This window comes from Falco rusticolus, chromosome 1 (assembly GCF_015220075.1).
Source record: "Falco rusticolus isolate bFalRus1 chromosome 1, bFalRus1.pri, whole genome shotgun sequence".
Lineage (NCBI taxonomy): Eukaryota > Metazoa > Chordata > Aves > Falconiformes > Falconidae > Falco > Falco rusticolus.
This window is the reverse complement of record NC_051187.1, coordinates 122,489,260-122,742,600: the sequence shown is the minus strand read 5'-3', so window position 1 is coordinate 122,742,600 and position 253,341 is coordinate 122,489,260. Positions and strand designations below refer to the sequence as shown.

Sequence of the window (253,341 nt, the reverse complement as noted above, 5' to 3'; positions counted from 1 at the left end):
GGGGGCTGTTGCTTTGCAGTGGCATGGGGGAAAAGGCAGGGTGGACTCTTGCACCTTTGCACAAAGTCCCTTTTATAAGAAACATGTATTTACACAAGCCAAAAGAAGCCACGTTTTAAAGGGGTGAAAACTCCCATCCGAAGTCCCTGCCCTTGTCCCAGATATGCTGGAAGGAGGTTAACATCTCAAGGGGACCATTAGCAGCAGCATTCCCACTCCCCACACAGTCCCAGCGGACCCTGCCAGGGAAGACAGACAACTGTGCGGGTTTCATTGCTATTAAAAGAGAAAGCACCTGTGACCACCACCTCGAAGAAGCTACGAGCTGCGGCCTCTCCTGAGCTCAGACAACAGGGCAGAGCAGGCACTTTCAGTTTTATGGTGAAGTGAAACAGCTGACAGGGAAACAGGGCTGACCAGGGTACCTTTTGCCGTTAGTTAAAAGCTCTGTTAGTGTGTTTTCTCCTTGCAGTGTTGTCCCAGAGTTTTTAGCTCGCAGACACCAGTTACCAAGGTTTGTGTTGACCAAAAGCCCTGCGAAGACAACAGAAATCACCCAGGGGAAAATAGCATTTCCTCTTATTTTCACTCTGACTGGGGACAGAGGCAATTTCCCCTTCCCTTGTTTAGAAAACAGCCTTCCTTCCCCATTTCCCCCTCTTTCTCCCAAATTCCCACTGTGGCAGGCCAGCCTGGAAAGGGCTCCAAGCTGCAGAGGAGTGATGCCCTTGCGGAACACAGGGACTAAAGATTAAAGGTTGGCACCGAATGCTGCCTCCTACACCTCTGTTCCTGCATTGCCCTCTTCTGAGCTTTAAAAAATAAATGTATTCGTTTCTGTGTCCAGTCCCTGGCTTTCCTTGCGCCCTGCTGTGCAGCGAGATGCAGGCAGAGATCGCCCAGCCAAAACCCAGTGGAGCTGCAGCTCTGGGAGCAGCGTATTTTCAGTGTTCTTGCCTGGGACACCCCTGGGCCAGCAAGGGCTCACCGTGGCAGGGATGTGGTTCCTGGGTCTGAGCTGGCCGGCACAGAAAGGGCTCAGGCATCCCTGCATCCAGCCCTCCTGCTTCCCTAGCGAGTTTGCCCCTCGTGGAAACAAACCTAGAGTCACCTTCAAGGTCTGGCACTTTGAAAAAGACCTCTGTCTTTCAGTGAAGAGATTTTCAGCAAAACATACTCAAACATGTTTATATTCTATTTATATGAATATAAAAAATGTTTATATTCTGTTCTGTAAACTCAAACAGTTCTGGGTCAAAATAACAAGTATTGAAGCTGCTCCAGGCTGGTCTGCAATACGTAGCCTGTTCTGTCAGCTTAGCTGCTTAGCGAGATGTGTTTCATTGTCCGAGCCACTTCCTTAAAGAACAGCTAGATGAGCAGTGGGGACAGTCTGTTCTTGTTTACCACGGTAGTGAAAGAAGAACAGCAGCACAGACAGGCACAAGCGCTGCTCCCAGCAGTGACTCTTCAGCTGCAGTGATGGTCAGCCGTGAGGAGGCTGGATGCGGGGGGCCAGCACTGAAAAGTCCGTGTGATGCTAGACAGGAGGGGTTCTTGGATTTTAACGGCTTGACATCATGCCTTTCCCTGGTTCAATTTTTTTCTGTTCTCTTTTCTTTCCTTTATGAAGCTCTGCCTCTGGCCCAGATCCTGGCAACACTTCATTCCACAGTGACAGTTGCCATGGCCACTAAAGGAGAGGCAGCAAACAGCACTGCTGCAGCACTGGCAGGAGCTGCCGCGGCTTTCCGGGTGCAGGGATGCATGATTGCATGGGTACATGGGTGCATGGGGTGTGCAGGTGCATGGGTGCACTGGTGCATGCGTGTGGGAGTGCACAGGTGTGTGGGCTGGCATCCCACTGGGGTCCCAGTATCTCTCTGCTCACTTGCAGGCATGAGCATCCCACAAACAGCCACCAGCCATTAGCAAGCCATGCATCACAGAAAAGCTCCCATGTGAACATGGTAAAATATTTTCCGCGGGCTCAGTGTTGGCATCTGCAACTTTATGTCTGCTTTGGAAATGGGGATGGCTGTTAGAAAAGGAGGGAGTGGGGCTGCCAGGATGCTGGGCATGCTGCCAGCTCTCTGTGCACGTGCAAGTCGGGAAGGTAATGAGCAAAAGCCAGCACCCAGCAATTCAAGGGGGAGTGGGCTTCCCCGCAGAGGCAGCCCACCTTTCCTGCTCGTCACTCCTCCTGCTGTGCACAGGGCTTGTGAAGGAGTGGGAGAGATCAGCTGAAGTCGTTTGGGGTCACACAGTCTGTTGGCACACTGCAGGTAACGCAGCCAAGAGGGAAGCGATGCCCAGCAGCTGCTGGCGAGGCAGCCGTAAGAAGCAACTGAAGTCACACACAGTACGTACTGGAGCTGGCTGTACTGAAAGGAAGGGTTCTGGTGTGAGACATCCACCTGAGCGAGGTGTTTGTTGCTCTTACCTCGCCTCTATGGATTTATTGAGGCCCCTGGCAGGGAAACTGCTGGCTGTGGAATTTGCCACCTACTGTTTTCTCTTCGTCCCTCTGCTGCTGAAGATACTGGGGCAGGAGCAATGGTAGCAGACCTGCACCAACCACCTGAGCTCACGGTTTGGGGTGCACTTTTAGTCTGGAAAGAAGCGAGGATTTAAATGCACCATGCAGTGGGCTGCCAGTGGAGGGGAGGCTGCACTGCCAGCCTTGCTGCTGCCCTGGCTGTGGCAGAGGTGCAAGCAAAAGGACTGGTAACTTAAATCAGTGCAGTGAGATCAGCTAATATTAATTTTCCAGAGCCCCGGGTTACTCGTGGTACGTTCATTTTGTTTATATTCTGTTCTGTAAAACTAAATAGTTCCCCTCTCTTGGTGGCTTTATACTCTCTAAATAGCTCTAGCACATTTCCCGTCCTTAGTTTTACATTTTCTTGCTTGTTTCTCAAGCCAGTTTTTCCAGTGTCTCTTAAATCACGTCTGCTGTTGTTTGAATCCCCTCCAGTTTCTTGCCATCTGTTCAATGCCAAAGTGAACAAAATGTTCATGGTTCATAGCAATATCCACTATGACACAAAAACAGGAGCCTTGTGTATCTGAAGTTTCAGGCCTCCCCAGTCAAATAACATCAAGATTAATCCATTGATCTTTGCGCCTTTAGTGATTGCATCTTTCTTCCTATGCTTTTAACTTACAACAAATACATAGGATTTCCACAGGTGAACTTCTAGACCCCCTGCCCTCCCCCCCCTCCCCTTCCCTTCTTGACTTCTCCTCTTCTCAAAAGCCAGGGCTTGCACTTGTTCAGAGTTAACAGCCCACTCTGCCAAAGTGCAGGCAAAACTTTAGCTCTTAGCTCATTGCCTTTATGTCATTTTGGATCTCTGCAGCACATGCATATATGGTATTATATTAATATTATCTGCAGATAGTGGTATTTTGCTCTGTGGTCTCTTAATTGTAACACTTTTTCCTGGCATCAGCCAAAAAGTGCCCTGAAATCGATCCCTGATCTCTGTGGTTCAAAAAATCCAGGTGGACTTTTCAGTTGTTCCAGACTCAGCTGGGGTCCTGGTTTGTTGCGTCTGATCTCTATTTTGTTTACAGAATCTTAAAAGGAGCCGTGCCCCTTACAAAAACCTGAGGAAGCTGCTCTCTTGATGGGTCTTCAATTACATTTTTCTCTTCCTAGCTGTAAGTAATATCATGTTCACAAAAATCAAGCCAGCTGATCTTACCATTCACTACTGATTCCTGGAAACGGAGACAATCAGGTTTTCCTTTAATCCAAGAGACAGACTTCTTTCTCCCCAGGCTCTCTGCCTAGTCACATCTCCCATCGGGCAGCAAGGGACCTTCTTCACACCCAGAGCAGCACAGCCTTGTCAGCAGGCTCCTGAGCCCTGCACCACCTTGCCTGGGAGGGCGAAACACAAGCCCTCAGATGTCACTGCCCTCAGCTGGGTGTTCTTCTCAGCTGTAGGTGAGCTCCTCCACCACCCCGACTTCCCCAATGCAGAGTCAGCATTTGTCACACCTTGGGGCAGGGCAAGGCTGACCCATCAGAGACAGCAGTCTGCAGCAGTCCCTGCAGCACCCATCAAGCCCAAGCTCCAGATTTTGCTTTTCTGGTCGTCTGGGGTTTCACGGCTATTGCACGGCTAGGCAGAAGTCTCTGTAAATGCTATTTACTGTTAATGTCTAATTTATTTGACAGCAAACGAAAGCCCACATGATAGTTACCCCTCCCCTCAGAAGGTAATGTCAACTTCTAAGCCTTTCCGTCACTCAGCCAAGACTTTTCGCCCTTTGCCGCTTGATATATGGCATTTTTCTCTGAGGTAGGTCACTTTACAGCTCTGTTGGCTGACCTTGGTGAAAACCTTTTCCCAGAAAAGTTTCATCATGATTCACTGGCATTATCCAGAGCACAAATTCTCCTGTTGCAGCAGCTCACGCAATGCTGTCAGCAGCGTGTCTGAACACCAAAAACTGACGAGTGATGACAAGCCCAAGAAGGGCTGGTGGGATGCATGGGCAGGGCAAAGGTTTCTCCTGTCGTGTTGAGGTTACGGATACTTTAGTGTATCTGTTCTGAATGCACAGCTGTAGACGGTCTCATGAAGCACCTTTTCTCCCCAGTAAGATCATACTAAAAAGGAGTTTCCATCAAAATAATAGTGACAAGGTTAAAGCTATACTGCAGTGTGAGGCATTGGAAGAAGCCTTGAGTGAACACCTGCGCTTGTGTTCAGGTCCTGCCGTCTTCTGCTTTTGTTTCCTCCTGTCTTCAGCTCTGCAGGTGGAAGTGAGGTTATGAGGTTCAGTGCAAACATTAGATGCTTTGTTCCAGATATAGCTTTGCATGTAGGTGGGGAAGGGTCCAGGGCTGAACTTCTGCTCTTCTAGTCTCTATAAACAACCTGAACACCTTGCAGCTGTCAGGGTGTGGACTGTAACATCTCATAAACCATCTGCAAATCCTTATGTGAGGGTCTGGAATGGCATGAGAGATGGAAAGCACAGAGAACAGGCTGTGTCTGTGAGTTGTGCTCATCCAACCATCTGATTCAAGCCAACGTCTGATGCAAACTGCAATTTTCTCAATTTGGGGTATGTTAGCGGGTCATGGAGTAGTCTCACACTCGTGTTTGGTGAAAACAAGTACTCGACGATTAGTTTCCCTTGAGGACACGCATTGTAAGAGTGATCTTAACTTTCCCTGGCTGCCTGTTAAAAGCACAGCCTGCTAGGTAACAGTAAGAAATCCCCGGATTATGGGCAAGTAACTCAGTTTCTGCAAAAGCCAAGCATCACAGTCTCGAATCTTAGAAAGGTTAAAACATTTTGCTGTGTGAAGGTGATTGAAATGCCCCCACCCCAGGATGGCAGTACCTGCTTCTTCCTTACACCTCATCTGAGGGCTGTTGGAGGAGGGCTGTCACTGCCGGGGCCGTACTTGCTCATCACTGTCACATGGCCCATTTCTGTATCCTCTGGTACAGACCATGGCGCATCTCCCTTGCACCCAAATCCACTTTGCCAAGGAGCTTGCAGCAGTGCAGGTCCCAGCGTTTCTTCTTCTCCATACCCTTTTGTAAAATAAACACAGGTAAATTTCAATTCCAGAATACGGGTGAAACCAGCCCTCAGGGGTACCCTCCAAAATATCTGCTGCAACTAGAAGCAGTTGCTCTGCTCACCGCTGCTGGATGATGCTCCTGCTTGCATGCCCATGGCAGCCAGGCTCAGGCAGGCTGCCTTGCGCAGCCCCCTGCACGTGGCAGGGGGACGGGGAGCTTGGGCTCGCACCAAGAAACCTATTTTTAAACTCCTGCTGCTGCATCACATAATATGCAATTAAATTGCATGGTGGGTGCTTACCGATGGCTTACAGCGAAGCCACGGGAGGCCGGAGGGGTGGGATCGGGGTGCCCTGCCACCCCACACCCACCCGCTGCCCACCTGGGGCAGCTCTGCTGGGCTTTCACGGCACGGTGCTAACACCCAGGCTTTCAGAGCCTGCCCGGGAGCAGGTTTTTTGCTTTCTAAGGCATGCAGTGACTTTCCAGCAAGCTTTTTGGCATGGTTCGTATACTTTCTAAGAAGTCAGCTGAAGTGGAGCCTGACAGCCAGCCAGTGACGCCGCTTACCTGCCCCAGGGACAGCGGGCACCGCGTGTACACAAGGGGAAAATCCCTGCAGGACAGAAGGAGATGCAAAAAACCCACCAAACCACTCGAGAGAGGGAGTGAGCAGTTGTGTCTTACAAGGACAATTTGGAGGTCTGTTTTAAACTTCATCTGCAAGGAAAGGGGGGGGGTGGGTTTTTTTTGTTGCTACTAGAAGCATTTTTCAGTCTGACCTAAAAATGATATGAAACTCCAGTCTCAAAGTAGGTTTATTTACAGTTCTGGGTCTAAAGAAATCCCTGCATGGAGGGGAGAGCTTATTTCTCAGTCAGCAAGCAACGCTGGAGCCAGGGGGGTGGATGGTCCTGGCTCCTTAGGTATGAAGTAGGTGGGATTGCTGTTAGTAACTGCAGCCAAGACTAGATTTTTGGGTGAGGGAGCCATTTATGTCAAAGCACAAGGCGTGTTGGATAACCCACCATAAGCTGGGTCTGGACATCAGAAAATACCAAATAGAAGAGGTCTGGGGTCCATCTTCCCATGAATGCCAGAGGGATATAACTGCTTTTTCATATACAGAGGTGATATAACCGCTATATGATATAACCGCTATATAACTGCTAATGGTTTTTTTTGTTTATGTTTAGGATTTGCCTAGGGGTTTTCTTGGTTTTAGTTTCTCTTTAAGCAGATGGGGTCAAAGAAGGTAGGACTGTGTGGGAAAGGAAGCTGTTCCTTACCGGAAAGGGATGAAAGAAAGATTGTGAGTTACTTTTGTCCAGCCCCAGCCGGTCACTTCTATAGCTGGATGAAGCATTTTAATTTCTGCCATGTGCTTTGCTGTGCCGTGGCACCACGGTGACTCTTGGTGAGACATGGCTATCTGCGGCTGTCTGATCCATCTAGCCATGCTCAGAAAGCTCCGCTCCGCAGGGGCGATCAGCCTCACCCTCTGCAAACTGAAACATGGCTCTGAATTCCAGACATCACAAATTATTTCCATGGGAAGAAGAAACCTATGATGGAGGCTGGAGTGCTCTCCAGTACAGCTTTGGGTTTTTTTGGTTTTTTGTTTTTTTTTTTAAATACTCTTTGTAAAACCCATCACCCAAAGGCGAGCAGTTGTAATCCTCCATAACAGCAGCCTCCAAAGTTCGATTTCCCCCTTCTGCAAGATGTTTCCCCACCACCACTGCTTTCGTTACAGAAAGGGTTTGACAGCTCAGCGCCCGGTGCTGCCATGCTCTGAAATACAGCAGCATGTGGGGTCCCCATCCTTGTCAAATTTAAAGAAATAACGGTGATAGTGATCAGAGAATTCGTTTAAAAGGCAATCGTGCCCTGCAAGATTGCATCTCGCTCTGCAAGACAGTTACATATAGTGTTATATATGGTACGGGGAGGTAAAGCCTCCGCGCGCAGCAGTGCCTGGACCACCAGGAACCTCGGTGCAGTTGCCCTCCGAGGTGGCTGTGGCCGGGGCTGCAGCGTACTGTGACAGCCCTGTACCAGTACTACTGGCCATGCGAACCGAGTTTGTGTTACAAACGGACCCACTTGGACAGAAACCCCTGAATATGAGCAAGTGCATTTCCAGTTAGAGTCCTGGAAATTACCTTACCTTCAACAAGGTCAATTAGTCCTCCGAATTATGAAATTTCCAGAGCTGATGATGCAGCAAATCCTGTATTTCCCCCCTGCCCCGCCCCCCCCCCGCCCCCCCCCCCCAATTTACCATACTCAGTATAATGCAAATATAGCTAACGAGTTGGTTTACTACGACTTGGATGTATTCCTGTCCTTATTTCAGTACAGGGTTGGTAACTCAGGGCTCTTAGAACAAGTCATACAGGAACCTTTTCCAGTGTATAGTAAAATACAATACCTGGTAGGGAATGAAATTTATAACCACCTCCAGGAAACAGCGTGTGATGTCCTTGTCTGAACCAGCAGCCTCCGAGTCCTGCGGTGATCGCCCATTAACACCAGTGCCACCAGCACCGGCCCACTTGCCATAGTGGTGCTTGTTCTGATAAGCCAGTATCCCACCAAGCGCAAAAGCATGTATTTAGTGCTCAACACAGAAGAATTTCCATCCGTCTGAGGATTTGTTGAAGTGATTTGGTGGACTGGAACAAAGTTTGGTGGAAGGCATACGAAACACTTTATTTTAATAGCTACGCTTTTTTAATAGGCAGCTTGGCAATTATGTATTAATTAAAAATGCTTGATACTTCTTTGAGTAGCAGGTAGCCAATTTTAAAGCTTTTCTCTGCTTTTCAGTTTCTTTTTTCACATTGGACCATATAAATGAAAAGAAGAGTTAAGTGGTTCGAGTCCCTGTATCAAGAGACTGTAGTTGACCCTGCTTAATATAGAACTAATTGTAAATCAGAGGATTTACATCAATTACAATGGGGGTTTTTTTGTAAAAAATAAAACAAACGAACAAAACTTACAATATAGACATGCTCTAGTGTCTATACCAAGTAAGATGGAAGAGCTCCAGGATAACATCTAGCGCTGATGAAAATGAATCAGCACCATATTTCACATATATCTTCATTTAAACAGGGGCGAAACTGCAGAAGAACACCAGCCCAGGGCCATCACCTGACCACAGAGCAGACGGAGCGGGGGATCCCCCGAGGCGCCACCCCAGAACAGTGGGGCTGGACTGCCACCATGCTCCCAGAGCCACCGTCATCTCTGCCACACTCGGCTGTCCTTGTCTCCCTGTGTTCACGTGTTTACATTTCCATTTAAATTTACCTGCAAGTCTGATTTTTCCAGAGTTTTAGCATGCTTGGTTTTGATAGGTAATTGCTACAGCCCTATAATATGTTTTACTGAGAGTTTATTAATCTGCTCCCAGCTCTAATTCCATCTTAGCCTAGTTTTGCCTAAGGAATATGAAATATTCTCTTATTCCCAGAGCAACAGATGCACATGGCATCCTGAGGATGGGAAGCTCATCAAATAAAAAAAAAGTATAATACTCTTCACTGATATTTCAAGCAACGCTCTGTCTTGCGTTTCTTTGAGAGGAGACACTGTTTCCTGACCTCTGGGTCACTCTGAAGTTTTACCTTGCGGAAGCTGTGGGGGAACACGTCATAGTTTTCATTTGTTTTCCTGAAGAAATTGTAACTCAGTGCATCCTTTTATGGATTAGCCATATACACTACAGAACAACGCTTGGGTTTATCCCATTTTTTTCCCCTTTTGCAATCTGCAGACAAGGTTTCCTCTTTTGATCAAAATTGGGTTTGACCACAGGCGTGATGAAACCAGAGGAAATCTCAGGGATGTTTTCCCACTGGAGCAGAGCTGGCGAGTGCCCAGCGATACCCGCAAGGCCATGGGTGCCTGCTAGCCAGTTCTCTTCCTAGAGCTTAGTAAGGGCTTCAGGCCAGATTTGTGCTACATTTCGTACCAAAAATCTCCTGACTTGCCACTGGGTCTTACCACCCACCCACTTCTGAAAGTCCTGCTGGGTGTGAGTTCCCACTGTGCTGCTGTCAGCCTTCATAAACAAAAACCGTATGAACTATTCATCTGAAACTCGGATGAATCACGTTTCTATTGTGTCAGATGTTTTTGAGGGAAATTTCAGTTGCAAAGCGTGATTTCACAACCATAAGTTTGGCATTCGTTCTTTTTCTTCTTTCTTTCTCTTTTGGTATTGTTTGTTTTTCTGACCTCTAATGCAGGCACAGAAAAATAATTGAGGTGCTATTTCTTTTTAGGCTGAGATATATATGTGATATGTCATACTAACCTCAGTGGATGTACAAAGCTGCACCTTTTTTTGTGTAATACTTTACCAAGAGCTCAGAAACCGAGGCTAAATTTCACTCCAGAGATAGCCTGAGATTTCCCTGTGCATTGGAGGATACCGAGGCAATGTTTTGTATAACGCTGGCTGATATTTAATAATTTATTAATAAATTAATAAAATTTAATAAAAGATTAGTGACTGGAAACAAGGAGTTGAAACTTGTGCTGAATCCGGCCATTCCTCCATAGACCGCAGCATGGGAACTGCTCACTGCAGGGTTAGTCAACTCACCACTTTTTACTGAACACAGACCTTTTTATTTAAATTTCGCTTCTTCTCTCAGTTTTGGGATGATACACGATTCCAAAACGAAGTTCCCGTTTCTTTGCTCTCTCTCCCCGACGCATAGCAGGGCCCATGCAAAGCACGGCTGAGGGGGAGGGCTGAGCACACGGTGCCCACGCTGTGCTCATGGCCAGGCAGCCCCTGTGGTGAGCAACACCAGGCATCCTGGGGAGGCGGGGGGGATGGAAGCAGCTGCTGCAAACAGCTAACACTATGTAAGGAGAGAAGTCTTCACAGGTTAGACACCAACGTATTGCAGGTCGATTGCTCTCTGCTGAATGCACAGGTGATACGCAGGTTTGGCAGGCCCAAAGGGATGCTGATGGCTGTGTGCTAGAGCATCTCCTGCCCATGAACAGGGCAAGCGGTACCAGCAGGAACAAGCCAGATGCTCAGGAACTTGCAGGACTGTTCATTGCACGGGGCTTAAGGGAAGTGATGCACCCTCCTGGGGTGCAGTTACCCGCTCCTGAAGCAGCAAGAAAACACACGCTTCTCCCTCAGACAGGTAAGCCAGGCTTAAAACAGGTGATCGCACACTTAATGCAGATCAGAGATGGCTGTGTGCCAAACTCCTGTCTTAGCACTGTCCCGGTAAAGTGGGGAATGACATCTGATGTATGCAACACATATCATGCTCCGTTGCATTCGGAAATTGCCTCACTGCTGCTATTAAAAAAAAAAAAAAAAATCATATCTCAGCATACGCTCATGAAATCTGGAGTCATGGCACAGCAAAGCAGAAATAAGGGACTAGCTCAGGGTATGGAGACCCCAACCCCAGCGTGAAACAGAGCTCTGTTCTCCCCTGGCTCACCTTTATGCAGGGGACAGATGCTCTCCCATGGGGTGTCAAGAGGGAGGTGACCCCTGTTCCATGACTCTGTGCTGGCCTTGCCCTAAGAGTCACTTGTCAGCGGACAGCCTGGAAATGAGTCTATCTCCAGTGTGCTCCCTCTTGCTGCTGGTCCCCAAGGCCACCTCTGGGCATGGACACTGCAGCCACACGCAGGAATCCGGCTCTGCATGCCTGCAAACCGCTTTCAGAGAAGGAAAGTGAGGGTGGCTAGTGGGAACTCTCCCTGGGTTTGCATGTCTTGCATAATGAAACAGCATTTCATCCACAGCTGCTACGAAATGGCCAAAGTACTGATGAAGCAATGAGATACAAGAAATCTCTGGTTAAAAGTGATTACCTGTGTTTATTTCTTAAAAAAACCTGTGAATTAGAAGGAAAAAAAAAATTAGTTTCAGCTTGGTGTCTGGAGATCCAGCCATGCCAGCTGCTTCTCCAGCTAGTAAATCCTGCTCAAAAACTTCTCAGCCTGGTGGCCACTTTCACCCAACTTGCAAAGAAAGGGTAGAAGAACTCTGCAGGCAGAGAGGAGGACAGAGAAACAGTCATATTGCCTTCTTCCCCCTTCCCTTCCAAGTCTAGGCTTTCTAGGTAAGTTTTGCGAGACTCCCAGAGGTACAGAGTACTGCCTATGGCCCCCGACCAACAGCTACGCTTGTTTTCTGCTCTGCTTTGTCACCTTAGAAACTCGTTTTCTGTCTCTGCTTTTTATCAGATAGCAAAAGCACAGGCAGCTTGCTGCCCTTCCCACTGTGGGGACAGCCTGTGCGTGTGTGCAGGCACACGTTGTGCACCCCAGGTCACCCCGGGAAGGCGAGGCTGGCTGCAGCCCACCACCCCGCAGGCTGGGCTGCGGAGGGATGCTCAGCTCAGCGCAAGCGGGTCTGCTGCGCGCGGGGCTTTCTGGACCGGGCAGAGTGGTGCTGAGCTAAGGCCATGCGTCCTGCAGTTCCCTCCTGCTGCAAAAACAAATCCTTTCTAAGCACCTGCTTCCTCTTTGAAAGAAAGTAACACTCTTCAAGTGAAAACCAGACAATGGTGAAGGAAGAGCTTTTAAAAAAAACCCTTAGAAATAGGTTCGTTCATTGCACACAATGGGCTTTTTTCTTTGCACGGTTGGCAGTACAGATGTGCCAGGCATCTGCATGTGCTGCCTCTTCAGGGGATGCTGTACCCCCCAGCCCACGCCTCCAGGTCAGGCAGGCAGCGTGATGGCAGGCAGCCCCAGAGCACTCTGTGGCAGCGGGCACCGGTGATGCACTTGCACATGCCCAGCTGCTGATCCTTGAGAGCTCCGCTCATGCTGGCAGGCATCCCAGCGTCGGCAGTGCTTCTTCCAACCCACCTTTGGTACAACCCCCACGCACTTCGCACAGCACCAGTTAGCCAGCTGGTATTTGTAGTCCCTCGGTACGGTTATGCTGCTCCAGTCCCCATGCCACTGGACCCTCAAGCAAAGGTCAGCCCCAGTCCAGTTTGGTGCCCAGGCAAGTCATGGTTGATGCCGCCGCAGCGCTGCGGGGCCCCTGCACACCCACCCTGCTGCCTTTGGCCCGGGAGCACCCACTGATGAATGGCAGCTCTTGTGCAACCGTTTGTCTCTGTTTGTTGCCCCAGTGCCCCGGGAAACCTAGTTTTTGTAGGGCTGGGCTGGTGTCCTGCAGAGGTGGCACCAGTGACATGTGCCCAGGGACGGTCACCAAAGACTCTCACTTGCTAATGCATTTGTCCAGGTAACCGAGATGTAACACGTGCCCAAACCATGCACGCGCTTCTGAGAAATCTGACCACATATGGCATGTCTTCGCTTTCCTAGCCTGTATATCTGAGGAAATCAGAATGCTTGTTTTATAGTTAAATTATCAGGCAATTGCTCTGAAGCAGCTGAAGAGCAGTATTTTTCCATACAATATGTAGCTGGATGGAGAAATCCATTGCCAGGGGATATTAGAGTGTCTAAAGGCATGAACAGGGTCAAAAAGTAATCAGACACATTTGTGCAAGGCCTGTCCATTGGGACTATTAAATACAGTCATTCAGATGCAACCTCCAGCCCATAAACTCTCCAAAATGCTGATTAGTAAATGCTGGGAGGATTTACCAAGGAAAAATTCACTTTAAACCTGCCCTGGCTCCAATAATCTTGTCCAAAACACTTGTCCAAAATCCTGGAGACAGGATACTTGTCCAGTCGGGCCAGTGATCTGACGCACATCCCTCCTCCTGTTGTAAAAACTGCTGTGTGGCCATAATAATTAATCAGCTGGAAAGAGCCCAAACTCAAAGAACAATGCCATGGCACCAAGCACATATTTACTTAGGGGAAGCAATGAGAAAAGTAGTTTTGCTCCAAGCAGAGTAGAAACACCTACTACAGTTCTACAGAAGTGCAATGCCTATGGTAGATGTGCTCAGACTTCCCCAAAACTGCTGCCCAGTCATGAAAAACACGGAGCTGAGCCCAATGCTCTTGGCTAGTGCTGCCCATCTGGTAGGAAACGCACCCATATCTGCAGGAGATGCTCAGTTTAGCAGGAATTTAAACAGAAATGGGGCCGGAGAGGAATGATCTTGATTTTTTTTCAAAAAGTTTATCAAATATTTATACTATTTCATTTGTAAGTGTGAAGAAGGCTGCTTAGAAATAAGGTGGTCAGGCTTTGCCCTGGATCCTGGGAAGCAGTGATGATGTACAGTGTGGGGTTCCTGGTGGAGAAAGTATCAAGTGGGAGTTTCCAAGGCAGCACTGCAGCAAAACCAGCTACCGGTATTTTCTGATGGGTAAGGAGGTGTGCAGGCTGCCAGGTGAAGGACAGGGCTGGCTGGCTAAATGACTCTGGGCTCTGTGAAAGGTGCTGCTGCTACAATAAGGGGCATGACAAAGATGTGCAAACCAAGCTGAAGGCCAGAAGACGCTCCTAAGATTAGAGGTCTTCACCAGCGCGGTCTCTGCCAAAAATCCAGAAGGACTGGCCTCAGCCCAAGCAGGTAAATTTTGTCATGCAGATAAAATTCTGGGCATAAATTTGGCACAATTTTACCCTTTTTTTTTTTTTTTTTTTTTTAACCCAAGAGCATTATTTACCTTTCCAAGAAAGAGGGTCCCCGCTCTTTCCAAGCCAAGACACAGCGTTCAGAAAGGGGACGCAGGCTCTGGCCAAACACAGCTGCTTGGCCACAGGGAGAGGTGCCTGGGCAAAATGCAACTGGCTCGTGAGCTGCAGCGGTTCCCACCAGCCTGAGCCCCCAGGACCACCAGCCGTGCCCCGCCACGCAGGCCCTGCACACCTGCTGCGGAGGCACCTGGGGCAGCAGGCGAGCTGGTGTGGGTAGCGGTCCTGGTGGGTATCGTTGCTAACTAGCTCCATCCTAACGAGGAGGCTGGGCCTTAAGGATATACCATGAGAGCTGTTGTAGCTCTCAGGGACAAGGCACCTTCTCCTCCAGGTCAACGAAAGCCGTCGGAAAAAGCAGCGGAGGTGCTGGGTGGAACGTCCTTCTCTAGACCCCATGGCAGCACTCCTCTAGAATCCCTCAACCCCCCTTCCCTCTGCCCTTGGTCTCCAGCAGCATCCAGGTCCACTTCTTGGCTTCATTGCCCAACCCTGTCCCTGATGACCTTCCCCGCCTTCCACTGGAGGCAACTGGCTTGCGGTGGGCAGCTTGCTTTTCCTCACGCCGCTCCTTAAAACCGAAGCCTATCTTCGTAACAACTTCAAGCCAGCACACGGAGAAACATCCCAAGGATGACAAAAATAAACCAGGCAGCTGCAGCTCCGCCGAGCCTGGGCTTTCCTTTGTAAGGCAATCAAGCAGCCCGATTGTCGCACGTCATTTAGCGTGGGGGGTGGGGGAGGGAAAAAAAAAAAAGCCTCTCATTGAGAGGGTGCCAGCCGCCAGCGATGATGGACACCACGCATCTGGCATCAGGTACCGGCTCCTGGCGCGGCACGGGGGCTGTTTGTGCTGCTGCCGAGGGAAGGGAAGTCACTGCACATCCTGTTGGCTTTACCTGAAGTGACCCAGCCAGGACGTTGTTTTAGCTTGGCAGGTCTGTGGTGTTTATGTGTGCGGAGAGCGAGAGGGGTAATGATCCTCCCAAAGCCGTCATGGATACGGCTGTCCTGCACGTGAACGCTCTCCATCCCCCGGAGCAGCGAAAAGCTGCTTACACAAAGAGATGGCGTTTGGTTAATGAAAGCAGCTAAATAAAAATATCATCACCCTGACCTGCTGAGACGGATGTTCCTTTAGCTAATTCCCCTTTTTTCCCTTTCATCACAGCTACATTACCTCAAATTAGCATTTACAGCAGACAGTCAGAGTGGATCAGTGGGATGTGGTAACTTGTTCCCATAGCTAAGCCTGCAGTGAACTTGATTTAGCATCATCTGCCTGCTTTTGAAGACCTTATTCAGATGGAAACTTAAGAGATTTAAGTAAAATTATTTAGATCCCAGTTATCCAGATTTCCATGAATAAATGTGGACTTGCCATAAATGTAATTCCTTGCTATCTATCATGCTGCTCTGGTTTCGCTTCTCCTCCATCCCATCTGGAACCCAAACCCGTGTAAAACCATACAATGAACAGGCTGCGGTGGGGGTAACTTCAGCAGAGGTGGCCTCACAGCTGTACGAAGGAAGGCTCGCTATTAGTGTCACGAACTCCCCACTCACATTTACCAGTCGCTGTGCTGGCGGCGAGCACCGAGCTGCTGGTCTCCAGCTGCAGCAGAAGCCAGTTGGGATGCTCAGCTGCACCCAGCCCCCAAGGCAGGATGCGCTCAGCCTGGCGGGGGGCATGGCTGGGCAGCCTCCCCAGGAGAGCAGGGGGGACAGGCATGGTGGCGTGGGTCATTCATCTCTAGGTAACTGATCCTAAACTGATCTTGGTTTTTTTTGCAGAAAGTCTGCACTGACATTTGATTCATTCTAGAAGAGCCCTTCGAAATGCTCATGAAGAGGTCTTGTATCAGCTTTGCTCATGCTCATCATTTACATTTTCCCTGTAAATTTTCCTCCACCAACCAAATGAAAAATGCTCAAGTCTCTCTGTAGTACCAAGAAACTTGTGTCTCCAAACAGCAGTTGCTGCAGACGTAGCAATATTGTCCCAAAATGCGCTGTGCCATGGCACCGTAAAGCCTTCCAGCAAAACTGGAACCATCTCATTTTCTCCAGCAAAGTACAGCAAAGGCAAAAGGAAGCTGCAAAAAGTGCCAATGCAAGGATGAGTCACACCACATGTGCCAGGGCAGTGGAAACCTTCGGGGAAACAGCTTTTAGGGAAAGGTGTCATGAACAGCATCGTCTGCAGGGTCCCCTGCCCTCGTGCCAGCAGCAATGTGGCTGTGTGGAGCGGGGCACTGCAGCACCCCAAGGTGCAATGTCCCACGAAGGCAGCGGGTGCATGGCTGTATGCCTACTCCCACCGGCACAGGGTGGCCCCCCGCATCGTGTCGGGAGGAGCAGGGCCGTGTTTTGGGGCAGGGGAAAGCCCCACGCTGCTGACTGAGGGCTGCTCCGTGCCATGTTTCGATATAACGCGCGTGGATTTTTTTTATCCTCAGGTGGCTGTCCGCTGGAGGCAAAAGGTTTGGGCAGCGCGCTGGGCAATGCTGGTCTCTGCCCCAGGAACAGTGTGTTCTCTACAGATGCCCAGAACGCTGCTGGAGGCTACTTAGAAGAAGGTGAAAGCACCTAGCCATGCAACTCTTCTTTCATTTACTAACTGGAGAAAATGGGGAGCTGGGGCGGCGAGGGGTGTTGGGGACCTGCAAACTGACGGGGGAGCATGCAGGGGAAGGCAACCAGGGAGGAAGGGTAATGGAAGACCAGACCAAAAGGAGTAGCGAGAGGCTCCAGCTGCTGGTGTCACACCGCGCACGTGTGAAACGGTTAAAACCCAGCCAAAGAAAGCAAGCGGTGAGGGGAAACGAAATGGAAAACAAAAACGAAGGCAGGAGGAGCATTTGGCATTGCAGCAGCCCCAAGGGTGCCTGGGCAGCCAAACGTGACCACCAACCGCCTCCTGTCAGCTCAGCACAGCCTGCCCCGCTTTAAACGGTTTTGAAGGCTTTAAACGGGGGCATTAAACTGGTTTTGAAAGCTATTAGCTCTCAGGGGCTTGCTCCAGAAACAGACCCGTACCCCTACTGATGAGTCCGTGCTTTATTGATCGCCCTTAAGAGAACAGCGTTGAGAAAGGCATCCCAGCTGCTTCCCCTGACAGACCCGCGCCTTGCCCCGTGCAACAGGAATAAAAAAACGGCTTTTGCAATGTTACAGTGAGTTGGTTGGCATTATTCTTTTTTTTCAGTTCTTTGAAAAAAAAAAAAAAAGGAAAAAAAAAAAAACCCAACAAATTTGCCTGACAGTAAAAATACTACCGAAACCTGAAACTTGACAGCATTGACTGTGAGAGATAACATCTTTAAACGGGCACATGCAAAAGCAAGTGCTACAGCAAACGTCCTCAGCATCCACCCAGTTTCCTGCTGCTCCCCCACATTTCAGGGCAGAAGCTGCGAGGGGTTAACGCAGTACCCCGTCAAAGCCCCAGCCTGCTGCCTGGGGTTGGATGCCTGCAAAGTTCACCTGCTCCCAAGAAACAGTCTGGAAAAAGATCTGCAAAGGTACGAACTTTAAAGGGCAGGATGAGGCATATAAATCAGCTGAGAAACCATACATCAAATGGGTGGAGGGGATGAAGGCAGCACCATCAAGCAGCCTCCGGAGAGGAGCTACAGCACTAGGGTCTGAAAGAGGTAGTCCTTACAAAATTCAAAATAAACCCAGTAACTCTGATTCGTCTCCACCATCTCTACACCGACGGTAGCCTGCCTAAAACAAGGAGGCATTTCCACTGATGTTTCACCTCCCGAGGCCAGTCCAAAAGTAGCTCTGAACAGAACCCATCGAGGAGGCCAGGCAGTGCTCGGAGCTGCAGCCGCGGGAAGCTCGCCAGCACGCCTTTTAGCTGCCGCTGAATTATTGAGTCCACAGGCGTGTAATCGAGAACAGAACCGGCCCAAAGGAGCTACCTGCCATCAGCTACTCATCAAAAAACAACACACTGAACGCAGATAGGGCTTCCTCTGCCTTTGCTGGTTTATTTAAAGCTGCCACCCAGAGAAAAGCTCATTCGAGGAGCTGTAACATCCAGCAGTTGAATTTCGTGCACCCCAAATCTTACTGCAACTGCTTTTACCTCCTCGGAAAGCCCAGCGCCCCGGACCAAGCACTGCCTGTGGCAGCAGTTGCTGTTGGTCCCCACTGTTCCTCCCCACCGCTATTTTCATGATTGTTGACAGAAAAGTCCTGCACCTGCTGCTCTCACCGCAGAGGAGGAAACCCTCCTTCCAGCACCCTCTGAAAAGGTCACTGGGCTGTTCCTCTGCTGCGGCGGCAGCAGGGACGCAGCGCGGCCTCTCCGGCAGGAGAAACGCCTGCACGCGTGCTGCCAAGTCCCCACCACCGGTTCATCCTCGTGCAACCCAATCAGCAAAAGCAATTAACAGACAGACAGCAAAAACAACTGCCGTGAGGTGGCCGGGATGGAGCTAACCCAGCCTGCCGCTGGGTCACCGGGCGGGATGCTGCTGTACTGGGGCGCAGCGGGAGGGATCGCTTCCCGCACGCATCTGACGATGTGAGCCGGGGGTCCTGGCACCTGGCCCCCATGCACAGCCTTGCAGGGCCACCATCGCACCGCCCTGGCCACCTCCCGGCTCCTCTGCCAGGCGGCTGACCCCAGCCGGCGACCAGGAGGGACAGGCTGGACAAAGGGACCTGGCAGCACCCGACCTCCCTCTTTGGGGGAAGCCCCAGCTGCAAGTAGAGAAAGGAGACTCATCTCGAGCAAGAGGGAAATGACTGGAAGGCGAAGCTGGTTCCTGCTGGCCCAGGCAGAAGCCCTGCAGCAAATCTGGTGACTCCAAGGAGCCCGGAGGTGACTCCAAGGAGCCCTGCCTGGACAGGCAGGGGCAGTTTTCATACTTCCTATGGGTGCATCTTTCTCCCATTTATCCAAGTGCACAGTCAATGTATTTTGCAGTCCTGTGGCGAAGCAGCTTACAGGTTACGTACAACTACTGCCTCCCAGGTACTTCCAACAAAGGTGCGAGTGCATCAGGATGTGCACGGAGCTTCGCCACCCGCCCCGAGCCCCATGCATGCAGGGAGGGAAGGAGGGGGGCGGCCACGTGGTTACACGCAGACAGGACCCAAGGCCAGTGCTACCTGCTGGGGAGAAAAAACCAGTAAGGGCCTGGTCCTGGGGAATTTTAGGCTGATGCACCTATCGTCATTTTGAATGGGATTTGAGTATCTTCGTGGGTGAGGATCTTGTCAGGAGCGGCAGCCCCAGACACCAGCGGGAACCTGGGTTGTAACATTATGTGGCTTACATGCAAGCACACCTGGATAAATTCATGCTTGGGGCCATTATTTCTTTTTTTTTTTTTTTCACATTCTGCCTCATTTTTTCCATTATTTCAGCTGAGTTACAGAAAGGATGATGATCCTGCCTTTGCAGGAGTCCTCCAGAAGCTCTCTTGGTCCCTTCCAAACCCAAGAAAAAATTGTTTACTTTCATTCATTAACTCTCCTGCAAAAAATGTACGTGCCTGGGCTCAGCTTTCCTGGGCAATGGAACAGACCCCCTCCAAACCCAGCTCCCCTTAACTGCTTTGTCTGTAAATTCATCTCGTGGACATAGGTATACACATTCCCCCTATGGAAATACCATCTGCCTTGAGGCACCATCACTCAGTAAACTCATGTCTGGGACGAGAGCAGAAGAGCGTGTAAAATTACCCTCACGGCATGTGTCGGACTTGCTCCTTTCAAACCCCGAAGACCCTGTACTTGACCTCTTCGTTTTCTCAGGTGCTCCAGAAATGTTTATAGTTCGGTGCCTCCTCTGAGCGAGGGTGGGCTGACTCCAGTCAACGTGACAAATGCAAGAAGCACAAGCCCAGGCGATGGACGTCAGCAACAGCCGAGAGTGAAGCCACCCAGAGTAAAAGAGGGGTGATTTCCCTTGTGGTAAATCTGCAAATACAGGAGGAGCCTGTGCTCTGTTATCTCCTTTTCACGAAATACTGCCGCTCCTGGCTTTTTCTCAGACTTCCAAGCAGCTGTCTCTGTGGCTGCCGTCTCTCTCGCAGCCAGGTCCCCGGCTGACACCACGGGGAGCCTTCAGCTCCATGGCCTAAACCCCTGATCTGCCAAGGATCCGAGATGTACATCGTCATGCTGAGCCCCACCAGCCGATGCCCCCCAACACCCTTCACACTTCAAAACCACGGAGCAGGGGCCCAGAGAGGCAGCAGCCTCCACCTGTGGGGACACTCAAAACCTGACCAAGGCTCTGAGCAACCTGACCTGCCTCTGCAGGTTTGGAGCAGGCGTTGGGCCAGATGACCTCCTGAGGTCCCACCTGACCCAAATCGTTCTACAGCTCCTGCTGTAGATCAGGGTGTCCCACTGATGAAAAGTTCCTGCAAGTCTAAAAAAAAAAAACTGGTGCCAGATAGAAAAGCCAGCTTTTGCTAGGTCCTTGCTGAGGAAGAGGCTGCTGCATGGGTTAACCTTTCACTAGAAAGTTCATAAGGAGGCCGGGTGGTGGGAGAGAGGCAGGCTGCGTGAATGCCCTAACCAACCCGGGAGCTTCAGCAATACCTTGCACCCCAGGAAACGTTCCTGAACACAGCCCAGATCCCAAAGCAAACCTGTCTTCTCCAGTTCTGCTGCTCCCCAGATGACTCTCCCCCTACCCGAGCCACATGGGCAGCCCTTTCGCGGGGACAGACTTTGCCAGAGACCTTGGTACGCCAGCTCCTGGCTAGCTGAGCTCCCCCAGAGGGGGCTTGCTGGAGCTGTCAGAGCATGGGCAGCACCCTGGCCACAGGCTGTGTGGGTGCTGCAGGGGGAGAGCCCGGCCCTTACCTCCCCCCCAGCCTCCACTCGGGGAGATTTCTGCAGGCTCGCCTGCTGACCACATCACAAAATTGCACCGTGAGGTCAACTCGGCATCACTCGTGGTGCCAACGGGCAGGCAGCTGTTTTCCAGCGCTTCAGAACCGAATTGCTGGTTGCGCTGTTAAAGGCTGGATGGCTTTTTATGACTTGGTGCAGTTTTGCAAGCAGGGATAACAAACGTCATCAAACACTGTGTTTCACAGAATAAACGTCTGATGCCCCAGCCTCGAGAAATCCTCCTCTGCATTTACACCACCCCGCGGCTGGCCAACTGCTTGTGGCCTGAGCGAGCTGCTGAGGCGTCACCGCCTTTGGGTGGTGGATATTCTCTTTGATGGAACAGTGTTATGGATACGTACTGTAACTCCTGTGCTTGGATACCTCTTGGAAGAGCTTCAAACATATAAGCCCTGGGAAGAGGGGAATTTACCAAGTATGCACGCCACCCCAGAGGTATGTGTGCGTCTCTCCTATTGCACAGCTACCAGAGCAGGGTGGCGGTTAGTGGTTTTGCAGCTCGGCTGTCCTCCCTGCAGGACCAAGGGGAAAGCATGCCAAATTACCTGGCCACCAGCATGCTGGCACAGACCTTCACGTGGAACAAATGACCGGAGGCAGGACGTGACCCCGTAACTTGCTTTAGCTACGTAAAAGTTAGTGCAGGGGTCGGACTGCAGGTGCCTGCCTTTCCCCACCGCCTGCTCCTGTTTCAGATGGCTGATGCTAAGAGCAGCAATCCTCCTGGCGGTTTACTTCGTAGACAAGCATTTATACACCTAGAAACATTAGGTTTATTTTTTTATAAAATTGCTAGGGGGGAAGCCCCTGGGCAACCGTCTCCTTACCCTAGTGACCAGCAGGGCTGGCTGAAGGCAGGCTCTCACCCAAAGTCACGCAGGATGCACAGAAAAGGCAGCGTGGTCCTCACTCCTCTCCTGCAGCCCCGTCAGATGCCAGGCTCATTGCAGGCACCTGCGTGAGCCCTGGGGGCTGAGCAAGTTGAAATGTTTCACCACCAAGGGCAAATGCGTTCCCTCTCTCAGATGGACACCCAGGACGGAGCTCAGGGAGCACTTGTGCAAGAAGGTCAGGCGTAAAAGAGGGGCTTTGCAGGAAGGTACAAGGCCTCCGAGATGCCTCCTCAGTGCTGTGGGTGAGGGGCAGGGAGCTCCAGCTGCTGCTGCGAATAAGGAAAGCCCACTGCCTCTCGCAGTATGTAATGCACAGGACACGGCTGCCGGCCTGGAGGCCTGCAGAGACGTGGCAACATCTAATATTGGCAACCTGAACGGGGAGGCTAGAGCTGGCCATCGCAGAGGTGAACAGCAGCCCTGCTTTAAGAAAAGCAAAAGCTTTCAGTCAGCTCTGTTTGCTTCAGAAGATGCTTTCCAGCCCCCCTCCCCCCCCAGCTCTACCTCTGGGCTTTCTCTCAGCCTTAACAATTAATGCTAAACCCAGGCTGCGCCGGAGGCAAGAGCCTCCCTCTGTCCACAGACTAAACAGTCATCAGAGGAGAAGATGAGTGCCAGCACTTGGTTTCCATCGCATGACGCTCAGCCCCACGCGACTGAGCCTTCCCCTTCCCTCAGCCCTGACCCCTGCAGCCCCTCCTTCCCAGCAGCCAGCCTTCCCAAGAGAAGGGCTCCAGCATCAGCCCTCGGTTGGGTTTGGTGGCCCTTTCCCAGCCCCAGCACAACTGCAGCTCTGGGCTTTCTCTTCACCTCACCCAGCTCTTCCTTCCCCACAAGAAAAGCTCATCAGGACTCTTCTTGCAGCCCCAGGGGTCCCTGGACAGCCCTTTTCCCAGGGCAGGCAACTTGCCACCCAAAGAACAGCTGGAAGAAAGGGATTCACGAAGCCTAGAAAAGAATTTCCTTGCTAGAAATATTCAAGACTTGGTTTGACAGGGTCCTGCATAACCTGCTCTGAGATCCTGCTTTCAGCAGAAGGTCGGACACCACGTGCCCCAGGGGTCCCTTTCCAGTCCCAGCTTGTCTGTGACTCTGTGAGGACCCTCCCTAACGAACAAGAACACATCATCTTAAAAGGGGCTAGGAGATGTTACAGAGCAACTTCCAAATTTTAGCTGGGTAGTCTGGAAAATCTTCCAAAATTCAAAGCAGACCGTGCTAAAAAAATATAAAAACAATCCCAAGTGAGCCCCAAAACCAAGAAACCTGCCGTGAGCCTCATAACCCTGCTGGCAAAGGACTGTAGCACTCGCCCCCCTACACGCACAGAGACACAATCTCCTCGGCGAAGACCAAACCTTGTGGCCTCTGGACCCAGAGGGCCACTGGAAGAGTAAACGCACGGCCAAATGAAACGGGCAGACCAGAAAGTTTACGTACCGTGATTTTAACCATTAAAGCCTCACTTCAAGTACTGCTTGGGGCTTCCACTTCTTCCCAACCCTAACCAAAGCCCTAACCATGTTTTCCCAGACCACTGGGCAGTGGGTTGGCAAGACAAAAGTGCAGGTTTCACATGGACTTGTGATGAAATTTGGAATGCGGCATCAGTTAGGGACACAGCAAAACCCTAAATCCTATTGTTTGCTTTCCCTTTCCAACAGCCAGTCAGCACATCTCCCTGATCCAGCTATTTTGGTGCGTGTTACTGCTCCTCAGCCCACCCGGCTCCGCTGCCTGTTGGGCTGGTACCAGAAAGGTAAGCACACCTGAAGGACACTCTTGTGTCCACACATTTCACACACCTGAATCAATCTGTGCAACTCCCCACGGCTTCAAAATCCGCCAGAGGGCAAGTGCTCTCAGTTTCTGCCCATGGCAGTGACAGCCCAAAGCACAGAGCACTTCGCCTAGGGCACAACCTGTCCGCCACCATCACGCAACCCTGCGAGCCACTGCACACCCTTAATCAGATACTCAACAGCTTCCCTCAAAGACCCAGAGGAATCGGGACTTGCCATCACATGGTAGACGTTGAAAGCCTTGGGGAATGTTTATTTGACTTCTGATTTGTTCCACTAATAAGCAGTTATCGCTTGAAACTCCACCAAAAAAAAAGAGATTTTTCCAGACAAGGAAACTATGAGCAAGCCAAACAAGAGATCCAGGAGGAATGGGGCAAGCACAGCTGAGCCTGCACTGGGCAGGGGGGTGGACTTTCACAAGATCCCTTCCATGAGGTGATCGGCTCAAAGCCCGACCACGGAGTAACAGCAGAAGAGGTGCCCCAACTCCCAGCCCCTGCACGAGAGGCCACACTTGAGTACGCCACCTTCAAACCGTGGCTCCTCTTTCTGCCTGGAGCTACCCCAAGCACAGTGCCTCCATCCTGCTAGATGGAAGTTTCCTCCAGAAGTTTCCTCCAGAAACTGATAAGGCGGCTCACGCTAATTGCTCGCTCCGAGAGGTCACATTCACCTATCCAACCCATGCCACCTGGGGCTTCTGAAAGATTAAAAAAAAAGAGAGACAAGCAAGGGGATTATTAAAAATTTAACTATATACCATATTTATTATCAATCCACAGGATAATCTGATTGCTACATGAGCTCATAAAAGCTATTTCACCTTTACAAAATTAAAAAAAAAAAATGTGCCACAAGGATGTAATAACTGCTGATAACCAAGGACTGAATCTTAAAATTATAAATTTGCTGTAGAAAAGATTAAAAAAAATTATATTCACTTTAGAATTTTACTTTGAATAAAATATTCCCCTGTATAAAAAATAAAAAAGCTTGCTCTGGTTAGAATTAGAGTATTTTTCTTCTTCTTTTTTTAAATCTGGGAATTTGCATAATATCTCTGTAATAGGTTTCTTTTTTTTTTTTCCTATTGTACCACGCGGCATTCAAGCATAGCAGATTAGGAACAAACATGAGAAAAGCAGTCTTAAAATGTATGAAATCCACATGGGAAGTTTTAACTTCCTTTCCTTTCCTCTATTCTTTAAAGACACTTTAGCAAGAATAGCCTTGGAAAAGAATACAAGTGGGGAGGGACCTTCAATGTGCCATTAAGTAGAGCAAGGTAATAAAAGGCCTTTTGTAAGTGCTTTCTTAATAAGGTGCAGAAGCAGACTGCAACGTTGCTAGTACTGCACTATGTACAATATTCACAATAGATTTTTCTTTATTTAAAAATATTCCAGCTAGTTCACATTTTCTCTTCCATTCTGAGGCTTTCAGTTCCATCACAGCCTTGACAGCAAGCGCAGCAGCACCACTTCCCTTGTGGTCAGTTGGTCCTCTTCTGAAACACTGGAACCTGCGAGTGGGCCAAAGTTCTTGGGTTGTTTTCCTATGTAGCAACCTTGGAAATCCGCCTGGGTTCGGGTGTACATACTGACAGCTGGAGTCCTGAGTTAAAAACACTCCGGCGCTGGAGTCGGACACAGCAATGTTTTTTTTTTTTTTTATTGCCAAGGCTTTACCTTAGATTTGTCTCGTGTGCGTCAAGGGATGAACCTCTCCTAGAGAAACGTAAAATACAAACCCAAACAAAACAAAGCTAAAAAAAAACACACTGTCAAAGGCTTAGCAGCTCTTGACTCTTGACTGGGTGATGTCTGACGTTTTCTTGATGACGCTGGCCCGTGTCTCGCGGTCTGGCCGGCTGCTGCTTGTGGAGGCTGTGGACACTACTTGCGGCAGAGGGATGTCTGGGAAAGGGGGCCAGGAGCTATTGTAAGGCAGTGGGCAGCTTTCTTCTTTGATGGTGACTTGGAGGTCAGGCTTGTTGGCTACAAAAGTCGCCATGCTGGGAAGCATATGAGAAGTGTTCCTCATTCCCAGATTGCTGAGATACTGTTTGCCTTCAATGTTTTTCTTTTGCCAATGAAGTCGTCCCTAGAAAAGGTGGGGGGAAAAGGAGGGAAGTCTATATGAGCGAATGCGACTTTGCGAAGCACTCTGAGTAACGAGAGGAAGACAGAAGCACCCACAAATTCCACAGGAATTACCCTGCCTCCAAAAGCCTGAGCCTCTAGCTGCCGGCTTCGAATGTCTGCTCTCAGCCACTTCTCCCTTTCTAAAGTTACGTGCCTAAACCTTGGCGACTCTCCAGCACTCAAGAGGCTCTGCCCATTCTTCTGGTGCCAAATGAAGGCCTTATTCCCAGTACACTGGAGACAAATATGGACACAGACGACCAAGCACTCAAAGCTCCAAATGGAAGCGCCTCCTCCATTACCGGAGAGAGCATCCTCCCACCAACAGGCAGGCGCAGAGACCCAAGGCCTCCCGAACAGCACCATCCAAACTAACAACACACGTCAGGCTGCCAGGAGAACCACTGTCACTTGATGGCGGGGCCACCATCACAGGGAGAAGGTTCACCAAGGATAGATGAGCACCCAGTCCTTTCCCCACCATGCACGCCCCAATGGCATGTTCTGTCCAGGGAGGTTTGGGGGGTCATTATTGGCAACCTACATGCGGGCTCCACCCTAACCAAGGCACGAGACACAAAACCAAGAGGGTCTGCCATGCTGTTACACCACTGCACAACCTGCAGTTCTCCAAGGAGGAGGATTCAGAGGCCTTTCGGGGTGGGGGGGCACAGCAGACTTGAGATTTGCAAGAGGCCTTCTGGAAAAATGCAGCTGGAACACACAGCATCTGCCCTCAGTGAGCCTTCCCTGGCCTCTAAGTACTCACGGAGATCGGCAGGTCTGGTCATTTGATGGCAGCCCCAAAAGGCATGGCAAGTGCTGGTCTGGCATAGGTGCAGCTCACGAAATGTTCACGGGGTGGGTATTTTCTCCATGGACTCCTTTCACCCAGCAATACCCAACTGACTGCTTGGGAAAGTTTTTTGCCTCACATACCTCAAAGATTCAAGTTGTATTTCTATCACACATGTAAGCGTTTCCTCCAATTGTACGAATTCAGGTGCCATTTAAGGAAAACAAAGCAAGCGTGCTTTCAACCAAGATGAAATACTCACTACCCAGCAATGTCAATGCACAGTATTAACAAACTAGCTGGCACTGTTGATCCAGAACATCTTACAATGCAAATTAATCTCCTTGCAGTTTGGACAGGTGAGGAGGAAAGAACTTGTAGGGATATTCGGATATTCACTCTGCAACAATCATCCAAATGTCTCTCCCTTGAACCCTCCTGGTTTGTTTTTCTCCCCCAGCTATTATTAAAATGAATACTCCACTGGTAGACAGAGTTGCAAATGGAGAAGGGGGAAGAGTATCTCAGCACGTTGCTCTTCAGACCTTGCTCCAAAGCGTAAAAACCCAGCAAACACTTACCTCTGCATTTTCTTCATCACTTGGAACACTGTCGGTTGTTTCACTTTCTGTCAAACAAAACAAACAAAAGTGAAACTCGCGCTACTCAATCTACAGTAGCAAAATCCAGCTCAAAAGGCCTGATACACTACCAATAAGTGTTAAGTAAACAGAGTCAAGCCAAACCACCAGAAAACAATGAAGAAGCACGGACCCCCCACTGCAGCAACAGCAATCCGAGGGCTAGACAGCACAGCTGCACTGAACAACTGGGGTAAATTCACACGGTTATCACCGTTAACGTGGCTATGCCCTGGCAAAGACAGCAATGGAAAGGGAAGAGGCAGATCTGAGCTTCCTGGGCAGAGGGAACAGCCTCTTGCAAGCGGGGGATGCCCCCACTCCTTTGCCCTCTCTTGGCAGGTCCAGGCCTGGCAAAGGACAAAGTTCTGTCCAAATTCTTATTTTTTATTCTCCCTGCAAAACCAGCAACAACTCCACCGAAGAGGAGGTAAGTGTGTTTCTGTTTCAAGAACTGTTATCTCAGCCTGCTGCCTCAGGGGCTTGTTCTCACTTCTGGCACTTCATTACTGTTGTGATACTTTGCTCTCGTTTTGCTTTTGCCACTCATGCCCAGCCTCCACCCTAGCCTATTTCTCAACCCTTCACCCACCACTTGAGCAAGTAGAAACGCTACTACCTTCAGCCCCACCACCTCCCCCTGCCACATACAGCCTCCCTCACCCTCGTCACTTCAACCGGAGTGCAAACACAGGGCCACAGCTCCAACAGGATGGCCATCCTCCTGCAGCTGCATCACTCCCCTGCAGAAATCCAGAAGTTTTGCCTGTATTTTCAAGCCCACGTGGGTCTGGACACAGGTCTCCCGGTGTTCGAGGGTCAGGTTCCTGGCCCATGGGCTGGTTGAGAGTGCTGTGCCCCAGATACATCTGAGACAGGGCACAAACCCCTCTTTTCAGAACCAGTCTGCAGCGATGGCTGCTGCCTCTGGCACAGCCGCCCAGTGCACAGACCCTCATCCAGAAAAGCGGAGGCCTGGATTGCAGGTTCCCCTTCAGCTCATGGGGTTTTGAACCACTGTGTCCTGCTTCCTGGGAGGAAAACCCTAAGAGCATTTGGAAGAGGTCTTTCTCCAACCCCTCACCACCGGGGCTGTGCACATAGGACTCATCCATGCCCTAAGCCAAGGGGAACAAAGAAATTACAAGGTTGAAAGAATGATGTGATGAGTTACTGTAGCAGGCAAGGGAGCTCTCAAGTCCCATTCTCCACTCTCTGCTCTGTTACCCATTTTTTAGCCCATGCAGACTGCCTCGCACACACCCTGCACCCCTGTGACCATAAACCGTGATCCTGCCTTCACAGGGAGCAACCTCGTGCTGTGCACTGGACATAAGATGAGTGCTAAGGGTGCGTGGACTGTGCCTCATGGATCATGCTCCTGCACGTGTTCAGAGAGACTGGCAGCTCCTTGCCTTTCTTTCAAGGCTCAGCTAAGCATCAGGTCTAGGCAGAGCGCTGTAAACCAATGGTTTGAATTGCTCTCTCACACCCCAGGATCTAAACTGCACCCAAAGTTCTTCTGAAGCAAGGAAGCAGGTAGATGAGCTGCTCCAGACCACTACTTCCAAAGCCAGCAGCTCCCCTGCACCAGTCTGCCTCCGTGTGCAGTACGCAGAGGAGCAGTCTGAAACGTTAAATCTAACTGCAAAGCCCTGTGAAGTTAACACTCTGCAGGGCTTCCCATTCACCGGCCCAGGTAAAGAGAGATGCACCAACGTAATCAAGCTGGCTAATTAAGCCATACTTGCAAAGAGGAGAGGCAGAAATTAGTCTGTGCAAAGGAGAAATGGCCCTGGAGATAGAATCAATAGGAGGAATCCAGATAGAGACAAGAAACAGATATTCCTTGACATGAAGAAACATGTGGCAACAAAAAAAGAATGATGCAGCTGAAAAGGAATCCATCCTTGGTGTTTATACATAACAAAATGCTGAGCAAGAGATAGCACTATAGTTAGCAAAGCCAGGAAAGCTAGCCACTCAGGCATGGAAAGTTAGAGAGGTTATTTCAATCAAGAAGGTTATTTGAATCACTGTCAAACACAAGAGGAGGCTGACAACAGCCTTGGTACCGAAAAAAAAAAAAAAAAAAGGATTTCATAGATGTCAGTGGAAATATGAGAAAACTCACAAAGGCCACTCACATCATTTGCCTGAGTAACCTCAGAAAGGAACTAGAGGTGTTTTTGAAATAAAACAGATTTATGTAGGACAGCTGATACCTTCAGGCTACATTTTGTTTTTGTTACAGAAAAACTAAACTAACTGTTCCTGCACAGCTGCTACGGTCGTATTCTTTCCTGCCATTCAGTGAGTGGTAGCACCTGACAGAGCTGACAGCTCTACCCAGCAAACCCATGAGCACCGAGCCAGGGCTCCTGTGGTTCTCCCTGTACAGGCCTGCGTGGAGCAAGGCAAAGGCACGATTAGTCACAAGAATGTCCTACAAGTTTCAGGGTTCTAACAAAACACAGACCCCTGTCCTCACTCCTGCCTCAAGGGCAAATCCATGCTTTAAAAAAAAAAAAACCCACACAAAAAAACCCCAAAAAAAGAGGTTCATAGAACAATTTGGGCTAGAAGGAACCTCAGGAGGTCTACAGCCCAACCTCGTGCTCAAAGCCAGGCCAGCTACAGGACTTCATCAGGTTACTCAGGGTCTGAGTCAGGTCTTGAAAACATTTGAGGATGGAGACAGTGAAAGGTTTCTGGGCACCCTGCTCCACTGCCTGACTGTCCTTGTGGTGCAAAAGGTGACATGTTTTTCTTATATCCAGCTGGACCAAGTTCTCTTGTTTCAATTTGTGCCCACGGTTACCCATCCTCCTGCCACACACCACTGTGAAGAGCCTGGCTCTGCCTTCCCAGTAACATCCCTGCATGTAGGGGCAGGCTGCTGTAAGGTCCTCCAAACCATCTCTTCTCCAGGCTGAACAAGCCCCAGTCCCTCAGTATCTCCTCACAGAGTGAGACCTCCAGCCCTTGATCATCCTGGTAGCCCTTCCCTGCGCTTGGCTCCCATCTGTTTGCATCTTTCTTGGACTGAGGGAACTCAGAAGACTGGACCCAACACTCCAGAAGTAGTATAACTAGTGCTGAGAAGAGGGGGATAATCACCTCCCTAGACCTACTGGCCATGCTCCTGAAAGCCTTCTCTGCGCCCAGGGTGCTCTGCTGTCTCATGTTCAGCTGACTGCCCACCCACCTTTCTGCAGAGCTGCTCCCCGTCCCACCAGCCCCAGCTTCCAACGCTGCAAGGGGCTCCTCTTTCCCAGGCACAGGGCTTGGCATCTGTATTCGCCGAATTTTTTTTAAGGTTCCTGCTGGCCCATTCCTGCAGCCTCTCCAGGCGTCTCTGGACGGTGCCCTGCCCTCAAGCAGATCAGCTGGTGTCCCCCACCTCGTGTCACCTGTATACTTTGCGACCGCGGATTCCAAAACTTCTGCTCATTGGCACATTAAATAGGACTTGTCCCAGGACAGGCCCTTGCAGTACTCCACTTCTTGCTGACCTCTAGCTAAAGTAACCACGATCATCAAGAGCTTCCTTGGGATGCATTCAAAGGCCTGTCAGTGGCATGAAATCATCTCTGCGTCATCTGAGTTATGGACTAGCAGGTCCCGGTTTAAGTTAAGACAGGTGAAGGCCACCAGGATACTAAGACAACATAAGGGGGTAGCAGAAGTACTTCAGTCATGCCTTATTTCCTTATGCAGGCTTGTTGCACTGACTTTAAGGGAGGTAGCTCATGAATTGCTCGTGTCAGAGCGGTTCTCCCGTCACCAGACCACCCCTTTGTACTGTCCTAGCCCAAGCAACCACCATGACTTCCAGACCAAGACAGTGACTTTTGCTTGCATTCCAACAACTTAGATCCTGTAGCTGAGGCTGTAAAGAAAGCATCATTGTCATGTTCACATAGATGGGAAAAGTTTTGCAAGAAGCATTTGGAAAGAGGACCAATGTTTCAAAGGTCCCATCTCCCAGCTGCTAATAAGTTAAAGCACCCTCGTCCCCCTGCCTTATGCTTTGCAAAACCCTTCTAAATGCTTTGGCCGTTACAGACCAAACACGGTGGAAAGCATCATCGTTTATCAACATCTGTGAGACTAACGCTGGAGGCTATTCAAATGAACATCATGCTATTCACCCAGACCCAAAGATAAAATTTACTAAATACGTATTTTATAAAAACGTGTGTGTCTGGAAGTAATTTCAGTCTAATGAGTCAAAGACAAAACCATGTTTAAAATAATAAATTGCTTGGGGATCAACTAATACCTCAGTTTGCCTAAAAAGATGACATTTGTGTTTCTACCCAGTCTCCTGAGGCTTGCAAGTCAGCAACATGTTAAAAAAGGAAGGACAGGTTGGATCTGAAACTTTTTCTACTTTCAAATGTGGCTTTGCCCTGCTTCCTACAGAAATAAGGCTTACCTAGTTGCAGCGAGCATACAGTGTGCCCACATCTGCATTTGCGTCTTTTCTCCTTAACGACTTCTGACCATATTGTCAGACTTGAATATTCAAGGGATAAATGAGTGCAAAGACTCTTAACTTCCTACCAGTTTTACAAAAATAAGCGGCCAGAGAAAAAAGCGAAACCATTAGCACCCTGACTTGGGGAAAAGCTTGTTATCTCGCCCGTTCTGGATATCAGAGAATCCAGACGGAAGGCACACATTGGCAGCCAGATGTCTGCAGCTCTGCTGCTTGCAGGACCACTTGTTACCGGTTACTACATGGCTGTTCTCGTCTGCAGGCTATTTGTTAACTCCCCCAGGGCTCTCAGCTTCACGTCTGCATTCTATACCGTTAGTGCAGCCCCTGGCACTCCGTGCCCACTGTGCTAGGCACTGAGGAAACATAGCAGAGACCTTTTATCTTTACTAAGTCAGAGGGCAAGGACAACACACCGTGTTTCAGAGGTGTATTGTACCACTGAAAAAGCCCCTCCAACAAAAGATGAAAAGACTTCTCCGCGTTACATCTAAAGAGGTTCTTTTTCCACTAGTCACAGGCTAAAATCTGCGGCTTACATTTCCAGCCTCGGATCTGCCAAGTTGTTTCCCAAGGTGAAATGAATGGAGGACTGCAAGTTTTTGAGTTTCATTAAAAACGCAGAAGGCAGCCAAACAGTCATTTCTGGATCGTTGCCAGCTACCCTGTAAGAGTCCCCTTTCCCCCACTGCCTTCCAAACTTTCCCCAAAAAAATGAGTGTGAAGAAATGCCAGGATACTTACCTGCATAGGACGAGACAGGGGAGATCTGTAGGGGGTACAGCTGGCTCATGTTGAGGGGCTGCTCATCACTTTCTGTTGTCACCTCCACTACCTGGCAAACATCAGGCGGGTTGGCAACTATCACCTGCTCCTCGCTGCTGCCGTCAAGGTGCGGCTGTCCTACAACTTGGGGTTAGAAATAAAGAATGGATTACTCGTAACACCTCAAGCCCACTGGGTCTCTGAAAGCCTGTCCTTGGAGGCTGCTCCAGTACTATCTTGGCACTTTCTTCCATGCCCACCACCTGCTTTCAATGGGACTTCGAAAGGAAACCTGTGCAATTTATTTAGTTTCCATCACCTTCAGAGATGTTTTTTCCCCCACTTGTGATGACTGAAAATGCCCACCTCTCCCCTGGCTCTCACACGTAACATCCTTGAGCCCTCCTTGACACACCACCTGTCCAAAGGCTTTCCCAGGCAAGACTACGGCTACACTCCTCCTCCACCCAGAAACATGGTCTCACCAGGACATATGTACCACAGTGATCTCTCCTAACCTGGGAAAGCGTCCTCACCGAGCAAGCTACCAACATTCCCCAGCCTCTGGATGCTCTCATGTAAATTATGCACCAGAAGACCAGAACTGGCATGCAAAAATACGGCCACGTCATAAATATGGTCATGTAAAACATGGTGGGACTCTTGATGTATACATGACATGAATTTGTGAAAATTACTTCTCCAGTTAGACGTTTATTCTCACTGATCCTTGCAATGCCAGTGATGGTATGCTGAAAAACAAGAGTTGCACCTGTAGTCCGGAACTCCCGTGGTCTGTGACAGAAAGCTACAGTCTGGCTCGTTATTACCAGAGGGTTTTCCTATTCCCCCAGGTACGTGATATTTAATGCCAAAGGAACATTATTTATTTCTACAAAACGAAGGCACCATGGATGCTCTGCCAGTGTCCTGAAATGCTTTGCAGACATCTGTGCTACACAACACCCTTCTGAAACAGGGCAATAAAACGAGGTACCACGAAGCTACTGAGCAAAACAAAAGTATGGTGAAAGCCAGAATCTCACTTCTCGGAGCTGCTTTAGACAAATCCCTCTGTCCTGTACAACTCCCCGGTCGATCTCGGCAGTATGAACACATGACAACTGCATTAATCCAGCGTGAAGCTGAAAGCCACTAGCTAGATCAGAAGAGCACATGGGGTTAGAGCCATCTCAGAAGCATGGCTAACCTGAATCCACAGATGTCCAAGAGAAAGGGAAGGACTATAGATATTCTTTCACTGGAACATAAAGCTTCAAAAGGAACGATCTTCATACAGACAAATTCTGTACAAACGTGGGGCTGTGTTCTTAGAAATTCAGACAGCACATTTTCTAGACCCATCATGGGAAAAACATGTAGGCAATGAAACACAGTAGATCTTGAAATTCTTCTGTTAAGAGACTTAAGTACTCTGATTATTAATTTTTAAAAAAGCAAAAGATAGTATCTATTCCTGAACGAACGAAGATAAATATATATGAATGCACATGTATATACACACAATCCATTCCTGCCTTCTGTGTTCAGACAAGGCTAGAACAGGACTTTTTGAAAAAGAAAAGCGATGGGTTTTTCTCCCAGTTCCCTGCGTATCATTTTGCTTTGTGAAGTGCCAGGTAATCACTGGAAAATCCCCCAAACCTAGATGTGTATTTTATGAGACAATTCCCAGCATAAAGAAAATTACATACATACTGGATAGTTTGGGGTTTTTTTCTGAGTTGAATCACTACAATTACTACGATTTTGTTCCAGATATTTAACCTCCATTGTGTTTCACCTTTCCTGGTTGTGAAACAACCAACTTTTTACTGAGTGGAGTACGGGAGGCAAGAGCACACGCACACAGAGTTAATTTTTATCTGGGAGAAACCAACATTGTGCAACCTTGTCAGTGTATGAGCAGGCCATCTGCACTGTTTTATCTTTCTCCTCAATACCTGATGAATTCTTACCCACCCCTGAGAGAGAACTTGCACAGCAAAAATTACTGCTCTCTTGGGCAAGATGCCACAAGTTCCCGTGAGCTGCATGTATGTCAGAAACACTGCAGGTGCTGTCTGTCTTTCAACCGCTCCAGCTGACTTCCCTCCTTTCTGCAGAGCAGATCTATTTCGCCCTTTTCCCCCTGTTTACATTAAAATCCTGCTTGCAGTCCTAAATAAGGATTTCTCTTTCCAGTCTGGATAAGCAGCACGCTTCACGAGCCATTAATTAAACACCACTGGATGAAGTTACCCACCCAAGCCTTGCTGTCCTACCTCTGAAAATGGGTTCTGAGTCCACAGAAAAATGAAAGCCCTTAAGGTGCAAATTCAGTTCTGTCCCTCTGAACTTCTTGCTCGATTTCCACAGCGGACCTTTGACCATTCTTAGATGTTGCCACTATGGGTCCTGTCCTGTGAATTACTGAGGTCTAAGGTGCAACACGCCTTCATCATAAAATCAAACAGGCGTTCAGGATAACACTGTACTGTAGAGAACTGAGACGTCTGCAGCAAAATAACTCTCTCTGATGTTAGTGGATTTTGGGGAACACCAAGTACATTCCAAAGACTGCTGTTAATAGATCTCTATTTGACTTTAAGACTGCAAAATAAAGCAAAGGTGTATAAAGCTTCTTCCCTGGAACTGCATATTGGCCTTGGGGTGTTTCAGATTTGGTTATGAGTCAGTCAGTAAATAGGAAGCACTGACAGCACTGCAGTGCTATGCCTTCAAGTTATAAAACTCTCTGTAACCATAGGAGCATCAATCACGTTCTGACACTCTTACAAAGCAAAACTTGATTAAATGAACGGCCATAGAGAAGAAAACTACTCACAAGGTCCTCAGCCACAGAAGTACTTGAGGGGGAAAGACTATGCAAAGCCCTGCAGCCTAAGAAATGGGGATGGAAAACACTCACTGCACACAATTTCTGCCGTCTCTCCAAGCAGAAGACCAACACACCTTTCAAAGACTTGTCACATACAAAAGTATAATTCCAGACAAAATGGTATATGGGTCGCATTTCTAGGAGCCCTCGCTGCAATGACAACCTCAGCCAAAAAAGAGCTGTCAAAACCCAGCCCAATTATTCCACTGAGAACCAATTATTCATGTGCTGAGATGACAGCTAATTCTTAATATACCAGTTTCTAAATGCAGTCTTTGCAGGTCCTTGTTAGCTCAGTGATGTTAAGAACTAACTTTGCTACTGAGACACCAGTAAAAAGAATCAAGTTCCTCCATTTCATCTGCAGGTTTGAAGTCCCAAGTAAAACAGTATGCTACATCAGCCTCTGCTTTGAGCAATGGGAAACTGTCATCCGGCTGCAGTTTAACTCCCACATCACACTGGCTACAGTCTCTTCATAGCTGAGGACTACCCTGTGGAGTAAGTTCATGTCAGGAAAAGCCACCTGGGCACGTCTGCAAGTGCTTTACTCTCAGGGGAACCACCACACCGCCACAGTGCTGCTCACTGTCTCTGCAAGGTGGTGGGGCTGACCTGCAACCAGGACCTCATGTGGCTTCGGCTAGTGAAAAATGGGTTGACCTGCCTGCAACCGTGGTGTTGTCCAAAGCACAGAATGATGATGGAAAGCTGAGTTTGACACAGTCAAAAGGTTTTCGAAGTCACCTGTACGCTTAGCATATAAGAAAAGCATAGGAGTACTTACCTACAAAGTTCACTGTACTGTCAACTTCATTTTTTATACTGGAGGACAGGAAATAGTCAGAAGTGACATCATTTAGCCCATTAATTCCAAAAGATGATTCAACTGGCTCTTGCTAGAATGAAAACAGTACAGTTGGGTCAGGTTTGATTTATTTCAGGAGGCTGGACTCAGTTCATCTTTTTGTTCTGAGATGGTAACAAATTGTATCACTTCTGCCTGCCGTATACTCCCTGCTCTCTGCTAGACACGGTCTTGGAACTGAATACTTTGAACAAGTATTTTGGTTCTCTGAGAAGAAGCCAGTCTACTCCATTTCCAAACCTGCTTTGAAATGAAAGCTATTTTTTTATTTTCCATTTAGAGTGAGACTTCAGAGAGCGAGAAATTAGTGTGCTATTTACTACAGGAGATTAACATTTGGAACAAACAAGGAAGAAACCTTGCTTTAGAACGGTAGTCTACTTAATATTCACCCTCATTGCCTTCCAAACACGCTGTATCTCTTAGCATGCTCTGAAAGGAAGCCTTAGCTTCTGTACAGCAATTACTAAAATCTAGCTTTAATTTTTCTCTGCAGCAAGCCCCAAACCAAACCGAAGTGTTTACACTACATACAGATTTTTAGATCACATCATAAACATTACCACAGGGCAAGAGCTTTGGGAAAACACCACCCGTTCTACGTAGACTGGCCTTCCACAAGATACACCTCTGTAGGTCTGGCACACTCAAGTGGGAATCTAAAAACCTCCCTTCAGAATAGACACCAAAAAGTTTAATTCCGTAAGCTCAGGATTTCTTTAAAAAAAGCTATAAACACATTTAAAGGATTATCGACAGGTCCAGCCTCCTCCCTGGTACTGGCTCCCTTACAGGGTTATTATCAGTTACAAAGTCTAAAGTCCTCTGCTCTTACTCCGGGCTGGCCGTGCCAGCCCTGCAAGGCAAGTTCTACCTCACCGCTAACCAGAGACATCTGCAGCAAAGAGGTGCAAAAGCTCATTTTCACTGCTCTAAAGCATTTTGGCAAGGGCAGGGTAAAGGTAAGCCTCAAGACTTGTGGGGCCAGCCCTTCACGGTACAAACTGAACGAACTGTTATCACGGAGACAAAAAACTGGGGACAGTGCAACAGGTCCTTTCCAGGATCCCACACGCTGTATCGTGACCCTCTTAAAAAGAGCTGTCACTTTGACACAAGCCTGCACCTTCCCAGCCATTAAGCAAAACAGACACGCACCCTGCTCCCAAGGCCCCTCTGCCCATCAGAAGGGTGCAAAGTTAATGTTAACGGCAATTAGGTCTTTGATGAGCTGCACGGGTTGTTTCAACCCGGAGGTCGAAGACCTGGAGAGCCAAAAAAGATAAAATTAGCTGCTGCTGATCCACTGAGGATCATGACTGCAGAGACAGGTTAGGGCTGTACACCGAAGCCCTGAGCCCCTGGTGCTGCTCAATGCCCCAGCAAACACTGCAGTCCTCGTGGGACCGCTGCACACGCAGCACCTCGCTCAGCTTTACTGAGGCTTTGGTACAGAGAAGCTCCTTCTCAAGCTGCAGAAACAAACACGCATCTGGGAACTTGGGTGATGGTGCCAGACCCGCAAAGGGACTCAGACACTGGCGCAGCTGGTGTTAAATCACCTAAATCTTCAGTCCAGACATCTAGCCAACGCTAAATGCAAGGTGTCACTTAGATTTTTAAAAAGTCTCAACAGGGAGCTGCATGCACAGTCAAAAGGATACATTTAGCATAATGTAGAAATGAAGCCTCAGGCAGGCAGTTCAATCCTTTGCTTCAAAGGAAAAAGCCCATTTTTATTTGGGCTACTCAGACACTTACGGCTTATTCCCATTGCTGAGAACTCTTTTTTGTAGTGGAAAGACCCTGTTTGCCCAAAAGTCCAGTAGTAGGAGACCTACCTGCAAGATGGAAGGCCTGCTCACAGCCTCCCCTTGCCTAACATGGAGCAGGGATTTGCTGAAGTCTCCCAAATCCACCGGGACAAGCAGTGAGCGCCCTGAGTAACCTGCTCAAGCTCAGCAAGGTCTGGCAGGGCTCTTCACCCCCACCCACGGTGGGCGCCCACAGGGTCCAGCAGTGGCAACGGCGGGCAGCTCAATGTGAGACTCCTGCTGTGCTGAAATCCCCTCGCAGACCTGCACTTGGGTCCACAGCTTCTCCCTCTGCTGCTGTCACCCCAATGCAGCTACCAGGCAGATCACGGAGCAGCCTCCCACTCACCTCCACTAAAGAGAAATTTTCAGGCTAACTGCGAGGCACTGAATGCAAACCATGCAACTCAGATCCCAGGAATTCTCATCGCCGAGCAAAGCAATTATAAGCAGCTTTCAGTGCCAAGAAATGTGCATTTGCATTAATTCATCCACCACCCTTCTCTGCTATTATAGCCTTCAACATTCAATAGTCAGTCTAACAGCAGCAGAGCATGGAAGGAGCATCTGTTTTAAAATCTAGGAATACCTGGAGGACAGCCCATCTACACATTTGTCAGAATAAGGGGGGACAGACAGGAATATTGCCTGGCTCCAGCTCAAAGCCTACAAGAGCTAAGTGGCCATACCATAGCTGGTGGCTGGTGAGCACAGAATGCTCGTAGCAGGGACGCTGGTAGGTGTATGTGCTGGAGGCACAGACAGCTCAGCCCACTGCTCCTGCCTCACCTGGCCTAACGCTTCTGTGCAGCTCAGGGCCACCGAGCTGGAGGAAAGTTTGTCCCAAAAGCTGCAAGCATCACCCCACCAGCACCTACTCCCAATGTACTCATCTGCCAGGCATCACCGGGACTCCCTCAGCAACAACTATTTGTGAGATTAATCTTAATGGAGAGGCCAAGATTGTTCAAGCGCCTCTCCAGCCTTCCAGGCATTCAATATATTGACTAAAAGAAAGATTATGAAGTAGGGGAATGGCCAAGCGCTGCCACCAGCTTGGCAGGCATAAGATGCTGCTCTGCTCTGACCAAAGGAGGTCACTGGTTCCCTCTGAACACTGGCTACCGTCAGAGTCACGTTATAACAAGCACACTGGCTGCACGATCCAGATAGGATGATTAAAAAGTGGTTCCTTTAAGACAATTCGAAAATCACAGTGCTCTGATACGCAACTCCACACGTCACAACCGCCAGGACAGCGTCTGCCCACCAAACCCCATTTCAGTGGAGCTCTCCCAGGCCTCTGGGCTCACGTGGCCCAGAGCATCTCCTGGCCAGCGGGTGCAGCACCTGCGCCCAGGCGTGGGTGGCTCAGCCCTTCACCAGTGAGCAGCAGGGGACCGAGCTGCCCTTCTGCTGCAGGCATGGCTGATACCTGCAACCCAAGAACATCAACTTTACTGAAGGCTGCAAGTCAGAAACCTTGGCAATTTGTGAAAAAAATCAAAGGCAGACCAAATCCTGCCAGTGTGAGCTGACCACCTTGCAGAGGCTCTTGGCAAAAGCTAGGTAAAACCATGCCTTGCACGGAAAGCTAACGTCAGCCTGGGTCTGTGCTCTGAACAAGCAGAAATCTCAGGCAGCGATGGAGGAGTTTCACAACTCAGGTCTTGTAACTGACAAAAGGTGCAGCTCTGACAGAACTTGTCCCCCTTGCCTAAACGAAAATGAATTTCCAACGTCTTACTCACAGAACTGCTCCAAAAAGTAGCTCTATTGTTCAGAAGCATTCCTTCCATAATTACTGCATTTCTACTTACACAGACAAACAAATGGCAAATGTATTGCCGAGGCTGCCAGTTTTCCAACCTCCAGGCATTGTAACACAAGGGCTGTGTCAACTGGTGACGTCAGTCACAGCTCTAACAGCCTTCACGTTTTCAAAAAAGAAACCAAACATCCCATGTAACTGTAGCTACTTAACCAAACCACAAGCATGAGAGATCTGCAAACAGCCACCACAATATACTATTGGGGCTATTACAAAAATTTGCAACAGATTGTTTTCACAAGCTCTTGCACTATTAAACACCCACTTCTTACCTTAATTTGTTTCAATTTGTCATCCTTCTCGGATTTCGGTTTTTTTTCCTGCAACAATAAGAAGGAAGATTTCTTAAAGTCCTGCGTGCCACAAGTTATCCTTTTACACTTTCTATAATCAATCACCAACAAACAGCCCCAGGACATGCCTCAAAATGGCAGCACCTCCTAGGAAAGGAAGAACGCATTTTGCTTAATTTTAAACTCCCCTTATGGCCTGGGCAGTCAAAAATTCACCTTGTGTTTCATTTTTTAAAGGGCTACAAAAAAGAACCACAATGGGACTGAGTAAAGCAACTGTAGTCAAAAAATTAAGGTGAAAAACATGGAAGAGTGACAAACTAAGGAACAAGGCCTGTTAAAAAAAGAAGCAAGGGGGAGGAAAATACTCTTAAAGGAGAAAAAAAACCAAATTTATCACTTTTATGACACTCTCACTGTAGCTATAGGAACAGGGAGATTGTCGATTTAATGTGAAAAGAGGTCACAATAAACTTGAACAAATGTTTTTGTAAATAACTGCAACCTGGGGATGACGACGACATATATTATAATTCACGCAAAAGTGGTTTATGCAATCATGCTGGACTTGAGAATCCAGCAAACCACACAGCATCTGACCCTCCCAAAATGCGGTGTGCCTTGGCAGACCCCAGTGTTCAGCCCCTGCTCTGACCTGACGAGCCCCTGCTGTGGAAGCTCGCACCGGCTGGTGTGTCCCAGGAATTTCTCCTACCCCTACTACAAGGCAGCACTGAGAATCAGAATGTCTGCAGGCAAATTCACCTGTGCTCACTCGTACATAAATCTCACCACGTGCCACACAGAAAGGGCACGTGAGAACAAACAGCATCCAAAATATGTCAGTTTTATTTTGTCACATAGGACTTGCTGCTGAATCCTCTCCTGCTACAGCCTCCATCCCCGGAATCTCAACTTTCATGACAAACTTTTCGAGTTCTTTCAGCTACGAGAGGAACCTACCGCAGTGGGACAGGTTATGGTTCAGGGAAATAGGAACATACAAAACACACCATTGACAAGAGACTGGAAACAGTTCCAAAGCAACTGCGCTACATTTTGTAGAAGGATCTCCCTTTGGTAGTCTGATTCTGCCCCCAGAATGCCAGAGCTCGTCATTTCCAGCCACACTGACCTTAAACCGAAGACGTGCCTTTCACTTCTCAATTTAAGAAAATAGCAAGCTGAGCTACAGGTGAACTGAACTGGATTTTAGAGGACCACCGTGTGCTTGGTTTGCATGTTAACTTTTTGTCCAAATATCCTAGACGTCAGAGGATACCAGAGGACTAAAGAAGCCATCGTTCTACTCCAAAAACCAAGAACAAAGCCATAAGGAACCCAACAGGCCATGAAGAAGTGAATGTTTCTATTCCATAAGAAACCAAATACTCATGAGATTGACCTGGTGGTTAGGTGCTCTCCTGGCAGGTGGGAGACCTATCTCTAAACCTGGGGATGCAAACATAGTTTCCCATTTCACCATTATCATGTTGTGGGGGCTTTCTTTTCATGGCCTAGTGTAGCTACGTAACTAACAAAGTGGTTTCACGGTTTCATGTTCTGTGCAGAAAGTGTACTGCTCCCACTCAGCAAAACAAACCGTCTGTTTATTTCTACCCTTGCTTGAAAAAAGATACCAAAACATTTGCCACTGGATTCTGAATGAGCTCTACTGAGTTAAGCACACTGATCCCTAGTATCCCCCTAATCATCTTCCTTGACTGATGGAGGCCTGGGACTAGCATCCGAACACAACTCCACTGGCTTCAACACAACTCTTACACACATCATCAGCTTGGGGGTATCACATCTCAACGATCCTCTCTCCAAGTGGTTTGTTCCCTGAACTGAACGTAGCCCATTTTTCATCCAGCTGTTCGTAAGTTCTGGGGAACATCTGGATAAAAAAATCCAGCTTCACAGCAGCAGCAGAATTGGCATATTTTGCAGACTCCCAAAATAATAACGATGCCCCCAACACCATTTTCATGCTGACAAGCTCTCCCCTCTACCTTTTTTGGAAGGTCTTTCAGATAACGGCAGCATCCGGTACACCCTGAAGGCATTGTTTCCTTTTTTTATACTTTTGTCCTTCACTTCTTCTATGTCAGGCAGGGAGTTCATAGCACAACGGAAGTTTGCCTTCCATGTCTTTGGATCGGGTTTATCTACTCCTGACTGGTATTTTCCTAAGCAAGAAAAGAAAGTTAGGCACACATGACATGCAACTGAAAACCTAAGGCGAATTAATAACAGCGCAGGTTAACTTCAAGGTATCAGCCTTCGGTTCTCAAGAAAAGCATTCAAACAATAGCTGAGGCTGCAAGACTGCTGTGATCTCATTCCCATCCACATTTCTAGAACACGATGAACAGTTTCTGCTCAAGAAAGACCCAGGGCACTGCAGATCAGATGTGACTCCACAACCATGTGGAAAAGCTTGCACAGCGTTTACCTCTATTGTGTCTGGCTCAAATCCACAGAAAGGCATAGAAAGCCTAAGGCCCAAGTCTAAAAAATGCTGTGTGCTCTACTCTTGACAATTCTGAACCCAATCTTGTTAATGTTTAAATCAATCAGGTTTTACCGTGCTCCTCAATGCAAATCAGTTACGGCACTTCAATAAAGCTGGAGAGTATCGCTGGCCTTGAGAAAAGCACTTAGCCTCCCACAAGGCTACAAGCTTAAATTCACCCTCTCTGTTAGTAAAAGCAAAGACAGGAAAGAAGGAAAATGTTAACTTTAAAAGGGAAAACGATGTGAAAATCTGTCCTGCAGAAAGAGAGTTCCAATACCTGTGTGAATTGCCCAGTTTCTAAATAAGGGAGCATCTTTTTCAACATCCCACCCGTGTCTTGCGGCATGCATCCAGGGAATCTGAAAAATCTTCTTCTCCTGGAAGGGAAAACAAACAGGAAATGCCAACACTGATTGACTTGAGGGATCTTCTGATGGCTTTAAGTCACTCATTTCAAAGCACAGTTCCAGCATCTGCAAGTGTTTTGCTTCCTTCTAACCCAGTGCCACTGTCACTGAACTCAATAGGAAAATATCTACTGGTGGCCCCGAAAGCAGAATACAGCCCTAAGTGTATGAAATACTCAGAAGCCCCTCTCCATGGATGATAAGCCTGGCAGCTTTTCAAGCTGACACATGGATAAAACATGCACAGCTACCCATTTCTAAACATTCAAATGAAGGCTAATTTTGGCAGCACAGACACTTTTTATGATTAGAAAAATTAGATATGAAACTAAACAGCCATAGGAACAGAGCAAATTCAAGGGATTTAGAATTCAGCCAGTAAAATACTAGCATGGTGAAGGAAAGGTCTCTCTCATTTATATGCCAAGCAAACAGACATATGAATCTATCAACTGTAGACAACTCTCCAGCAGGGATAAAAAAATACAAGACACCCATGTGAAGGGGTGGCACTGAAAATAACTGAACCTATTTTAGTTCAGAAACTTTAGGCCAAAGGGAAGTGCATTTAAAGCAATCCAGACAAAGGCGCTTTTATAATTATTTTTTTTTTTGGCACACAACATGTAGTTAAACCAGGGCATGCCTTATGTGGTGGAAGTATAAACTGATTTCCAAAGGAATCAGAAAAACTCATGGAAGGTGGTATACTGGTAACTCTTAAAGATGATAGCTTTGGGATACAGCTCCAGCTCTGGGAGCCCAATGGCTTTCAGAGCTTGAACAGCATGTTTCCTACACTCCTTCCACAAGCACTCAGCACGCAGGATACTGGGCCAGATGGATGCTGGGTCAGATGTGCTTTTATAATTATTTTTTTTTACGGGAACGAATTCCTGTGTGCTGACCTATAGGGTTGCTTCAGGACCCTTTCTGCAAAGCCATACAGAAGGAGTTTGCTTCACATCACTTGTTTTTTTTCTCCCCTGTTGGGGAGAATACATCTTATCTGGCTTCATATGCAGACATCTTGCGCTATAAAACCTGCCACTACAGGTTTAAATCCGCTTCTCAGTCTGTGAAGAGAAAAGCACTTCCAGGGCAAAATGCACCCTCTCTCTGAGGTGGCCACTTGAGCTACACCAACTGAACTGCACCCTAAAAGAGCCTGTTTCTCTCCACTGACTACAAACAACTCCAGACAGGCAGCTCTCATTTAAACAACTACATTGTAGATGTCTGTGGTCGGGTGAGATGAATCCTTTGCCCTTTCCCCTTTCTCCAACAACCACTTTTCTTCCTTGTGTGTCTGGTTAATATTTCACTAATGTCAAGGTTAGGTTTATTTCCCTTCCTTTCCATGTGATCTTTTCTTTTTTTGAGCCTGTGTTTTGTATTGTCCTTCAGCTCGTTTGTTGTCTTTTCTCATGTACAGTCACATGTTCAGAACTGCATTCTTCCCTTCTTGCTTGCCTTCATCTTTTCTTCAGTTTGGTGAAAGCACAGACTCAACACATTCCTCATTCCCCTTCAAGCCCTCACACTCTCACTTCTTCCTCTAAATCTATTCCCATCACTTCCCTCACGTGCCTTTTGCCTCCTTACTCTTCCCCGTCTATACAGCTCTTCTCTTTCCCCAAGCAGAATTGGTCTAAAGAAAGCCTCAGCCCCACCATCCTGTGGTCCACAGCACTACTGCATTCATCAGAGCTAGAGTAAGCTTCCTTGCCTTTACTCTCCCCTCGACTGTAATGAGCACAGAAAAAACACTTCCATAGAAAACCACTTCCATCGACAAGAACTTTAAGAATTGACCAGATGAAAAAGTCTTCTCATGCTTTGTGATGGGGAGAGGTTTGTACAATGCTACACAATGCTATGGAGATTATACCATGGATTTCATATTCTGTATGAAAATTCAAGAAGTTCCTTAGGAACTAGCAGACCGAACAAGACTCACAGCATAGCATCCTGTCATCATCAACTGTATTCACTGCTTCAAAAGAAGGTGCCAGGACACTCTCAACAGCAGTTCAAGTGTTCATTACAGTGTTTCTGTTCATTTCAGAAAGTTCTTCCCAATCCCAGATGTCTTAAAGTACATGGACTTAGAGCAAATCATAATATAAATATCAAAATCATAGAATTCATGTGTATTATAATTTCATACACCTATATGGAAACTACAGACTTTCTCACCAACTATCACGTTGGTGTAATTTCTATATAGGTATACAAAATTATCTCCTCTTCTCTGAAATCCCGCAAGACTGCTGACTGCAGAAATACCATCTGGTTGTGTGTTCTGCTCTAGTTTACCTGCTTTCTATTTAAACACTAATTTTTTTTCACACGCTATCAAACATTTACCGATATCCTTCTTCAGTTGATGCTTCCTAATAATGACCTTAATTGGCAAAGGCTCATGTGTTTCTATTAAGAAAATAGTCTCACCTGAAGTGAAAAGCACAACCCACAAAAACTCTTGCAGCGTAACAGGAATTCCTGCAAACTCCAGTGGGTACATCAAAAGGGAGAAAGTGTCACATTCTTAGAAATAGGCAGGAAGAGGAAAATAGTATCAAACGCTGCAGCCCTTGCATATCAAAATGCTCCAAGCAGGTGAATGAGCATGAGATCACATACTAGCCTGAAAGTCATAGGACAAATTTTAAATAGTGGCAACCATCTGGAGGGTAATACTCCAAGCATCCATCAAAGCAGCAAACTGCCTCTCAACTCCTGTTACAGCTACTCTGAATGTTTCCACTCTAATTTCCTTTTCCAGATCCATGAGGGACACTGACCTCTCATTATCCCCCTCCTCACACCACCTCTGTCCTCTACTGAACTAATTTTCTCCACACCTCCCAGTTTTGTCTCTCTGGGAAGGTAAAGAAATTCCCTTCCTCCTTCATGCCACTCAGCAGGATAACATTTTCACCAGGGAGGTACACAAGTATTTATTGTTTAGGTCCTATAGAGAGGGGTCTGTTCTGGAGGGGAACACAAAACAGGAGATACAAAGTGATCAACTGACAGTAGGGAAAGCGATTAAGTAAATCAGCTGTACCTGATTTGTCATTTTTAACCAAGAGAGGCTTAATTCCTTCCTCAGTCTGGAAAAATTTCCCAAGAAGAGACAGCCAATGACAAACCCAGAATGGTAATTGTTTCTTTAGTATTTGAATTTTATTTCCTTAAAAGCTGTGCACACACACAAGTGCTGTTCTCTTGCTAATCTTCCCCACCTTCTTTTCTGTACTGTAAACTGTCCTTTGCCAAACTCTGGCTAAAACATATAAATCCCAAAATCCTACAGCCTCTAGAGTTGATTCTGTGGGTACAGAACAGGCTGTGATACACATGACACTGTACCATTGATTCCATGCATGGCTTTGTTTATGGTCAGGATTTACAGTAAAAATAGAAATATTTTTGGTTTAATGATTCATTGTTGGGATGAATGTTTAAAAATGTTTAAACAGAAATGCTCAGAAGTGCAATTAACTTGTTGAGCACAATAAAGGCAACTCAGAACAATGCCAAATCGGAGGGTAGAACTGGGGAATCGGTTTAATAAACCTCCAGGCAGGCCACTTAGCCCAGTATCCTCTTTCTGATAGGAGCCACGGCTTTGGTTTTTTTTTTTTTTAAAAAAATACATTTCAACATACTGTATTTGTGAGACAGGTCTTGGTCAATATAGAATATGCTAAGGACAAAATCTCCCACTGACACTTGCATGCAAACAGTTTATGCCAGAAGCACAAAGCAGAAACTGCTGCAACAACACAATCAGGGCTGCAAACATGAAACACCACGACATGCCTTGCAAACCGCCTTTACAGGCTGGTCAGCTCAACTTTAGCACCATGGCAGCATTTTCACACTGCAGAGCAAAGGAGGCAAGTACATTCCTGGGGTGTACTGAAAAAGGTTATATGAACATCACCTAGAGATGACATTATATTTAAGAGTGATCTGCTCAAATCTGAAATACTGTGCGCCCTACGAAGGGCAGAGGTATTATTTCGGGATTGGGCAGGAATGCCCAGCAACCGACAGCAGAGATGGACTGTTCAGCAGGAGAGACCCCACACCGAAGTAGAGATACTCAAGAAGAAGAATCCATAGGGACCTGAACAGGGAGACTCAAATTCCAAAGACAACAGTAAAAACTGGTCTCTTCCTCCTCGTCATCTGTGACCCCATTATGCAAGAACAAGGACCTACTCAAATTCACAGGGCAGCTAACTAGGGAATGGATAAAGCAATATTTATTTACCCAGCCACAGCATGTGAGAGTCACTGATGCAGGAAGTTCCTGAGAAACAAAATTTGTAGCTGAAATTTAAAGGGCTCCTGATCATTTTATAGTCACGTGTATTTCTAGCTTTGAAAGCCGAAATAAAAATTCGTAATCTCAACTGCCACTCTTCAGCTCTGAAAATGAACACCTGAGCACCACAACTACTACTACAGAGAGGACAGTAGACTAACCAGGTTAGTGTCTTAACCAGAGTGGCAGATCTTATGTTTCTACTCCAGATTTTGTGCATTTCTACCCATTTTGATAATGAAGCAGCCTCTGCAGCCAAAACTGCTTCATGCTTCTCAGTGTGGTGAGTTACTCTCCTGCATAACACAGAATGCACACAATACTTCCAGGGTTTATTACTGTTCAAATTCTCCAATATGCTCTGTGGTTTTATTGAGCCATTGAATAAAAATACACATTGGGCACCAATATTTTGGAGCCTACGCTTGTGATCTCAAAATGTCTAAATGCTCTCAGTAAGAGCTCAGCACCAGGAGTATTAGGTTTGCATCTGGCAGGGGAAAGGTTACCCAGTTTTCTCCCAGGTTGAGAAGTATCAGAGAAGTCACACAAGTCTGAAACAGAAGATTGTTGCTTCAACTCAGAGCCTAATATAGAATATAGCCTTCCACCTCAGGAGAGCATTTTGCTCACATCCCTCCAAGGCTACCTGGTGAGCAATCTGTTCCCAGATTAAAAACAAAAACCTAGCTGAGTCTCCATAAATGCTCGCTCCAACAACAAAGACTTGGAAAACGCTTTCAAAGGAGCCACAAATCCAGCAGGCCAAAGCAGGGTGCCTCAGATCTGGCAGGGGAGGCTGGAGGAACAGGTTCAGCAGGAAGCATACAGCTTTGCCCTTCCTCCCCATGTCACCCCTTTGAAAACCAGGAATGAGCCGATTTACCTATCCAAACCTCAGGCACTGCTATACAGTCCCTGTTCAGCACACAAACACATGCACTCACATGCACCCCCCTTACCTTATTCAGCCATTTCAGCCCCGGTATCCTGTTGGAGTTGATCTGATCTTCCAGCCAGGGGCGCATCCGCATCCTTTCGACAGGCATTGTCACCCACCCGGGAAGGAGCTGCAGGGAACAAGGGACAAAGTTACTTGTTTTCCAGGCAGAACTCCCAGGCAGCAACCCTGTCTCTGCGCAGTACAGACTTATTACACACTTACTGAACAATTATAAATATTATAGTGACTTTGGATCTGTGCAGGAGCCTCCCTGAAGAGCACCTGAGACAATAAAGCCTTCTCTGTGGCAGAAAACACTCTTCTGGGACACCTGGATTAGGAAAACCTTCCCCTGAAGAAGACACATCATATTGGCATAAGTTTGTCTGCTGATACAGGCGGGATACCAGAGGCCGCAAAGAAAAACAATTACACTCTTTTTGGCCCACGTACCTGCATTTGCAGAAGACCTTTTTTTGCCAAGAAAAAAAAATGTAACCAAAAAAATTCACATGCAGGAGGCATCAATCACTGTACTAGCTAAAATGACGCACCTGCTAACGAGAGTGCTTTCAAATGGCTGTTTCTGTCCCATACACTTGACTAAAATTATGAAAAATACGTTTCACATCACAGCAATTTATCAGACCACTTTGGTTTGACCCCCTCCCTCCAGCTTTCTCTGCCCAACGCAGTCACTGGTTTTTTAGCTGCTATTTCACATTTCGATACTACTTAGCTAGAAAGTGAGTGCCTTCCCCTCAGCTGCACCACACCACATTATATTATTCAGTTAAGACTCAAACTGACTTCTTTTCTTCTCTCTCTCTCACCCCCACACACGTGACCCTGATGCCACTTCCCTGTTTTGAGCTGTAAATTATTGACATGAGTCCAAAGTCTTGAACCTGAGGCAGAAAATTTTAAAAACATTAATTGATCTTAGGCACCGCTCTGAAAATGCCAACCGGCACTAGATGCAGATTAAAGCACCACATCAAACTCCTGCTAAGCAGCCTGCAACCCATCATCTCCATGTTCAAGTACTTGCATTTAGGCTGCTTCTTCTCCTCCGCTCCCCCTCTGCACCGGGCTCAGCTCCTTCCTCTCCCCTTTGTTCTTCACATCTGTGTTCTCTGCATCATTCTTAAATTCTCTGCTCCGCTATTCTTGCCACCTTTGATCTTCAAAAAAAAAAAAAGAAAAAAGAAAAAAATGAGTAGGCCACATATTTGAAAGCACAAAGCAATGCCACAAATGTAAATGGGTTTGTTCTTGCTTCCTATGGGAGTACAGGCATCGGACAGACTAACAATTAGGCAGTACCAAGCCCACACCCAGCACAAGAGGAAGAAAAACGTTCAAAGTTTCCTCTCATTGCTCTGAGGACATGCATTTCCTGAAACTAATAAGGAATTAAAACCTGAGTGCAACAATAAGGCTCTTTGATGTGTCCAGGGAATGTACCAGCAGCCGTGCTCACACTAATCTCTTTGCAAACATATTGGCATTTGATTTACTACTGTGTGGAGCTGGTCACTTGTGCTTCAGCCGCAGCGTTTTCCAGTAACTACAAATTTCTAAAATAGCTCAGAAAATGGTTGCAACTGCTCAGCTCCCTTTCAGGTTCAGGTCAGACACGAAAAAACAGCCAACCTCAGAACCCGACAGCGGCCAAGCCCTTGTGCAAATCCGCCCTCTGTGCAAGAGGGAAGCTGTTTTCTGGGCAAGAGCGATGCGGGTGCAGCTTTTTTGGCCCCCAGGATGGTGGCAAGCAGCCAGCCATGCCGCTGCAGCCCCCACCACTTAGCACCAATGATCCTCCTCCAGGCTGCAGAGTGTGTACAGGAGAGCTATACTGTCTTCTGCTGCTAAACATTGGGTCAAAGCTGAAAAATGCAAATGGCAAAGTACTAAAACCATGAGCAAAATTTTTAGGTGTCTGTCAAGGAAGAAACAAGCAGATGCAATGATCATCTGAGACGCATTTCTTTGTAAGATATCTTTAAGTATGCATGCACTTTGAGACAATTCCTGGAAACACTGTGCATCATCTTCAGCATTCAATGAGCGCTCCCATTTAGCAGTGGGACTTGTCTTCTGAGTAATGAGCCCCTAAGACAAATTCCAAGCCCATCTGAATGAACAAATTAGAACGCAGAAAAGTCATCTTGAAGGCAGCGGCAACAAATCCCACTTGGGACAGGCAACACGGAAGAAACAGAAGCTGCCTTTGTGCAGAAGCAAAGCATTTCAGGAGACGAGAAAGCTGCCAACATTGCTACTGCAAGGAAGCTGGTCTTGCCCAAAATGGCACAGTCGAACCAGTCGTCTCTTCCTCCCACGTCCCCAGGGGCTTCCCCAGCTGCTCCCCTGCAGATGCTGTGATGCTCATCTCCTTTTCTGCACCCTGGGACTCCTCTAGGATTAGCACCTGCAGCTGTCAGCACACACCGTCACATCTGTCACCCACTCCAAGGCAAATTAATCCAAGGTAATCAGAAAAGAGGTTTGGCTTGCGAGAAGGGAGGAACGGCTCCCCAGATCTGTTTATCTGAAAGTAAAACCAAACCCAGCTAAAAAAGAATGTGTAATGATGTCCAGCTGGAGGGAACGGTGAACATCTTCTGGAGGAATGTCTTTCACAGGGGGACAGAAGCACAGCGTGCTTCTGCTCATCAAAACACACCCCGTGCTCCTCTTAGAGCACATGCCGCCAAACATGAAGCCCAATGTCTTCAGAAGACAACCCCAGACCCGTCTGCCTCAGGACAGCACTGACCATAGCAGTGCTAAAATGTGGTGGCCTTTTTGGCAGCTGCACGTCAGCAGCATCCTTGCGATGAAAATACCAAGTCACCTCTACTGAGTAATTGCCTATGGGAAATGACGGTGCCACATCTCCCCTCCAGAGCTCTCAAATGCGTGATCTATTTGTACAGAAAGAAACAACTTCAGCAGTGCCTTAAAAGTAGCCTCCGTCTGTCCCTAAGCAGGGTTAAGGGGTGCACTCTCTTACCGGGCGAATGTGAAGTACATCTATCAACGAGCAGAGGAACAACCACCTTCTGCCATTAAGAGTCATTCAAGTTTGGAAAGACCTTTGAAATTATCCGAAAGAGGCAACAAAGGCATGTAGAGCTTCCGGGGCCATCACCCAGCATCAAGCCAGCTTCACCCTCCATCAGAATACATTAATGATAAAACAAACCTGCAAAGCCAGAAACTAAGGTGAGCCATACAAAACAGCCGGCATGCCAAGTTCCTTCACTCCAGCCTCTCTCCAGTGTTTACCCAGCAGAAAGGAAAAAGCAGAAACAGTCGATCCTTTTGAGGAGAACAGAACATCAACATTTATAATCTGAAGCAGGCTGTAAAACCGGGAGCACCTATGCACCTATCTCTTATTCCCGGTCAATGCTAACATTGCGCCTCCCCTGCACATTTACACACGTAGAAGAAGCTATGTGCTGTTATCTGTATTTTTTGTATCAGGACAAGTGGATTTCTACCAGTATTTTCAGAACCCGCCAGCTTCACCACCACTGTGAGCTCCTGAGCCGTGGGTACCCACCCACCAGCCTAAGCAAACCTCTCCAAAGCCCCTTACCTTTGCCAGCCTGAACCTTCACGCTTGGGTTAACCAGGAGAAAAATGGCTTAACGCCTGCCATCGGTCACTTGGCACCATCTTCCCCCACCTTGGAGAGACCCTGGAGAAGGCCAAGGGAGAGGAGCGGGGGTAGCTGGGGCTGCAGGGGGAGGGAGCAGCTCCAACTCCACCAGTGGCAAAGGAGCACCTCACACTCCAACACTCCATCACCCTTCGATCCCATCCCAATTTTGTTGCACGGTAACACGCCTCTTTGTATGGGCAGATTTGTGAACAAGACCAGGAACTTTGCAGGTTTACAAGCAACATCTCTTTCTGTAAGGCCTTTTTTGTCTGTTTGAACCCAGACCATGGCTCTCATCCTGCTCAAAGACTCATGTGACAGTGCAACCAAGACAGGATTGGCACTCCAGCATGGAAGTGGGAAAGGAGCATCTGGGGAGGACAGGGGGGAACCTCTTAATCCAAAACTGCTAATGAAGCCCTCATGCTTTTAGACCACAGCTTCAAACTTGGGACAGTACTGACCCCCAGCATCTCTTTGGGGGAAGCATGGGAAAAAGCTTAAAACTCCCAGAGCCCCACACTGGAGTCAAATTTTCTGGCATTATGTTGAAAATAATTCCTGTTTGTTTTTTCTACTGGTTTATCACTGTCCCATGGTGGGGGAAGGGAAGACAAATCGCCAAGAAACACAGTCGACTGCTAATGCAGATGGGACCTAAGAAAGCATTTTTCTGCCCAACAAGAAAAGAGGAGCCCATTTAGACATGGAAGTAGGGCTACCTGCCAGGAATTTATTTTATGAGCACTTGCCATTCTTAACAAGACAGCCAATCTCCAATTAAAAAAAAAAAAGAAAAAATTTTAACCACACCTCCTACAAATGTCTTAAGGGTGGCAGCCCCATGAATATCGTTTCCCTTTTTTTGCTCCATTTTTATCACCTGCCTCCCTCTTAAAGGGCACTGTAGTCAGAGGTAGTTGCCTTTTCAGTGGTGGGAGCTTAAATGTTATCAACAGACATTAAAACATCAATAGAATTATTCCCAAAGCAGCGCTGAGCCTGAGAGACACTAACCCCAACTCAGCAGGACCTTCCTGGAGGGGGAGGCTACGGGGGGCTGCGAGGAGCCGAGCCCCGTGCAAGGAGCATGGCCCGCATATGGAGGGATTATTTTGACCTTCTTCCAAGCTTTATTCGCTGTACTATTCCTGCTGGTCCTGCAGTCAGTTCAGCCTCTTTTTTTGGCAACCAGATACCCCAAAACCACGGTGGAAGCTACCCCCCAACCAGCTAGGCACGGAGGAAGAGTGAGGCAGAGGGCAGACGGCTGGGGGGTCTGCTGGAGCCGGGACCTGGCCAGGAACAGGGAGACCGCGAGGAGGCTACAGTAACACCGCTCCTGCTACCACACGTGCAATTCAAAGTGAGCTTTCCACAAGGAAACCATACCAGCAGCCTGGAGGGAAGCATGCGAGCCGGCTTCCCAAGACAGATGCGGCTGAAAGACGAGTCATGACGGCGTAAGACAAGGAAGCACAGGCATAGCAACGTCCTTAAGAGTCACACAAAGCGCACTGAGCAGGTAGCCGCCACCGCAGCGTACTTAAGACGTAATAAACCATACTGAATTTCAACTCTACACTTCTTCACAGATGTATTTTTCTATGATTCTTTACGCAAGACCCTTCAGAAGGAAACTCACAGCACTCATTTCTAAAGAGGTATTAGAAAAGCAGTAGTTACTTTCAAGAGCTGTCCGTCTTTAAAGAGACATTAGAAAAGACGTGATGGCTGTAATCCATATATACATACAAATATTTCCACTGCATGAAGTTCAGTAAAGAGCTTGCATTCCTCCCTATTCTCCACTAAAACATTCTAGTAAGCCTGACTTACGGTTTCTCCCTGACAGAGGTAACACTCCTGCCATACAGAAAGTTTTACCTTTGAGAATGAAGAGCCCTTCACTAGAATTACGGCAGCTGTAGACAGAAAGTGAAAGCAATGGCACGGCAGGCATTAAATCTGAGCGGTACAAGATGTTCTCTTCCCTTCAGTTTCACTCCCTCTGACAGGGTCTGGATAACTGAAAAGGCACAAAGGTTATCCCAAAAACACGCGGTACTCTATGCCCATTGATATTTTTTAAAAAAATATATGGAAGTAAAAAAAAAATCTGAAAAAGCAAATCTTTTCCCATCAAAAAGTAGCCAGTTAAAAGATTTGCCAGCCTATGGAAATACCAGTAATCGTTGGGAGAAGGTAAGGTGGGATAAGATACTTGGAGGTGCATTTGCGAAGTAAGCCACAGCCTTTCCCCAGAGCTGTGAAAAAACATGTTTCCCCAAGGACACGTGCAGAACATTGCATGGTCTCTATTTCTCTTTTCTCCGCAAATACAGAACTGACAAATTTTTTTTAAAAAAAAGTCATCTTGTACTTGTGCTTTGCTGATAGAACTTTAAGTATTCCCTTTGTTTGCTAATGCTGCTGCAGTTCAGAAATGCATCAGTCACCCTGTGTGACCAAACACATATGCTGAAATGAGACCATACGCTAATTTTAGGATTCAGAGAACTGGGTTCTGTATTTGTCCCTGATCCGAGACTGCTCCAGGATACAAGGAAACATGATCTTTTTTTTTAAGGAACAGTATTTGGAGCAAAATTCTGTCCCTTGGTCACAGCTCGCACTCTGCCTTCATATAGGATTTTGCATATAGGACCACCTTTTTCAACTATTCCACTGTGGATGCCCCTTTCAAAGGTTGAACTGTACATACTCCGAGCAAAGCCCTGCTCGGAAGTCAAACTCGTCAAGAGGGATAGAGACTTTCCCTGGGTAAGGAAACCTGTTGGCCTCGCCTGCTCAGAAATACTTCAGAAATGCGAGATTGACCGCTAAACGCTGACAAACTGAACTGCACTTTACTCAGCTGCTCTGATTTTGGACACCTGAAAACCCCGCAGCCCGCAGGGAGACAGACCTCTGCCTGGTGTGCTTCCCATCCACGAGAAGGAGAATCTCACCACTGATGCTGCAGAAGCACAATTCACATGCCTTCTTCCTGATAATCCCAAATCATGCAAATAACCTGTATCTTTTTTGGAACCAACGGCAAAACATGTAATTAAAGTAGAATTAGTAAACGAGGAAAAGCGGGCATTGCCGTTTTCAGAGGTGCAAGTGTTAAGAGTTCAAAATAAAACCCTGAGGCTCTTGTCTCTGAAAACAGATAGGAAGCAAGGCAACACATAAAATCCTGCAAGAGACTTTCTGGATTTACATACAGTTAGACAGCAAAACCCACCCTCTCTGGTCTTTTAATTGCATGTAATGGTGCCTCTTTTGTTCCCTAAGAATACTCTGTCAGTGATGCTCTGTTGAACAGGGAGGGATGGGGGAAACGTTGCAACTCTGCTGGCGCATTTGCTTATCACTAAGCATCTCTTGCCTTGCACTCCCTTCAAGCATACCCCACGGCTGGCTGCTGCGCAGATCCAGCTCCTGTGCTGGCTATAACACTTGCTCCACGCTGCAGCAATGGTAGTATTTTTCCTGCTCATTCCTAACACTTTGGTGGCAGCAACAAAGGCACCATGAGCACGCTATATCCTTCCTGTCCATCACCAAGAAAAATAATTCACCGCGGGCTGGAAAGGTGATATCTTATTTGCTCAGGTGCCTGCAGGAAGGAGCAAACTCCATCAAAACAGGATGGAAAGCCAAGAATTGGAGAGCAGGCAAGGCAGGAGGGCACAGGTCCTGGGCGAACTAGTGTAAGGAATGGCCTGGTCATTAGGAAGAACCTGTACAGGCAATCAAGAAGCAATACTTCAGCTGCTTCCCCAGGTTCCTAAACCAAACACAGCACAATGGCTCGTAAGGGGAAAGCTTGGTGGGGTGGTGAAACACCTGGGAACCGAGGCTGCTGTGTGACAGATTCAAGCTAGCGACAGCTACCCAACTTCCCAAGCTCTGGAGGGGCCAGGCCGTGCCCACTTTGGGCTGCAGGGAGCTGAAGGCAGATGGAGGAGGAGGGAAGCACTCAGCATGCCCTCCTCTCATCCTGCTGTACCTGAGAAAGATACACGAAGGCAGAAGGCAGCAAAGCCCTTGCACTCTACGGGGACAGGGGGTGAAGAACACCAACCAACTCGACAGTCCCTCCAAGAAAAATAAAACCCCAAACAAAACAAAGGCAGCGAATACCTCAAACATATTGAAATAGCATTACAGACTGCATGACAAACATGCCCAGGAAAACGTACAATGGGAACTCATACTGTATATAGCATGTTTCATCACCCCTATAGCATTTCTGTTCCACCCAAAGGGTGTTAACATGCCCTGGCTGGGATTCAGACATTACACATCAAAACAGACTCTTTCCTTTGGTTTCCATGCAAAGCTTATTCTCCCTCAGCAGCAAAGACATGAGTTGTTACTTTGCAGTGATCTCAGGCATCATTAAAAGTAGCCTTGGATTCACAGACTAGAACTGCACTGAAGAAAAGCCATCTGATTTTAATACACCAGAACCAGAAGGCTGTTTTTTTGCTTCTGGACTTGGCTGTAGTGAAACAACACTTCAACCTCTCAATACCTACAATAAAATTTCCCTTGCACTGGCGCCTGCATTGAATATTATCATGACACTTGAACAACACAATGTCTGTGGCTGAGCCCATTCACTTCTCTGGCATCGCAGTGACTTACATCAGCTGGGAACTTGGCCCAGGCTTCTAACAAATAGACTGTTAAAGATCATCTCCGCAGAATCCTTGCCACGATGATCATCTGTACGCACATCAATGTCTGCAAGTCTGGTGACAATACAAAATGATTGTTTTACTTTCAGCTTTAAAGGAATACTTTGTTCCTGGGCGTTTCTTTTCATTTGTTTCCCAGGTCTTGCCTGGAGTGAAGATGAAGATGCCAGATTCTGGTGGCATCACCAAAACAACGGATCTATGCAGGTGATAGTTAAAAGCATGTGATTACAGAAAACTCTCCCCCTACCACTTCCTCCAGGAGTCTCAAAAGCAGCCATACATTTTACCTGATTTATTTGCTTCTTAAGCTTTTTGTTACATCTGATAATTGATCAAGATTTCTCTTCAGTATCTATTTTTCCCCCCCAGAAGCTGCTCAGAAGAGAGGTGGTGACTGCTCAGTAGTGGAGCTGTACTTCACTCAGACAAGTTTGGGAAGGGCTTGTTTACAACAAGAAAATTGCTGGCATGGTTGTCACGGCATAATTAATTCCTTGCATTGGGGAGCAGTTATCCCCCAATAAATCAATTTTATTCTGGAATTAAGTGCTCACATACAAATCCAGTCCTGCATACCCACATGTAATAGCTGCTGCCGCTTAGCTGTGTCAGTCAGCATCCATGGAAGTCAAACCCTGCGCGTTCTTGAAAGCTGGCAGGAAAACTCAGCATTCGACACCTGATTCATAAAGAATTTTCCAGCCTGGTGAAAATTAGAAGGCTATTAAGGCTCAAACAATTATCAAGACTCACTTGTTTTATCACACTGTTGCAACTCACCAGGATTTTTATGTTTCCCCGTGGCCGTTAGACTAACACACTCTTACAAGCTCTGCGACTAAATGTACAGGAGACATCCCTAAAACTTTTAACAAGCACAACATGTTTCCTACACATGTCCCTCTGAAAGCAATGGAAAATCACACATGCAAGTATCTGCAAGATCAGAATCTTAAGCTGTAAAAATACTTTTTAAAGCCTGGGCAGACTTCATCTCCATGTCCTGTCTAGCATTCTTCTGCCTAAACACAGGGTCAGTGCTTTATAGGGTGCTATATATAAGAAAAGCAGCCATCATAAACCAAAAGTCCTTAATCTCAATGTTCCCACACTGGTGGCTTGCAAGGCTCAGGCAGGATTGCAGATAAGACAGTGACATTTTAGAGGCACTCAAGAGAGGCAGAAAAATTATTCCAGACAGCTAACACTGAGAAACGTGTTCGAGGAAGAGTTTACACATTCACCGGCCGTGACCTGCACCTGATGTAATCCACCTTGCTCGGACTGGGCTTGTTTCTCACAGCTGCCTTTGTTTGTATAACATACTGTTCTGCAACACACAGCAAAAAGTATTTGCACACTACACTAAAGTGTGATTTAATATTTGCTTAAACCTTTCATTTTATTGTCTGGGCAAGGGAAGTTTCTACCACTGAAGTTAATAGCTAACCCACACCTACACTTCTGCTACCCAAACTTCTAATCGCTAGTGCAAGCACCCAGAACCAAGGGCGAAAGACAAGAACTACCTCTGCTTAACCTCACCGCGAGCACCAGAACCAGCCCTTTCAAGAAAGGAGTTTCTCCTTCCCTTGCAAGAGAAGGCATTAAAGAAAGAAAAGTATATGCTATTTCAGATCTGTAAAAAACGCTCTCCTGCTTACTTAAGGTGCTTTCTTTACAGACAGACCACAGCAGGCACAGACTTGGGGGCTGGGATCCTCTGAATCATCCACACTGTGAACTGGAAACATGTCTGTCACATGCACTTATTTACGGTTACAAAAATAGCACCATGAAAGAAGCAGATGTGTTGAGCACAAAAAATAAATTGAATTAGTTATTACAGAGATACTGCTTGATACTGGAGAACTTAAGAGAGAAATGTCTTTCCTTTGTACATATACTTGAAAGGCTTGCACTTAAAAGAGTGCGAAAAATTAAAAGCTTAATACTGACACATGTTGAAACGGTATGATGTAATTCTCCTTTTGATAAAAATGCTACTCCTTCCACTGCCACAGGACACACAGGAACTTCTTAATGCATTTTCATGTTGAGATATGAATAGTTAATAGGATCGGTTACAAAATGTGCTCTTAATTTAAAGTTTTTGTGTTGACCACAGACCAACAGCAACGAGACAGCCTGAATTTCTGATCTGCAGCAGCTATTTCTATCTTGGAACTTTCCTAAAATACTACTGAGCTACAGTGAGACCACTGAACTCATCTTCATTTCTCATCTAAGCTGGCTAAATATTATTAAACTGAACAAAGCTAGTCTTCATCAGCTTCCCTCATCAATCTCAAAGCTCCAGTACGGTTTCGGCATCCAAAGAATTTAGGTTTTATACGCTCGAATGCAATGTGTGCCAATGTGTGAGAATTGGACCTCTGGAATTAAAGTCTTTCATTTCAGAGTAGTACAGCTTCAGCGGAGCAGCAATTGTCCAAGCTTCTCCCCAGCACCCAACCTTTTTGCTGATACAGCCCAGGAGCATGCATCTCTACGTATGAGAAGGATACTCATTTGAGATTCCACGGCCACCTTTTTTTGTTTGGCCATCTTTTGACTAATTCACCAGCTAATTCTCAAGGTCAAAAAGGACCTTCTAGCTGTTGACTGATCTGTGGAAATGGAGTGAAACCATTTGCAGTCATTTCACGCCATCAGCAAAGCTGGTATCAGGTAACATCTTTGGGTTACTGTTGATCTGACCCAGATCTAAGCAGACAGTCCCAAAGGGAGGGAACAAGAACCAAGCCCACCACATATTTTATACCTGATCCTATTAACGTAAATCTCAACGTGAATAGAATCCAGCGCACCTACCAGCTGAATGGCTCCCTTTCATCATACTGGATGTCATCACCTCCATTGTACTTTCTGTATGCTCTTGCCACAGCATTTCAAAACGTCAACTTCCTGCACAGCGGGGCCGTCACCCGGACCGCTGGTGGGAGACGTGGTGCCCGGACAAACCAGAGAGAACAACTCCTACTCCCTACCATGCAATCTACCAAAGGAGTGCTGCCATGCAGAAGAGAAATTTACCGACAGATGAAATAAATAAAATTGAACTAATTTTTCAAGTTGAGCTCTCATGCTTCTTTGCTCTGTGTTTATTCTTTCTTTTGCCAACTGGGAAATGAAAAGCAATGGAGTCGGTTTCACTTTTGTTTATATTTGGTTTCAATTCTATCCTCAAGTTTTGCTTTCATCTTTTTTCATGTAACACTGTTGGGACTTCAGATCCTGCAGGAAAGCTTTCAGTAATTTCAAAACATTAGTCTCCTACCCCACCTTTTTTCCTACTGTGGAATTATTTTTGTTTTAGATAAAACTTTTTAAGATGCTGTCACAATTTTGGAATGTGTTTGCGGGTGAGGGTGTTTGATTTTGATCTTACAGATTTATATGCCACATCCAATTAAATTCAGTAGTTCAGTATTTTCCACTGGCTTCATCTCTCAGCTGCATATAAAGCACATTTACACAATTCACCAAAACACCTTAATTCAGCCAATACACAAAATGCACAAAAGTCCGTATCATGCACCACATCCACGTTGCATATATGCATGAAAAGCACATAAAGACCTAAACTTACTGCTATCTTAATTTATTAAAGAATTAAGGCACTATCTTGCTTAGATAAAGGTGTAAGAGGTTTGCCTGTAATGCTGTCAAGCAATGTCCAGTATCCATAGGAATATTACAGATATTCCTATAATATACGACGGTCTGTGCACTCATCAAGCCCTTCAAGTCACATATATCCCTCCATACACATCAAAAAAGCAGAACTTAAGCACACTTCAGAGTTTTTAAAACAAAACCTGTAAGCAAGCCTTCCTTCTTTTGTGCTGTATCAATATTAATCATGTAAGTCTTTAAAAAGTACTTAGAATCATTTTATAGCAAAAAGGAAATGGTTTGACAACGTCCACTGTCACATGCAATTCAAACTAAAGGACAAATTTAAATACTTTTGGCTTATACCACACCTTACCACAATTCCTAACACCAGATATGCTGGGAGCTACAAACCAAGCCTGTAAAGGTCAGCTGAAAAGCTATTAAGACTGTAACCTGCACTACGCTTTAAGGGCCAAGAACATGGAAATTATTACCTACAAGCTCATCGTGAGAGCTAGCAACCTATAGAGCAAAAACTGAATGTTAAAATATTTTAAAGTTAGAATTTAGCTCTGTACCTTGGGTGAAACAACATGCCACATGCAGGTGGATTTGTTCCTGGATGCCTGTCCAAGCTGTAACAGGATAAAATGTTTGCCTTGTACAGTGGTCACACTGCTCTACGTTTGTTGCCATCTTCCCCCAAGAAAAGGGGTCAGAAGATTTCCAATGTACACAAAGCCAGGCTTGCAAGTATACTACACATTAAGAAAGCTTTACTGCTTACCACTTCTTTCTTTTCTCTGTAGCTTATTCAAAACCCCTAATTTTTCATCAACTTCCAAGAAATTGAAAACATGTCCAGCGCTAGATGGAAGAGCAAGTTTTACAAACGTTTTACAGTCTATCAATAAGAAACGTGTGCTGTACAATGTTATTTAAGCTACATACAAACCATCTGATTTTACACTTTTTATATATGTAGGTATGTATGTGTGCATAAATGTATGTGTGTAGATATACATGCAGACATTAAACTCTTAACTATTAGCATGTATTCCCTTCCGCTAACTGTTAATTGCTGATTCCAGTTTTCCTTACTATTTTAATCTTAACACAAGAGTTCACACATCGTCAATACAAGGAAGAACCTTCATACAGTTCCAACAAAACTTCTGAGAAAAAAAACAAGGGGAAATTATTTGATTACACTGAACGATTTTTTCCATAATGTTATTCATACATGAGGAATATGCAACTTAATAAATCTGTTTCTCTCATTCACTGTACCCAGAATTTTTTTGGCTTGCTTATTTGTTGTGCTTTTGTGCTTGTGGTCTCCAAGGACAAACGAGAAAATGTTTTATGCTAATCAAAGCTTATAGCACCATAAACTGTAATAAAACTTCAGTAAACACTACCTTATGGTTTATGCCCTCATTATCACAATCATCACAGGCCTTTGAAGAATCGAGTTTCAAAAGGGCAATCTTTACAAAAGAGTCACAGAGATAAGTAAGAGTAACACGTGATTAGTTTTGCTTCTTTACCTTACAAATGGACCATAACTTTCAATATAAGATCCACAAAATATAAACAGATTCTAATCCTGCAAACATCAGAGACATTTTGCTGGGGTACCACTCCTATGCAATCTTAAAGGCATACAGGCTCCAGTTAACCTGACTGTAACTTGTGTCAGGTTAACAAGCACAGATTCAACAGGCACATCACAGAAACATTTTTTTTTTTGCTGAAGTTTCATAAGATCTTATACCACAAGATTCACACAACAAAGGGCAATGCACGGGTCTCGCTTCTCTATGTTATCTGCAAATGGACCATAGCTTACACTTCTCAGTGGAGGTGTCTATTTGCAGTTTTCTGCAATAATACTTGATCGACATCTGCAGTAGCTCTTTGTTGGCAGTCAGTGCCCAAAATTTGATACTGAACTGTTCTGACTGCTAAGTTGTACAGCAAGTTTCTCTCCCACAGACCGCCTAATCACTCGTGAACCCACGTAAACTCCTGACATACATGCAGTTGCCCTGAGCACAACTGGTGTACTGCAGGACATGAATTTTGTTGTTTTAAAGCTTCCTCCCAATTGTTTCATTTGGGTGGTGTTTATCTTATCTGTACTATTATCTATTCACTTTCTTCACTACACTAATGATTTGAAGAACATCCCCACATTCTCTGCAGTCACTTCTTTTCCAAGCTACTTAACTCTTTCACAAAAGCCCTTTTGTATCCTTGATCCATCTTTGATGCCCTTCTCTGTAGCTCACTTTCACTACATCCTTTTTGATATGGGGGACAAAAATTGTTAACACTGTTCAAGAGAGGGGAGCAACGTGGGTTTACAGTACCGTGACAGTGGGTTTTATTTTTTTACTTCTTCCCAAGAATTCCTAACCTGCCCTCTTCTTCCTTAGCCACTTCTGGGCACAAAGCTTATCTTTTCACAGGATTATCTGTGTTATACCATCTTTTCCTGAGTAAAAAGTCAATTTAAACTTCATCCTTGTGTACAGAAATTAAGATTGTGTTCCCTTCCATGTGCATTACACTTACACCGGTCTGTACTGAATTTCATTTGCAAACTTACACTTGTACATTCAATATAAGATACTTCTGCAGTCTTTGTGGTTCAGCCTTTGGGATTTTCATGCTTCAAATGAGTTAATACAACCAGCAAACTCGTCACATCACCACTAATCCTTCCTCCATCCGTTGAACACCATAGACACAGACACCGGCCAGACTGCAGGGGAACAACTGACAATCTCTGTCCATTGAGCAAACTGACCACAACCATACAACATGGAGCAACCCGATCCCACTTTGAAACTGGCCATGCTTTGTTGAGGACTTTATCAACCAGACATCCAACAACAGCTCAGCAATGCCTTTAGACAACTCCAGAAGACTCATGAAACTCCTCAACAAAGTTCAGGTCTAGTCTGTCAATGTATCCCATTTATACTCGTGTTCACTGGTCCCATTCACCAGTCTCTGGCAAACAAAAATGACCACCTTGGAGTTACCAGTCTCCTCAGAAACCTTGAAAAATTGACAGCTCATTTGTCACCTTCTATTCCTGGAGCACCAAGGCAGGCCTACGCAACAAGTTACATGCAACCAGCAATGTATCAGCAATTTCATATTTTAAGTTCCTTCAAAACACTTCAACAAGTACCACCTCCTGCCATCTATCATCCTTCTCAGTGGTTCATTCTGATACCCTCTCCTACAGACACTTCAGCTTGGGTGAAACCCTCGAATACGCTCACTCCTTAAAAAAAAAAAAAAAAAAAAAAAAAAAAAAAAAAGCCTCCTGCAAGAGAATCTCTTCCTCAGTGAAGCAAGGCTGAAAGAACTTGTTTCGCTCTTCTGCTGTGACTTTATCTTCCTTGGGCACTCCTCCTTCAAGGCATGCATGGATCACTTATCAGCAGGCTTCCTGCTTTTCATGCATTTCAAAGACGATTTACTAATTGTTTTCTTGCCTTTAGCAACTTGTTCCATGACTCTTTTTGGCCTACCTTATTGTGTTCAATACTATTTTATGTTCTTTGCCACCTTCCCCATTTGTTGACAAAGTTTTACCTTTTGCAAGACGTCTTTTTACTTCTACTGAGCTCCTTTACTTTCCTCGTCAGCCTGCTCGGCTTTTTTGGTATTTCTGACAGATGCCATGCAATCGCTCTGAGCCTTTACTACAGTGTCTTTGAAGAATTACATGCCACCTGCAAGTATTCTACACTTTTGGCTGCCTCTCACCATTCTATTCATTCCCCCACCCCACCCCCCCAATGAAGATTTTCTTTAGAAAATTAAACACTGCTGCAACAACCCTTGGCTTTACTGCTCCTGAAGCAACATTGAGTCAAAGACATTATGGTCACTGTCACATCATAGCTGGCTGGCATTTTTAATGTAAAATTCTGAACTTAATTCTTCCTGGCCAGGATCTTATCCAGAGTTGCTACCCACAGAGTACCCACCCTTACAAGCTACACCCAGGAAGTAGGGGGTTTTGGCACCTAAAATGTTAGTACCCTGGCGAATTTCACATTGGAGCATGACAAAATACACATGGGAGCAACTGAAGCCTCCAATTATCATAGTATTTCCTACTTCTGTACCTTCGCTACTCTCCCGTAATGTATGAGAGTTGTTTCCAACATCTTGGTTGGACAGACAGATGGTCATGTAGCCCTAATCTCTGCTCTTCCTACACAGACCTAGAGCATCAATTCATGACAGCCCATGCTACTTCCTAAAACAGTTATTACCTCTAACAAAAAGCATCCCGCTTCATGCATGCGCTAGCCACTCTGTCCTCTCTCTTGTCATCTGTAGTCTGTCTTCATAATACCTGAGCTTGCATAAAGTATTACATCATGGAAATGTTTTAAAACCATGGGGATGATGCTCCTCTTCCAAGAAAGGATGTGTCCTGTGAAACTTTTCTTCACCTGTCAACTTTTCCCCACCATTTGTTTTTTAAACTTATACTAATATATACGTATTATATATAAATAAATACATGTTTTAATTTAAGGCACACATAGCCTGGCTGCAAATACATTTACACAAAGCCCATTCTTCTAATGTAGACTCTTTCTATTAAAAAATATTTCCATTTCCTCTTGACTCTTGGCGCCTTTTTTCTGCATCATTTTCTCAACTGTGCATTAAGACTCTTCCTCTCTCTAACACCACCGGGCCCCACATATCAAAGCCCACCACACAATGGAGACTGGGGTCTTTACCCCCCCTTCCCAACAGTCCGTACGTTACTTCCCATACCTCTCTAAGCTACCCCTTTCCATGCAGCATGGCCTGCGATGAACAGCTCTTCTCAAAAGACTGGCATCTTTTGAAATCTGTCACTTTTCTAGCCAGCACGTAACTGGGAGGCACTGCAGAGGTATGTGTCAAATAAAGGCTAGGACTGTAAGCCTCAGCGGGCTAACCCCAACATCAGCAGACTTGACACCTCGCCATGCCTGTACCTAGCTGAAGAAAGAGCTGCAGCGTAGCACGTGACCGTGATAAAGCCACACCGTGTCAAAGGACTCGGCACTCTCAGACCTTCCACCACCTTTTACCAGTGAAGAGGAACGCGGCCACCCAAGGGGCACGTGAAATAACTCCCCCATGGGACTTTACCAGCAGGGGCCAGAGAAAAAGGACACTGATGTCTCCGAAGGGGCTGGTGGCATGGAAAGACTGCAATTCAGATGGAAGCCATCTGCCTCGCAGATCAGTTCTGCTACTTTTATGTCACCGTTTCCATATCAGGATGAATCTAAACGTTGCGGCTCCACTCTACTCTCTTTTTATGGTACTAACGCTGCCATTCTGCAAAGGCTGTTATATGCAAACCCATTAAGACTTAAAATAAAACAAACGCAAAATTAAACACGCCGTATTTCACCTCCAGAAACTGAGGCTGTAGTTTACAACCACTCCTACGTTCAAGAGACTGCTGTCCGCAAGACCTTAGCACAGCGAGCCGAGCTGTAAATTATGCCCGAACACTAACCAGGAGCAAAGTTCCGTGCTCCGAGATTCCTTTATCTGAGCTCGGTGTCTAAATAAATAAGCCTCCAACACGGCCGTCTGGGAGCTGACAGTAATCGTAATGGGAATTAAAAGCCCGAAATGCTGCTGGGAACCTGGGCTAAGGGATGCAATTCCTCCAGCACTTGCAACTTTGACCCCAGACGTTGCCAGCCGCTTGGAGTTTACCCTCGGCACCACGCACAGCCAGAACCCCCGTTCATAAATCCCGCCGGGGGCAGGCACGCCGGGCCCGGCCCTCGCTGGCTGGCGGGGGCTGCACAGCGCTGCGCCAGGCGCTGAAGGCCACGACGTGGCAGCGCTGCCCGTACCCACCGGAGAGAGAGGCCCTTCCTGCGGCTGGCGGAGGCCAAAGCGTGCAAATGGCGCACTCGCTAGCGCTGGGTTCACCGAGACCGTACGGGGGAGGGACGGGGCGGGGGGACCAGGGCAGGAACGCTTGCTCGCTCGAGGTGTGTTTGCTGTAAGCCCTGGAGGCGGGAAGGCCCGCAGCCCCCCGGCGGCCTGCCCCGGGCGGCCCCGCGCAGCGCTTCCTCCTTCCGCCGGGCCCACGGGACCCACCCGCGGCGGCCCCGCCAGGCCCCGCTCCGCTCGCGGCGCCAGCCCCCGCTCCCTCCGCCCCGCCGCCGCCGGCCCCTCGCAGGGGCACGGCCGCCCCGCCGCCAGCCGAGGCCCCGAGCCCGCCGAAGCCGGGGACAGGGGCAGGCCGCGGCGAGCGAGGCGCGCCAGCACCGCCCCGCCGCTTGTGTAACGGACCGTCCGCCGGGCGGGGGGCGGCGCCTCAGCCAGGCCCCGCCCGCCCCCCCCCGCCCCGCGGGGCCCGTGCTCCCCCCCCCCCCACCGCGACCCCCGCCCGCCGCCCCTCTGCCCGCGCCACCGCCGCGCCCCCCCGCCTTTCCTTACCGGAGCTACCGGCTGCCGCCAGGCCCGCAACAAGTGCGGGTGCTCCCCCACCCCCCGCCCCCGCCGCCCCGCTCCCCGGCCCGGGCCGTGCCGCGCCCTGGCCCTCCAAACCCAACGCCCCCACCTTTGTCCGAGCGCCGGAGCCCCCCGCCCGGGGGGCAGTGGGTACCCCCCCCCGCATCTCCACCGCAACCCTCCGCCCCCCTCCCCCCCCCCCCTCCCCAACCACAACGGCGGGATCGGGGCTCGGCCCCGGCCGCTGCAGCCCGACCTTTTGTTTTTAAAGCGATGCGCATCTCCCCGGGAGCCCCGCCGCCCCGCACGGCCGAACAGCGGCAACGCGCGCGCGTGTGTGTGTGTGTGTGCAAAATTATAAATAAATAAATAAATAAATCGAAAGCGATTTAAAAATTACCTCGCCGGCCCGTTTTCGCGGCCCTTATATAATTCCTCAAGGTTACCGCCGTTGCCAGGGGACGCGAAATGGAAATGAAAACAGGCGCTGAATAATCGCGGGAGCAAAACTAAAAGTTCACTGCCTCCGCCCGGGCGGAGAAAGGCCAGATCGAAAGCAAAACAAGGAGAGGAAGCGGCGAGGCCGCCGGCGCTTGGAAATCCCCCCGCCTCTCCGCCGGGCCGGGCCGGCCGCGCAGGCGGCGGGGGCAGGGCTGCGGCGGCGGGCGCGGAAGCGCGCTGCGCCCGTCATCGGCACGGCACGGCACGGCACGGCACGGCACGGCACGGCTCGGCACGGCACGGCGCATCACACCGCGCTGCCCCCCGGCCCCGCCATCCCCGTCACCCCCTTCCTCCCCGACCCCCCGCGCTGCCGGCGGGGAGCCGCTGCCTCCTTTCGCTGGGGGGTGGGGGGTTGGGTGCCAAAGGCACCGGGCTGCTGCAGGACCTTTACACTTAATTTGTAATTCAAGGGCTGACTGGCCGCGTGGAAATCTTTACGTTTTATTTATTCATCGCTTGATTTGTGGCTGAAATAGCTCCCACGCCCGGCCCCTAAATAAGATGAGGGGGCAGGGGGCTGGGCCGAGAGCTGGAGCCTGCAGCCCCGGGGCTGCCGTGGGCGGCCAGGGGTCGGGGCACCGGCCTGGGAGGCACAAGCCCACGGCCCAACGCAGGGCTTCCCGGAGACCTGGGGCATCCCTGCGCCTCAGCCCCACCAGACCCACTGCATGGCTCCCTGCAGCTCTCCCCCCTCCGCTGCGGTGGGAGCGGGGGGCTTGAGCTGGTACACATACACGTGCTGGGGCTGTCAGCAATGTCACCCTACTGCAAGAGGGACAATTTCAGACCGGGTCCTTTGAACCCAGCGAGTCTCACGCCACTGGGTTACTTCACGAGAGAGCTCTTGGACTTCAACAGGCTCTGCAAAATCCCGTTGGTCGTGAAGTCTGTGTAGAGACCAAGGGTATTGTGCAGAATTTAGATAATCCTGATGCAAAATACGATTCCCTGAGGAGAGGTTCTGGTACGTCATTCCCAGTCCTACCCACAGATAATGAAGGAAAGGCCACAAGCACCGGGGGAGATAGGAAACGTAGTCATTACGAAAGCTTATATCTGGAAAGAGAGAGAGGTGTACACCTCTCCCACGTGCACAGATATCCATATGTATGCTGTATGGAGGTGCACACACACTCAGGTAAGCGAGCGGTGCAGCTGCGTGATGCACAGCCATCAGCAGAGGCAGGAATGCTGGGACACCAGGGGTTGGGGGGGGGCGGGGGGGCACAGGGGGTGCTTAAGGATCAGCCTGCTGTCCAGTGGGAGGGCAAACAGAGAGGGAGACATTCCCCAGGTGCCAGGTGCTGCAGGGACCCCTCACAGTGGCAGCCCTGGACATGCAGAAGACACCGAGCAAGAGGTGGGGTGGGGAGTCAGGCCTTGTGGGTGACAAATCCTCCTGGTTTGGAAAGTGCTGTCCTTGCACTGAGGGGAACCTAATCACAGCACAATTTAGGTTGGAAGGGACCCATGCATGCTGGGAATCCACCACCTCCCAAAAAATACTGGGGCCTAGCAGGTGGCTGTGGTCCATGTGCACCAAAGAAGTAGGAAAGGGCAAGGGAGAGCTTTTGGAAGCAAGATGTAGGGTACCAGACAGGACAGTAAAATCAAGCATCTCCTCCAAAGCTTCTCCAGAAACACTGACAGTAAGATGAGAGGTCCACATCCATGGGGAGGGACACAGGTTCCTCTGGAGCAGCTGTGAAGGGTCGTGTTCACATGACAGGTACTTCCAGAAGAAAAGAGAAGAGAGCAGAGCGACTGGTTTCCGTGAAGCCGCAGTGGAACAAGGGTGAGGACCTGAGACACCTGGCTTTAACGGGCATGTTGAGTGAACAGACAGGGCGGGGATGGAGGAGATAATCAGCAGGACACAGGACACGTTAGTGATGGGACACAGCTTGTACAGGAGGGTCAGAACGGGCTGTGGCTGGAGGGAAAGGGGCTATACACTCCACGCCAAAAGAAGGGGCCAAATCAGCGAACTCCAGCAACTAAAGTCAAATCTGCACAGGCTTTAGGTCTAACTAGGAAAACAGTAGTATTAAGATGGTGTTAATGACTCTCTGACTGGGATGGAGGTGGTTGCTATGCTGGGTGCGATTAGAGAGCAGTGAAGTGATTGAAAGTGAGAAGTTTCTAACCAACTTGTTCCCTCTCCGAAATAAGGTCTTGTGGTGGTAATAACTCCATGGAAGGGTTGGTTTGGTGCTCAGAAACTGTTGAAAGCTGGTGGGACATGGCAGGATAGAGCGCAATGGAGAGCACGGGGAGGGCTGAAGTGTGCCTGCCTCCAGCAGCTTCGGCTCACCTGTAACAGAAATGGCAAAGATCCAAAGAGCAATAAAGATCAATAAAAATGTGGAGCGACCTCAATGTTAGAGTGATTCAAGGATTCGGGTGACCAGGATTATTTAGGATGGAGAAGTGATAACCAACAGAAAATGGTCAGATAAGAGAGGATACAGAATCATGAGTAAAGAAGAGTGGGGATGGACTATTTGCTTTCTTTTCTAATATAAGAACTGATTTGAAGAATCAGTTACCAATATTTGAGTGAACGGAGGTTATCTTTATTCGGCAACGCTGGGTGCATGGGGGATCACTCCACCAAAGTCATGCACCCCGAGGGAACCTTTCAGCCCCCTCTTTATACAAGTCGCTCTTGTCTATTCATTAACTTTCTGGGAACTCATTAACATATCTCAAACCTGGACAATTAGCACATTTCATTCAAGGACCTAGTATATCTTCAAGTTAACAACTTAAACACATCTTGTGCCTGGACAGTGTCCTTGAGGAGTTGTCTCTATGCAGACTCTATTCCTTAGCGGTCATGTTTAAAGCCTCCATCTTCGCCACGTTGCATGTACAACAGGAATCTAAGACAAAATGTCCCTTTTAAAGACAACCAAACCAAGGATTTAGCAATCTGTGCATCCATCATGTTGCAATAAGGGTCCTTGGACATCTCCCGACTTTAACTAAACATAGGTGTGTCCTCCTTTAGATAAGTGGTACAGCATTCACTATTCAGAACTAGAAAGCATCAAGTGAAACTAGCAGGTGGTAGATTCAAAGCAAACGGTGAAACAGAACAAGGCAGAACAAGGTCTTAAAAAAAAAAAAGATTAGTCAGGATGAGTTTGGTACAATGCTCTGGGTGATGCTCTGTGTTGAGAAAGGAATGTACTCTGAATAATTAGAAAAGGTTCCACTGAATGTGCTCTGCATAATTAGAAAAGTTAAGGTGGGCACCTGAAGGAGATAGGGAGACCATCAAGTCAGGAAATCATTGAACAAAGCAAATTGAAAGGTCTGCTCCACCTAGATCCCACCTATTGTGAATGGAATGATTCGGTGTCAAAATCAAATGAGTATGTATGTAAAGACGTTGTGTAACCTCTCACAAAAAAAACTGTATAAAATACCTAACTTTTCACTGAAAACTTTGGAGCTAGTGTGTCCGGTGTGAATCGGCTAGCTCCTCAACATTGCACAAAATAAATACCTTTGCTGCTTGAAGACAAAATTGGTCTCTGAGCAGTTACTCTGTGCTGTTTTGGCATCAACGGGAGGAGGTAGATCTTCACGCAGCAGGTAATTAAACAGCAGGGCATCCTGCTTTGAGGTGCCAAAAGTTCACAGAGGATCCACAAAAGCACCCATAGGTATTCACAGAAGAAAAAAACTTCATGAAGTGTTATCAAATGTAAAGACACCGACTCTGCCCCAAGCAGCCCCCTAAGCCACAAATTCCTAAGGGCTAGAAGCAGTTCAGAGGATGCCCTTGTCCTAAGCCTTGGAAAAGGCCTGGCTGGGAATGCCTGCAAATGGCTGAGGACTGGGGGATGCCCATCACCGCTCCAACACCTCCCTCCGAGCAAAGGGAAGAGCAGCTGGGGCTGGCTTCTGCAGTGCTTGGTGGCTGTTGCCATTTCTAGTACGAGCTGTTAATTTGTTTACGGAATGAGGCAGCTGTGACAAAGAGGACTGTAGCTTATGTATCAGGAGATACTGTGGGGAAAAAATGCTTACCATCATATTAATAATTTAATTTCACGCTCAGAGGACTGCTTATTCACAAAGTGGCAATGCCATGAATGACATTAATTGGTTTTGGTCAAATAAAACACAGTTGGCTTCCTTGGCAAACACTAGCCAAACCATGGAGCAGAATGTGCGGCTCGCTCTTGCTGTTTCTCCCCACCGCCTTCAGCCGATCCCAGTGGGGCGCGTTCAAGGACCTCCATGGGGTGCATCCAATGTGTAAACAAAAAGCATTTCCCTCCATGTCTTCTAGCACCACGGGTTCGCAGGATGCACCAGAATTTAGTTTTCTGTTGGGATTCTTTTTTTGATGTTGAAAGGTAATGGGAATGGCCAGCTTTTGTTTTCTGAACTTTAACTTTCAGCAGTGACTCATTCCCTCCAGAACCTCTCATGACTTTGCTGTTTCAGTAGGACCTGGAAGCTTTAGAATCAGGAAATGTAACCCAGAAGCATCAAATATCCAGAGCTTTTTCTCTGCAGAATTGCCAGGGTTTGCAACTTATTCTTTTAATCACCTTCCTTAGGGACACAGCTACTGGCATCGGTTGTTTCCCTCAGCATCCTTCCTTCACAAAAAAGTCACTGTGCTGGCCTGGCATTCATTTCTGTGAGAAAAAACTTGAAACTGGGAATCCTTGAAGTTCCAGAAGAAAAACAAGCCATTCAGCTTATTTTTGAAATTGAATTATATTTTTGAAAAGTTTAATAATATTTATGACATTTTGTCTTTTTTGTTGTTGTTGTTGTTGTTGTGGGGCTTCACCCTGTCTTTACATGGAGCCAACTATACCGTCATTCTGGTTCTTAAAACCACTGTCATGGAGGTCGGGACTTTTTATCTGTAGAATTCAAGTAGTTGAATTTTCTTCTGAAACTGGGTCCCAAGATTGCATACTCACCCACAGCTGACCTGTTTATTTTTCTGTTACGTTAAAAGTAGGAAAGCTCTCCAGCAGAAGCCATGGTGGTAATTTGCATTACAGGCCAGTGCGTATCAAGAAAATAAATCAATCGCAAGAGTCCTATAATTCTTATTTAATACTATTACCCATGTCTTCCTGAGTGCCTACACATGTTTTTGATCATGATGTACAGTGAAATTTATTGTCAATTTTAATTTGTCCTGTGAAAAAAATTCTGATGCTGATGTAATCTGTAGCACTGATATTTTTAGATACTACATAGTAATGGCACTTTTCTTATTAAAAAAAAAAAAAAACACAAACCAAACAACCCAAACAAAACAAGACATTTCTGATTATAGTTAAGAATTTAAAGTATTTGCATATTACTATAACATAGATAATCACCCCAAGTATAATGGAAAAAATGCGAGCTAACACTTCAAAAAGTTGTAATTAATTCCTCCTCTGAAATCAGTTTTATTCATTGTAGGAGTTTGTTTGTTGCATTTACTTTGTGTTTATACTGTTGTAAATAAAAAGACTGTATGGTCTTTGGTGTTTCTGCAGCATTCTAGAAGTATTTATGCCAATTTTAAAATTCATAGAAACCAAAGCTTGTTACTCCTTTGTTGTGTTTGCTGTGACCCCAGCCTGGACACGGGGAGGGGGCCGGGCAGAGCGTGGCCATCAGGAAGCATCTGCAAACCGTCGCAGATGTTTGACCTGGAGATACAGCTGGGTCTCTTCTTCCTTAGCCCACATCTGGGGGAGAGGAAGACTGACTCGCTTAAGTCCCAATTGAGCGCCCTTAAATGCAAGGACATGAGCAATTCCTCTCATGTTCAGAGTTCAGAGAGTCTTCACGCACCTGCAGTTACGTGCGCACGCGGGAGGGCGGATGGGAAGACTCCCAGCTCACCCTCTTTGCCTTCGGTTCCTCAGCTCCATCCTTTTGTGGTCTTTCCTCCTTTTCTTTCCCACTCTAACGGCTGCAGGGTGGCATGTAGCTTGCTCAGGCTGCTTCCATGGGATGTGGACCCCTGCCCCCTTCCTGGTGGGGCTCAGCCGTGTCACCTCGGTGGACAGAAGCCACAGCTTCTCCTGGCCGGCCACAGCAGGGACTCACTCACCACAGCAGCAATCCTGCCTGCCAGCAGCACCACCCCAGTGCTATTCACAGCACAAAGATGGAATTTCCTTAATGCATTTCAGAGCAGATCCATCCACGGGATAATTTCTTTGTCTTCGGTTGGGTTACACCGGCGGGGACACCTGCCCTTGAGAGGCTTAACAGGGTGTCTAATTTAGCAAGCACTTCTCAGCTCTCATATTCCAGCTGTGCTGATCTTCTGACTGCAAAAAATTTATATGGTGGGCGTGCTGTTTTGTTTTTATTGGTAATAGTTAAAGTCATAATTACAGAAAACTGTTCCAGGATGGAAAAATCTATTCGCTCAGACCAGATCTCTGAACACTAATTTCTCTAGCTTGCAAAATAAAACTTTTCCATCGCAACTCAAAGACTCTTACCATTTCAGTAAAGGCATGTGTCCTCATTAAGGTGCGGCTCTATCCATCCTTTAGCAAATTCAATCAGAAAGAGCCAAGAGATAAAATAATAACCTACAACTGACATCTTTTCTACTAAAGAATTTTTATACCTTCCGGATCATATTGGCCTGGCTGCACCCAGGTGCTCCAGGAGGACAGGTAGGTGGGGAGACCCTCTCTTCTGAACCAGCAACATGTATATATGACAAAGAAGAACACCACTGAGGGCTGAAGTGCCTGTTCATTTTACTTGTCACTGCTTTTCCTTGGCTGCAGTACTTCAGCCCATCACTCTGCCAGCTCAGCTGCTGTACGCAGTTCATTAACAGGAGAGAAGAGAAGGAATGAGGAATTTGCTTAACACCAGCACTGTGAGACAGTTTTAGTTCCTCACGTCTCTTGGCCCTTGCAGCAAATTTTAGGGAGGAAAGCAGTCCTTTAAAAACATGTACAGCATCTTGACATTTCAGGGCTGGAGTGGAGCTTGGCAAAGAAAACCTGGATGAGAGCCAGGCTGCTTCAGCAGATCCTACCTGAAAGTGATCCCGCTTAGTCCTGCTTTAATAGAGCGTTTCGCTGAAGTGGAAGCTTTTATGGCAATTTTCCCAGTGAAACTGAGGTAGAATAAAAAGATAAGTGATATATCGCCTATTGGCTTGACAAAGCAGAACAAATACTTTTTCTTCTGGATAATAACGAGATATTAAGAGCTTTGCTTCATATCAGGTGTAAACACAGGCTTTGATTTATTAATCCAGAACTTTTTTATTATTGAAATCAGATCACTTTGTTGAGGGGGAAGGGACTTTTTTCTCTTTTCACTTTCTCTTTGTAGTGGATTTTCACATATAAAGAAGCCTTTCCAGGGACACTCATCACAGAAATGCTCACCAGGTGTGTTCCCCCACCAACTGCCATCTAAAGCAGACAACACTCTTCTGCAAAAATCCTCCCAAGGTCCCATAGCGTTGGTGAGGAGAAAGGTCCCACCCCATGCTAGGAGTGTTTTCCTCCCCTCCAGAGCTGGAGGATGGGAGGACAGAGGGAGCTGACCCACCCATGGGCCCTTCCCCAGGCTGCCCTGGGCATCAGCTAGCAGATGCGTCCACATGGGTGAACCAGCATCCCACCTCCCATCCCTGCCTCCTGCGGTCCAAGCCAGCGCATCCCTGTGCTGGGCAGTAGGGACCACTGCGCAGCTCAGGGGGAGAGGCAGGAGGTGCTGGGGCATGGCCGCCTCACCCAGCCCCTCAAGGGTGGTGGAGACAGACAGGTGCCAGTATGGGCAGGTCCTGCTCAGGAGGGTTCCTGCTGGCAAAGCAGGCAGCGCTCTGTGTGCCTCCCAGCTGCTCTGTGTGCCCCCAGCTGCTCTGTGTGGCCCCCAGCTCGTCTGACCCTGCAGCTGCCTCTGACGCTACATGTCTGGGGGGCTACTTAAATATAGCTGGAACCTTTCCTCTTTGGTGCACTCCCCAGCTCATACTGCAGCACAGCCTGGGTGACAACCTGATGTGACTCCAGAACAACAACAACAACAAGAGGAGCCATTTATAAACATTTAATGTACGGCTCTTCTCCCTTAAGTTAAAGTGGAAACAGCAAGTTACAAATCCATTTCCAAGTCAGCACCCTTTTTAAAGCTTTGGATCTTTTGCCTTTCCTAATCGGTGTTTAATTATTAACAGCGGAGTAATTTCTGGATAACAAGTCCCACCTGCTGCCTGCCTGCGTGTATTTGGGCTGACAAGGCCAGTCTCCCATAGCTTCTGCACACCCAGCTGACCATCCTCTCAAAAGAAGAGCAGGTACAGCTTCTTCGGAGTGCACTGACCTGGCTGAAGCTGAGCTCCTCTGCTGCACCTTCAGTGCTAGCCCGTCCAGTCCAGCAAGTTCATCTTCTGAAAGGCAGCAGCTGGCCCTGCTGAGCTGTTTCTGGAGTGCAGCTCACCCATGACTCATCTTTCCTGCAGCCCATCTCACTGCACTTCTCTCTTGACAAGTCATTTCTGTTGCTCTGACCGTTGCCCTGCTCTCAGGTTTGCTAAGCCCGCATAACAGAGGAGAGGCTCTTTCAGAGGAAAGTGGATAATGAGTGTCAGGGGCTTAACAAGAAGCCTTGGCACAGTAAAAGCTGACATCAAGTTTAAGTCATCTAGTCCCAGAATTTGCGATCGCTACTGGGGTCTTGATGGGGCATATTTATGAGGAAACTGCCGTAGGGAGCACAGCTGTAACGCAGCTTGAAAGATGCTGAGTCGGTATTTGAGTGCAAGGAATCTCAAAACCCTGGACAGGGCAGCTTTATCCCTTTAAAAGAAAGAGGTGGTGGGAGGGGAGGGAGGAGGAAAGCTGTTGGCTATTAATAGAGAATATGAGTAGGAGCTTTATTTTGAATGGCTTCTTTAATTAGCGGCATGCAATGCAGAAGCAAGGCTCACGATGCACTCTGCCTGCTGACTTCCCAAGTGCAGATCAGGGAGAGGCAGACAGATAAAAAAACCCATGTTTTGGTTTTTAAAATGTACAAATTAAAAAATAACCAGGAGAACAATCAACCTTGATCTTCAGAGAGGTGGTCTCTGAAAGTAGGCTACTGGAGTCAGTGCCAGTTCAGACTCAGGAGATTTAAGTTACCTTCCCTGCCTGCTGAGAGGTTTCCCCATTACTCTTACTTCTCTCAGACTTTGTCTTTTATGCCTGTGTGGATGATAAGCTCATGGAGATAACAGCTGTCTCGTCTTACTCAGTTTTACAGTGCCTGGTACAAATGTGTCTCACTTTCACAGGAATCCTGCTCTTGTACGGTACTGCAAGAAATAGTATTGCTCTGTACCATGGTTCTTCAGTAGCACAATTTATTTGTGCTTGTGTTTTCAATATCTCCAGGAGGTAAACAACAATAACATCCAGAAGCAGCCATTTAGGTGGTTTAAACCTGGGAGAAGGCTTGCTTCGTTAGCTCTGATGACACCTGGACCCCTGAACCTAACTGGACTGCAGTAGTACGTTCAATTAGTGGGACCGTTTTGAAAAACACAACTCAGATGCTTGTGGTTACTATTTCCCTATTTGCACCTTGCTTTAAATAATTACACGTGGGGTGGCAAATCCTCCTGCTAATGAAAGGAGTACTCCACAGGTATGCATGTTATGGTGCTGATAAGCAGCAACCAGCCCTGCAGGAAAGTTCTGGTATGCAGATACCAAAAGCAGAGGTGAGGGCAGAGAGCTGCCAGGCCAAGGCAGAGCTCCTCCTTTCCCAGTAAAGTAGTTCCATGGGAATGCTGACTCACCTGCTCCCCGTATAATAGAGGTGGAGAAAAAGCAATTATGTGTAATTTCACTGCATTTCTTTTCCTCTCGCACCACCGTTTCTCTTGCGGAATGGATCTGGCTGAAGAGTCAAGAGTTCTCTGTGTGGGAAAGCCTTATAAAATTATACCTTGGGCTAGATATGTAAAAGCCTGATAAGCAGGTGTTAATAGTTCCCAGTCAGCTTCAAAGAAAGGGTAATGTTTCATTGCTTGGCAAGCCAACACTTAATGCACATAAACCAGTCGTAAATAGGTTTGTGGAACAGTTGCAGAGAACCTTTCCACAAAAGCTGTTAGCAGATTGAGTGGTGGCCTTTGCACAGGCTACCCTCGTTATTTCTGACTGTGTATTTCAAGTTTTCATCACATTATCTCCTCTCTCTTCCCAACCCAGGGAATCTTGTCGCTTAAGAAGAACATTTCAGCTCATCCACAAGCACGTGCTCATCCGTAAGTGCAGGTCCGTGGCCAGTTGTCCAAAGCAGTGTTAGCACCTGGCCCTCTCAGCAGCAGCATCTCTCACTTCTTCAAGCCAGAAGTCGCAGCCTCTCTGGCTGAATGGCTTCTCCCCCTTGGCCAAAGCCAAATGCCACTGCATTAAACAGATTCACGTGCAAAAGGGAACAGACACGGAAGGTAGCTCTGAGAAGAGCTTCATGACTTGGCCTACCATCCCATCTGATCGCTCGTGGCAAGTACTTTAACTTCACCGTTGCTCTTCTGTTCTTTGGCCTGACAGCACAGGTGAGCTACAATAGCAACCAAAAGAGAAGACCAAGATGCACTGTTGGTTTTTCTCCTTAAGTCACAGTGTCCAGGTTGTGGTAGTCCCGATCAGCTGGGGAGATGAGGAAGGCAAAGGAGCACAGGTTGCTCATAATGTCCCTTTCTCCCACTCTATTAGTGGTTCTGGTACAAGACACGACTTCTCTCCACAAGCCTGGCGCTGTGCGGGTGCTCCTCATTGCCTCGTCTCCCACGTCCCACCAGAACTCAGATGCTGTTGCTTGCACACAAAGCTGCCACTCATTTTGCTAACCTGAAGAAAATGCCCAAAGGACAAAAGCCATGGGGCTTGGGGGGCTCGTTGAGTGTCCGTCATCACAGGGCTCCTTCTGGCCACAGGCCATCTCTGTCACTCCAATGTTCATGGTAAAATGGGAACGGCAGAGGTGCAGCCCTCAGCCCACCTGAGCTGGCATGGCTCTCTTGCTTTTGGCAAGCCAAAGCCAGCTAATCCCGGCTGGAAATTAAAGCTCTGGCATATAGCAATCCCCAGTGCACTGCCAGGTACCCCAGCAGTAAGCGGGGGCACGCAGGTAAGACCACTCCTCTCTGCCCAGCACAATGGCAGTAAGGCTGACAGGGCTGCCTGCACCTTAAAACAATGTTGAAAGTCCCGGGTGGGCTAAATTCTCCTTGATTCCCCACCCCCACACACACCCCTTAGGATCTCACTTTAATCTCACTAGATCTGAGTTTTGCTTTTTCCATTTCTCAACCAAAATCCCTGTGGGACCTCAGCAAGTTGAGCTGCATGAGTCTTGCTGTGGCCACACTACTGTCTCATACATGCCTCCAAGACGCAGAATAAAAGCAGCCTGGAAATGGGAGGCCCCTGCAGCGCTGGAGACTTAGGGCTGCTATCAGTGTTCTGAATGTTTTGCAACATTTTGCGGGATGGCAAAACAAACGATCCTCTGTTTTGGAAAGGGGGTAAACGCCGACGTACACTGCAGATACCTTATCTCCTGCAGTTACGGAGAGGTCAGGGCACAGTCAGAACAAGAAGGCTGAGGCAGAGAAAGCTTGCCTCTGTATTTTTACACTTTTTCAACTTGGATCTTTTGGTTCCAAAGGTCTGTGGCATTTTGCTGCGATCTTTGGCAGGGGCCTTGCACAGAAATGCCTCATCGCTCCGTGCCAGCATATGCATGTACATCCATGATGGAACCTTGTTGCCCAGCTTCAGCTTCTACCATGGTTTTATTCCCCTACTATCACGATTCAGCTGTAGGTCTGATTACAAGCGATGTGGCTTTCAGCTTAAACCCAGAGTAAAGCCAGTGAGTGAATTGGCTCCCCACGAAGCTCCCCAATACTTCGTACTTGTAACCTAAAATGCTAGATAGCAAAAGAAAGGTGCTTGGTTTGGTGGGGTTATTATTAATCCTATGAAATGTAGGTTTGGTTTTCTTTTTAAATCATGCCTGGCATTAAAACGAACGAAACCTAGAAGGTCATGCTCTCTTTGAACTGCTTTCTGTCTGCTCCGCTGCACACAGGTTTCAACACGGCGTTAATCTCTGGGGTGCTGGAGAACCCCGTGATAGTGCAAGAACAGATCACCCACGGCAGCTGTGACCATCACCCTCTCACCAGTGAAGAAACCTTCTCCTCATTGCCTCGTCTCCCACTTCCCACCAGAAGACCAGAAACGCAGGAGCCATTTGTTCTGATAAAGGTTTGCCTTTTGCTTTTACTCTACTTTTCAGCCAGCTTTCCTAGAGAAGAGAGGCCACGTTTGTGGCTACATTTTCTCAATGCCCCTTTTCCCTGGCCCTCAGCATCCCACCCGGCTCCGCCATGGACTCCTGCCTGGTGCAGGGCACCGAGGAGCAGTGCGCAGCGGCCGTGGTGCTGGGGAGAAGGTGCTGGCCAAGGCAGGCATGGCTGTGCAGAGCACCCAGAGAGCCCTGAGGAGAGCTCACCCTGTTGTACACGTGGCATGAAAGGAACATAAACAGGAAGCACAAAGCCACAGGAAATTTGACGACTGAAGTTTCACCCTTCATAGAAGCATGATTTTTACTAGGTCTATGCGTTATGTCAGTAAAGAGACTTCATTTCCAACTCTGCTCACACCTCGGGTAGGAAAAATATAGCCCCTTATAGGTTATGGACGGCTTTACATTCTGCCTCCTGCGATGTTACTACCAGGTAACACTGAGCCCTAAAAATCACACCAGGGAATGCAGAAGGCCAGGTGTAGGGACACAGCTCCAGCCAGAACTTGGGAAGAGTGTCTCGATGGGAATATTGTATTGTAGTGATGGGTTTATAGAGCTTGGCGTCTGTGAAAGTTGCTGGCCTCACAAAGTGCAAGCACTCAGCAATAAGACATCCTTCAGTTGCTCTATGTGTTTCAGTCACCAGGACAAGGCTGGTAACTACTATTTTGTTTTGAAGCAAGGGGGAGAAAATAATGTGCTTTGAGCATCTCTCAGAGCACTCCTTTTAGTCCTTCATAACGGTTTTGGGTTTTTTTTTTTGCTGCTTCTCTCAGCAAAACTCTCCCATCTATGAATTACACAGATGAACAGTTTTTCTCCCAAATCTGCCAGCTTTCAGCAGTGACCAAGGGGTGCTCCATGCTTATCTCCTTCTCTTGCCCTGACACACCCCTCCTCAGGGAGCTCTTCATCCATCAGACACAAACCCCACTCCATCCCCTGTGCTGCTGGCTGATGAATCCACTCTGCTCCAGCACCGTTCTCCTGTCAAACTAAAAAACCAGGCGGTCCTCAGAGGCAGGACAGAGAGAAGCCTGAAGTTTCCAGGTCCATCTGTCCTGAATAATATCTGTCGATCTGCCTGCGCTGTGAGCTGGCAGGGAACTAGCATGGGGGGACCTCAGCACCTCTCCGGGTGGGAGCAGCCTGTGAGGGACACCGGCAGAGCTCACCTTACCTACCCACTCACCTGAGAAGGATCCCGTGACCTGTGACCTGGCCTTTCCAGGGATCCGTACAGCTACGACTCTTACTCAAGAGCTCCACATCTTGGCCACCACCAATACTTTGCTGGGGCCTTGCAGAGGTGATACTCCCCACGGACAGCTTCCTGGAGGTGTGGTACTGGTGGCTTTCCCAGCCCAGTTGGTCATGGCCCTGCTCCTCTTGCATGTCTCTGCTGCTTCACTGTTCTCTTCCAAGTACAGTTTTCCGCTGTAGCTTGTTCGCTTTTGCTTTCAAGGCCTTTCCTGGTCCCCATTGCCCACCAAAGCCTCCTCTGCTTTCTTCCCAGCTGCCACCCCCATCTGGATGATGCTCTTGAGCAGCACCCTGCACAGCTCCTGGCACCTCTCCAATTTCTCCTTAAAACTCTTCACAGTGATTGCAGAAAACCTCACAGCAGATTGATACCGCTGTCTGTTACACTGCCCAGCACCACCTCCTTAACTCCTTTTCCTGCCCTACTGGACCTGCCGGCCGTTTCCTTCCCTGTCCTTCCCTTGTGAAGTCTCTGAGGTTGCAAAGTCTGCGGCTTTCCAGGAGGCGGTGGCTGCCCTCCGCTCGCTGGGGCAGCACAGGTCTGGCAGCAGCTCCTGCCCACACCGGTGGCTGGTGCTTGTGGCTGTTCCCAGGGACATTTGATGCCCATCTCACGGTGCTGCCGCAGCTCCCAGCCACAGCTGGGTCACCCACCTCTTGCACTCCTCCTTTCCCACCTCATTTTTCCTCCCTTTCTCCCGAGGTCCATCACATGCTGCTCTAAACACAAATCGGCACCGATGGTTTACCCGGAGGTTTTCACTTCTGCTACTTGTGGCATTCCCTTGGGTTTAGGGGTTTGCTGGTTTAGCCTTTTCCTTCCAGGACATTTTTCTGGTTTAGCTCTAAGGTAAGTCCACCCCATGCCTGGACTATGATCCCTCACAGTGGCTGTCCTCCCTCCTTAATTTTCTCTGCTCCCTGGCCCGTTCCCCCTTGTCCCTCACCCCCAATTTCATAAGCCGGGCTGCTTCCTCCTCCCCCCTCTCCCTGGGACCATTTTTTGAGCATTTTTTTTTTTTAGCTACTTCCCTTTTCAGGCTTGCTGCGCAGCCGTAGATGACTGAGGGTACAGCATCCCAGGCACACTCCGGAGTAACCCTCTGCTTCCAACTGCCTGCCGCAGCACATTTTAATCTCATCAACAACTGCACAAACTATTTATAATCAGCTCTCTGGTTACATTCCTAAGGTCAACATCCAAGTTAAAAGACTCAGAGTAGCTGATACATGGATGCAAAGCCTCCTCTCCCCCAGAGGTTTCCAGAGCTGCTGGGTGGTATGTAAAGGCTGCAGGACGAGATGCCACCTCCCTCTCCAGCCTCCCCCCTCGCTGCTGTCCCTCTCATTTCCCCTGCTCTCCCCTTTGCCTCCGACAGAGGTACCTTTGGGTGAAGCTGATGGCAAAGGGCCTGCGCTGACATGCCCCAGCAGGTCAAGCCTGCATACCGCATACCCCAGCAGGGGTGCCCCAGCTCAGCCAGCCTGCATCTGGCCCCAAAGGGATACAGCCCTGGCAGCACCCAGCTGGGGACCAGAGGGGCAGGTGGTGATGCTTGTTGGGCTCCTGCCCCTCCCTGCTGCTGGGGGTTTCAGCAGTAGGTGGCTGTTGTCCTGCTGTCATCACAGACCCAGGTCGGTCTGGGCAGTTAAGCCACCGGTCTTTTTTTAACTGGTTAGAGCACAATCCAACCCTCCTTTTTTTTCATGACTTACAAAAGTGCCAGTGCTACCCTTCGGGCTTGCCTACAGAAACCTGGAGTCCTGCAGGCTACTGAGCCCTGCGCAGTGCTGGCCCTTAGAGCTGGCCTACAGCAGGACCAGGAATCCTTGCTGGGGTGGGTGCTGGCCAGGAGGCTTGTACGTTCCATCTGGCCCCCAGAAGGATTGCAGGCAGAAAATATGGGGACTAGTGAGAGGAGGGGAAGAGTCTGGTTTTCATTTTGCCTCTAAATGCTTTCACTCGGTAGCATTTCAGCGAGCAGCAGCTACTAAGCATAAGGCAGAGGTGGTACCAGCTCCTGCTGTGCTGCTGGAGACTCGGTAAAGCTGGTTCCTTCTTTCGATGCTTCTCCCATCTTCCATAGACATCAGGAGACATTTTTATCGTAACGGTGTCTTGTAATCTTATCTAGGCCCTATCCTGGGCGAGAAAAGCTTAACCAAAAATTATAGACCCTTGGGTGAACCTATGTGTGCTTTAAATGTCAAGCCTGAAGGGCAGAGAGACCACAGCTCGCTTGGGGTTATTTATTGCCTTCCTGAGGTCTTAATACCAGTACCAGGCAGGCTGAATGGAGAAGGCCACACTCAGGGGGTCACCACTCTTACCAGCAAGCAGTCTGGCCAATGGGACCAGATGTCAGGTAAGGAAGTCATGGTACCCCAAGTGCATGTCCAGGCTCAGGACCTCCTGCAGCAGCAGCAGCAGCAGCAGCCCCACCATCTGAAGGTCAGCCCTCACCCAGAAAGCTCATAGCCTCAGCCGAGGCAAGCTGGGAGAGCTGAGCACGGAGAACCAGCTGAGGACAAGGAGGGAAAGAAGGATGAAGGGGTTCCGCAGGAGAACTGCTCTGTCCAGAGGAGGTTACATCTGCCTTTAGCTGGCCTTTTTACATTGCATCGTGCAGGAGACCTGTGCATTTGAGGAAGCTGCTTTTAGCTGAATGGGATAAAAGGGCAGCAAAATGTTCTGGGTTTAGTACCAGAAGTAGATGGGGAGAGAAAGAGGAAATGCTTGTGTCTGGAAAGAAGGATCCTAAAAATTTAAATCCCATATAAGTTTTTCTTTATCATTAATCATGTTTTTGTACAGAAGACTATAAATTGCACCGTGCTGGTTGCTACCACTGCTCTCTTTAAAGGTCTTGTGGTTAAATAAATTGAACCAGTATTTTCTTAATGGCCATGGAGTACTATGATATCACTCTTCATCCATAGGTACATCTTTACATCAGATATTCTCAAACTGCTCAGGTAATATTAGTATAGCTTTATGCATATGCAGGAAAACCTGTTATCGGGTCCATTAGAGGTAGTGAGACAGCTATGCATGGTCCCTTTCTGTATACCATTTGAAGCCAGGAGGACCTATTCGATCATTTAGGCTGGTCTTCTACACCCCCCAGACTATTGAATTTCACTAGGTAAGTCCCTGTGAAGCCCACCACACTCAACTTGGCAGAAACATTGTGGTCTTGTGCGCAGCAGGCAGAGGCAGAGCACTATCCCTGGTCCTCTGGCACTGGGAGCAGCACTGGTGAGCCACTGAACCTGATGCCAAATCTTGCCTGCAAACACTAAACACTTTTGGAAAGTGACTGCTGTGCGCCTTGTTTTCTTTGGAGGCACTTTAATTATGCAACTGTCTTAATGACAGAACATCTTGGTCTCTAGCAAAAAAACCCACCGTTATGTTTCCTTTGCTTGGAAGAGTCACGTCTTAATTTTTTGGTTTGTGATTATCCAGAAAAATTCCAACCTCAGAATTCGATTTTTAAGACATAAAAATAAAATCTAAGAGCTTACAAGGCCAGTTCTCCCTTCTTTCATCACACAGGTGAAGCTAGCTATTGCACCATCCTTCTGTTTAAAGGCCATCCCCACACGTGTGGCAGAAGCTTCTCTGGGGGTATTGTGTTTTTTTTTTTATTAAACCTTACAGGACTATCAGTTGTATGGCAGGGAGCTGCAGGGGAAGATGCTCCACAGCTGGAGGTGTTCTCTGGGTAGGCCTAGGACAGCAGAGACAACCCTTTTTGCCTCAAAATGAGCCGATTGTGGTTTACTCTGATACGCAGCAAGAAAGATGGGGAGGGTTTCTTGGGAAGCGGTGTGAGATGTTCTCAGGTACTCTGGGATACAAGTCCCAGGCTGTAATCAACAGGCAAGCTGGCAGGCAGCAACCTGGCACCGAGAGATGCGAAAGGGCTGCTTCCTTCAGCAGGCTTTTGGGTTTGCTTTTAAACGATAGGTGGAGTTTTTGAGATTATTATGCTATCTGCAGTGACACCCTGTGGTGCTGAAGCAGTGGTTTGTCTCTGACCCTGTTCTCCCTCTCACAAAAAACCCCAAACCCAGAGTTCTGCTGTGACTGTCCTGCTGCCTGCAGTCGTTAGCAGGAGGCAATATACAGCTGAAAGGCAGCTCCTCCTGGTAATAGGATATGAGGAGACAAGCCTTTTGCTGCTACTTTTATAATTTAGCCATTATTATTCATACTGTTAATATCTCTAAAAATTATTTCATCTGCATACTGCCTGGCTTTAGCAGCAAATAAATGAATGTGAGATTATAGGTAAAAATATAAATTGCATATGAATGTATAGTATAAGACCTTGAATGTTCCCAGGGATGGGGCATCTGCCACCTCTCTGGGCAACCTCTGCCAATGTTTCACCACCCTCATTGTAAAAAATTTCTTCCTTGTCCCTAGTCTGAATCTACCTGCTTTTAGTTCAAAACCATTACCCCTTGTCCTATCGCAACAGGCTCTGCTAAAAGCCTGTCCCCATCTTTCTTATAAGACTCCTTTTAAGTGTTGAAAGGCCACAATAAGGTCTCCCTGGAGCCTTCTCTTCTCCAGGAGGAACAATCCCAAATTTATATTCCGAGTAAGCTGCACAAGTTTTCTTGTTTTACGGAGCAGAGTACCAGACCTGTGGGTTCTGTTCTCAGGGACAGACTGTTTCCATGGGACTCACGAGCATCAGTGTTTGACTTGCCATTTTTTTCCTTTTAACAAAACCAAATCTGAGATGTGCACTCTCAGAGGTTGTTGTGGGAAGAGGGCAGACTGGCTGCATTTAATGTTTTTTTATTGTTTAATTTAAAATATTTTTAATATAAATATATTTTTATTTTATATATTCTATATTATTAGATGTTTATTATATATTAATATATCTACACTTTCACTTTTAAAAATAAATATTAAATACATATTGATTAAATACAATTTAATTTGCTTAACCAGAAGGGAATGCTTGATCTGGTATAAACCAGGCAGCACAAATTGCCTTTTGGACATGATTTAACTGCCAGTCCAGCTAGCCACACCAATATATGTATCTTCAGGTGAAAATACAGGCACGTGCTTTCCAGCTCAGCTTGGAAACTACAGCCATGCTTGGCATGAACGCTTTCCCCGGGAATCGATGAACTGTTCCCATCAGTTAGTATATTCAAAATGGTGTAACCCTTTCATGCAAGTGTTTTCACCCAGCCTTTCACCACTGGTCTCTGTGAAGGTCTCCATATTCAACATACTTACTTTTTTCCTCTTCTAGAAAAAAACCAGTCGTCTCCCTCACATTTAAGAAGTTTGTTGGGCAGTATGTCTTCTGAATTTGTTTTTTCAGACGATACACGTTAGGAGAAAAACGTGTCAGGCCATATCCAACAGCTCAAGGGAGATAAGGTTGCTGCAAGCTGCATGTCCCCAGGTCCAACCAGTAGCAAAGCTGATGTGCTCCCAGTGGGCACATGCACAGAATGCATGTATACACCACATATATACACATACACATGAGCATGGGTGTAATCATACACACTGCTAACACAGACAGCATGCTCACGCGCAGACAGCACCGATGGCCTCATCCTGCTCCTCCTTGACTGAGCAGGATGGAAGTCCACGGGTGGGAACATACACATATAGACACTGGCTCTGAAGATGCTTCACCTGCTGCCTGGCTCCATCCTCACTGGTGCTTACACATCCACTTGTACATCCGCACCTGCTCCAGCTACTGCACCATGAGCACAACGCTCCGGCCCTTGGTCCCACCGGTGGGGCTGGCACTTGGTGTCTCCCTGACCACTGGCACACACGGCGCTTTCAGCCCACGGTCCCAACCCAGCTGCTGACACCCACATCTGCACTCGCTCCAAGCGCACATGTGCCGCTGTGACCTAAGGTGCTGCTTCTGCTGCTGGCCTGTAAATCGGGTCGTTCCAGTCACCACGCCACAGAGACACAGTCACAGTGTCTGTCTCCAGTCACTGGCACTCAGTCCTCACGTACATACCCGGGAAGAGGTAAACCGCAACACAGTTAAGAAGTCAGGATGAACTGTGCTGGTCAGACTCAGGGCACAGCCAAACTTACTGACCAGCAAATTAATTACATGTAATCAGTTCTTTTTATCCCCTTACACCTCTATTTTCCCCACAGTTGTTCCTTCCCAAATCACCTAAATCCATCCCTTTCCCTACCTTCGGTTCCTTCCCTAAACATCCCCTAACAAATCCTGTGCAACCCCCAAATGCTTTTCTCCTGCATCCCATGACGTGTCCCACCATTCCATGAAAGGGTGCTCCTGCACTGACTCACCTTGATGGGTCTCACACCTGGACCCTGGGGCTGAGGCTCTCCTGGGACAGCCCTGGGAGGAGCCAGGCAGGGTATCTCTGCCTCCAAGTCCTTAATTTGTGTTCCTGCCTGCACTTACGCTCCTGTGCGCACCTGGGCTTGCAGACATGAGCCACTGATGGCTCCTGTGACGAGCCCGGGTGTAGCCCCGCAGGGCAGGATATTATTTAGGCTTCCCCTCCTGCCCTTGGCTTTCTGTGCTGCTTTGTGGGTGTGCAGACAAGTTTTTATCACATAACCCAACAATACCAAGTTAGTGCAACTGCCCTTTCACCAGTGGAGCCTGTTGTAAAACTGACATATGCTTTCTGCCAGGTTTTTAGCATAAATCACCTGTTCCTTTCTCTTTCAGCTTCACACAGACTAAGGCAGCTTCCTCTTTCTCATTAAAATTACATTGCACAATCCCTCCTTTCACTGTGCCGCCACTCCTCCACCTTAATCTTCCAAGTTCCTGTGATTTATGCAGCCAAAACCTACTGCAACGATTGATTGGCAATTGTGCCTCTATACTACAGTCTTCATCTAATTTCTACGTGGTCTTCACACACTAAGCATCACCCTACAACCGTTTAAGTCGTCCCGTTCTCCTCATCCTTCCTAACACACTATTGCAATCTTCCATCCGACTGCCTCTTCCCCCAGTTCAACCTAGTGACTAGCTCACATTTTCCCCAATTGCCATGAGTGTAGCTCACCAGCTTGTCAGAGCTCCTTGCCGAACTGAGTTGAGCGTTCAAGGACATTCTCACCTCACCCTCTTCCTTCTCCAGCACATTCTGTCTCTGCCCACAAGTCCCACTGAGCAGACCACCAGCTCTCAGGTGGAGATACCCAGAAGTCTTCCTGGCACTGTCAAGGAACTTACTTGACTTGCGAGTAAAATGCAGCTCTTGTCCTAGAAGGAAAGGACTGATGGGAATATTCCCTCTTTCCCTAAGCCTCACCTCCATCTTCCTAGATGACTGGCTACTCATTGCAACTTAGATTCGATTGTGTTTTGCTCTATTTTGAAGACTATTGGAAAAGCTGTGAGAATCATTTTTCCTTTAGAGGACCCAGAAAGATCAAGACCAGAACCTATTAAGTCTAAGGGAGGAGAAAATCCGTGACAGGACTCTGCCACAGCAAAGTAACTGGGAGTTCAGGGAACATTCCTATTCCCCCATCACTGTGAAGCAAAGTAACAGAAGTCCAGTCGTTTACAACATATAACCATGTAGCCGCTTGCGGTAATCCACAACCCACATGAAGAAACCTGCATACAGGTTTTCGTGAACGTCATTTTTAGGTATGTTTAACAGAGGCCTATTTAGTTTTTCAACAGAAGCACGGGTAATAAATCTGCCCGGAACTGAAGTTCCAATCGACTAACCCTCTCCCACAAAACATCTCTACAAGAGCGACACATGGTTCCTCCTACTCAGCAGGCAGTCATCAGAGAACTCATTTACAATGTTTACAACTGCCACCTTTACATCACTTTTGAACCTGCATTTTCCCATGTCTCAACCACTGCTCTTATTCCCTGGCTATACAAGTACACAATGCTTTGAAGCAGCTGCTTTTCCACTTCATGGGGTAAGGCAGATGGGGAAGAAAAAGCGAAGGAGTATTTTCAGAAAAAGGAACATCATTAAAGTTAAAATAGATCTGCAGAAGCTATCAGATCCTAAACAAATCATACACAGAAAAAAGCATGATATAATTTAGAAAACGGTATTTTATTTAAGTTAAAAAAACCAAAACCACAAATGCCTCTGGAAGTGAACAGCAATTTGCCAACACTGTTTATGCTACATTTAAGAGTTTTAAGTCTTGTTCTGCAAGCACTCTTACAGTCAATTTACCATTCTTTCTCTAATCTTAAAGAGACTGCCACAAGCTGAAACATCAACAAAAACGTTTTAAAATTTTGTAAAAGCCTCTTCCACAAAATTCAGTCAAAGAGATATAAATTTACTATTTGTTAGCATATTTTAGCTCAAGTCTTGTAATTAACCCTAATCAATATTAGAATTAAGAAGCGAAATTTCTCCAGTACCACAAATCTAGGTTTCCACACTGATTAAATGTGGTACACGCATAGCACAAAGCAAACCCACTCTTGTTTATGGCCAGAAAGAGGAAAGCAAACTGTTCAGAGCAGACTTCCTTTTGCACTCATTCTTATAGCCCAAAATATGCCCCAACATCTCCTTCCTTAAGAGAGCTGCAGAAATTTGGGAAGACTGGTCCCTTAGTCACTCAGCTTCAAGGTCAGAATACAAAATTAATTTGAAACAGCTACCATGTTGATACAATTATTTTACCTAGAACTCCATACAAAAAGTTATAAAATGATCAGGAAAAAATTGACTGTGTTCTAAATATGCTTCCTAATTGTAAGTAAAAGACGAAATGGCTGTTTTCCACAGTTCATGCCCTAAGTTATAAGAACTGTTTAGGTTAGTTTATAACCTAAACTTCAAGAACTTGAGTTAGGAAGAAATGTAGGACAACACTACTATTATATTACCATCATTAGTAAACATACCACATTCTGAATCTTCTTCCTATTGGCAAAGATACGAAACCAAACTATTTACAAGAACCGTTTTTCCCTGCCCCTTCAGCGAAGTGAAATGTAGCACCAAATAGATCTTGTAAGTGATCTGATCTTTCTTCAGTCTTCTTTTCCTAATTTTTAGATACTCAGAGCATTACTTCCAAATTTGCCTGTGCTTCAGCTATTCAAGTTTGCATTTCTAACACAGCCATGCTATGTTTTGCTTCTAATAATGGACATCCCTAACTATGACACAGTTCATTATGCCACACTCAGTGAACAGTAATTCAGGTTTGAAAGTGGTATTCCATGCTAACATTGCATATATACTAGAGATAACAGGAACTGAAAAATTACAAAGTGAAATTCTCTTAACAAGGGAAGTAAAATTCTTTGGTGAGTGTAGAGACAATGCATGGAATCTGTTTCTTTGCATTAAAATCTTGCCGAGTTGAGCAGGACACATACTCTGCCACTCGGCGATTTACACGAGTTAGAATCTGCATGAGTTCAAGTTTCCTTCCATGTTCCTTCAGCACTTCACACACTGACTGAATAAACCAGGAGCCTTCAGCTGAATTCCTCCAGGAGTAATAGCCTGCAGAAGAGAGAGATGTCACATTGATCAGGTGTAGCAGCCTCCGATACAGGGCAGGATAACAATTACGGGAACAATGCCTTGTTTCCAACAGCAATCAATGTTTTAAAATAAAACCTCAAAACCACTAACCAACAAAACTTAGATTTGATAATCTCCCCAAACTGTCACTCGAAAGATTTTTCTAATCCTCTCATCTTTTCTCATCTAAGAAAACTTTCAACAGGTAGAAAATCAAAAGGCAGGAAACTATCTTCTGCTGCAACAGTCTCAGCCATTAACCGCTAACAACTGCCTCACAGAGTACACATCACTAAAAAGATGTGACGGTACAGATGGAGCCAAGGTGCAAAATGGATTTCAGTGTCGCTGTCTTCAGTACTACGTGCATGAATTAAAGACTGGAACCTAACTGATAATGCAAAGGGCATACTAAGGGCTCCGCCACCACTAATTTTGCTTAAGGATGCAATGAAAATAGAGTCGATAGGCACATAACATGTTGGTGTTTATCACCCACTTCTGCATATACATCTACAGATATCCCCTTGTTTTGTTCTCTTAGAATTAATAGTGCCTTTGATGTCCTGCTGTACACTATTCGAACAACTCACGTTAACTGAATTTATAGCAGATGAACATTTGAGAGTTTGCTAGTGAGAAAGATACATATTCAGGGTTTGGTGGTTGGGATTTTTGCTAAGAACTGAGAATAGCAAATACCTCAAAATCAGATCAGGGGAGAAAAAACTATCAAGGGAAGAAAAATCATATTTTCATGAAAAAGAACAGATGAAGTAGCCACCTACTGACTGGATACAACTGCCAGTTGTCATCTACAGTATCAAAACAAACTGATATATAGATACAACTTCAGGAACAAAAATTTCTTTGCACGTCTCTCACCTGGAGCTGTAGAATATGCATACACGAAATCTGCTTCTACAGGTATTTTTTGACACACTGTTTCTTCTGATCCACTGTCTGCGAAAATACCAGAATCCAATTCTGTCCCTCTACAAGCCTATTAGGTGGAAAGAAGAATGGAACATAAAATAAAAAAAACCAAAGAAATCAAGGCAGTGATCACGATCATAACAGTAATCTTCTTTTCCTGTTTTAAAGACTATAATATCCCAATTAAAAAAAAAAACCTGCAAAAATAACAAGAATTTGTATGGCACATTTCCATTAGACTCAGGAGAAAAGTAACTGGTATTTATTTCAGTCAGCTACACAATTTGGTTAAGATAGATATTAATTCAAAAGTGCACTCAGAGACTCACTAAAATATTGCCTACTGTTCAGACAGATTTTACGTAATTCATAGATTTAAGGTAAAGCAACCTCAGCTATTACAAATACTGCCTACCTAACAGGGCAGACTGTGCCACTTTTAGACCTGAAGATAATCTTATTCTAAAAGTAATTCCATTTAAATCAATTCTAGAAGCGATGAACTTTTTCATACTAGTAATTAATGGAAAACAATGTATTTTTTTAAAGTATCCAGCTGATTTGATGATCATTATTCAGCTGTACGTCACCTGAATGAAAAAGAGCTTGGGTTTTCCGGCTAAACTTCTGCACCTGTCACCTCTGAAAAGTCTTGTTAGCGCTCTCAGTTCAAGAAGACCATCTGTACCATAGATGAATCCTTCCTCACCATGGCTTAGCAACACACAAACAAAACTGCTTCGCTTGCTGTGATCTTCTTCAGAAACTTGGAAAGAAAAAAAGAGAATTATCTTAACTTCCTGCATTCCCTAAAAGCTTTGAACATTTGACGCCTCCTATGTGACGGAAATCTTTAAGAACTAATTCCCATGTTTAGAAACTTCCAACCAGTTTTCACTTCGAACAAAAGAAGCCAGCCTACTTTACTTCAGGAGGCTGGACACAGAAAACTCTGAACTAAAGGCCGACACTACCCATTGTAAGACACGGCCACAGAATTAGGCCAGGAACACTGTCAGGAAGCAAAGAGGGTGCCCCCACAGTGTCTCAGAGTGTGAATGGTACATCTCACTCATGCAGTAATGGTCAGGCTCGTGATCTGGGACTGGACTGATGGGAAGTTCTGAGAAAGGATGGGGAAATCTTACCTCTCTTTCCAGTCAGAGATGCTTCGACTACTTGGATTACATGGGAACTGAATGGAATATGAAAGTTGCTGCTGCAGGGACCTAGGTACTAGCATCACACACACCCCTCCTCCCTGTAGCAAGGCCTAAAAAGACTTTTCAGGCCTCTAAATTTTGTACTTAAAGACATTTAAGCTTGATATGAGGTGTTTGTAGGTACTTTTTTCCATCTTATGGTATGCAAAGAGCACAGAACAGATATTCTCTGATTGTCTTTCATTGCCTGACATTGTGGGGATTGTACTTGAGGACCAAGATGATTCCTTTAAATGTATGAAAAGATACAAACATGGTTTAAAAGAAAGGATCCCAAAGGAATTCCAAGTGGGGAAACGTAAGAAGATGCAAGAGTTTGTAGATGAAAAGTGTAACAGTCCCAAAAGCTGAAGTCATCTGTTCAGAGCTTGCCAAAAAACTGAATTTCCATTCTGGAAAAAGTCAGATTTTTTTTTCCTCAAGCAATGCGCACCCAGGCATTTCTACAATCTATGGACAAGCACCTAGAAGAGTCAGGAAAGGCTGTTTTTTGGGAATCTCTAGTTAGGCTGCAGTCTGTGATTTACACTGCCTGTTAGGAGGCCTGGTACCACAGGTAAGGCAGAGGGCTTTCCACCTTCAGCTACCGTCAACGGACAGGCTGCACCTATACTAATTAACCATGCCTGGGAGCATTCTCTGGCACAAACAGTAACTGGCACTAAAGAACCTACATCTATGTTAGCAAACACATTAAAAACAAAACCAAACTGAACACCAACCAAACAACCCCCCCACCCACCCGAACAGGATGGCAGCCGGCTAACTGGCTGTTGGGAATAATCCCTGAAACGCTTTTTACTGGTGAACTTGTGACCTGCAACAGGCACAGTCTGGGAGAGTGCTCGTAGGCATGAGCCACAGTCACACCACAGAACCCTCTAACAGTTAACTAGAATCGACTGTGTCCCAGGGCTACAGGTACCTCCAGGCACCGTTTAATTCGCTGGTCTGGATGTAGCCAAGTCCAAACAAAGCAAGACTAACAGCAACAGCAGTATAAAGCTCTCACTTGACACAGGGGTGTTTTGTTTCACAAGTCAAACAAAACATGAGCTGTTTCACTAGAAGAGTAACTGAGTTTGCACGCTTGCTGTTCTGGTCCCTCAATCAGAACCCCACCCCTGGATCAGGACACCTCTCAGGCCACACCACCAGGCATATAGCACAGAACCCAATTAAGCAGGTTTCTTTCCAACTCACAGAGCTTCAGTGGTCCCAGGGTCAGAATATAAATCAGTCTGCATTTAAGTTTCAGCCTTTTTTCCAGCCTTCTTTAGAAGATGAGAAAGGATACGGAGAGAACAGTCAAGGCACAAAAGATGGAGACACAGCAAAGGTGAATAAACATAGAAACTATGACGTACATGCCATCCTTAGCAATAAACCACTGGTAGGTGTGAAATATCATCTAAAAGAACCATGGAAGAAGACATGTGAGGGCTAGAGATATATTTGGAAACAGTGGTTGATTTAATACACACACTGAATGTATTATGACTTACCGTTTTTCAGTAGTTTAGAAATGTCATTGCATGAAAGATCATTGTTGACCTTTACTTTATATCCCAACTTCATAAAAACTTCTCTGACACTTGCAGCATCCGCATCTGTACCCAAACGGGGCAACAGCCCTATACGTAAGAGAAATGTATTATTTTTCATATGATATAGATGGCATAGTCTGATTGAGCCAAATTCTTCTCTCGCTTATACCTGTATCAGTCTGGATTATTATTCCATTATTTCAGATCCAGTCTAACAGAAAAAGCATTGCACTGTCACACATATACCATCTCCCACTCTTTGTACCTATATTGTAGATTTATCTACTCCTTATTTTTATATTTACCTATCTATACAAAGACATAAAAAATAATTTGTAAAACAGTAAAGGTAAGACGGGTTTGAACTGTCGATCAATTTTTCTCTCTGTTACTACTATACCCTAATGTGTTCCCCCTATACACGCTTGGAAGAATGCACTGAAATGAATCACACCCATTCACACCACTTCATTTTAGACTGCAATCAAAACTGGTCTGCATATTTTGAAGACTAATGCCACTAACTTATCTAAATTAAGGAAAACATAAAGAATTGAAAGTGGTACCAGTGTCTCTGTGGAAGTTCTTATTGTTTATTATCACACATTCTCCCATCTCTGGATAATCCATTCTGTAACTGTAGTCTGGCAGAATTCCAGAGTCCATCAACTTGCTAGCAGGCAGGTTCTTTCTGTATAGGAATCAGACAAACTTCAGGTGTTAATTTCTTAACTTTCTTTTCTAGTTTCAAAATAATAATAATAAATTAAGGTCATTTTATCAAAACCAACGAAACTTGTAAGGGTTTGCTACTTGATCCCTAGAAGTTCCCTCAATGAGTTCGCCAAGGACACCAAGCTGAGTGGTGTGGTTGATACCCTAGAGGGAAGGGATGTCATCCAGAGGGAACTTGACGGGCTAGAGAGGTGGACCTGTATGTACATCATCAAGTTCAACAAGGCCAAGTATAAGGTCCTCCACCTGGGTTGGGGCAATCCCAAACATGGATACAGGCTGGGCGGTAAGTGGAATGCCAACAGCCCTATGCAGGACGACTTGAGGTATTGGTGGATGAAAAACTGGATATGAGCTGGCAATCTGCACTAGGAGCCCAGAAAGCCAGTTGCGTCCTGGGCTGCATCAAAAGAAGTGTGGCTAGCAGGTCCAGGGAAGCGATCCTCCCCCACTACCCCATTCTCATGAGACCCCACTGGGAGTAGTGTGTTCAACTTTGGGGCCCCAGCATAAGAAAGACACGGACCTGCTCAAGCAGGTCCAGAGGAGGGCCGCAAAGACGATCAGGGACCTGGAGCACCTCTCCTATGAGCACAGACTGGGAGAGTTGAGGTTGTTCAGCCTAGAGAAAAGGCAGCTCTGGGGGGACCTTGTAGCGATCTTCCAGTACTTAAAGGGGACCTACTGGAAAGATGGGGAGGGACTCTTTACTAGGGAGTGTAGTGATAGGACAAAGGGTAACGGCTTTAAACTGAAAGAGGGCAAATTTAGACTAGATATAAGGAAGAAATCCTTTACTGTGAGGGTGGTGAGGCACTGGCCCAGGCTGCCCAGAGCAGCTGTGGGTGCCCCATCCCTGGCAGTGCCCAAGGCCAGGCTGGATGGGGCTGGGAGCAACCTGGTCTGGTGGAAGGTGTTCCTGCCCATGGCAGGGGGTTGGAACTAGATGGTCTTGAAGGTCCCTTCCAGCCCAAACCATTCCATGATTCTAAGTTATGTCTGTGAAATAAATGGGTAGATCTAGGACTAGTGAAAACTGTACTTGTCCAGAGGTTAAAATAAATAAAACTGCTTTCTACAGTTATGGTCCCAAATAACATTTGTTTCAAGTGCAGTAAAATGTGCGCATATATGTGTCTAAAATGGTAATGGCTCTGCACAGGAGATTATGAAGAATTAGTTTAAGGAACCCAATTCTTGTATCAACAAGAAATCAGATAGGTTTTTCTAACATTATCTTTTGAAAGCTACATACCTACCTGGAGGCAAGATCAGCTCTGAGATTGTAAATCTATTCTGAATTTTAACCAAAAGTCATATTACCATTGGATTTTCACAAGTAAACATTCAAAACCTAGAAAGACCAAGACACTATACGCAGCTTAATTCTGCCTTAATGAGCACGCTGACTACACCACCACTGATGACTCTGCAACGGCTTTAAATTTTGCTCAGTTCATATATACTGAAGTCGGTATGGATTTTCTCATATAATCACACAGGCAAGTGGTTACACGATTGGGGCCCACTGTCATATTTTATTTTACAAATAAAAAGCCTGTAACGCTCTTAAATCCAATTTTCATGGAAATACTAAAAAGAACGATGTCAGAAACAAATTAAGTTCCCAAAGAGAGCATGATCTGATAGACGGTGCTACCCCAGCCTAACAACTAGCTGGTACCAGGAGGAACAGACCTGTGTTTCCCCTCTCCCACTCCTGTAAGTTCCCCTTGCATTTCTGCTTCCACACATACAACCCTACAGCAGGTCAGCTCGAGCAGCTGAACTGCCTGCCACAGGTTCCAGCTGAGCGCTAGAAGCAGTTCAAGGAACAGGCTGAACATTTAGCCGAGGCTGAGACAGGGAAGTGCCTTTTCAACAACAGCTAACTGCTTGGTAATACTGTTAAGCCAAGTCTAACTGCACCTCAAGTTTTTTTGCTTTTTAGCTCCTTTCACATACACGTGGCCTGTATTTTCAAAGCCAGTACAACAACTCTAATAGTTGTTTATGACAACTGTAATTTACCATAATTGAAAATTTTCCCTTTAGCGCTACTTCTTCTATGGCTTTCCCCTTCTGTTACGGCACAGGATTCCTCAAGACTTAAATTGAAGGCTTCAACCAAAAGTACCTCACTTACCCTTTGGAACCAGGAATAGATTTTGCATCTGTCAGATCTTTCCCCAAATGTGGTCCATCTCCTGTGTCTGCCATTATGACTCTCAAGTATCAGCTTGAAAACATAAGAAAGTAGAAATATATGACAGCTAATTTTCATATGAAATACCTTCAGATTGCTTAATTTTTGTTCAGTTTCCTTAAAGCCTTACACTATTAGAGAGCAATTTTTTAGAAGTATAGAGAAAACAGGAATGTTAAAGGGAGATATTCATACAGAATAACTTTAGCCTAGGACTGTTAGTATTGGTAGGCAAAAAATAGCATTTCTAAGTAATCCTGACATATCTTTCATTTGAAAGAAGAACATGAACTGTTTTTCTAAATTACTGCATTCTAAACCAAGGGAAAAATAGTCTGCAGATCCCTGTGACCAAATAATTGAAAATGCCTACAAAACGTAGGATAAGAGACCAACAAACTGAAAACAATCTTTGAAGTATTGAAATGTCCCTACACGATTAGTAGCATTTCAGTATCATGAATAATGTCATATATGAATCCTTCCGCCTCAGTAAGACGGAAATTGAGATCCAAAACCAAGCAATACAAGTTATCAGGTGTGTGCAAAGACTAACATAGAAGATTAGGTTTTGGGTCATAGTATTCTGAGAAATAAATAATTTCTATGCATTCCATTTCAAACGAAACATCACTGCATCCAATGCTAATCGGTGTATGTGAAGACAACTGCAATATAAAGAACATAAAACCACAACAATATAACTGTAAACAGCTGATGAAATGCACTCCATGATACAGGCTGCTGTTTACTTTTGATCAGAACACAGGACAAGAAATGATGATCGATACCAATCCAGAAATCAATTTAAACACACCAAATCGCCCTTCTAGTTACTCCGTGTGTGCTCATGGAACACATTACCACAAGTTACCTTTAATTCAGGATTCAGAAAAAGATGAATCATCATAAAGTTAAATCGTCAGATAGGACAAAGTCAGAAATGTTTAGGAGTGAAATAAGTGCTTAGACATCAAGAAACAAACAAGGCACTACAAGGCAAGTATTCTAAAGAAATTTAGTTAGCAGATATATTTATGGTGAATAGGGATGTATAAATAACCAGACCAAGCAGTAAGATTTGCTGGTCAGATAAAATGAAGATTCTTATTTAAGGATTAGGTTCTTTGGTGGCAAACTATATTTGCCATCTTACACCATCATATTATTATTGTTACTATATTAAGGCTCTTAACTTTGTATTTATACTCCAGCTAGTACACCATGAACATCCATTTTGTGGCAACAATTACTGATTCATCAGAAGCACTAACCTGGGTATGTATAACCCTCTTTTTTCCTTATTTCTTAAAATACATTTACTTACATTTTTAGTTACTTCAGAAGATCTTCAAGGTTACTCTGAATACTATTTCTTTGTATCCTGAAGCACTGATATAATTAAGAAATCTTCTTGCTCACAAAATTATTCCAGACTTCAGAATATGAATTAGCAGCACACAGGAAATTTCCTGAAAACCGAATTACAAAAGCATCAGATAAGCTTGATTATTTTAGGCATACAATCTCCGAAATGCGTTATTGCTTTATATTTTAGAAATTCACTTTAAAACAGTATCACGGGGCAGGAACTACATCTACGATGCTGAACTTGCCTGCCTGGCACCACGATCTGGATTCATTCATCCTAACTTCAAAGTTTAATTCCTTAAAAGCTCCCTATGTGAAAACAGACAAGCACTTTCCAAGGGTAATTTAAATATCCAAGACCCGCAGCACGATGACAGTGATCCAACTCTTATGTCTTATCATTGGGCAGGGAGCATTAGCATTGACAAGAAAGTCTAGTCTAGACTGACAACTGGTGTGTCGACCCAGCTGTAACTGGAAAGCAGAGCTTCTGATCCCTGGGAATGGAAAGAATGGCTTTCATTCACGAGAACACTAGAAGTTCCCCTGCTCCAGCAGAGCCCAGCTTCCAGGATTTTCTATGCCTCTTTCAACCCTGTCCCTACTTGCAATCATCGTGGCTTTGGCTCCCAGCTTTCCTGAGTTCTCAGTCTGACACTTCCGAACAAAACTTATTTCGTAGGAAAACATCCAACCAGACTGACCCACAACTCCGATGCAACTCATGCTGTTCCTTCAGGAGATGCACAGTGTGAAGAAGCACAACCCAAACCTTTCACTGTGTCTGGGATTAACAGGAGAGACAGGGAAAAGGTGGTTCTTCACTGTGAGGGTGATGAGGCACTGGCAATCGCACAGATTTTGAGAAAAGACACAGAGCAGCTGTGGATGCCCCATCCCTGGCAGTGCTCAAGGCCAGGCTGGATGGGGCGTGGAGCAGCCTGGTCTAGCGGAAGGTGCCCATGGCAGGTGGGTTGGAACTAGATGATCTTTAAAGTCCCTTCCGATCCAAACCGTTCTATGATAAGGTTAACGTCCTTCTTGTTTGTTCTTTGTCTGCCAACAGCAATGAAAAGCCACACCATTATCGAAAGCAGCCCGTGTGTGCGCTGACAGCAGCGCAGCCGTGTCAGCATGGAATTGAACTTCTGCCAAAGGCCCAGGTGTTTACCCCAGCTGTCTGGCACCATGAAGACCTGCAGTGCCAGCGCTGAAAGTACACCAACCAGCTAGCCCGAACTAGTCAATATGCGCCTAGAGAAACTGCAGACACCTCCTGTCTACCACATGAGCCAGCCTGGGCTACCAATAACTACTGAGAGAAAGACTCAGCTAAGGTATAGGGAAAGCTAACAAACTCTCTGGCAAGCAGGTGAGACATTGGAATCATTAGGGAGGGTAAACTGATCATTAGGCTGCCTCAGGTTCACATCAGGTGTGCTCTAACCAATGCTGCGTTCCATTTAGGACTGGTTTTAGTAAGCTGGTGGGAATAACACTGGTGAAAAGCAGCAGATGTCAGTAGGCTAATCAGAGACCTAACAGACTGGGACCCCTGAATGCATCTATAACACAAATGTTAAATTATGCTGCAAACAGTAAGAAAGATCTTCAACCTTTAAGTGACCTTAAATTATTACTTATCTCCTTGACCCTTTTGCAACCTTGAAAGTCTGAAACTGCTCTCCTTGATTCAATGTCAAAGAAACGAGCAAATTTGAAGAAGTAGCTAGCAAAACCTACAGTTACAAGGAACTACAGTACTTCGTTTCTGAAAAATGTAAACCACATTTTGTAATACCATATAATAAAAATATTTCTTAGTAAAGACTTTGCAAGCCTAGCTCACAGCCTACAGCTACAACTGTTTAATGAAGTGTTAGAACTTACTGCATTCTACTGCACCGTGACTGCAGCTTGTCTAAGAATCTTTACATACACTAGAGATAGTAAAGAGAAACCATGTATAATATGTTAGGTACTTAAAATACACGTGCTTTATCTTCCAAATAGAATCTGTAACTCACCTTTAATATCCATCAATTTCTCAGCACTTTAACCCATCGAGTCATCTGCACTTCTTTAAAGAACAAAAGACACCCACAAAGACATGCCTGTTTTGTTGCTAGGCTCCGAAACGCACGTTTTAACCAGTAGTATGTTTTCTGCTCTAAAGCACTGGTCAGGGTAACAGCAACACTCTGGAGGACAGTGCTGATTCTAAGGCTACTAAGAATTGCCTCATCCTGGTTTAGGTAATGCAATGATGTCATGTTCTGTCAAGCAGAATAGACATTCCCCTATAGAGGGTGATCTCACACCATTAGGAATAGGGGGAGGGGGGGAAAAGCAGGACAAGGCATAAAGAATATAATAAAAAAAAATTGTTATTCTGCTCCTTGATATTCTTTTGTCTGAAAGCTTAGGTAAGACGAGCTTTCAACTGTAAGGAAACTTAAAAAACAAGTAGGTGAAAGGAGCAACAGTATTTTTCTAATCTAGCAGAACATGTTCTGTATTTTTTAGGAAGCTTATTTTACAATATTTTATCTGAAAAAATATGAAGTTTTTTTTTAAATCCTGTGAGACAGAGATAGTGAATATAAAGATGACGCTACAGTGATCTTTACAGGTACTCAGTAGTAAAAAAAATAAAAGTGGTTCAAAAGCATCCAAAACTATGCTTGACAAGCTACCAAAAATGATGAAAGTCTCTCTGTACAGCAACAAAAGCAAAAAATATATTTTTGCCTTATACAAATGCAGTTGTTCCGATGCTTTTCTTTTGGTAAGAAAATTATAAACAAAACAATGTCCTTACTCCATTCCAGCCTGGATTTACTTATTCTGCTTGGACCTAATGAAAATAAATTCACATTATCATATATCACTACTGCCATAAGAACCATTAGGTTTCTTTTTAAAGCAGCATTTATTTGAATTGTGAACCAACGAGAGAAACTAATGACAGTGATAAAAATAATACCAAAGCTGCTCAGACAGGGAAGGAAACAAATAACTGAATTGTCTCTAGTTACCAACTGTATCTTGAAATATGCAAACCACAGACAAGATGTGTTCAGTATATGTCAGCTGCTACAGAGCAACCATTGTAGCAGTATGAAAATACACGTCCAAAACAGAAACCAGTATCATAAAACATGTCCTTAAAGATTAGAAGAGGGCAGTTTTCCGACTCACATGACTGCAAGAAAAAATGTCAACCATTCAAAGAAGCTATTTTATGTACATAAATATATACACGCCACATTGCAATACTAATGCAGACATGCAGATTAAGAATTTTTGTTTCTACGATGTATGATAACCAATACTTATCTACCTAATCATGAAAATACTTGAAATATTCCATTACGTTTTCTCCGTAACATTATCCCCCAATTAAGCACTATTAACAGTGATGGAAGCATGCCAATACCCTAACAGCCCTTCACATTGCTTCTGGTCTGGATGTGGCTGTCGGAAAACATTGCCATCGGGCCAGCACTCTGGTCTTTCAAAAGCGAACAGATTTTTAGTTAGTCAGCATTGGCCTGCAACATCAGCAAGACCTGAAATTACTCTGAGATTAGATGGGACCCTTGCTTATTAATTCACCTATAACTATTAACCACACCACCACTGCAACAGATACTAGCCTCGCCAGGCTCCTTGATGCTAAGGAGAGAGCGTGTTATCTTCAAACCCACCAGAAGCAAGACAGTTAAAAAGGCGAGAACTAAGGGGGTTGGAGGGTAAACAGATGGGATTACCGGCGCTGTCCTCCAACCCAGCTGGCGACAGGACACAACACACCTCGGACAGGGTTTCCTACGTGCTATAAAAAGTCACTCACTGTGTGTGTGAGTGCCTCAAGCACGGGGGCTGGGGGGCGAGCCCCCCCGGGCCGCTGCCCCTCAGCTATCGCACCCCCCGTTAGCGGCCGGGCCGCTGCAGGACGCTCACTAGGCCGAGGGTAACCCGCTGCCTCCGACGCTTTATCTCGGTAGATCCAAAGGCAGCTTCTCACCCCGCGTTTCCAGTTTACCCACCACCAGAAGAAGGCCACCGCCAGAGAGCAGTTTAAAATTAAAGCTCACCCCCCACACACCCCGCCCCTCCTTTTGTTTAGGCAGCTTCTCCACAAACACGCGCTTAAGGGAGGTAACGATCTGCCTTACGCTGCTGGGCAACTGCTAACCGAGCCCCCGCGCCCTCCCTCCGGGCGAGCACCGGGACGGGACGGCGGCCGCGCCCCCGAGGGGGCAAACATCCGCCCGCGGCGGCGCGCTGAGCCCAGCCCGCCCCGGGAGAGCGCGGCCGCGCTCCCGGCCCGGCAGCGGGGACGCCCCCGCTCCCCTCAGCCGACTCCCGAGGCGCCGCGGACCCGCAGCCTGGGCCCGGGCGGCCGCCAGCCGGCCTGCCCTACCGCCACCGCTTTGTTCGGCCGGCCCGCCCGCTCCGCCGGCGCCGCGCTCCCACCTGCGTCCCGCTCGGCTCAGCTCGGCTCGGCTCGGCGCGCCACCGCCGCGCGCCCGCTCTGGCTCCGCCCCGCGCCGGGCGGGGCAGCCCGCCCCGGGGCACGCGGGCCGTGGCGGGGAGTCGCTTTGGCGCCTTCGCCTGCTCCGCGGCGGCCCTGAGGGGAGGCGGCGGGCGGCCGGACCCAGCGCTGCGCCTGAGGGGGCCTGCGGGGCGGCCGCCTCCCCTCCGCCGCCCGTGGCCTTCCCCGTGTCGCTACGGCCGCCGGGCCTGCTCTGCCCAGCGCGGGGCTTAGCCCGGGCCGGCCCCCGGCCGTGCTTTGTCCCACGGGGGAAACGTGTCACCGGGCTGGAGCCGAGCCCGCAGCGGCCCGTCCCACTGTGCTTAGTGCTGCTGTGCTTGGCTTGGCCCAAACCCTCTTGGTGTGGGCCTTTTTCTTCCTCCGCAGGCTGGAAGCACAACCGCTTTTTTGAGGGAACGGTGCTTCGTGAAGATAATTGCTATTTTCTGTGATTTCTGAGGGTCGTTGTCAAATGACAGGCTGTCTTTCCCTTTCCAGCCAGCTTGGATAAGCGCGGATGTGCCTGACTGTATCGGAGCAGAACCTTCCACTTACGGTGGGATTTATCTCCTGCCGCTGTGAGGTGAAAGCCTGGGAATGGTACAGCTGGTGGGCAAGTGCAGTCTGAACCTGAACGTACCAGCCTGCTGCCGCCCCGCCATCCTGCCGCCCCGCCATCCCGCCTTGCACAACCCCTCGCTGCAGCTGGGCCTGTTTTTGGCTCCATCATTAACTTTCAGGTCAGTTAGTTTCACATTTGTCTATCGACCTTTGGTAGCGAGAGGCAGAGCGAAGATTAACATTAGAAACTGCGTTTTCCAGCTTCTCACAACGGGCCTGCTTTTTGAGGTCTTATCACCAGGTCTAATATCCTGCCCGTTGCATGAAATTCCTCAGAACTTAAGCGTAGAAGCTACTTCTGTTAGGAGCACAAGATGAAAATTTGGTGCTCATTGTTATTGTTGAGGGAAGGTGAGTAGTGCTTGTTGGTATGCCACGGTTCAGCTCAAAATAAGGATAACCACGCTAACTTTTACTAATGTTAAGAAATTTAGCATCGTTATTTAATACGTTCTTCTAAGGCTGAGTCGATAGCTGGGAGAAAATGTCATGAATTTAGTAGTGTTGAGGAGCATGAATTTTGCCATGGAGCTATGCTACATGATACGCACCAGCCAGGAAACCAGTGTAGCAGTGTTATTTGGAGTAGCGATTGATTTGCATGTCTAAGCTTCATTTTTCAGTAGGTGCAGGTAGTGTGTTTTGTTGTCATTGTTCTAGATTTTTGAGCATGTGGTCTTTTTGTTTATTTGCTTGCTAAAATATAAGGACATACGTAATACAAATACCAAACAATAATGCAAACAAATACCAACAAACAAAACAAACAAAAAACCTCCAACCTAGGCATCAAAGGTACAAAATTACAAGATTTTCACTGTCCTCATCACTAAAAAGGTAGTCTTCCATCAAAAGGGGAAATGAAATAGCAAGTTCTTTAAGTCATCTCCCAGGAAGTGTATTTCCCCCCGGGGCCTTCACATGCTCATACTGCTGAGTCAAAAACACCAAAGTGCAAACATGTTGGTAACAAAATCACTTTCTGGCAAGTAAAATAAAAACAAGTACTCCTCTTACTTCTGGTGGGACGGAAAGGAGGAAAATGAAGTGGGAATTTCCCAGTAAACTCAGAAAGCTAGTCTGTAGTTACACCTAGTATGTAAGTGTAAATTGTACCTGCTCTAAATAGATGTGTTGTGTTGGTATATTTGATACAGGAACCGAAGTTACCTTGAAAAGACCTGATGTGTTGGGCTGCTGAGAATCCAAGAGTGTGTGGGCTGCAAGAACAGTGATAGATTTCAGTTTAAAGTAAGGGTCATCAGCCTTCTCCCAGGCTCAGATATCCTCCCAGCTGTGTTTCTGCAAAAGTATGTCCTGGTCTAAGCAGGAAGTTTAAAATTAGTAGATACCTGTGGGAATTTTCCTTTACTTCCCTTCTTTTTAATGGCCAGCTTGTAAAAAAGTGCTCATGTAGGGAATGTCTTTTGCACCCAATTAATTTACATCAGAGCCAAATGAATTTATTTTACAATTTTTACGGTATCAATTAATTTACAACAGCATCAAAATGAAACTGAGGGTTCTGCTAGCACTTCTGAGAAATGCTGATTGCTGTCTGTATTTTCATTTTTCATTCCTAAATAAGAAACTTAATTGCATGAAAAGAAAGGGAGTGGAGGAAATTCACAGGTCTGGAGACTGCCAAGGTCTATAGAGTTAATATGTTTGAACCCTGTAAGAGAAAAAAACATTGTTATTTAGAATTGACAAAGGAGTTAAACTGTCAAAACAAAGGCAGGCTCAGATGTACCGTGGGCAGAAACGCAAGTGTCCAGGAGCCTTTACTGTGGAAAACTTGGAGGGGGATTCAGAGGATCCAAAATTCGGGCTTTGGGGCCCACAAGAATATTTAAATACACTCAAACTCACCTTATAGATCCAGCTTGTTAAAGATTTGAATACTGTTGAGTATAGTTAGTTCAACTTTCATCTTTCATTGCAATTGGGAGGTGGTTAGGAGTACAAAGTGGTTATACCGGGCAGAACAAAAATAATGCACTTTGATCTTTGTTACTTCTTGCCCCTCTTCCTCTCTTTCACAGTTTCTTAGCAGTGCTCTTTACTATTTTGCCAGTGTTCAGGGGGGCAATGCATTTTCCCAGAAAAAAGGTTAATTATACTTAGAAATAATTATACATGTGTTAATGTGTGTTCATGCTTTTCTACATGGCGTTGTAGTATTCAGATTACTTTATGTAACTAGTTTACAGGTTGCAAGATAGCAAGCATTACTACATCACGTGCTGTTTCTTGAACAGAGATAAGACTGTTGTCTTAAGTTTGCAAGAAAGTACAGGAGATTTTAAAGCAGGTGAAAGTATTACTGATCAATAGCAAAGGTCAACGGTGGAGTTCTTTTACTTTCAGATACAGAGCTTAGAACTAGAGTCACTGAAATCTCAATTTTTCTCGGGAAGTCAAGCACCCATACAAATTAATTATCTCGTTTGTCTCTCCAACCATAAAGCAGAAATAACAGGGGTATTTTTTCACACTCCTTGCAGATATTGTTTGGCCGGTTAACACAGTTTGTATGCTTTTTGAGAAGGAATGTAATATCATTCTGTAAACAAAAATGAAACTTTCTAGGCCTTCCCTTATTGTGTCTATTCTGTTGTGTTTATATTTGGTAGTACTAAGTTTGATAGTATTACTATTGTGGTGGGTTGACCTTGGCTGGTCAGTAGGTGTCCACCAAGCGGCTCTATCACTCCCCTTCTCAGCAGAACAGGGGGGAGAAAATAAGATGGGTGAAAAAAAAAAATGTGGGTCAGGATACAGGCAGTTTAATGAAGCAATAGCAAAAGCTGTACACAGGGAAGCGAAAGAAACCAAAAGATGTTATTTTCTACTTCCCATCAGCAGGTGATGTTTCGCCACTTCCCGGGAAGCAGGGCTTCAGTACCCGTAGCGGTTGCTCTGGAAGACCAACGTGGTAAATAACAAATGCCCCCACCGCCCCCTTCCTTCTCCTTTCTCTCAGGTTCTCTATCTGAGCAGATGCCATACGGTATGGAACATCCCATCGGTCAGTCTGGGTCAGCTGCCCTGGCTGTGTCCCCTGCCAAGACCTTGCCCACCCCCAGCCTACAGGTGAGGCGGGGGCAGGTTGGAGAGGGCCGTGATGCTGTGCCAGCGCTGCTCAGCGGCATCGCAACGCTGCTGTGTTGTCACCGCCTTTCTAGCCACCAGCACAGCACTGAGGGTGCTGTGGGGCTCGGCCAGACCCGAAATGACTATGAAGATATTTACTTCCAAAACTGTGTAGAAAGATTTAATGTTAAAATCAGTATCATAGCAAGGTTGGGTGTTGATTTGGAATATTGGCTACACTCGGTTAATTAATAAAGTACGCTCAACAAAACAAGACCAGTGATGAGTACAGGATATATTACAATTCAGTCGCAAACAGAAATTGATACTGATTTGACAACTTGTAATTGCTTTAGGACAAATTAAGAGAAAATGGGAAGAAAGGCTGAAGAAAGTGGAAGAACTAGCATCTCACTATGAAAGGAACCCTCTTCCTCCAGTTTATAGACCAAAACTGTCCAAACCCTCTGAGCCATCCTCTGTTTGGAAAATATTTTGTCGGCAGGCTGAAGCTTTCCAGTATGCAAAAACCTGCGAAGAGGTAAATTATTTGTTAGGTGAATGTTTCTGCTCGTTAGGTACTTTCAAGGTTGAACTTCATTTAAAAGCTTGGTTGACAGTAAAATCTTTATCAGATTGCAAGGTTTTTTTTCTTCTTCTTTTTTTTTTTAAACTCTTTCTACCCAATCCTGAAACAGCAAGTTGTTTTGATTTTTTTTTTTTTTCGTCTTTGTAGGAGATCATGCTATACTGGAGGTAGCTTTAAGAAGTACTAGTTCTAACATAGGAATTGATACGTGATATTAACCTCCAACAGTATAAGTGCTTTATGGTAACACTGTAGTGATAGATTTATTTATTCTGCAGGTGGGCAAGCTGTCAGGGTTGGCAGGAGAATGGGAAGGTAGTGAGAGCTGAGTAGGAAGAAAGAGAAGATTGAGGAACATAAAGATGATAAACAGGAGGCAGAGACAAAATATAACAATATAACTCTCCAGTGGCAGCAGAGCAGCAAGTTCAGATGATAAGAAGTGATGAACCAAATGTTATGCAAAATGTATCCTCTGGTTTCAGTTTAATACTTTCCAGATTGATTGTTGTTTTTAAAGAAAGTACTGTGTTTTTCTCCATGCTGTTTTAGGTGTTTAAGTAATCCTGACAGTCTGTTTTCCAAAGTGCACTCATGCTGGCTTAGCAGTAGATATTTCTGTGTTTTCTTTTCAGATTTCCATTTCTGGATAAACAATATAAAGTCGAAATATTTGCTATAAAGCCATATGCTGCCACCATGCCCATGAGGCTATTCCGTTCAGGACATTGTTCCTCTTCTGGTTAGATGCACTTGCCACTGATCAGAAGAATGAAGCCTTTACAGAGAAAACAGAGTTTACTTTAATGCGCAGCAAAGAAAAGCTTCAAATTTTTACTCGTGTAACTGAAATCAGAACACTGCTCTTAATTAAAAACAGATGCTACTTAGCTTGAAAAGAGATAAGTGATCTACTAGTAGTTTTCTAGTATTTACTAACCTTTGACCAAAGAAATTAATGTCAAATAGGAACTTCTGAAGACTTTAACTGGTTCTTTGAATTAAAAAACTTCAATGTTTTTATTTTAAAAAGGATGTTCATGTATTTGCCTTGGAAAAGGACATACAAAGTGCACAGAGGTTTTACCTTGTGACATCATATAAGGAACTTTGGTTTTATTACACGTGAGTATTTGAAAAGGTACCCTATATTTTACCATAAGATAGCAGTGTGCTATATCTAGTAGTAGCTCTTACCGGAGAGCTATTCTCAGCAGCCATGTGCTGCTCTGACTAGCACAGAGCTGTAATGGGTTGCCTGAGGTTTCATCTTGGCAATGGGGAAAATCTTCCTAAGGACAAACCAATCTATTCTGTCGTGGGTTTCTGCTTTCTTTGGAGCTGCAGACTGCCATTACTCCCTGTGGATTAAGAAACCTGTTTACTTAAATCTAATAGCAGTAGGTTCACTTTTGCTGTCAGCTTTCCTCAGCAGATCATACCAACAAGTGACACAAACATATTTCTATTAGTCATATATCAATTTAAATGGGCATTAATATAAATGTCTGGTTTTGTATTTGCATAATGTAGCTTCAAGTATTGACAATTTGATCATGTGCTGAACCCTTTTCCCCAATGTTTTCTTTTATAATAAAACATTTGGTTATGAAGTATAAGAAAACTTAAGGTCCGATTTTTATATGAAAAGTAAGCTTGATTTTTTTTTTTCCTAATTTTAAAATGAGATTAATTTTTGGTTTAGTTGGAAAAAAGTCTACGTAATCTCATTTTCAGTGCTTAAGACATATAAACAATAACTTACTAAGTTTTTTACTGTAGTTTCCATTGCTCCTTAAATTCTCAATAGCATTTCTGTTGACAGTATGTATTGTAAGACTTGTGGGGGCGTGAGGAGAATACTTTAGTTTTGATGCTGAAACTAGTTACAGAGTTTTCAAAGCATTATAGGGCTGCTACTTTTTTTAATATGGGTGATTGAAAAATATTTAGGACTTGTGGGATCCTTGTTTGCAGCTGATATGTATGAGTAACGTTTATCATGAGATGTGACTTGGTTTTGTTTTTCTTTAGTAAAGGTTATAAAACAAGTCTTATGCATTGCTATGAAGTAATTCCTGAAAAAGATGCTTGCAAACTGTATTTTGATTTGGAGTTCTACAAACCAGCAAATCCTGATGCAGATGGCAAGAGTATGGTTGCAAAGTTAATTGAGGTAAACTGGAGCAAAGTCAATGTTGTAGATTAATATGAATTTGTTGTTGATTTAATATGAAAGCAAAGTATTTACCACTTCATCTTGATTATTCTGTAGTAAAATGAAAAAGAATTGTATACCTAGTGGTTATTTCTAATGAAGTAAAAAGTATTGATTGTTTTAGTTAAAGCAAAGGTTTTCTTTACGTGAAATGGAAATATAGAGAGTGATGTTGGAATGCTTATATCTACTGTAGGTTTACTGATACAATGTTTGCTCTTGCTGATTGTTTTATGTGCTGTGCCATTTCAAAGCTGTAAAACTGAAGGAATGTTTAAGTAGTCTTCATAGTAGCATCAATAAAAGTTCCATTCGGAGATTACTCAGTTAATTTCCTTTGCCAGCTGGCACAGTCGTATATCAAGGCTTAGACGGATCCCTCCTGACTTGAGGTCTTTTCAGACAGTAGTTCATTATAGTTGAGTTAAATGATGATGTAGAGAACATCAGGTGACTGCACATATCAACTTGGTACCTACAGTTAAATATCTTTGGTAATTATCAATTTTCTTAAATAGTGCACGTTTCCCTTTTATTGCAAATTTTGTTGGAAAATGAGCTCCACTGCAAATTCAGTATGACAGAGGTGGGCAGTAAAGCAGGTTTTTAGAAGAGTATCTTCTATTCCAATAGAATCTCTTTGTGAGTGGCCATTTATTTGTGAGACTTGTGACACTTAAATGTTCCTAGCTAGAAAGGAAAGAAAGAAAAAGGTGATTGTGGTCCTTCCTTTGTAAAGAACCCTTCATTTATATAGAATCTGGAGGGATTTTCTGCAGTGCCGGATCAGTTCTGAAAACTAGATTCTTCAGGTTAAGAAGAGAACTGTGGATTTCCTGGGTGGAGGATCTGAGATGCTAAAACCCCCTAAGCTTCCAGACCCTTAGGTTCCAAGCCCCAGTTTCAACATGGGTAATCACAAGCTTAGCTTATGGAAGGTTTTTAGAGCTATTTTAGAGCCAGACATCTTATATTTTCTGCTTAGTTAGTGTTCATTGGGTCATACCAATGAATTAGCTAAATCATAACAGTGAATTAGCATACCAGCCCTTTACATCATGACAGCCTCTGTCTTCCATTCTAGTTAAGCCTGCAGTGCAAACATTTTCACAGTGTGAACTGTTTTGTGGTGGAAAAAACCCAGAAGATAAAGCTACTAAATTAGAATTCAACTTTAAAAACTGAAAAATCTGCTCAGCTTATCACTGTTAAGTGTATTCAGTGACTTGCTTATTTCAGGAAATAAAGTCTATGTCAAATTTGGTTAAAATTTGCTATCTTGTGAATTAGTTTGAATTAAATTAATTGTATGCTCAAAATGAGAAAAATCTGAAAAAAAGATGTAGACTGTGCATTTGTGATAGGTTTTATAGATACCACTGTTAATTGTGCTATTTTCTCTAGCATTTTTAATGTTTATAATTTCAGCTTGTCAGCCAAAAATTAAAAGAACTTTATGATGTAAATTGTTCAGCCAAAGATGTCTTGGATTTAGATTCCAGTACTGATGAAAAATTTAGTCGACACTTAATATTTCTACTCCAAAAGGCTGTATTTAAGGATAATATTCATGCTGGTAAGTCTGTTCTTTTCTCTTACATCTAGAAAACAAATGTGAGGTTTTGACTTTGTACGGTGCCATCTCACATTTGAATATTTATTTTAATGGAATTGTATGTGGAAACAAGTAAGTATTCCCAGCAGAAATGGCTACCTGTTTCTGTTTCATTAAGCTTCGTTATTTCTCAACTCATCTTCTGCTTCCTTTTTCTATAACTAGCATTTATGTCTGCAAAAATGTAACTTTTTTTGTGCCTGTATGCTTTATTTACAACACTACTACCAAGACTAGCTTTTGATGCGACATTTTTTTACGGAGTGACTATGACTCCTTAATTTTCAAGTTAGTGTCAGCCTTAACAGTTACAGCTACAATAATTGGTTCTAAATACAGTTGGTTTGTGCTCAGCAGAGGGTCAGAAAGGCAGGACGAAGATGTTTTCAAGCCACCTGTGCATAAACATGATTAAGAGAAAGCTGAAAGCAATTTTAGTTGTTGATGTAAGCTGGGATTTCATGGGATAGGGGAACTCCAACACAAAGAATTGCCAGTTCAGAGTTATCTTGACTCCATTTTTAAAATAAGTGTATTAATAATCTCCTCACTTCACAGAAGTATTTTGAGATACTTTTAAAATACTGTTTGTGAAGCACTGAGTTACTAGTGGTGAGCATTAAGAAAAGTTAATGTTGAAATTAATGATTTCTTCTTTTATATATATTCTGAATGGTGTGCGGTAGAGCAGGCTTATAGACATATGTGAAACAATGAGGGCACAAGAAAATATCAGCTGAGTTTTGTCTGAGTGAAGCAGGAACTGATGGAAAACAGCTTCCCCAGTGGTGGAATTAAAATCTGTATCAACCTACAAATGCAGAACTTTGGGTTATTTAACATTGCACCTGCAGCCTTGGTTCTGTAAGTTCTTAATACTTGATTGTTTGATTTTGTAGCCTTTGTTTCTTGCTGGTTTTGTTTAAAACAAACACGCAGGGTGCGGAAGCGGAAGCAGAAATGCAGTTATATAGTACCCTATTGATAATCTCAGGTGTTATTAGAAGGGATGAAATTTGGCTTTGTGACATTTAGCTCTACTGTTTGTGTTCAGGAGTAACTGTGACAACAGCAGCAGGATTACAAGAGATCGTGTTCTTTGTTACTGGGTTTTCATTGGCAGTAGAATAGGAAAAGTTGAGGATGTTTGGTTCATAATTTTGGTCCCACTCAGGTTCCTGCTTTCATTCTGCTGTCAGCTTGGTCACTATCTGTCTGACTGTCTTTGTTCCCAGTCTTCCTTTTCCTTTCTCATCCTTACCTCTTTTTCTAGCTCTGCAGCTCCCCTCATTCCAGTCTTGAGTAAAGCTTACACAGGTGGTATAAAAAAAGAAATGTAGTATTTCCTAAGTAGCTTCTTAACTGTGCACTGTGTATGGCCTAGTAGGGGATTGTATAGAGCACAAGGAAGATGGGCTCTTTGCTTTTCGTAATTAATGACAGCACAGTGATACTATCATTAATGACATGGTGCTGGGCTTCTTTCTAGCCCCATATGGCATTAGAGAAAATCTGATTTTCTTTTTGAATTGTCTGCTTATTTCATGGGAAGAACACATGTGCTGTTGGATCAAAGTTGCGTAGGGTTGAAACATGTTTTGTGCTCTTCTGAGGAACCATCTGTGAAAGGTTTTGTCAGCGTGAACACCTGGAGAAGTAGAGCAAACTGTAAGGAGAGGTTTTGTAGGCCTGTCTGCATGTACAGAATTTATTCCCCCAGATATTTTTAATATATGTATGTGGTCCATGGCCTAAACATCACTTCAAGCCAGAATTCAGATCCTTACTCCAACGCAGAGAGGCAATACAGTTTCTCAGAACCAATCTTTTTTTCAGTTTTTTTTAACATTAAAAGAACTACTCATCATTCTTAGGAGCAGTGGAATCTGTGTCCCTAAACTTTATGAGTAGTAGCTCACATGGCAAGCTAAGCAGATTGTCAAAGTTATAAGCAAGTGCTTTTAATATTGGCTGACAGCCCCAAGCGTGACACAGAGCAGTCACTTATGTGACACTGCGGTAACGGCTGCAGACCCCAAAGACTTAAATGGGATTACTGCAATTTGTAGTTCAGAAGTATGGCCTTTAACTCCTCTGCCAGTATAAAACTCTTTAAGTAACACGTGGATGATAAATAATTTGGTATGACAGCAGTTTTAGCCTGTGATCTTGATAACTAAATCGCATTAGTCAGTTCTTTCAGTAGAAGCTTCCACTGCTTATTCTAGCTCATTAGTTAAGTGTCCTGTGTAATTTGGCTATGGGTTTTGTCTGTCCGTCTTTGGTTACCATCTAGCAGTGCCTGGAGGTACAGTGGGAGTTGAATTACAATACTGGGAGCTTGAGAAGCCATTACTAAATACTTCTTAAAAAGTAATTTGTTGTTTGAGTAAGCCCTGGTCAAACTCTTAAATCAGTTAATACACTGTGAAGCTGCAAGTAAACCTTTTCAGTCATTCTGAAAGTGAAATTAGGTAAGGCAGTAGTGAAACGGACAATCACAAGCTCTTCAGAATTCTAAATCTGAGTTCATTAATGTCATCACATGCTGTCATTAACTACTGCAAAAATATTCAGCTAAATGATTAAAAACTACCTATGACAGGATAAAAAAATAAGCTGTGTAATAGCAAAGCTGTAGGAATGCTTTACTTGTGTATCGAAGAGTTTCACTCAGTGGTACTTGAAATATTAAATCAAACTACATTTTACAAGGGACCTCGACTACTTCGTTCTTGATGCTACTGTCATTAACCAAGTGTTCCTACATTAAGCATTTGAGTAAGCCTTACTATTAACAGCCTAGTTCATCCGCAGAAATGTTCCTGCTAAGCTAGCCTGAAGGCTGAAACTGAACTTGTTAAGTTTCTGACATTCTAGCGGAAAACTCAGGTTCACAGAAATTTCAGTGCAAAATTCTTCCTCATATTAATCATTAAGTCAGGATCATCCATGCATCGCAGCAGCTTGAGATGTAGTCTGTCAAAAGCTTTTAATAACTGCAGTGGCACAGGTCTTGTGATGGCTAGGAGAAATTCTTTTGAAAGATACTGAAGATTTCTATTTCAATTTTGCCCTTTCATCTGGGACTTTGAATTTAGTTTGGGAAATTCTAGTGACAGCCTATGCACTTCAGTTTCATTATGTTGTCTGTATTTCTACAGAGGTCATTGCTCAGCCATCCTGCTTTTCAGTTCTCTCTGTTCTCAGTAGTAAAACTGCAAAGAGGAAGGTTGTGGCTGTGTGATACAATTAATATATGCACAAGTGTTTATTTTCTCCAGTTTTGTTAAAAAAAAAAAATAGTTTAGTAAAATTTCTTGCCAAGCAAGAAATTCTTAGTTACTAACTAGAACCATTTTGTACTGGGCTGGTCAAAAGATATTTTTAAAAAATCCAGAAGTGGAAAAAAAAACCCAAACCTGAACACCAACCACTTCCCTCTTGGCTGTGTTGAAAAATGTTTGTACAGGAATTGTTCTTTTGTGACTCATAAATGATGTTAGCTGTTCTCGGGGGTTTTTTGTTTGTTTTTAAGGTAACTTTGTGAGAACCATTTTGCAGCCAGCCATAAGGTTAATGGAGAGTAAAGCTGCTGCTGTGATTCCAGAAGGAGGAGCAGGATGTGTTTTCCAGTGTTCCACAGAAGCAGTTGGATTAGGTGGTTCTCTTACAAACCTCACAGCTGTCGAAGATGCTTCCAGAGGCTGGCCAGCCGTTGCTCACAAAACGAAGGATACAGAAACATCACACCAGGGACAAAATCTGGATTTTTCTTTTCTAATGGTAAATGATAAAGAAGGCAACAAGCAACTTTTTGTGGATCTAGGTAAATATAAGAGTGCTTTTTGGGATGCAGCAAAGGTTGAGAAATGAGACGTTTCTTAATATTTGATTACAGCTAATAAGAACAACAGTGTTCTTATTGTTGTCCCTATGGTCAGAATTTAAACCAAATACAATACATGCTGAAAATGCAATCATAAATGCTGTACTTCAAAGGACCCTTAGATTCTTGATCCACGAAACTTCTTATATTACTAGATTTAATTATTTGAAGAAACTCTTGCCACACAAGAATCTAATTTTGTTCCTAAGGACTTAGTGCTCCTATTTCGATTAAAAAAGAATAGCATATATTGCATTTTTGTCATTTCAGTTGAATTAAAGCTGCTCAGTTATGGAACATGTCTTACAGGCGTGGCCTTCTGCATTGTTCTATACACATGAATTGAGCCTTCCTCCCCTGTTTGGAATGGCATTTGTTAGGTTTTAACGACAGAATAATAGAATTTTTGGGTTGGGCACTTCATGGCCCAGCTGGTCTTAGCCTACCCACGGTATTAAAAGGTTAAAAATCTCCAGGAGCACAACACCCATAGTCAAGGTAAAGTTTGAAAGTTCCACCCTTCTCCATCCCCATGTCTGGTTTCACTGCTTTGTGCCTTGTCTCAGTGAAACGAAAATAGCTTGGCATGCTTTTGTACAGCAGTCTGTTATGTATGGAGTATGCTGCCGACTTTATCTTGGGTTTTTCTCAGCCTTCTCTGATGAACCCCCATTCCTTCAAATTCTTCTCATGGAATTCAGCGTCGCTTTTATTGCTGGCCACTTCAGTATATCTGATCTGTTGAAACATAATCCCAAATTTGGCAGTATGGAAGGCTTCTCCATTGCTTCTTCAGAAGGATTACTTTGCACCTACTGTTCAAAAATCCTTCGAGCATATTCATGGACAGAAGTTAAAGAAAAGCAAATCATTTACTGCATCACCTTTTAAGAATCTGATGGTAGTCCCCCAAAATTAACCATCCTCAATATTTATGTTACACACTTTACCTCAAAACTGAAAAGCTCAAATCAAAATAACTGGAATACTGAATTGCTGTCATGAGGCTGCAGTGATAGAAAGCTATGTGACATTCTCGTCACATCCTCAATAAATTCTTAATTAGGCCATGTTTAAGATGCCTGTTCATTTTTTTTGTTTTTTGTTTTTGAGATTGGAATTAAATTTTCCTGATACATGCTTCAGACAAGTGATGTGTGGTTCACAGAAAAGAGAAAGCTTGATGAAGGTCCTTCTGGTTAAAATAATTGTGCAGCTTTTTGGGGTCAGTTGTATTTCACAAAGTTCATGTGAAAGCACCTATTTCTTAGGCTGAAGGGAAATTTCTGGTGATGATCATGTCAGAATGATTAAAATGCCTAAGTAGAGGTGTTGGGTGTTTGTCTTAATGCTTCTGTAACATAAAAATGTACGTGTGTGCATCATCTTGCTTGGTTGCATTTCTTCTATGGGGTGTGAGCTGAAGTCACTAATAGGTTTTGTCCGTTCCTTAGACCTGTAGCTGGGCCTAAGGAAAATTGTTTAATTTATGAGTACGGAGTACCTTAAATCTGAGCCAGTGTTGTTATGTTAAGTAATACATGTTTTCCTGTAGGAGTTTATACAAAGAATAGAAATTTCCGGATGTATAAATCATCAAAAGCAGGAAAGAATGTGATTCTGAAGATATCGGAGGATAATAAGTTTGTCCCTAACTGTGAAGAGGATGTCTCCTTGGAAGAAGCATATTTTCTTTCCTCTTTGATCTGCAATGTTAGGTAATTGTTTAATTCTGGTGGAGTTTAAAATGCGTATTTTAAAATATTTTAGTTATTTTTTTCCTGCAGCAGTTATGATTAACTCCAGTCAATGGGCAGTTATTCTGTTAACGTTGTTACAGTGTAACTTAGGCACTTCCCACAGAATTAATTGGATTTGAGTAACAAATTCCTTGGGACTACTTTCCAGGTGTTTAAAGAACACAGAACGTGTGGTACGGCTTCTGAGTTGTGCCTCGTTTCTCCATACACTTGCCTCACTCAAAATGCCGAAATGTAACAACTATTATATTTGGTCAGATTGTGTATAGTTCTGAAAGGAAAAATTACAGCTTTCCAGTCAATTAAATATGAAGAGTCTAAATATTTTCTGAAGTATGATTAAAAGAAAAAGGGGTTTTGTACATGTTTACTTGCCTGTCAGCAGATTTCCCATTTGGTGCAGATCCCTCCTTAGGCTGGATACTGGTACGTACGATAATCAAAGTTCTCTGTATCTGTCTAAACCCTGCACTGACTCTGTCTTGAGATGATCCTAATCGTTACTGCTGCAGGCAAGGTTCAAGTGGTACAGCCATCTGTATGGTATTATGTATAATATTTTTATAAAAACATGTATTTGTGACTTCGATTTTTATATCCTGAAATAGTCACTACCCTGAACCGCTGCCAGCAGCCCCGTAGCATCAACAGTGTGGTGTATTCAGACCACAGGAATCAGCTGAGTCAGCCATAAACATGGATGAGAAATTCTGCTGTGTCGAATTTAGTCTTCAGTGATCGTTTGGCTTCCAGCTAGTAACACGGCAAGGAAAAGCAGTTCATTGTAGAGAGAGAGGGGAGAAAAAGGAAGCCTTTCAAGGGATATATGTGCGTAAATATTACATCTAGAGCAAACCCTGCTGGAAGAGTGTGGACCGGCAGTGCTTAATATGGCTGGGTCCTGGGATTTTTGCCAGGAACCAAGTTGTGCTGTTCTGGAGGAGGAACCCATGCCCTCTGCCGGTGCAAGTCAGAGGAAATGGTCCGAATGACAAGAAAAAGTGCTAGGGGGATAGCAAAAGGTAGGGAAGGCAGCGTACCGAGCCGAATCGCAGACTGGCGGAGGTTAGCAGGGTCCTCTGGAGGACTCTGCGCCAACCCCATGAGCTGGTGGCCCAGGGCTATGTTATGATATGTTACAGTATGTGGTGTGTTATGCTGTAAGAATCATGTGTTTTCCTTTGTATCCTCTCTATTCTTCAGAGTAAGGGATGACACAAAAGTTCTGTCATGTGGCTTTTCAAAGGAGGAGAGAAAAATGTCGTCCTTTTCAAACAGTAGAACTACCAGGAGCAGTAGAGGTACCTCAAGCCTTTTCTACTGTACGGAAAAAACAGTACTCTTAAATTAGTTGTACAGTGACTTACACACTGGTGACCTCTCAGAGGGCTTTTGTTCAGCTCGCTCTGCAGGAGGCAGCGTCCTGCAGCACCTGAATGCCACTTGCCCTCCCGTAGCTGTCACACTTTGTCCCAGTCCCTCCGCGCTGCAGGGGTGCGGCAGGGGTAGCACTTGAAAGACCTACGGGAAGGTAACAGTGAATTTAGCTCCAGTTTTGTGTAAGGATTTGGTGCGATTCATGTACGCTTCCTGCCTACAGTCTATCATGTGTAACAGTGTCACGTATTACAACGGCAAAGCCAGTAATGGTACGTATACTTGGCATTTGTTTTAACAGATTCCATGGAAGGTTATCAGGGGTCACCGTATCCAGAAATTGATTATTTTGTTCGCTCTCTGGTTAATAAAGATGGGGTACAAGGAGGTAAAGACCACTTTGCTATTTACAAATCGCTATTCTGCAGCATTATTTTTAAAGAACTTACTCAATTTTTTTTTCTTCCCCAGGGATACGGCAATGGCGTTACTTCTCTCAGGAAGAAAAACTTGTGTATGATATTTCTGGTTACCGTTGGTGTGAAAATATTGGAAGAGCTCACAAAAGTAACAACATCATGTGTGTTCTGTAACTGTTCGCTTTAAAACAGCTTTATTTATTTGCCTGCTTAACTGTTACTCTGTAAAAATGCTGAAAAAAAGGATAGATAGATTCTATCGTACAGATAGAATCAGCACCTGTTACAATTTCTGCTCTCTTACTTTGTGGGGATACAATACTACTTTTAAAGAAAAAAAACGTCCCACAACTTCCCCCTCCCCCTGCCAAATGAACCTGTATTGCTAATATTTCTGTGAAGTAATCTTGATGCTATTTAAAATGCGTGCCTAAAGTTGCTAATATACAAGTCAGATTGTTAAAGCTGTTAAGTGGTACCATGCTTTGATGCTTCTTAGCTAGGAATCTGAACAATCAGAAATAAGGTAAAGAAAACAGACCACTTCTAAATTCACTTGCAGTGCTTCTTAAATTACATTAATTCTTAAATTACATACACTAAAATGACAAAAGTAACTCCTGCCACCACTCAGTCAAGATGACTTTTGCTAATGACTCGACAAGGACTCAGACTTCTTAGTTTTAGCAGAATAAGTGTTGGAAAGTCAGGTTTTTTAGATTACCTTAGAATTGCAGTATATCATTAGTAGAAAATGTTTAACTTCAAAATAACTCTATGTAACACTTAAAATAACTGAAAGATAAGGAATGATTTTGAGAAACAAGGGTATGACCCCCCCGCAGCCACCATGCTAGATGAACTTGGTGTTTCTCAAGGAAGTTGCTTGAAGCTTGGTGTTTCTAAAGCGCAGCTGAAAAAGCTGGGTGGTCTACATTTGACAGGAAATAGTGATTTTATCTGGCTTTTATAATGAAATTATCTGTAACAGCAGCAGCAACAAATCTGATCTCACAGTTAGCTCCCATATACTAATCTTAATGACTTTTTCTTCCAAGCTGAACGTAATGAAGTTGACTACATTGCACTTTCAAATGTTAGTCTTAACAGGAACGTATTTTTAACTTAAGCCTGAAGTTTATTGAAACAAATAGACTATACAAAACAAGTAAGTAGTAAGTATGTAAAGAGTATGAAGGCGATACTCATAGAAGCAGGCAAACAAAGCCTGTTCATTTAGTGTCTGTTTCCTACTGTATGCATTCACCTCTTTTATGAACTGTTACTAAAAACTGAATTATTTCATTCTTAGGATTCTAGTAGATCTAAAGAAGGAAGTCTGGTATCAGAAGTGTCACGATCCAGTCTGCAGAGAAGAAAACTTCAGATCACAAAGTAAGTATTCTGTGATTTCAAAGCAATTACAGTTAATACTTTTGGGAATGTTAACTTTAATAAATGCCGTATATTTGATTTAGGTTTTCCACTACCACCTACGATATGTCTCCCGTTTCTTTTTAAAGAGGTATGTTTTTGTCCTGTCGGTACACTAAAGTTCTTGTGAGTAAAGCTGTCTTTGGAAGTGATTGAAAACGCCCACTAATGCAGTCTGATGAGCTCCAGACAGTATGTTATACATATATACGGAGATAGCGCGCTCTCTCTCTCTCTCCATACAGTACATATACATTACACAGGTATAGGATAGCTCCCCCAGAGCAGCTGGGCTGGTGTGGTAGCTCCATCTGTTCATTCTTAAGTTCAAAGCCTGTCAGCAGAGATGATGCTAAGTCACTAGAACAGCCTAACTGCAGCAGGACTCGAGCCTTTGGTCTGGCCTGGTCTGGCCTGGTCTGAGCAGCGGTTCCCAGGGCATAAACCACAAGACCGCTGCAGGTGCAGCATGGAAAAACTGCCCCAGTTAAGCTCTGCTGTGCGTGTTTGACTTCGTGCTGGGCCAGCCGAAATAAAAATGTTCCTGGAACACTTGAGTCAAAGTCAAATTTAAGTCAGTGACCCTCAAAGGTGAAGTTCACTTAGCGCCGTTTCAGTGTGTTAAAGCACTGATGTTTACCCACAGAGATAGGGAGAATATTTAAACCAACCTGATGCTGCACCCGGATTCTAAGCCCTGAAGATAGTAGTTCTTCCACCGAGTAGGCCATAAGAATTGACATCTTTGCAACTTCTAAGTTTACACATGGCACTTTTAAATTTCATAAAGCAGCATGGCACATTAAGCTCTACTTAAGCAGATCATCAATAGCTGTTAGTGTTATTTCATAGGAAGTGTAATTTAAATACATTTTCAGATCCTGTCAGTATCTTTAAGCAGACACTAAAATTAGTTTTAACCTTGTATTATTTTAAGAAGCTGTACACAACAGAATACTTGTAGTTTGCTAGAAAAACAGAAAATTTCTTCTCCTATTAAAATAGGCTTCCATAGGTTAACGTGGCTATAAACGAACATGCTGGAAAATCTGTCTTGTTGGCCAGCTTTCTGTAGTATCCATTAGATGTGACAGGATGAATTTCAAACTTTTAACTGATCTGAAAGGTTTGAAGACCATTTTCGTATGGAATAATTAATATTCTTACCTCTAAAAGGAAGAAGAGTATACTCTAATGGATGAAAGGGGGAACACAGAAGAAAAAGTAAAACCGCATTCTGACGTGCCAGACTTGTCTAAAAGCTCAGTATCTCTAGAAAAAAGCTTGTCTCGAGACTTCCTGCTGTCAGACAGCGAGTGGGACAACACGAGCGATGATTCCTGTTTCCTGGAAGCTACTGAAGATGTGGAGCTAGCTGAAGCTGTAAATGATAGTTTGAATTATGCCACCGAAGAAATTCCTGATGAAGTTCTTCTGGAAACTTCAAGTAAACAGGACACTTGCAGTAAAGGCGGCAGCTAACCACAGACCTGGCTAGCAAACTGACGGCCAGCAACAAAGCTTGCTTATCCTACGCTTTCTGTGAAAGATACTCCGATGTAGTGCAAGAGTGCTCTTCCAGACTGGTAAGGCAAAGAAACAAGTAACTGCTAACAAACAAGTAACCTCAGCAACCGGATGGCACAAGGAGCTCATGGAAGATTACATGGGGGCTGAAGAGTACTGGACTGAAAATTCATCATGAGTGCTGCTCTGACCTTAGCACTTTTAACACGTTGTGTGGTTTCTGTTTTCTTAGTAGTATGTCCAAGTTTTACTGACAAGCGAAGTAAAATAGATTTCTTCACTTCCAGAAATGGGAGGAAACTGGTCAAATAGAAATTTAATAAAAAATTTGTCTATCAAACCGAAGTCTGTGTCCTTTTTTAAAAGTACATATTGCATTACTTTAATAGCTCAAGCTTAAAATCCGGCATTGCTCACAGAGCACAGAAAATTTACTGCTTTAACTAGAACTGCAATTTTATTAATTTCACTAAGTTCTCCCACAAACTATTTGACAATAGAAAGATACAATCTCTGATTAAGTCAGTGACTTCTTTTAAACATTGAAGCAAAATAGAGCAACGATGATTAAACAAGCTTTAAGCACTGACATTTCTAATACTTGTTCCTAATGAACATCAAAAAGTCTATTAAAAAACACTTAATGTTTCTCTGATAACTTCCCTCTTTGTACAGCCAGAGCCTCTTCCAGTTTCCTATTAATATTCTGAAAGTGTCCTTCTGCTCCTAGAATTCTCCGCGACTCCACCAGAAGAGCAGGGAGGCTGGAAAGTCCATACTGTTGTTAAGGAAATAAAATGACAGGCAACATTTTTAACTCTTGGAAAAATCACTGAAATATCTGCATTTCTTTTTTTCTCTGTCTGAAGTGGTGCAACATGATTTTCAAAAATGAAGAACAAGCCAACACTAGAGTCTTCTGAAATGGCAGCGTTTCCCTTACACAGGGCAGGCGTGCAGCGTTGTCTGCAGGGAACACCACACCAGGTCAGGAGCCACAGTCAGGGGGGAAGGAGTTCTAACGCTACAGGAGAAGTTACACTGGTGCTGAAATACAATTTGTTCTCACAAATTGGAGAGGAACTGAAATGAACTGTTGCTGCAAAGTGAGCTGCTGCTGTCTAACTTGGTAACTACAACCACAGGCCTGCAATGGCTTTAGGTCTGGCAAAGGTGAGATCTAGCTAGTGCTTCCTGGAAGAAACTTCTGCAGGAACAGAAGGCAACTGCTCAGACGCACGGCAGGGGCTGTCCAAAGCTTTTGGGGGCGCTCACCCCTCACAACCACCCATGAGGACCCCCTGATGAGGATGTGTCCTCTCGAGAGCGTAAAACCCAACGATGAAAGCTTGGGTGGGACCACCACCGCCAAGACTCAGGGTGGAGGACCAACAGGATGCTGCTGGATCCATGGGTGGTGATCTCTTGTTATCTCTCTCCCCGCCCTCACTCTCCCTTCTCCTCTCCCTCTCTTCATTGAATAGTGACCGGATTAAGTAAAAACCTGTGGCATGGGACTTGCTTATCCAGTTAAAGTCATCCCCATTGAGCTACCATATCTAACAACATGCCTTGTATTTTGTATTAATAAATCATTAAACTGGTTGCTGTTGTTTCACCTTAATTCAGTGCAAGGGTATCACAGACACGGGTCATTGGTCCCAAGGGGAGGGAGGTCGTCCCAGACGACTCCTTTTGAGTCGTGACAGTGAGATACTACAGTACAGTTACAACAACGATTCTCAAGTTGCTTCCACAAAGACAATTAACAAAGTATTGCTTTTTAATGTAAAGTTAAACATTAATAGAAATGCCCATCTGTCCAGGAAAAAATAAAGGACTGGGGGACTGATCCCTAACAGTTCGGAAACACATGGAAAAATATGTACTTACTATCTCTTTTTCTTTTGGGTTTTCTTCTCTATACTCCAGATAGTCTTGTTGTAGCTCCTTTAAACCAGTAACAAATTCAGTTGCTTGTCTCAAGGCAGATGTCCTTTCCTGCATCTCAGCATACTCTCTTTTTAGTTGTATCAGTTGTGGTTCAGCTCTGAAAAAGATCAAGGCTTTGCCAACTATATCTGGGTATTTATTCATGAGTAACATTTCCTCCGAAGAAGACTTAAGGGAAAGGTTGGTCAGAAATACAAACCACAGATTACCATAACACACTGTTTAATTGGAACAACTAGCATGTTATTTAAACAGGACCATGGGTCCAAAGCCCTACAAAAAAACCCCTACATTTTTTTCCGCATCTCATCTTTTGAGTCTGACAATATAGCCAATCTCTCAAGCACTTCAGTTTTTCCAAGTAAAGTTTCTGAAGTACCTGGTGCTCTGTTTCTGTACACACCTGCTCGCAGGCTGCAGTGTTCAGTGCTTACGCTGAAGCATATTCAGGATCTGCAAACTATGTACACCCCGCCTAAATGAACCGGAGGGCTCAACCCATTAACATCGCACTCCAAAACCTGAACACCAACAGCCACTTTCATTTAACAGCGTTGCAGCAAAAAAAGCTTTCCTAAGATGAGCAAAGGATTAAAACCAACAAATAAAAAATGTGAAGAAAGCTTTCAACCTGTGAGGGCGTTCAAACCCATATCGAGAGATGCCTTTAACTAGTTGAGTGAAGTTTGTCCATAGTGCTGCAAAAAAACCCCAAGACTCTCATGGCTGTAGAGAAAGGGCTTTTAGTCTGCCTTTGTGGATCCAAGCCCGTGGCTCCCTACGGGGTTAACTTACAGCACGCACGTTATACGCAGCTTCGGTGTAAAGCTTGTCACTAGTAACCAGCTGGGTTTGGGGAAGTCTCACGGTTCTTCTAAAGAACATAATTTTTGTGCTGTGTATCTAAATTAGAGAATGTGAATTGTCTGGCCCCATGAGATGGAAGCAAACCGTGTACTCTGAGGCATCCCAGCCAGACTGCAGAGATGAAATACATTCTCCCACCTCAAAACCAAAAAAGCCCCCTGTATTATCTTTGTAAATTTGTGATTCCTTGTCTTTTCAATTCCCATTGTAACATTGGCATTCTTCTCATGAACATATGGTCTGAAATACCATTCCAGTAGCTAGTTAGCTAAGAGAACTTGCGAGAATTACTATCTAGGCAACTGAAATACGGAAAGGAGAGGCTATCCTGAGCTTTTGTAAAAACAGAAAGGAATACAGAACAGTAGAGTTTCATCAAATGAAATTAAAGAACAAAAAAAGGTTACTTTCACTTCTGAGTTACAAAACGCCAGACTCCACGAGTTCTTCAGGCTATTATTGTGCATCATTAGAAACATACCTAATGAGCTCTTCTCTGAGTTGCAACAGTTGCTGGCTTTTCTTACTGATGTCTTTTACTACCTGAAACAAAGAGTGAGACAAGTCTTTGAAATGGTTTCTGTAACTTCAAAGGCAAACAACTCAAATTTCATTGGCTTTTTTTCTTTGAGGTTTTATCACACCCTGATGCTGGGTGTGGGAGATTCCATGATACCAGACCTTATATACTGCCATATTTTACGTTTGTATTTTATACTTTAAAGCTCTTTACAATGTCAAACTCTCACCTCCCCATCCAAAATGTCTCTTAAGGAACACCAGATTTACAAGCATACAAAAGGAATTTATGACATTTTGAATTCAAACATGACCGACTCCAGCAGGTTTTTGATGGTTTCTGTTTTAAAAATGCAGTCTAATACAAATATATGTTCAGTATGATTGCCATAACTAAGAAACTAAGCATAATTAAGCTTTAATATGTCCAATTAAAAAAAACCCCAAAATTAATCATAAATTTAAATTTAGCAACCACAAATCTCATTTTAAACAAATGCATGAGGCAGAAAAAGGCTGAGTGGCTGTAAATGCTAGATGTGTATTAAACTTTTAATTTTTACATGCAGAGTAGCTTATCATACCACCTCCAATTAAGACGACTTTAGCACATTAACTGCTACCTCCCAGGCTAAGCTTTCTGTTGACTTTACTTGTTAAAAGCTATTTTGTCATCAAAGTTTGTGGGAGATGTTAATCTGGGCAGAAAACCTCTGTCAGACAGTGCCCAACCTGCTCTTCTATATCTCTGCTGTAGTGCATTCACCTCTCTCCCGATGAAACCACTGCAATGTTTTCTGCTCTTACACTAGTTCCTCCTCCTGTCGACATTCCCCTGTTGCATTTTCAGTCAATTACTACACGCTCTGAACGAACAGAGGAACTGCCTTCCTCTGAACAGAAAGTTTGCATATACATTTATGTCCCTTAGACTTCTCTCCTTTAAACTAAACAAATCAATTCTGTCCTCACAGGTCACTATCTTCGCTGCTCTCCTAGACTCCATATTAATCTATGCTTGAAGGTTAGCTCTCTCCAGATGCCTCACCAGTGTTCATTTAAAAAAAAAAACCAAACCAAAAATTCACATGCACAGATACCTACACATTCTAATGCACATTCCTTCTTTTTACACCAGAGCGGCAGTATACAGCCGATGGGAGTTTGCGATCCACTGTGTTTACTGAGATCTTTTCCAAAAAATCTCTGGTAGTTCCCTATCCTCTATTTGTGCAGTTGATTCTGTAGTACAGTGCACACTTTTCTGTGAATTATTTTATTTCTTCTAGTCAATTTCTTGAAATTTCACTGCCAACCTCTATATGCGGTACAATCTAGTGATATATATGTATTTACCTTAGCATTTTTTTTCTTTATATCCTTTAATTGCTGGGCTTCTACTATCTAGAGGAAAAAAAAATATAGATTACGGATCTTGATTTCACCACTACCCTCCTAAAAACATGGGTGCAAGAATTACTTTGGAATAACATAAAAAGCTATTTAAAAACACCAACACTGATTCAAAGGAAGGCTACAGGTGTATCAGTTGTCTATCAATTCTTTCCTCCCTCCTCACCCTCCCAGAGGAAGACTGTTGCACAAAATTAGTCATCTTGCACGAGTTAGTGCAAGTAATACTCCTTGTACCGAGTAGCGTGATACTAGCCAGCTTAATTTTTCTTTAACTTTATATAAAAATTATAAATCTAGTCGTTTTAAAACTTACTCACTCTAGTGAATCACTAGGACTATGTTTTACTTTTAGTACTTGTCCGTTGTACTTATCACAACTCCTACAACGTTCTGAGTTTATTTTACATGCTGTAATTAGTAAGAAAAAAATCTTAAGTCTTCCAAGCTAATAAGCTTTTTACAGTTAGGTTCAAACTGTTCATTAAAAAAGGATGATTTTCACTGAACTACGTTAAAGGCCTTAGCCAGGTGCCTCTGCACGAGTCACTGAGACACAGTATAAAGACTAAATCATCAACCTCCTCAAATTCTAGTCTGTGAGCTTTTTAGTCCCGCGTTTGTCATAAGTGTTTGCTCATTCAAATTACGCAGCTCTCCAGGTTTACTACATAATGCTCTAGGTAAGGGTCCTAGTTTCAGCCGGGATAGTTAATTTTCTACTTAGCAGCTGGTACAGTGCTGTGTTTTGGATTTAGAATGAGAATGTTGATAACACACTGATGTTTTCATTGTTGCTAAGCAGTGCTTAGTCCAAAATCAAGGACTTTCCAAGTTTCCCATACTCTGTCAAAGAAGACGTACACAAGAAGCCAGAAAAGAGCACAGCCAGGACAGCTGACCCAAACTAGCCAAAGGGATATTCTGTACCATAGAAAGTATATAAACTGGGGTAAGCTGGCTGGGAGCTGCCAATTCCTGCTGGGGGCCTGGCTGGGCATCGGTCAGCGGGTGGTGAGCAATTGCATTGTGCATCACTTGGGGTTTTTTTCCCCTTGGGTTTTATTCCTCCCTCTCCTCTTCATTATTATTATTATTACTTTATTTCAATTACTAAACTGTTCTTTTCCCAACTATAATTTTTACCTTTTTTCCAATTCTCCTCCCCATCCCAAGGCAGGGGCAGGGAGAAGTGAGTGAGCAGTTGTGTGGTACTTAGCTGCTGTCAGGTGTTAAACCACAACAATATAACAAACACTTCAGAATTATTAGATGCTTCCCTATTCTCAAAGCTGACAATTTTGCAACATACTTGCATGACAGCAGTGTTGTGTCTAAAGGCAATTCTCATGAAAGCCAGCACAGAGGCAGCAAATCATAACCTGCACACAACAAACTGTTCTCGTGATATTTATCCTGACAAGAGATTAGCAAATTCGAAGTATCATAAAATAATTGTGGAAAGAACAATAAAAAACCAGAGCATTTTGATTACAATGTAATATACAGCTCTATAACCACTATCACAAAACTGATTTTATTTATGCTGTACTCACAAGATCGGCGATCTGGCCCTTGAAAGCAGAACAGAAGCCATTGATAGCTTTTTTGCAAATGTTAGATTCTATGCTTGGTCTGGAGAAGTCAGAGGGAGAAAACACAACCCATTTGATTTAGTAAAGGAGAAGTCTCATCCAAAAACATTCCTTTGAGTAACGAATAAAACCCAATGTTAAGCAGCTAGTAACAGAAGCAACTGCAGATCTTTCATGTACTTGTAATAGCTTAATTTCTACATTAAAAAACATCAGCTGAGATGTCATGTTCTTATGTCTGGAAAAATATCAAATCCCTGGAGGCAACTTAATGTGGCGGATCCTGGAGGATCACACATGAAAAAATATTTGGATCACACAAACCTAATAATAATCATTAAAATAACATCAGAATGTAACCATGCAATACTGCTGTTCCCTAAAGGGCAGCCCATTAGCAAAGACATCGGTAATTTGTTTTAAAAACTGAGTATTCAGCCATAGGAAATCAGAATATTTACTTGTAATTTGCTGTTATCTTCTCAAATTCAGCCAGAACAACATCCAGTTCTGTAATATCTCTAGAAGATCTCTTCAGCTCTTTGGGACACCAAAGCTGTACAGAACATGGGCCATCCTCTGAAACAACAGAATGAAGACAAGCATTGCACAAGTCAGGTACATATTCTAAAATAATAGAAAAGTTATTGTGCCCACCATTAAAATAACCACCAAAAAGTCATGAACATTTTAATATGAAACTTGAGAAGAGGGATATATGAATTATTTCATCTGGTTTTGGCGGAGCAACTGTGACAGATTTATCTGGGAACACTTTAGAATTTGGATGACCAATCGTATAAAACTTACTACTTATTCTTCATCATTTCAAGCAAGTCCAAGAGCACTTACGTAAACTAACTGATAACTACAGAGTGTAGTGTAGATATAGCCATGCCGTAAAACTGTCAGCCTGAGTTTGGGCAACCTGCATTACTCAAAGAATCATGAATTGTTATACCTGTAAACATTTTGTATTAACACTATATATGCTTCAAAAAAAAGCTATATACAAATAGGTTTCTTAAAACTTTGCAATAGCATTATTAACTAATTCCACAAAAAGTGAAACCCTGGTTCTTCACAGACTCCCAAATGTAAATCTAGCACTTGAAAGTGACAGGGTACCATTCAAAGGAAGCAAGATGACACCTGAGAAACAGTTTCTATGTACAAGAAATTCCACTGTCTTGAAGCTCCCTGTCTCAAAGATCTTTAAACTAACAGCTGTGCCTATGCTGTAAGCCAGAGGCGCTCCGAGTTCTGCCCCACAGCTGGTGCTCCAGGCTTCCAGACCCAGGCATGTACTGAAACGTCTTACAGCTCCATGCCCATGGATCCAAGCTTTCCTCCACAAGGAGCCAGGCTGTGTGCGAGGGATAGCGCACGGTTGTGCTTTACCTCCTCAAGGGAGCAATAGGCAAGTCCAGGGATGCAAACCACAGGGATCAGAGCTGTGTGGCACACAAGCCCCTCAATTTAACAATTGCTAATGAGTGTCTATACCAAAACAAACTAAAATCACCCATTTCTAGAAGCGGTATGTTGCTACATACTGGAAACGAAACCCACGAAGTTAGGAAAAAGCATTCATCTGAAATGAGGAAAAGCTAAATGGGAGTTTGAAAAGTACTTTACCAGAAAGATCGGATGTGCTGTCCTCTGAAGGTTGTCGCTTTTTTTTTCGCCTGGAGTTGAGTAGTGTTCAGAGCCTTCTGTGATACAAAAAGCAGATTAACTTCAAAAAAAACCACCCTAGGTTTACTAATTTAAAATCCTGAGAGATGGCAATTAGGCAGAATGCAGGAAAGCATTTCCTGACTGAAACATCAGTAATATTTACTTAGGCCTATTTTGTCAGAATCACAGCACAGCGATCATGCTGCTGAGGGACAGCAGCTGCCTGACTACAACGACCAACTGATACGTCAGCCACTGGCCGTGTAGCCAGAGCAGAACATTTTAAGGAGCCCACGGGCCCTCGGTCCAGCATAGTCATCGCCCAGGATTCACATCTCTGATCAACAGCACCCGCTCGCCTTCCTCTTCACTCACATTCTGTCCCAATTCTTTCCCTACTTTGTAACACCAGCAGCACTTTCCACACGACTGCTGCATACACGCAGTTTACTGATGAAAGACTAACACTCTACTGAATTTTATGACACGATTTTCAACAATTCCAGCACGTTTCAATACGTAAAAAACTTCTATGCATCTACTGCATAGCTTCTTTTATCACAGATCTGCTTTCTCAAGTCTGCAGACAGTTAACTTCCTCTGTATGCCTGGAAGCTAAGTGGGCCAAAAGCATTTTACACGAGGTGTGGTCTAAGTGTGGAAAACCACTCATTCAAAACCGAGTGGGTTTTGTTTAATTCTAATATACATTCAAAAGTAATTTTATCAATTAAAAATTGAGTTCTCTCCTAAATACGTTTTACTTCAATACTGAACAAGTACAAAGGATTTATATTTCATTTAGTATGCCATTATTTAAGAACATATATTCCAGATACGAATAAGACATTTGAAAGAAAAAAAGAACCCAAATGAGTAAGAGAATGGGCCAGGACCTAGGAACATTTGGCTATTATATTCCCTATTGACATGATGACTGTAGCTTTAAGCATTTCACTTGGCCATCTCACAGGAATACTTTGAGGATTAATTATTTCAGATACAATTAAGTACTAAGTAACAAAGGAAAGGTCTTCCTCTCCCCTGCCTCTAAGGTGGGCATGGCATTAAGCAAGCTAAAACTAAATTGACTGATAATACTCATGCAACTTTTTCTGTACCACATTATCCTTGGGGGGTTCATCTTCAGGATCAGATGAGCTGAATTTCTGAACATCACTATCAGATGGTTTTGAGTGGATGCGTTTTTTTTTCCTAGGAAAATAAAAATATCCACACGTAAACCCACTACACACTAAGAAAGACTGATCTTCAGTCCTACACACAACAAAATCTCGTGTTTTGGGGAACATTTTGTACTGCTATGTAACTTAGTTTGTGTTTCCTAAATAGATTGCATAAAAAAAATGCAAATAGCACGTAAAGGGAACAGAATCTTTATCCCTCAACAGCAACCCTTATGACAATTCAGAATCTATTACTAACTGACCACTGGGATAGCCATGTTGTTTTGAGCAGAAACTTTGAAACAAAGACAAAATTATTATTACTGAGGATACTTTAGCAGGAATGGAGAAGGCTTTCTTGGTGAGGGGCAGGGCTGGAAATCAAAAAACATAAAAAAATACATACTATCACACAAGCACTGTTGCTGTCTTGCTATTTCATTCAAATAAGAACTATTTCAGATTTAAACCAAATTTGATTTAACAAATGGGAGATATACAAAAATTTCCATTAACAGATTTAAAAAATATTTTTCTTTGTTACATATAATTTAACTGGCTTCTACGTATTTTTCAATTTTTCATCTTTTAACTTTAGACACCAGCATTTAGAGAACTAATCAATACCTCACAGAGGTATTTTTAAATCCTTCTGTATTAGAAAAATTCAGTAAGTACTTAAGTCAATGTATTGCTTACAGAAGGCAGAGTCTTAATTTCTTCTTTTTTTTCTCCTGCATTCCGCAACCTTACTTACTTTTTTGTTTCTCATCTGGGAAATTTTGAGTTAAAGCATCTGTTTAATAAGCGTCTAGGGAAAACTGACAAACAGAAGATTCTTCCTATTTAATCTAAAAATCTAACGATTAAATTAAATGCCGGCAATTATTTTTTTCACCAGACCTTCTTTCTGGTTTTTTCCTTTGCTGTGATGAAACATGACCAAGTGACTTGTTTTGTGAACACTCTTCTCCATAAGCATCCACAGCAGTACTGTGCAAAGGGTGATCTATAAAGAACAGGAAATAAGCTGGATGAAAACTGTTCCCATCTGTTCAGGCAAAGAGCACGGACATGCAAGCGCTGTCTGCCATTAAGCAGTTAGTTAAAATATTTGTGGTTTGCTCACTGATGCAAAGGAAGTCTTGTTAAAAGTATTATTTGAGCATTAGGAAAAATATATATAGTGAAAAGCTTCATAGTTTCTGTACTCATCCACCTGCTATTTCTTTACAAACTGAAACCAAAGGTGCAGGAAAGCTCAGCACATACATATGGCATATAGCAAGCAAAACATTCTGTTTGAAGTTTATTTGAAGTCTCTCTTTGCTATAGCATACACTAATCTTCTACACATTTAAACAACTACTTTCTAAACTATACCCTTTTTTTTTTTATATATATGGATTTTTGGCTGCTTTATTGGATGCTATGAGGCAGCAGTTACAGCTGCTACAGCATGTTTGTAAGTGCAGAATTCCTGAAGGTAGCTACCAAAATAGATAAGGACTCTGAGAACTATAAGGTTTTAGTATGCCTTCCATAGTACAGGTTTCTTTTTTCAAGCACACTGACACAAAAATTCAGTGTTAGCTTACATCAGTGTTAGCTGGCATCATTTTTATAGCTTTAATACATACCACAGAAGTGAGGAAGAGCTTTTCGTTTTCCAGTCTTTTCCTTATGACAACCCTTTTTGCTATATTGTTCTTTATACCTCATTTTCAATGCTGTTTCTAGCAGTTGCATGTGTATTTCCATCATTTTCTTAGAGTAGTAACTATTACAGCTGGGAAACCGATCAACCTTTCTTCTACAGTTTCTAATTATATGTTTTTTCAAACATTTTTCTCACCAGTATTGGCATATTTAAGAACAGAGGACTTCACACAGGGGCACCTATTCTGTCTAAGTTGATTCTCTTCCAGTATACTGAGGCCTCATTACACAAGTCCCATACAGAGCGTGAAAGTGGCTTTAATGTTTCACCAAAAATAGTATGTGTTTATGTTACTTTTTAGAGTAACATTCGAAAGTGGCAGAATAAATCGTGAATATCTTAGGTTTGCTGCCATGAATACTCTTACAAGAGCAAAAATCTCACTGCGTAATTTGTGTAGCAATAGAGAATAACTTAAGACTCAAACTTCCATATTTAAATGTAAAACCCTACACAATTGCAATGTTATATTGTGTGAATAGTCAGTACCTTTCCATGGACTTTTACGTTACAGTATCATTCTTGTTACTGCCTAAATGACAGAAAATAACATCGCTCTTAAAAAAACCCCTGCTGTCTCTCCTGCCCGTATCTTTCTCTGGCAAAGAAACAACACTTTTCCCTAGGTAAGCATTGAAATTTTTTGCCCATGTGGTTTGTTCATGAAAATCACACATTAAGTGACATTCAAGTTGATACTAACCAAATGAATCGTTAAGGTCCTCAAGTTGATTGTCTTCTGCTACCTTCAGTATCCTTGAGACATCTGGTTCCTCAAGTGGAAGTACTTTCCGCGGAGGGTGGGACTTAGCTTTGTGTTCCTGGATGGGTATGAAATTAACAGCTAGTTCATCCAGCTTTTCGAGTGTAAACCAGATTAAATATGACAATGACTTTCAAGAACATTGGACTAGAAATACATTTAACCAGGACCATATCAACTACTCAGCTATGATATAAAGTATTTGAAGCATATGGTTTTTTCCTCAGGCTAGGTTTTTTTTTCCCCTAAGAGAACTGATGGTATAAAACTGATATATTCTGCTGTTTTTGATACTAGACTTAGTGCAAGCTTTATCTTATTTTATTAAAACTACGTGTATACGGCAAAAAAATATTGTAACAGCCTAATACCCTGTTTTTCTATGATCTGTGGGCTTTTTCTTTTCAGGCATTAAAATACTTCTTCTTTCATCTTTGTCCTACATAATTTTCCAACCTTTTTCAATTTATTTATGTTCACTTTAAAAAATGTAAAAGCTATAGTGTAACTTCTTACAAAAAGCGGAATTTATAAATCAAGGATTACACAGACACTTCCACAAAGCAGAAGGGTAGAAGAGAATGGTGTTACTTTATAGAATCACCGAATCGTTTAGGTTGGAAAAAGACCTTTGAGATCATCAAGTCTAAGTGTCTGCCAAGCCCACCACTAAACCATGTCCCTAAGCACTGCATTTACACAAATGATGATTCCCACCTCCCTGAGCAGCCTGTTCCAATGCTTAACCCTTTAAAGCGAAGGAATTTTTCCCAATATCCAATCTAAACCTCCCCTACAAATATTTGGTAAATGTGTCATTCACGCCATTAGCATGGGAGTTTCCCCACCAATTTGCATGTATGCATGGAAACAGAATTATGTCCCAGAAAACACTGACTTCCCGAGCTTTTAATTTTACAGCACTTACAGTGCCTCCAAGTTTTGTTACGGTACCAAATATAGACACATCAACAATTTCCTCTATAAGTTGTTGACAGAATGGTAGAATGGTTTAGGTTGGAAGGGATCTTCAAGATCATCTAGTTCCAACCCCCCCTGCCATTTGTAGCCCTTTTACACCCTAAGTACATTCTGTTAGCTAATGCTAGTGGTTCCTTTTACTGTTACAAAGCTAGATCACAAAGACAAATATGTGCTGTGTCCAGCTGTTCCTGTTCAGGGAGTAGTTTAATGGTTTAGGTTGGAAGGGACCTTCAAGATCATCTAGTTCCAACCCCCTGCCATGCGCAGGGGCACCTCCCACCAGACCAGGTTGCTCCCAGCCCCATCCAGACTGGTTTGGAACACTGCCAGGGATGGGGCACCCACAGCTGCTCTGGGCAGCCTGGGCCAGTGTCTCGGCACCCTCACGGTGAAGGATTTCTTCCCAATATCTAATCTAGATCTACCCTCTTTCAGTTTAAAGCAGTTACCCCTTGGCCCATCCCTAGGTGCCCTTGTGCCCTGTCCTCTTTCGAATTTTACAAGACCATTTTCAAACTTTTGCCTGGTGATGTAGTAACTCCTAAAAGAAAAAAAATAAAAGGTAAGAACCCCCCAGACTCCCCCAGAGGTGCACCAGCAGGGAGTGCGCAGCGCAGCTCCCCGCACCCCTGCCAAACAGCCCCGCACCAGGGCCCCGGCACCACTGCTATAATCCTGCTCAGCCCAGCAAAACTCACCTTGGATTTATGGCTAGAATGATTTATCTTCCTTTTCTTCTTTGTGGACATTTCACTGTCCGGTATATGCTGCTTAAATATATAACCGAGGATGAAATTACTGAAAAAATTGTCCCCAACATGAACCTGCTCTCTCCGGCTCAGCACCTGGGGCAGAACGGGAAATCTTTGTTAATTCCACACACGACGCGTAACCCGCTTCAAAAGGGGCGAAGCTCGCTCTGTCAGACGAGCCCGCCGCCCGCCACAGCACGCCTAAGTTCGTAACGAGACATTAACATTAAAAACACAAAGCAAGACGGCGCGGAACGCCACCGACACCTTCACTCCGCTTCCCGGCCGCCGCTCCCCTCAGGCGGGAGGCCCCGGCCCGGCAGCAGCGGCCGCGGCCCAGCGCCAGGAGCCCCGCGGCCCGGAAGGCGGGAAGGCGGGCGGCGGCCCCCCGCTCTCCCCGGGTCCCCGCGGCCACCGGCGCCCCTGGGCCCGCCCCCCGCAGGGACTCACCCGCCGGCAGCGCCTTCCCGCCGCGATTCAAACCGAAGGGCAGGCGCGGGGAGGCGGCGCGGCGCCGGAAGGGGAAGCGGGGCGCGAGGGGGCCGGGCCCGGCGGCGCGGAAGGGCGGCAGGAGGCGGGCGCGCTGGCGGCGGGAAGGCGGCCCGGCTGGGGACGCCTGTGCCCGCGGATCGCTCCACAGCGGACCACCAAGTTACGGGCCCGCGGCATCGCCGGGCGCTTCCCCCCCCACCTGGGAAGAGACCGTTTCCCCGTCCCACATACCAAGATATTTTTTTTTAAGTGCCCGAGCGCACCCACGATGCTCAGCACGTTCTGGATCCACTCTTCCAGAATTCACCTAGCCCTCGCCCCGACTTTTTTCTACCAACTAATCTGACTACATTGAGAAAAACCAATACAAATAATAACCCATCCACACGACCCCCCCCCGAAAAAAAAAAAAAAAGGAAAAAAAAACCCGAAAAAAAACCCACAAAAATCTCCCCCCAGCCACCACCCCTGTTTTCTCCTCTCCGACCCCCATGCCCTGGGCTGGTGCTGTACGTGGGTGGCACCATACGAGTAGGCCAAGGTTCCACTTCCTATCTAGAACAAGTGCATTTAGGTGATTTCTATAAAGATTACCTGAAATCTAAGGTAAAAAAAAAACCTTGCAGCAGTTCAGAAAATTAATCAAGACATACAAAAAAACATGTGTGGCAAAAAAAGTAGGATTCAGACTGGAAACCTGTCATTCCAGCTCTGACATTTAAGTTACTCTGCAATTAAATTGTTAACAGGAGATTCAGCAATTTGTCAGAAGTCTTACTAGTTGGAGGGATGCTTTTCAGGCCATATTTCTTCATCCATAGGTAAGGAAGAGCGTTCTTTCAAGTATCACCTGCTGCTGCCCACCCACCCCCAACCCCCTTTGTCCAACCAAATAAACTAAGCCACTGTGAAACAGCACTTTTAGGATTAACAGTGGTGAGTTCTCTTTATAGCTCTAATTTGCTGGTTATAGCACCCAGCCCCATTTAGCAGTCCATGAACTGAAGGGGTAACAAGCAGTGGTACAGACTACATACCGCACAGCTTTGTTTCTGTGGGATAAAAATGGCTTTTCAAGAAAGCTTTCTTTGATAGGATGTGTTAAGAACAAAACCCTTAGATCCAGCTGCCAACCATCTCTGTTAGGAGAGGTGTGGTGACACTTCACACTCTTTCCAAGCAGCATACACACATACTCAGTGCCATACTCAAACAAGCGACAAAAAGCGTAGTTTAGATTTTCTGCAGTAGGAAAGAAATGTATAAAGGAGATACTACTCAAAAGCAGAAGGTCTACCACAGCTAGTAACATAGGCGTGCTTATTATTTCAGAACGTTAATACCGAGCTCTAGACAGTGTCTTGCTGGTGATGCTTCATCGAGCCTGTTCTGATAAATCTGCCCATGAAATCTTCCATTCCACGCCCCTGATTAAAGCCAGATGTACAGTATAAAGGGGGAAGGGGAGGAATGATGACAACCCCTACCACACAGAAGGAGCGTAAGATTTAAGAAATCCTCAGATTTCACTTAAAAGTTATTTATGATGGTAAGAACACCACCCATCAGAAACCATACTTCAGACAAAAAAAGAAAGATCTGTTTGTTCATTTAAGAATACTGATGGAGCAAGTTACACACAACAGCATCCCTTTCTTACAGATACTAGCCAAAACCTTACACATAAATACCAGACCAAAGCAGAAAGTTACCTTCCACAAGTAAAGCGTCAACAACCAGCATTTATCCTTCATTTAGTGTGTTTGTGTCAGTGGAGTTTTACAGCTTGTCACAGTTACCAAGTAACACCTGGGCTCATTAGTCAGCAGCACCTTTCCTTGATAAACAAACACTTCACTGCGTTGAAATGCAGAAATATTTATTTTGGTTTCCTTCATTGGTTTTGAAAATTGTTTTGGTTTTATAAAACATAGAAATAGCCAACACTAAGCAAACATTTGAATTCCAATGTAACAAACTACTGCTCTAACAGTTGACTCAGATTTGTGTACCTTAACTGCACACAAGTATGAAATTATGCTACAGAGTAGTGCATTACAATCACACACAAATCTTAGTGCAAACCTTGTTGTGCTTGTATTTTACATATATCCATGTTTTCAAAAAAACAGCAATGAATGCTAATGCAAAACCAACTCTGTTAAGGATAGCAAAAGACTTATGCTGTAATAAGGCTGATCTCTCAAACAAAAGGTAATAGTTATTTTGTAATTTATCTGGGAATTAGGTTCTTATCCCTGAACAAATACCTATCCTGTGCCAACACACACTTCTGTTGGCATATATAAATACTTCCAATTGCTGCAAAGCATCAGGCAAAAACATTCTACCTGACCTATTTTGCTATTCAGTGAAGAATACTCAGTGGCTCATATATAAAGCACAGAAAACTGAGAGGTTATGTCAGAAGCTCTTCTGCTTATAAAGGACCTGGCACATTTTAAAATACGCATTTTAAATACATGTTCGTTACAGGGAAACAGGTGGCTAGTACAGGTGCAATGTTTACCTGACCATTAGCATAGCCCAGCCTCCTGAATGGTTTTGTTTTTAGGTCTCCAGTGTTGTTGCCAGAGTTAGGATTCTCTTCATTTTCCGGGCTGGCACCACTCCGGCATTGTGTCAACATAGCAAAGCCTAGGCTTGCTGAATTAACTGCATCCCCACTTTCAGTGAAGAACCAGCATATACAGACTTACTGAGGAACTTGTGTTCATTGGTCTCCTTTGTACGGAGTTCTGACTTCTACCTTATAAAAGTACATCTCAGAACTGGCTGCAGATACAGAAGGGAGAAAAGAAACTCAGATGCCTTGCCCCAGTTAATAGTAGGATTAATGCAAGATATGATACCAGCTATACAACTGTAAAGGTGTTGTTTTGGTGGTGGGGTGGTTGGGGTTTTTTGAACCAATTAAGTAACCCTTCTGAGGATGCAAGATACTTAAGAGACATTTTCAAACCTGCCAAATCCTTTGTGGAATTGACAACTGAAAAAAATACACTGCAGACAGCAAACATGCTGGCAATAAGAAAACCTTAGCTCCTTGGTGAAAGAGTCCCATTTTTGGCCAAGGACGTCTTAAATAACTTACATATAGTTACCATTTATAGTTAAGGCTCTTTTTGGAAATTGTAGGTCACCATAAAAACAGTATGCAACACAACTCGACAGTAAGGCAGTGTTCCATTTCTTCAATGCTTCTATGGCAAGTACCCATTTTTGTACAAGTTAATGATTGCACAGTTTCCTTCCCTATGTTTGCTGTAGTCAAATTACAGATTTGAAGGCCAAAGTAGACATCAGACGTGTGCCACTTTCCTCATTCCATTTTCAGTTACATTTTGGCATTAGCATAGAGTTCATCTATCTGTGACTGAAAATATTTTCGCAGTTCTGGTCTCTTCGCCTTCAGCGTTGGTGTCAGCAGGCCATTTTCAATAGAAAACATTTCAGTGTGCATGACAATGTCTTTGACCTGGAAAGTAAACAGTTACTAGCCAAGCCACATTCCTTGAAACAGACAAGGCTATTAAAAAAACCACCCAGACAACATAACAAAGCCCACCACTTTAAAAATTTTCCAGATGCAAATTAAAAGCAGTTTCTGGAGAGTCAGATTATATTGGTGTTAACAAGTTTAAAGACTTAGGTGTTCAGTTCTCTCAAGCATCTTACCTGTTCAAATGACTTCAAACCAGATTCTTTCCCAATCCTCACCATGTCTTCCAGAATGTGTTTTTTGACATCCTGTGAACACAGGAACACACTGTATATAGCTTGAAAAAGCTGATGCAGAACCGCTAACGGTTCAGCTAGATATTACTCACCTTGTTCTTGCATAACTCTTCATATGAGCCTTCAAATCCTCTTTTCTTGGCCCAGTTGCGCAAAGTCTCAGGATCAGGTACCACAATAGCTACTAGGAAGGCCTAAAAAGGAATTTTTGTCAAGCTCTTTTCTTTTAAAGTCACTTTTAGTTCCTACGCTTTTCTTACTAGTCAGTGTTAGGTTCTGGACAGCATTTCTGATCCTGCTGTGAAGTCACCACCTTTCTGCTACTTGAACACAGGAGAGCAGCTTGCACTTAAAAAAGAATTATTCTTGTCGAGACCCACATTGTAATTTACACTTGCAACCTGGACATCTTGGGTTTGTGGTGTTTTTTTTTTATTACTTTCCCTGTACACTGTTAGCAACTTACACAGCCATTAATACTCAATTAAATTAATCCAGCTCCACTATCCCATCTGAAACTAAATCCAGAAACATGCTATATAACTGCTGGAGTCAAAAGTACATTTAGAACCAAAACGTATAATGTTAATTTTTTTTTTTTTTTCAAGATTTCAGTCCCAAAGTTTTGGGTAGGGGGAGGGAGGAAAGGAAGACTCTTTTCTGCATTTTTTAAATTACCTGAAGAATGCTTACCTGCAAGCTTTCTCCATGGACAAACACCTGAGCAAGTGCTTCACATCTCAGATACACATTTTCTATTTTCTCTGGTGCTATGTACTCTCCCTGAGCTAATTTAAATATGTGTTTTTTCCGGTCAATGATCTTCAATGTACCATTCTGTTGACAGAAATAACTTCCACTCAGAAGAGGCACTTCAACTGAAAAACCAATCTACGCAGCTTAAGCATGCCACACTAGTAACAGTTACAACAGTGCTACAGCCAGAGTACTGTCAAGACTAACCTTGTAAGAAACCAGGCTCCCCACCCACCTAACAAACTAGGGAAAGCTTCAGGACTGACACTAATACTTTTTTAACCCCAGACACAAAGATTTATCTACAGCAGTAGTTTTCCTCCTCCTAAAATTACTTGTGTTTCACTTAATTCATTGTGTTCAATACCAAATATTTTCTATTTTATTTGTTAAATTACTGCTAATAACTACAGAAGTACATTTCAGCTATATAAGTTCACTTACCGGTAGCCATTTCCCAATATCTCCCGTATGAAGCCAGCCATCTTTGTCCAGAGCTTCTGCTGTTTTTTCAGGATCTTTCAAATAGCCACGAAATACATTCGGCCCTTTTACACACACCTGAAAACAGCCATTTGTTAGTGTATGCTGCTATGAAGGGAAGTTGACAAACACTGTTTGCAATGAATTGTTTCTCCAATGGTTCTCAACAACCCCCACTAAAAAGACAAGATGAAGTTTCTGCATTAGTACAGAAATCTTTACTCATGGTTTTTGGAGACCTAACATTTTTGATTGGTATACGCTATAATAAGAAGCAATTGGAAGCATCTGTTCTCTCCTAGCCTAGCAGCAGTGTTCCTACCTACTATAAGAATAATCTGAATTTATCAGAGGAAATTTATTTATGTGAAGAAATTCTGCTGGATCCAGAGATATTACCTCTCAGCCTGGCAATGTATTTGTTTCAGTTCTGGTAAGCAGCAAGGGCATTGTGCTAAAACTAGTGATGAAAAAGCTGTATATCAAGCAAGGTATATGTTTGTCCAAATGTGACCAAGACTTCTCAATAAAGAAAATCTGCAATTTCTTTAAATTGAAGGTTGTCTGGATTTGTATACTCAGCAGAAAATGAAGAACAGCTTCTCTGGATATACCCTGGATGTGTGAGCATTATTAGGATCAGAAATGTGCTTATAAGGTATGAGAAAAGCTTCAACAAGATTAAAGGTTTATAGGTGAAAAGGTTGCCAGAGAATCAGGACAGACCCTCACAAGCTAAATTAAAACAATCTGTCAGTAAGAGAATACTAAAGTACAGCAACTAGTCAGGAGCATGGAACAAAGCCTGAAATATTCAGAGATGATCCCAAATTTAAGTAATTTCTTCCCAATGTAACACCCAAGGTTGTGTAAGTTTACTTTGGTGGAGAAGGACACACACAGGATAGGACTGTTGTTACTTGAGGATCAGCAGGAGTATAAAATACCTCCTTAGAAATGAGGACAGAGAGATAGGCAAGATAAACAGTATGGAGGCAAAACTTCAAGATGCTCAACTGCTCACAACTGTTGGGGAATCAGGAGTCCAAAACCCCTGAAAGCTCTACACAAGAGTCCTCAGAAGCAACAAAAGGATTCAAACCGCCACATCCACTTGGGAGTGGCTTGGCACACGAGGATGACAAGCGACAGTAAGAAGGGTCTGGTCTGGGCAATACTATCAGGACTTTAGAACAGACCTGGAAGAATAGGATAGAAAATCCAGTTTTAAGTTAAGGCCAAATGGATAATAAATCAATAGGGGCTGATAAAATACAAGGCCAACTATTAATGGACAAGGAATAATAAAATGGGCAAGGAACTGGCTAAAGCATCTTCAGGCACTAGGATCAATTCTCAGACTACAAGAAGTTACTGAAGTATAGTTCAGAGACCAATTCTTGAAAAACTCAACCCACGTATTTCCAGTGCTTACCTCAGCATAAAATATGGCATGCTGGTGAATGAGAGTACAATGGACAGGAGATGTCAACAGGAAGGAGATCAGAATGTTAGTGAGGGTTCTGACGACCTTATAGAGACCATACCAAACTCATCACCAAGGTCATAGGTTTTTAAGACCCAAGTCATTTCTGCTACAAAACAGAGCCTGTGTGGAAGGATAGGAGTAGAGGAGAACTCTACGCATCCCGGTCAAGTCAAAAGCTGACTGATCAAACATGTCATTTTGCATGGCTCCCACAACCCCAGGTGACAGCTTTTCCCGGCGGAGACAGCAAACCATTTATCTGTATCCTGCTACCTGGCACTAAGACCTCATCTGCATATAAGCATTTATAATTCCATTCACAAATTTATCCTTCTTGAACATAGGTAGCTGACAAAAGTGAAAAGCAAGGCTGACAGAATGGAGAAGACAGAAAGCTTACTTGGAAAAGAGGACTAGGAGTGTTTAACCCAGCTGAAGAGCAGATAGGCAATAAATAAGGAGGAAGATTTATTTTAGGCAAAGGATAATGAGAACCAACTCTATAGCTACGGGCTTTAGTTTTGCGAAACAAGTTACAACACTTATTTGTTGAATTCAGAACAGGTCACACCGAGGAAGTTAGGACTGAAAGATCAAGATGGTACCCGATATATTAAGGGGCTACCACATTTATTTATTCAAGTCCAAAGTAACTCCTAACACAGCAAACATTCACAGTAAGTGCAAGCAAAACTTTCTCAGAAGGTGTTTTTTTTTAAAAAAAAATAATCCACTACTTAACTGTTTCTTATTATGAGAATTCATACTCAGTTCCTCTAGCACATCAAGCTTTAAAAACTTAAAGTAAAGCAAAAATTCCTGATGAAGACTAAACATGGGGTCATATGGAAAACAGTAAAGAATTTTGACAGTGCTTTCCACTTGAAAATGTTTTCCCACCATTACACCCAACTAAATCCTGAAGTATTTCTGAGAATTAAAGCCCAATGATTTGTCTCTAGTCTCACACAAGTTACAACTGAAACAAAGATTGTGTATTGTTTGCAGTCACAAATTAGTCATCCACTTAAGCTACTTTTTATTTATCCGTTTCTCACTCCAACTGCCCCCAAGGCCTCTCAAAAGCATATGAAAGATACCACAGTTAATTTTCTTTCAGGGCTTGGGGAAAATAAATTACTACATGGACATCTGTTTGAAGTACGTACACAAAGTTTTATATCTCTTACTTGGAAAAAATTTGAAAGACAGCATATAGTTTTACACACAAAGCTGAATCCTCAAAGTGCAATTTGTAAAATATACATGTTCAATTTGTACAGTACAGGTTGCAGGAAGATGTTCAGAAGAACACATAGGCAGTTGTCACAAATTATTAGCAGCCCTCATTGCATTTTATGTCCATTTCTCTTAACAGTGTTCCAGCCACATTAAATCACCTCATTTCACACATCACAAGCTGGGTAACAAACTATATCCATCAGCTGTTCTCTAGCACTTGGCAACAGCAGGGGGAAAGCCCTCCGCTAGTGTTTTACTGAAGGATAGCTAGCTTCTCAACTATGTCACAGCTGCAGGGTAGCATATTTGGTCATACAACCATCAATACACAGTAATCTGTTACCCCACATGCTTTCTCTCTTTTGATACACTAGTTTGTTTTGCTTCTGTGAATCGTTAGCCAACACTGCATGCAGGCAAGGCAGGGGTCTTTGATTTTAGGTAGCAGTTTTAGTAAACTAAGACAGTTAGTTGTTATTTCAGGAACAAAAAACATTTTCCAAGATTTCATAAGAGGCTCATATTGACCTTTTGAAATTACTGACCTCACCCTCTCCTTTGGCAGCCAAGTAATTCATTTCTTGTACATCAACAAGCTTGATGATACTGCATGGCATGGGTGCTCCAACATGACCTATCAAATAGAGTACACTTCAATAGCCCGAACGGCTTTTTAGTCAGGTTCTTAAAACAATAAGCTGGTTACATGCTAAAGTAAAAAAAGATGGAAAACCGATTTCTGGTAATACACTACACCGACAACAGTACAGTAATAGATTAAAATTTGCTGGGACTGAAACATTAAATTCTCAGATATCCCTAGAATTTTACAAGCTGACCCATGCACTCAAGCTTGTTTTTTCTTATAATCATGACCTATGCGTACATTTAAGTAGCAAATGTCCTACTATGGGTTTAATTAATAATAATTATTAATATTATATTATTTAAATATGGTATTGTTTCAGTTACAAAGCTAGAGAGGTAACTACTGACAGAAATGCAGACTGTTCGTTCTAACACCAAAAAATGCCGTTTACATTTCTAACACAGTGCTTACATACAGCAGATTCCTATTGTGCAAAAGTTACAAGGGCTGATACTATGACCTCCGCTTTCCTAAATCCACTTCAGCTTGGACAAAGCCTATTAAAAGTTTGGATTACTTAATATTTCCAACTATTTAGGGGTAGAAACTTCAGGAAATCCCTTCAAAACTTTTTTACTTCACATGAAGAAAAACAGAATCTTATGCTTCATGATAGGTGTACTGAAGACTAAATGTGACGAGTGACCTGTATAGTGTCCCGAAATTTAACAGACAGGCAGACCACTAAACACCATACCTGCTGTCCAGTCACCAGGCAGTGACAGTGAGCATCCAGCTGTGCATTCAGTCTGTCCATAACCTTCATAGAACTAGGACATGAAACCAAAGAATTATTTAAGATTCTTATTTTTCAACATAGGATTTCTTCACTAAAATGAAATTAATATTTTGCTTCTTTTACTAGTCGATTAGAGTTTAGCAAAATCCCCAGCATCTTCTGAAAAGAATATCACTGTGTTAAGAGTTTTATCACAATACACAATATTTTAAGTGCTAATATTCCACCTTCAGTTCCAATATTTACTCTGTTTCACATGCTACGTGACACCTGTCTAGATCAAAACAGAAAGCAGAGGGCGCAAGAAGAAGAAACCAAGAACAGCAGCACTAGCAATGACTTCATCCACATCATTTAAGGGCAGGTTTTCCAAGACAGCCAGGAATGGAATCCCTACACGCTATTACAGCTCTGTGATTATTATACACAAGACAGGCTTCCCTTTTCTGTGCAGAACTCATTGCTACACCAGCACACTACTGAAGCACTTCAAGAAGTCACGAAAGCCTCACATTTTAGAGTTTTTTTGTGTTATCTCTGCTTGGGTTTTTTTTGACACATTTATTCTATCCTGTGCCACTGTTATTCAGATTTTACCTAAAAACACCATACTCTGAAGATAAATGCAACATGTGCAATCTGGTCCTCAGTCTTGTCTTCAAAGCAAGAACACTACAATATCATCACGTTGATTAGATTCTCTACAGTAGTTATGAATAATTCTGTAAGCAAGGCAAGCCCAGAAACTTAAAATCCAAGAACAGTAATTACTGCTTACAGCAGCCCCCTCCAAAACCTTTACCTTAAGCCAGTTCAGCTGGTTACTTCAGTTATAATAAAGACTTTGGGATGAGCACAGAAATCTCAAGGGACAGAGATAAACTCTGGAAAGGAGTATGCACTTTTATAGTCTTCAAGAAGAACGCCAGATAGAGTTTTTTATATATATATATATATATATATATATATATACACATACACAGACTACTAGAAATGCTCTAACAAAGCTGGAACCAGGTATTAAAATCTTTGTTTTAAGATTAAAGCCAGGAAACTCACCTGACAGCCAAGAGCTGTTCTCAGGAAGGTCAGTACACTTGCAGATACAGGTGCTGCTCCTGTAACCATCAGCCTTACTTTTCCTCCCAAACTTGCCTACAACAGACACAAGATACTGTGGACACGAAAACCATTTCAGAGAGATTTCCAGAGTCTTTTTTCCATCCTACCCTCAGCCACTATTCACCTACAGTACCACCCACTAGTGCTGAAAGATTAAAGTTTAGCCTCCTATTTGCAAGCTGTCTTTCTTGCAGAGTTTTTAATCTCATTAATGGCTGGAAGAAACAGTATCTCAAACATACAGTATCTACATAGACTATACTGTGGTGTCGCTGCAACGCAGACTGTGCCAAAAGTCTAAAGAGCTTAAGTCACGGACTTAGAGCAATGACTTTATTTTTAACTGCCTTATATCAGCTTCTCATACATCCCGAATGCTATAAAAAGCAGACACATGGGCATGTTGTACAATCAAGGTTAAAGCCACAGCAAGTGAGTGCCAGATATAACAGCAGGCGTAACTTACTAGTGACCAACAGTGAGGAGACAGTAGGGACTAAAGGTGGCACTGTGCCACACTTAGCATTCCTCCTTCAGAAGGACAGCGTTTGCTTTTGCTTTCAAAGTGGCCCAAGAGAGAAGCGCCAGACTGTTTGAGAGTAACTTCCCTAATACAGTTATAGCTGGTACTATTAGCACAAAGGGAACTGAAAAAATGAAGTTGGAAATAAAAAGATCGCTTTGATTTTTATTCTGAGTAGCCAGGTAGTCTTTAAACAGTGATGAAAGCCATACCAGATTATAACCATTCATATGGAATTCAGCAATTGCAAACTTAGACTCAGAGACTTCCAAGCATACCTGTATTTTGCGGAAGATTACTTTATCCCAGAAACTGTTATTTCTAACTATACCACTTCTGAGTTCTGCTTCTTTCCTTTTGGAAGCAAAATCCAGCATCCACCTCTTTAATGAAGTATCTGCCTGTCCAAAAATCTATTAAGAAGGATAATTTGTGGTTAGAACTCTCACAGACTGCCATTCCTTTTTTCTTACAGCAGCATGCATAGAGATTTTCAACAGTGAAAAGAAAGTAAATTAAACAATCTTTATTGGTAAGCACCTGAATTCCAGTAAAAAATACTTGTGAATTTTGATTTTGGCCTCCACCTCTGTTCCAGAGATGTTCGCCAAAATTGGCGCCTCTTCTCAAGCTGCATGATGCTGTTCCAGTGCATAGTTTCTTCATCAAAATGAATGAATGAAAAATGAATGTTATACTTTTCTATTCCAGTATGATCAAAATTCAAATTGAGTATAATCCTCAGCATATTCTGAAAAGCATACCATCACAATACGTAAAGTAACACCGGGGTTTCTGAGGAGATGCAGGTCTCTTCAGAAAAGCCAAATGAAGATCTGTCTTGCAGATATAAACTTGCTTTTTGGATGACTTTCCAAAGGCTCCTGCTGGTTGTTCTCAGGAAGCCACAGTAGCAGTCTCAACAGCAGACCACAGATGAGTATACTCACTTGGAAAGAGAAAGACTCAGCAGCTCTTCATCATTGTGGCCCCCCTGCCACCCCAATTTCCCACTTCTTAACTTCACACGCTAGGTCACTGCAAGGCTGAGTGAGGTTGAAACACTGTCATAGAAGTATGAAAGCCTCAGGGTACCAGAGTTAAGAAGCAAGAGGGCATCACAATAGGAGAAGAGAGTCCCAAGCTTTGGCTCTGCTTCTCAAATTCCAGTACAGAACGAGTGAGCAGAATGAGGGGCTATGTTTTAAGCACTGGTTTTAAGCTGGTCTCAGTGTTTCCTCCCCTCCAAATGGATCCAAGTTGCACCATTTGTTCCTGGGGCCAAACAGAATCTTGTATTACTTGCCATTCCTCTAGTCTCCTGATTAGCACTGTTCTGGCTAAGACAGCCTAGGCAGCTCTGCCATTTCTTTAGCAGTTACAGGACGTCTTTGTTATATCCTTCAATTCCTCCAGCTATATACTAAGAAGAGTCAGTCATCCATATGCAAAAAGGATGATTTAAAATCTCAAGTCCAAGAAAGAGAATCTACTTCTTGAATTTCCATCTCTGATGACCCTGAGCAGGCAAGCAGTACATACAGAAGAGACTGGGGCTGCTGACACACCCTCTCCCCAGCACTCCTGACTGGCTGGTTTATAATTCTGCCTGCTAGAACATGCTGGCTGCTGTGTAGGAAACTTGTATGTGTCCACGCAAACGTAGGCCAACACCTGACCTTGGTTTGCAAATTCCACTCCATGAGTCAGACGCTAAAAGCATGGCATGCAGATGCTAAGCCTCATGTTCTCGTTGTAGACTGGACCTAAATAACTTGCTCAGAGCAGAACAGTAAGCCATTAATCAAGCTAGAGAACCAAGTCCCCCAGTCAGTCAGGCTTTTCAACACTAGTATTTGCTGCCTGAAAGTATTTTAATACAAGCAATACTATTTCCTGCACTTTCAGCTATCTTTTAGCAAGAGATACGTAAGTTTTTGCATGCCATTTTAACATCCCAGAGCACAACAGTTACTCCTAACCTGACAGCACAAACTTCACAAAGTATCTTCAAACTCTGCACAGGTCATGCCTGTAGACTTACCTTGTCAAACATTCTGTTCAACAATCTGGGTACTACAGGAAATACAGTTGGCTGCAGTGTTTTTAGGTCATCCATAAGTAGTCTGATATCCCCTTGAAAGAATCCTATCCGAGCTCCATGGCACAGAACCACACACTGTTAGGAAAAAGGTAAACACTCTGAAAACACAGGATGTATAATGTGTTCGAGCTGTGTATGTACAACAACCCTACGCAGATTAGACTGTGCAGGATCCACCTTAAATCCTCTCAAGCTTCTAGACTAGTTCTGCAGCATTCTCAGACTACAGAATGGGACTAGAAAGACCAAGTAGCAAGACATGCCTAGTGTACACAGGCCAAGGACTGTATAGCACAAAAGCCGCTATCCAAAAAGGGCAGCTGGCCAAATAAGACAATTCTCAGAGGCAGCAAAAGAGTGAAAAGCAGAACCTCTCTATTTTAAATATTTAACAAGCTTATTTAAAAATACGAGACCTTTGTTTGTTCCCTGCTGTTTACTAAGAAATTCTGCATTTAAAGTCAATACATCCTATTTACTGGTCCAACAGGGATTTCTGCCTCATGCTACTTTATTTCCATTCTCTTGCACCCTGGTTTTCCTTCCCATTTCATAGGACTGATGGGAACAGAAGATTTGTTGCTAGGTGATCAAGATGCTTTTTAGAAGACTCCAGCAGAGCCACTGCTTACTTCTGCATCACTTCAGACCTACTCCAAGGAAGGCAGACTTAATCCGGTTGTGTTCTATATTCTCTGTTAAGAGTCTAGAAGCTCCACCCACAACACCCATATACCCCCTTTTTGTTTGGGTTTCATTTATAAACACAAGCAGAGTAGAGATGTTGTTAACCTACACCTACTTATTTTTATTTCTTCTGCTTTCTCCATAATACTTTTCTGCCTTCCCTGCCATCAATTCTCATCTTTCCTGCACAAGATATTCAGAATGTCACTTCTCCTTTCCACTTGTGCTTTGCCACCATCTGCTAAAAAGCAGCAAATGCATCAATTCATATGGACTGAGCAGCAACTGCCTTTGCTAGGTGAGAACACATTTGTCCTGTCAAGTTCACTGACCCTTCTAACTTCCCAAGGAAGCCAGAAAAAAAATAATCAGCAAACATTAACTTTACAAGAGGGGTAGTACTCTAAAGACTACTTTTCACAGAGCCTGTGTTCATACCTACCTCAGACAGTAACAAATGTTTTCTCCTTTTTTACCAGAAAGTGTTCTTGCTTAATCTCCTTATGTAAACATACAAGTAATCACCTACTTTGTAAAGACCTCAAATGGCAGAGTAATACTGAGATCCAAGCACTCTCTTCTGATTTTATCCTTTAGAACATGTCCAATCCTGTTTCTACTACATGATCAAGAGCAGAGCTGTTACCTACAGAGTTTGTACCTTCCGATGCAAGACAGGCATCAATAAAACAGACACTGAAGTATAACAGATATCCAGGTCACCGGGGGGCGTGGGGGGGTGGGGAGGGGAAAAAAAAAAAAAAGTGCTGAAAGCCTAAGGGCACCTGCACACCTCAGTTACGCTACATTCCCAATCTTCCTAACATACATATATACACACACATACCCCAGTAAATTTTTGTATGTGTATATATACAGAGTTATGGTAGATAGCTCAGGATTCCTAACTGAAATCACAGGACAATTTCTGGCTCCACGTGCCTTTTCACACTTGCATGGAGGCTGTTGTTTCCCTGCACGGATTGGGACAAGACTACCTTCAACATACATATTTGCAATCTCACCTAAGGGAGAGGCATTAATTCAACTTCAAGTATGGTAATTAAATTCCTGTGCCTCTACTGTATACAAGAAGTTTGAGGAAATGGCATCTTTTCAATAATGCGTACCACCTAACTATGGGCTCAGAGGTCCTTAAGTCTTCCAGTATTAAGACAATCTGAGTCCCCTCAACCTCAAAAATTAAGCCCCAGTTTTGGTAAAACAAGTGATCCACGAGAACTTCAACATTTGTCTTTAAATGGCATTAAAAGCTATTTTCATTTTCTGGAAGAGAACTCCACTGAAACAAAAACCCTTTTTATTGAAGTTTCTTGGAAGCAACAGTAAGTTTAACTGATTTAAAATAAGTTTTGTGTAAGCAAGCAGGATGCCACATTATAAAAGAAGGCTTTAAAGTCTGCAGATTAAAGAATGGCATGGATTTTTAATAGTACACTGATTATATTAGAGGGAATTTCTAGGCAGCGTACAGGTACTAAGGGATTGTCTCATGTTCTAGCAGGTCAGTTTCTTATTAACCCTAGCTCTAAGGTTGATGTTTTTATTTCCGCATGAAAACCAGCTGTATAGTACTCACTGGATATTGTCTATGGGATATTGTTTCCCTGCACCTTACCTCAAGCTTTCATACACATGTGCAAGAGTCAAAAAAAGAATAGGACATATTCATAACCACCGGGATTCAAGAGACAGGCATTCTGTAAGACAAGCGAGCTTCTCAACAGTTCAGTACAAACAGATGCTTACCTCTACAATTCTCTCAAACATATGAGCCAAGGGCAGGAATGATATCAGAACATCATCAGAGGAAGGCATAAATGTTTTCTGAAAGTGTTGGTAAAATTTAAAGTTAATTCTCATTGATTCTCTATTTTGCCCAAGTTAAACACAACAGTGAAACCTAGCGTCTAATCTCTAAACCACAGCCCTCACTTCAGTTTTGTCAGTAATGAAGCTGCATTGTCTTTCATTCGTTAAGGAAATTACAGCACTGACAACCAGCATGAGTAACACACACTGCAGAAACAGTAATCTGTTAGATTTGACTACAGTGACCAGATTATTACACTTTATCATTCATATGATTACAAATAGAAACAAATTCTCATAGAAACCACAGAAAGTTCTATTATACACATTGGGAGGGAGGAGGAATGAAAAAGGCTAAAGCAGTACACCTCAGGGGTTTAAAAAAGAAACACACACTGTTTCTTAGATCAGAAGATTTGCTTATGCAATTTACCATGAGGTTGATATCAAAAGTAGCTTACATGATTTAGTTGTGAGACTAGTTGCTTAACTTAAAAACAATTCTATATGTAGAGTACTTGGCAAAATAAGTACAATTCTATTTTTAATTACATCTGTGTGTGTTAGAACTGTCTTCTTAGCTAACCTGCAGATGAACTTTACGGTAGTCTCAAGTAAACTAAAAGTTAACAATGTATCAAGTAAAAATGCTTAAGAGTTGTGCTGCTTGCTCATTTAAGGGCTTTAAGTATTTCGGGGGGTTAAAATACATTATAGCTTCTCCCATCCTTAGTGGAAAAGGCTAGCCTCTACACAAACCTGTTGATGCAGAACTTCCACTAATGACAAACACTGTAAGCCCACGGCAGAATGTAACGCAGATCCACATCAGGATCTTTTAACGTTTGGTTTGTGTCAGACCAATTTGTAAATCCATGACCCTGACAGAAGAAACCAGGAAACATTGATTTCTGACCTAGCATGGGCAGAGTGCTGTCAAGTTATATTTTCACTTGGATCTTACTAAAAGTTAAGACCAAAGTTAATGAGATTTCACTGTTGGTTTTACTCCTGAGATTATTTCCCTTACACAAATCCACAATGTTAACCTTTGCAGTTTACCTCTGTAGTTTTCACGAAAGCTGAAGCATTGCTGACTATGTTTTGATGAGTGATCATAGCTCCTTTAGGGTTTCCTAAGGAAGAAGCACATCAGGATGCAACAGTGAAATTTTAAGATACTTCTGATTTTACCACTGTTTGGTAACTTATCTAATAGCATTTCAGTCAATCAGTCCCTTCTTTGACATTAATATCTTTCTCGTGTATCAATTAAAGGCAGAGAACTTGCTAACACACTGGCAGGTAAAGATGCAGCTATCAAACCCAGACTTAATTTCTGATCTCACATCTGCTTTAAAAGTGTAGCTTGCCATTGTACCCTTCCCTTTTGCTCCCTGCCAGTGTTGCATATTAACTCACAAATGTAAAGTGTGACAGCTAGACAGTCTGTTTTGGTCTTACAGCAAGGTTGCTCAGGGCCAAGGAACAAATTTTGCTAATACAGTACAAAAAAAAACCACTATGGAAGAATTGAAAGTCTGAAGCCTGATGCAGAGCCTTTATTGTAATGGAGATACCGGTTCAGTACTTACTTCTAAGCCCAAAAATGTAACACTTCCACCCCCCAATGCTGCAACTCTGTATTGATCAATGGAGAAATAAATAAATAAATAAATAAACCACACAACACCAAAGGGAGCCTTACCATAAAACTTCCCCAGCTACTACTTGCCAAAAAGATGCAGCAGCCGGGGAGAGTCTTAAAAAAAAAAAAAAAAAAAAAAAAAAGTAGGAGGGCTTCTGAATTAATTTTGCACACACAGGATTATAAATTCTGCATAATGTAATGAGGTGTACCTGTCGTTCCACTGGTGAAACAGATGACTGCTAGATCTTCTGGCTTTGGAGGCTATGAGAGTTAAGAAAGTATTAGCATAAATAAGGTAACAAGGAAAAATATGTTCCTGGACAAAACACAGAAATATTAGTGTTACTTTTGAGCTATAGGAGATTTGCTAGTTTAATCTACAGAACGCTATCCAGCTTCAGATTGCCACTTGAACTAACTTCATACTTACCATAGGTTTCTGCCTGTGTGTTCTTCCCAGCTCCTACGGAAAGGAGAGAAAGGGGAGAGAAACAGTACAGACATGAGCATGTAACTTCTTTGCTTTAAATTTATCAGACCAACATTACCAAACACCATAATATTCCGTTATTTAGACTGCCTGTAAAGGCATTTTAGCTTATAAAAAGAGTAACAAAGGCTTTAAAGGACATTTTAAAGTTATTCTGTAACCACCATGTTTTACAAATACAGAAGTAGTACAACTCAGATTTTTTGTTTCCAGCTAGTAAAGCAGAAGTCACTCACTAGATACGCTCAAGGTTAAGCAGTGTCACAGCAAGCCACAGCAGGCAATCAAGTCCATACATCATGTAGAAGACATATGCCACTAACAACCATTGAACAGATTGAGCAAGACTCATCTCAGTAAGCACCCCACACTAACATCACTGCTTGTGAGAAGGAAGACAAGTTTCTCTGTGAAGGGTCATTGATGATTTGTACTCCTCTCATACTGAAGAGTGGAGACAGAGCGCAGGACTCTCTCCTCTAGAACCTCTTCTTCCCTCTCCCTCCTTACGATTATTCAGGCCTGACCATTATGATATTCTTTAGGCAGGAGGGAGTGGATATCAAAAGGATCCTTTTATCATCAAGGGCATAAAGATTAAGATGAAAGACTTGAAAGCTGATGTCCAATATCTGTGAGCTTTAAAGTTTCAAATCAAGGTTTATTACTGTCATGCCCATTTAAGACTAGAAACAATACCAGCCTAAGAGCTTGTAGAATAGGATCAGAGAGCCATTTAGGTTGGAAAAGATCACCAAGTCCAACTTGTAACCCTAATGAAAATGGACCTTTTCTAAAGTATAGCTTTGGAATCACCCTTTGAGAGCAGACACATCAACCTCACCATTGCCTTCACATTCCAAGTACACAACAATGGCACTATGCATTTCTTTACTAGCCCTAGACTTCCTTTAGCATGATGATGTACCTCTTTAGCTTACCCAAAGAGGTTTAACAAAAAACAAGGAGTGTCCAGAACACAGGTAACATTCCCATCCTTGTAAGTTTACCCTTTTGAAACAGGACCATTATGCAAAAATTTGCCACTAAGACAATGCAGCTGCCTGCTCAAAACTGTCTGCATTTCATACCAGAAGGTAAATACTTCGCTACAGCCTGTTTTGAGTAAGATCTGGTACTTGCTGAACATACAGCTAAGATCTCCACACGCTTCTTTTGATCTCCTAGAACAGAACTCCAACATCTCTTCCTATTGAAAAGCCGTTTATTCACAGCTCCACAGCTCTAAGTAACCACAGCATAACATACAGATATTGGCCACCAGAAATCAAGCTTATGGCACCTGGGAGGTACACAAAGGAATGGGTCACACAACCTATAAACCACAGCTGAGAAATAAGATCAAGCCAGAAATCCAGAAAACAAGTGTTGAAAGCTACAAATAGTCACTCTATTCTAATCTAAGCTCCTAAAGAGTTCATAGTTGCCCTTTGTGTGTCGCTAAAAGCCTCTATCCCTTAAAAAAAGAAAGGGAAAACTCATTACGGCTCACTGAAACACTATGAAAAATATTTCAGTTTGCCCAAGTCCTGAGATTTCGACAAGAGTGTCTGGGAGCACCTATTACTACATTAATCCAAAAATCAAGTGTTGTTAAGAGCTACAAAGTACTACTGGAAGTCACTGAAGTATCTAAACTTCTAACTTAAAGATAACATTCACCCCCTGGTTTTGTTTTTCTGCAGCCAGAAGATGCAGTGGAAAGCATCTTCCTCTGCCAAAAACTGGAGTTCAACTCAAGGAAAGAAACTGATTTTAGTGTACCAGCTTGCAGCTGGACATACCTTTTTCCAAGTTTAACTCAACCCTTTCCCAGTGCGCTGTAAGTCACTTACTCTGCATAATGTTTTCAGCCCCATGCCAACCTGGCAGCCTTGCTGAGGCTAGTTAGCTACCATACAGTTAATCAGCTTTTAAAAGACATGCTGGCATTTTTGTGTCTTTACCAGGAGATGGCCCTGTTAACATAGCAGTTAAGACTGCTGTGAAAACAGGTTCAGTGAAACAAAGCATTTCACACCAGTTACTGCCACCTGCACAAGACACACACTCTTACTTGGAGACACCCAAGTCTTAGTGAGCCAAGTCTTCACTAGAACAGCTGGAACCAGGCTAAACCAAATTTCATAACCTCACAGTAAAGATGTACTTTATGCAATTTGATCCGGGAACAGAGTTCTCTAAATCATGAGTGAAGTTATGAAATAAACTTGCATAAGAGACCTATGCACACAAAGTATCTACAAGCAAAACCAAGACTCGAACATTATGAGGTGGCTAAGCAAAATGGTTTCTACTTCCAAAGCCGGGAAGTCTCACTGCCCTACATTACTATAAGCTTACGCTGGAACAGTTTAGTGCCATTTTCCTCCTCCCCCATAAAACCTTTTGTAGATTCACTGGACAGGGGAAAATGCCTTTTTTTGCAAGACCAAAACCTACACAGGCTCTTTTTGAAATAAGTATTTCTGAAGTATTAGTCACAGTATATAATTATCATGCTATTGCTTTGCACGGGCAAGCCTTAACACTCCGATCTGGTGTTTAGTCTGGACGATGTTAACAAGCTTTTGTTCTGCCATCTCGGCATATACACTTTTACATTTTGAGCATTGCAAAATACTATTAGCAAGTTGTTTTTCTTTTTTTAATTCTTTTTTGAGTAAACTTCAACCCATGAGATAGCTAAGTATTTTGCAACTAATCCACCACATTTTGTTCCCAGTCCTAAAATCCGTCTAACAGACACAGTCTTCTTCCTCCACAAGTAAATGGGACGAAAGCAGTGAAGTGGGTTAAGTGTGCTTACCTCTATTTCTCTCATGCTGAAGATTTCCACCCCACACTTTTTGCCACGCTGCACAAGATCCGTGCCAAAAGACTCCATGATAACAATGGTGTTGAGTATTGGAGTTTCCCCTTTTTCCACGCTGGTTAGCAGAAGTTTGGCCTTGTCAGGTTTGTCACAGAAAACCAATGACAAGTCAGCTGGTGAAAGAGAAACACAGTATAAATATGACAAGTTATGTTTAGACTAGATCCATACATATTTCAGGAGATGGTAATGGAAGACTTCTGAAGAAGGCTACAGTTCCGCCCTCAGTCAGCTCTGCCATCACACGTGCAGCTGCTGAAACTGGCCTACCTTTGTTCACAATATATGTAATTGCTTCCGTTCCCAGTGTATCATAGAGTGGCACCACCACCATGGAGAATGCATAGCATCCCTGTTCAATGATAACCCACTGCACAAAACAGAAAATATGCAAGTCACTATGTGTTTGCTTACCATAACAGACCCAAGACAGACTCATATTTGGATTTTAACAAGGAAGCTAACAGGACAGAGCTCATTTGAGCAAGTCTTTCTAAAAAAAAAAAAAAAAAAATAGTGGCAGTTTATATAATTTGTTTACTTAGAAGACCTACTGAATTTTTATCGGTGGAAGGAAGAAAGGAAAAAAAAATAAGAAATAAGGAGCTATGGGAAAGAATCCAATCCAATAAAATTCAGCCCTGCCCCTAGGAGTAATTTTAAGCACTTCTGAAAAAACAGTTAACATTAACTGTCTCCTTAGTTTACCTATTAACAGAAAGACTTTGAGTAAGGGTACAGTATTTTTTCCTTGGTTTTAGGTTAGAGGTAGCCAAAGCCTTCAATATTCTGTATTACTATGGTATATGAATCAGTGAAGGGCTTGCTCATGTCTTGCCACGCATTAAATTTATATACACAGAGTATTCTTAACCCTACATTACCTGCATCTCATTTGATGGCCAGACATGCAACACAGGCAGTTAAACTGAAGTCTTTTAGAAAGCCAGCCCCAGAAAGTTCCTCAGCATTTCTCAAGACTAACCATTCTTCTTTAAAGGAATTTAATCTGAAGACTTCTATAAAAAAACCAATTATATCCCTGCAAACTGCTATAAGTAGGATTTGCCTGCTAATGAGTGCAGTACTCAAACAGAATAGATATTGCAGCCTTATTTTGTGTGATGCAAGCTGGCAATGCTTTATAGAAAGCCTGATTTCATTCAAAGTACCATTAAGATAAGATAGTCATGCAATTCTTTTTCTGGATAGTATTTGTTTGGTATAGTTTGTAAACAACTAGCTACACCAAAATACAGAGTAGTATGCGACTCCTGAAAGGGGAGCCTCTGGACACACAAAGAGGCCAGTATAACTGGAACATTTCAGTTTTTCCCCATCAAAAAGTGACAAAAATTCTCAGACACAGTACATTTAGTCAGTTCCAGTGACACGAACAAAACAACGTGAGTCTTTAAAAATTATCAGAACTTACAATTCAACAAGCACTGCATTAACAAGAGTGCCTGTTTCTCTTCCCCACCCCTAGACTTTGTCACACTTTCCAGTATTTTTGTAGGACGCTAGCCAGTTTCCTCACCCTCGTATGATGACAAACTTAAATATCATTCAGCTGGTTATTCCATATAGTATCTAATACAGAGGCTATGTTAAAGTTGCTAAACCTCAGTTTTACAAAGGGCCAAGTTTCCTAAAGTTCTCTACTGACTGAGACAGCCTTAAATGCAGGGAATTTTTCTGAAAGTATTTAAGCAATAGGCAAGTTGTACACCTCTTATCCAAAAAGACTTCTTATAAAGCTAGTACAAGGCCAGATAACAGGTAACTAGACTTTCATGCAGATGTTAGACATACTGGTAAGTCTAAGCAGGCACACCTATACCAGCCATGAAAGGATCCACTGAGTATTTCTTCCTATATAGCATCCCCCTCTAAGTGTAAGAAGGGGGCACCTGTATTGCCCTTCAGCAGCCTGAAGTTTAGTAGTTACTTTAATAGAGTGGGGGTCTACTACAGTGGACTTCAAAAGCTGCATACAGCGATAAAAGCTTCTGTTGCAGCCTCCATTCTCAATACAACTTTATTTTCTGGACTACAAAGACATTTTACTTCCATTTTTGCTCCTAAAGTTAAGAGTATTTAAATACCAATATCAAACCTTGACACTCGAGATCTCTCTCAAAGCCCAAGCCAGCAACTAGTACTGAATACAGACAACAGTCTGAAAGCTTCAGTTTGCTTTTTCTGATGTGGCTCTGATCTTGAATTAAGGGACACTATCTCAGTGTCCTGTTTTCTCAATCCAGAACAACTTCCTTGCTTGTGGAAGAGATGATCTGTTTTCAAGTTACAAAAACAGAAAGTAGTATTTTTATTTCTAAATCCAAGTTTGGTTTTCAGTGACTATTTAAGCACGTAACATGCTAGGATTTTCCCCATTAGGGGATTTTCCCAGTTTTTCCCTGAACTGACAAATGTGAATCATTTCACACCCAAAAAAACCAACTTCACATAATCTCCTGTCTGGATTAGCGATTATGTTGGAGATGTCACAACACCCATCCAGTACTTTTCAGCAGGGAAAATCCCAGATTTATAATTGCTGGTTTAAACAAGTCTTTCCAGCTCATTCCAGACCCAACTCAAAGCCTGCTGGAGCAATGCAACTCAAGCACATTTTGTCTCTGTGATCCAAATGCAGACCACGTTACCGTGCTCTCCTTCAGAAAACGCACTGACCCAGCAGTTGAGGACTATAGGTCTATAGAGAAACAGTTCAAACTGGCACAACACTAACACCTGGCTCCCTTTTTTACTTCCAGTTCCTAATGTTACAAGCACAGGAGACTGAACTGCAGAGTCTGTAATATCAGGTCATTTAACAACCTCCTAGTTGGAGATATCCCAGCCTTTTTAATTACAGAAAAAAAACTGTAGCTGTTAGAACTGGAATTCCAGCAGGAAAATCCCAGCAGCAAACTACTACAGATTGAAGAGTCTGGAAAAAAATATTTTTCTTCATCTGTACAAGGCTAGAGTTAGGGGTTTTTTTGTGGTGTAGGTTGGGAGAGGAGGAATGGGGTGAAGGTCACTCGTCACACAGCTTGCATTTTAATGACAGCAGAGAAGGCTCAGTGACAAACTGAAATCAGAAGGAATCCAACAGCAAGCTGTTGTCCAGCATGACCGAGACACTGATACAACTTATAACCCTGTCAACACTGTAGATGGCTCCAGATAATGGCATCCAGCTGGGAAATTTATCAAGAGGGACAGCATATTTTTGACAAAATTTAAGAACTAGTCTCCTGTGTTAATACAGATTTGGATTGAACTAGCTTAGCGCAGCAAGTACTAGCTTCAGCTACTAAGCACATAAACATAGGTTAGAAAAATTCAGTCCTATAATATAGATTTAATAAACAAGTCTAGAGAAGAAATCTTTCCTATTTCATAACATTTTTAGAAACAGCAATTTGGAACGACTTCTGAGTTAAAATGGACACACTAGCTAATCAATCTAAATCTCCCCACAGTTCTCAGGTTCATAACATCATTTTGCTTTGTCAGGTGATCATCTTTATGTCACTTTCTTTAGTCTTTCTGTCCCTTTATTAAACTACAATTAATTTTCGATTTTTGCCTTCATCAGCAGTTCTCCTTCCCAGAATCTTTGTGCCCAGGGCTTCTGGCAGAGATAGAACTATCACCTTTAGCCATCTTCTATTTGTCCAAGTATTTAATAGTTACGTGTTTCTTTGTGTTTTGAAGGGTTTAAACACCTCCTTGTGATTTCCAACCACTTTAAATTACCTTGTACTCTAACATCACTTTTTATGTTAAAGCAAGTGATGATTACATTCACCAAGTACCACACTAGCTTCCCATTAAACAGGCATCCTCTATAAACTGGAAAGGAAAGAGAATTAGTTAAGTTCTTCTGGATTCCCCGATTCTCTTCTTGCTCTCCAGCCTTCTGCATTCAGCTCTGGGAGCAAAAAAACAATATAAGACACCAACACTTGTGTCAATCATCAGTTTTGGTTCTTAGCTGAAGATGCCATGTCTATGGTTTGTGAGTCTACAATACCAGCCTGTAACCTTTTCCCAACACCAAATGCACTCGTAGTAGTGAAGATCAGTACACTGCCAAAAAGCAACAGATATAGGAGTGGCCACTTCTACAGCAGCTAGGCCACCAAGATACACACTGTCAATTAAGTTACCTCAGGTCTGTTTTGTGAGAAGATTCCTACATATTGAACTTGAGATGGTTTGAAGCCTCGATGGAGCAATGCAGAGCCCACACACTCAGCTCTGTCTAAAACCTAGAGAGGCAAATAAAGACAGAAGACAAAAACCAAAAAGAGAGCAAGCTCATCAGTATATAACCTTCAACATTATTTTACTTTAAGTCTTACAAAAAACCCCAAACCAATAACTAGTATGAAGTAAAACTATTTTGGATGCCCTCTGTGACTTTGATAACCTGAATACTGCAGTGCAATTACACCACGTGGATTGTAGATACTATACTTACACTTAATACGCAGCAGAAGAGACAATCCAGCTTGACTTGAAAGTGTTAAGTGTAAGCTTAAGTCTTAAGCCCACATACACAGAAAAGGCTGTTTTATCTGTATTAAACCCTAGAAGTGACCCTAGAATGATTCGTCATTATATTTCTGCTCGGTCACAAGTACTACATATGCCATCCTTCTGCTTCATTCAGTGCCTATGGGAATAGCATTTTTCCCTTCAAAAAGTGTAAGAATAATAAGGCAAAACCCAGCTAGTTCTACAAACACAGCTTGGGAAGGCAATTTCCTAAATTCTTTCCATACAGCACATGACCTGAATCCATGTTAGTCACATGACTCAAACTGCAAAGCTTTATTAAAGAGAGGTTGCACTTTACATGTGCCCAGCAAAATCACCTTGAAAAAAGTGAGGTCTGATACACGCAAAAGGCGTTTAATGACCTTAACAGTATGCAGCAGCAGGAGAGGTTTATGCAAATTTGGAGACAATAACTGCTTAAATCAGGAACAACCTGAAAGTGCACAGCTGTTAAAGCATTTGCATAAAGTATTTTTAGCAATCACGAAGGAGCATGCTGCTAGTTAGAAGCCTAACGCCCTCTCCAGCCATCATTCAGCACTGTGGAGGACACATTGTCAAGAAGCACAAGCAACATCTGTAGACAGAACTTTGCCCGGTGTAAAATGACACTTTCAGAAGCAAACATCTGAAGTAGCAGCAGTCAGAGTCCCTGAATACTACTTCAAAGCTGCAGCCACAGTGTCCAAGCTCTAAACATCAGCAATGAGGTGTTGAAAGCTGCCAAGGTAACTCAAAAAATTCTGTAATAAAACTGTTAATAAACAAAGTAAGCGAAGGAGATACTCTTCTCCACCTTGCACATATTTGAGGCTGTTCCTTTAAGATACTGTAATAGGAACTAGAACCTTTCTGCAATATTCTTCTACTATTTTAAGACATCTACAAATGATTAAGATTTGTTATACTGCATTACTGGATGTTGTAACAATGGTCTCAGCAAGCAAAAGCATTAAGTTAGACAGACTACTTACTTCTTTATAGGAGATCCACTCATACGGCTGGTTTGGTTTTCTAACACCTAGACATGGACCATTATCTAAAAAAGATAACCAAAAGTTAATCAAAGTTCAACCCCTGACTCCTCTGTCCTGACACCACACTAACCACACTCTCAGTGTTAAGCATCTAGATTTTTTGCAGACAGCTTCAGAAGGCAAACTTTTTGTTTTTATTTTTTAGAGGGGAGACAGGGAGGGAAGCTGGGGAAGGACAGAGGCAACAAGGTTAGCTTAGGCTAAGGAGCACAGCACTGACTTCATTCACACAACTCTGCTTCACAGGAGATCACAGTTAAATCTGCCTTCAAGAATGCTCACTTAATACATTTTTATTGTTAGGTAGATATCCCCTATCCCCAACTCCACTTCAAGAGAGCCCAGACCTTTAGTTCTATACATTATTTTTGAAAATATTGATTTTAATTTTAGACTTACTTGATACTTGCACACCCCTTTGGAAGATATCATAAGCTGTCCTCACATCATCGTAGTAGCAAACCAACAGTTCATCACTGTTAAGAAGAGATGACCTTCGAGCATGCTCACCACCCTAAGAAAACCAATTAGGAAGGTTAGACACATTTGGTTATAAATTAATTTCCTGAAGGAATAAAATCACCTTATCCGTTAAGTTTAGTTATGAGCCTTGGCAAATTCTGCTTGAGACAACTGTTCCTTTTCACCACCAGAGGAGAGATCTCTGCAAGGTTTCCTAGGACATCATTGAAAGAATCAGACTGCTCCCTGCATTACTAAAAACGTGTCAGGCAAAGTCTCATTCCTCAGCTACCTACAATACGCAGAACCAATGAGAACAACAGAACACCCTTAGACAGTCCTTACTAGACACACAGGTTTTCTTAAGAAAAGTTTTACTCTATTATTGCAGGATATAGCATAATTAATTCCATCAAGCTTTCTAAATCACTCCAGCCTCAGAGCTCTCTAGATACAATATTAATGCTGAGATCCTAATCTCCTTTTCCAATTAAGATTACAAAACATAATCACGCTTCAAACTATGGTTTCAAAGTCTAAAGGATTTTAAGGGTGGCCAACAACACCCTAAACAAGTGTTTTCATAAGTAAAATACTCCATGGCAGATTCAATTGGATTAAAGGACTCAATTTTTTAATTCCAGCTTGCAAAAAAAGGTTTCCCCCTGATCTCTAGTTAGAGGCAGTCAAGACAGTACTACCTTGAAGATTAAAATCACCATTTTTCAGCAGGTAAGCATTTATATAGGCTACAATTGGAAGTCGATACAAGAATTTAGTAGTTCATAGTTTTAACATCACCTTTTTTAGATTAACTGATGAAATAATCTCATTTTCTATCAATCAGGTTTCACAAATTGCAGTTACGCAAGTACTATTGGACCACAGTTATTGGGTCCTACAAGCAAGTTCTTCGCAGGGAGAGCCTAGTGGTTAAACAAAGGGTCTTGGGTAAACTTTGCGTAAGATTCCCTCTCTTATCAGTGGTTGTAGTCAACACCCGGCTCTTTCACAAGTCAAATCCTGGACTAACTAAATCTGTGCCTGAATTGTCCATCATCCACAATGTCAAAAACCTATTCATATGCAATCATAGGCCCTCCCCAGCCATTGGCTTATTTTCCTGTTTTCAAACTATTCTGGAAGACCAGAAAACATCTGTTCCACGCAGAAGCTAGATAACCTCCGGTTTATCTGCAGAAGATGTCATATTGCCCACGTCCACAGAAAGGAGGTAGCACATTATAAAAGGCACAGAGAGAAAAGAAATATTTCAACACTGAAACAAGTCTAACTTGTTTTAGCAAAACACCAAGCCTAATGCAGTGCTTGCCACTCCTTTGACAGTAAGCAGAAACTTACATTGTGAACGTGACCCAGAACAAGTTAATGACTGGCTTACCTCTGAAAGTTTGTAACATTAGAAACTCAAGAGCGTACTTGCACTCAGACCAACATCTACCCTATACGAAATTAACAGATCACTAGCACATGCCTCCACCTGGAAATAAAAACAAGACTGCTTGCTTTATTGGACTGGTTTCACAGATCTTTGATAACCAAGGTCAGCCTCTAGATTTTCCCAGTTTTACCACCTCCTCAGCTAACCTGAGGAAGATCACAGAACCTGGTTTGTAACCACAGTTGTAGGTCAAGTCAACAAGTACAATGTATCACATGCACCATGTTTGATGTGCTACAATTCCCGTTTCAAGTGACATATAATATTCTAAGCCATTCCTTGGTAACAGTCAAGAAATACTTGTTTTCAACTCATCTGAGCTACTGCTGTTTTGCTTACATGCCGTATTACACAGCACCACAAAAGCAGTTTTTGCAGAGCCTAAGGCACTAACCAAATTTGAGGATGAGGATTATCAGACAGACGGCATACTGCTTCGATACAACACTGACTGAACTGTCCTTCTGAAAAAAAACAACCACCAACCACAAAACTCTGTAATAGGCTACTACTGAAAAGACCCCATCAGTTCTCATGATTTTTAGTAAAGGAAAACACAACTAATGTGGGGGTTTGCTTACCCAATTCTTTTTTTCCCCACGGTAGAATTAAGTGAACTTCTAACAGCCCTAGAGTAAGAGTTTTTTCTGGAAAACACCCAGCTCCCTGGGCTAAGACCATCATGAGCTCAATGTTATTCTTCAGAGATGCAGTGAATATGCTGAAGGTCATTTAGATGCCGCCTTATGCTCTCAGTTTGAACTCATCTACTAGACAATACTATAGTATCGGTCCACATTTTGCTTGAGAGTAGCAAGAATGGCTGTTTTAAGAACCTGTCCAAAGGGTCCTTATCCAGAATATTGGTCAATATCAGGGAAAGGTCTCTTTGCTGCAAACTTTTCTAAAAATCACTGGTCATTACAACCACCAAACATCTGAATCTCAGGACTGGAATGTTTCACTGATTTCACAAAAGTTATTTTAATGGGATCTAACAGATCTGTCCAGTACAAAAGTAAGCACTCAAAAGGGTTGCCAGTTTTACCAAAGTGTTCTTAAAGGAGCCAGGAAATAAAATCTGATTAACACAACAGCCTCTCGTTACACATGGAAGGCATCCCTTGCAGCAGCTCAGTGAGTTGCAGGAAACTGACCCACTACATAACAAATGCTGGACACTAAGTAAAAACTTGGCATTGGTTCAGAATAGCAGCAGCTGAAGGAAACAGATTTATTCTACAGAGGCTTATATTACTCTGTCAGTGCCTGTTTGGGTCGCATAACAGGATAGTTGCTTTTGTTCAAGCCTTGGGTTTGCTTCTTGCTGACACAGGCTGCTCAGGATTAGCAGTAAGGTCAAGACACACTATTGGTTCCACCACACCTCCGAGGCAAGAGACCCAATTTCTATTTTCCCCAAGATGGAAAGTATACTATAAGTGGTGCTTAGGTCACCAACATGTATATTCTGAGGAGCAAGAAATACAAACTAGTCTTCAAACCAGCCATATAATTTAATAATTTTAAGCATGCTGATCCCTAGGTAAGCACACAACAGCTAAAATTCGTAACTTAATGGGGGGTGTGTGTGTGTGTGTGAAGTCAGCGTCACAAATCCAAACTCTTACTACTAGAAAATGCTGACATCCTAGTGTTTATTTATATCCTATCCTTCTACATGCTTTAGCAGAACTGGAGCCAAACAGAAGTATTTGGGTTTTTAAAGCAAGATTTAATATATCTGACAGGCATACACTTGCATTCAAATCAATAGCCAAAGCTGTTCAGCTATTGCATGACTGGAATGCTGTCATGGACGACTATGTACTTTTTAGGAAAGACAGGCCAGCAAGCCGAGGTGGTAGAGTCGCTCTTTATGTGAGGAAGCAACTAGAATGCATCCAGCTCACCCTAGGGGGTGGATGCAGAACAGGTTGAAAGCTTATGGGTAATGATTAAGGGGCAGGCCAACATGTGGGACACTGTTGTGGGACTTTATGACAGGCCACCTGATAAGGAAGTCAACGAGGCCTTCTACAGACAATTGGAGGTAGCTTCATGATCACAGGCTCTGGTTCCCAAGGAAGACTGATATCTGCTGGAAAGACAACACAGTTAGGCACATGCAGTCCAGGAGGCTCCTGCAGAGCACTGACAGTAACTTTGACACAGGTGGTAGAAGCACCAACAAGGCAATGTGTGTTCCTGGACACTGTAGTCACAAACATAGGACTGGTTGAGGATGGGAGGGCTGGGGGCAGCCTTGGCTGCAGTGACCGTGACATGGTGGAGCTCAGGATCCTGCATGAGGGAAGCAGGGTAGTAAGTAGAACTGCAACCCTGACTTCAGAAGAGCTAATTTCGGCCACTTCCACAGGATTCCTCCAGGAAGGTCCTTGGTTAGGGCTTTAGAAAGTAGGCGAGTTCAAGACAGCTGGCTAATATTCAAGCATCACCTCCTACAAGCTCAAGATAGGTGCATTCCTATGACTAAGATCAAGCAAAAGGGGCAGGAGGCCTGCATGGATGAGCAAACACCTTCTGGCAAACCTCAGAAGGAAGCTTACAGGATGTAGAAAAGGGACAAGCCACTTGGGAGGAATACAGGCATGGTATCAGAACATGCAGTGAAGCAATGAGAAAGGCTAAGATCCATTTGGAATTAAATCTGGCAAGGGATATCAAGGACTACAGTACATGAATAGCAAAAGGATGACTAGGGAAAATGTGGGCCCACTGCTGAATGAGGTGGGTGCCCTGGTGACAAAAGGACCCAGAGAAGGTGGGGTTCCTGAACGCTGCCTTTGCTCCAGTCTTTACTGCCCAGGCCGGCCTTCAGGTTTCCCAGACCCTGGGGGCAAGAGAGAAAGTCCAGAGAAAGGAAGACTTTCCCTTGGTTGAGGAGGATCACACGACAGATCACTTGAGCAAAACCAACACCCACAAATCCATGGGCCCCAATGGGGTGCACCCCTGAATGCTGAGGGAGCTGGCAACTGTTATTGCCCAGCCACTCTCCATCATCTCTGAAAGGTCATGGAGGACAGGAGGGGTGCCTGAGGACTGGAGGAAAGCCAGTGTCACTCCAGTCTTCAAAAAGTTCAAGGACAACACAGGAAACTACAGGCCCGTCAGCCTCACCTCCATCCCTGGAAAGGTGATAGAACAGGTCATCCTGGAGGTCATCTCCAAGCATGTGGAGAAAAAGAAGGTCATCAGGGACAGACAAAGTGGATTCACCGAGGGTAGTTCATGCCTGACCAACCTGATAGCCTTCTGTGATGGAATGACTGGCTGGGTAGACAAGGGGAGAGCGGTGGATGTTGTCTGCCTTGACCTCAGCAAGGCTTTTGCCACTGTCTCCCATAACACCCTCACAGGTAAGCTCAGTGGGTTAGACGAGGGGACAGTGGGGTCATTGAGAACTGGCTGAACGGCAGAGCTCAGAGGGCCATGATCAGGGGCGCAGAGCCCAGCTGGGGGCCTGTAGCCGGTGGTGCTCCCCAGGGTCAGTGCTGGGTCCAGTCCTGGTCAGCCTATTCATCAGGGACCTGGATGAAGGGACGGAGTGTCCCCTCAGCCAGTTTGCTGACGATACCAAACTGGGAGGAGCGGCCAGTTCAGCAGAAGGCTGCGCTGCCCTTCAGCGAGCCCTGGATAGGCTGGAGAGCTGGGCAGGGAGGAACCTCGTGAAGTTCAACCAAGGCAAGTGTAAGGCCCTGCACCGAGGGAGGAACAACCCCAGGCACCAGCACAGGCTGGGGCTGACCTGCTGGGGGGCAGCTCTGCGGAGAAGGACCTGGGAGTCCTGGGGGACAGCAGGTTGCCCATGAGCCAGCAGTGTGCCCTGGTGGCCGAGAAGGCCAATGGTACCATCCTGGGGTGCATTTGGAGAGGCATGGCCAGCAGGTCGAGGGAGGGGATCCTGCCCCTCTACTCTGCCCTGGGGAGGTCACACCTGGAGTGCTGTGTCCAGTTCAAGAGAGACAGGGAACTGCTGGAGAGGGGCCAGCAGAGGTCTTCAAAGATGATCAGTGGTCTGGAGCATAGGACTAATACCCTATTTCTACCATTAATGTAGCACAAGTCTCAGCAATACAGTCTCACACTAGTCAGACTTTATTTAGAATTGCTCTTCATTAGTCCCTTGTCAGTAGGAGGGGAGACAAGATTAAAGTGGATCCTGAGAGATTTTCACCTTACCTCTGAGAAGATCCCCTGAAGAGAGATCAGGTTGGGAGCTCTGAAGACAAGAGGGTTTCTTTCAGTGAAACCTAACTGTAGTATGTATACTTTAAAGATCATACTCCGTATCTTTTCATCATGGTATCTACTCTAGAAGAGCTGATACTCTCAGTAACTCTCCATACCAATATTCAACTAAGTGTGCAATCTTTACGTTCATTCAGTGATGGTTAAAATGGATCACTGGGTCCTGGCTTACCAAATCGAAGCTTTCCAGAGATGGGAAGTGACGTATAACAGAAATAAATAGGATCCTTTTCCCTCCCATATAATGTTATGAAGATTTATTACCAGAACGTGTAGAAACCCTACTCCAGTCACCGACTTCATCTAACTTTGTTAGAGGCCAAGGAAATAAGCCACAAGTAAAAATTAACAGAAGCTTGTTTATAGTTCAAAACTGTTACCATTAATGAACAGGTAGATTAGATACCAGAACAGTAGAGAAGAGGAATTACCTTCTGCCATGTCTTTTTTGAGGCACATTGCTTACTCTCTAAGTCTTTTAATATTGTATTGCTAAGCCAGAAAAAAATGTTGACATAATCCGAGAGCAATATTTGATACTTTTCTTCTGTAGAAGTGACAATAAGAAGTGACATAGCTGAACACATGTATAAGAGAATGCAGGTAAGTGAAATTCTAAACAAAAATGCAGTGAGAAACTGAATCCCAAATGCTCTATTACACTCATTACCGTTGTCATAAGAGTATCAATTCTAACAGGCACTTGAAACTTGCTTCAAAACATACATTCTCATTTGATTAGTTTGGTACAGTTTACAACATTACATTAAGGGCTATATCTGCACTGTCAATAAACAAAGCTGGATAGATCTTGCTCATTCCAATGTGTTCTCAAAATCTGAGCTCTTCTTTCCAAGACATGCTAATATGCTCAGCTGGTTTTTGAGTTTTACTACTGTTCATCCATCTTCCCATTAAAATGCATTTTCTAAAGAGGCAATGAAAAATAATGCTGTTATACCTATCTTGCTCTGATCAAAGAGACGCTGGTAATTAGTACAACATGGATCAATGATGCATTAAGTAGTTTAGTGAAGTCTCATGCTACCAAACAACGATTTCAATCACAGAATTCAGCAGCGATGAGCTATTTCATGGTAAAGGCAATGAACTGAGACTGCTGTCAAGAATCTCAGATAAAACCAGTGACAAATTGCTTGCTTATGGCCAGTTAAGAGCCACTATTTTACTGTCTTCTAATACAAAGCTCCCCAAATTTGCTGAAGTCTATACCAAACTAGTGAGGCCCTCCAGAGCTGGAAAGCTTTCACTGCTAGGTAATTCCAGCCACCAAAACAGGCTGCTCTACAAGATTATTCTATCCACTACGTGGCTGCTGTCAGGATGGGAAAAGATCACCAAGATAAGCAAAATCTGACCTCTGGATCCTTACTCTACACGTGTTCCTTGACAAGAGGCATTTTTGGCAATTATCACATTGCCAGAGCATATTTGTTTCCCCTTTGTGTACTTCTAACAGCAGACCATTACTTGCTATAGTAACATGACCTGTCAGCAAGCTTACTGGATACCATACTGGGAAGATGATCTGAAAATAAATGGCACTAACTGAACTTTTGAATGGAGGGGCCAACTAATGCTTTATTCTTCAATCTCAGTATCATGAAACATGGCAAAGGAAGTGCCTAATTTGAGACCATGACAGGAATCTGCTTTGCTAAATTTCATGAAAACTACGTGCTGTAGATTCCAAACTGCTCTGCCACATTCATTTCATCAGTTTGTAGTCATGTTACTCTTAAGCACAAGAAGCCATCTTAATTGCATTTGATACAGGACAACCAGATGCAGTATATCCACACAGAAGAATGCTATAAAGGGAGAATTCAGTTGCAAGTATGTATGCAAAAATATACAGTGGTAGTTTCTGACTATCAATGAAAGATACTGCCAGCCTTACAATCCTACATTTAGTAAGTATCTCCCTTGAAGATTACAGCCTTTCAAAGCAGTCTCCTTCCTTCAAAAGGAGGAAGCGCCTTGTGCAGCCTGAAGAAATACAGAGGCACTCTTGAAAGAATGAAGTAACGGTAAAATCTTGACTCTGCAGTGAACAGGGGAATTGATATAACGACTGCTGCTCAGGAAACCCCAGCCATGTAATCAGTTGTCTATATTTGCTTCTAAGCAACAGTTACTCCCAGTCAGACTGTTTCCATATTTGACTCCACGATGAAAAAAACACCACCCAATAGCAACTCTGTCTGCCTCTAAACAGCACAAGATAAAAACTAAGCACATCCAGAGTTTAGCAGGTGGCTGCTTTAATTTCAACTTACTCCATGGCTGGGATCTCTTCGCAGGACTAATATATTATTCCGCAGATCATCTAAGGACAATTAGTACCACCTTCATGCTTGTAACCCAATACAAAGTCTCATCTGTCAGCTATTATAAGCTATATATAACAGAAAAGTACTAGCCTAATCAGTATACAGCAGCATACTCACTCTGACCCCAAGACCTAATTTAATAGGTCATCAGCTAAACACGTGGCCAGGAATTGAAAACACACTGTGCCAATTCTAACGGGCACAGGTTTCCTGCCACCAGTCAGATCAGAAGCTCAGTTTTCTCAGCCCAAAGACTTGCTCTCCCATGCTAGTTACTACCACTATAACTTCGATCCGGTTTTCAAATTTGAAAAGCCAAAAAAACCCGAGAGTTCAAGCCACATTTCAGAAAAAAAACACAAACATGCCCCGAAGCGTATTTCCCACACACTACAAGTTGAGAAACACTCTTATGTTAATCAGTGTTTTGTCTCTCTGAATGCCACCTTTAGGCTTCAAAATCCATCAAGTGACACTTACCTCTACTTCCACAGACTGCATTGCTAAATCACATGGTGGTTTTAGTGCTTTTGGTCTTGTTGCATACCAGTAGGTTGTGAGAGCTGCGAAAGCACCGAAGCCCATCAGCGTATTTGTTGGAAGGGTGCGCACATACTGTCTGACATCCCCAAGTTCTGGCATTCGTAGGTGTCTAAACAACTCATGTGCTTGCATTGCAGTTCAGTGCAGCTGTCCCAACGCTGGAATCTGGTGATATGAAAGAAAGTTACACACAAAAATCTGAACACACCCCCCCTTGTTGTGGGAGTGATATATCCTACTGGCTTCCCACTAACGAAATAACTTGATCTGCCACTACGCAGGCAATACCTTTAGGCTTATGTGCTGCAATTAAGCAAGCAATTACTGGTTCATAGTCCAGAAAAACAGGTGGGGCTGACAGGAGGTTTCAGAAAAAAGCAAAAGTTTTGTTAAAGGACAGCATTTCACAAGTGCAAAATAAGTAGTTGTACTATAAGACTGATCAAACAGTGTCAAACAGGGAAGTCTAGGAGAGGAAGGGCAGGGCTAAAATGTTAACCTGCCTTGATTAACACAACAAAGAGCATCCTAATCCTGTGGTGGCATAGCAGGAGCAGGATTTTTCATCTCTTAAATCCAGTAAAATAAACTCTCTTTTCTACTCTCCCTTCAATCACACACAGAAAGCTCACTTCAACAAGCTGCCTTCAAAGCTGGTAACCTCCTGTAGCTCCTCTGTGCTAGCAAGCTGCCCATTTCTCCTAGCACCATGCCAGCTATTTATCTCTGGTCATAAGGCAGCCTAAAGCAGCATCTAAGGAGGCCCAAGGCAGAAGTACACAGCAATATAATCAAGCACAGGAAGCACATTTGATTTCTCACGTTCACACAGAAGGAAGAGCTGAAAAAGGCTGCTCCCCGCCAGCACTCGCTGACATGGATATTCCACAGCAAATAACCAGCCACGGAAAAAAGGGATTGCAGTCAGCTCAGCTGGTGCTCTCCTCCACAGCCAAGGTCTCCCGGGACGTTTGTCACATGCCAAACCCACCAGCTCCTGCCCACTGGGTGAGAGGTAAGCAGCAGGCGGCCAGCCTGCCCGTGGCCAATGGCAGCCGGCACCCGGTCACCCCACCGCCCGCTGAAGGGCGGCCGCCAGCCCGGCTGGCAGCGGCGCTCACCGGTGCCTGTCACCACCTCAGCCTCCTGCCATGCCACCCAGGGCCGGCCGACAATGGCTGCTCCCTGGCTGGGGCAGGGGGAAGCAACGCTTTCCTGCTTGCTTGAACAGCAGAGGTGCGTTGACCTAGATAATGTAGGTCTGGCCATTTCCTATGGACAATAAAGTTAAACAAATGTCCTAAAGAATGTCGGGATATGTGGTCAAATAGTTAGAACATACTGTGTAACAACACACCACTGCAGGAGACACCAAAATCCAGACAGGCAGAATTATATGCTTATTAGTTTTAAAACCAACCATACCAGGCTAAGGTTTTGCATTTCTATGGGAAAATCTCTAGTTTACAGTCTGCCCTTGAAATCTTTACTGCTGCAATCCGTTATTCAACCAGGCAACACAAGACTTGTCTAGTTCACAAAAAGTCTAACTAGTATTTAGACAAGGATTTGCTAGAGACAGCAAAAAAGCTGTAAAAATTGGTTCAAAGGGCCCACGGTTTCACAATGTTAGCAGAAGGACAGGCTGGAGTAAAGTCATGGATGGGAGCAGTGTCAGGATAGAATCAAGTTCCACCTCTGGAAGGGTCCCAGACCCACAGAGTGCTCCTCAGTCTGCAGGCACTGCCCTTTCCCACCCACTTTTCTTTTGTGGCATAGCCTCAGGGTACAGGGCTGCATCACCTAGATACACAGTGCGGGGCCGCCCTACAGAAATGCCTTTTGGCTATTTGCATTATAATACACAGCAGACTATACTCAAAACCCACAACACATCAGGCTGTAGCAATGGAAGGTAGAGATGAACTGAATATGCTAACAAGGAACCTCTTCACCTTCTCTTGGCATAAAAGTATTAAAAAAAAAAGTGAATTACCGACTTAACAGTTAGGATTACCATACTCTTGCTTTTTATGTATCATCATGCCCATTAGCATTGCAGGCATGAAAACTACCTCAAGTTTTAACATACACAGATGAACAGTAAGAATAAAAAGTAACTCCGGCAAGGAAGTCTTGGCTTACAAGTTAATTCTGTGTATATGAGGCACCATGTTATGAAACTAGATAAAAGGGGGCTATAACGTATGTAAAGGCTAGAAGCAAGCTTAGCTTTTCCCTCCTCAAGCCTCACAGTAAACACCTTCGACTTAAAACAAGGCACTTGCTTTTCTCTCTGCATTAGTCATGATGTGTCCCGTGCACACACTATGATTTAGGAAGGCAATGTAATTAGAGATACACTCTTTCAAAAGGCTGTGGTGCTATTACAGCTAACAATAACTGAAGTAAACGTGATCATTTTATTCACGTAAGAGTCCCATTGTAGTCAAGGAGCTGCTATGATTTCAGCCTAGGTGACAAGCAAAGATACACCCACCACTACTCTTCATTTCCTTGACCAGTTGTTTGTAGAGCAGCCTGTAAACATAAAACCTCTCTTGAGCAGTTATACCACAAGTTATCAGTTACTTAATGATATGTTTTACTGCTTAGGTTTATATTGAGGGATAACATTTTTTTATTATACCTTCTGCCTCATCAGCACAAAAGCCAAGGTTAGGACAGAGTTTTCTCCCAGACTAAGCAATTCCTAGCTTTAACACCATCTGCAAGTCCTACCAACTCTCCATTTTCTGTATTTAAGACAAAGCCAAATGCAACAGGGAGAATAAACTCACATTCTTAACATATGTATCCAAACACACCCCATCAAGAAAGAAGGCTTCAATGCCTCTCATCCTTCCTTGATCCATCTCAGTATTTACTTGGCTCATGCTCCAATCACATCAGACATCCAGGGTCTTTACCGTGGCCAGGGAGCGCAGTTCAAAGCCTTTAGATTGAGACACAAAGATCTTCTCAGTGGAGCTAGGATCTTGCTTGCAGTCCTTTTCCTCAAGGAAGGACCCAGCTAAGTCTGTTCACTCAAGACAAGCAAAAAAGCCATGCTGTCTTCACAGACATGGGGCCTGCGATTGCTTCTCATCCAGACAGGATCTGGACCACAAGGAATAGACTCGGAAGCTCAGACCCAGCGTGAGCCAGGACACAGCAGATGATTATAAGTCACAGCTGGAGACCCAAAGGAAGAAGATCCTTGATAAGAGAAGTACCAGTCTGTGATACTCTGGTTGCTACATATAGCAAAAATCTTAGAGCAGAACGGACAGTGTCTGAGGTCAAAAGCACTTTCCTCAACACAACCAGTAGATCTTTGTTCCTAAGTTTAGAAACAATACCAGACAGAGAGAGGAAAGTGGTTTTAATAACAGGGCAAAACTGCTTCAGAGATAACTACCTGTCCTGGCCACCTCCACAGAAACAGCAGTTCCAAAAATCCAGCCCATGAAAGCATCCCTCTGAACTCATCATATCAATTTGGTTAAGGAGCTCTGTATGGCTGAGACAAAGCCAACTCTCTGCTCACACACACGCACACACAGCCCACAGCACCCAAGACTCATTCTTTACAGCAGAGCCAGTATCTCAAGGCAACGACCCAAGTTGGCAGGACTCTGCCGTTCTTTGCTGCTCCTACTCTCAGTGTACAATGGGCTATTTACAGCCGGCAGCAGCCTGCCTATTGTCTATCCATAGCCAGACATCGTTCGAGTGCAACGGAAGAGAACAGCCATCAGCTTCTGTATTGCTAAGAAAAACAACCCCAAGAACCAACGGCCTCTCTTCCTCTATCCTAATATTTAGATGAACAGCACACTAGCACTGCAGTGGCCTGCCATAAAGGCAGGTCCACTACCTGGTGTAAAATAAGTGGCTGTGTTATTTCTGCAGCCTCTTACAGACAGGAGAAAGCTGCAAGACGAGCTGCCCATCTCTTATTATGGGTAACATGGCACTAAGATTTTTTCACTAGGATATGCTGGAGCAGGGGATCAGCCACCCATATAATACCTTTGGGTTATCCCAACAGCTACTTGCCATTGCAGTTTGCTGTTTTCTTACTGTTACAGGTTACGCTACACAGCTCCCACAGATCTCTGTTTTACTTAAGTCTTTCTTCACTCATCCTTTGAAAGAGCAAGTGCAGAACCATATTCTAGCCCCTTTATTGAGTATAAAAGCAGGTGCAACAAAACTATTAACAAGAGAAATTCTTTTGAATAAAATACATAATCCTCATCTCAAAGTACATTTATAATCATCTTAAATTTCAGTCAGTCTAACCTGTGCCAGATACATGCTCCTGAAACCTTCTTTGTGCTGGACAGGCACTCATCTGGTTGTACAGTCACACTAGGGAGGTCATCTAGCAAACACCATTTTCCTGGTTTAGTTCTGATACTAGTCCTCAGCTAGATCAACTCTTGTCTGGACGACCAGATAGCCACTAGGTCCCAGGAGGAAACAGGGCAGCATGGCTGGGGAAAGGGACGGACTGTTGTGATATTACACCTTAAAACATGCAACTCCAAACATTGCATGCAGATGCTCCCAGGACTTTCTTCCCCAGCCCTACAGTCAAGACAGTAACTTGACCGTCTTGCAACCATCTACGACAGAGCGAAACTAACCAGTAAGGAAACCACAACCACCCTCAAGATACAGCAAAGGAGCATAGGTAATTGAAACCTGAAGGAGGATCCTCCGTTTAAGCTTTGTATAACACAAATGCAACAGCAACATGTCACCTGTAGTGCAGCCTGTCATGTCATATAGGACATGACAGTCTCTCCTTAGCCACAAAGGACCTCCCTGAACAAATCAAGTACTATTGAACAGCCTAATCCACTATTCTGACCTCCTCTTCCACCTACCCCCCACCATAAAAAAAAAAAAAAGTATCTCATCTTACCCAGAATCACCTAGATCACCCAGCCAGGCTTCAAAGCTATAAATCCTTTTAAAGCAGCAACTGACAGATCAACTTTCCTGCAACAGTAAAAAGGGAGGAACTAAAATAAAAAGCTGTTAGCGAGGAATGTATCCCATTATTCAGAGAGGAATCAGCAGGTCCTTAATATTCACCACCTCCAACCCCTTTTCAGCCCCCCAGTCTGGCTTTGAGCAACCACAGGGCATCATGCAGTGGTTCAGGTTGCCTCTGCTGGTTCAGTTGCTATTCCTGCACTTGGGACAAAGCAGGACTGGAGGGCAGCAGCCTACAAACTGGATTCAGCCCCATCAGCTGGGCCATAGGGATTACTAATAAGCAGCAACTGAAGTTAAGACTCTTGCTACAACCTTTAAGGAGCACTACATCTGATATTGATGCATCACTGTCTCCATCTACAAGGGGAGTCACAGCCCTGTCCTCAGACATTTGGCTGTAGGCAAATGGAACAGCACCTGGATTCTTGCCTCTTAATGATGTCCAACAAGTAATCTGAGTGCACACCAATGAGGTCACTGGAGTTTATTCAAGTTCAGGAGCTGAACCACATGACAAGAACCTGCTCAATGCCTTTTGAGCAACTACAGTCCTCCAGCAGCGCTTGGCAACCCTGTATATTAAGGAAAACGTTTTAGTAGGAAGCATTGGTTTGAGACAGTGATCAATTTAAGCTTCCTTTGATGCATGCCCATACACACACAACACCTCACTAAACAGTCTTATCAGTTTCTCATCTTCAAAGGCCACAGAAGATGGTCACAAGTAACTACTTTGCAGCCTAAGTTACCATTCATTAGAATTGCACCCCTACAACGGATTTGCAAGTACATCATGACATTACTCTGTTAATTTAACCTCAATCTAAATACAGTTTAGATAAAAAAAAAATCACCCTACAGAAGCAAACTGCTACAAACTAGCAGCTTTCTTGTGACATTAACAGCTTGAGTAGACCACACCAATTATTCATTCCCTCCCAGGAAAAGGCTATTTATTCAGAAAGCCCAGTATGCAACATCAAGTTCACACACAGCTTCAAGTGCTCACCCAAGACTCTGCAAGAATGAGTTTCCTTACTCATACTTCTGTCACCTGAAGTCTAGCAGAAGGCAACCTGGGTCAGGTACACTAAACCACATTGCATCACACTAGACAGTGTTTACATTCAGAAGGGTGCTTAAAAAAAATAAACATAACCCTTAGCACTATGAGACTGGACAGATCAGTAAGAACTTAGAAGAAGCAACTGATTCACCAAGTGACCTCCCAACACCAGCATCACAAGAAAGATGACTACAAAGCAACCTCTTGACCTCTGATATTAAGATATCCCCGTTTCCTCTGTGTCAGTGATAGTAAGCATTTTCTTCTAGCTTTCCTAGGAAACCAATCCATCCTTACCAGGTTATTAACGCAGCCCAGCTGCGGAGGCCAAGTTTTCAAAACAAGGCAGATGCAGTATCAAACTAACAAGCTTAAGAGTTCTGGGTTTAAGAACAAAAATTCATAGAGAAAGCCAGAAATCTTCTCCAAACAGAATATAATGCATTTCTGCTATAAACCTTAAGGAGTCCAACTACAAAAAAAAGATTTAAAAATTTTCCTCTAACTCTCTATAAAACCATGCATGCTGTTTTCAGTCAGTTTTGGACAAGCTACCAGTACTACTAAGATTAAAATCCTAACAAAAAAGGGAATATTTTACTATCATATTTTACTCTCTGTAGCTGAGTAACTCCCAGCATGGAAGGTAGCAAGAAAGAGCAGAAGCCTTGTGTTATTAAGTGTCCTTGTTGCAGGAGCCAGGCAGGATCTCCAGAAACGCAAGCCCCTCATCTGCAGCCAGGGTTCAGCCTACTGCCTGTAAAGGTCAATGTTGTACAGCAGTGCTTCCTTGAGCCACATGGCTTTGTAAGCTCCCACACAAAACCAATGAACAAACGGTCTCCCCTCTTAATTGTGAGGACTTCTGGGGCGTTACCACTGGCTATATTTAACATATTAAAATATTTAACATATCTAAACTTCTAATTTAGCACAGCAGGGAAGTAGGATACGGCAGGCAGTCTATCCATCAGACTACCAGAAGCCCAATTTATCAAGCAATGTATCTCCTTGAGCCAAAATATCTTTCTCCCCCTCTCTACTGCACATTTGAAAAATTTTGTGCCATTAGCCTTTTTGAGCCTACCTATTTCTACCAAATGTATTATCAGGACTTAGAAAAACAAACCAGAAAACCAACCTACTACTATTTTCTATTGTTCACATTAGTCAAAGCGTTGTTTTCTTGGAGGGGAAAGAAAGAAGAAACCATTTACTCTCTCCCCCACTGGAGATCAACACACCCAGGACAGAGAAAGTATAACCGACCTCTATCTCCTCCAAAAAAATCTCATGTGGTATTCATTTCTACTGGAGCAATGAGGTAGGATAATCAGCTAGCTACACAGACTTCACTCAAGAAATAGGAGAGTCACTTACCCAGCTAACCATTTTGAAGTTGTCTTTCCTTCCATTTTGAATTATTTGCTTTCTTTTTTCTATCAATACCAGTCTTGTACTTGCCCTTGAAGCAAAAGGCTACTTGGGGGTTTGCTTTTCAAGAACTGAAGACTTACTTCCAACCTCATGTTGGCAGATTTGTAGTTGCAAACCAGCATCTACCAGATTTAGAAGCTGCCTTTACAATCCATTATAATCATGCAGTCCACAGAATAGGCCAAGGCCCTTTGCTCAAGACCTTGAATTGAATATGCTACACACAACAGCTACTTATAATTACAAGCTATAGATTTTCCCCATCAGTCATTTTCATATTCCAATACAAGTGAGCTAGATACTCTTGCAGTTTAGAGAATCAGGTACCAACAATGTGGTTCCATGAAGAACTCAGTTTTTGCATTATTAATATTGTTGCTGTTGCAAGAGTAAAATAAGTCTTTTTCAGTAAACTCAATAATGCCTTCTTATACTCAGAATTTCTTGATCCAAGAAATCTGATCCAGATCTCTTGAGCTGAGAAATCTCAGCTTGTGAGTTTGAGAGCATGGTCCAAAGCAGACATGCAAATACAAACACTCCGGAGCAAGCTTAGAAAACTCTATGGCTCCCTGTAAAGCAATGTAGATGAAAAAAAAAAAATATCTGCTAACACTGCGTGGAATAGCTGTGGTCTATCTACAGAATCAGAACCATGGGGTTTCTACAGCAGTTTCTTTAGCTGTCACTCCTTCCTATCACAGGACATGACCATCATATCTCAGACCCTCACCCAAGCAAGGCATACGTTTAGATGGATTACTAGGTCCAAGAGGGTGTCTGTAATACCCCAGACAGCTCACCGACATGGCCTTTAGAAATTCAGAAGACTCCAAGTGTTGCAATTCCTGTTCAACAGGAACGAGAAATGTATGCATCCTAGAACAAAAGCACCGTGTAACCAGGATAAATCCCCGCGCTGTAGCACTGTAAGTCCTACCCAGCAGCAGAGGGGAGGCCTGCAAAGTCAAAGTCGCTCAACCTTCCATTTTAGGCCAGTTTGCCTTACGCTACATATCCATACACGCTCTCAACCGCTTAAAACGAAAAACAAAAATAAAAGCTGCTTCAAGTGCCTGCTGCATTCGTGCCCGTGAGAACAGCCTACTTGAGGACGAGGTCCAAGCAACTAAACATTAAAGCCCTCAGGTCAACACGCAGCACTGCGCTCCCCAGCCTGCTACCTGCTGCTGGGCTCTGGGCACCCGGGCAGCGCCGGGCTTCGCTGCCCCGACAGCGGCGCCGGCCGCGGCGACCACCCCGCGGCCAGGGTTGTTTACCCCGGGCCGGGCCGTGCCGTGCCGGGGGAGCGGGCAGCGCTGGAGCCCGAACAATGCCCTGCCAGCCGGAGCTGCCGCAGCGCCGGGGGAGGCCGGAGGCAGCCGGCTACGCTTTCCTGAAGGCTTTTGTGCGAGGGGAAGCCGAGCCGGCTCCACGGGGCGCTCATCCCAGCGCGGGGCGGAAGCGAAAACACCGCGACCCCGGGGAGGCAGCCTGAGGGGACCGGCGGCGGGACGGCCCCGCCGGCACCCGCCACCCCTCGCCAACCGCCCGGCCCCGCAGGTGACAGTGGCCGCGCAGGCCGCCCCAGCGCCGCGGAGCCGGGCGGCAGCGGCAGGCCCCGGCGAGTCCAGCCCGCCTCGGCGGCGGCCGGGCAAGTTGCGGCCGGCGCGTCCCTGACGGCCGACAGCCCCCAGCCCTGCCCGCCCATCGGCGCGGCCGGGCCCGCAGCCTCGTCCCCCGCCCCGGGCGGCAGCGGCGGTGCCCCCGCGCCCCGCTCACCTCCCGGCGGCGGCGGCAACAACAACCACGGCTGTGCGCGGCTCCCCCGACGCCGCCCTATTTAAGCCGAGCACGGCGGGAGCGGCGTGTGCGTGTGCCGATCCCGCCTCCTGCGCCCGCCCTCCCGCCCGCGCCGCCCGGCGGGCGCTAGGGCCTGGGCCTGCCCCCGCCCCGGCCGCCCCGCCGCGCCTCCCTCCCCGCCCCCGGGCCGGCGGACGGGCTACGGCCGCCACCCCATACCGCTCAGGGCAGCGCTCCGGTGCGCCGGGGGTTGCCACAATAAGCCCTACAAAACCGCGGTGAGGGCGGCGGGCACAAACCGGAGCGAAAGCCCGGGGCAGCGAGGCGAGCGCGGGCACGGCGGGGCCGCCGCCTCACACCTTGGCAAGGCCAGATGACAGGGTGCGGGGGGAGCGTCTCTTACGGCTCTGCCCCCGGGGGGAGCGGGCTGCAGGGGCCCGTGTGGCGCTGTGAAGGGGTTTGGGAGAGGACGATGACCTTGCTGCGGGGCGGGGAGTAACCCGCTGGCCGCCGCTGGAGCTGGTCTGTGAGGGGCCCGGCGGTGTGAGGGGACGCGGTGTGTGGGGCCCGGCGGTGGCAGTGCCCGGCGGTGTGAGGGGACGCGGTGTCAGTGCCCTGAGGGGACGCGCCTGGCCCTGCGCTGCCTCAGCCCCCTCGGCCTGTAAATCATCCGCCCGCGCCTCTTGGGCCCGCTGTGCTGCACGCTCTGCATCGCCATCGTTTCCCGGTGTTTTGTAGGTATTACTTGAGTTATTTTAAGTGTGTGTGTGGGTTAAGGCTATACGCAACATACATAAAATATATACACACATAATATATATAAAATATATATATTACGTATAGCCTTAACCCACACACACACTTGAAATAACCGATTTTTTTTTAATATATGTATAAATATTTTGTAAATTATTGGTGGTACCTATATTTTCCATAAAGGTAACCCCCGTTTCCTGATGCTTCAGTTCATACTGGATTATGCCAGGCACAGGAGTTCCTGCGAAACGAGGTTTTTAGCAAGGGAACCAGCCCGTGTTCACTGCTTAGCACAAAGGAAGACGGCGCTTGTGAAGCTGCTGATAGCCACCATTTAGCTGCACTTGGGTTGAGGCTGGAGAGGGGCTCGGAAATGCAAAATAAATTCCTTTCTCAGGGAAGGAAAATGGTAACGCATAATCCAGAAGGTCATTTGACCTGACTGCAGCTGCTAACAGGCATGGAGTCCGTAGCAACACTAAAACTATCCCGAGCAAAGCCAGGCGGCGTGGACATGAGCTGCGCTGCCGCGGTTGGGCTCTGGTGGTTTGTTCCTATCGCGCTACACGCCATGCTCACATAGACACAGCCAGACTCTGCCACGTGGTTTTTGCCTTGGGTCCAGGGTTTTGCATGAAGGAATCAAGCGATGCAGAAATAGACCATCTCAGGCGCTGGTGACTTCATGTTTTGTCCCTCTAGGTTCCATCTGCCAGCCACCAAAACTCATTATGATTTGTTTCTACTATGCTAATTAATCCTTCATTAGCACATTTTTCCCCACATCTGGGTTTCTAAAGGCCATAAACCACATGTTTTAGCCCTCTCTCAGGGAAGCTTCAGTGAACTGAGTTTCTCTTGTCTCTCACTGGAAAGAGGGTTTCTAAAAAGTCTCTCTCTTTCCCCCCTACATACCTTTTCATGAATCCTGTCATCAACATGGAATTGCAAAAGTCCCAGCTTCGCAATTTTTAAATAGGCATCTCGCTAGTGCCAGGTATCTACTCCTACTTGACACTCACCAGATTATACATCCAGGGACTATGTTACTCTGAAATTGGCTTTTTTCCAGCTTATCAGAGAAGAGACAGGCTCAGTCTCAACCAAGCTATGTAGTAAAACATATATAGACAACAGGGAAGTAGGAGCTGCTCATAGTCCAATATTGTAATTGCAGATTTTGTCTATCTTACACAGGGGAGGTAACGAACCTGGAGCTCCTGTGGATCAGGGGGGGCTAGGACCCTTTAGCAACTACATACACATTTTTAATTATATTTGAGATGTCACCAACTTTTTTTATCAGTGTACAGGGCATACAGGCTCTAAACCCATCTCACTAGGGAAATCCACTCTCATTAAGTATATCAGATAAACGAAATAATAAATAAAGAGATCCAAAAGGAGTTTCTGGGTTTCTTGTTTAAAGGGAACTCCCTGGTTTTTTTTTGGGGGGGGGGGTGTTGCCTCTTGTCCTGTCACTGGGCATTGTTGAGAAGGGCCTGCCTCCCTCTTCTTTCCCCCCCAAATAGGTATTTATACACACCAACAAGCATCCCCCCTACCCCCAAGCTTTCCCTTCTTGAGACTGAACAATGCCACATTGCTCAGCCTCGCCTTGTATGAGGAAACCTCCAGTCCATTGACCATATTCGTGGCCCTTCACTGGGCTCTCTCCAGTATGTCCCTGTCTCTTTCGTACTGGGGAGCACAGACTGGACACGGTGCTCCAGGTGTGGCTTCCCTAATGATGACTAAAGTCTGCTTGACTGCCTGCGCTTTGGGATGGACCACTGCTGAGCTTGGAGAAGGCAATCTTTAGAAAAACAACCAGCTTTCTCGGACTCCTCTCCAGCACCATTACATTAACAGGGCAATTATCCTGTAAATAGATTACCCAAAACAGAGCATTTCTATTTCAGCAATCTATGCATATTATAGAATTTTCAGCACAGGTATTTGCTTTTCCCAACAATATTGATACCGAAGTACTGTTCTTATATACGTGCATTGGCTATCATTGACAAAGTAAGTTAAGCGTCTGCCAGGAAAAAAACAACCAGCCTCTTAGCTGTGTTGTTTTTATTTTGATTTACAGGGCATGCACATCACTCTACCGAATCAGGTTATCCCACGTGTATCATTTTTATACAAAACAGACTGCCTAGCCTTCTACCATACTGTATCTGCATCTGCTAACACTCGCACGGAATCTCAAGAGAAGAAAACCAAAGAAATGTTATGTAAATAAGCACTTCAAAATGTCTAGCATATATTGCAATTAAAAAACATGACACACTGGGACCGTGGCGCAGGCATAGTTACTTATGTCTTGTCAACCCTCTTCCTCGTGGGAAATGGAATAATGTTTGGTTTGTGTTTGTAATTGTTTCATCCACTTGAGAAAGGGAACGTTAAGCCCTGACAGGAAAAGCCACGGAGCAGGAAGAGGGAGTGGGGTCACTCCATAGCAGGGAGCGAGCAAGGAGCCAAGGGCAACTCCAGCAGAGGCAATGCTCTCCCCCAGGAGCAGTGCCAGGGCACCTGGGCAGGTGGCACCACGGGGGTTTGCCAACAGCCCTGTGCAAGCTGAGGTGACAAGTCAGGGCTGGGGTCCGTGCAGAGACCCAGTGGAGAACAGCAGGATCCAGCACCAGGACTGGAGACAAGGCTGGGACGCATGTCTAGGGCCCATCCAGGAGACGGGGCTGGCCACCAACTACCTGCAATGTTGTCCAGGCTCCATCCAGGGAAATCAAAACAAGAACATGGGAGAGCAGGGTATGGGGCTGGGTATGGCGTAGTCCAGACCGCACCCTGGACCACAGGGCAGGGGCAGGGGTGGGGGTCCCAGGTGAGGCTGCTCAGGACCATTAATCACAGAATCACAGAATGGTTGGGGTTGGAACCGACCTCTGGAGATCATCTAGTCCAACTCACTGCTAAAGAAGGTTCTCCTAGAGCAGGTTGCACAGTTGCATCCAGGTGGGTTTTGAACATCTCCACAGGAGACTCCACAACCTCTGGGCAGCCTGTCCCAGTGCTGTGCCACCCTCAAGGTAAAGAAGTTCTTCCTCATATTCAGAAGGAACTGCCTGTGCTGCAGTTTGTGCCCGTTGCCCCTTGTCCTGTCACTGGGCACCACTGAAAAGAGCCTGGCCCCGTCCTCCTGACACTCGCCTTTAAGGTATTTGTAGACACTGGTAAGATCCCCTCTCAGTCCTCTCCAGGCTAAACAGCCCCAGCTCTCTCAGCCCCTCCTCATAAGGGAGATGCTCCAGGCCCCTCATCATCTTCGTAGCCATCCGCTGGCCCCTCTCCAGCAGTTCCCTGTCTCTCTTGAACTGGGGAGCCCAGAACTGGACACAGCACTCCAGGTGTGACCTCCCCAGGGCAGAGTAGAGGGGGAGGATCCCCTCCCTCGACCTGCTGGCCATGCCTCTCCAAATGCACCCCCAGGATGGTACCATTGGCCTTCTCGGCCACCAGGGCACACTGCTGGCTCATGGGCAACCTGCTGTCCCCCAGGACTCCCAGGTCCTTCTCCGCAGAGCTGCCCCCCAGCAGGTCAGCCCCAGCCTGTGCTGGTGCCTGGGGTTGTTCCTCCCTCGGTGCAGGGCCTTACACTTGCCTTGGTTGAACTTCACGAGGTTCCTCCCTGCCCAGCTCTCCAGCCTGTCCAGGGCTCGCTGAAGGGCAGCGCAGCCTTCTGCTGAACTGGCCGCTCCTCCCAGTTTGGTATCATCAGCAAACTGGCTGAGGGGACACTCCGTCCCTTCATCCAGGTCCCTGATGAATAGGCTGACCAGGACTGGACCCAGCACTGACCCTGGGGAGCACCACCGGCTACAGGCCCCCAGCTGGGCTCTGCGCCCCTGATCACGGCCCTCTGAGCTCTGCCATTCAGCAGGTCTGAATCCACATTCAGCATTCATTAAGGTCTACAGGTGTCCCCAGGGCCCTGGCAGGTGACACCAGTGGGCCCCACTCTCACAGAAATATATGTCTGGTTGCGTGTCACCTGGGGTATTCCTAGAATTGTAGAGTTTGGGTCGGAAGGGACACTGAAAGGCCATCTAGTCCAACTACCTTGCAATGAGCAGGGACATCTTCAACTTTATCACGTTGCTCAGAGCCCCATCCAAACGGACCTTGAATGTTCCCAGGGATGGGGCATCTGCCACCTCTCTGGGCAACCTCTGCCAGTGTTTCACCACCCTCATTGTAAAAAATTTCTTCCTTGTCCCTAGTCTGAATCTACCTGCTTTTAGTTCAAAACCATTACCCCTTGTCCTATCGCAACAGGCTCTGCTAAAAAGCCTGTCCCCATCTTTCTTGTAAGACTCCTTTTAAGTGTTGAAAGGCCACAATAAGGTCTCCCTGGAGCCTTCTCTTCTCCAGGCTGAACAGCTCCAACTCTCTCAATCTTTCTTCACAGGAGAGGTGTTCCAGCCCTCTGATCATTCCTGTGGCACTCCTCTGGACCTGCTCCAACAGGTCCATGTCTTTCCTGTGCTGGGGACTCCAGAACTGGACGCAGTGCTCCAGGTGGGGTCTCAACAGCATGGAGCAGAGGGTAGAATCACCTCCCTCTGCCTGCTGGCCACACTTTTTTTGAATTAGCCCAGGGTATGGTTGTCTTTCTGGGATGTGAGTGCACACATTCCTGCCGCACAATGAAAGCCAGTGGCGACATGGGGACCTAAGTTTCTTTCATAGAATCATAGAGTCATTTAGGTTGGAAAAGACCTTTGAGGTCATCAAGTCCATATTTAACCCAGGACTGCCAAGTCCGTCACTAAACCATGTAACCAAGCACCGCATCTACGTGTTTTTTAAATACCTCCAGGGACGGTGATTCCACCACCTCCCTGGGCAGCCTGTTCCAGTGCTTCACCACTATTTCAGTGAAAAAAAAATTCCTAATATCCAATCTAAACCTCTCTTGGTGCAACTTGAGTCTGCTTTCTCTTGTCCTGTCACTTGTTATCTGGGAGAAGAGACCTTTCCCCACCTGCCTACAGCCTCCTTTCAGTTAGTTGTAGAGAGCGATAGGATCCCCACTGAGTCTCCCCTTCTCCAGACTAAACCACCCGAGTTCCCTCAGCCACTCCTCATAAGACTTGTGCTCCAGACCCTTCACCAGCTTCGTTGCCCTTCTCTGGACATGCTCCAACACCTCTACATCCCTCTTGAAGTGAGGGACTTGAGCTTAAATGGCAGCTAGAGCTGGGACAAGAAGGTACTGTGTGAAGAAGAGACTAGCGTAAGATATTGTAGGATTCCAACAGATGAACTGGTTTGTTGAAGTCAACTGAAGCTGGTCATTTCTATGCCATTTTTATCCCCATATGGGTGTGTTTTCACCTAAGAAATACATCGTATTGGGCACAACAGCAAATACCCCAAATGTAAGAGCCTACCAGAAGTAAGAAACTCTGCTCTAGGTGAGAGAGAAAAATAAATTTGGGGAGATTCCCGAAGACCACAGTCATCTGTCTTCCTTACACACGAATGAACACAAGCTCAAACATACTGATGTATGAGCTGGATAAAGGTCTGCGCAGAGCCAACCTAAACGATGCTTCTGTCATGCTCATTATGTTACTTTAAATAGTTCTTCAACTTAGAATGACAGAAGTAAGGAAGTCACGAATGTACCGAGTTCCACGAAATATTAGTCTTCTGAACACTGAGGTAACCAACCAGGAAAACAAAATGTTTAAGAAATCCTCTGTATAAATGCACAGGGAAAAAAAAATAATTGCAAAACTTCTATTGCATGCCAGAAGACAGACATGATACGTATGCACATACATACACAAATATATAGGGAGACTTTTCAGGAAAAAAATAGAAACAAAACTAGAAAGCCAACTTAAAAGCAACCTATTTTAGTTAGCCTGAACTTAAAAGGCGAATGTTTTTAAACATGTAATTACTTTGTTCAGTTTTGAGGATTTTGTGGGTTTTTTAAAACACAGGAAGGATTTTTCAACTTCACTTACTATTCCTTTCACTTTCTGTTACTGTCTCTGTTTATCAAATATTTCTCCTTCTGCTCTCTACCCCATTGAACATAAATATGTAGCTTATGGCTTGGGATCTTCTGATGACCAACGGCTGTACGAACTGACAAAGTCTCTGTTTAGTTCACCCTCAGCACATAGGAACTGCCCTTCCCACAGCAGTGGGGAGTCTGTTTGAACCCCAGAAGATACGAAGGAGTAAAGGAGTCCTATGGAAATAGTATTCTGTTCAGAAAAAGACGACAACCTGGCCACAACTGATACAGTTTGCTTATGTTAGGCTAGCAAAAGTGTTATTTCCTCCAGTGGCAAAGTACCTATGTAATGACACAGGACTGGAAAAACCAGCATGAAACAACAACAGATTAAATTGTGCTAAAGCCAGTTAATTTGCCACAAGTCCGTTTCCTTTCTCTGAACTTCGGTTCACAGGTTGCATCCTTCCTCCTCCAAGCTGTATGTATGCACAAGTTTACTAGCAGATTTACTACTTGCTTCATGCAAACAGTGAACATAAAGCTTTTCAAATCTGAGAGTTATTTAAGTAAAACCACAAACTTAGGATGTTCTGCTGGTTGTTTCTGCAAGTGCAGTACAAACAAGCCAACTTGTTCACTTTTCCTCTTGTAAAATATTTTCCCCCATCGCCATTCCTCTGTATATCTATCTTTTTGAGGGTCAAAGGCATCACACAAAAAATATAAAGTTTACATGCTTTACTTCTTAAATCTACTCGAGAACAGAAGCTGCAAGGTATAAAGCTATATTACAGAAATACATAAACCAACAATGATGTTCCATCTGCTTAACTGAATATTAAGTAAAATATTACACCGAGATAATCAGAGCAAGAAAGCTCAGTAGTTAAATATTTATCATGTTTAAACTCCAACAAAGAAACAAAGTATCTGGGTCAAAAAATAAAATACCATCTCTTCTGCCGGAACGTACCCCAAGCACAATTTTTCTGGCTGACAAAAGGAGTAAGTTGTTTTATTTGGTAGAGTTTACTGTTCACCAGCACATGTTTAACACAGAACTGAACAGCAGAGTCCCAAGTGGTGCCAGACTACAGCACACTGAACATCCCTCAACTGCCACGAATTCCAAATGCACAGAATGTTTTCACACTCTTCACATACCCACATCTCCTAACAACTATTTCTAACGAGCATTGGTGCACGAGCACAAATTCAGCCCCAGGAGCAGGCCAGATGTCATGGCAGATGACATCTGCTTTTAAAGGATATCTTAAGTTGAGCATGCTTACCTTCCCAAACCTGCCAGCTAAAAAACATGCTCCACCACTGTGAGGATTTATTTGGGCTCCTCCAACTCGATGTCAGTGCCTACAGGGGTCAGAAAGGGAACGCAGAAAGAATTAATGAAAACCCAGCCCTTTCCAAAAGCCAAAGAGCTTGTACAGAGTGATTTTAATGCTCTGACTTTAAATTAGTGCCTAGCATTCAAAAAAGCCTCAATGAATCTCATTTCTTACAAAACACATCTGCATACTGGGACATGTACATCCATTCTGTCATTTGCATTTTCATATAACACCTAACGTCACAACACTTAAACCATGTGTGTAAGCAGAGCTCTGCTTTTGGTAGGACGGCCCCCCATCTCATCTGCCCAAGCCCATCAAGTACCAAACAAGGCAAGGCTACAGATGCCAGTCCAAGATGATGGGTGACCCAGCCCTGGAGGTTATCAGCTGCCTAGCTTCAACAGAGGGAGAAGATCCACAGGAGCCACCCGTGTAAGCCACTGAGCACAAAAAAGACACTGAAGCAGCACAGGCTTCTGGAATTAGGATACCCACGTGTTGCAAGGTCTGCTCCAGTGCTTGGCTCCTGTGGGAAAGGGAGATGAGTGCAGGGAGTTCAGGTTGGCAGCCGGAGTAGCTCAGGCTTTGGTTAATGCTCCTTCTTGGCTACAAAACTGAGGTTGCCCACTCCTTCATGCTTCAGTGCAAGGCTGTGTTTAGACAGGGTGAGAACTAGAGCCAACATACAGGTTAATGTCGTGGGGAAAGATGAGCCCTGGGAATATTTTTAATAAAAGACTTGTAGGACTTGGATAACATCAGGGTGGCCAACATACACCCCATCAAAGTATTCCACAACAAGGTAGTCAGTGAACTACATCTTCATTTTGGGATAAAAGCCAATCCAGGGATTAAGAGAACAACTTGTCAAAGCCCTTCATTATAAATCACCCGTATTGTCTCTGGAAATGGGTGGAAACAATTCCACTCTCCCTACTGTGATGGGGTGATTCACTCAGCTGTTGCTGCACAGGAAAACAAATAGGTTTGGCTTGGGAATAACAAACCTTCCTGTGCAAACTTGTGTTTATAGGGAATAGACAGGAAAAACAGGCTGAACAGGCCTCTCTCTGGTAAAGTGGTGATAATCAGTGGACAATAAGCATTTTTTGGACACATCTCTGTTATCAAGAACCACCATTTATCAATTTACATGTTGAGCGTATGTCCATTTGTCTACACAAAATAGCTACAGGGTGTTGGCACCCTTCCCCTGCCCATTGCACTGGCTAGCATGCACTCTGCCGTCATGCAGGGACCCAAGCAAGCTTTACGGTTGGGACAACAAGTACTTCTTGGAACAGAAGGTCCCCTATCCCATTCCTGAACAGCGCAAGCTGGTCGAGCCATCACTTCTGACCCGGTGCTTCCCCAGCCTGTCCCACCACCATGCTTAGGACACCTACTGCCCCAGTTACCCACCACGGAGACCTCACTTTATCATACCCCTGATCTTCTCTGGCTCCAGCCATGGCCTGCCATGAGTGCCACCCTCTATCGCCTCGCGCAGCACCACAGCCTAGCTGGAACAGAGGGATCCCTGGCACGGGACGCAGGAGCATCTGCCCGATAGAGGAGCACCTGCCCGATAGAGGAGCACGTTTGTCCTTGCAAGCTGTCCTCCCTTAGCAAGTGTTCCAGCTCCTGCCCAGAGGCACATGGAAGGTTGCTTCCTTTCTCCTACCCTACATGAGACAGGAGGTTGCACATCAGTGGGCACTACTAAGGAGTCACTCAGTGACAACGTGTGAAGCCCAGGGTTCTTGTGCCAGCTGCAAGCGTTCCATGTACTCTAAACCAGGCTACCGTGCCAGGGTGCTTCGCTGCTCTCCTGGGCTCTGTTTGTTCTCTCTGGAGATGTCAGCACTCGCCTTTGCTGGCTGGCACAGGCTGCTTTTGTGTAAAAAGGGCAACAGGTGGTCACGGTCACCCCAAAGCCACGGAAGAGTCCATGCTTCCCAGCTGCAGCGGTGGCCCGAGAATGAAAACTGCATTCGCATTCCCATCTCACCTGCGTGGCAGCCAGTACCACTCTAGTTACACATGCCATTTCCATTACATAATGGTTTGCTAACACAACTGAAACCCCCCACATATTTAGGGCAGGTTTGGGGTTTTTTTAACTTTTATTTGCCTGAAGTTTACATGGAGAATGAGGACCCAGGGGTATTAGTGTCGAGTTCATTTTTTTTTGGAAAAAAAAGCAAGATTAAAATAGACTTCCAGCTGAAATTACTAAGGGTTAAAACATACCATTTTGCACAAATCCTTGAGCAACGCCACAGATATCTTGACCTGACTGAGTTAATGACAAGCTGAAAATTACCTAATAAGCCCAGACAAGGAAGTTTTTGCTTACTTATTTTTGTGTTTAAGTTATTAACTGCACACCTCCAAGCTTAAATACAGGTGCTGCTCTTTTCGCTAAACCCACAAAGTCTTAGAGTGAAACCACGAACTTCACAATTGCATAACAAATTTCGAATGTGGTAAAAAGTTTGGCATCCTATACTTCCCCTTCAGGTTTTGACATTAAAAAAACAACAACAACACTGCAAATGCGCAGCTTGTGTAGGCTCTTTCACATTACAAGAGTGCAAATGCAAACTTCCCTCTGGTCTCTTTGACTAAGGCACCTTAACAGGCGATATATAGTAGAGGTAACCCTTAGGCAACAATTTAAAGATCAGCTGGTAACAAATCAGTACATTTTGAAATTTAAAATTAGCTGTTCACAAAAAATAAAGGAAAAAAAAAAATAATCCAAGAGCTAGTAACCTTCCCAGAAAGCGGGATAATATTTTTCTTCTCATAGCAACTGCTTTATCCTCCGTAATGGCACAGCTCTGCTTTGCCTTCAGCTGGCCCGTGACCTCCTGGGCCAGGGCTGCAGGGTGTCCCGTGGGCGAGCACACATGGTCCCCATGTTCTGCACTGCCTTTGGGAAGAAAGCAACTTTACACCAGGTGCATCCTGCAGCAAGTCCCTCTTACGGAATACCGACTCATCCCAAACCATTTGTGGTAAGGGCTGAAGCTGAAAGGCATCTTTTAGCTTTGTAAAAATACGAGTTCATTCATTTTCTTTCAGTACACTTAATATTCTCTTTTTGCCTTCAAAGGCTGGTCGGATGCAGCTTCCTCTTGATGGTTACCTACCCTGCTAAGCACTGGAGAAAAACCCTTTCAAAGCCCAGGCTATAAACCCTGGAGCAGCCACAGTCACAAACTACGCTGAGTTATGGGATGTCCTGCTTTCACAGGGATGAAAGCACCTTTATCATGTTCCCAGAAAGCAGCGGAGGGCACAGTTTTGTCCCGTGCAGGAATTTTCCCTCCCATGAGAAGGCAGTCTGAGCTTGCCTAGAATGCCACAAAAACGTGCCGGCATCCAGCAGCATCACGCAGTCATTCAGAACACAAAGTAAAAGCTACATTATCCTAAACTTCAGGAAAATCTCCCCAGCTAAAGCATGGCAACAGATGTTTCCTGAAATTTGTTATCGCCTACTGTAGCATAGGGTGGCAAACGACAAGGACATTTCTGACAGGTTAATTTGATAAGAACTGTGAAATGGAAATACAAAGGGGTAGGGGGGAATGCAGAAATTGTCTTCAACCTTTTTCAACCAGTTCAAACAGGCCATATACAGGAAGGTCTCCGCCTTATCACTATAGCAATTAATAAGCCAGCACTCAATTTTTAGCAGTCCTTTAGTGTGATTACGTACGCACATGAACACCGGGGCCAGCTAACAGCCTCATTCAGCCTTTTCTGGAGTTGATGAAAATCTTTCCCTTAGTTTCAACAGAATCTAGGTTAGGATATTAATAATTCACAGCAGGTGCAGTGTACTGCCTAGAAGATCTATTGCTGCTTAGTGAGTTTTTATCTACAGTAAGATGGCACTGGTTTTCCACGCTCATATCTACCCTTGGTACGATCAGAGTTTAAATACACATATAACTCAAGAATGTGTATGCCTTCAAACACAAGTTCTCCAGCTAGTAAAACATCCCCTTCAGCATCCATAAAAGTTTCCCACAGAGTTTCACAGTACCAAAGCAAATGGGTTTGACCAAAGTGTCTCTGACAATTTCAAAAAACTCAAGTATCCTAACTCTTCATGATATTAAAAAAAATTCTTGAGAAAAAAAACCATCTGTTTTCCACTGATGGAGCATGTGGCACATTGGCAGAGCAGCAGCACCCTCCTGCCAAGCAGGGACTTCCCTGCAAATACAAAAAGCCTCCTCACCAAATTGCAGCTGCGTAGCACCCCTGATAGAAGAAGAGCAGTCTAAATCTTGGGAAGCAGAAGTCTAGATACGGGTTTTTTTGGATGGAGAGTCTTGTTTTTCACTCATTTGAGACCACAACTGTAAAAGTAATTAGCTGATTACCCTTAAGAAATAAAAACATGAAACAAATTCAACGTGAAAGGTCAAAAATACTGTTGCAAATTTATAGGAAACTGTGTCTTCCAGATAACATTCCAATTTTAAGATCTATGTAATTACTTTTGGGCATCAAAATTCTTGACAAATGACTCCCAGTCCAACAGAAAAAAGTTAACTTTTGGTGCTGAGGGACTCTGAGGTTATTCTGACTCTCTCAGCCCTACTTCCACTGATAATCCAGGACAAGATTCCCCTAGCTTTTCACACGGTAAGGTCTGCTAAAAAGAAGGCCAGCTCCAATTTGCTTCATGTTTCCTCTTTGAATCAGCAACTCCAAATCCAGACCTAAATCCCTAATAAATAAAAAAAGAAAGAGTTCATTGTTCTTCCTCAGACACCCTTGCTCAGCTCAATGTACATTTGCTCCGTCTTTCAGCAACTTTCTGGCACAAAAGTGTTCCAGCTTCTCAGCTAGGGAAAGTGTGGGGTTTTTTTACAAAACCTTGTATTAGGATCCTTTTTTTCTTGCAAAGTGGGAAGAGGGCCAAGAGTGAGAAGATGTGGTCACTGGGGAGAACTAGGGGGATTTGCAGCCCGGTTAAATTCCCCTTTCTTCCCCAGGAGCCACATTTCTGCCCTGCTTCCTTCCACGCAGAAAACCCGATTATTTCCAAAGCAAACAAACAAATGGATTTTATTTCAGTCCTTCAGGCCATAGAAAAGCACTTTCTTGGGGTAGATTAGTCAGGATTAGTAATTCTGTTTCCTGTTTGCAAGTATTAGAAATAAATCTTGAACTCATATGCTGTGTTTCAGGATGGTTATGGAACATTCGTTTTCAGCATGAAGCTATCTTGTAGGCATTAATTTTTCTTTATTTGTTTTATTCATATGCAGTTTGTGTGCATACATTTGAAGTAGACTTATTCAGAAAACTACATGTACTTCATAATATTTGATTTCCTACAAACTTCACAAGTGAATGAGAACGCTTGGGTTGAATGGAAAGAAAAAAAAATGTTCAACCAATATCCAGGTTTGTCAAGAGACTGACAAAGGGGGGAATATTCTCACTTATATGTACAGCACCTGAAAGTACATAGTGCGAATGAAATTCAGAAAGATTATGGAGAGATGTTTAATCAAAAGATCTCTGCACAACTGAGAAGCATGCAATCGGTATCTTTGACTGAATGTGCTTCCAAATAAGTACAGGATGTAGTGACTACACAGCTTATCAGTATTTTAACATCATAACTAAAGCACCAGGTATCTAATGCTATATTCATCCTAAATTTCATCAGGCTACATGTCCTGATAATATCCATAGTGCTTTCCAGGTAAAGTCAATAGCAACAGCAAAATCTTTGGATTGTGGATAGGAAGCAGATATTATCAAGGTAAACCCACTACTGGATGAAAATTTGTGTTTAATATCTTAATCATTACTTCCTAACTTGTTTTTCTGTTCCAGCGAGAGCCTGTGCATTGACAGTCTGCATGCTGCTGTCACACCATGACCGCATTTTCCAGGAGCCCTTTCCTCTGCTACACTGCTACCCCAGCACGGTTTTTCCACATCTCCCGCACCAGGACAACGAGCCAGTCTTGGCATGAACATTTATTCTATAGTATTAGAAATTATTGGTCTTACACAGGTTGCAGATCATATTGGTAAACTGTGGACCAAGTTGAAAGATGCAGTGTTTCAAACAACATTTATCTGAGGCTCCTATAGGGGACTATGGTATGTAACCAGTAACAGGGTTGAGCTGACAGATGCACTGCTGGGTAATCCAAATTCCAGGCTGAATAAAAAGAGCAAGCTAGCAAGGACTTTGGAGACCAACATTATCGGGTTACTTAAAACCCTCCACATACTCCACTTCTCTCTCGGCAGCAGGGTCTCCCAGAGAGCTACTGTCACATCTGGACTGGGAATCACTCCCAGTTTGGCTCTCAGGAGCATGGCTGCAAGCCAGGAGAGACAAATCAAAAATTAAAACCCTCACGAGTAGCTGCTGGGTTAAGCAAGGTTATAAGGAAAGAAAACCAAGGACCTTTCCAGAAGCTAGGGGAAAAGCATCATTCTCATGACAAAGCCTTCACCCTGCACCTTGGGTGCAAAACCCCAACCCAGTGAAGCCTTCCAGAGCTCTTCCACCCAGTTTGCCCAGACCCTGCAGGCAGCTCACGTGCATCTTCACATAGTGCAGCAAAATAAAGGAAGCATATGTACAAACTGCCACCCAAATGACTAAGAGCTACAGAGGCATCGCTGCGCTAGTGCTGTCAGCGGTACAAGACGATTAGATAAGGGGCAAGATTAGCCCAGAGCTGATACTCTACATAGACAAACAAGCTCAGATGGCTTTGAATAGCCGATTATCCAGCATCGTTGCAAAGAAGGAGCATGACCTGAGAAGCGCAACGAACACAGCTCTCTCTCTGCAGTCACTAGGAGCTGGAGAGGCTCAGCCTTCGGTGGCTGTTTACCTCCTTGTCACAGCAAAGCACAGCATGGTGCAGCTCTTCAGACCCAGATTGTGCTTTAGCTTTATTGCCCTCCAATAATACAGCAGATCTAGGACTCCACACCAGGCTGTGCAGGACTCCGTGTGGATCACATGCAAGGGAAGAGCAGCAGATGAGCCACTGAGCAAAGACTTGCCTTTGCTTTGGGCTCCAAGGCAGCATCACTGCACAGATGTAGAGGTCTCTTCTTATCATTTGTGGCCATTAGAAGGTGGGAGGTTGATTAGTGCTACCCCTACTGTCCTGCAGGAAGGGAAAAGCAGAGGTGTCTCCAACTCCAGGGAATTCTTCCAACATTGTCTACCCACTGGAGCATCCCACACCTTGTAGTACCTTCAGGCATAATCAAATGCCAAATACTGTATGTCAGTGCATCTGACTCCTCCCCAGTTCCTTCAAGAAAGCATGCAGTGTTCTTCTTAAAAAGCTTGCAAGTTTCATTTATGTCAAGACAGACTAAACTTCTCCTTTAACCTTTAAGTTCTGGAAGAAATTAGGATCAACAATTGATCTCTACACATAGTTCTACATAATGAGTTGAGCCCAAAGCGAAGCTCAGTCACCCCCAGGCCTCCAAAGTCATATGAAATCACATTGACCCTTTGCTGTAACAAACTACTCTTCCCTGGCCCCCTACCTAGCTTCACTTACACAGCAGCTTAATTTTTGAAACCTCATACATGCACAAGCATGATGTGCCACTTGCACACACCACCTGTTGAAAGACCAAGTGTCTGAGTGTTCTTTTGATGGGAATGCTGTAATATTAGCTCATCTGAGTATCTATATTTTGCTACCTTATGTTCCTCACATCTGTTTGTGGAAGATCACGTTCAGTCACACATCCAACACCAGCATCGACTTCCATTATACAACACAAGGCTCAACCACCCCTGGACTCACAAGGCTTGCTGGCAAGCTTCTGTATTCCTCTTCTACTCCTCTACCAGTTATGCTACCCTTTTCCAGGAAATGCATTTCCATTTTCATTAGGAAATAAGCAATGCAAAGCATCTACAGATAGGTGATGGATGAATTCTGAGTATAATCTTGATATCCATATCTCAAACATAGACAGTCTTTTACCATCAAAGCACTTTACAAGCATCAGTTATAAACCCTCAGTGAGACACGAGTGGGTAATATAGTGCTAAGCTGCACATGACACCTTCGGACGGATAGATACCCAGATACCTTCGGACCGATAGAAAGGGCTGTCCTGACAGTGTTACAGTGAAGTAAACCATCAACTATCTTCTTTATTTAGGATCTCCTTTCTATGGCAGGTGCTAAGGGGTTAAAATACAAGCCTGGATTTTATTATGAAGCCTTTATCACTTTAAACAAAACAAACCAAAAATCTCAAGCACAGGGGAAGAAGAGCACCTGGGGCTTGGGTGAGATAAAGGTAAAAAGCAAGGCTGCTTTTCAGCTGACTGTGGCATTTCAACAGTGGCAGGGCACTCCATCACTATCCCTCTGGAGACACAGCTCTTCAGAACCATAACAAATAAGAGGGGATACCCACAAGGAGATGGGCAACAACGTTTTAAGAGCTGTGACAGTCCTTCACACGCAGTTGGCCAGAGCACAACAGGAGAGGAGAGCACGACAGTGAAGTCAGTCATAACTACGTCTCCAAGCAAGCACTTAGTCTCTATAGGTAGCAACCACAGCTCTGACCTACCCTCTCACATGGGTCTGTACACAGTAGTCCATCTTTTACCTCCTGACTAGCCCAGCTAGGAGGAAAAACTCCGTGACTACCCAGACAAAATGCCAGCTACAGTGATACATTGAAAGACAGGTATTCAAGTAGCTCCTACTCCCCTAGAATAGCTTTATCAGCTTATTCAGTGTGGATTGTTTAATTTGTATGGTTACCCACTCACATCCACATCACACAGGCACGGTGCCTACAGACAGCGGACTGGGGAACCTGCAAGGCTTGCAAATTAATTTAAAGATGATGGGTTGGAAATCATTTTCCATTTTTAATTGTAACTGTACGGCAATGACATACCTCTTGCTTCCTTTCTCCTAACACAGGTGCACATAGCAATAGGAACAGAGATTTAGCCCCCAGCTCTAAACCCCACACATCCGAAGGCAGCTCTCACGTTTCTGCACTGCGGATAGCAGCCGTCAAAACCAGACCATCCTCTGTGTAAATTCAACAACAGTGGTAAAAGTCCACTGAACCCTTGGCACCTGCCCTCTCTTCTGGGTAAAAAAATATCTGCCCTGGGGTCAGTTCAAGGATTTTATATGTCAGTGAGTTGGGATGCAGAAGAGGGCTTAGGGTACATCTGTTTCCAGGTGGGCTATTCCCTGCCTTTCCTGGCCAGAGAGAGGAACATAGTGCTGAAAAGTTTGTTTGTAGAGCTGACACCTCTTGAGAAAGGATGAAGCTGCTTTCTGAATTCACTACCTCGCTCTGCAGTGATGTTTCATAGCTTTGCCACTTTACAGCCATGCTGCTGGGAAGCACTTCATGCCAGAGCAGTCTGATACAGCGAGGGCTTGAGCCACACGTTCATCCACGCTCCCTGTGGAAGTCCAGGAGAAAGAGTGTTCGGGTTTCTGCATGCACTGGCACGTTTCTTCAAGGATGTGTCAAAGAAACAAGGAGTCCTGAGCTGTCCTCTGTGGTACAAAGATATCCTAATACTGCAACTGCCTTTAAGGAGGAACTTCTGCTTCAGAGAGCTCTTGTGGTGCAAGGCGGGGGTCTGAGGTCTGACTGGATCAAGCTGTGCTACAGCAATCCTGAAACCAAACCGCTCTGCCCAGGCTTCAAGCACTCAGATAAATTCAGCTAATTGTGGGAGGAAGGGAGAAAGCTTCCAATGCCATCAAAGACAGACAAACAGAGTAAGAAGCAAAAGGCACCTATGTGCTGCAGTAAGGTCAGAAAAGTTTGGACACACCTGAAAAAAACAAGTGCACAGACTCTGTGTCTTAAAGTATTGATCACAGGTCTGAAACAGGAACAGAAATAACACCCAATACAGCAATCAGGAATCGGGGAGATGGGGCAGTACCAGACCCCTGCACAAACCCAGGCTATAAAACTTGGTTGCTGACTTAACTGATTATTTGGTTTAAATACGTGGTAAGGCCAATGGTCAGACAGCAGCGGAGAAAAAGTCTGGCTTTTCCCTCAGACCCACCACGGCTGTGAGCACAAACCACAGGCTGGTGAGCCTGCACATGTCTTTCCAGGCAGGCTCTCCATCAGCAGAGAGTCTTTCGCTCCCTTACTTCCAGGTGCTATGTTGGATCAGTGATCACAGATTTCATTTCTACACCAAGAGCTCCCTGTTCCAGTCTCCCTCTTTTGGCAAGCGTTCCGTCTTCCTTGTTCTTTATTCCCAAGGCATACCCTTCCTCTCTCCTGGCAGCAGTTTTCCTGCCTGCTCTCCCTCTAAAATTCCAGTCACCTAATCCCAGCACGTACCCTAACCTCCTTTCCCATGCCCAGCTCTCCTCCTAAGGACAACATCAGCACGGTTTACACACCCCAGGTTCAAGAAGACGACCCACAAACATGCCCTCGCCCTTTCTCCCCCTGCTCTAAGCAGCAGTCCAGACATACAGAGGGGAGAATAAACACCCAAGGGAAATATCCTTAATTCCCTTCCCACTTCAGATCAGAATTTGAACAGCAGACTTCTGGGAGCAAGGGCAACATCAATGTGATGCACTTCTCCAGCAGCAGCTCTGGCCTCTGCTTTGCAGGGACTGAGCATGTCCCAGTCAAAGCCCTGAGGACATCGTGGGGAGAAGCCACAGTGGGAGCACCGGCGTGACACTCCTTGCAGCACATTCCTGGAGCCAATTCGCCTTTGTGCTATGACTTACATCTGCAGGGTTACATCTCCTGCTCCCCCCTTGTCAGAGAGGTACAGGGACGGGCTCTGGACCATACCGCCCTGCACCAAAGCAAGCTCTGGCCAGCACAGAGGCAAAACCCGGGAGCAACGCTGGGACTAACTTCTGGAGACAGAGGTGCAGCAGCAGCAGCTGCCAGAAGCCACCTGCTTCCACCGCGTGGTGCAACAGATCATCAGCCTCTTACACATGTGATGCAGCAAGAGAGAAGAGGAAGTCCTGACCCACTCTGTGTCAGCACAAGTTTCTCCTATGTTAAGAAACTTCCCGGGGCTGTGCGGCCAGCCAGCTGTGGTCAATGGCAGCCTGCAAATCCCAATGACTTAAAACTGAAAGGAGGAAATTTTCAGTTGTCATTTCTCTCCTTGCATGCATCAGCTGTCTGATGACCCCTTCCTACCCCAAGCACCATTCAGAAAGAAACGGAGTATATCAGCTACGCCAGCCAGCAGCTGTGCAGCGAAAGCCCTGGCACGGAGTCCTTGCAGGGCTTGCATGGGGAACGGAGGGCTAAAAACTAGCACTTGCGAGGACACCAGTCTCCTATCACTCCAATAAATGCTCTCTGAGATTTCACTTTTCAGGTAACATGTCACCTCACGTCAGACCAAAGCCCTACAGCATGCTAAATCTCTTCTGCAGAGATTTTGTCTGATATCTCCTTGCTGTCAGGGTAGTTCTGCAAAAAGATACAATCTGCATATAACCTGCAGTGGAGTCATTCACATGCACTTTGTTCCCTTCAAAGCAGAGAGGAATGAGAGCAAGAGTAGGAGAGCCTGAAAGCCTCTGGTCTCACAGAAACACAATTCCCCACAGTGCAAGTACTGCCTGCAGACACAGCTATCATTCCAGCATCTCCTCTGAGTCTTAGATGGGAGGTGATGGGGCAGCAAACCAGCCGAGAGCAACAGTCACAGGGCTGCCCAGAGGGCAAGCTGGAGTGTGGCTGCGGAGGGGGGAGGTTGGTGTGTTCGGTATAACTCAGCCAGCCTTTGAAGAAGTCCCTTTGAAGTTGAATATATCTTATTTCTAATCATTCAAGAAAACAGTCAATCCCTGTTTTCCTACAGAAAAGAGGGTCATCGTCTCCTAGGGCTCTGGTCAACATCATCTTTTCTTTCACAACCACATTTCCTAATTTCCTTCCAGATCTACAGCTACCACAGAACCAACCACAACATCTTTGCATCTTTGATTACATCAAAAGCGCATCTCCTTCGGCAACACAGATCTTTCCTCATATTTCAGGGCTATCATCACTAGCAGAAAAGTTGCAGTTTCACACTTACCCTCCTGAGGTAAATTTTTCTGCTGATGCATACTCAGACCAGGACTGTTCCCAACTAAGTCACAGTGATGCTGACCCTTTTAGATTTCTGAAACTACCCTGGGATTTAACCCGCAGTGGCACTGCCCAGCCATCCCAAATGTCAGAGCAGGGCTGTCTCCATGTCACGGATTGAGAAAGAAGGGCAAAGAGAAGTGCACTGATTTGCCCACACAGCAAAACGAATACCACAAATAAGAACAAAACCCCAAAATGTTTCTGCCTCTATGCCTACTACTAAGATTTCAATGAGAAGTGGCAAGATAAAAGTATGCATTTGTTCTGTTGCTCCAGTGCCTACTCATTAGAGAATAAGCCTGAAAACCCAAGGATCTTTACTTCTATTTTGAATTAAACAGTTCAGATCTACATTGCAAAACTTCCCTGATGTAATTCAGGGAAAGGTGGAAAAAGATATAATCCCATATCAACAGTTTGCCAAGGGTCCTTAGCGTCAACACAACAACACTTGAAAGAGCTGGCATGGCTTATTTCACCCAGAAAAATAAGGAGCCTTGCCATGTCTGCACTGGTTAGTAAGTGCCCTGGCAAAACAGTCCTTCCCCATACCTGGCTGTGCTGCTCCACTCACGAGTAGACCACTGTAGCTGGTATTTTTGTAACTCCCGTTAGTACTAAAGTCACTTCTTGAGTACTAGCTAAAAAAAAAAACAAAACAAAACAAAACCAAAAAATCTCCACCACCCATTCACTGTGCATTCTTTTTTACACGCTTCCCAATAGCAAGAATATTGCTTAATGCAAGAAGTGGTAAAAATTTTGAAACCAGAATAAGGTCAGTACTCCAGTTTACTTTGTCAGCTCTGGCCGTTTCCATTGTATAATTACTCATGTATAAGATTCTTGCAATAGGAGTCAATAAAACCTAGTCTTCCTGTTGCAGCCATAACACTGATTATTTTTTTTTTTTACTCTCTTGTTGCTCACATATTTACAAACTCCTGAATTTCTTTTCTTGCAGACATTCCTGGAAGTGATGTAGGGACACCACAGCTTGAATCACACTGATGAACCAGCATCTAAGCTAGCAGGTCTCACGGTCAAGTTCACGGCAAAGTCATCAACATAACCCTTGGCCTTTCCCTGCTTACTAAGGCATCAGCACTGAGACCTCTTATTTCTAAAGTGATACTTGGACCTTTCTGCCCTCCATAACCTTTCAGGATTCCTACAGCACAATTGGAACCAGAGCACAAAATGTGCTCGTTCACCTCTGTATGCGATCACAACAAAAGGAAGCAAAAAAGATTCTCTTTTTTCTCAAGAAAAAGGTCTACAGTATCCATGTGCAAGCAAAGACTGGGATAGGAGTTTGTGCTCTGGGGATTTTTTTGTTACTTTAAGCAGAATGAGGTGTTGAAGCTGATGTTTTAGCTGATCTTTCTCCATCCAAAAAAAAAACCTCCCTAACAATAATGTATCTGAAGGAACAAAGCTACAGCTGAATGTAGAGTGGTCGATGTCATCAGTGTTGAGCCAATACGTGACTAAGCTTTGACTTATGGCAGACTGTCACACAGAGCTCCTCTGTGTCCTCTTCCTCTCAAAGCTCCCCAGCAGCTTTCAGCAGCGCTTGCTCTTCCCGGAATCAGTCAAAATTAGGTCAAAGTGCATCTGAGCAGGGGACGGGCTCTCTTTTCTGCTCTTTGCACAGTGCCGGGGAAGAGAAGACCAGCGGCTCCTTCACATTGTAAAAACAAGAACTGGTGTTAGGATCTGTCAGATACACTGGCATAAACCCAGAAAAACTCTCCAGACTTAATGATCATCAAGGGATGAGATGAAATTTTGGAATTCAGACTCAGATTCCCACTAGTGACTACAAAATCTCAGGATAACAGCACCAAGGTCCAGGAATTATTCTCTTTTCAAACCGATGAACAGAAATCTGGAGTTCCAGTGGTGACATGTATTTTTTGTCCTTCATAAATTATTTTTTTTGTAAACTTGGGGGTGAGGGGTGCCACTTGTGCTGATTTTATTTTTTCTTTTTTAAAGTAAATTTAAGCTCCCTTGAACACCCTGAGACATACTGGAAACTTGTTCAAATTAGTCTTTTTCCTGGGTAAAGCCTCCCTCCTACACTGATCCACCATGGACAAACCTCTTGGTCAGCACAAAGACTTTCTGGAACTTCAGGACCAGTAAATTACAGAAGGAGGCAGACTTAAACAAGCAGCATCACTTTCCTTTAATTAAAAAAAAAAAACACTAAAAATGACACAGTGTTGCAAGAGGATGCAGTGGAGACCATATAAAGCCCAGGTGAAACAGTAGTAAAAGGACTAGATGCAAGGTTTGGGCAAAAACTTGGGTATCACCTGTGTGATGAGAGGTTCTCCGGACTTTTACATGGCATTCCCTGGACAGTTGTCCCACTGCTGGAGCAAGCTTGAGCTATTATTAGGCTGCAGACAGGAAGAGCCGCGGGGATCACCACAGGAACAACAGGACCCTGGGGAAAACGTGTCAGATTTGAGATTTATCCAAAAAATATGGGGGGAGGGTACGCAGAAAAGTGGGAAGGAAACCAGCCTTACAGGATGTGAAGTAAAAGTAAGTAAATGTAAAGTTAGTTTATACATACAGTGCTGCTTCCTGAGCTGGTTTTCTCACAAGCAGAATAGGAGTCATGTCCAATTTGAATGGAAATATTATGTTTCTAAAAAACACACAAACTGCCTACTGAATAAAGAGAAGATCATGAATTGAAAATCTGTATCCTTTGGGGGATGGTAAAAATCCCTCCATGTTACTACATGAAGCTGTTGGCAGTTCCTCACGTACTTTATATTTACTGTTTACAAAAATCTGCAAAGTGATAACACTGCTTAAAAGTTAAGTGCAGAAATGTCACCCAGGTAAGCGTGCACAGAGGGAACCTTGCTGTCACTGGAAAGCCAGCAATCCTCTTGTGAATGTGATCCAGTCATGGCCAGAAGGGCGGGGGGAAAAAAAAAAGGGGGGGGGGGGGGGATGGGGACCCCTGTATCTTCTGAATGTCACCGATAAGGCCATTTTGGTACAATCTATCAGGAGACTCTAGTGGAAGCATACAATAATCCTTGGATTATAAAAATGATAGTGCAAAGGAATTCGGGACATGGACACATTTTAACTTCTCTTCTTTGCAGAAAATAATGCTGCCCTGTTGAAGGCAAAGCAGTATCCCCACAGAGTCATTGAATAGGACAGACACTATACAGGAACTCATACATTACAGTAGTCATCAACACAAGCTAATGCAGATGCCTGTAATCCAGACCACTGCAACTGTTCAGTTATTATTGCTTTCTGGAAGCAACACGCATTGAGAATCAAAGGCCATGGTCTTGCAAAATAATCAGTAAGCAAATCGGACACGAAAGCTGACTGAGATTCTGAGCAGTGTAGTTAGAGGAGGGGGTAAAATCCACATGCAGAAAAAGTCATGCATAAAGTGATTTCAAATCCTTTTAGACTATTGTTTGTTTTAGTGACATGAGCTCCCCTCCTGCCACCATCCATGCAAAAAAAAGAAAAGAAAAAAAAAAAACAACTGGAAATTTTCTGTTTTCACTGCAGGCATGTAACATCTGCCCAGCACCATCAGGATGTAGTAGCAGAAGCAATTCTTCTGGTCTAAGCCTGTACAGCACAGAGGTGCAGCCCCCAGCACTCAGCCCTGCAAGGCTGGGCTCACCGTGCTGTCTCCTCCCCAGCTTTTAATGACGAAGAACAAGGGAGCTGAGCTCAATGAAACAAAAAACAAATAACCCAAATAAATTAAAAATGTACTTTCTAATACATTGCCATCCAACTAATCTGTTTTAATTTCAGGGTACGTGCATCCTGCCCTTGCAGACAATCCTGTTGCCCACAGTCAGGTTACTTGTATGAATGAGTTTCTGGATCCTGCCCTTAAACAGAAAAAAATGCAAGACACATGCAGCCTAGACCAAAAAGGTGATGTAGTGACAGTACAGTGTGCAACTTCATTTCACATGGCTTGCCATCACATGACTTTTCTTCCCACAAACCCACAGTATTATTCCCTACAATGAAGGTGTATAATAATTAAGATTTGATTTTAAATTACTTGATCCTTTACAAGGAAGAGGCTCCCTAAACAGAAGTTTATGCAAATATCAGTCACCCACTGGTTTTAGGCAGAACTTACTTATTATCAGCTTTTTGAACTCCTATTAAAAGTCATATATATATATAGCTGACATTTATTTATATATTTATAATTAATGAACAATCAAGAATTTGATAAAAATATCAAATAACAAATTCAGACATTTCTGTAATATCCATTAGCAGTCTACAGAAATCCCAGATTCACTAAGGCCAAACACTATTTTTCCTACAGCACTCCTTCCTAAGGAAAAGTAATTTCAGATGGGAAAGCTGAACTGGGGATTATCTTTATACAGCAAGATCTTGGCTGCATGACAGAAAAATGAAAGGAGCCTGCTGATCAGCTAAAATACTACAGCTCCAAGTATGTTTGGATGACAGCCAAAGTCTTGGAATTGTTTTGCCATGAAATCTGCTTTTAGACAGGAAGAACAGGAAAGTTTTCAGTCTGGAAGAGGCTTCGTGATGAAAAGCTTGGAAATCAAGCCCATTATTCACATCCAATCAAGCCTGCCCCTCCCTGCTCCTTGCTCCCCTTTCCCTCCCCAGCACAGGCACCCCCACACATACAAGTGCACCCCACACATAGCACATACTCCGTGCCTCTTACATGCTTTTGGAATTCATTTTTTATAAAGTCACTCAACATTTAATGCAAAATGATACTGTTGATTTGCCACTGAAGTGAGCTGTGCTTTGCTCACATAATCCAGGTCATAGAGGTGACTATCCTTTAAAATTAAGTTATTTGCCTGTATCAGATGTAATTCAAACCTTTCGGCTCCTCAACGCAAAGTTCAGGTGTTCCAAAGAGGCTCTACCACCTGCTTTTTCCTCTGCCTGCCTGCACCGCAGCCTTAATCTGCACTTGCATTTCAGGCATCACGTACTCTTACCGGACACCTAGGTTTCTGGACAGTCGGTACAGCACAGATACATATTTAAGATGCAGATGACGTATAGAGCTGTACTGCTCTTGTGGCCATAATACAGGGAGCTCTCCAGGGCTGCTGTTGCTGGTGAATCATTGCAGTTAGCTCTCACTGAGGTCAGCAAGAACACAGTCCAAGCTCGAAGCCTGGAAATCATAGGCAATTAAAAAGCAGAGCCTGCACAGCTGTGAAACACTCCCTGAAGCAGAGTGTTTGGCTGGCTTTGCTTCACCCAGGACACCGAAGGAGCACCTTCCATCCCTACCCAGGCCTGCACGTAGCTGGCCATCCACCCTTTGTGCCCAGCAAGGGCTGGATGCAGTGGAGGAGCAGCTCCAGCAGCTGCAAGAACACTTGCTCTGCACTGATCCCATCTTCATTTCCATACAAAGCGTTTAAAAGGTTTTCATAACACCAGCTTGTCACCACCCTACGTATTAGGCTATATAGATATTGTGCTTTCACAATAAATCTAGTTTCACAACTCCTGCTATTTTATCAAAAATTACGTTGCATCAGATGGTGGCAGCTTAAGGTTTGCTAAGTCAAAATTTGTGTAAGAAGCTGTGCCAAGTTAACGCTGTCATGTAGGGCTGGCTTAGATGCTGTCCCCTTCTCTTTCACACTGGCACCAGAGCGCACAGATGCCGTGAACTCCACGGCAGCTGCTCCAGCGCACTGATGGAAGTGTGGCTGCATGTCCTGGGCTGATCTGTGCTCTGCTGTTACTGGCACAGCAGCGCTGGTCTGCTCCAGCCACGCTGAACTGGTCCACGTGCCTTCCCAATATCCCCGTGGAAAGCCGTGGTCACTGACACAGGGCACTGCCACCGGGGCTCCACCACCACTCTCTGATGTGAATCCAAATCCGATCAAGCCTGTCTCACACCCCATCCGGCCCTCTCTCCCTTTCTGCCTCCCGTGGAACCGCCAACAATTTAAACTGGGCCCTAGCTCTGAATTTCAAGTAAGCCACTCTTTCCCCACAAGTGTTGTAATAGCCATGTGTTCTAGAACATTAACTTCATTAAAAGATTGCTTGGTGTAATCCCAGCTCCGCTATCTAAGGTTGCCCAAGCCATGGGTTTTCTGCCTGCCTGGGCCTGTAGCCTGTGACCCCTCCGTCCAGTGCTCCGGTCCAGCATTGCAAGTCGAGTGGTTTCTGATTCCTTCTTACACCGACGCAGAAATTCGACTTTGTTCTGGCAGCCCCGTTGTACCAGTCGCACCGGGGTGGCCCTGAGCGCTCGCACGGCTCGGCAGGCCAGGCACAGCTGGACTGCGCTTGCGCTGAGGGTGAAGCGGAACGACACGCTTTGCTCTCCCCTTTGGAAGGGTCACAATTTGGCTGAAGAGCGGTAGCAGGAGGACTCTGACACTGCTGCCTCGGGGAGGCTCGTGGCACTACAGCTAAGTGAGCTTCCTGAGCCCAGGAGCGGGAGGCAACAGTTCAGCTCAGCTCTTTGCATGCAGAAATGCCTACAGCATTCAGCCTGCTCTTGTTCCCCTCCTCGTCACCTGCACAATACGTACACATGGTGCTGCTGCTGACCTGGGGCAAAGAGAGAAGGGAGAAACAGCTTGGTGTGTTATGTGTGTGTCCCCCCAGCTCTTTCTTCAGGACATCATTTTGCCACCAATGTCTGTCTACCCTTGGGCAACTGTCAGCTTTGCTTGCATCTCATGCCAGGTTTAGATACTACCAGATAGTTTAACATACTATAAAGGGACAGAAATTCTGGTATGACCTTTAGACCCAGGGTTCTCTCAGGGCTCCTGACCAAGATGCTCGGTATCAATTTTCCTCTTCTCTAAAATCAAGTACCAACCGAGTTCTTCTTTGCAGACCACTGGGCTGGTACTACCTAACAGCGATGAGGTACTCTGGTAAACTGGTAACACAGTCCACAGAAATACCGTGTATTTACACTGGTCTTCAAAAGGGATCACCTTTCCCCATTTATTAATTCACTTTGTAGCTGATTGGGTATGACATTAATTTTATGTTTACACGTGTTTGTACTTACCACCCTCAAAGCACGTTAACATAGTACGGTGCAAACAGATGTGTCGCTGCATGAAAACGGAAAGTTTGTCTCCACAAAGAAATCAAATTTATTAGAATAGCTTTCAAATTGGTTTCATTTGATAAATCTGTACAACCCTCCCTCCTATGTGGGTATTAGTAAAAATATTTAAGAATACTTAGGCTGGCATGACATCATACACCTATAGCAGAGTATTCGCACAAAGGAATTCGGTTGTTGAGCTGTCATATATTAGCAGATACTATTTTATTAAATCAGATTTCATCTCAAGAGAGGTTGGGAAAGAGAAGGGGAAGGGAGTATTAAGTTATTATCATTCTCTGCATCTTTTTTGCATTCTTAAGTTGGTTTATGGAATGGTTATACGGCTATTCTTGCAAAACTAATTCTAATTCACTGCATAATCCTATTTGTTTACTTTGCTTCCAAAGAAGGCCAAGTGTAACATGTCAGTGTATGCATCCTCAACACTCAGGCTCTTTCACATGTCCCCACAGGTATATTTTATCTCACAGGTGGCATCTACATGTTTATTTTATTCCCCAGACAGCCGTGACAGAATGGTTTCAGAGAGACAAAGGGAAAGTATCTGTTCTGTTTAGGAGTCACAAGCCAGCAGGGAAAACTTGAGAGTGAGTAAAACTACACTATGGACCACGAGGTCTAAACAGAAACCAGACATTGTTTTGTTTGCAGTTAAATCTGAAGTGATTCCACACTCTGCTAAAAACCCAACCCACTTCAGCTGAAAGAGGATGGCTGTATTTGAAAATGAGTCAAGAAAAGGATGCTTAATTACGCTCAAGGCTTCTGCCTTCAAGCACTGCAGCTAGATTTACAAAGACAAATATATCCTGACCTGAAAATCCAGTGCAGTATCTAGTTTTTCTCACACTCCTCATCTTGGATCAAACCCAAGAAAGGGAGGAGGACAGACTTAAGGAGGTGGTTCATCTCTGCTGTATTGCTGCTGCTTGCAATCCCCACTATCTCCATCGTCCTCATGTAGCCCTGTACAGTCTCTTCTCTGCTGTGTTATCTGAACTTCACCTGGCTCCTTCCCACCAGCCTTCATATTCGTGACTTTTCTTCCTCTGTCCTCTCAATTTGACACACGCATCCACAGCAATTCCATTTTCTGCTTGAGGAACCACCTTATCCTTCAGCTGTGTGTTTTATCGTCATCACAACTTCATTCAGTTCACAGCCCTTTTTTTCCCATTCAGACCAAATGTGTTGAGTTAGGATGCCCTTTGCAAACAGTTTCTCTCCAGTTCCTGATCTAATGTATAGCTGCTTTCTGGCCACCAGCTCCCTAAGCTTTTTCCTGACACACTGCTTTAGCCTGTGACCTGATCTGGTTTGCAAGCAGTAATTACACTTTGGACCTTGCTCCTTGGCTTCACTTTCTCTTATCCATTAGCATGGTGCTATTTCTCACCGTTCTGTATCCTATTCTGCTTTTGATTCCTTTCCTTTTCCCTCCCATTTCAACTTCTCTCCACCTAGCCCAGTCCTACGAGTTCATCAACACCTGTCTCCTGAATTGATGCTACAAGATCATCTCTGAGAAATCCTGTAGCAAGGATGGTCTTCCTTATCACAACAGCATTCTCTTCCAGAGACACTATTTCCCCCAGTTTGGCCCCTGACTCTAACACCACACCTTTCCACCACTTCTCTTTGCACAAAAAGTTGCTGATTTCATCCAAGGAAATTTTACCATATTCATTTCCCCACAGCTCTCCTTTTATCCTCCCATGCCACCAGATCAGAATGTATTCATTTTCACAGGGGCTGATCTTGCTTCCAGCCTAGGACAAGTGCCACCACTACTACAACAGAACAACAAAAATCACAATACCACACCACCCCCCCAAAACCAAGCAAACAAAATCTGTCAGCCAAAGCTTATTCCATGAACAAGAGAGGAAAGACAGTGTTCATATTGCTGAACAAAATACCTCGGCATCCTTTCAGAGCAAGCACCAGTACTTCCCTCAAAAGAATCCAGAGGGGAACAGACACCGCTCTCCTGCAGGGCCCTTCCTTGGGCAAGCAAACAGTCCTGAGAGGAGCCTCAAACCCTACCTGCTCCTCCTGCACTGGGGCCCACTATATCAACTGGGCATCATGCTCCTGGGCTCACTCCCAGCACCTGTTTGGTACGGGACCAGCTGCTCCCCTACATCCTTAAAAGCCTTTACTCCCTGCCACACTGCTCTTTTCTCAGCTCTTCACTTGCACTGATGACCCTGTCCCACCTGAGTGACAGATGTAGCTCACACCTGCCCCCATCCCCTCACCCTGGTCCTCAACCTGCCATTCTCCCTTCCCAGCTCAGACCTAAAAGGCTCTCCCGGCTGCTGACATCCACACTCAGTCACTGCCTTCCTGAGACGCTTCTGTATTTTCCTGCTTCCTTCCATCTCCACGCTTTCTTAATGCACTGCTACACGAAGAAAGCCTTCAGAAAGACCTTTAGAAAAGGTCTGCTGGGGCCACCATCTCTCAAGCTGTACTACAGCTTCTCAGTTTCCTTCTACCCTGCCAAAGCCTTTAACCCAGAACGAGCTCCTTAGAGGGGGAACATTTGTTTGCTCAGAACCTATTAGCACCTCTGGTCCAAGAGCAACCTTCCGGGTGCTACATTAATTAATAACAACAAATCAGTCACCTGTGGCAGAACATTTCACAGCCTGACTGCTTTACATAAGGAGACATTTCCTTCCTATTTTGTTTTTAAGTGTCCCTTTTACCCAATTGTCTTGCTGGCCCTCAGGCTGAGTGAGAGGAAATCTTAAGATGGATAAGCAGAGTGGCAGTATTCCTTGAAGGCAACAGCCTTCATGCTGAAAATAATTTTGTCTGAACAATTACCGTTTTAATTCCTGGCGGCGTACACAGAGATTTCAAACCCGTGATCTGTAGGTCATTATGGTTTTTTCCTGCAGCTCAGTAAAACTAGTCATACATTTGCATCAATTTCAACAGTTTCAGGCCTCCACCTCACTATTTACTCACCACTACGTTTTCTTTTTTCCTTTTGACATTTTCAACACAGTTCAGCCTGTCATTTCAAACTACTCTTCTATAAGAAAAGTAATTTTTAAATAGACCTAAAGCAAAAAGGAGTGGTTTTTTCAAGCCAGTGTGGATTTTTGGGATCTCTGTTGCAGAAGAAAACCTGAAGCCAAAATTACTTCCATCTCTCCCATTTTCTTCCCATTCTCACCAACCCCCAAAAATGTTATTAGCACAACTGTAGTCTGCAAGCAACTGCCTTAGCTTGGACAGTACATCATCTTCTCTTGTTTTCCAGTGCCACAAAAAAACGGATAGACTTCAACATCGTTTTTCCACCAACACAACTGGAGCCGTTGCCACAGGAACCCCACTGCAGCTTCCTGAGGGCCATCTGATGGCCCTTCACCTCTTCATGCCCTACACCTCTCCAAGCACAGCTTGGTGCGCTGCACGGTGCTCCACCAAAGCACAGGCTTGAGCTATGTGCCCAAAAGCCCCTCCTGCACAAAGCTGTGCGTGCAAACCACCTGGAAAACCCTGCAAACCCAACGGTCACATCCCTATGGCCTATGTGTGCAGCAGCCAAGATATTCCAGGTGCCCTTCCCACAACCATCCACCAGGTCTTATAGAGTTTCTGTGAGCAGATGAGGTCAGGTCCATCAAGCCTGGCGTGGGCTCAAGTCGTATTTTAAACCCACTGACAGGCAAAAGACACCAAAGGTGCATCCCGACCTTGCAGATCACATTAAATCTGCCCAGCTAGGCTGAGCTGGGCTCCTTTCTCGGGGTCACCAGCACCATTGGCAGGAGTGGCAGGGCATGGCTTCCCACACTGCAGGTAGACGTTCCGACCTTCACGCCCTCTAAGGCTCCGGCAAATTGAGTTTCCTGGGGTCTGGGGACTCATCCTCTCCACGCTCCCAGCTCCGTGCCTGCGGCTCACCTCTGCCTGACTTGCAACATTGCGTTTTCCACAGCATTTCGTCAGACTGCTGTAGCAATTCGGGCCCATACTCTCTTTCAGGCTGTCTTTGCCAACTCCGTTGTGACACCGCATGTTGGAGCAACATGTACCCATCCATAAACTGCAAAACTACTTAAAGTGGTCGTCTCTGCTGCGTCCTAAGCAGCAAAGACTGCAGAATGATGCGTCAGGGAAGGCAGAGTTTTGCAGGTAACAGGTATATGTCCTTTGCATGTAACAAGCGTTATTTTTTTTGCTGGGATGACACCTCAACCTTTCGCTCCACGTGCGAGGGAGGTAGAGCAGAGGGAACCGTAGCTGTTACGGGCAAAGTTATATAGGTAAAAGGTTAAAATAATGTCATCGGCTTGGGCTTCCCGCAAGAACCCAACCAGTTATCTGAGATCAGAGTTAACCATTCACAAAGTGTTAACCATTCAGGGCTGAGGTGGCCCAAGGGGACAGAATAGGATTGCTCTGCTGCCATTGGCACAGATAATTAGAGGTTATTGGGGAGAGGATCACTGAGGCAAGAGATAACCTAATAAAGAAGGGAGGAGGCTACAAAAGCGACTCTCATTTTCACAATAATGGTACAACCTGCGCAGGAAGCCCTTTAAAGTAATTCTACGTGCAAAAAACACCCCCCCACCCCCCCAAACAAAGGCCTCAGGTCCCCCCAGGGAATACAGCAAGCACAGTTTTTAATTAAAAACACACGGAAACCTTAATGTGCTTGCATATTGATTGTCACATCTGCACATTTCAACATACTAACTCACCCACCCGTGCTTCTCACTGCTGGCCCAGGGCCCACATAAATATAATTATACATATCGTATTTTGTAGGTGGGCCTGTATATCTAGAGACTAACCAGATCAGGTTGGGTTTAACACAAGGTGGTCAGAGGCACCGCAGCTGTCTGGCAGCTGAAGTGGCTCTTTGGTCCCACTGGAACCCTTCTAACAGCCCTTATCTGCAGCCACAAAATGTTCTCAATGGGCCACTGAGGAGAACCATGCCCATCACATCACTTTGTACAATTTAGACACGGTTATCCCCTTGAAATACATCTCACACACCAGGTCTACTGTTTGTAAAGCTTATTTGTATTACATTCTTTGTAAAAAATCTGTGAACAATGCTGTGATTCCACATTAAACAGACTCACACGTTTGCAGGAGGGTACAAAGGCAGAGGTGCCCTGAAGCTGTTCTAGTGCTATATCATGATGGCATTTTAAAACAATTATTTCCTAAGCACACTTAAGGTTTAAAAATACCAATTTGCTCTTAAAATCCCTTGTTACATTTAGAGATTCTTTTAGTGAAAATTTCAGGTTAAAATGCTTCTATTTTATCTAAAACCACAAAGTACAGACTGACTCAATCATGGTAATAGGTATTCAGCCAAAACTCCTGATTTCAATGACAGAGCTTCTTGAGTAACAGCAGAGGGCTAAGTTCTTAGATTAAAAGCTACTTTAAAACGCAAGTAAACAAAGGGATGTAAAGATCACCACCCCTTTCATACCAGGAGAGTCTCTAGTGGTAAGGCATAGATCAAAAGAAACACCTGCAGAAAATTCAGGAATGGCAGTACTTCTAGGCATCCCACCTCAAGTGATTCCTAAGACATTTATGCTGTATTTTGGGTTAGTATTAGGCTGCTGTAAAACTAGTCCTAGTCCCGTGCAGGCAGAGCTCAGACACCAAACGATGCAGACTCTGTCAGACCCGGACCCTTAGTGTTTACTGAACCCAGGAAAAAAACCCCAGGAGAATCGCCTTGGAGAAGACAACCTATGTTTTTACCTACAAGCCCCAGCAAGAAGGAAGACAATCAGAAATCAGCCCAGTTTCTGGTAACAGGCAGCTCAAAAGCCCTTTGTAGGAACTTTCAGTTAACCAAGGCAGATGAAGCCGACTGAGAAATGTTATACAAAAAACCGAAGAGTAAAGTGTCTCATAAAATTGAGATCCTGTTAGCAGCATGGGTTTAAGTACAAAAAGAAAGGGAAACCAGCAAGAGGCTCTCTGACTGGTGGGAGGTAAGGAGCTACCTTCGAGAAGCTTGGGGAACCTCTAACAAGAGACATAGTTCAGATCTGGGACACGAAGACATCTAGAATTCAGATTCAGAATGAAATTGGGACAAAGCAAAGCAAGGCTGGCACACCCATCACACTAACGCAGCAATTTTACAGCAAAGGGCAGCACTCTGATACTGTGAACACAGAGGAGAATTTAAAGTAGCAGATGAAAGTAGACGTGAATCAGAGAGGCATGAAGGAAAGCAGTGCTAAAGTCCACAAGAAATCAGAATATTCTGGAAGGAGGGTCAATGCCAAGTTTCTTTCTATACTTCACATGTCAGCATTGTGGTGCTCTTTGCGTGTCAGACTTGCCAAAAGGGCCTCCCTCTCGCCCCATTCTTGAAAAATGTCGGCTTTTTTAATCCCCAAAGAGATGGTTTGTGATTTAGACCACAAACTTCCATAACACACAGAACGAAAGACGGGTGAAGGGCAAAGTCCAGAGGTGAGCTGGCATGTCAGTCCCAGCCTGCCTGGTCTCTGATGGACGGTGACCTGCAGCTGACAGATGAACTGCTCTCAACCAAACCTTGAAGAAAGCCATCAAATCTCCCAGCATGGGATGGTCTGGCCAGCATCTTTCGGGGCCTTATTATGGGTCTAAAGAAGAACTCTCAGAATTAAACCAGGTTTCAACTGAAGGCACCAGGAGGCTAATTCCTAGGATGGTCCATTAGAAAAGATGAGTGACAATGGTGCAGAACTTTAAAAACCTCGATGAAATGCCTCAGCCGGAACGCAACACTGATGGAGCTGTAGAAGCAAATGTATCCAGCAAAGAAAACAAAAGAAACACACAGCAAAAGCTACCCAAAGGGAAGCAGGCACCCTGTCAGATGGAAGGTGGTCGCTGTCTCCTGTGTTGTAGGGCTGCCTACAAGTAGCTCGACCCTCCATCCCATTTTGAGGAATGTTAAGTTACCTCAAGCACTGTGCAGGGCATCCCTGTGATTAACTGAAGGGTCAGGACTCTGCTTCTCCAGGGGGACACCCGGGGTGAGGCTCAAAGCTCCCTTTCAAATGCAGCCCACAAATACCAAAAAGAGAAAACATGATTTTCTACCAAAAAGACAGTAAAAATTAGGCCAAATACTAGAAAACCCCAAATCTACTGTTTGTGCTAAACCTAGCGTTGCTGCAACAAGCCTGTATCTGTTGGGAGAGCTTTTCTCATTTTGGGAGAGATACCCTGGATTGTTTACTCATCTTCACAGCATGTTTAGAGGTCAGATTGTATCACCTTCCATGCATGTTGTTTTTCTTTCCGAGAACCACAGGAAAACAAAACCCCCTCAGTAACAGCTTATTTAGCTGTTCCGGCTATTTGCTTATCAAGTTAAGCACTTCACTGGGAAACCTTTCACACTGATTCAAAAGTACAAATTCCACTGGAAAAGAAACAGTCTTAAATGCAGTCTTACTTAGCCAAACACTTGACAAGTACCTGAGCTTATCTGGTTTTAAATTTCTAAAAATCTTAAACTTTCTGACAATACGTCTCACGGATACAGAGTGTCTGCAACTTGCCTTTGGCAAGCTTATTACAAAACATACTCCAGTGTGTCTGGAGTCTAAAATTTACACTGCTAAATAAAGGCACCCGAACTCCCAAAACAGTACTGGAAAATTAATTTCTCAGAAAAAGAGGGAGAACTGTCTGACCTGAAAGCATGTATGACTTCTGCTACCACAGCCACTGCTGTTAGTGCTCAGTGATTAGGGTGAAATTTAATAAGGATTACAAATGGAGAATTGCTTATTAAGCAATTTACTTCTCCCTTTTAGCAGGGTTGGCCAATTCCCTACAGTGCTCCCTTAAGCTTTCTGCTCAGGGTGTTTAAAAATTACCCTGCTAATGCAGTTTGGTTTTCTTCCTAAATTTTTTCTTTTAATGTTTCCCTCCTTCTCCCTTCACCTGTTTTGCCTGGGGCTGCACTTATCTCCCTCTCCAACTGCCTGATATCACAACAGGGGCACATAAAAAAGTGGTTTGAATGAAAAAGAAGGTATGTCCCATGGTTTGGTAAATGAGACAACTTCCCGTGAAGAAAGTCTGTATAGAAGTCACGAACTAAAGCTGCTTCTTTTTCTTTCCTGGACTCCCATAGCTTTGCAAAAACCAAAAAAAAGAAGTTGGATATTTGCAATAACACCTCCAAAAGAGTGCAAGCTGGTGTTCCGCATTGCTGTTCCCCGAGCGGCACCGTGTTAAGTGTTCCCAGAGTGTCCCAAACGTGCCACATAGCCTGACACCAAGACACCCAAGCTGGCTACCAGGCTCTGCAGCTTCCCAGACACAAGCTGGTACCTCCGTAGGGTACTGCAGAGAACGTATCCCAGCTGGTGTAGCCCTGGGTCCCTGCACCGTGCCCTGCTGCATGGCATACATTCCCAGCCTTTCGGGATCTTTCTCCTTCTGGCACCTCTCTGGCAACTGCTTGTGCTTGAACATCGGCATTAGAAGATATTTTTGCAGCTCAAGCAGTCTTTTATGTACTTAGTAGCTGTGAACAAGAAAGAAATCTCTCTCTGTTACCAAACAGATCCCCAAGACCAATTTTAGAGCTTTTGCAACACTGAGGTTAAAGACCAGAACAGATGGACAGCTGCCCAGAAATATCTGATCAAATTTATCCCTAATGTAAACTCACTCAGTTCTGAAGCAACACAGCAGAGGTGAATTTAACCTGTTGATTCCACATGTGTCTGGAAACCCACAGCCTTCTCCAGACATTAGCTGCCTTAAAAAATACGGTTACCTTTTTCCTGGAAATAAATATTTATTCAATGCAAAAATCAGTATCACCATTAACAAAGTTTGCGCTGACACTTCAGTGTTTGAACTCCAGGTTTAGAAAATCAGGAAGACGAAACATGCAAATGTAAAAAAAAAAAAACATTAAATAGGCTGAAACTGCCAACAAGTGAAAACAAAGGCTGTCAGTGCCATCAGAGATGTAACTTAATGCCCTCTGGTGCTAATGGAATGACTCCAACAGATTCACATGGACTGTTTTGGAGTTAAAAGGCAGAATGATTGTGAAATAATATTAATTTTGCCCTGAAAGAGACCACCCAGGATGAAGAGTGACAGCAGCCATGGCCCCTTTCCTCCTCCTGCTCGCTGCCCTGCACATGCAGCACCCACACCCCTGCGTCAGCACCTGCACTATCGGCTGCCGAGCCCTGGTACTCCTCTGTAGACAGCAGAGGGGCACCCAGGCAACAGCCTCACTCAGAGAAAGTCCAAAATGATAAAATAATAATAATATACACACATATTTATATCGTAAAAGTGAATGCCATGGCTGGGGTGATTCCCAAGACCACCTCTGCAACAGACTGGGGATGGTTTTGTTACCGAAATCTCAGAATAAAGAACTTATCAACACCAATGTGATGCAGATAAGCAGACACTTCTTTATTAACGGCCAGGTATGCGAGTGAGTCATCTCACGATCCACGCACACTAAGTTTCAAAATCATACACCTTATATAGGACTCTACTCCTACATAGTCATTAAGTATTCATGCATAAACATAGTATTGCCCGAAAATCATTAACATACTCTCCTCCCATATCCAATTCTGCGCAGTAAAGGTTAGAAAGGTCTAGAAATGGGTCTGGGGTATTATTCGGGTAGGTGGTACATGAGTCAGTGGTCACGCTACCCCCTGCCAGAATTACCTTTTACCTACATTTACTTGTTTCTTGGCAGGTAACTACGAGTTGTTCCAGTCGACTCTCCCCAGTTCCCATTAATTCTGCATTTTGACATCTCAGTGCATTCTCCTAGTCTACACGTAAACACTATATCCAATCATCTTGAAACTTAAGTCTGTTATCTAAGTTCTAATCATTCCTACTAGGGTGATTCTGACCTATTCTTTCAGCCTTGGTACGGGGCTGTACAAAGGATTTCACAGTAGCTGTTGGTTGCTATGCAAACACACACTCCACTAAAATATTTCTTATAACTCTATATTCCTGATCAAATGTGGTTAATTAATTCTAACTAATAGCAGATATGCAACAGTTTGAGAAGCACCCAAAGAAAGGCAAGGGGTGACAATGCCAGCTCATGCAGAAAGAGTGACAAAGACCATCAAGAACCAGAAGGCCCGCCTGAAAAGACAACACCAGGGTCACCCCCACCAATAAAAACTAGCACATAATGCGTATTGAACCAGTCTGTACTTCTGGAAAGGTACCCAGTAAATATCTTTTCAATAGCCGACGCGGCTGATCACGGTAAAGGACTTCTCTCAGCCATGATCAGAGTACACCTAAGGGCTGCAGTGCCAACCTGGGTAGTAGAATGACGGGGTTTGTATATTTAGTCTACACGTGTGGTGCAAGGGAAAGCTGGAATTTGTGGTTATTATGTAAGAAGGGAAATATCCACGGGCCAAGACTAGGTAAGCATCCAAGTAATAGAGCTTACAATGCAGGGACTTACAACACTGTGGATGAAAATCGCTGCTTAATAAAAAACGCACAGTTGTCATTTAGAATTAAACAACCCCATTCCAGGTGCTGTCAGGCACAGTCGTGTCCGTCCAGCCTCTCATGTACATCCTGGGCCCACTTCTCCTGTCACAAGGTCAAGAGGACAGCACATATTTTTTCCTTGACGGTAATATAAAATTAATATCCTAGGTATTTAATCCTGCTTCATAGCACGTTAGTGTTCATCAATCTGTTAACATATTTCTTGACGGTCTTCTTCCCATCCTGCAGAGCAAGGTCATCTGGCTAACATGACAATTTAAATAAAGATACTTTTCTTACAGATGGATGCACCAAAAGGGGGAAAAAAGCCCTGCACTCTCCTCGTTTCACTTACACTTTCATTAATGCTTTTAGCTTTCAGCTGAAGTGTTATGAGAAAAATCAGCTGACACATGCTACAGAAATATCTCAAAAAGGAAAAACATGTCGACATGCTCCTTCTGATGTTCTGTCAAATTCTGTTTATTTTGCAGCTGACTTTATACTGAGGCATGGGGATTAAGAACAGAATTGAATCCACAAGCAGTGCTCCTGCCTTACACAGCAAGTGCACTGAAATGCACCTCTCACAGCACCGTCTGTGCTGCCTGCCAGCGCTCTTCACTGTGCATTCACTGTCCTGTACCAGCACAACAGACAGCCACGTGTTTTGCCACTATGATTTCAAACCAAATTCTTCTCAGACAGGCACACTCTAAGTAAAAACAACCTGCAAAGGTGCATTTTGCACCTTTTAACCACCTATTTCTACAATAGCATCTTTGGAGAGCCTGCATCTCTAATCGTCAAGTGAATATATGTTTACTATAGGTTTATCGTAGATCACAGGTCCAGCACAAACAGGGGGTTGTGACTTCCACCTCCATGAAAACACTAGTGAGAGGAAACAGCAATATGCAGGAGGCTGCTTGTGTACATCCCAGCCACGGGTAAAAGCATGAAAAAGTGGAGGAAGGAGGTATTCCAAAGTACAAAAGACAGGACAGAAAGGGAACAGAAAATAGCAGAAAGATGCTGGGAAAATAGTCGTCTTGGGAATCTTGATGATCGTCCTTTCCCAGTCTACCTCTTAACCTTTTACAGCTGCCACGGGGTATCCCATATATCTGTGAACAGTGCTGCATATGATTTACTCCATCAGTATAAAATGGTTGTCAAAATTTCCCTGGATGCTTTGTTAATAAAATGCAGTCTTTCCTCTTTGCCGATCTTCAGTGTTCTGGTAGTTTCCTTGGGCTGGGACGCTGTGCTAAGAGAAGCTGGCAACCAGCTAGCACCCACCAGGCAGAGCGGCAAGTCCACCATTTACAGACACAGCCCAGCGCGTGGTAGGCAGAGAGAAGAACTTTCACTATTTAAACACCAGCTACTCCCCCGGCTTTAATTTCTAGCTCTCATCACCCTTCTCCCTCGCTATTCCATTAGTCGAGCGGAGGAGCAGCTCACCGGAGCCGACGGGTTTGCCGCTGGCAGCTCCGCAGCGAAGCGGGAGCTTGTGCAACCCAGCCCAGCCCTGCAAATCAGATCTGCTCCGACAGGACTCCTTCCTCACCGCCTTTCTTCACATGGGATTGCCAGTTGTCCAACTAGGCAGAAGGGATAACTCGTGACAATTCACGCGCAAGGATTAAAGTAAATTAATTTTTGCCACTTGTTAACTATTCTCAGGTTCGCTCTTCCCAGGTGGGCACACTGGCAACCAGGAGCAGGGCAGAGGAAAGGCTGTCTGAAGACAGCCTGAAAAAAATGCGGGGCTTTGCAGATCACCGTCTCCAAAGGGAGGAAGAGGCCAGTTATAACACTGGAGAAAGCTGCCAAGATGCTGTTCCCTGACACGTATTCTTTCTGTCCTTCCACTGTGTGGTTTCAGGTGGCAGCACACACTGCTGGAGTGCACTACGTTGGTCCCGGACATTTGACTTGTATGCCAAAAATCTGCAAATGCCTCCACAGAAGCAACAGGCAGCAGCAGAGTCTATTGCTTCCTTGAGCTGCCATTTATTAGGTTTCCAAGGATTTGGGACAATTCTCCTGTGGACTTTCTGGTTGCTTTCAAAGCTGTCATGCACACTGCAGGCTGACTGGTGCATCTGGAGCAACAGTTTGTCCAAGGTGACCAGGATTCCCATTTCAAATGCTGCACTCCTAAAGATACCCAACAGTTTTCTCTCTGTCTAGTATCAAAGGCATTGCTGGGGCCGATTTTAGTGGAAAGAGGGTCTTCCCAGATTCCTGGGTTTTGCTGGTATCAGTATGACTCTGATAAGAGTGGGGAAAACTCTTATCAGGTTCTTTCTGCACAGATCCATGCGGCAGCAGGAGAAGGAGGCTGTCAGAAGACCAGGGGAAAAAATAACCTGACTCAGGTGTAGCCAGATTATCGAGATCCTGAAGTCACCTGAAAGTTCCTGCTTTACCCCATTACCTGGAAAAATCTGCTCTGTTGGCACATCACCTGCTGAGATCCCTGTTCACCTCTTTGAATGGCCCGGCTGCCAGGTTAGGGGACATGAGACCTCCCTGCCTCTGCAGCCGTCAGCCATAAACAGAGATAACCTATCTTCAAAGCTATCTAGGACACACTGAAAAGCATCGAAACTGAGAGGATGCAGTTTTCTAAAGTACTGTTTTGCAGCAGACAAACATCACCTTCCCATGGAGATGAGGGTAGAGCATTGCTTCTCAAAGCCAATAATTTTGCTGACATCTTAGGGAAATAACTGGAAAACTTGGCATCTCCAGTACCAAGCTATTTTTAGGACCATTCCAGATCATTTCAAGACAAGCGACGTTAAATTCAGAGCAATCCGCAAAAGAGTAGCTGTCAGCATGGCTTATGCAGAAATGATTCAGGATCTGAAGCACACTCTCCCCTAGGTCACCATTTTTTCCACCCATATTTTTTTGCTCTCCCTGTTCCCTCAGCTGAATGGTGAATCACTATCCCCTGACAATCTCATGTTCATGACAAATTATTTGCTTTCTATTTGCTCCAGAACGTTTCCTTCTAAGTCTAGAAGGAAACTACAATCTAGGCTTTGCAAATTATCCTCATGCCTTTGTGAGGTTTGATTTTATAAAGTTGCCTCAAAGACATTTTTCTGCAACTGGCAGTTTTCACTCTACAGGAAGCAGTCTGATCAGTGCATAAAGTAATCGTTTGTTACCCCAAAGTATCAGCAGCTTACACAAGAGACTCTTTGCTGCTGATGATTTCCTCCTACATCATATAGCAGATGCCAAGAACTTTTGTAACCTTTGCCCTACACAGCTCTGAGGAGTGAAGAAATACAAAGATGCACGTAAAGATGACGGTAAGCAGTGCTCATTGCCCTAGAAGCAAGAACACAAAAGGCGTGACATAGTGAACAAGCTGCGCTGTTCATATGTGTGACGGTCTCGTGTCCCTGAACCAAAACCCGGAGCCGCCTGTGTAACTGCAGAGAATATAAGTGCTCTCATGTCACTCGGTTGTGTTGATGGAAACAAGTCCAAGCTGTAACCACTCCGTCTGCCAGGATAAAAGCAAAGATGACTCTTTCCATGTGTGCTTATTACATAGGCCAGTTAGATCATCACGCCCACTGCTTTGAGGAGCTCGTAACTGCAGCCACGCGGCTGCAGGGCTGCTCAGCTGTCCCCACCCCTGCTGCTGCTGGCCACCCATGGGCAACACAGCCACTGCTGCTGCTGGCCACCTATGGGCAACACAGCCACTGCTGCTGCTGGCCACCCATGGGCAACACAGCCAGGGGCTGCTGCTGGCCACCCATGGGCAACACAGCCACTGCTGCTGCTGGCCACTCATGGGCAACACAGCCACTGCTGCTGGCCACCCATGGGCAACACAGCCACTGCTGCTGCTGGCCACCCATGGGCAACACAGCCACTGCTGCTGCTGGCCACCCATGGGCAACACAGCCACTGCTGCTGCTGGCCACTCATGGGCAACACAGCCACTGCTGCTGCTGGCCACTCATGGGCAACACAGCCAGGGGCTGCTGCTGGCCACCCATGGGCAACACAGCCACTGCTGCTGCTGGCCACCCATGGGCAACAAAGCCACTGCTGCTGCTGGCCACCCATGGGCAACACAGCCACTGCTGCTGCTGGCCACCCATGGGCAACACAGCCACTGCTGCTGCTGGCCACTCATGGGCAACACAGCCACTGCTGCTGCTGGCCACTCATGGGCAACACAGCCAGGGGCTGCTGCTGGCCACCCATGGGCAACAAAGCCACTGCTGCTGCTGGCCACCCATGGGCAACACAGCCACTGCTGCTGCTGGCCACTCATGGGCAACACAGCCACTGCTGCTGCTGGCCACTCATGGGCAACACAGCCAGGGGCTGCTGCTGGCCACCCATGGGCAACACAGCCACTGCTGCTGCTGGCCACCCATGGGCAACACAGCCACTGCTGCTGCTGGCCACTCATGGGCAACACAGCCACTGCTGCTGCTGGCCACCCATGGGCAACACAGCCACTGCTGCTGCTGGCCACCTATGGGCAACACAGCCACTGCTGCTGCTGGCCACTCATGGGCAACACAGCCACTGCTGCTGCTGGCCACTCATGGGCAACACAGCCACTGCTGCTGCTGGCCACCCATGGGCAACACAGCCAAGGGCTGCTGCTGGCCACCTATGGGCAACACAGCCACTGCTGCTGCTGGCCACTCATGGGCAACACAGCCACTGCTGCTGCTGGCCACTCATGGGCAACACAGCCACTGCTGCTGCTGGCCACCCATGGGCAACACAGCCACTGCTGCTGCTGGCCACCCATGGGCAACACAGCCACTGCTGCTGCTGGCCACCCATGGGCAACACAGCCACTGCTGCTGCTGGCCACTCATGGGCAACACAGCCACTGCTGCTGCTGGCCACCCATGGGCAACACAGCCAGGGGCTGCTGCTGGCCACCCATGGGCAACACAGCCACTGCTGCTGCTGGCCACTCATGGGCAACACAGCCAGGGGCTGCTGCTGGCCACTCATGGGCAACACAGCCACTGCTGCTGCTGGCCACTCATGGGCAACACAGCCAGGGGCTGCTGCTGGCCACCCATGGGCAACACAGCCACTGCTGCTGCTGGCCACTCATGGGCAACACAGCCACTGCTGCTGCTGGCCACCCATGGGCAACACAGCCACTGCTGCTGCTGGCCACCCATGGGCAACACAGCCACTGCTGCTGCTGGCCACTCATGGGCAACACAGCCACTGCTGCTGCTGGCCACTCATGGGCAACACAGCCACTGCTGCTGCTGGCCACCCATGGGCAACACAGCCACTGCTGCTGCTGGCCACCCATGGGCAACACAGCCAGTGCTGCTGCTGGCCACCCATGGGCAACACAGCCACTGCTGCTGCTGGCCACTCATGGGCAACACAGCCACTGCTGCTGCTGGCCACTCATGGGCAACACAGCCACTGCTGCTGCTGGCCACCTATGGGCAACACAGCCACTGCTGCTGCTGGCCACCCATGGGCAACACAGCCAGGGGCTGCTGCTGGCCACTCATGGGCAACACAGCCAGGGGCTGCTGCTGGCCACCCATGGGCAACACAGCCACTGCTGCTGCTGGCCACCCATGGGCAACACAGCCAGGGGCTGCTGCTGGCCACTCATGGGCAACACAGCCACTGCTGCTGCTGGCCACCCATGGGCAACACAGCCACTGCTGCTGCTGGCCACCCATGGGCAACACAGCCACTGCTGCTGGCCACCCATGGGCAACACAGCCAGGGGCTGCTGCTGGCCACCCATGGGCAACACAGCCAGGGGCTAGGCTTCGTGAGGCAGTTCTTCTTCACTGCCTGTGCTGCGTTTAGCTTGGCTAATAGAGCAAAAATAGCCATGTGCTGCCTGCTGTAAATGAGATCCCGGCCAGACCGACAGGCACAAATCCCTATCGACCCCCAAGAGTTGCCCTCCGCGCCATCAGCAGAGCCCTGCTCAGGCAGCGCTGCAGGAGGTAAGGCTGGGTAAGAATTAAAGGTCAGGGAACCCAGCATTTTGAATCGATAACTTAACCAAAAAGCACACGTCCTACTTCCCCACTGGCAGGCAATTGCTCCCTTTAGCACACAGAGGAAAAAGAAAAAGAAGCGAGGTCTCTAGTGCTACTGATAAATTCTCAACTAAATCATGATTTCGACCCATATATTCTGTTTCTCAGTTATTCATATGCTATAACGTTTGCCAGTAATTTGCCAGTTGTTGTTTTGAAAGGAGGGTGACTTGCTTATTATTAAAAGGTGGCATTTCAAATGCAGCAATGCTTTTATTTAAGGAATAAATCTAACAATAAGCTTCTTCAAAGCAAGGTATGTCAATTTATAAAGAATTGGGAAAGAACTAACTTAGGTGATAATAGAAATGCCTAAAATAGCATGCTTGGATTGCATTAACTGTATTTTTAGAGATGTATCAGCTGGTGCCCGCACCAGGGACAGTCCGTGCTGTCACCTGGGGTAAATCCCGAGACCTCGTGCATCAGGCCGGGTTCCACAGCACAGAATTGCATGCATCCGATCACACACAAAGTTCATTTTTAGCAAGCCGATTAGCAGAAAGAAAAGGCGAGTTGGAAACCTCAGCTGACGGCGACGGTCACTAGAGGGCAGCAGCCAACCCCGAATCTTCCCAGTATCCACCAGCGCCGCGAAGGCTCCCACGGGAGGCAGGGGCGGAGCAGCCTCCCCAGTGAAGATGCTGATGTGATGGAAGGTGAAAAAAACACTTTCCCGTTCGATACCAGTGTTAACACTCCTCGACATTAAGCTATTTTTTAAAAGTTTCTGGTGACAAGCAATACAGGCAATGCTGGTTCTTTATCTCATGGTGCCTGCCTTTAGCATCACAGAGGCTGTGGAACAATCGGGATGTTTCTGCCTTGCAAATGCCAGGAGCAAACTGTGGGACTAATTTTCCACTCCCTCCTATCCGGCCAGCCACATATCATGGGGCACGGTGATGACAGTCCAATCTGCATTTTATATCAATCTTCATATATGTATACAGGATAACAGTGCAGAAATCAGTACTTTTTATATCAAGGCCATATACATAATTGCTTCAGCAAAACAGTTGAACAGACTACGTGATTCCAATGCTTGGAACTGACAAACTTCCCAAGTCTCCTTTCCAGCACTGGCACTTTCATGCTTCGTTTTCCCTATGCCATCCCCAAACACAATTTATTAAAAAAAGCAGCAGCAACTAATGTCCAAAGCTTCATGCCAGGCTGAGTGCCCAGCCCTACCTGTGCCGTCAAGGGGCTGGGGTATGAACTTGAAGGAACAACAGACCTGAGGCCACACATGAGATTGCTACACACTCTCACCACCTGGCATGTAGAATAACCTTCCATCAAATGGTCCGTGGGGATAGACATGGCATTAAAGCCAGAGGGGACACGGGTACTTTTTCCTGGTCTGGTATAGTTAGTTTCAAAAAGGATCCAGATGAAATGAAAAGTGGTGGCACCAAATCTAGCCCAGATACTCTTTCTAGTGTTCCGAAAAGCATCCTGGTTTCACTGAGCACACCTAACAGTGTTTGGTGGTTTATACTTCTGCTTCAGGATTCACGGATTTCATAAAAATTGCTTTTCTATTCTAATGGTTATGAGGATTGCTTGAAAACCCGAGCTATAAAGGCTGGAGAAGGAAAAGCCAACAACAGAACACCATAGGAATAACCCACCTTCTGATGGCTTATTGTTATTTCTGACAATTTTAGGGTCCTGACTTTGCACGTAACAGTTTGGGGGCTCGGCTCATGACTTATGAATGCCGGGGTTTCAATATACTCTTAACTTTACCTATAAGGGGGGCCTTATTGGAGAAATATTTGGTCACCATCTGATACCCCTGTGTCTGATCTACCCAGTTTTCACAGAAAAGGTTGGCCCTACGAGGCTGAACCAGAGCTCCGTGATCCTCTCTCTGACATTAGGTAGTGGTGCACTAGGGAAGAATCAAAGAACAGGGCAAGCAGGGGATGATGATTACCCAAAATTCTCTGACTAAAGGAGGTCTTTGTATTTAATAGTCATGTTTTGCCTGTGTAGCAGAAGATGTGCAAGAAGTGGTTATTTTAAAGCCAGGACATGCAATCTGATTTCCCACTTATTTTTGAGAAATTTGTGGGATTTTCACATGTTATCATAACTTCTGGGATGGCCTTTGGGCCACGAGTTCACAAACAGGAGAGGGCTCTTGGCAGTGCTCAAAGACAAAGAGATTTCCTTGAAGAAAGACAACCTAAACTTGCCAGAAGCAAGACACTTTTCGACGCTCAGCCAGAAAGGCAGGACTTTCACAGAACAAAAACTCTGATAGCAATGGGAAGCCTTTAGCTTTTGTAACATCCCTTTTCCCGGCAGTGAGCAGAACGGTGCCTCTCAGCTGCATGTGCCAGACCTCCCTTTCTGGTTGCATCCATCTCTTCTGCCTTTGAATAAATGAGACATGCAAGACACCAGATGACTCAAAGCTGCTACAGGATTCCGAAAAACAAGAGGTGGCATAGCCTTGCTGAAGGACCACTCAGCATCCAAGAAAAAGAGCCAACAGGAAGGCCAGCCAGCCAGCCAGCAGTGATGGAGCTGCAAAAGGCAACTGGCTGGGGCTACAGGTCCTTGCCTAGAAGACACAACAGTCTCTGCAGGAACCCCAAGGCATCAGTCCCTTTCCCTTTTTAATTTCACAGTATAAACTCCGCACTGGCTGCCTTCTCAAAGTCTCTAAGATCTTACATTCATCCTGCTCGCCGTTAGCTGACATGGGATAAATCCCACAAAAGCCAGCCGCTGGTGTAACGTGCAATATCTTGCTCTTTCTACAGAGGAAGGGGAATGGAGGGACGGTTCCCATCACCTGGCCTCTCCTTCTGCATTTGTGCCACGACCGTTACAAGCCCAACATTTAAACTTGAGCACAGCCTGTCCATAACGCAGTCCCAACATGCTAAATCTCTCAGAGTTACCAACAAGGACACATTTCAGAAATAATTCTCAGGATGCCAATGTAACAGGGAGTAGCGTTTGGTCCACTCAATCTCTGGGAAGTCTGAGCAAAGCTGGACTGACCCAAAGGTTATCGCTTTGCTGCAAAGAAGTCCTTAAAACTCCCAGTCCACACAAGAAGCTCACTACTGAGGGTTCATAATAATAGGATGCTTGAACTATGGCATTACTAAATTAGTAGGCTTTGACGAGTCCATGAAACTCTCACAGGGGTCCCCTTTTCCACTTCAGCTAGAAAAAAAGTCATGGCTAGGAGTTACAAAGGACTCTAGAGGGAATTAAGCTCTGAAGTCCTATTGAATTAGCATTGTTTACAAAGCAGTCATAAGTATAATAGATGGTAACGAGTCTTTAATGAGACAAGTTACAATGCAACACGTGGTGAAGTACAATAAACAAAAAGGCTGTGCTTCCCTCCCATTTATTCTGCTTGACACAGGTGTAGAAGCCCTGAATCTTAAATAAATCACATACTATTGAAAATCGAGTAAAAGAGCCAAATCTCCTCTGTAATTTAAAAAAAATGCTGAATCTGCTCTGTGATTTTAAAAAAATAAAAATACATTTCTTTTCTACCAAACCAAACTGGACTGAATTAGGCCAGGACTAATTAAATGACACAGGCAGCTCAGAGAATTACAGAATGACAGGCTAGCTGATGTTGGCAGGCACACCTGGAGGTCATCCGGTCTAACCCACCTGCTCAAGCATGGCCACTCAGCACCAGTCACCTAGGTCCATGTCCAGGCAGCTTGTGAATATCTCCAAGGACGGAGTCCCCATAGCATCATTGGGCAACGTATTCCCAGTGACTGACCACCCGCACAGCAGAATTTTTTTTTTCCTTCTTTAGACAGAGATTCCTGTGCTTGTGCCCATTGCCTCTGGTCCTGTCGCTGGACACCACTGAAAAGAGCCTGGTTCCAACTTCTTTAGACCCTTCCTTCAGCTACTTGCACACATTGCTAAGCTTCCCCCTGAGCCTTCCCTTTTCCAGGCTGAACAGCCCCAGCTCCCTCAGCCCCTCGTATGTGAGGTGCTGCAGTCCCTTCACCATCCTTGTGGCCCTTGGCTGGGCTCTCTCCAGTATGTCCATCTCTGTCTTTGTAGCGGGGAGCCCAGAACTGGACGTACCACTCCAGGTGTGGGGACCCCTGGGTGCTGAGTAGAGGGGAAGGATCACCTCCCTCCACCTGCTGGCAACAGTCCTCCTAATGCAGCCCAGGACCCCTGTAGCCTTCTTTGCTGCAAGGGCACATCCCTGGCTCATGGTCAACTTGGTGTCCACCAGGACTCCTGGGACGTTTTCTGCAAAGCTGCTTTCCAGCCGATCGTCCCCCAGCACGTACTGGTGCCTGGCGTTGTTCCTCTCCAGGTGCAGGACTTTGCACTTCCCTTCAATGAACTTCACGAGGTTCTTGACAGCCCATTTCTCCAGCCTGTGGAGATCAGTCTGGATGGCAGCACAACCCTCTGATGTATCAGCTACTCCTCACAGTGGTGTGTTATTTGCGAACTTGCTGTGGGTACGCGCTTGCCCCACCATCCAGGTCATTAATGAAGATGTTAAATAAGACCAGACCCAGTAATGACCCCCAGGTATCCCACGGTTTCTGGATACTAGACTTCGTGCCACTAATCGTCCCCCTCTGAGCCTGGCAATTCAGCCAGTTTTCAATCCACCTCACTGTCTGCTCGCCCAGCCCACACGTCACCGGCTTCTCTACAAGGACGTTACAGGAGACAATGTCAAAAGCCAGAGAGTTAACATCCACTGCTCTTCCCTCACCCACCGAGCCAGTAATTTCGTCGTGGTTATCAGGGGGATCAAGCACGACTTCCCCTCTGTGAAGCCATGCTGAGGGAAAGCTTTTACTGGTTTTAGTTTTTAGTTTTCACTAAGACTGGAGAGGAGGAGGGGTAGACATTTCATCAGAATTATACACCTCATTGCAGAAAGAGCCCTTGTACTTTCTGAACCAAATCTTTCAGCTTTTATTCACACCAGGCAGCCACCAAGTCTAGCTGTTTAGCTGTTTAGACCACCCCAGTCACAAGCAATCTAAGGTACACCTCACCAAAGAGTCAAGACTACCTAAATCCCACTGAAATCAATTTTAGCATTCAGTTCTCATTTTGACAGGCTGTCACTTAAAGAGCAAGGCACTTTGCTGACGTGGCTGAGAAGACAGCTGTCATCAGGAAACCTGCAAACATCTCCCCATTGCTTGAAGGGACTCACCTTGTGCAAACACACGGCGCACGGTCTCAAGTTTTGCCATGTATATAGAAACATTTGACAGGTAAAAGCTGTGTCAGGTCTTCTGTCAATGTAAATCGGCCTCTGTAAAGGCGTGTAACAGTTATAACTACATCTGGCTTTAATCAGTGAAGCATATTTTCCTATATAATTCCGTACACATTAGCTATACTACATATAAGCCAGAAATGTTATGTGTAACAAAAGGTCAACAAGGGAGATACTACAAATTACAGCAACATATGAGAGTGAATGACTCTGAAATAATCCATACTCTGTTCCTCTTGAAGCCCTGGTTTCTGTAGGTGCCATGTCACCGTTCTCTTTACTAACTTTTTTGTTACAGGGGATACCCTGTGGGATTGCTCAGTGCTGTCAGACAGACTGCCAAACAGGACTGCTCCAGTAAGAGTGTGGTCCTTCCACTGGGACAGAAGAGGAAGTCACAGAGGCAGATGATAGCTGGAAGCAACAGTAGCATCAAGGTAAGAGGTACCCCTGCAGCTGGGGAACAGGGTGAAGACCAAGCAGCCCCAGACCTGGAGGCCATGAGCATCAGGAGCTATGAAAAGACAGGAAACTCCTATTCCAGACTTGCTTGCCCAGGCTAACCTCATGGAGAGGGCAAGAGTAAACAAACTCAACGGCAAAGGCTGGTACAGCATCAGGAAGCATCACAGGTACAGCTGAGGTTTAAACTACTAAATGAAATGCTTTGTCTCATGGTTCAGATCACAGCTTCTTGGCCCATCAAGGACTGCCAAGCAATAAAGCCACCTCCTCCAAGTAGGACCTGTTGCACCTTTTGCATTCTCCCACTTCCTACCCGCCACGAGATGGGCCAGGAGCACCACCGCCCTCCCGCATCCCGCACCAGGCTCTTCAGCGCCAGCCTTCGGAGCACCCACCCAGGCCAGCGGGCAGTGGGCCAAATGCAGCCCCAGCCACGCCGCAACACTTGGCTCCCTGCGCTCCATCCACCAGTGGCAGGGACCCCACTTCTGCCCAGCGCTCTGCACTCGGGCTTCTTGCGTGCACGCAGGGCCAGCGATTCGCAAGCCTGATAGCCACCCCGTCACCTGCTGGGTGAGGTGACTGCACGTAACGCCAAGGTTACATAGGAGTCAAAAATGAAAAGAGGAGGGAAGAAAAGGCGGGGAGACGATGGGATTTGGTAAAAAGGCAAAAACAGATGCCACTTCAGTGCAGTCTGAGACCTCCCAAAGGACCCCTGCCCCTCGGCAGGCAGAGGGCGGCAGCGCCGGTACCCGCAGGACAAGAGCCAAACGGCACCGGGATGCGACGAGCTGCCCACGAACTGCCCGCCCGCCCGCCGCCACCGCTCCCGTCCCGCAGGCACCCCCCCGTCCCGCTGCCACCGCTCCCGTCCCGCCGCCGCCCGCTCCGTCCCGCAGCACCGGGACGCCGGGCCCGGGCGCTTCCCCGGGGCGCAGCCCCACCGGGTGGGGACCCCCAGGCCGGCCGCGGGGTGAGGGGCGGCGGGGCGCTCATCCCCGCTCCGCGCGTACCGGGCCGGGGGATTTACACCCCCGTAATTGACACCGGCGGTGGGAGCTGGCGACGCGGGTGTCCGCCTTGGGTTGCCACAGAGCCGGGGACTCGGTTCCCGCGGGGGAGCCAGCAGGCGCTCACGGGGGACTTAACACCTAAAAAAAAATATTTTATATATATATATATATATATATATAAGAAGCCTCCACCTGGCTTCCCTACGGGGGTGCAAGTGCGGCCGCGGCCGTGCCGGGGGATGCCCCTCGGGCTCCAGCCCTCGAGGGACGAGGCGGCGGCACAGGCGAGGTCCCCGCTGCCGCCCGGCCCCGCCGCCGCCCCGCGTCCCCCCGTCGCCGCCCCGGCTCGCCCCGGCCGGGCTGCCCGGACCGCGGGGGCCGCAACGCGGGAGCAGCCAGCGAGAAAATAAACAGCTTCCCTCGTGTAAAACGTTGCCTCGCAGGTGCCTGCAGCTGGCGGTTAACACAGGCTGTAAGAGGATCAACTCCATCTCCGCCAGTGGAGCAAAAGAGGAGGAAAAAAAATAAAAGCCCCCGCATTTGCTATTCAGAGTTTAGTTAATTTGGATGATAACGGTTAGTGTTTAATCCCATTGTACGAGAATGAATATACCGAAACCTACAAGGGTCCTGGAAGAATAATGCGGCCGGCAGCACCGCACGCAGGGGCGCCCGGGCGGGCAGCCGGCCCGGCCCGCCCCACCGCCCGGGGGAGACGCGCCCCGAGGCCGCCGCCGCCGTCGCCTCCTCCCGCAGAGCCGCTCCGCGCCACCGGCCGGCCCGGGGAGAGTGCGGGGCGGCTGCGGGCCGGCGGGGCGAGACCCGGCGCAGCGCCTTGCCCCCGGCCGCTTCTCCGGGGAGGCGAACGGGCGAGAGCGGCGGTGCCGCCCGCCCAGCACCCCGGGGGGAGACGGGGCGGGGGTGGCTGTCGCCGTGTGACCCACACCGGTAGGCGGGGGGCAAGCCGCGGGGCACGGGAGCAGCCGCGGGGGCTCCCGAGCGAGCACCTCCCCGGGCCGACGCGGCCGGAATAAACGCCGTTTCCACGGCACGGCCCGCGGCTCGGCCGCGCAGCACCAGACGCCGGGCGGTTCCCCCGCCCCGCCGGCCGCCCTCGGGTTTTCCCTCCCCCCGGGGGGCGGCGGAGCCCCGCGGCAGCGCCGGGGCCGGGCGGGGGGAGGCGGCCGGGCGGCCCCCCGGCCCAGGGCCGGCCCCGGAGGCGCACCGCCGACCGTGGAGAGAGCCCGGGGGGGCTCTTGCCCGCCGCCGCGCCGTCGGGGGGGGTGGGTGGGCGGCGGGCGGCGGCGGCGGGCGGCCCCCCCGGCGCGGCGGGGCGGCCCCGGCGGGGGCGGTGCGGGGCGGTGCGGAGCGGTGCGGGGCGGGCCGGGGGCTCGGTGCGCTCGCCAGGCGAGGAGCGCGGCTGCCCGGGCGGAGGGCCGCGGAGAGGAAAGCTAACAATGCTGTGAAAATATGTTTGCAGAAAATAGACAATTGTTGGATTAAACGTATTCAAGTATGAAATAATGCCTTTTTGTGTAAAAAACCTCAGCAATGTGAGCGTACAAAAGTTCCCCTGTGGCAGTTACTTGCTCCCTTTGTGAGCTTTGCGCTCCGGCGTCTCCACTTGGCGCGTTTAACTCGGAGCCCCCCTTTAAACGCGATTGTTTCTTTCTTTTTAATGACATTTACCGGATCAAAACATGCTGTTAATTCGATCAGAAAGCTTTACCCTCCTTAACAATGCCACAATAATTTCTCCTGAAGTTTGTTAAATTGACCAAAATTAGGCAAATGAATAGGGGGTCTGTCGGCGATCCCGCTCGCAGGTGACACCGAATAATGCACTCTCGGACCAGCTGCGATCCCCTCTTTATTTGCCCCTCTTTTCTTTGACCCGCATTATTAAAATTTAGGCCCAATGAAACTATTCATACTTTTCAATGGGACATTTTCCTATAGGATAATAGGCTACAAATTGAGCCTCTCCAAAGGAGAGGGGGGGAGCAGGGGGGGTAAAACAACAACGCACAGACGCGCACATCACACAAAAAAGGAGCGTCGTGTGCCAAAGGCTGGCGAGAGCCTCCCCGGGCCGGGGGAAAAAAAAAAAAAAAAAAAAAAAAAAAAAAAGAGGGGGGGGAAGAATATCGTGTGCCAGCCCCCCGGTCCCACACCTGCCGGGGTGTCCCCGGCGCATAAAGCGGTGTAAACAAAAAAAGCCTCGCTGCCATCTCTTATAAAGATGGACGTGTCACCAAGTCGTGTGAGAAAAGCCTGAGAACAAACGGGGCCACTCCGTCTCCAAGGGTTCTCCCTTGAACTGGGCGGAACAGCCTATTAAGGGCTTACTTAATTACTTTAATGACTCTGGACAGGCTTTAAAATGCAGTCAGCGCCGGGGCTAAGGGGAGGGGTGGGGGGTGCCGGGGATTTGCAGGCAGGCGGCGGGGATGGGGCCGGTGGATGCGGCGAGCGGGGCGCAGGGCGCGGTACCGCGCCCTGCGCCCCGCTCGCCGCATCCACCGGCCCCATCCCCGCCGCTATTGTGGGGACCGTCACGTGTGTCCCCGAGGTCCACGTGGGGCGACACAGCTGGGCCGCCCCCGGCTGCGAGGGGGGGTGGGTGGGGGGGGAAGAAGTAGAAGAGAAGGAGAAAAAAACCCCACAACCCACCCACCAACCCCCTCATCCCTCTCTCGCCGCCTTCCACCCTGATCTTTAATGCATACATTCCCCCGGCGCCGCTCGCCCCTAATCCTATGGGATCAGCGGGCCCGTGGAGGCCCCCCGGGGTCCCCCCCAAGAAGTGATGGCTTTATAAGGGGCCCAGAGAGAGCGGGGATGCAGTGCCCACCATGGCCTCCAAGCTCAAGGAGCGGAGGGTGAGTCGCCGCCTGCCTTGCGCGCACGGCTCTTCGGAGCCTCACGGCGGACCCGGCTTTCTCACCGCCTTTCCCTTCGAAAAGCCCCCTCCTCCCCCCCAAAAAAACAACAACCAACCACACACCCTCCCTCCAAAACAAGCCTGCCCTACCGGGGCCGCCCGCGCAGACGGGGAGCCCCCGGGGTGGCGCGGAGGGGACCCGCCGCCGGAGCATCCCTCCCCGGGGCCGCGTCGCGCCTGGCGCGGGGTCGCGCCCGGCTGCCCTGGAGGGGTCGGAGCCGGGGAGCAGCTGCCCTGGGGAGGCCGGACCCGGCTGCTTTCCCCCCGCTAACGCGCCCCGTCTGTTTTGCAGAGGACGCCGGTGTCTCACAAAGTGATTGAGAAGCGGAGGAGGGACCGCATCAACCGCTGCCTCACCGAGCTGGGGAAGACGGTGCCCATGGCTTTGGCCAAACAGGTAGGCGCCGGGGGGGGGGGGGGGGGGGGCAGCCTCTGCTCCCTTCACCCCGATGCGGAGCGACGCCCCCACACACACTTCGGGGGGCGGCCCGGTGGAGCGCAGGGGAGAGGTGACGCCCGTGTCCCCCGCCCGTTGCAGAGCTCGGGGAAACTGGAGAAAGCGGAGATCCTGGAGATGACGGTGCAGTACCTGCGGGCCCTACACTCGGCGGACTTCCCCCGCGGCCGGGAGAAGGGTAGGTGGGCGGGCGCGGGCCCCACGGCCCCCCGCCGGGACATCCGCGGCGTGGGGGCGGCCCCGGCCCCAGCCTGGCCCCCGAGGGGCTCAGCTCCACCGCCCCTTCCTTTCCAGCAGAGCTGCTCTCCGAGTTCGCCAACTACTTCCACTACGGCTACCACGAGTGCATGAAGAACCTGGTCCACTACCTGACGACGGTGGAGAGGATGGAGACCAAAGACACCAAGTACGCCCGCATCCTGGCCTTCCTCCAGTCCAAAGCACGCTTCGTCACGGAGCCGCTCTTCACCTCCCTGGGCTCCCTCCCGGAGCCGGACTTTTCCTACCAGCTGCACCCCGGGCCCGAGTGCCCCGGGCACGGCCACAGCCCCGGCGACGCCGCCGTGCTCCAGCCGCCCTCGGGGGGGCCCTTTCCCTGGCACGGCGCCGGCCGCAGCCCCCCCCTGCCCTACCACCTCCCGAACGCCGCCGTGCCCCTCGCCAGCCCCGGCCAGCAGCGCAGCACCTTCCTCTCCTCCGTGCAGGGGCTGGACCGCCACTACCTCAACCTGCTCGGCCATTCCCACCCCAACGCCTTCGGGCTGCCCCCGGGCCAGCACCCGTCCATGCTATAGAGACTCGCCCCCGCCGGAAAGATCCTATTTATGACCGCGGACACTACGAGTTACGCCCGGGGAGGTTGCCGGGGGGAGGGCAGGGAGATGCGCGGGGGTCGCGGAGCGCTCGCCCCGGGGCCCGGCTCTGTCCCCGCCCGCCCCCTCGGGGGCCTGGGGCCGCCCCCGCCCGCTCCTCCTCCCGCCTCCGGGTGCGGCGCCTGTACGAGCGATCCCTTGGAATAAATGTTTATACCCGCCGCCCCTTCTTGTTTCCGGGAGCGAGCTGCCTCGGGCGGCCTGGGGGGGTCCCCAACCCACTCCCGAGCGAAACGTGGTCGGCGAGGCCCGGGGAGGCTGCTGCACGCACCGCCCGTTAGCCGTCGGAGGGGCGGGGGGTGGGGTGGTCGGTGCCGCCGGGCCCCGAGGAGAGCCGTCGGAGGGGCGAGGGCCCGGGGATGCCTCCCACGCTCCTGGGGGGCCGCGTCCGAAAGGCACCGGCACCTCCCGCGTGTTTTGCCGGCGAATTTCCCCGCGGTGCAGCTTGCTCGGAGGAGGAGAAGGAGGAGGAGGAAGGCGCAGGACGGGGCGGAGAGGGGAGGCGGCCGCTGCGGAGGTGCGGAGCGCCGGGAATAACGCAAATCCAAGCAAATCCAAGCTCCTGAGAGCGGGTCCCTCAGGACCGGCTGCCGTGGCCGGCCTCCCTCCCGCCGTGCCTAACGGGGCCGTCTCGGTCCCACCGGAACCACGCGCCCCCGTGTACCCCCGCAGCCTCGGGCAGGGGGACCCCAACCCCCCCCAACCCCCCACCCCCTCATCCGGCGTCCCGGGTGTACCCAGCGGGTCTGGAGCCGCCCAAGGGTAAATTAACTTATTCCAGTTGGGTGGGGAGGCTTTGAGGAGATTTGACCCGGGTTGTTTGCCCAGGTCACGGAATGGGCTGACCCACAATTTGTAAACCAGCCCCACGCTTTATCTGGAGGCGGACAAAAAGATCTTCATTACAATGAGTAAAAAGTAGAATGTGTATCTTCCATTTAACCTGTAAATACAGGAAAAGCTGCTATTTCAGATTAGCTGGGAAAAGGTCACCCGGCGGGATAACGCGTGAGTCAGTCGGAGAAGGGAGAGAACCCCTCGTTTCCTCGGGACACCTTCAGGATGGTAAATCCATCGGGAATCCCTCCCTTGCTCAGCGTGCACAGCGCAATAAGGGATCAGCCAAACGCATTCACCAGCAGCAGAGTGGCCCCCGGTGCCTATTATGAAAGCCCATCTCCTACAACCGTTTTCACCCCCACCGGGTGCAGAATATGGAGAAAACGCGACACGATTTTTGTTGTTCTGTGAGCGTCAAGCTCCTGTGAACCCTTTTGGGCGCTGAAGCACTAATCATATAGCGTTTTCCTGGAAATATAAGTTATTAATATATTCAGCATTTCGGTCCCTGTTAACCAAATTAAACAAAACTTTCCTTTGCTAAGTAGATTTTCTCTCTGGGATTAGCAGAGGGCCACCACGGTCAAAACTGGGGTCATTTACATATAATTTTGCAAACTCGCACTGGTCCATGACAGTCTTTGTATCGCCAATGTTGTTGCTATTCTGGATTTTTTTCTTTCCCCTTTTCATTTTCATTTAGCTGTGGAGGATAAACCCCTCTGTGGCTTTACAATGACTTTAGGATAAAAGTCTCCCCCCTCCGCCCGTGCAGGGCTCTGAGCTTGCCCCCCAGCCCTGCAGACCCCAGCCTTCGCCCCCCAAATTATTTTGGCATCTGCTAAAAGCTGGCATTACTGCACAGCTCCCATGGCGCTCCGCAGGCTTCCTTCCCCCTACGTGGGTGCAGAGCGTGGCACATCCTCACAGGCACAGGGTTGCAGAGCTCCCTGGGGACAGGGATCCCCTGTGTTTTGACAGTGGTCCAACTCATTTGTGTTTATTTTATTTTACATTTCTGTGCCTGGAGGGTGGAGATTTTTAGCTGGTTTTCTCCTGGGCTTACTTTAGTTCTGCCATGAGCATCACCTGGCAGGTCTGGTGGGAGCAGGTAGGAGATGGATGTCACCTGTGCTGGGCCAGTTAAAAGCCGTATCTGGTTCCAGATGGGGTGCCTATCTGGGCTGTCTGTGTACATCTTGCTACACGGTAGTGCCATTTACTGCTGTCTGGCAGCAGCTAGCACAGGAACAAACACAGGGGTTTTGTTCCTGAAAATAAACTGCTTTAACTCCCAAAGCCCCCAAAATACTAGCTTCTCTGTTACACACCTGCTTGGCTAAAAATCTCAATGATTAATGACTTGCTGCTCAGAGGACTGTTCAGAACTCTTTTTTTTTTTTTTTTTCTTTTTTTTTTTTTCTTCTCCTGGTTTTGCACCAGCACCTGGGGGCTTTGGTGGCAGTGCCACGCTGTGGAGTTTCCAGCTTTGCAGACAGAGCCCATGCCACAGAGCACAGTCCCCGAGTACATGTCAACACAGCGATTTGGGGGGCAACTTATCAATCGGGTCACTCGCTGATGAGAAAAGAGTATTTTTATTTTACTTTGCATCAGTGACCTTGCTCACAACATCGGACCACAGTCACCACGTCTGTAGGGGCTGAGCCATGTGTTGGGAAGAAGCAGCTGGGGGCGGGAGAGGTTCCTCTGCTGAAGCCTCTTAATCACAGATGTGTTCCAATAGCAATACGCATGATAGCTGGCTTCTTAGTGGTATGGCTACGATCCCTTTCCAATTGTACCAAAGATCCTGTAAGTCTTCCTGTCCCTCTGCTGCTGTTCCTCAGGGTCAAAGGTAGCCTAGGGTAGCCTGCACGATTTGACCGGGGTCATACCACAAGTGCTGAGGAGAGCAGAGGGTCTCAGGTGCCAGGGTTAATGACCACCCTGCCCAGCTCAGCTTCTTGCCCTGCTAACATGTGCTCAGAGAGTTAAATAGTGCCTAGAAGCCCAGATGGGTGTTCTACCTTCATAAAGTGACTCAAGCGTAACAGGAGACTTTCTGCTTGCCAGTGGCTCTTGGGAACAGCCTGCGTATCACTGCTGAAGCAGCTGCACGCTTGTCCAGCAACCCCTTCACAAAGGCAGTCTTTTGGAAGGAAACCCTCCAGCCAACAGTTTCATATTCGCTGAGATGCAGCACCTTATCTCACAGATTTGCCTCCTGCCTTGCATGAGTCCATCCCCTCTCATATCACCACGTTTATTTCTAGCAAACTTGCCCACAGATTGCGTAAAGGCTGTTTTAGGACAGTGTCATGGTTTAACCCTGGCCAGTGACTAAGCCCCGCGCACTCCCCCCTGGTGGGATGGGGGAGAGGGCTGGAAGAGTAAAAGTGAGGAAACTCAGGGTTGAAATACAGTTTAATGGGTAAGGCAAAAGCCGCGTGTGCCAGCAAAGCAAAGTGAGGAATTCACTCCCCACGTCCCAGGGCAGCCGGGCTCCGTCACACGTAACGGTGACTTGGGAAGACAAGCGCCATTATGCCGAATGTCCCCTCTTTCCTTCTTCTTCCCCCAGCTTATATATACTCAGCATGACATCATATGGTATGGAATATCCCTTTGGATAGTTTGGGTCCACTATCCTGGCCGTGTCCCCTCCCAGCTTCCCGTGCCCCCCCAGCCCTCTCGCTGGTGGGGCCTGAGAAACTGAGAAGTCCTTGACTGAATATAAACATCACCTTGCAACAGCTAAAAACATCAGTGTGCTATTAACATTGTTCTCACACCAAATCCAAAACACAGCACTGCACCAGCTACTGAGACGAAAATTAACTCTATCCCAGCTGAAACCAGGACAGAAAGGAACACTGGATTCTCTTGAAGAGAAAATGTGATTATGGAAGATGTACAAGAAAGGCATTTATACATATATATATATGTATATATATAAAAATAAGGTTACAGCTCTGATACCTACCCACATCCCATACTGCATGCAGAGTGGCATGTTAAAACAAACAGAACTCATTTTCAAAGGTAGGAGAGAGCAACGCTGAGAACAGTTGCATAAAATATCAAATGTGAGGAAAGAGGAGTAGTTTTGAAGAATCAAACTCAGAATATTAAATGCAGTTCAACTTAGATTGTTTTACATTCATCTTCAAGCTACAGCAATTGAAATGTGCCTTGTTTCATCATTAGTAATACAGTTAATTAGGCTGAAAAAAAATACTTTCGCTAACAAGAAATCTAAACTTCTGCAATATGCTCTGAAAAGTTTAAAGGCAATTTTTAATTACCTTAAGAATACAACATCTCAAAGCACATCTCTAGTTTACATGATGATTGCGTAATTTAAAAAAAAGGCTTTTTTTTTTTTTTTTGGCTCTCTCTCTTTCCTCTTCCTCAACAGGGAATTTATGACAAGGTCTATGACTCAGTTGTTATGATTTTCGTGAACATTACGAAGGCAGTTTTACCCCTGCAGCGGGCTTAACCCGGAGCACGTAGAAGGATTTACACCAGCTCACTTTGTGGTCCTTTATGTAGAGAGTATCTCAAGTCTCCTGCTAGCTTTGTGGAAACTAGGCAGCTCCTGAACTCTGAGCTCATCTCTGTCTCTTGTGAATTCCAGCACCAAAATTACACTTTCAGTCCTGTGAAGGGTGCAGGCATTTGGAGTAGGGTGCAGTCCAACAGAAACCCTGAAGACCAGGATTATGGCAGAAAGCACTTTCGCTCTGATTCAATAGCCTGTGCCACCATCTCCCACCCCTCAGTTCCTAGCCTGAGGCTTAGACATTCTTCTAGGACGTTGGAGTCTTAGGGATGAAGTCTCTGAGGCTAAAAACTGGCTGTCCCTCTCCCTCTTTGCAAGTGCCTGCTCATAACCACTCTGTAACTTCTTAACACTTAAAGCAGCTTCTGTTGTCTATGAAGAAAACGCCATGCCCTGGTTCTCTGAAAGGAGAGATTAGATGGTAGCCCAGCTGGAGCTGCTTGGATCTCAGGGCATCAAGCTGAAGGATACAACCAACCTGGAGTCCTAAGCACGAAGCTGTGGCAGGGTTTCAGTTGCTTTCTTCATGCCAGGCAGGAGCGGGGACTATGGCTTTCACACCTCCATTCTCCACCTCTGGAGGTACATGTGGCCTGTGCACCATGTGTATACTACTCTTACTACATACATAGGAAGCCTATACAGGCCCTCTTCCATAGCACAGCTGGATTCAGTTTAGGTTTTCTTGGTATTTCCTAGTCTAGCTTGGTTGTTCTTTGCTTAAATGCGGCTTTGTTAGATAGATCTTCATAACTTCCCATACGTACTACAGGAGCGCCATCCTAGGGGACGGATTCACAGAGATTAGCCCTTAAAGGTCAGTCTTTTATGACTAGGATATAGGATCAGTCTTCTTTTCTTTTTTTCCAAAAAATAAAATGTCCTTTAACTTAGCCTAGGGCAACCTCATGGCTTGATACAGACAGGTATTTGATACACCTGTACAACCTTACTACAACAGATGATGCCACTATACCTGGGAGTAAAAGTTAGGGTACAGACTTTTTCTACCAAAGATGGTAGGACAGAAATAACTTACCCGTATGATCAAAACGACTGCTGGGTTTTCAGGACTGGGGTCTTGTTATCATGGTATTGTTATCTTGATACTGTTACCAGGAATAACAGAACCTGTGGAACAAAACCTGCATAGCCTCAGTTTCAAAAAGAGAAAAGTGTAACAGGGATCAATGGTGTTCACTGAGCACAGATTACAGAATTTCAAGAACCTCAGGAAACCCTGAGACAATATATATTACATATAACACAACTATCTATTGGAATGTTCTAAGGGAATCGCTATAACCTGAGCCTTGCATATTCTGCTAAAAAAATCCCTTTTTATCATAGGATGTAATAATAATTTTTTCTGTGCCACAAAATTTTTTCATACAGTGCCTTCTCCCCTCTTCAAAAATGAGAAAAAATATGTGTTGGAGTTTTATTACTGAAAGTGTTGTAAATTTTCTTTGATGTCTGGAGAAGGAGAGAAAGTAATTGGAAACAGAGCAAGAGCAAGAGTAGTACATCCTTTGCTTCATAATGCCAAAACCTGTAAGACAGCAAAGATCTATGAAAACCAGTAAAATGATGATTAAAGGTGCCACTGTTCACACCAGATTACAAATCATCATCTGCAGGAAAGCCAATATGTTAAAGCAAACAAGAGACTCCTACATGCTGTTACCTATGTACATATATTGTGGACCAAATCCTTCACTAGTGCAGGCGAGCAAAGCTTCCTGGAGCTCCCTGAAGATATAGCTGCTTCCATGAGGAGGTGACATGATGGACTTAGGTCAGCAGAGAGCTTCCCAAACAGGTAAGCGATACATATTTCAGTGGCTCCTCACACTCCTTTTATTAATTTGGCTATGCAGCCACATGCTTATAAAGATGTATGGGAAGTAAATAGCCTAACATGGTTCTAAGCACACAATTACTCTGATCATGAAAGTGAAGTCACGCGTACGTGTTTTGTAAAACAGCTACAGAACAGGTCCTACTGCTTCTGGTACTCCGTGCATAAAATATTCCTCCAAGAAAAAAACAAACACAAGGTGCAACAATCTACACTTAAATGAAAGGCCAACCTCCATCTGTGTGCCTCTGCAGGAGCTAATCCAACCCTATGAATCAAAGGATCTCTCCATGGTCATCTCCTTTCCAGGTTCCAAGCAGCAAAATGGCATGCTGTTCTTCGCTGAATATTTTGTCTTCCCAAAGCTATTTGCAACCCTCCATGCTGCACCTTTGTCTCTCCTTTTCAGAAAAGCAATCTTCTCAGTAGCATCAACTTAGTCTGTTGGACGTTGCATGCGGTGAGCATCTGTGTTACATTCAGCTTTGCCTTATGCTCTTAGAAGGAGCTTCTACCACCCCTTCACAAAGCACCTTACAGGACTGAGTACGGCAAGTGATGAGTAGGAAAAGGCATGCATCCCTACCAGAAGTACAAGACATAGCTAGAAGGATAGGCAACTGGGAGAACATAAATGCTTTTGTTCTAGTCATGGGAATACTTTATGTTAATTTATAGCAGGTTTGCAAAGGGATGGTTTTTTGGCTGTGTTTCACTGGCTTTTTTATGAGCTTCTTCCAAAACGGATTTGTAATCAATTTGCCTTTTTAGATTAGGATCACATTTAGAGGGAGAATGATAAAATTCATCCTCTTCTAGCAGGATGTCACGGGGATTTGGGGACTGGAGTTCTGGAACCGAGAGGTGACCCCTGCTGCCAGCATCCAGCTACCTAAAGGCCTTTCAAAGATTCCTCTAGGCACTGTAACTGCAAACAGAAAAAAAATCAAGGTGGCAAGTTATTTCAGGAAAATGGCAACCATTTAGTAGAGCACAAAACCACTTTGAGCATCTCATCACAGCTGGCCAGGGTGCAAGGTGAGGACATAGTGTGCTTTACAGTCTGTAGGTCCACAAACGCACAGGCAGGATGCTGGCAAGTTTCATTCCTCACCAGACCAAAACCCCAAGGATGGGATGGGTCCAATGGCATTTTTTCATTCGTGTACTTGGAAAAATTATTTTGTCATAAGGCAGCATCATACCATAAAAGAAAAATCTTTCCAGTGGTCTGACAACAGAAGGACATACTGAAATACGTAAGTATGGGACTTTAACCGTTGGATGTCTCAAAGGTAGAGGTCTAAGCATGAATTAATCATTCTAAGAAGCAATCTTTCTAGTCAAGAGGGACAAACAGGCATCTCCAGAGACTGATTATAGTTTCCCCCTTAAAAATGAGCTGATTTTCCTTGGAATATATACCTTTCCCCTTTTGAAACAGGAGGGAATGCAGGATCAATAGGTCAGATTCAGATATACAAGTAGGGGAAAATTCAGGGCAGCCTGGCAAGCAGCTTAATTTATCTGCTCAGATATTTCAGAGGGGCGACACAACTCCATGCTAAAACATCACAATTAATTAAAAGAAGTTCAGCCTTCAGTGGCTCAGCCAAATAAAAACTTCTTCCATCTCACCTGCAAGACCTGTTGCTCTTTTTTTTTACAAAAAGTCCCATTTTTTGTGTCCCTGTGATGCAGACTGACGGTGTAGCAAGTCCAGCCACTGAACTGAAACAGCTGTTGAATGTTTAAGGGTCCCAGCAGCCGGTTATCCCAACTGACAGGTATTTTTAAGGTACTAGTTGCATGTACTGCTGGAACAGGTGGAAAGAATTTTGGGTGGGGAAGAACGGGTTTTCACTACTTCCCTCCAGCAAGCACCGTTTCAGACAAACCTGTTAGCCATCCGCTGAAAGCCAGTGCCCTTTCTCCCTAGCCTGGTTGTCAAAATGTCAAGCTCAGAAGCTTGAGCCCCTCCACGGCACTGGTTTAGCTCCGAGATGCCTGCATAAGGGCAGCCGCGTTATTTCCCTGCCACCTTTGCCAACACGAAGCAAAGGGCTTCAGGAACTCCATGTATAAAACTTCTACATAAAAAAATCAGAAATCGATATTCTTAAATTCATGCATACCAGGGGAGAATTTTGCTATTGATTTCAATGGAAATTAGTTCTCCTCTCGCCCCCTCTCTTCTCTTCATTACAGTCACTGAAATTGTACCAGCTCTGGCTGATAACATAAGCAAACAGAATTATGCTGCGTTCTCATGAATGTACTAAGGAACTGGCATTTCATCACAAATAGACACATTATAGGATAGACAGCATTTAATCCCTTTTTCAGAAAAAGAATTAGTTGGGTTTTTTTTAGGATTCATCATCAGCCAGTTTTGCTGCTGAAGCTTGTGCTTCATGCATTTTAAAAAGAAAGCTTATCTTTACCCAGGTGCTACTTCGCTGCTGAAACCCCCTACTCATCCAGTTTCGTTACATTTCTGGAACAGCGCACCATGTTTCACGACCACCATTTTTTTCCCACTGAAGTAAATTACATTTGCCCATAGCCTGGCCACCAGGATGTCAGGATCACAGCCGAGCTTTTTCATGATGTTGTTATCAGCTCCTTTTCAGAGCGGACAGTGCTTGGCAATGGGAAAACGTGCACAGCTCAACGAGTAGCCAAATGTCACATGAACTCCTGAAAACTGAATGTGTCGTCCTCCTTTGTAATTAAAGTTTCTCAAGATTGCAGAGTTCCCATGCTGTTTCAGACTGGATGTCAAATCTTCCTGCAATACACCAAAAGACAAAATGTAATGGCACTAAAATGAACAGTGAGAGATAATGACTATTTTGAAGAAAAATAGGAAGTTATTCTAATTATTAGCCAAATAACTGGGGTACTTAATTGGTGAACTCCTAGCAAAGTCATTGGTGCCTTCAGAAATTTTTCTAAGGATGATAGTTTTGTGCTGACAGACATCAGACTGCTGAAATGATGCTTGCTTGGATAGAAAATACTCTGAATGAGAGATAGTGAGTGGATCTCCAGGGATATCACCACTCAGCAAGTTTCTACCTTATTTTTTTTTTTATTCTTTCTGAGGCCATATGTCTTACTACTTCAACAGAAGATACATGATCTCCTGTGTGAGACACCAAGAATTGATTTCCTCTAAATCTTCAAAGTCCTCTTTTATTGCTGGGTAGTGTTTATTCAGTAAGCTTTTCATACCCCTGAACAGCTTGAAGCAGGGAAGGAAACCGATGCAAAAAGTTATAAACAAGACTCTGCCTGTTATGCTGATACCATTTCTCCTTGCGATTTGTCTCCTGGTGCCTTCAGCTGCCTCTACGGATTTGATGTATCATGATGTCACAATTTCTATGTGGTCCCAATGACATGCTCCAGGATCCGCTGCAGTCTTGGAAGTTTTCCAGGAGATGAGATTACCCAGGTTACAAAGAGTGGTATGGATTTTGACAGCTACTCAGTTGTTAGTCTAGAAACAGGGAGTAGGACCCTACTGACAGAGGAGCACGAGTCAAGATTAAACACCACATTACTGCCAGCTTGCAGTCCGAAATTCCCCTCTTGTTTCTCATTCCTTCTTGTTTCTGCTATTCTTCAGACCATAATGTAGCTATTACTTCATATTATGGAGTCGATTGCATAGTTTCTGCACCATTTTACACTATATCCAACTAATCACAGCTAGAATTTATGCCAGTGGAAGGAGTAACGCAGTTCACAGTGCTGACCCTGCGAGGGTTTGCACAGCTCGGCCTTGTGCACTTGGCTTGCTTTACTTTACTGAGGGCTGCTTCTCTCCGATTTCAGAGGAACCAGATTTCAGTGGAAAACCAGGCCAAGGTAAAATGGTATCCCTGGGATTTCAGAGGAACGGACAAGTTAGGAAAAAAAAAAAAAAGTGGTCATAATGGTGCATTCTTCCCACCTAACAAGGACAATATCCCTGAAAATGGTCAGGACCGAGATCAGTGGCCACAAAACTGTCACTTGCATGCTTGGAAGTAGGACCTCAGCTGCAGCCCTGAGCTTTCCTACCAAATTTTAACCCAGAGGGATCATAGTCAGTCCTACCCCGGTGGAAGACAAGCTGCTCTACAGGACAAAGAGAGGTAGCATTGCAGCGGCAAGACACCTATTTTTCTATACTTCTGTACCTGCTCAGGGTTATCTTCCACCTACAACTTTTTGGACCTGTTTATTTTCCTTCTGTTTCCGTGCATCTTTCCCCTCTTTAGCCTCAGATCCCAGCCTGAACTGAGGTGTCCATCGAAGAGACTAGGCAGCCCTTTTCTGAAAGAGAAACACAACAGGTTTGTTCCTCCCTCTCTTTCAATGACATGACGTCTCTCCTTAACGAACGCCCCAGAGCCCAGGTAAGTGAGAAACATTCCTCGCTGTAATACCAGCCGGTACAATTTCAGGCTGGTTTTGCTCTTAAAAAGTAACCAGAAGTACGGCATTGCTGGGCAGCGCTGTTTAAGTACAGCAGACCAGATGCTGCCCCGATGTGTAACCTCTGCCAGCCCAAGTGAATGGAGGAGCCGGCAACTTTGTACATCCCTCTGAAGGGCAAGATGCCCAGATAGAATGAGTACGAGGATGCATCTTTCGGGAGCCTCTCTAGCCCGTTGGGCACGGCTCAGGAAGGCGGCTCAGGCTGTATGAGAAGAGTATTTACCTTGCTGCCCAAAAAAACCCGAGCAGCCCAGGGCATAAAGCATCCCAGCCATGGCAGGCTGTCAGGGCTGTACTGCCTTAGTCTTGCAAATCCCTCTGATGGTAATAAGGGTTGCGTGACCGAGACACTGACTTTGATTTCATATTTTAATCGCAAAGTGTGAAACATGGAGCCTGTCGGCAGCTGGCAGCCTTGCCTGCCTTTCCACCCACCCACATCCCACAGGAGCAGGGCTTCAGAGGGCAGCAGCATGCTGGAGTGTCTTCTGTCCACCACGAAGCAGAGCGTAAAGCATCTTTTAAAAAGACGAAGCATCTCCAGGTGGTTAAGGGCACGGGGCTACGGCGAACGTCTGTGGTGGGCATGACTGCAGGCCGGCCGGGTTAAAAGGGAGGCTGCCCAAATTCATCCAAGACCTGCAAATCTTGAAACACGTAAATCCTACATGCGTCAGATAAAGAAGCCAGAAAGAAAGGTGCCCCCTAATGAGTTTTTTTTGCGCTTGGGTGAGCGAAAGGGCTGCTTCAGGAGGCTAATAACTGAAAACCTTCCAGGCTTTTGTCCGGAGAAATGGCAGGCACTTTCCATCACTTTGAAAAAAAAGAAGGCCTTTCGGAGTCTTCACGAGAGATGTGGATTTTAAGGGCGACCTTAGGTCATACAGAACTAATCAAGCGAAAACAATAAGAAAATTAGACTGACAGTCAGCAAGTATCTGAGGACTTTATCAAAAAGAATTAGGAATGGACAAATTCACTGGGAGCAAAGGATCAGATCTGCAAGGTGGCATTGTGTGGCGGGATTAAATTATTTATTCATTGTTAATTTATTTATTTATGTATGTGCAAATGACCTAGCTGCTGCAGGTGCTGAGGAGTTTCTGAAAAGGCCCAGTTTTAGAGCCAAGGCTAGAATATTGGTCCATTTAACTCATTCTTTTCCTTAAGGCGATCAAACAGTGACTTTTATCTAGGAGATAGAGGAGAAAAACCATATGTGTACTGGGAATGATGCGGGGTCTGAGCAGCACTAAGTACCCAAGTATTCCAGTCTCATTCAAGAATGCTGTGCAGTTTAATGTCCAGCAAATTAGCAAATGAATGCTTATGTCAATATGTGAAAAATCCCTAGTTGGTTTAAACAGATAAAAAGCCTCTTGGGAAATGGCAGAAAATGCAGGCTTTCTCTCCCCGTCTTTTTTAAAGAAAGAAAAAGAAACAGTACTTATTAAGTTTTCCCCAAACTTACAAAAAGTTGCAGAAAACAACAACAGTCTACGTGGATGCTGGCTCTTATATACGCATGAAATATTTCCAGTGCTGTTACTGCAAAAATACAAGAAGCTTTTCCTAGGCCCTCTTTGAATCACATACTTGCTATTCAGAAGAAAACAGTTAAAATCTGGGACAGCTACAGAGCCTGTTAGATGCCATCCCACTACCCCTCTCTTAAAGGTACAGGAGGTCAAATGCCCTGGAGAAGGTCCATCTCTACGTTTTGCCCCGATTTGTAAAATCAATCCTGAGGATGAAGTCCACAAACACCTCTTGTTTTCCCTTCTCCAAATTTAACCATTAAGAGGAAAGGGTAAAAATTGTCATCTCATGTCTCCCTTGACCCAGCAGAGCAAAGCCACAGTGGGGACTCTGTGTACGACATGACCCTGGGGAAAAAAGGAACATGAGATCCCAGCATGGGGGTCGGAGGCAAGAAGTCACACATATCGAAAATGACAGCGTCACGTCAGTTAATGCCATGTGATAAGGGACTCCCGCTGGGTTTTACGTCCTTCTGCAGAGATACACTTGAAGGTTGGCTGGTAAGGAAGGTTTTTCACTAAATCCAAAAAGGAGTTGTAGCTCTTTAGGCAAGACAGACCATAATGGATTATCTTTCTTCAGGACAAGTATCAGTAAAACTGCCCCACGAGACACATCCTGAAAACAGACAGGCAGGTTTCTGCAGAATGGCATCTCACAGACTTCTGCTTTACACATGGTATTTCCCTCCTCTTGGCCATTCTTAGGCCCTCTTCCCCAAACCAGCTTTCTTTATGTCGTTTTGGAGTAAGGGCTACTAAAGAGAAAAATAGAGGGCACTTAAAAGAACAAACGTATTTAATAATACTAAATTTAAAACACTACCTCAGATTAAAAGTTCAACGAGCAAACTTCCCAGGCCACGTAAGAAGGTCATGTAGGAAGTCTGCTTCCTCCCTGAAGCCAAGAAGTCCTCCTTTCTCCCTTGAATGTTAACGTGTGAGGATGACTTTGGTCAATACGAATGCCAGCGTGTCACCAATATGCTACCGCTTACCTCCTGCTGCCCACTGAGAGCTGTGACACACGGTAACCGAGGAGCCTGCGGAGCCTCTGTCTTACTCCACGGGCTGTCGGGGTACCTTTTAAAATAGCAGGAGCCAAAAGCAGAGTTACACAGCACTGAGAGCTCAGTCATCTCAGGAAGAAGTGGCACAGGCCTTTTCTTGCTTGTCGTTTCCGATGGGTGGACTCCCAGCTCATGAGAGAAATACTTACTATCCGCATGCAAGGGCTTGATCTAGTACTTACTATGCCTGAATTGCACGTGCTCAGGAGTACTCAGCTCACTGTCGTGGTTGAACCCCAGCCAGCAACTAACATGCACTGCTGCTCGCTCACTCCCCCCCGGTGGGACGGAGAGGGGGTCGAAAGAGTAAAAGTGAGGAAACTGGTGGGTTGGGGTAATGACAGGTTAATGCGTAAAGCAAAAGCCGCGTGTGCCAGCAAAGCAAAGCGAGGAATTCACTCCCCACGTCCCCCGGGCAGGGGCTCAGCCATCCCCAGGGCAGCCGGGCCCCGTCACACGTAACGGTGACTTGGGAGGACAAACGCCGTCACTGCGAACGTCCCCCCCTTCCTTCTCCTGCCCCCAGGTGTATCTGCTGAGCATCGGCTGCCCCTTGGGCCAGCTGTGTCCAGCTGTGCTGGCTGTGCCCCCCCAGCTCCTTGTGCCCCCCCCTGCTCGCTGGTGGGGGGTGAGGGGCAGAAACGGCCTCGGCTCGGGGTAAGCGCTGATCAGCGATAAGGGGAACATCCCTGTGTTACCAGCTCTGTTTCCAGAACAAACCCATACTAGCTACTATGACAAAAATTAACTCTATCCCAGCCAAAATCAACACATTCGCCTTGTATGTTGTCTCTGACCTCAGCTACATTGACCATGTTTCTTACCTGTATCTCATAGGAAAACTTCACTACTATCTGCCTACTTCTGCTGTCGAAGTTATTAGATAAAATATTAGTATTTCCAATAGTATTACCAATATTGAAAGAAGAATACTTTCAATATTATGGTCTCTCACCTATCTCCCCACCTATTAATTTTAAGATTTCTCTGCTATTTCCTACTTTTTTCACCTTCATTGTTGGCTTCCAAAATTGCGCGGAATTAAAATTCCTTTTTTGCTGCTAATTAAGATGTTTTGATTAACATCTCCCTGATGCTTTACACAGAACAGTCAAACTGGCTGTGAGTCCTTCTTCTGTTGGGGGAACAGGCTGGCGACCTACGTAAGTGAAAAGAGCTGCCTCAAGGCAGCATGGAAATACGGCCTTGAGCTCTGCAGGCAGGGCTCAGCGCAGGACCAGAGTGGGGACAGGGGTAAAAGGCAGCCTGAACTGTCCCAGCACCCATCAGGACACTGCCAAGGGATGCCCAGGAGACCTTCCCCTTTGCTCTATGCATCTGCACTTGCCCTCTGAATGCACAGCAGCCGTTCACTAGTGTTTTCTGGCATCTGGTAGCCCAGACTGCTTCATGAAGTGGCAGTGCAGAGGGTTACACAGACACTAGATTGCTAGGTCTAAGAAATTAAATACGGGCTAACTAGAACAGGGAAACCTTGCTGGAGCTTTGCACAGCTAAGTGGGCTAAAAGCTGAATTGACACAAGCTCAGCCCAACAGAAGATTCTTCCAGGAACTTCAAGAATCTGAAGCTGAGCCTTGAACGGGATCCCATCAACTAATGCCCTTGCTGTCATTACCTACCTACCAAGTCCTATTGGATACCGTTGCTAACTACAGGATATAAAATTACTAGAGCTTTCCATAGCCTTTCATGCAGAGTACGAGACTGAGCTGAAAGAATAGATCTCGTATTTCTTACTGCTATTAAATTCCAGCTTCTTTAACATTTTGTGTTTCTTTCAGCGTCTTGTAGTTAAAAAAACTCTTTCACTTCAGAGACAAGTATGTGGACAAGTATGTAGGATGCGAAGCTGAGCCAGAAGGGCTGTGCTCTAGTCACACCTTTGCCACGGCACTTAAGGACACGTGCAGGCAGTTTCCACCTCTGTTTTCATGTAAGTCAGAGACCAGAGCACCTATTGCTTTCGGATTTAAGATGTATCACAGCTTATTATTAATAATCTCCCTTATTAGCTTTCTTAATTCTAATACTGCCATTGGCTTAAGATTTGGATCCACAGAGCCATTCTGCCTAGAGCTTCCCAGCACCCCCCAGCTCAGGCAATCAAGCCGTTAAAATCCCTTGCATTTTTACGACACAGGAGGTAAAGGACGATACCAGGGGTTTTCCCAGCTAGATTTCACACCAGCCTTCAAGGAGGCAGTGGAAGTCATACACGGGGATACTTGTTTGTAAGTAAAGTTAATTAAACATCCACAGATATTAGAAATATATCAGAAAAGGAAAATTAGAAGAGGAAGGCAGAACGGCAGCCAGGCAGTAGCATGAGAAAACGAGACTGTTCTCTGAGCCAGGGGGAGGCAGTTCAAGTACGCTCCAGGGAAGTCCTGTCACCAAGTTCAAGGTGCAGCAGCTATAGCGTAGTTGTTACAGACTTCTGGGACGTTTGCATTTTACAAATAACAGCCTTCACCACGCAAGTAGGTGTCAAGTCACCGTGAAATTAGTGTGCTATTTCTCTATACAGCTAACTGCATGGATGTTTACACCTCCTGCAGGGAGAAAAAAAAATATCGGCAATTAAAAGGTAGACTAAATGATAAGTGTGACAAAACAGAAAACGACGCCACCTTGCAAATGAAAGTTTTGTCTTTTTGACAAAAGACTTTTCCAAACAGATCCACAGATTTTACCGAAACACAAAGATTTCTTCTTAATATGAAGCAAAGTCTGTTTAAATGGATACTAACTGTTGTTAGAACAGTTTTCAGCATAAAGGCTAAAGTTAAAGGGGGACAAAAATGCAGACCATAAAAAGACGTGCACAAGCAGAACAATGGTAAGAAAGACGTTATTAAAAAATTCCTGTCAAACCTGAACAGATAGTTTGCGCTAATAAATACTTCAGTAACTGACCCAAAGAACCCCCCATCGAGTGCAGGAGGTTTGGCTTGGCTGATCAGACACTAAGCAAGGCAAACACCAAGGTGGCCACTGCAATGCAAATCTGCTCTTTGGGGTCTGGTCCATAATAACGGTTGCTACTACACAAGTGTTTTCAAATACACTTTATATTTTCCCTGCCACTCAAAACGTGCAAGTACTACTCATTGAAACCCTGAGTTAGTCCTCAGCTTCAATAGTCGGAAGGTCTGAGACACTAGAGTATTCTGAACTAGCAATGTATCCTTTCCCAGAAACACTGCTCTGCTTAGTCATAAAAAAATACAGCATTTCTGGACTTTTTGCAAATATTGTAATAGTAAACAATGTTAAACACGTGTTTCAGGAGGAAGGATGAACCTTTAATATACTTACTGTGTGGCTGGTTACAACTTCTGTATGCTTTTTTGTACAGTCTTCAGAACAGTATAGATGAAATGCACACAGCAAGAAGTTCAGACACGCAGCGGCTCAGCCCTAGTTAGGTATCGTCAGGAAATGAAACTGGCAATCAGAAAAGTGTTTGGCTGGCACAGAGATTTATTGCAGCCTTCCTCCCAAAGAATTTCCCAGTAGCCCTACAGAATTTGGTTTGGTTTACTTTCAAGGGAAGACATGGAGGAAAAGAAGTCACAGAAGCAAGAATTATTTTGCTGGATACCACCAGAACAGAGCCCCTTAAAAAGTCTACAGAAGTAATATTATTCTACAGAGACTCTGCCCCTTCCAGAGACAATATACATATTGATTCATATACTTTTATCTGCATAAGCACATGAAAATACAAGTTATATACAATCAAATACATTATTGGTCAGAAGAAAGGGCATTTTCACATTTGATACCGATTAGAAGCTGCCAGGGGGTAAAAAACCCAACAAAACTGGTAATTTTTTAAATCTTACAATAGGCTACAATAAGCTGAAGGGAAACAGCTTCACAAGGTCTCCCTGACTGCTAAGATGCTGTGTTGTTGCAAACATCCAAGAGTTAATTCAAAACCAAATGCAAATACACTGCAAGGTGTTTTGTCCAATTCAGAAAGCTGGACTAAATGATTCAAGAGTTTTGCCTAGAACCACCATCATCTTTGACACTTTTTCCATTAAGACATCCCATCTAGAAAATCTAGGAAAAAAAAAAAAAAGCAGGTATGACACCACATATTCCTGGGATGGGGAGGATTTCTTTCTCCTTCTTTACAGAGACACAGAAAGTCACAGTAGTAATTCAAAGCCACATTAGAAAACCAGCATGAAATTATGATGAAATTATATGGTGAAATAAAAGTGAAAAAAATATTTTACAGACCTCAACTGCTCTTGGTCTGTTAGCAATTCATGTGCAAGTGTTTGAAAACCAGAAACAGAAACTAACTAGTTTATTTCTGTGTTCACAGCACGTTGAATTAAAGGTTGCTGGTGAAAATTAATTATTTTTAAAGAACTGTCCAGTTGTAATAATCTAATTGTTACCAGTCACAGAGAAATGGAAGACATTCCTAAATACCTAATTCTAAACTGTACGAGTTGGTGAAACCACCCAAAGGTAATGATGGCATTATGTGTGGGATGTGTGCTATGTACTCTCGGCCCAGAGCGATTCTAGTTGTCATCATGCATCAATTGCTGAGGCAGCTGAAAGTAGTAGAGTCAGGTCCCCAGGTA

General features: G+C 45.3%; 6 protein-coding genes and 2 long non-coding RNA genes across 24 annotated transcripts; 2 read left to right on the top strand and 6 right to left on the bottom strand.

Moving 5' to 3' along the window:
• Positions 1–24,525: 24,525 nt before the first annotated feature.
• IRF2 (interferon regulatory factor 2) lies at positions 24,526–67,736 on the bottom strand. 4 transcript variants are annotated; one of them, XM_037398927.1, is made up of 10 exons: positions 67,512–67,736; positions 49,611–49,743; positions 48,579–48,686; positions 43,145–43,244; positions 42,361–42,538; positions 40,326–40,371; positions 36,328–36,439; positions 32,618–32,782; positions 27,310–27,356; positions 24,526–25,891 (listed from the first exon to the last, which is right to left on the bottom strand). In XM_037398927.1, the coding sequence occupies exons 3-10, from the start codon at positions 48,663–48,665 to the stop codon at positions 25,580–25,582; spliced, it is 1,047 nt and encodes a 348-aa protein (XP_037254824.1). In that variant the 5' UTR covers positions 48,666–48,686; positions 49,611–49,743; positions 67,512–67,736; the 3' UTR covers positions 24,526–25,579. The 4 variants fall into 4 exon arrangements, with proteins under 4 accessions (XP_037254824.1, XP_037254826.1, XP_037254825.1 ...); XM_037398929.1 differs by lacking the exon at positions 67,512–67,736 and adding an exon at positions 67,368–67,443; XM_037398928.1 differs by lacking the exon at positions 67,512–67,736 and adding an exon at positions 66,509–66,754.
• A 21,557-nt stretch (positions 67,737–89,293) lies between these two features.
• On the bottom strand, positions 89,294–103,318 carry CASP3 (caspase 3). 6 transcript variants are annotated; one of them, XM_037398872.1, is made up of 8 exons: positions 103,255–103,318; positions 98,729–98,873; positions 97,342–97,434; positions 95,027–95,151; positions 94,419–94,547; positions 92,281–92,456; positions 91,640–91,757; positions 89,294–90,733 (listed from the first exon to the last, which is right to left on the bottom strand). In XM_037398872.1, exons 3-8 carry the CDS (start codon positions 97,413–97,415, stop codon positions 90,507–90,509), a joined length of 849 nt encoding a protein of 282 aa, XP_037254769.1. In that variant the 5' UTR covers positions 97,416–97,434; positions 98,729–98,873; positions 103,255–103,318; the 3' UTR covers positions 89,294–90,506. The 6 variants fall into 6 exon arrangements, with proteins under 6 accessions (XP_037254769.1, XP_037254778.1, XP_037254814.1 ...); XM_037398881.1 differs by lacking the exon at positions 103,255–103,318 and adding an exon at positions 102,954–103,135; XM_037398917.1 differs by lacking the exon at positions 103,255–103,318 and adding an exon at positions 102,629–102,857.
• A 115-nt stretch (positions 103,319–103,433) lies between these two features.
• PRIMPOL (primase and DNA directed polymerase) lies at positions 103,434–122,197 on the top strand. Of its 7 annotated transcripts, none has more exons than XM_037398831.1 (16): positions 103,434–103,673; positions 103,811–104,052; positions 105,091–105,184; positions 106,799–106,871; positions 107,386–107,570; positions 108,652–108,743; positions 109,653–109,794; positions 111,265–111,412; positions 114,990–115,280; positions 116,896–117,058; positions 118,304–118,401; positions 118,779–118,865; positions 118,949–119,057; positions 120,209–120,291; positions 120,375–120,421; positions 121,507–122,197. In XM_037398831.1, the coding sequence occupies exons 4-16, from the start codon at positions 106,805–106,807 to the stop codon at positions 121,810–121,812; spliced, it is 1,818 nt and encodes a 605-aa protein (XP_037254728.1). In that variant the 5' UTR covers positions 103,434–103,673; positions 103,811–104,052; positions 105,091–105,184; positions 106,799–106,804; the 3' UTR covers positions 121,813–122,197. The 7 variants fall into 7 exon arrangements, with proteins under 7 accessions (XP_037254728.1, XP_037254711.1, XP_037254702.1 ...); XM_037398814.1 differs by adding an exon at positions 104,135–104,284 and having other exon boundaries at positions 103,434–104,052; XM_037398805.1 differs by having other exon boundaries at positions 103,434–104,052; positions 106,802–106,871.
• On the bottom strand, positions 107,689–114,981 carry LOC119153027. Its single transcript, XR_005106018.1, has 2 exons — positions 112,713–114,981; positions 107,689–108,396 (listed from the first exon to the last, which is right to left on the bottom strand). It is a non-coding gene; the product is annotated as an uncharacterized LOC119153027 (long non-coding RNA).
• Positions 122,198–122,301: 104 nt separating the features above from the next.
• Positions 122,302–135,840, bottom strand: CENPU (centromere protein U). The gene is given in 13 exon segments (XM_037398859.1): positions 122,302–122,635; positions 123,751–123,907; positions 125,159–125,220; positions 126,553–126,600; positions 128,166–128,244; positions 128,666–128,783; positions 129,843–129,888; positions 129,890–129,919; positions 131,006–131,099; positions 131,975–132,080; positions 133,495–133,612; positions 135,237–135,383; positions 135,741–135,840. Coding segments are annotated over 12 exon segments (1,047 nt in total). The 5' UTR covers positions 135,288–135,383; positions 135,741–135,840; the 3' UTR covers positions 122,302–122,497.
• A 1,803-nt stretch (positions 135,841–137,643) lies between these two features.
• ACSL1 (acyl-CoA synthetase long chain family member 1) lies at positions 137,644–180,328 on the bottom strand. Of its 2 annotated transcripts, none has more exons than XM_037398773.1 (21): positions 180,218–180,328; positions 170,857–171,084; positions 162,223–162,337; positions 161,761–161,825; positions 160,393–160,494; positions 156,476–156,575; positions 156,140–156,318; positions 153,250–153,282; positions 153,029–153,080; positions 152,231–152,304; positions 151,106–151,183; positions 148,589–148,723; positions 146,823–146,957; positions 145,959–146,054; positions 144,858–144,930; positions 144,057–144,145; positions 140,742–140,858; positions 140,235–140,378; positions 139,634–139,735; positions 139,482–139,553; positions 137,644–139,281 (listed from the first exon to the last, which is right to left on the bottom strand). In XM_037398773.1, exons 2-21 carry the CDS (start codon positions 171,049–171,051, stop codon positions 139,141–139,143), a joined length of 2,097 nt encoding a protein of 698 aa, XP_037254670.1. In that variant the 5' UTR covers positions 171,052–171,084; positions 180,218–180,328; the 3' UTR covers positions 137,644–139,140. The 2 variants fall into 2 exon arrangements, with proteins under 2 accessions (XP_037254670.1, XP_037254681.1); XM_037398784.1 differs by lacking the exon at positions 180,218–180,328 and adding an exon at positions 175,856–175,932.
• An 8,010-nt stretch (positions 180,329–188,338) lies between these two features.
• On the bottom strand, positions 188,339–211,597 carry LOC119152955. The gene is made up of 3 exons (XR_005105990.1): positions 211,397–211,597; positions 202,855–202,988; positions 188,339–188,372 (listed from the first exon to the last, which is right to left on the bottom strand). It is a non-coding gene; the product is annotated as an uncharacterized LOC119152955 (long non-coding RNA).
• Positions 211,598–233,919: 22,322 nt separating this feature from the next.
• Positions 233,920–235,436, top strand: HELT (helt bHLH transcription factor). Of its 2 annotated transcripts, none has more exons than XM_037409279.1 (4): positions 233,920–233,946; positions 234,301–234,405; positions 234,547–234,643; positions 234,763–235,436. In XM_037409279.1, exons 1-4 carry the CDS (start codon positions 233,920–233,922, stop codon positions 235,257–235,259), a joined length of 726 nt encoding a protein of 241 aa, XP_037265176.1. In that variant the 3' UTR covers positions 235,260–235,436. The 2 variants fall into 2 exon arrangements, with proteins under 2 accessions (XP_037265176.1, XP_037265168.1); XM_037409271.1 differs by having other exon boundaries at positions 234,760–235,436.
• Positions 235,437–253,341: the final 17,905 nt, after the last annotated feature.

Bases quoted from the DNA above. Each gene is read 5' to 3' on its own strand.
- IRF2 (XM_037398927.1), bottom strand. From the start codon at position 48,665: ATGCCTGTCGAAAGGATGCGGATGCGCCCCTGGCTGGAAGATCAGATC. The intron at 43,245-48,578 runs GTAAGGGGGGTG...TTTCCCTTCCAG, and splicing joins GGCTGAAATGGCTGAATAAG to GAGAAGAAGATTTTTCAGAT. The intron at 32,783-36,327 runs GTAAGTACTCCT...TCTAACCCCAAG, and splicing joins CAGTACAGTGAACTTTGTAG to TTGTAGGACAGCCGCACCTT.
- CASP3 (XM_037398872.1), bottom strand. From the start codon at position 97,415: ATGGCAGACACAGGAGATGGACCACATTTGGGGAAAGATCTGACAGAT. The intron at 92,457-94,418 runs GTAAGTCATAAT...TTTCTTTCCAAG, and splicing joins TTCTAAACTACTGAAAAACG to TTTCTGAAGAAGATCACAGC. The intron at 91,758-92,280 runs GTGACGTACAGC...TCCACCTAATAG, and splicing joins CCAAGCTCTTTTTCATTCAG to GCTTGTAGAGGGACAGAATT.
- PRIMPOL (XM_037398831.1), top strand. From the start codon at position 106,805: ATGTTTCGCCACTTCCCGGGAAGCAGGGCTTCAGTACCCGTAGCGGTT. The intron at 117,059-118,303 runs GTAATTGTTTAA...TCTATTCTTCAG, and splicing joins TCTTTGATCTGCAATGTTAG to AGTAAGGGATGACACAAAAG. The intron at 119,058-120,208 runs GTGTGTTCTGTA...TTTCATTCTTAG, and splicing joins CACAAAAGTAACAACATCAT to GATTCTAGTAGATCTAAAGA.
- ACSL1 (XM_037398773.1), bottom strand. From the start codon at position 171,051: ATGCAAGCACATGAGTTGTTTAGACACCTACGAATGCCAGAACTTGGG. The intron at 161,826-162,222 runs GTAAGTCTAAAA...TATCTTTTTTAG, and splicing joins AAGGGGTGTGCAAGTATCAA to ATAATGGTCCATGTCTAGGT. The intron at 139,554-139,633 runs GTGAGTAATATC...CTGTGTTCACAG, and splicing joins AAGAGTTATGCAAGAACAAG to GATGTCAAAAAACACATTCT.
- HELT (XM_037409271.1), top strand. From the start codon at position 233,920: ATGGCCTCCAAGCTCAAGGAGCGGAGG. The intron at 233,947-234,300 runs GTGAGTCGCCGC...TCTGTTTTGCAG, and splicing joins CCAAGCTCAAGGAGCGGAGG to AGGACGCCGGTGTCTCACAA. The intron at 234,644-234,759 runs GTAGGTGGGCGG...CTTCCTTTCCAG, and splicing joins CCCCCGCGGCCGGGAGAAGG to CAGAGCTGCTCTCCGAGTTC.